At 36.6% G+C, this 287,185-nt stretch overlaps 22 protein-coding genes, 1 long non-coding RNA gene, 1 other non-coding gene and 1 pseudogene across 32 annotated transcripts; 16 read left to right on the top strand and 9 right to left on the bottom strand.

The window, feature by feature from the left end:
- Positions 1–2,091: 2,091 nt before the first annotated feature.
- Positions 2,092–4,055, top strand: LOC142631971 (uncharacterized). The gene is made up of 3 exons (XM_075806372.1): positions 2,092–2,754; positions 2,857–2,916; positions 3,771–4,055. The coding sequence occupies exons 1-3, from the start codon at positions 2,092–2,094 to the stop codon at positions 4,053–4,055; spliced, it is 1,008 nt and encodes a 335-aa protein (XP_075662487.1).
- Positions 4,056–6,116: 2,061 nt separating this feature from the next.
- LOC142631932 (uncharacterized) lies at positions 6,117–6,512 on the top strand. The gene has a single exon (XM_075806298.1). The coding sequence runs from the start codon at positions 6,117–6,119 to the stop codon at positions 6,510–6,512; it is 396 nt and encodes a 131-aa protein (XP_075662413.1).
- A 5,638-nt stretch (positions 6,513–12,150) lies between these two features.
- Positions 12,151–17,555, top strand: LOC142621964 (triacylglycerol lipase 2-like). 2 transcript variants are annotated; one of them, XM_075795361.1, is made up of 9 exons: positions 12,151–12,355; positions 13,374–13,487; positions 13,761–13,901; positions 15,539–15,649; positions 15,955–16,098; positions 16,191–16,231; positions 16,333–16,412; positions 16,526–16,621; positions 16,995–17,555. In XM_075795361.1, the coding sequence occupies exons 1-9, from the start codon at positions 12,164–12,166 to the stop codon at positions 17,315–17,317; spliced, it is 1,242 nt and encodes a 413-aa protein (XP_075651476.1). In that variant the 5' UTR covers positions 12,151–12,163; the 3' UTR covers positions 17,318–17,555. The 2 variants fall into 2 exon arrangements, with proteins under 2 accessions (XP_075651476.1, XP_075651477.1); XM_075795362.1 differs by lacking the exon at positions 16,995–17,555 and adding an exon at positions 16,756–16,966.
- Positions 17,556–45,106: 27,551 nt separating this feature from the next.
- Positions 45,107–51,117, top strand: LOC142621941 (triacylglycerol lipase 2-like). Its single transcript, XM_075795323.1, has 9 exons — positions 45,107–45,311; positions 45,414–45,527; positions 47,563–47,703; positions 49,088–49,198; positions 49,503–49,646; positions 49,739–49,779; positions 49,881–49,960; positions 50,074–50,169; positions 50,535–51,117. The coding sequence occupies exons 1-9, from the start codon at positions 45,120–45,122 to the stop codon at positions 50,855–50,857; spliced, it is 1,242 nt and encodes a 413-aa protein (XP_075651438.1). The 5' UTR covers positions 45,107–45,119; the 3' UTR covers positions 50,858–51,117.
- Positions 51,118–81,369: 30,252 nt separating this feature from the next.
- LOC142621936 (mavicyanin) lies at positions 81,370–82,290 on the top strand. Its single transcript, XM_075795318.1, has 2 exons — positions 81,370–81,647; positions 81,741–82,290. The coding sequence occupies exons 1-2, from the start codon at positions 81,380–81,382 to the stop codon at positions 82,076–82,078; spliced, it is 606 nt and encodes a 201-aa protein (XP_075651433.1). The 5' UTR covers positions 81,370–81,379; the 3' UTR covers positions 82,079–82,290.
- A 2,585-nt stretch (positions 82,291–84,875) lies between these two features.
- LOC142613176 (uridine/cytidine kinase UKL1, chloroplastic) lies at positions 84,876–92,890 on the top strand. The gene is made up of 14 exons (XM_075785400.1): positions 84,876–85,298; positions 85,618–85,709; positions 86,297–86,366; positions 86,497–86,615; positions 86,868–86,964; positions 88,255–88,334; positions 88,867–89,061; positions 89,867–89,950; positions 90,061–90,121; positions 91,089–91,149; positions 91,365–91,458; positions 91,577–91,649; positions 92,341–92,423; positions 92,515–92,890. The coding sequence occupies exons 1-14, from the start codon at positions 85,076–85,078 to the stop codon at positions 92,659–92,661; spliced, it is 1,479 nt and encodes a 492-aa protein (XP_075641515.1). The 5' UTR covers positions 84,876–85,075; the 3' UTR covers positions 92,662–92,890.
- Positions 92,891–92,904: 14 nt separating this feature from the next.
- LOC142613184 (putative uncharacterized protein YDL057W) lies at positions 92,905–94,214 on the bottom strand. The gene has a single exon (XM_075785413.1). It carries the CDS (start codon positions 94,050–94,052, stop codon positions 93,129–93,131), a length of 924 nt encoding a protein of 307 aa, XP_075641528.1. The 5' UTR covers positions 94,053–94,214; the 3' UTR covers positions 92,905–93,128.
- Positions 94,215–95,785: 1,571 nt separating this feature from the next.
- LOC142622721 (uncharacterized) lies at positions 95,786–100,439 on the top strand. The gene is made up of 15 exons (XM_075796250.1): positions 95,786–96,045; positions 96,148–96,262; positions 96,344–96,455; positions 96,539–96,583; positions 96,703–96,770; positions 97,024–97,078; positions 97,177–97,256; positions 97,351–97,434; positions 98,008–98,121; positions 98,630–98,748; positions 98,844–98,961; positions 99,168–99,301; positions 99,429–99,579; positions 99,736–99,815; positions 100,093–100,439. The coding sequence occupies exons 1-15, from the start codon at positions 95,876–95,878 to the stop codon at positions 100,175–100,177; spliced, it is 1,530 nt and encodes a 509-aa protein (XP_075652365.1). The 5' UTR covers positions 95,786–95,875; the 3' UTR covers positions 100,178–100,439.
- Positions 100,440–100,523: 84 nt separating this feature from the next.
- On the bottom strand, positions 100,524–105,066 carry LOC142622722 (chloride channel protein CLC-b). Its single transcript, XM_075796251.1, is given in 9 exon segments — positions 100,524–100,663; positions 100,761–101,910; positions 102,215–102,278; positions 102,281–102,417; positions 102,618–102,946; positions 103,499–103,676; positions 103,791–103,873; positions 104,486–104,603; positions 104,730–105,066. Coding segments are annotated over 9 exon segments (2,349 nt in total). The 5' UTR covers positions 104,912–105,066; the 3' UTR covers positions 100,524–100,555.
- An 8,665-nt stretch (positions 105,067–113,731) lies between these two features.
- Positions 113,732–116,690, top strand: LOC142633114 (uncharacterized protein At4g15970-like). Its single transcript, XM_075807387.1, has 3 exons — positions 113,732–113,905; positions 115,464–115,829; positions 115,934–116,690. The coding sequence occupies exons 1-3, from the start codon at positions 113,777–113,779 to the stop codon at positions 116,405–116,407; spliced, it is 969 nt and encodes a 322-aa protein (XP_075663502.1). The 5' UTR covers positions 113,732–113,776; the 3' UTR covers positions 116,408–116,690.
- Positions 116,691–119,404: 2,714 nt separating this feature from the next.
- Positions 119,405–120,969, top strand: LOC142631860 (uncharacterized protein At4g15970-like). Its single transcript, XM_075806185.1, has 3 exons — positions 119,405–119,533; positions 120,022–120,387; positions 120,499–120,969. Exons 1-3 carry the CDS (start codon positions 119,405–119,407, stop codon positions 120,967–120,969), a joined length of 966 nt encoding a protein of 321 aa, XP_075662300.1.
- Positions 120,970–121,385: 416 nt separating this feature from the next.
- Positions 121,386–125,205, top strand: LOC142631850 (uncharacterized protein At4g15970-like; annotated as a pseudogene).
- A 2,376-nt stretch (positions 125,206–127,581) lies between these two features.
- Positions 127,582–129,448, bottom strand: LOC142616506 (small ribosomal subunit protein bS21c). Its single transcript, XM_075789346.1, has 2 exons — positions 128,973–129,448; positions 127,582–127,858 (listed from the first exon to the last, which is right to left on the bottom strand). Exons 1-2 carry the CDS (start codon positions 129,383–129,385, stop codon positions 127,744–127,746), a joined length of 528 nt encoding a protein of 175 aa, XP_075645461.1. The 5' UTR covers positions 129,386–129,448; the 3' UTR covers positions 127,582–127,743.
- A 13,878-nt stretch (positions 129,449–143,326) lies between these two features.
- Positions 143,327–146,138, top strand: LOC142630695 (F-box/kelch-repeat protein At3g27150). 2 transcript variants are annotated; one of them, XM_075804730.1, is made up of 2 exons: positions 143,327–143,783; positions 144,593–146,138. In XM_075804730.1, the coding sequence occupies exon 2, from the start codon at positions 144,625–144,627 to the stop codon at positions 145,900–145,902; it is 1,278 nt and encodes a 425-aa protein (XP_075660845.1). In that variant the 5' UTR covers positions 143,327–143,783; positions 144,593–144,624; the 3' UTR covers positions 145,903–146,138. The 2 variants fall into 2 exon arrangements, with proteins under 2 accessions (XP_075660845.1, XP_075660838.1); XM_075804723.1 differs by lacking the exon at positions 143,327–143,783 and adding an exon at positions 144,203–144,319.
- Positions 146,139–148,017: 1,879 nt separating this feature from the next.
- Positions 148,018–152,586, bottom strand: LOC142630709 (large ribosomal subunit protein uL22y-like). Its single transcript, XM_075804740.1, has 7 exons — positions 152,438–152,586; positions 152,309–152,345; positions 152,030–152,070; positions 149,505–149,735; positions 149,320–149,422; positions 149,157–149,224; positions 148,018–148,358 (listed from the first exon to the last, which is right to left on the bottom strand). Exons 1-7 carry the CDS (start codon positions 152,438–152,440, stop codon positions 148,290–148,292), a joined length of 552 nt encoding a protein of 183 aa, XP_075660855.1. The 5' UTR covers positions 152,441–152,586; the 3' UTR covers positions 148,018–148,289.
- Positions 152,587–166,486: 13,900 nt separating this feature from the next.
- Positions 166,487–169,511, top strand: LOC142621592 (SWI/SNF complex component SNF12 homolog). The gene is made up of 2 exons (XM_075794884.1): positions 166,487–168,758; positions 169,093–169,511. Exons 1-2 carry the CDS (start codon positions 167,209–167,211, stop codon positions 169,163–169,165), a joined length of 1,623 nt encoding a protein of 540 aa, XP_075650999.1. The 5' UTR covers positions 166,487–167,208; the 3' UTR covers positions 169,166–169,511.
- A 325-nt stretch (positions 169,512–169,836) lies between these two features.
- Positions 169,837–169,908, bottom strand: TRNAP-UGG (transfer RNA proline (anticodon UGG)). The gene has a single exon. It is a non-coding gene; the product is annotated as a tRNA-Pro (tRNA).
- A 4,844-nt stretch (positions 169,909–174,752) lies between these two features.
- Positions 174,753–181,178, top strand: LOC142622625 (ATPase family AAA domain-containing protein FIGL1). Its single transcript, XM_075796139.1, has 13 exons — positions 174,753–175,168; positions 175,970–176,108; positions 176,210–176,587; positions 177,013–177,242; positions 177,712–177,839; positions 177,938–178,056; positions 178,141–178,233; positions 178,540–178,641; positions 179,694–179,796; positions 180,226–180,309; positions 180,393–180,488; positions 180,610–180,737; positions 180,829–181,178. The coding sequence occupies exons 1-13, from the start codon at positions 174,810–174,812 to the stop codon at positions 180,928–180,930; spliced, it is 2,061 nt and encodes a 686-aa protein (XP_075652254.1). The 5' UTR covers positions 174,753–174,809; the 3' UTR covers positions 180,931–181,178.
- A 288-nt stretch (positions 181,179–181,466) lies between these two features.
- Positions 181,467–183,212, bottom strand: LOC142622626 (cytochrome P450 94B3-like). The gene has a single exon (XM_075796141.1). It carries the CDS (start codon positions 183,146–183,148, stop codon positions 181,619–181,621), a length of 1,530 nt encoding a protein of 509 aa, XP_075652256.1. The 5' UTR covers positions 183,149–183,212; the 3' UTR covers positions 181,467–181,618.
- A 5,053-nt stretch (positions 183,213–188,265) lies between these two features.
- On the bottom strand, positions 188,266–196,394 carry LOC142619416 (sulfite oxidase). 2 transcript variants are annotated; one of them, XM_075792513.1, is made up of 12 exons: positions 196,130–196,394; positions 193,986–194,101; positions 193,821–193,883; positions 193,566–193,602; positions 193,347–193,428; positions 192,454–192,572; positions 192,213–192,308; positions 191,501–191,611; positions 191,314–191,415; positions 190,092–190,139; positions 189,098–189,313; positions 188,266–188,521 (listed from the first exon to the last, which is right to left on the bottom strand). In XM_075792513.1, the coding sequence occupies exons 1-12, from the start codon at positions 196,202–196,204 to the stop codon at positions 188,405–188,407; spliced, it is 1,182 nt and encodes a 393-aa protein (XP_075648628.1). In that variant the 5' UTR covers positions 196,205–196,394; the 3' UTR covers positions 188,266–188,404. The 2 variants fall into 2 exon arrangements, with proteins under 2 accessions (XP_075648628.1, XP_075648632.1); XM_075792517.1 differs by lacking the exon at positions 193,821–193,883 and having other exon boundaries at positions 196,130–196,292.
- Positions 196,395–200,962: 4,568 nt separating this feature from the next.
- On the top strand, positions 200,963–207,200 carry LOC142624449 (uncharacterized). Of its 5 annotated transcripts, none has more exons than XM_075798886.1 (8): positions 200,963–201,096; positions 201,776–201,875; positions 203,111–203,775; positions 203,864–204,067; positions 205,285–205,377; positions 205,530–205,631; positions 205,725–206,109; positions 206,737–207,200. In XM_075798886.1, the coding sequence occupies exons 3-8, from the start codon at positions 203,143–203,145 to the stop codon at positions 206,778–206,780; spliced, it is 1,461 nt and encodes a 486-aa protein (XP_075655001.1). In that variant the 5' UTR covers positions 200,963–201,096; positions 201,776–201,875; positions 203,111–203,142; the 3' UTR covers positions 206,781–207,200. The 5 variants fall into 5 exon arrangements, with proteins under 5 accessions (XP_075655001.1, XP_075654523.1, XP_075655489.1 ...); XM_075798408.1 differs by having other exon boundaries at positions 201,776–201,919; XM_075799374.1 differs by lacking the exon at positions 201,776–201,875.
- Positions 207,201–227,769: 20,569 nt separating this feature from the next.
- Positions 227,770–229,799, top strand: LOC142622919 (BIIDXI-like protein At5g11420). The gene is made up of 3 exons (XM_075796480.1): positions 227,770–227,842; positions 228,021–228,536; positions 229,117–229,799. Exons 1-3 carry the CDS (start codon positions 227,788–227,790, stop codon positions 229,707–229,709), a joined length of 1,164 nt encoding a protein of 387 aa, XP_075652595.1. The 5' UTR covers positions 227,770–227,787; the 3' UTR covers positions 229,710–229,799.
- A 29,353-nt stretch (positions 229,800–259,152) lies between these two features.
- LOC142631823 (uncharacterized) lies at positions 259,153–259,726 on the bottom strand. The gene is made up of 2 exons (XM_075806146.1): positions 259,667–259,726; positions 259,153–259,596 (listed from the first exon to the last, which is right to left on the bottom strand). Exons 1-2 carry the CDS (start codon positions 259,724–259,726, stop codon positions 259,153–259,155), a joined length of 504 nt encoding a protein of 167 aa, XP_075662261.1.
- Positions 259,727–264,339: 4,613 nt separating this feature from the next.
- Positions 264,340–264,997, top strand: LOC142617959 (uncharacterized). The gene is made up of 2 exons (XR_012841117.1): positions 264,340–264,855; positions 264,938–264,997. It is a non-coding gene; the product is annotated as an uncharacterized LOC142617959 (long non-coding RNA).
- Positions 264,998–272,741: 7,744 nt separating this feature from the next.
- LOC142638473 (plastoglobule-localized metallopeptidase 48, chloroplastic) lies at positions 272,742–277,065 on the bottom strand. 2 transcript variants are annotated; one of them, XM_075812502.1, is made up of 9 exons: positions 276,633–277,065; positions 276,324–276,381; positions 276,078–276,145; positions 275,109–275,288; positions 274,792–274,888; positions 274,098–274,207; positions 273,865–273,998; positions 273,603–273,781; positions 272,742–273,161 (listed from the first exon to the last, which is right to left on the bottom strand). In XM_075812502.1, the coding sequence occupies exons 1-8, from the start codon at positions 276,858–276,860 to the stop codon at positions 273,646–273,648; spliced, it is 1,011 nt and encodes a 336-aa protein (XP_075668617.1). In that variant the 5' UTR covers positions 276,861–277,065; the 3' UTR covers positions 272,742–273,161; positions 273,603–273,645. The 2 variants fall into 2 exon arrangements, with proteins under 2 accessions (XP_075668617.1, XP_075668626.1); XM_075812511.1 differs by having other exon boundaries at positions 272,742–273,213; positions 276,633–277,012.
- Between the last annotated feature and the right edge of the window lie 10,120 nt (positions 277,066–287,185).

Genomic DNA, 287,185 nt, shown 5'->3' with positions numbered 1-287,185 from the left:
ACCTACAAGAAAATGAGCTGGGTCAATACAAATAACACAAATCTATTCAAATCATGGCCTTTTTTTGCCAAAAGGTCTGCACGCTTTTTCTATGAGAGTGGACAAAGTTACAAGTGTTCAAATTGCAATTTGAAACCATAGCACTAAAAAAACAAAAATCATTAGTTGCTTCCATTACGAGTGATATCTATCTGCCTAAATCTGGTCATCCACCTCAATTATAAGGTTAATTAGTAGTTCCCGAAATAAATCCCCAAGTTTAATCTATCCCCTTATTAATTGCTCAGAACCACTACGAAATCTTTTACCCTTTAGAACCTAAGATAAGAGTAGCTATATATTTCATCTAAATTAAAGTACCTAGCCACTTAAAAAAGAAAACAAATTTGTAACTTGAGGCTCATGCATTTACATGAATTATATCTTCATATTGTCATTTTTAGTGTTGGACTCAGTTAGGAACCAAAATTGGTCTTGGTTCTTCGTAAGAACATGGAAAGATTATGTCAAAAAGTCAAATATTTAGGTTATTCTTGAATACTATCTGTAAGGACCCGAGGACCCGAAGATCTAAAGACCCGAAAACATACTGGACGGCATAAGAAGTAGAGGAGAATAAAAGTCAAGGGCCTGAGGATGAAGTGGGATGGTCTGGAAAAGGACGAAAGATAGATTGGTGATGTATGTGGTATATTGCAAATATCTGGGTTGGGGTGGATAACTATGAATGTTGCATTGAATGTTCTGCACCAAGCATTCTGACCGCATTGAATAAGGAGTACCAGCTTTATCCGTTGCATTAATGTGGAAATGACCTGAACAGTACAAAGCACAGAGCTAAAGCTTCTCTCCATTATCGACTACAAGGGAATGGACAAGTGTCAGTAAAGGGGGTTGAGTAGATGAGAGGTGTAGGGCTGAGATAGTAAGGGTAAAGGGTATAAATAAGAGAGGAGAGACACAGGTAGAAAAGAAAAGAACGTCTAAAACTTTGTTGTTGATACCCTCTCTACAAATTCATTGTTTTTGGACCTTTAGTTATAAAACGCTGTTATTGTTAGTCTTGTACGTGATTTTTGGTCCTTACAATTGGTGCCGTCTGTGGGAACAATAAAGTGGGGCGTTCTGGTTTAAAGGTGAATGGCGGAGGTGAATCAGGAAAGGGAAGAATCAGTAGGTTCACAAAGGGGAAACCTAACTATAAATATGCAGCGGGGAGTTGGAAAGAAACACACCCCAAGTGTGGTGGTGGAATCATATCGTAGTGATCAAGTGGCTGGGCAATGATCACCGACTGAAAGGCAAATGTCTCGTGATGATGTGTTGCAGCAAATGCAATCCGAGATAGATTATCTGCGCAAGCGCTTAGATCGTAAGAAGTGTGGTAGGAAGAGCCCGTCTTACTCTTCCAGTGATAGCTCCAAGGAAAAACGAGGAGGAAAGGAACCTCAAGCATCTGAGTCTCTTCACAGTGAGGCCCGTTTGAGTACTTCTTCGGGTGCTAGGGCAAAGAGGCGGGAGGAGACGCAAGGTGAAAATGGGACATACCAAGGTGAGGGGAATGATGCAATGGGTAAAGCCTTAAGGCAAATCTCTAAATCCCCTTTCGTGGGCAGGATAAATAAGGCAAAACTCCCCCACAGATTTTCTCAACTTATATTTACTATTTATAATGGCAGGACTGATCCTGTAGAACATGTCAGTCATTTTAATTAAAAGATGGCAGTCTATTCGAATAATGAAGCGTTGATGTGCAGAGTGTTTCCTTCCAGTTTGGGACTAGTGGCCATGCGATGGTTTGATGCTTTGGCGGAAGGTTCCCTAAAGTCCTTTGAAGAGTTGACAAGGGCATTCGGGGCTTGGTTCATAACTTGTAGTAGGATCCCAAAACCCTTGGATGCATTACTGTCTATGACCATAAGGGAAGGAGAAACGCTCAAAACTTATTCCAATCGGTATTGGGAAATGTATAATGAAATTGACGGAGATGTTGAAAATGTGGCTGTAAGAACTTTTAAGGTGGGGCTTCCCACGGAGCACGGATTGAGGAAGTCCTTGACAATGAAGGCAGCTGTAGACATGCACTAGCTTATGGACCATATAGACAAATATAAACGGGTGGAGGAGGACCAGATTCAAAGCAAAGGAAAAGCGAAGTTATATCCGGAGAAAAAAGATCTTCGGGGAATGGGGTATCAAGGCAGTCGGCCTAGGCGAGACTTTCCAAGTCGTCCATTGCCAGCTGAAACTCCTTTGGTTACTTCACTATTCAAGGAGCTTGTACATCACATATTGGAGAAAATACGAGACGAACCATACTTTAGACAACCTAACAAGATGAGTGGAGATGCATCTTTGAGGAATCAAAATCTTCATTGTCATTATCATCAAGACAAGGGACATACCATAGAAGAGTGTCGGATGTTGCATGACCATTTGAACCAATTAGCCAAGGCAGGAAAGCTCAATCATTTCTTGTCTAGGCTGGACGGGCAAGTTGGACATCAAGGTACGCGAATGTATCATGGATATATTCCTCTGCCAGCATTAGGCACCATTAACGTTATTTTGGCGCAGCCGAGAAGAGAAGCCGAGGACCCTTCTCGGATCATGTCTGTGCATAGTAGTTTTGGAAACGAAGTCATGGAGGGAAGCAATCAACTGGCTAAAAGAATGAGGTTCTCGGCGACGCCAGTGTTGGGTTTTTCTGAGGAAGATAAGGAGGGAACATGTCAACCCCATGATGATGCATTGGTAGTAACTATTTGTATTGGGGGATATGACGTAAAATGAGTCTTGGTGGATGATGGAAGTGGTGCAAAAATTATGTATCCCGACTTGTTTAATGGTTTAAAGTTGAAAGAAGAGGATTTGGAGAAGTATGATTCCCCGTTAGTAGGTTTTGATGGGAAACAGGTGATTCCGCGGGGGATGATTAGGCTGCATATACAGGTTAAGGATACAGAGGTCTAGGTTAACTTCATAGTAGTCAGGGCGTATTCACCTTACACGGCCATTCTGGCTAGGCCTTAGCTCCATGCAATGGGGGCAGTTTCTTCAACTTTGCACGTAATGGTGAAATATCCTATCCAAGGAAGGGTGGGAATATTACACGGCAGTCAGTCGGTAGTCAGGTAGTGTCTGATGTCTGCAAGTATTAGAACAGGGCAAGGTTCATTAACGGGGGTGACTCCGAAAGTGTTATAGCAATTAAAGAAACCTGCTTGGGGGATGGGTATCGATGCGGATGGAGGTTTCGCTAAAGAACTAGACAAGATATTTATAGGAGAAGGTAAGGAGAAGGTAAGGAGAAATATTTTTAGGTGGGATTCCAATTACCAGTACCGGAAAGGGAGGAATTAGTTAAGTTCTTAAAGGATAACATTGATGTTTTTGCATGGACGACCTATGACGTCCCGAGAATTGATCCAGAATTCATTTGTCACTATTTGAATGTTAGTCCCAACGTAGTGCCCCGTAAGTAGCCTCCTCGGCGTGCGTCCCAAAAGCATGCCGAAGCAGTTAAAGAGGAGGTTAACAAGTTAAAGCAAGCGGGGGCAATCAAGGAAATCTTTTATCCTGAGTGGCTTGCTAACACTGTTGTGGTTAAAAAGAAGAACGGAAAGTGGAGAGTTTGCGTCGATTTCACTGATTTGAATAGGGCATGTCCAAAGGATTCTTTCCCTATTCCGAGAATTGATCAGTTGGTGGATGCAACTGTTGGGCATCCCCGGATGAGTTTCTTGGATGCTTTTCAAGGTTATCATCAGATACCTATGTCATTGAGTGATCAGGAGAAGACATCTTTTCATGCTCTTAATGGCAATTACCATTATCGAGTAATGCCCTTTGGTCTTAAGAATGCAGGCTCCACTTATCAAAGGATGGTGACTAGAATGTTTGAGTTGCAGTTGGGGCATAATATGGAAGCATATATCAATGACATGGTGATTAAAAGTAAGAAAGTAGGGGACCATTTGAGGGACTTACAAGAAACCTTCTCAGTCCTTAGGAGGTATAAATTGCGTTTGAATGCTTCCAAGTGCTCCTTTTGAGTAAGTTCGGGAAAGTTCCTCGGGTATATGATAACGCACCGGGGAATTGAAGTTAATCCTGATCAAATCAAGGCTATCTTAGGGTTGCATCCTCCTTGGAATCCTAAGGAGGTACAAAAGCTAATTGGAATTTTTGCGGCATTGAATCGGTTTATATCGCGATCTACGGACAGGTGCCGACATTTTTATCACCTTTTGCATAAATGGAGAGATTTCCAGTGGACGGATGAGTGTAATTTGACTTTTGAGGATTTGAAGCAATATTTGGCGAATCCGCCAATACTATCACGGCCAGAGAAGGAAGAGGTGTTGTATGCCTATTTGGCAGTCACGGACTATGCTGTAAGTCTTGTCCTAGTACAGAATGATGATGGAATTCAAAAACCGGTATATTACATTAGTAAATCCTTGCAAGAGGCCGAGCAGCGATATTTACCTTTGGAAAAGGCTCTTCTAGCCGTCGTACATGCAACAAGGAAGCTTCCCTATTATTTTCAAGCCCATACGATAGTGGTACTTACCCAATTGCCTTTGTAAGCTATCATGAGGAAATCTGATTACACTGGTCGCGTGGCTAAGTGGGGAACTAGGCTTGGAGCTTATGATGTTAAGTATATGCCCCGAACAGCTATTAAAGGACAGGTTCTTGCCGATTTCGTGGCTGAATTCACGGAAAGTGGCATTAAGCAAGAAGATGTTATGCTAGCCGTAATGTCTATTGGGCTTGGGAGTGTCCTTCTTTGGGAAGTTTATACAGATGGGGCATCTAACCGAAAGGGAGCAGGGATTGGAATTGTGTTGATTACCCCTGAGAAATTAGTCATGGAGAAGTCACTATGGCTAGGATTTGTAGCCACTAATAATGAGGTCGAGTATGAAGCTCTCTTGGCAGGCGCTCAAATGGTTAGACATCTGGGAGGAGAAATAGTGGAACTCTATTGTGATTCCAGATTAGTCGTCGGGCAAGTTAATGGAGAATTTGAGGCAAGAGATGAAAGAATGAAAAAAGTATCTCGACCGAGTCAAAGGGGTGTTAGTCACGTTTAAAAGCTTCAAAGTGAGACAAATCCCGAGAGAGCAGAATGCTCATGCCGACTCGTTGGCCATGTTAGCCACATCCTTGGGCTCAAAGTTACCACAGACGGTAATGGTAGAGGACTTGATGACTTCTAGTCTTACTGGTATCTCGGCAGTTGGGGTTCACAGTATACACGTTGGCCCGAGCTGAATGGATCTGATTGTGACCTTCTTACAACATGGTATGTTACCCGAAGACAAAGTGTAAGCAGAGAAGGTACGGAGAAGTGCCCTCCATTACTAGCTTTTTGGGGAGTGTAAATTGTATAAACGTTCCTACTTGGGGCCATATCTGCTCTGCGTGCATCCTGAAGCTGTTGAGCCTTTATTGGAAGAGCTACATGAAGGAATATGTGGAAGTCATACGGGGGGAAGATTGTTAGCCCACAGAGCCATGACTCAAGGGTATTGGTGGCCAAATATGCAGAAGGCCTCCCAGGAGTATACAAGGAAGTGTGACCAATGTCAAAGGTTTGCACCAAACATTCATCAACCAGGGGGAGTCTTAAATCCATTATCTAGCCCATGGCCTTTTGCTAAGTCGGGCTTGGATATCGTCGGACCTTTTCCTCGGGCAACTGGTAATAGAAGATGGCTCCTTGTTGGCACGGATTATTTTACTAAGTGGGTGGAAGCCGAACCATTAGCTAACATCAGGGATGCAGACGCTAAGAAGTTTATTTGGAAGAATATCGTAACTCGCTTTGGAGTCCCGCATACTTTGATTTCTGATAATGGACTTTAGTTTGATAGCGAGGTTTTTCGTAGGTATTGTGCGGATATGGGAATAAGGAATGGATATTCAACACAGGCCTACCCTCAAGGAAATGGTCAAGCTGAGGCTACAAATAAGGTCATATTGGCAAAGAAGCGATTAGACGATCTAAAGGAAGATAGGTAGAAGAGTTGCCTCATGTGTTGTGGACTTATCGTACTACTCCCCAAAGATCAACAGGCGAGACACCCTTTTCAATGACATATGGAATGGAGGCGGTAATCCCGTTGGAGTCAGGCTTTCCCACCTTGAAATCTGATCAGTATAATGTTGAGAGCAATCATGATATGCTGTGCGATAGTTTGAATACTATTGAAGAAAGAAGGGAAGTAGCCAGTGTGAAGATGGGCAGCTACCAACAGAAACTCAAGCAAACATATGACAAAGGAGTAAAGTCAAGACCTTTAGTACCAGGAGATTTGGTATTAAGAAAAGTGGTGGGGACAGCAAGAAATCCTGCCTGGGGTAAGTTAGGGCCTAATTGGGAAGTACCGTATAGAATTACGCCTGTAGCAGGTGTGGGGGCCTATCGTTTAGAACATTTAGATGGAAGAGTAGTTCATCGCCCCTGGAATGTAAACAACTTACGACGTTATTACTATTAAAGGAAGAGCCTTCTTTTGTATCAGTTGTAGGCCTATCTTGTTTCATTAGTCTGTGTTTCTTTACTGGAATAACTTATACCCAAGTGTTAAGCTGACCTTAGCTCTTGTCCGGCTCCTTGGGCCACAAGACTAAAAAAAATTAACACTTTATGAAAAATCTGAGTGTTAAGCTGACCTTAGCTCTTGTCCGGCTCCTCGAGTCACAAGTCTAAGAAAAATTAACACCCTATGAAAAATCCAAGTGTTAAGCTGATCTTAACTCTTGTCTGGCTCCTTGGGCCACAATTTTAAGAAAAATTAACACCTTATGAAAAATCCAAGTGTTAAGCTGATCTTAGCTCTTGTCCGACTCCACGGGCCATAAGTCTAAGAAAAATTAACATCCTATGAAACATCCAAGTGTTAAGCCGATCTTAGCTCTTGTCCGGCTCCTTGGGCCATAAGTCTAAGAAAAATTAACACCCTATGAAAAATCCAGGTGTTAAGCTGATCTTAACTCTTGTCCGGCTCCTCGAGCCACAAGTTTAAGAAAAATTAACACCTTATGAAAAATCCAAGTGTTAAGCTGATCTTAGCTCTTGTCCGGCTCCTCGGGCCACAAGTTTAAGAAAAATTAACACCCTATGGAAAATCCAATTGTTAAACTGATCTTAGCTCTTGTACGGCTCCTTGGGCCACAAGTCTAAAAAATTAACCCCCTAAAGAAAAGTTAAGTGTAAACTTAGTTTTAGTTCTTGTTCGGCTCCTCGAGTCATAAGTTTAAGACAAAAATTAACACCGTTCTAAAAAAAAAAGGAGAAGGTAACAAAATGGTGTATTACGGGTATTATTCTGGCTTGCATTGCAAAGTTGATGATCGTGTTATGTTTATGTGTATATGAAAAGTTATTATTTTAGCGGTAAAGAATTGTACTCGGAAAATGAGTAAAAACAAAGTTAATATTTGAGTATTGCGATATGTTGACAATAAATAATATGCACCATTGGCACGGCTATTAATTCCTTAAATTCAATCTAACAAAAAAAAAAAAAACACAACAACAACGACAACAAAAAGAAAAGTAATAGCATCAAGTGCTTGTTTGTTTCTCTTTGGTGTTCTTCTTCTCTATTTCTTTCTCTTTTTTGTTCTTTTTTTCCTGTCCCACTTCCTTCGTATCGGCTTCATTTTCTTCATTCACCAGCTCGGTGTTAGGAGAAGGGTTCTCAGCTATTTCTTGGCCCTTGGGGTGAACAGAAGAAGGTTCTGGGTCTGGAGTGGTTGCAGATGCAGGAGGAATGGAACTGGAGTCACTTGTTGGTTTGGGAGGAGCAGGAGCCAGTTGTAAAGCAGAAGGGTAATAAACGCTGTCGGGATTTCGAAGCTCAGATTCGGTGGATACTCTGGCAGCGTCTAAGGCCCGACCCCAAACTTCTAAACAGAATGCACGGGCAACCCCTTTTAGTTGAGCTGTGAGGCTGTTAGCAGCTTTCTTCATACCGGCATCATATGCTGCTTGCTCAGCATCAGCCTTCTCCTACTCCTTAGATGCTAATTCCTTTTGCACCTGCTTAAGCTCTACCACAGTAAGAGCAAGTCTGTTTTGGACTTATTTTTGGGCTTCAAGAGCAATATTGGCTTGCAACTCATAACTTTGCAGGGCAGCTTCTGGGTTTTTATGAGCCTTTTCCACCTCGGCTAGTCGAATGAGGGTTTCCTTTAGATTCTGTTCTGCTTTGTTCTGAGCCCTCACAGCGACTTCGACATTGTGCTCAGTTTTTCTGGCTAAGTCCAAGGAATGATCCACCCATTCCTCAGCCATGAACGAAGCCTGGACAGCCTATAATGTACATAAATTACGAAAGTCATATGAGTAATGCTTTCAATAATAATAAAGATAAAATGATATAGAGTTGGGAAAGATACCTTAGCTAAGTCTTGTTTTAAAGACAGGAAGACTTCTCTTTTGCGGAAAGACCGCAGTTCAGCCATGTCCTCGGGAAGGCATAAGGCCTTTTCTAAGCACTCGGCCACCAAATTTGAGCTTCTTTTTTTCGGATCTCTTAGATTGGCATCATCAAGAACGGGCTGCCTGAACTTAGGTTAAAGCTGGGGCGCCAAACCGATACTTTCCTTGATGGATCGCCATTGGTTTCCTTAGAGGTTCTAGTATGAGCGAGCTTTTTGGAGGGGTTTTTTCCTGCCCTAGTATCTTTAGAAGGGAGGTCGGGGTTCTCTCCTTCTTCGATCTCTATAACATTTTTGCTACTTTGACCCCTTTTCCTTTTCTTGTCCATGACCTCGGGGGGAGGGGTATGTGTCACGGCTGGGGTGATTGGATGAGGGGGTACGGCCACAGCAGGAGAAGAGCTACCGGCATGTGCTTGTAGCAAGGCCAGAAGATCGGGTTCTTTCTCTTGGAAGCCCATGTTGCTTGTTGAAGGAAGTTGTGAGTCGCGAGGGGCGTCTTCACGATAAAAAACTTCAAAGTCTTTATCCGTCACCTCGGGGCGACTCGGCTCGGGAGTTGAAGTTTTTTCCTCGTCTGCAAGATCAGTGGATTGCTCTTGGTAGTAAAGTAGTCTGGCTGCGAGAGGGGCGGGAAGTTGTGCGTCCTGTGTTCCTACTGGTGGGGGTGTAGGTAGTAAGAAGCCAGGCACCGCAACGTCAATACGAGCTAAACAAAGATCCTTGGCCCGAATTATGTTCTTTGGACTTTGAAAACGTTTGGTGGAAGGTGTGTAGCCGAGAATGACGTGGGCTGCCCGAAGTTGATCGTCCATGTGCAAGAATATTTCCGACTGGAGAATTCTGTTCAGATCTTGATGGTTCACAGCGGATTTGTTTGGAGCGGTGTGGTAGTCGTCTGCAGTGAGGAATAAAAACCGTTAGGAAGACTTAATCAATGCTAGATTATAAAAGAAGACTGTTATTCCTAAGTATCATATTGGTCCTCGGGAACCCTACCTGGCACCCCATCTTGGGTAGGGCAGTGTAAGCCGTCATGCCAATTCCTCGAGATGATAAGGTAATCCTCGTCCATGCCTTTGCTTGAGTCAGGCAAGCAGGAGATCAACCTAACGGCTCGGACTCTACACTTCATGTAGTATTTGGTTTTTTCCCCTTTTTGGCAATTGTACACCCAGTTTACATCATGCCAAGTTAAGTTGGTCCCCATTTTACGATTTAGGGCATCTACACATCCTAGGATCCTAAGGACATTGGGAGAACATTAGGCTGGGGTAAGTCTATAGTTTATAAGAAAATCCTGGGTCACCCTACCCATGGGGATTTCCATTCCGCCTTCGATAAAAGCGATCATGGGAATTAAAACGGACTCGGGTGGCCGGGGTACAACTAGACAATCTTCTTCCTCACAATATTGATTATCTACATCGTCAGGAATCCTATATTGGGCCTTAAAAGCGGCCTTCGCCTCATCCGTTTTTACTAATTTAGTGTATCTACCCATTAAAACCTTACGACAGAAAGAGAAAAAATAAACAATCAAGAAGAAGCAATAGGAGAGCTGACACATCTCTGAAGAATGCTTAAAACTGCTCCTCAGGAGGTCCTTTTTCCTTTAATCTTTCAAAACGCCAAAATGAACCTCAGCCAGCCTCAAGGTTTGCTTTTATAGGGGTAAAAAAAAAAAGAAAAAAAAAAGAGGGGCGGTAACTTTCCCGCTCATAATTAAGATCGCCATCTGAACCGTACGATGTTAATCCAGCCGTAGAACGTGTGTAGGTAAGGAACTACCTGACACCATAAATGCTCCATCGTGGACTACGAGGCGTCAGGAGTGTTTCATGGGCAGCGAAAAGACGTTCGTACGTGTGAAAGCAAAATGCACGTAAGAAGTGTATCGGAGAAGTTAAAACTTGGCTATTAATTCGTGGTTAATAGCCCAAGTTTTAAGGGGCTATTGTGAGGACCCGAAGATCTAGAGACCTGAAGACATACTGGACGGCATAAGGAGTAGAGGAGAATAAAAGTCAAGGGCCCGAGGATGAAGTGGGATGGTCTGGAAAAGGACGAAAGATAGATTGGTGATGTATGAGGTATATTGCAAATATCTAGGTTAGGGTGGATAACAATGAACGTTGCATTGAATGTTCTACACCAAGCGTTCTGACTGCATTGAATAGGGAGTACCAGCTTTATCCGTTGCATTAATGTGGAAATGACCTGAACAGTACAAAGCACAGAGCTAAAGCTTCTCTCCATTACCGACTACAAGGGAATGGACAAGTGTCAGTAAAGGGGGTTGAGTAGATGAGAGGTGTAGGGCTAAGATAGTAAGGGCAAATGGTATAAATAAGAGAGGAGAGACACAGGTAGAAAAGAAAAGAACGTCTAAAACTTTGTTGTTGATACCCTCTCTACAAATTCATTGTTTTTGGACCTTTAGTTATAAAACGCTGTTATTGTTAGTCTTGTACATGATTTTTGGTCCTTACACTATCCATTGTAGACAAAGCCACAGCCTTGTTGGTAAAATTTCTTAGAGGTTACTTGCAGGGATCCAGATCATATCCACATTTCATTAGTAGATCAAATCCACCTTTATTTATCAAACTTGAAATGAAATTTGAATTAAATTACTTATCAAAACTTTTTTTATTTATAGAAAGGAAAATGGAATATACAAGATTAATAAAAAAAATTACTTGTTTATCCCACCAAATGTATTAAGATCATTTAGAGTTTTTAGGGTAACTCTACGTTGAGTTTTGAAAATCCTATTCATTCACTATGAAATGAATGGATCAAATTTTAACGTGTTATTAACATTTTAAGAAGCTTCTACTATTACTATTTTGGCGAGGCTTTTTTTTTTTTGGTGGTCTAGTGTCATAATGTTTTTTTTTTTTTTTTTTAATTTAAAATTTTGGATAAGTTTTTTTTGAAGACATGGATTAGTAGGGAAGTTTCTTATTTTTTAGGCATTTTAAGTAGAGTCAGAGATATATTTTTACCGAATTGTCCTTAAGTTTTTTCTTTATTAAATGTAAGTTTAATTTAGAGGTATTTTTGAACTACATAAAAGTCTAATCCAAATAGAAAAATTCTCTTATAGACCGTATAAAATAAAGTGTCAAAATACAATCCATTTATTTTAAAGTGAATAGATAATTTTATAAAAAAAAGTAAATGAATAAGAGAATAAGATTTTAGGAATTCAATGATATAGAGCCCGTTTGTTACTATTGTTTAAATAACAATTTTCAGTATTTAAATAATATTACACATATTTTCATATACTTTTTCACTTACACGTATTTTCAAAAAATATAAACAACGTTACTAAAAATCTCTTATCAAACGGGCCATAATTATCCGAACTCTAAACGATCCTAATCCAAAATAAGCACCCGTGTAAATTAATTATGGCGTAAATAAACAAGACATGCATCACATACTTCTTATATAAAGTTAAATAAGATGATATATTGATTCCTCCATATCCATTTGCTTAACAATATTCAAGAAGGACCCACACGGCCACGCCAACCCATCAGTATTTTATTTTTTTGGTCAGTTAGCCAGAAAAAAAGAAAGAAAACCAGTTTGTTTTCCCACAAAACCAGTTTGTAATATTCTTTCTTTCTTTTTTTACTCTTATAAAAGGGAAGGTTCATTCTCAAACTTATCACACAAAACCATCAATATGGGGGGCCCTGGCTTGTTGAATTTGGCTGCTTGGAGCTTCTATGTCCTAGTCTTGGCAGTTCAGCCTCATCAAGCACATAGCTCAATTCGTGGTTCCTTTGGCCTAAACAAAGGTGCTGTAGCTTCACCAGAGAATGGTCTATGCGCATCTTCAGTGACTGTACATGGCTACAAATGCGAGGAGCATGAAGTAAATTTCTCATGCATAACTATTACATATATTATAGTTTGGCTTTTAATCAAACATAAGTATAGATCATGGGCGGCGCTACAGGTCATTCAGGGGGTTCAAAATGAACCCCCTGACTTCAAAATATATATATTATACAAAATATTTTTTTTAGTTTAATACACTAATTTATTCTTAAAAATATATATTTTTTAACACCTTTACTTAAATCTTTTTTTTTTTTTGTGGATAAACCTTGACTTAAATCTTGTACACCTTTATTACATGTAATTTAGACTCTAAGAGTAAAGATTAAGTATTTGTGAATTGTAAGTGTCACTCTTTATTATAAATTTATATTATATGTGTGTGTCAAATACATTACTTTTTATTATAATGTTATTTGTGTGAATTATGATGTGTGTAGATGTTTGCGTGTATAGTATAAATATATGATATAACTTTATAGAATTTAATGATTAGGATATAGAGAGAGTTTTTTTTTTTTTACATGTTTGTTTGTGTATTGATATCATATTATAATAACTTTTTTTATAAAGTTAGTAAAATTCAAGAAAAAAATTGTAAAATTAGTAATTGTTTAAGCATTTGAGTTTATAATATTATGTAATATGAATAAGTATAATTGTGTGTGTCAATAATTAATACGGAGCCAATGAATTGAGAGTTGAGAATTGAGATTAGTCATTTAGTTTAAAATATTTTTATAAAAACAAAGACAAATAGATAATAAAATAAAATGGTCACAGACTTATAGCTACCCACATTGGTAATAGACACTTATAATAAATTATCATGTAACAATTCAAAATTTGAAAACTTATAAAAAGATATTGTAAAACTTTACGTTTTATTATTATTTTTTGTCAATAACTTGATATATTCAAATTCTTTTTTTATTAAAATTTTTTTAATTTAAATTTCCTAATGTCTCTTTTAAACAAAATACTTAGAGCCGTCACTGCTATAGATGTGGTATAGATGTGAATTAGCGTGTGCAAGTAAATTTAATTTTCAGGTGACAACCAAAGATGGGTATATACTCAGTGTGCAAAGGATCCCAGAAGGTCGTGTTGGGGGTACTGCTGGGACTAAGAAGCAACCAGTCTTAATACAACACGGGGTTCTTGCCGTAAGTGAATGATACATATATATATATATATATATCTCTACGTACCTTCTTAACTTGTGTGAACTATTACAGTATTACGTGTGTTCTTATTACTTGAGCACAACATGCTGAGTCTCACATAAATTGAGATATGGGCGGCCAATTTTTTTTGTTTGTTTGTTTTTTGATGGGAAGGCAATTTTGTTTTGTTGTTCGTGAATTTCAACGATGTAGCTACGTGGTGCATGTTTGATTGGTTTTTATATTATTTTATTTTATTTTTGTTTGGTGCAGGATGGATTGACATGGCTTCTGAATTCTCCGGAGCAAAATCTACCGTTAATTTTAGCTGATAACGGGTTTGATGTGTGGATTTCTAACACCAGAGGCACCAGATTAAGCAGACGACATGTCTCCTTGGACCCTAGCCAACCGGTTCTGTTCCTCTTTCCTTTTACTACATTTATTTAATTACTTCATAAAACTATTTTACGCTGCATATATATGATTATAGATAATAGTGTTTTCTTGTTTTTGTTTAGAGAAATGTTTCATATAAAAAAAAATTCACAATATTTTTCATAATAATTGACAAACTTTTACAAATTTTTAATTGAACCCACTATTTATTTTTTTCTTAATTTTATTTATTATTAATGATTTGCTGCATCAATAATTGTGAAAAATTTTGTTAATTTTTTTTTTAAATTTTTATTCATACACTTTCTCTTTTATTTGATGTGGCAAAAGATTGTGGATAAGAAATCTTAAAGATGAGTTTGATGCAAAGGGAAAGCGTGATAGTACTAGTTTTAAGTAGACAGATATATTAGCCAAATCCTAATTAATATCCTATGTGCTTGTATAAAGGATTCAACTTTGATTAAATTTTTTTTTTAAATTCTTTAATTAAAAGAAAAGGAAATATTTTTTTTTTCGAAAAATTAAAATAACTCAAAATATAAAATCTTCCAATAACTGAATATATAACATGATATAATTTAGATGATCACTGTTTTATAAGGATTCATTTTTCATGATTTTTGACTATGGGTCCGTTTGGATAGAACTTATTTGCTGAAAACTAAAAACACTGTAGCAAAATAATTTTTAAATGTGTAAATAGTATTGCGGGACCCATTTTTAATAAAAATTTGTTAAAAACGTACCTGAATAGTGTGCGCACAGTATACGCACAGTGCACGCTTGTTCCCCCGCAGCAGAAGAAAAAAAAAAAAAAACAAAAAAAACAAAACGCAGACGCAGCATATGAAAGGTTCTGGCTGCTTCCCACTTGCTGCTGATGAAAAGAAAAGCAAAGCAAAATAGAGAAAAAGGAAAGGCTTTGAAAGTCTGAGTGCGATGGTCGATTAGCAATACCCACGTCGATGTCAATATCAAAACAGAAAAGCAACTTAAATAGACATTGATTGAAACTCAGGAAATAGGTTTGAATTTCTTTTGTTAGATTTTGGGTTTGGATATAGGTTCATCATTGAGCACGATTAAGAAGGAAAGGATCTAGGAACACTAATGAGTGTGGCATTAATTGTACCATTTGGAGGTCTAAAAGAATCAAATCTTAGGACATATGTAGGTTTTTGGAGGTAAACTTTTTTTTTTTTTTTTTTTCTTGAAAAAATTGGCTTATTTTCGGCAAAAAAATCACTTAATTTTGTAACAGTTAAAACTGGAATTGGGTTTGAATTTTGTTGAACTCAAGGGTCACCATTGAGCAGGACAAAAAAGTGAAAACAAGCCTAGCTTGTGGTCACACCTAGCTAAATCATATATACCATATACTTATTGGGTTGTTACATTTTATATATATATATATATAAAAGAGATTGAGAATTGAGTTGGTAAGTGGGTAATTTTTTTTATTTTTTTTAAAAAGTTACATGGGTAATTTACTATATCTTTTATAAAAAGATATTTGATTGTAGACCATTTGACCTCATCGATTGGTGCGGTTCATGTGGATTTATTTTTTATAATTTTCCTTTTATTAATTCCTCTCATCTTCTTTGTTGTGTGTTACTCATGGTTTGTCAATATTGTAAATATGACAGGCTTTCTGGAATTGGTCATGGGATGAATTGATTTCCTTTGAGCTACCAGCTCTTTTTGACTATGTGTATGGCCAAACAGGGCAGAAGATTGATTACGTGGGTCATTCCCTGGTGAGCATCATCATCATATTATGCACCCCTTCAAAGCTACATATGTTACACTTTGAATCTAAGACATATTCATTATTCTTAGATTTGCAAAAATCCTTTGCAATGCTATGAATCAATTTGTTATATATCTTAATTATGTGGACGTCTAGCATTAATGACTTTAGTCATATACTAATAAATTTGTCCAAACTTCCTGTTGAAAATGAGAGAGTACTAGTAGTGTGATGTTCAAAAGTTTGGAATAACTATAAAAAACCGTCCATTGTATTCTATTAAAACTTGGACACCTGGGCAATCTTTGACAGGGAACTTTAACAGCTTTGGCGTCCTTCTCGGAAGGTAAACTAGTGAACCAGCTGAAATCAGCAGCATTGTTGAGTCCTATTGCTTATTTGAGCCACATGAAAACTGCACTTGGCGTTGTTGCAGCCAAATCCTTTGTTGGTGAGGTAAGGTCATCAATGATGCCCTACATAATGTTAATTTATTAAACAAGAATAAACAGCATGCACATGACAGAAATGCTTGATTTTGACAACAGATCAGCACGCTATTTGGTCTAGCAGAGTTCAATACCAAATGGTAAGAGTCCCAAGAGTTACTGATGATATAGAAGTTACTTCATGTTATAGAATTACAATGTTCTAAATTGATGGTTTTGATCTGCAAATCCTTTTATATAGGGAAGCTGTGGGTGACTTTCTCAAGTTTCTATGTGATCATCCCGGGGTTGACTGCTTCGACTTAGTAACCGCACTAACTGGTATTAGTCTCTGCATTGATCGGTAGCTTCAATAGTACAATGGATTTTATACATAGAAAATATTTTTGAAGGAACAAACTCATTAAATGGTACCAACTTTGTGTTCAATCAAGGGAAAAATTGCTGCTTTAATTCCTCAACCGTTGATCTCTTACTGACGAATGAACCTCAGTCAACATCAACAATGAACCTAGTGCACCTTTCTCAAAGTAAGTTTGTTTCTGAACTTGATAACTTTTTACGCCGATTCCTGTGACGCGCATTTAAAATTTTTTTTCTTTTCATTGAGACTATATATAACTTTTTACTTTTTTTGGGTTATGAAAATTCATGTGATCAAAAGGCTTAAGGTGCAATATTCCACGAAGAATGAGTTTGTATATACTATTTTTGATGTCATTTTATACAGTGGAAATGTGGAACTGTAAGTTGTATGTCACTTTGCTAATGTTTTTTTTATTGCTTAGTACTTCACCACGAATAATTCTTTTTAGGTAGTCTTTGTTACAAACTGCCAGAAAAGTCATTGATATTTACTTATGAATAACTCACTGAGGAAGATTTTGAACCATAAATTGGCAGCTGTTAGAGAAGGTGTTGTGGCAAAATACAACTATGGGAGGCCTGACTATAATTTGATGCATTATGGGGAAGCCGTGCCACCAATTTATAACCTCTCCAACATTCCCCATGACCTTCCTATGTTCCTTAGCTATGGTGGCCAAGATGCACTCTCTGACGTCCTAGATGTTAAACATTTACTTGATGATTTAAAGTCCCATGATGTAGACAAGCTCTCAGTTCAGTTCATCAAGGATTATGCTCACGTAGATTTCATCATGGGAGTGAATGCCAAGGATGCAGTTTACAATCAAGTGGTTAAATTTTTTAAGGGCCAACACTAATGATCCTTGATGGAGGCCTCGGTTGTGTGATCAACATTAATTAGCTTTTTTATATTTATTACTTGGAAAAGTACTTTACCTTGCTAGTAGTAAAGGGAGGCGACTTTGCTTCTAATTGTTGCAGCTTCGGCCTTTGGCTCTGCTCTTGCTTGGCCATTGAAGTTTTTTATTTTTATTTTTATTTTAAATTTAATTTTTGTTGTCGTTAATGTAAAATTTATTAAAGGTCTGGACAATTTATCTTATGTAAAATTGGTTGACTAGGTTTAATGTCTTTTAAATTTGCTATATGTAGTTTTTGTTGTTGAGCTAAATTTTTTGGGCTTAAATATTTTGTTTTACATTTTAGATCTATAATTTTTTTAGGCCTTGAAAAAGAGGAAAATGCTAGAGTTACAAACTTTTTTTTATATAAATTACTGATATAGTGAGTAGTGGTTATTCGTAATTAAAAAAATAATGTAAGTAATGGGTCTAGATGCAAACCAGTAAGAATTTGCTAACTCGATATTTGTAAAAAAATTTGTGAATGTAAAATTACTCTTAAAAAAATCAATGTTATTGTTAAAGGAGACAGAGTGTAATTTTATTGAACAAAATTACTAAAATTAGTATTTATATATATAATAGTATTTTTTATTAAAAAAATTAGGAGAGCGCATTGCCCCCCAAAGTCCAATGATACCTCTGTCCATGATTGGACTTACAATTTTGAATATTTTATATAGTTTCCTAAAATTTAGGGAAAAGATAAAGTAAGTGTGAAAGTAAGTGCGAAAGATATATTTTCCTAAATATGCACTTTCTGTTTGATTGGAAATAACTAAGAACGTGGATGAAGATTGTCAACAAGATTATAGAATGAATCTATAAGGTAGTCATCCTTAATACAAACAAGGAACCATTATTTTCTACCTTGTAGACTACAGGTTGGTTTGGATAGCGCTGAACGCGTCCAGCGTTCAGCGTTTTTTTTTTTTTTGCCCGTTTCTGCTTTTAGGGGACAAGTTACTGTGCGTGCACAGTGCGCGCACTGTTCACGTACTTTTTAGCAATTTTTTAATTAAAAGTGGGTCTCACGGTACTATTTACACATTTAAAAATTATTTTTCTACAGTGTTTTCAGCTTTCAGTTTTCAGTTTTCAGTTTTCAAGCCCACAACATGTACATTCGAATACAAATTTGGAAGATATTGAAGTGAATAGACATCTTGGAAGATATTTAGTGACTCCATCTAATAATCAAAAATAGATTTGATTTATCTAGGGAAGACTCAGAATTTGAGCATGCTAGACTTAAAAAGTTATTTTATTTTCCCCTTTAAAACTAAAGACGGAACTAGAATTTCAAGAGTGCAGGGGTTATATCAGGCTATCTATACAATAAATAATCATGGAAACTTAGCAATTAATTTTGCTAATATTTCCCACCTTATTGTCATAACTCTATTTTTTCTTCTTCCTTTGTGCCTCTTTTCTCCCCATTATTCCCTATCTATCTTACCATTACTCTTACTACAACCCTTCAATTTAGTACCATACTAAAATTAATGCTTACTTGTCGACTCTAAACAACATTTGAACCCAAGGAAAATAAAATTTTAATTTTAATCTGTATTGCTAATGCAAGTATGAACTCTTCATTATTAAAACTAGTTTATAACCTCGTATATATGCATGGGTATAATTGTTAGGTTCTAAGACCTTAGGGACTAATGTATTAGAATTTTAATATGTAATGTGTTGGCAAACCATGATCAAAATATTTAGTCTAGGTTTAGACTTACTCAAAGTTTGGTCTAAATTAAGTTTGGAATCGAGTAATTGCAGGAAATTACTATTTAATTTTTGCAAAGCTCGATCGATCGAAAATTAGATTTGATCAATTGAAAGTCGCAGATTAGCAAAAATCAGTAAACGTAAAAAGGTCATAACTTATCCATTTGAAGCCCAAATTGCAGGCCGTTTTTTCCATTATTTAAAGGACATTATAAGCTAACCCTAGAAAAGGTTTTCAGAGTTTTTTAGAGAGATTAGAGTGCATCTTGTGCCTCTTTTGTAGATCTAGAGGTGTTTGCCTTCATACATACTTAGAGTTATCAATATCGAGATTGATGTCGAGAGCTTGGTGATCGTTTCAGTTACTGTATAAAGAACTTTAAGATATACAAGTAGTGTAGTGGATCTGAAAAAGAAGTAGTCCGTGGACTCGGAGCTGTTACATGGTTGTGGTAGTAAGTTTTCTACTCGAGGTAGCAATAGGATGTTAGTGGTCTAAGTTGTTATTGTGTAAACTTCAATTCTTTCATAGTGGATTCGTTTTACCTTGAGGATAGCTAGGTTAAATCCTTCCCAGGTTTTTTTTTCCGGTTTGGTTTTCCTAGGTCATCATATTGTTGTGTTATTTATTTTTCGCACTGTTTCAATGATATGATTTATATGTATTAACTTAGATCTACGTAATTTACTTAAGTTAATCACCTGGCTAAATAACTAGGTTAATCTGGTTGTGCTTAAGGAGTCTAAAAACTTAACAAGTGGTATTAGAGTGGGTTAGCTCTAATGTTTAGATCTTTTGATTTAAGAGTTAATCATTGATCCCTGATATTATAGATAATTTGAAGTGTCTTTCTGCTCATGTTTGTGATAATTTGAATAAAGAAGATTCTATTGCTTCTGTTGATCTTATTGATGCTTGTAAAACTTTTTGTAAGGAATTATCAAAATTTTTGAAAATTGCTAAGAAATTTAAAGAAGAGTTAAAATTGGCTAATCTTGAAAAAGAGGAATTGATTGTTAGATTAGATGAATCTAATAAAAAGAATGAATTTTTGAGAAATCAAATTTCCTCTCAAGATGAGAAGATGAAAAGCTTTGAATAAGAGTTAGTTGAATCTAAAGCTAAAATTGAAAATTTGACTAGTGCCAAAACTACTGTTGATAACAGAAGTGTTTCTGTTTCTCTTAAGCCTAAAACTGAAAAAGTTTATATCCCTCCTTTCAAGAGGAATAATAAAGAAAAATTTTATTTTGCTAGGTTAGACAAAGGTAAAAGTTCTGATGTAAACGCTGAAGTTTCTAAACCTATGACTAAACCTATTGCTAGTGTGCATAAAAAATCTATTTTTGTGCCTACTTGTCACATTTGTGGTTTTGTTGGTCATATTAGACTAAATTATTCTTTGTTGAGGCAAAAACCAAAATCTGAGACTAGATTTGCTGTTAGGAATACTGATGTTTCTAAATTTGTTCCTGTTTGTTACTTTTGTGGTGTCTCCGGTCATATTCGTCCTAATTGTCATAAATTGAAATTTAAAAATTATGTATTTCAATCTAGGATATGAGATGATATTTCTTCTGCCATAAGTCCAAATAAATTGTTTCATATGCTTTTGAAAAATTTGAGCTTGTTGGCTTGTGAAAGGAATTTGCAGGATTTCAGTCTTTCTTAGAAGATTAGTGTAATCTCTCAAATACACTCTGCTTCACATGGATTTTCACCTATAAAGCCAAAGACTCATGCTATATGGGTCAGAAAAGATTCTCTAAGGTGAGTGTTGTTTACTTGTCCTTAATTTAATTCTTTCAATTAATTGTGGACATATTTTTTTTTAGTTATTGGTTGTTTTATTTTCTTAGGGTGTTTTGATTATTCAAAAATCCAAAAACATTGAAAATTTTCAAAAAGACAACAATATTTTATTTTGAGTCTTATTTTATTTTTCTTGAGAATTACATGAGTTATAATATCTCTCTCTTAATTTAAAACATGCTTGACATTGTGGAGAAACTTGAATAGTATGTGTTATATAAGTGCTAAGTTATTTCTAATTTTGTGTAAGTATGTACTAGTTTGTACATGTACTCATGGGTTAATTAAGAAATTGATATTTCTTGTTTGTGTACCCTCTATAACTTAGTTAAGCATTATCATGCATTGTTCATTTAGCATAATGGGTGCCTTTTGTTTTTGGTCATAAAATTTTTTTAAACCAAAAAGATTTTTGTGTTACATATCATAGATGTGTAGTCAAAGTTGGCCATATTATCTTTACATAACTTGTTTATGTACTTTGTTTAGCTTGGATAAGCTTATTTTACTGCACTTTGATAGTTTTAGCTATGTAATGCATGTTGTGTGGTAGTTGTTTATAGTTTTTGATCATTTGATCTTAATTTTGAAGTCACATGTTTTTTATTGTTGGACTTGAACTTAATGAGAAATGCATAAATAACTATCTCACTACTGTTTACTAGCCAATCATGAACACCTTAATGCATATCATAAGATTTTGTGCTCGAGAAAGTGTAGCACATGCACAAAAAGAACATATGGTGTAACCTTGATTTAAATGCTAAAATTGCTGTGTACATTATTAGACTATAATTAACTCAATCAAATAAAATTGGTGTGTACATTATCTTGGCTATTTTAATAAGTTTCAAATAAAATAAAATTGGTGTGTATATTATGAGGCAGTTCAAGAAACTTACATGATTGCAAACTTTTATTCTAGGAGATGTGAGAGTTATATGATGTAACTCTTTAGGTGATAGTCACTTTCAAACTTATCTGATGAATTTTGTAGAAATTGTGATTGATTACTATCTACTTATCACCTCATATGTATCTCATACTTTTGCTAGTTGCACACACTTCACAAATTATTCTTTGCTAAACTTTGTACATGGAATTGTGTGTGAATCTAGTTTGGCCATCCAAGATTATGTTTTCTATGGTGTTTGATGCAAAATATGTTTAAGGATTGGCAAAAATTATGTTTTCGATGATTACCAACTTTGTTTTGAAATTCTGGGTTGAAAACTCATGTTTTTGAAAAACTTTTAAACTCATTCTCATGCATTTCATCCATGAAATAACTTGGTTTGAGTGGTTTCTACAAAATCTTTTGCTGTTTTTATCAAAAATTTTGTTTTCCAGAATTTCGATCGATCAAATGCGTTTTTCGACCAATCGAAAATCTCTTGATTTTTAATCATTGCTTTCTGCCTGACTCGATTGGTATTCGATCGATGCTTGATCGATCGAAACTGAAAAATTTTCGGTTTCTAAGTTTTTGACCAAATTTTTCATGCATCATTTATGTTTATGATTCACATGCATAACATTTTTTTGTATCCATCTTGCAGTTTTGCAGTTATATCTCTCATTGTTTTCACACATAATATGTATACACTTTGCTAAATTGGGTACTCAACTTGATTTAAAAATTAATTGATTAATTTTTGAGTTATATACTTTTAGTATATGCTATTTTTTATGTGTGAACTACATAAAATATTTTTCTTAAGAGATATGATGGATAATCAATGTGCAAATATTTTCTCTACTCATGCAACTGTTTATGGGTCGCATAGTGTCAAGTTTGCATTTATTGAGTTAGGTTTGTGTGTTTTTAGTTTTCCCCACCTCCAAATTTTTCCCCAAAACTTGTTTTGTTTTTCCTATTTTTATAGGGGGGAAAGCTGTTTTTTTAACCCTTGTTGCTCTACATAGGGGGAATTGCCTCTATTCTCTATAGAGCTGGATTCATTTGTTTCCTTGATTCTCTATTTTCTCTTGACTATCGTTGCGTATGTTTTCTGTTTACTCTTTATTTGAGTTTTCTTTGTCAATATGTGACAAAAAGGAGGAGTTTTAGATGAAATGTGGGAATATGAGTGGAAAATATTAGTATGTTTTGTTTAGGGGGAGTTGAAATTGTTTTTGACAGGGGGAGAAAATAAAATCTTTTGATGTATCTAACTTTGGGGGAGAGTTAGTTTGCATATTTGTTGATTTACTGTTTTTATATCTTTCTTGCCACACATGCGTTTATGTGTTTGTTGAGTGTTTCAGGAATATACAGGTTAATTCAGTCGTGGCTACTATCTACACTAGCAACTAATAGATAGTAGTTAGGTTGAATTGTGTTTAGGGCTTTTTAAATCTGATTGGGCTTTTTGTAACTTTGAGCATTTTATATTTGTGATGTATTTTGTCATGGATTGCCAAAAGGGGAGATTGTTAGGTTCTAAGACCTTAAGAACTAATGTATTAGAACTTCAATATGTAATATGTTGGCAAACCATGATCAAAACATTTAGTCTAAGTTTGGACTTGCTCAAAGTTTGGTTTAAATTAAGCTTTGTTTAAATTAAGTTTGAATCGAGTAATTGTAGAAAATTACTATTAAATTTCTGCAAGGCTCGATCAATTGAAAATTAGATTCGATTGATCGAAAGTCGCAGATCAGCAAAAATCAGCAAACGTAAAAAGGCCATAACTTATCCGTTTGAAGACCAAATCACAAGCCGTTTTTTCAAGTATTTAAAGGACATTATAAGCTAACCCTAGAGAAGGTTTTCAGAGTTTTTTAGAGAGATTAGAGTGTATCTTGTGCCTCTTTTGTAGATCTAGGGTTTTGTACCCAAAGCTTTCTAGAGTCTTTTTGTTTATACTGTGTGTGTGAATCTCTTGTGAGATCTAGATGTGTTTGCCTTCATACATACTTGGGGTTATCAAGATCAAGATTGATGTCGAGGTCTTGGTGATCGTTTCAGTTGTTACATAAAGAACTTCAAATATACAAGTGGTGTACTTGTGGATGTTGTGGATTTGAGAAAGAAGTAAACCGTGGACTCGGAACTGTCACGTGATCGTGGTAGTAAGTTTACTACTTGAGGTAACAATAGGATGTTAGTGGTCTAAGTTGCTATTGTGTAAACTTCAATTCTTTCATAATGGATTCGTTTTACCTTGAGGGTAGTTGGTAAAATCCTCTCTAGGCTTTTTTACCGGTTTGGCTTTCCTGGGTCATCATATCATTGTGTTATTAATTTTTCGCAATGTTTCAATGATATGATTTATACGTGTTAACCTAGATCTACGTAATTTACTTAAGTTAATCACTTGACTAAATAACTAGGTTAATCTAGTTGTGTTTAAGGGGTCTAAAAACTTAACATAATTAAAAATAGTTACAATTATACGGTTCAAATTATACATTGTATTAGTTTACACTTTTTAAAATCATACATTTTTAAAATATGTAATGGTTTCTCATTTTATATGTTAGAAATGTATGGTTTTTAGACTTTACGGTTTTTAGAATTTAATTTATTTTAGACTTTACGGTTTTTGCACTCAATAATTCACTTACCACAAAAATTAAAAACTTAGATGGACACATGGCCGAGAATTGGACCCCGATTGAAATTCAATTTAGAATCTAATTGGATTTGAACTCTTAGATTTTTACACTCAATAATTCAATTGGCACAAAATTAAAAATTAAATGGGACACGTGATGCAAAATTGATAATCCAATTAATATCTAATTGGATTTTCTCTGAACTTTGCCTATTAATATATATATATATATATATACATATATATATATATATTGTGGTGGGTCTTTTTTGTGTTTTGGGCTTGATTTCTCCTGTTGGGATTGGCCTAATTGAAACACATCTTAAGCTAGCTTGTGTGCAAGTTGGGCCATCCCCATACAGACGTGACCCGGTAGGAACCTTGAATGTACCGCATGCTTATGGTAGGAAAGACTGTTACAGGTATTACAGCAAGAAGCACGATGCAACAAGATACCTAAAACATTTCTACTAATAACAATAATGTGAATAATATAGCAAGGGAGAATAGAGCAATATGATTATGAATAACAAGACCACGGAAAAAAGTTTTAGTAGTATGATAACGAGTTAGTCATTCATCAAAAAAGAAAGAAATGATTCATCTGCCAAAGAAATGGACTTAGTTCTTCAGCAGACACAAGCCCAAAAAGGTAACCGATCTCCAATGTGGGTAACCTCAGAGGGAACTTCTACAGTAAAGATTACACACTTTGGAAAAAATGACATAAATGGCTTAAACTTGAATTCTTAGCTTATTAGAGAGTGTGTCTATTGAGAGGGAGAGAAATGGGTAGCTTATTGATGCATGCATGCTGCTTCTATCACTCATGTTTCTTCCCTTTTTTTGGGATTTCTATATCTTTCCTTTTTCTTTTTGTTTCTTTGTTTACTTTGCTTCCTTTTCTTTCTTTCTACCTCTCTTTTTTGTTTGTCGTCATTCCCCCCTCCTTCACTATTCACACCTGTGGCCTTTTATATTTCTTGCTGTGACAGGATTTACCATTTTTATCCCTTAACCGTTTTTGGCTCATTGTGGGCGTCCTTCCAAGACTGCCTATTGGTCTGTCAGCTACTCAACCACTACCATTACATTGTGTAGGCTACACCATGCCTCATTCCCAGGAAAAAATGGTTTTGGTTTTGTCTCTTACCTCTCTTAATATTCTTATTCGGATAAGGATTAAACCTCTATGACATGCAACTAGTAATTCCAGCTTATGTTTACTTCTTTTAGGTAAGATATCATCCTAGCAAGACATTTCTCCTCAAAAGAATTTGAGCGGGAATCCCAAAATAGGCTCCCCCCTTCTTCCTACCGCCAGACCACACCCTCTTATAACTTTGACCCGTGGTCCACCTTCCTTGTATTGGCTAGGTACAGGTAGATGGTGCCTGAGCCCTGTGTGCATGCTCCACTTCTATCTGAATCTATTACTTTTCTGGCCTTCATGGGTTTGCCATTGCCTTCAGGTTTGTCTTGTTCTGCTGTATGTTCTGGTATTCATTTAACTCTTGCGGCATGAAAGACACATGGGCCTTTGGGCTTTCGTTCTCTGCATTCTATCTCCTCTTTGGATTGGGCATTGCCTGGGTGCGGGCCCTCTCCCTCCTACTTGGCCCATGTCCCTTTCTTTCCTGTGTCCGTGGGCTGGCTGATGATCCTACCATGCCGCTGCACTACTCCTGCTATGATATTACCTCTCTTTTGCTTTGTTGTTACCTTTGAGCTTACGGGCTGAGGCTCTCGTTAGTCCATTTTCTACATTCTTTCTTCTTTTGGGCTTCATTGGCTAGTATTCCTGCTGAGCCAGCCTATTCCATCCCTTGGGCTTCCTCAGCCCATTTCATTCATTGGGCTTCCTCGGCCCATTTTCTTCTTCCTTACCTCTTTCACTCTCATAGGTTTTTGTTAAATCCTTCGGGCTTCTCTGTCCCGACTACCACATCCTTACCTCTTATTACATTTCGGGCTTATTGGCCTTTATGCCAACCCTACAAATTTACTAATTCATTTATTGAGCTTCCCCGACCTATTTACTTTTTCTCCACCTCTTACTACTCCCATAGGTTTACTACCTTCATTCATTGGGCTTTTTCGGCCCATTTGCTTCTTCCTGGCTACTTACTATTTTTGTGGGCCTATTGACCACTATTCTTGCCATTCTGGGCTGCTGATTTTTACTTACTATTCTCCCCCATCTTCTTCATATTGTTGGGCTTCTCCCATTGGGCCCTTTTGTTAAAAGTAGGCATTAACACACACACACACACCACATTTTGTACCCCTTACGACTCGGGTCCTTGTTCCCTAATGGTGCTGAAATTCTAAGACCCAAGGTTGGTTTAGGACCCAATCAGATATTAAATTGACTTAAGAAATGTTAAAATGAAAAATGTAACTTTTAATGAGCAAATAAATCTATTTTTGGAAAAGTAAAGCCAAGGAAGACCTCGGTGTGCGCACGCAGGAATCAGCCTACGTGCGCAGGAATCAGCCTACACGCGCGGACATGATGCATGCGCACGTAGGCTCGATCCTGCGCGCACGACCATGATGCATGTGCATGCTAGCTCAATCCTACGTGCGCATGTAAGGTTCCAGAAACATTAAAAAAAAAAAAAGTTTTCTGCATTAATGTTGAGGTATGAAACGAATCCCACATCATTTAGGAGCCGTTCCAAACCTTCATTTTCACAATATAAATAGCCATACATGGTTCCTTTTCAAAACACACAGAAATCTTAAGGGAAAATACTAAGATTCACTAGAAGTAGTGAATCAAAGAGGAAGTTTTTTCACAAAACATCCTGAAGTCAATTTTCTTTTGATTATGGTCTTTTTTAGCCTTGATCTTTGAGTTTAAGATTATTAATCACATTTCTTATTGATTGTGAATAGATTTGACTGAGAGGAATAATTAGAAACCAATTGCGTTATTAAAAAATACTAATTAATTATGTTAATAATCAATGAGCCATTTGAAAGACTAAAACTTTAATAGAGTTTCACCTTAAGTAAATTAATTATCTTAATAATTAATGAGCCACAAGACAAAGATACATTAATTTTACATGTAATATATATATATATATATATATATATATATATATGTGTGTGTGTGTGTGTGTGTGTGTGTGTGTGTGTGTGTGTGTGTGTGTGTGTGTGTGTGGAAGTCTTTGATGGTTGAATAAGAGATCTGGTGTTCAATCTCTCCCTACACCAAAAACCGATTGGTGTCTTAATTTAAAAATAAAGAGTTATTATTAGGAACAGACGTCATAGGTTGAAACTCTCTAAAAGAAAAACTGCAGTTTTGCCAGTAAATTGAAGGATATGTTTCTAGATAATTGAGCTATGGAACTGATGAAGTCAAAAAAAATCACCAGTAAGCTGCAAGCACTCTTAAACCGAAACAACACCTGCAAAAAGAAAAGAGAAGACCTAACAGAGAGCACCGGTGTGGTGCCGGCCAAAAACCCTCCGAAAGTCAAGTTAGAGTCTTTTCACAACCCTAGGGTGCTAGAGTCGAGTTAATTATGCTTACCTTGATTCATGAGGGTTTTGGGGTATTTATATTGGTGTAGGGTTATCATCCATGCCTTGGCCAAGAAACCCTTTCCTTTTAGGATAATGCTTCTTCGATTTTGCATTCCTTATAGAGCTCTTTTCCTTATAGGAGTCTTTTGGTTATGGTCAAACGTATAATGCAAGAACTCGCTTTATTCACATTTGTGTGGAGATCAGGCAAAGCCATATCAGACTTATCGCGAAATGCAAGTTGATTCCGGTTAGGAATCTATGAAGCCTAACCAATGCCGACGGAGGCCAAATGTTACAGCCGTCCACTACGTGCCCTAGTAGTATTGACCCGTCGACCATCCACATGTCAAGACCGTACCGTCGCGCTTCATGAAGAGAGATCCGTCTCATATTTGATCATCTTCAGGAACTAATGGTGATTTTCATATCCCTACATCAAGTTTGTCCTCCAAACTAATATTTTGCTTTTATTAAATTAAAAATTTTCACCCTGCAATATAATTAGAGTTCTATGTGGAATGTGCAGATCAGTTTACTGTGTAGTAAGGGATGAGATTTTAGCTTTTAATGGGTTGGGAAGAACAGAACACTAAGTTTGGGCTCGAAATTGGAGGCCCAATGACAAATTAACCCCAACCTTTTTCTTTTTACGGTCTTACCTGAGGCACGTGCATTGTGTGTGGTCTTGAATATTCCTAACGATGTATCTCATGTACGCACATGATACACGTTGCTGCATATAAATTTGTCGGGGACAATCTATTTAATTTTTTATTGAAAAAGTTTTAAAAAGTAAGAAAAAAAAAAGAGATTTTAAAAATTTTTACATAACAAATAAAAACTAAAAGATGAACTTATAAATTCTAGCTAAATAGAGATGTGTGTGAATGGGTGTATACTGTATGCACCCAAAACATAATATTCTTTTGTGCGCAGAGTAGTATGTCCTCTGGGTTTGACGGGTTTAACGTGTGGATTATTGCTAACTCTAGTCTTAAGTCAGATTCCAAATGATAGAAGTGTGGGGCACAATCAAGATTTTCCTATCTCTTCTAAGTTGGATCCCATGTGTTTCATCCTCAAAGACTCAAATTGGACCAAGATTTTCTTGATCCCCTTCCCCATGCACTTGCAACTGAGGCTTCGCTAGGGTCCCTTTTCTGTGTTTGCTGTGTGAATACAAATTGAGCTACCCAAGAGATACTTCCACTTAACTGTTAAAAATTAAAATTGTGTGTCTGTGTAACTTTTTGTTATAAAATACGATAAAAGTTGCAGAGGTACTAACAATTAATTGCGTTATTTTCTCCACTTAACTAGGACTTGATTCTCATTTCTCATGCAAGGTGTGAAAGGCAATATTTTGTCAAAGGCCATTTCATAATAATGAAAATAAAGGTGGGGTTCCTTTATATATGCACATGACTAGCTTGTTTCCAATGATTCCTTCCATTTTAAACTTTTTCGATGCCTTTCCAAATGATAAAATTGTATAATTGTGATGGGGCTGATGTTAAGCATCGTGGATTTTGGCTTTCGCCTAGCAGGGATGGGGGCTCATTCTCTGTCTTTCCCCATTGGCCTTACACAATATTTTCAGAACGGTCACCATCATTCATTCATGTTAATATATGTCAATTAATCTTCATGATTTTCATTAAATACCAAGGTTACACGCGGTTGTTGAAATCAGTTAATTGTTATTTAGATCTGTTAGGAATTATAGATGTTTTTGCAAATCATAGTGTCAAAATTGGATTATATCAATAAAATTGTGTTAGGGTTGAGTTTGGATTACAAATGGTATAAATTAAGACGACAAAGTTTCAATTTTCCCAAAGATCATAATTTGATGATCTTTTATCCATATTTTTGCACCACAATTAAATTTTGAATGAAGCTTATTTCATTAGAAGGTATACATATATATGGTATGGGCTTTGAAATAGATTCAAATTTAACCCAATTTGGATATAAAATGTGTGAGACAAAGTCGTTCAAATTTGGCACAATTTTGCTATTTTCAATAGTTTCACTTGAGAAAAAATTTCGAGATTTGCAAATTGAATTCCACTATAAGAAAGGTTATATTGGATTTTAACACTACTTTGTGCGCTATATAAAGCATTGTTGGCACAACTTTTTTTTTTTGATGATTGTTGCATGACTTTTAGAAGCAAGAAAGACTACTAAAACCAAACTAAAACTTTCACATCTTCAACCGTTAAGCCTAAATTGAAAAACGTTGTTCTTGTGCCTAGAACAAAAATAAGAAAAGTACTATTGTGTTTTCCTATACAACTTGAGCTTTAAACTGTTTGCGAAACTACAGAGTTTAAATCCAATGAGTTCAATGTTGTTACAAATCTTTGAGAAGTTTGTTTGAGTACCAGAGGTTCTTTTTCATGCGAACTAGGCTAATTTGTTCAAGGAGAAGATCATTATTAAAAAATTTAAGAGGTTCTACAGGGGTGGAGCTAGGATTTTTAGTTTGGGGGGCCAAATTTTGTTACTAATATATTAGTTTCGAGTCAAGATAAACCATCACACACATATGTAAATGCACATACACAAATATAAACATTAATATATTGGTATTAGAGTAGGTCATAATATATAAATATATTGTATATAAAATTAACAACTTTCATATATTTATATTTGCAAAATAATTTTTTATGGAAATTTATCATCTTTTAAACTCCAATGAATATACAAAATTTGTCTAGTTTGATATTAAACATCTACAAAAAATGAATAAGAGAAAATAAAAGTTACCTTGTCTCTATAACTACTAGACCAATTAACAAATTCTATTAGTTTTTAAGAGCATCATTGAATTAACTCAAACATATGGGGGAGAACTTCCATTTTTGTAACTAAATATTTAAAGTTTTTAATACTTATACGTAATATAAAATAATTTTTTAAAATTTTGGGGGCCCATGGCCCCCTAGGCCTTGCTATAGCTGCGCCCCTGGTTCTACAACTATCGCGGTAACTAGGAAGGCAAACATATTGTTTTCCTTTGAAGAGATTGTTCATTAGTTTTCCACTTCATTTATAACTTTTGTGTTGCATGTTTATTGCTGTGTTATTATTGCTATTGTGATTTGATATTATAATCTATAATTGTATGGAATAAAGTAATAAGAGTGAAATAGAAGATTTGGATTAGTTTATTATATTAATATACGGGGAATTTATAACAAACTTGTGCAATAAATCCACTATTTCTGTTATTTAAAGATTAAAGTGCTTAGGATCTAAAATAAGATTTTAGAAAAAAAAAATGGTATACGAACTTCTAGAACACATTGGGTTTAAAATTAGATTTTCCAAGAGCTAATATTTTACCAACATTTGGATCTATTTTCAACCTACTTCAATCTTACCCGATCTTTTTACTTTTGGGTGAAAATATTACTTGAAATCATATTTAAGTTAACTTTCACGAAATTGTTTGGGGTATACGTCTGGCAACTATTTTCAATAATTGACCTACAAGAAAATGAGCTGGGTCAATACAAATAACACAAATCTATTCAAATCATGGCCTTTTTTGCCAAAAGGTCTGCACGCTTTTTCTATGAGAATGGACAAGGTTACAAGTGTTCAAATTGCAATTTGAAACCATAGCACTAAAAGAACGAAAATCATTAGTTGCCTCCATTACGAGTGATATCTATCTGCCTATATCTTGGGCATCCGCCTCAATTATAAGGTTAATTAGTAGTTCCCAAATCAATCCCCAAGTTTAATCTATACCCTTATTGCTCACAATTCCACTACGAAATCTATTACCCTTTATAATCTAAGATAAGAGTAGCTATATATATCATCTAAATTAAAGTACCTAGCCACTTAAAAAAGAAAACAAATTTGCAACCTGAGGCTCATGCATTTACATGAATCATATCTTCATATTGTCATATTTAGTGTTGGACTCAGTTAGGAACCAAAATTGGTCTTGGTTCTTCGTAAGAACATGGAAAGATTATGTCAAAAAGTCAAATATTAAGCTATACTTGAATACTATCTGTAAGGACACAATTCAAATTCCCAAACCACGACTGGGAGGAAAATGGGCTTGAAAGGCCTTTCTTCACAATGAATTTGTAGAGGATGGGTTTGTAATTTAGATTTCAAGGATGGTTTAGACAATTACAAAAAGAACGGGCTTTGGGCCTAATGGAACAAAACAAAGAATCGTTTGCAAAGAGTAAGACTGAGAAATCGTCCTCGGATTGTTTCCGAGGATGGTTTATAATAATATTTCTCAAGTTTGGATACAAGTGTTGATTATCATTTACTATTGACTCTATCTCTTCTACTCCAAAAGTCCTCCCCTTTCTTCGTATGCCTTCCCTCCTATTTATATTCTTTTCTTTCCCTTCATCACCTTCCACTTTCTGGTTGCAATCCTCATTTTCGGATACTTGTCCCATCCATTCTTCCCTAAAGCTCGCTGGGATTAGGGACCAAGTTCCAAGCTCTATGCTCAGGTCCCATCATTCCATCTATACAGTCAGCGTATCAATTACAGAGCTTTTAATGTATGGGCGGTGGTAGCAGCTTTATTTTTAGACATTCCACCGCTCTTTCTATTGTCCTCCACGTATACTGCGTATCCCCATAGTTGCAGGACTCTTTATAAGGGACACTAAACTTCTCTTCCTATGTCCTCGGCCTAGTAATCCGAGGACAAATCTACTCCTCGGACGTATTTGGATATTTAAATAGTCCACGATCATTTTGATGTCTTCGGATTTGGGTTTCCAGCCCAAAATACTTCGTTGGGCCATCCTTCATAAATTACTGGGCCCAATACCCCTACAATAGCCCCTCGAGTTTCTTTATTTTTTCACCTCGGGAGAAATATAGAATCTCAACTTAAAAAGACCCTTTTACCCTGCAGAATCTAGGCAATATTGTTGACAGAAATAACTTCTGAATCACCCATCGCGTGTTCCCTATGCTTCGGTATGCGAAACGCCCCCGAATTAATTGTTGGCGCTTCTATGTCCCCCACGTTTTATTGATATGACACATATCCAACGGTCGAGAGTGATTCCTGTGTTGAGGCGGGAATTCGCCCGCTTCAAAACACCTTCTAACATATAAATACTAATTTTCTTCAAAATTCTTCACACTACAGAAACCTCATAACGTACCTGCCACACTTTCCATCTCCCCGTACTCTCTCTCTGTCTATCAAGTACCCTGTCCGAGGTGACCGTGCTTTCTTCTTTTTTAAAAGTAAGTTCTTCAATACTCTTTCCCCTCCTTATCAGCTTTTTGTTTCTTTTGTTTCTTTTCCTTCCCATCTTCTCTTTTTCACTGTATCTTTCATCCTCGGCATAGTTAGTTTTCTCCACACCCCCTTTTTTCAAAAAGAATGGGTAGATTTGCGTCCCTGGTGGATTCAAACGAAAAAATAGAGCAGTTTAAGGTTAAGTACAAAATTCCCTCGGATGTATCCATTAGGTACTGTAACGAGGAAGAGTATTATACAAAAAGAAAAACGGGGGAAGTTGTAATCCCGATGATTGCGTTCATCGAAGGGGGAATGAAAATCCCCATGGGAACTGTGACTAGGGATTATCTTAGGGCCTTTAGATTGGCTCCCACCTAGTGCGCCCCAAATGTCTTTAGGATCCTAGGTTCCATGGATGCTTTAAATGAGAAGATGAACCTAGGACTCACTCACCACGACGTGAACTGGGTTTATAACCTCCATCACCTAAGCAAAAAAGATGAATATTACCTAAAGTCTAGACACCCAGAAGTCAAGCTAATTCAATGTCTGCCTGAATCAAATAAGGGCCTAAAAAATGACTTCCTGATCGTATCAGGAAATTGGCACGACGGCCTCCCCTGTTCGACAAGGGAAGGGACTCCAGGTGAAGTTTCTTTTACATACTATTATCTTTCATCTTTTTACTTATTCTTACCCACTTTTACTTGGATAACTCTGCAGATCCACACGCAGCGGATCGTCATCCTAACCTTGTGGATTTCGGGCGGTTGAATAGGATCCTACAAGCCGAGATCTTCGTGCATACCAACGGCCAACTCCGTGCGGCTCATTTGATCCTCGGCTACACTCCAATATCTAAAGCTTTTCAGGCGCCGAAGTGCGTGATTAAAGCCCACGATCCTCGTCTTCCTCGGATTAGCGTTGCCGTTGAGGGTTTTTTGCTACCGGAGGGGACTACCATTCCTCAAGGTACTTTGGTCACCCAACCAATCCAACCACCACAATTCGTTCCAATTGGGATTCCCACAGTTCCTTTCTCCACAAAATTAACCTCTGGTGAAGCTGCGTCTTCCCACCTTACTGTAAAGGAAGAAGAAGAAGAAGAAGTTGAGGTACCAGATTCCGAGGACGAGTTTGAGGTTTTTAATCAACTCTACTCTCCTGAAGATTCAACTTCCATCCTCGGCACTTCTACCCAAATCTCAAAGGTTACTGCTTGAAGAACTTGACGATATGGGCATTCAACGAAAGATTAAGCCCGGCTGAAAGATGTCCTTGAGGGCGGCTGACAAGGACCCTAGAGTCCAAGAACCTCCAAAAGAGGTGCGCCCTCGGACTCGAAAAAGGGTGCGACAAACGCCACGAAGCTAGGCTTCCTCCTCCTCCCCCATCCTCCCAAACTCAACGCACCAACATAGCTGATCTCAAAAGAAAAAGGGATCAGCCGAAAGGGAAGGAAGTTGTGGAGGTAGGAAAGGGCTTTGTTTCCAAGGAGCCCGAGGTGGAAAAGGGTGGAAAGCAGGCCCGCACCATACAGACTAGGTCGGAAAGAAGAACCGACCAACGGGTGGCCGTGCGCGCCCTATATGGCTTCCGACCTTTCTATGGACGACGAGGTCATTACCGTGGATGCGTCCATTAGAAATTCCGATGAAGGGACGGCTGCATGCGTCGCGGATGCTTTGGAGCGAGCACTGTTACTCCCCGAGGATATGATTGAGCTTAGAAAGAAAAGGGACCACACCGTCTTCATGACTTTGAAGAAGGAGCTTGCAATGGTGAGTTTTCTCTAAAACCTTGGCTTTTGTTTTTATTTCCAATATATATCTATATGTCTAAGTTTTATATGTTTTGTTCGTAGGCCGTTCAATGCGCCGCGGGGCGAAGAGATTGCCATCAATTCCTCCAAGTCTGCGAGGGCCGAGGAATCCGGGCGTGAAACTGCCCGAAAAGATCTCGGACCTTCACAAGAAGAAGCTCAGGAGGTCACGGCAAAATTGGCTAAGGTGAGAGTGCTAAGGCGGGCTTAGAGGCCGTACGAAAACGACGACTAAACGGGCCGAGGATCGGTGCCTAATGCTTCGCCAAGCCGAGGATAACCTCTTAGTAGCACGAAGGCTCGTAGAGGATCTCAAGAAAAGATCGAACGAGTACGAGAAGGCCAAGAAGGAAGCCATCAAGGGCAAAGAAGAAGCCATTGAGGAGGAGAAGAAAAGAATTTGAGAAAGCAAAAGAAAGGGCCGAGATCTCAAGGGACCAAGCCGAACAAGACGGTTATGATATAGGCGTGAAGGAGGTCAAAAACCTCCAAGGCTCGGGTTCCGAGGTATGTAGGCACCTACTGCCTCCAAGTGTGGAATGAGGCACTTTCCCAAGTCTGGGGTTGATGCCTCTTCCACTCTTTGAAAGCGAGAGTGTCTACTATCCTCCCGCAATTCGCGCTTCTTCCATTCCGACGGCGCCGAAGGCGCAGGGGATCATCGAGGGATAAGGGGGGTGATTTGGTGAAGACTCGACTCTTCCCGAAGATGCCCCTGAAGATGCCCCTGAACAAGTTGACCCAGCACAAGAAAAGGCACTTGAAGACGTACAGCCCTCAAGTGATCTTCAGCAATTTTCAAAGGATGAGTTGGGTGATCAAGCTAATCCAATAACTTTGATAGATGATCCCAAAGGCAAAGGAATTGCCGTTGAGTCCTCGGCTCGGCTTCCATCTCCTCAAGACCCCAAAGGCCCTCTGAAGATTAAGCTGAAACAGTGACTGCTTGTTGTCTTTCCTTTCTTTATTTTTAATTTATTTTGTCTCTAAGTGTAATACCTAAGTATAGGTGCAAAAGTACTATTTTGGAATCTAATATAAGAATGAATGTTGTTTTAGATGATTCTTACTTTTTTGCTTTATGTTGATCATATTGTTCAAAAAGTACCATACTTTTGCTTTTCACCTAACTTAATAGCAACAACCTGGATTGAAATCGATACTCTAGGAAGGTTTAATTATGCCGGAAACTGCATCTAAGTGATGCATTTAAGTAATTGGTTCTTCGCTTTGGATCTCTATTTGAACTATGTAAAAATAAGGCATATGATCTTTTAACTTAGGTATGTAAAGATTTCATGTCTTGACAAACAAGAATAGAAATGTTAATTCTTCCCAAGTAAATGATCCGAGGACCAAGCCTAACTTAGGTTTTGTTTAACACTTGGTAAAGAATATTAATTTAGACGAGGTATGTGGTCCGAGGATCCAGGCATACCAAGCTTCAGTTTGATACTTAAATACATTGAAATGTTAATTTTCCCAAAGTAGATGATCCGAAGATCAAACGTAACTTAGGTTCTGTTTAACACTTAGTAAAGACTATCAATTTAGACGAGGTATGTGGTCCGAGGATCCAGGCATACCAAGCTTCAGTTTGATACTTGAATACATTGAAATGTTAATTTTCCCAAAGTAGATGATCCGAAGATCAGACGTAACTTAGGTTCTGTTTAACACTTAGTAAAGACTATCAATTTAGACGAGGTATGTGGTCCGAGGATCCAGGCATACCAAGCCGGTTTGATACTTGAATACATTGAAATGTTAATTTTCCCAAAGTAGATGATCCGAAGATCAGACGTAACTTAGGTTCTGTTTAACACTTAGTAAAGACTATCAATTTAGACGAGGTATGTGGTCCGAGGATCCAGGCATACCAAGCTTCAGTTTGATACTTGAATACATTGAAATGTTAATTTTCCCAAAGTAGATGATCCGAGGATCAGACGTAACTTAGGTTGTTTAACACTTAGTAAAGACTATCAATTTAGACGAGGTATGTGGTCGAGGATCCGGGCATACCAAGGTTCGAGTTTGATACTTGAATACATTGAAATGTTAATTTTCCCAAAGTAGAGGATCAGACGTAACTTAGGTTCTGTTTAACACTTAATAAATAGTATCAATTTAGACGAGGTATGTGGTCCGAGGATCCAGGCATACCAAGCTTCAGCTTGATACTTAGATAAATAAATTTAAAATGTTAATTTTCCCAAAGTAGATGATCCGAGGACCAGACGTAACTTAGGTTCTGTTTAACACTTAATAAAGAGTATCAATTTAGACGAGGTATGTGGTCCGAGGATCCAGGCATACCAAGCTTCAGCTTGATACTTAGATAAATAAATTTAAAATGTTAAATTTCCCAAAGTAGATGATCCGAGGACCAGACGTAACTTAGGTTCTATTTAACACTTAATAAAGAGTATCAATTTAGACGAGGTATGTGGTCCGAGGATCCGGGGCATGCCAAGCTTCTACGCTGATACTTAGACGAACGAAGATAATGAATGTAATGTAGTTTACAACAAAAAACGGCCGAAGTGCTTTTTATTTAGTAATAGTACCTTCGTAGATTATTTACATTCCAGGGACGTTGTACAACATGTTCGTCCAAATCTTCCAGATTGTAGGCCCCTATTCCTGCGACCGAAGTAATACGATAAGGTCCTTCCCAGTTGGGCCCCAATTTTCCCCACGTAGGATTCTTCATCGTGCCCAAAACTTTCCTTAATACTAAGTCACCTGGTCCAAGAGGTCGAAGTTTCACATGAGAATCATACCCCTGCTTGAGCTTATGTTGATAATAAGCTAGTTGAACCATGGCGCTTTCTCGCCGTTCCTCAACTAAGTCTAAGTTTCTCATTAATAGATCATCATTGCTATCTGGAATAAAGGAGCTTTTCTTCAGGGTTGGGAACCCAGTTTCTAAGGGTATTACTGCCTCGGCTCCATAAGTCATGGCGAAGGGTGTTTCACCTGTGGATCTTCGTGGTGTAGTTCGATACGTCCACAAGACATGTGGCAGTTCTTCCACCCACCTCCCCTTGGCGTCACCCAACCTCTTTTTGAGTCCGCTCACTATTACTTTGTTGACAGCCTCGGCTTGCCCATTTCCTTGGGGATAAGCCGGAGTGGAATATCTATTCGTAATGCCCGGATCACGGCGGTATTTTCGAAAGGCTTTGCTATCAAATTGTAAACCGTTATACGAAATGAGAGTATGAGGGATGCCGAACACGGTAACGATATTCTTCCATACAAACTTTTTTGCTTCCGTGTCTACGATGTTTGATAATGGCTCGGCTTCAACCCATTTGGTGAAGTAATGTCTGTTCCCACGAGAAGCCACCGTCGTTTCCCGTTGCTTTGGGGAAGGGTCCAACAATGTCCAAGCCCCATTGGGCAAAAGGCCATGGGCTAGATAGAGGATTCAGGACTCCACCTGGTTGATGTATATTTGGAGCGAACCTTTGACATTGGTCACATTTCTTTGCATAATCTTGCGCTTCTCTTTGCATATTTGGCCACCAATAGCCCTGAGTAAGGGCCCTGTGAGCTAAAGACCTTCCTCCTGTGTGACTTCCGCAAATCCCTTCATGTAATTCTTCCAAAAGTAGCTCCGTTGCCTCGGGGTGCATGCATAACAAATATGGTCCCGAAAAGGAACGTTTGTACAATTTTTGGTCCTCGGATAACCAGAAACGAGTGGCTTTCCTGCGAACTTTATCTCTTGACTTTTTCTCCAAGCGGGATGTCATTTAGAAATGTTACTATTTGATCCATCCAACTAGGCCACTGTCCTAATTTGAAGAATTTGAGTGGAGTTACCATCCGTCCCGGTGGGTTTCAACGAGATCTTCAACGAGGATAACTCGTGGTAGACTTTGTGCCGAGGACGTTGCGAGCGTGGCTAATGAGTCGGAATGGGTATTGCCACCGGATACATGCAATAGTAGAAAAGACTCAAATTTAGATTGTATATACTGACACTCGGGTTAGGTATTCTCGCATTCGGAATCCCTTGCTTCTAGCTTCCATACACTTGGCCTACCACCAATAGTGAATCCGAGAACATTTGCCGTCTTTCCTCCCATTTTATGAACCATGTTCATCCCTGCGAGGACGGCTTCATACTCGCCGTTGTTGGTGGCCGAGAATCCTAATCTCAAAGATTTCTCAAAAGTAATTCCCTCCGGGGATATCAAAACTAGTCGATACCCGATCCCCTCTGATTTGCCGCTCCATCAACATGGACTTTCCATAATGGAGGCCCTTCACACGAAATCATACCTATCGATTTTACCCATGCCTTCTTGATAGTCTTCAATGAAGGCTCGGCAAATTCCACCACAAGGTCCGCGATGACCTGTCCCTTTATAGAGGTGCGAGGCATATACTTGATATCGAAAGCTCCTAGGACGAGTTCCCCATTTGGCAATTCTTCCCATATAATGCACTTCGGCAGAATTGATTTAAGAGGGAGTTGTGTAAGAACAACAACCGTATGGGAGGCGGAAGTAATGGGGAAGTCTTCGTGTAGCATGTACCACCGCCAAGATAGCTTTTTCCGGTGGCAAATAACTCAGCTCGGCCTCATACGCAGATTTGCTTACATAATAAACCGGTCTCTGGATGTTATTGTCATCTCGGATAAGAACCAAACTAAGCATGGTTAGCCACCGCAATATATGCAAACAGAATCTCATCAACTTCCGGTCGAGACATAGCGGTGGTCGCGAGAGATATTATTTTAGGCCGTTGGAAAGCCAGCTGCGCACTCCTCGGTCCATTCAAAACCCTTCCATTTATTTAATAATTGAAAGAAAGGTCGCATACGTCCGCGGACCGAGATATAAATCGGTTGAGAGCGACGGTCATACTGTTAGCCTTTGCACTTCTTTAGGATTCCGAGGTGGGTGTAAGCCGTTTATTGCCTTAACCCGAGCGGGGGTTCACTTCAATTCCCCGGTGAGTCACCATATATCCTAGACACTTGCCCGATCCCACACCGAAAGAGCATTTAGAGGCATTGAGCCGCAATTTATACTCTCTTAGCTTCTGAAAAGTGTTGCTCAGATCTTCCAGATGTGCAGAAACTTCTTTACTCTTTACCACCATATCGTCCACGTATACCTCAATAGTCTTTCCTAGCTGTGCCTCAAACATTCTCGTCATCATCCTTTGGTAGGTAGCCTGCGTTTTTCAAACCAAAGGCATTACCTTATAATGATAATTTCCCGTAGGAGTGACGAATGCGGTCTTCTCCTGGTCCTCGACGGCTAAAGGTATACGGTGATAACCTTGGAAAGCATCAAGAAAACTCATCCGAGGATGTCCAACGATGAGCGTCAACCAATTGATCAATCCGAGGCATTGGGAATGAGTCCTTCGGGCAAGCTTTGTTTAAATCCGTGAAGTCTACACAAACTCTCCATTTCCCATTCTTCTTTTTCACCACCACCGTATGGGCTAACCATTCGGGATAAAACACTTCTTTGATAGCACACCTCTTTGAGTTTGAGCACTTCCTCTTTTACGGCTTCGAATGTTCTTTTGAGGACCTCCGAGGTGGTTGCCTCCTCGGAACTACGATTGGATTGACCCTTAAATGATGACATATGAAGTTCGGATCAACCCCAGGCCTCATACGCGTTCCAAGCAAATATATCCATATTTTTCTTTAAAAATAAAATCGCCCGTCTTCTCTTCTGCGGCAATTGAACTCCAACCCGGAAGAACTTCTCGGGATCATTGTCTATGAGAATTTTCTCCAATTCTTCACATCTTGCTTCATCTACCTCGAGTTTGTGGGAAGAGACTTTGATTGCTATGCTTCTCCGTTAGCCGAGGCCGGAGTCCGGTTCAGTCGACGCAGAATTGCAGCCGTGACACACTGTCGAGCCACATACTGACTCCCAAGTAACTCCACCACTTGGTCTCCAGAATGAAATTTGACTTTGACATGCAAGGTTGAGGAAACAACCCCTAATGCATGCAGCCAAGGTCTCGCCACAATAGCCGTATAAGGAGAATAAGCATTGACCACGATGAAATCTACGTCTACCACCTCTGGACCTGATTGCACAGGCAGTCTAATTTGTCCCTTCGGAACGACAGCTCTCCCTTCGAAGCTTATCAAGGGTGAGTCATATGGCATAAGATCTTCAACTCTTAATTTCAAGCCTCTAAATAGGTCAGGGTACATGATATCTCGCACCCACTACCTTGATCAACCATTACCCTCTTTACATCATAGTTCCTATTCTCGAGGGTTACCACTAAGGCATCATCATGAGGCTGGATGGTCCCCATCTTGTCCTCTTCGTAGAAACTTAGGGGCCGGCAGGATACTTGCCTTAATCCTCTTCGGCTGATCCCGTGACTCCTCGGCCAATGTTCGAGCCATCGACATTACCCCGAAAGGAGTGAGCCGAGCCCTACCGGGTGCCGCAAAAATGACATTGATAGTACCTAGAGGAGGTCTCGATGAAGGACCGTCGTGGTTTGCCACTCACGATTGGTTTCCTCGTCCGTTGGGTTGGTACGAAGCGCGGCTTTCCCTCCTTAACCAATTGTTCCAAATGATTCCACAAAGTGCGACAATCCTCGGTGGTATGACCTCTCTCGGTGATAATGGCAATGGAGATTTTGGTTGCGTCTCAAAGGGTCCCCTGCCATTTTATTTGGCCATTTGAAAAAAGGCTCATGCCTTATTTTCTCCAACGCCGCACCGGCTCCCCGAAGACGGTGTTGACCACTTGTGGGGGTATGTGACCAGCACCTTTGGAAAAATCCCGCGCGAGCCTATTGTTATTGTATCCGTCCGACCCGAAATCCCTCCTTTCTTGTGGGATAACCTTCGTCTTGCCTTTTCCCCGCCGCCGATCTTCCTCAACCCTTTTGTACTCGTCGATGCGATCCATCGGTCGACGTACGCTTCGACGAGTTTCTTCATTAAGGATTTCCTCAAGTCATGCTCCGTTGGTAGGCCGACCTTGAAGGTCCTTATTGCTACATCGTCAGAAGTCTCCGTCAATTTCGTTGAACATTTCCCAGTACCTGTCCGAATACGTTTTCAGGGTTTCCCATTCCCTCATGGCCATGGATAGTAAAGAATCCAATGGACGAGGAACTCTACTGCACGTGATAAAGCGAGAACCGAATGCTCTAGTAAGCTCTTTGAAAGAATCAATGGAGCCTGCCCTTAACCCGTCAAACCATCTCATGGCTACGAGCCCTAGGCTAGAAGGAAAAATTTTGCATAACAAAGTTTCATTCCTGGAATGCACTGCCATTCTCTGGCTGAAATGGCTTACGTGCTCCACAGGATCCGTTCGACCATTGTAAAGAGTGAAGGCCGGTTGTGTGAAGCGCCGAGGTAACCTCCCTTCTTCCAATCTGCGCGCGAAGGGTGACCTGGAGATTTGGTGTAACGCTCTTCCCATTGCGTCATTTCCTAAGCCCCTAGGGGGGTAGTCTCTGCCACGCCTCCCATGCAGATTGTCTTCTTCGGAAGAGACATATTCACCTGGGGGAGTTATGGATCTCCGCCCCGTAATTGACATCCTCGGATCCCTCCGAAGAGGGGTCAGAGACCGGAGGAGTTCTCTTTCTCCTCTCGTGACGCAATCTCCTCTTTAGGCCGTCAATCTCCTTCTGCATGGCCCTGGCATTTCTTTCGTAAGGAACTCTGCTTCCTCCTTGCGAATGACTTGCACTTCTGATGGTGTGTGTAGTATGTACACTTCCTTCCCGGTTCTCTCCATGATCAGGATGCAAGGAGTGATCCTCACGCTGGGAGCCCACGGACTCCGCGCTGCGTTGTGGTTCTGATCCTACCATGATGTCCTAAACTTCCCTAAAGACTAAATCCCCACAGACGGCGCCAATTGTAAGGACACAATTCAAATTCCCAAACCACGACTGGGAGGAAAATGGGCTTGAAAGGCCTTTCTTCACAATGAATTTGTAGAGGATGGGTTTGTAATTTAGATTTCAAGGATGGTTTAGACAATTACAAAAAGAACGGGCTTTAGGCCCAATGGAACAAAACAAAGAATCGTTTGCATAGAGTAAGACTGAGAAATCGTCCTCGGATTGTTTCCGAGGATGGTTTATAATAATATTTCTAAAGTTTGGATACAAGTGTTGATTATCATTTACTATTGACTCTATCTCTTCTACTCCAAAAGTCCTCCCCTTTCTTCGTATGCCTTCCCTCCTATTTATATTCTTTTCTTTCCCTTCATCACCTTCCACTTTCTGGTTGCAATCCTCATTTTCGGATACTTGTCCCATCCATTCTTCCCTAAAGCCCGCTGGGATTAGGGACCAAGTTCCAAGCTCTATGCTCAGGTCCCATCCTTCCATCTATACAGTCAGCGTATCAATTACAGAGCTTTTAATGTATGGGCGGTGGTAGCAGCTTTATTTTTAGACATTCCACCGCTCTTTCTATTGTCCTCCACGTATACTGTGTATCCCCATAGTTGCAGGACTCTTTATAATATAACCCAGGGACACTAAACTTCTCTTCCTATGTCCTCGGCCTAGTAATCCGAGGACAAATCTACTCCTCGGACGTATTTGGATATTTAAATAGTCCACGATCATTTTGATGTCTTCGGATTTGAGTTTCCAGCCCAAAATACTTCGTTGGACCATCCTTCATAAATTACTGGGCCCAATATCCCTACACTATCCATTGTAGAAAAAGCGACAGCCTTGTTGGTAAAATTTCTTAGAGGTTGCTTGCAGGGATCCAGAACACATCCACATTTCATTAGCAGATCAAATCCACCTTTATTTATCTAACTTGAAATGGAATTTGAATTAAATTACGTACTTATCAAGACTTTTTTTATTTATTGAAGGAAAATGGAAAATACAAGATTAATAAAAAAAATTATTTGTTTATCCCGCCAGATGGATTAAGATCATTTAGAGTTTTTAGGCTAACTCTACTTAGAGTTTTGAAAATCCTATTCATTCATTGTTAAATGAATGGATCAAATTTTAACATGTTATTAACATTTTAAAAAGCTTCTAGTATTACTATTTTGGTGAGGTTTTTTTTTTGTGGTCTAGTGTCATAATTTTTATTTTTTTATTTAAATTTTTGGATAAGTTTGTTTTGAAGACATGAATGAGTAGAGAATTTTCTTATTTTGTAGGCATTTTAAGTGGAGTTGGAGATATATTTTTACCGTATTGGTCTTAAATTTTTCTTTTATTAAACGTAAGATTAATTTAGAGGTATTTCTGAATCACACAAAAATCTTGTCTAAACAGGAAAAATCCTCTTATAAATAGTGTAAAATAATGTGTCAAAGTACGATTTAATAAATGGATAATTTTATCAAAAAAATAAAGTAAATAGATACAAGAATAAGATTTTAGGAATTCATCGATAAAATTATCCAATCTCTAAATGATTCTAATCCAAAATAAGCACCCCCTGTAAACTAATTATGGCAGAAATAAACAAGTCATGCATCACGTACATCTTATATAAAGTTAATACGATATGGATTTGAAACTATAGCCAATAATAGAGGTTTCAAATTTAAATAAATCTCAATAAAAATAGCATATATATATATATATATATATATATATATATATATATATATGATATATTGTCTTTTATGTCTATATTTGCTTTCCCTCAAACTTGCTTTTGATAGGACCAGTCCCTATATATCCTCACAAGCTGTTTTTAGCTTCAGAAATTTGCAGCTATATAAGAGACTGATGAGTGTCATGATTCCTCCGTATCCATTTGCTTTGCAATATTCAAGAAGGACCCCAATTGGGACCCACACGGCCACTCCAACCCATTCCTTTCTCAGTGGAAAGAACGTGAAACGTGCCAAGTATTTTATAATTTTGATCAGTTAGCCAAAAAGAAAGAAAGAAAACCAATTTGTTTTCCCACATACTTGTAATATTCTTTCTTTCTTTTTTACTCTTATAAAAGGGAAGGTATTCATTCTCAAACTTATCACACAAAACCATCAATATGGGTGGCCCTGGCTTGTTGAGTTTGGCTGCTTGGAGCTTCTATGTCCTAGTGTTGGCAGTACAGCCTCATCAAGCACATAGCTCAATTCGTGGTTCCTTTGGCCTGAACAAAGGTGCTGTAGCTTCACCACAGAATGGTCTATGCGCATCTTCAGTGACTGTACATGGCTACAAATGCGAGGAGCATGAAGTAAATTTCTCATGCATAACTATTACATATGTTATAGTTTGGCTTTTAATCAAACGTAAGTATAGATCTGAATTAACGTGTGCATGTAAATTTAATTTTCAGGTGACAACCAAAGATGGGTATATACTCAGTGTGCAAAGGATCCCAGAAGGTCGTGTTGGGGGTACTGCTGGGACAAAGAAGCAACCAGTCTTAATACAACATGGGCTTATTGCCGTAAGTGAATGATATATATATATATATATATATATACACACACACAGGCCGGCCATTCCTTAGGCAAGTAAGGCAATTGACTAAGGCCCCAAGTGAAAGGGAAGTCCCCTAAATTTTAAAAAATAAGGGGTAGTAGGGGAAAAAAAATTTAGTATCAGATTTAAAAAAAAAATTGCATCAGATTTAAACCAAAATTGGAAGGGAGGCACACATATTCAGTTATTTTTTGACAGCGTTTCATGCATGTAAAATTAATAAGGTGGGTTTTTTCTAGTTCTGTTGTGAGGAAGAGGAAGAGGAAGAGTCTAGTCTAGTCTTCCACTCTTCCCCAGGAAACTATGCCATTTTTTTGGTGTGAAACCTGACACCATGGTCTTGAGTCTTGGGTCTTGACACAAAAAAGGGTCAATTCCGCGTCAGTTTGCACATTATGGAGCACTCTATATTTAGTCTATCTGCTTTGTCAAAGTAAACTTTGGAATGATTCCGCTTTGAATACTTGGTTTCTTTTATAAGCATATGATGAGGTCCAATTTAGCTAAAAGAATAGCCCGGAACAAAAGTGTCTTTTAAAAGGGGATGCATGATTTACGCATCTACTTAAAGAAGAAATGAGTTAGGTTACGCATGTACGTTGATGATATGTGAAGTCATATCAGACTCTTACAAAGTAACCATTAAAATGTAAGGTTGGTCATTGGTCACCACATTGTAAAGGTAAATTTGCTCACAAGAAAGATGAATGTTTGTGCACAAAGGTGATGAAAACGAATTTGCCCAGAGATATATGGTTGGATACATAATTTATTCTACCCTTGCAATTACAAAACGTCATACATGAAACAGAGGAAAATTCTTAGGTAGTCCCGGAGTATAGTGAAATGGTGCTCCCTCCTCTCACATTCATGGTGGAGCCCACCATGAATTTAATGAGCGGACCCCACCATGAATGTGAGAGGAGGGAGCACCATTCTCCGTGCTCCGGGAGTACCTAAGAATTACTCTGAAACAGATAGTCCATTTTGTTAAGTTTTTTAAAAGTATTTAATGGTGTGCAAAGAACATAGTATCATATCATTTAAAATTAAATACAGTTTTAGATTTATAATATAAAATCTAAACTATGTATAAAATTAATCCATTAATTGAAAAATTCTTTTATAATGATAAATTCAGTGGAGAATAAGAGATTAAAAAAAAAAAAAAAAAGCCAAACTTTAGTGTAGTTAAAAATTTGAATTTATACCACTGCATACCCTTGGTGCGATGGTCACTCCACAAGTATAAGTGCTTGTGGGGTGTGGGGGGCAAGGGCCGGAGTTCAAGTCTCCAAGAGGGAGCTTGACACACATATACACTTAGATTAGGCTAGAGTAGAATTCTATCTTGTATAAAAAAAATTAAACTTATAAGTTGGATGATTAGATTAACTGATTAATCCAACTAGAGAAGATTCCATAAGGTTTGAACCCTAGACAATAATAATTAAGTGCTTCGCACATGGCTTAAGTTATGACCTCAATCGTGCTAATTCTTAAGTCAACCAACATACCACTAATATATGTCTATATCTCTTCAAATGTGGACATATCCCATTTTAATCACTCTTTTGGGGGGCCTCTTTTCACATTTATCCATTAAATTTATGATGAAGTCTACTATAAATATAAAAAAAAGAAAAACTATTTATCTATACTCTAAAAGTATTTAAGAATTTTTTGTTAAAATCTAACGGTCCGCAAAATCATACACCGTTTCACGCATGATTCCATTCCATACCAGAGTTGAAGATATCTATCTCTAAATACGTACCTTCTTAACTTGTGTGAACTATTACAGTATTACGTGTGTTCTAATTAGTTGAGCCACAACATGCACAGTCTCACATAAACTGAGATATGGGCGGGCAATTTTGTTTGTTTGTTTTTTTGATGGAAAGGCAATTTTGTTTTGTTGTTCATGAATTTTAACGATGTAGGCTACGTGGTGCATGTTTGATTGGTTTATTTATTTGTTTGTTTTTTATTTGGTGCAGGATGGTATGTCATGGTTTCTGAATTCTCCGGAGCAAAATCTACCGTTAATTTTAGCTGATAAAGGGTTTGATGTGTGGATTTCTAACACCAGAGGGACCAGATTAAGCCAACGACATGTCTCCTTGGACCCTAGCCAACCGGTTCTGTTCCTCTTTCCCTATACTACTCATCAATTTAATTACTTCATAAAACTATTTTATGCTGCATATGATGATAGATAATAGTGGTTTAATTTCTTGTTTTTGTTTAGAGAAGTGTTTCATATAAAAAAAAATTTCACAATATTGTTTCACAACAAGTGACAAACTATTACTAATTTTTTGAACCCACTATTTAATTTTTTTTTCTTTTATTTATTATTAATAATTTGCCACATCAATAATTGTGAAAAAATTTCTCAAAATTTTTTTTTTGTATTCATATACTTTCTCTTTTATTTGACGTGGCAAAAGATTGTGGATAAGAAATTTTAAGATGAGTTTGATGCAAAGGGAAAGTGTGATAGTACTAGTTAATATCCTACTTGTATAAAGGATTCAACTTTGATTAAACATTTTAAAAAAAAATCTTTAATTAAAAGAAAAAGGAAAGAATTTTTTTTCCAAAACTTAAATAATTCAAAATATAAAATCTTCCAATAACTAAATATATAACATGATATAATTTAGATGATCACTGTTTTATAAGGATTCAGTTTCCTTGATTTTCGACCATGAAAGGTTCTGGCTGCTTCCCACTTGCTGCTGATCAGAAGAAAAGGAAAACAAGATAGAAAAAAAGAAAAGGCTCTGATCGAAAGTCTGAGTGCGGTGGTTGATTAGCAATACCCACGTGGATGTCAATATCAAAACAGAAAAGCAACTTAAATAGATATTGATTGGAACTCAGGAAATAGGTTTGAATTTCTTTTGTTGATTTTGGGTTTGGATATAGGTTCATCATAGAGCATGATAAAAAAAAAAGGAAAGGATTTAGGAACACTAATGAGTGTGGCATTAATTGTACCTATTTGGAGGTCTAAAAGAATAAAATCTTAGGGCATATGTAGGTTTTTGGAGGTAAACTTTTTTTTTTTCTTGAAAAAATTGGCTCATCTTCGGCAAAAAAATCACTTAATTTTGTAACAGTTAAAACTAGAATTGGGTTTGAATTTTGTTGAACTACTCTAGGGTCACCATTGAGCAGGAAAAAAAAGTGAAAACAAGCCTAGCTTGTGGTCATACCTAGTTAAATCATTTATACTACATACTTATTGGGTTGTTACATTTTATATATATAAATAAAAAGATTGAGAATTGAGTTGGTAAGTGGGTAAGTGGGTAATTTTTTTAAAAAAATGTTACATGTGTAATTTAGTATATCTTTTATAAAATATATTATTTGATTGTAGACCATTTGACCTCATCGATTGATGCGGTTCATGTGGATTTAATTTTTGTAACTTTAATAATTTTCCTTTCTTAATTTCTCTCATCTTCTTTGTTGTGTGTTACTCATGGTTTGTCAATATTGTAAATATGACAGGCTTACTGGAATTGGTCATGGGATGAATTGGTTTCCTTTGAGCTACCAGCTCTTTTTGACTATGTGTATGGCCAAACAGGACAGAAGATTGATTACGTGGGCCATTCCCTGGTGAGCATCATCATCATCATATTATGCACCCCTTCAAAGCTACATATGTTACACTTTGAATATAAGACATATTCATTACTCTTAGATTTGCAAAAATCCTTTGCAATGCTATGAATCATTTGGTTATCTTAATTATGTGGACGTCTAGCATTAATGACTTTAGCCATATACTAATAAATTTGTCCAAACTTTCTGTTGAAAATGAGAGAGTACTAGTAGTGTGATGTTCAAAAGTTTGGAATAACTAGAAAAAACCGTCCATTGCATTCTATTAAAATTTGGACACTTGGGCAATCTTTGACAGGGAACTTTAACAGCTTTGGCGTCCTTCTCGGAAGGTAAACTAGTGAACCAGCTGAAATCAGCAGCATTGTTGAGTCCTATTGCTTATTTGAGCTACATGAAAACTGCACTTGGCGTTGTTGCAGCCAAATCCTTTGTTGGTGAGGTAAGGTCATCAATGATGCCCTACATAATGTTAATTTATTAAACAAGAATAAACAGCATGCACATGACAGAAATGCTTGATTTTGACAACAGATCGGCACGCTATTTGGTCTAGCAGAGTTCAATCCCAAAGGGTGAGAGTCCCACGAGTTACTGATGATATAGAAGTTACTTCATGTTATGGAATTACAATGTTCTAAATTGATGGTTTTGATCTGCAAATCCTTTTATATAGGAAAGCTGGGGGAGACTTTATCAAGTTTCTATGTGATAATCCTGGGGTTGACTGCTCCGACTTAGTAACCGCAATAACTGGTATTAGTCTTTGCACTGATTGGTAGCTTCAATAGTACAACGGATTTTATACATAGAAAATATTTTTGAAGGAACTAACTCATGCAATGGTACCAACTTTGTGTTCAATCAAGGGAAAAATTGCTGCCTTAATTCCTCAACCGTTGATCTCTTGCTGACGAATGTAACTCAGCCAACATCAACCATGAACATGGTGCACCTTTCTCAAAGTAAGTTTGCTTCTGAACTTGATAACTTTTTACGCTGATTCTCGTGACGCGCATTTTAAACTTTTTTCTTTTCATTGAGACAGTATATGACTTTTTACTTTTTTGGGGTATGAAAATTCATGTGATCAAAAGGCTTAAGGTGCAATATTACATGAAGAACGAGTTTGTATATACTATTTTTTATGTCATTTTATACAGTGGAAGTGTGGAACTGGAAGTTGTATGTCACTTTACTAATCCTATTTCTTTGTACTTCACCAGGAAAAATTCTTTTTAGGTAGCCTTTATTTTAAACAGCCAGAAAAGTCATTGATATTTACTAATGAATAACTAACTGAGGAAGATTTTGAACTATAAATTTGCAGGTGTTAGAGATGGTGTTGTGGCAAAATTCAACTATGGGAGGCTTGACTATAATTTGAAGCATTATGGGCAAGCCATTCCACCAATTTATAACCTCTCCAACATTCCCCATGACCTTCCTTTGTTCCTTAGCTATGGTGGCCAAGATGCACTCTCTGATGTCCTAGATGTTAAACATTTACTTGATGATTTAAAGTCCCATGATGTAGACAAGCTCTCAGTTCAGTTCATCAAGGATTATGCTCACGTAGATTTCATCATGGGAGTGAATGCCAAGGATGTAGTTTACAATCAAGTGGTTAAATTTTTTAAGGGCCAACACTAATGATCCTTGATGGAGGCCTCGGTTGTGTGATCAACATTAATTAGCTAGTTTATATTTATTACTAGGGAGACTACTTGCTTCGGCCTTCGGCTCTGCTCTTGCTTGGCCATTAAAGTTTTTCATTTTTATTTTTATTTTAAATTTAATTTTTGTTGTCTTTATTGCATTCAAAGTAAGGACAAAATTATTTTGTTTAAAATTTATTAAAGGACGGACAATTTATTTTATATAAAATTGGTTGACTATGTTTAATGTCTTTTAAATTTGCTATATGTAGTTTTTGTTGTTGGGCTAAATTTTTTGGGCTTAAATATATTGTTTTATATTTTAGATCTATAATTTTTTTATAGCCTTTAAAGAGAGGAAAATGCTAAAGTTACCAACTTTTTTTTTTTATAAACTATTGATGTAGTGAGTAGTTATTCGTAAGTAAAAAAGTGATGTAAGTGATAAGCCTAAATGCAAACTAGTAAGAATTTGCTAACTTAGTGTGTGTTTGGCTCCAAATTAAAAGGCCAGCTTATTTTACTATTCAGCTTATTTTTGCTACTATTCATAAGACCTACTGCACTTTTTGGTCCTATTCATGGATCCCACTGTACTATTTCAACTAACTTTTACCTTTATTTATAGTACTTTTAGCAAAAAAAATTTAATTTTGGCAAAATAAGCGGATCCCAAACAAACTCTCAATAATTTGTAAAAAAGCTTGTAAATGTAGAATTACTCTTAAAAGAATCAATGATATTGTTAAGGGGGTCAAAGTGTAATTTTATTGAACAAAATTGCTAAAATTAGTATATATATATATATATATATAATAGTTGTGGGTACTTAGGATTTTCACCTCGGACCAAGGGCTGGCCTTGTAATCTCGTAGGCTTGACACATTTGTGTCCCACATCGAAGAGAACTTCCCCCACTTTCTGCCTTATAAGCTTTAAAGTGAAGGAGTAGTGTACCATCAGTTACTTAAGTGACAAAAGAGACGAGGGATAACTATGTAAAACTACTCTGATACCAATTATGGGAGAAGGTGACGAAGAACAAGGAAAATACAAAGGAAGAAAGAGACGAGGGATAACTAGGATACAAAGGACAACTAAAATCCAAAAACCAAACTTAAAACATGAAGAAGGAAGCTACGGGAAAGTGGAAATGGTGAATAATAATAAGGACGAGCTACAACTACAAGACGAACACGCTGACTGGATAATGGGAGTGTAAGAAGATCATGGAAGCTTATTAATTGCGTATATTGCTAAAATACTATAGAAAATAACAGCAAAATATGGAATAGAACATAGAACAAGATACAACAAACTGAGGGATATTATTAGATTGAACAAGTTTTTTACAGGACTGGAAGACATAGACTGGGAAATATTACACAAACTGGCTAACTCTCAAACTCTCATTCTACTTCCTAAAACTCTCTCTTTTTTAAACTCTACCGAACTAAGGATACAAGCAGCCTATTTATAGGCAAATATATTACAACAAGACAAAATATTCTACAACGTGAATGCTGATTTTTTCTTTACAAGTGTCCAAAATTTTTGAGTGATCAGTGCCAGTTGTCTTCAGAAAATATTCGCCTGTGGATTTGTTTATGACAATAGGCATTATGGGACTGAACAAAGGACTAGGCATCATAGAGTTCAATAGTGGCCATCTTGAAGAAGGTGTGACGGCAAGTGGGAAAGGAAAACCAAGACAAAAGTGGGTCCCACGAAATTTTTTTTTGCATATATCTTTTGTACATATCTTACTTTAATGATCTCTTCCTTGGAACCATTCTTCATCAATGTCCACATCTGGATCATGGTTATGGTAATAAGGATCATCGAAGTCGAAAGGACTGGGCATTTCCCAATGGTGTTGATGGGGCCATTGCTATCGGCAAACATCTAGATCTGCTGGCACAATGTCCGGAAGGATTCCTTGATTGAGGGATTCTGCCATTGTGAGTGAATAGTGACAGGATATCCAAGATACGTCTGTGTGTGTGTGAATAGTTCCGTTGGCATTTGTTACCCAATGTATTTCTGGAGGGTGGACAATTCCTTTTGCTTGAACATTATTTTTGGAGTTTAGCTTAGCTACTAGACACGCTGAATTGATTTTGTGACCAAACCGGGGGTGATCTATTTTGTGATACTTGAACCATTGACCATCATGAGCATCATTTTTCAAAATTTCATGCCAAAATTTGTTAAAATAATGATTTTCATGAGGAAAAGTGTATGAGTAGAATCGTGGCTCAAAATGAATGCACAAGTAGTACTCATTGAGTAAGTACCACATGTAAAGGTAATGTGCCACATTCCAATATGTTATCCAAAATGCAAATGGGGTTTTCCATGGTTGTTCAATATCTGGGAAAATGGCAAGGAAATGACTTTGGTGTTGTTTAAGGTAATCATGGAGGACTCGAATGATTCTTTTGGATCTGGCTTGAAGGGTCAGGGTTTTTATTTGGTCTTTTATGTCTGGGGGAAGGGTTTCTATCATGTTCATGATATCATCAGAGGATGAAAGGTTAGAGGATGAAGAAGGGCCTGAGGATGAGGATGGATCTGTTATTAGATATACACATAAGGGTGGAGGAATTATTGTGGTATGGAGGACTGGAAGCTTTCTGGAAAGGTAATCAGTGATAAGGTTATCTGTACCTTTGATGTGCTTGACTTGGAAGGACCATTGTGAAAACCAATTTGACCATCTGAGTAACTGGGGATGGGGGAGCATTTTTCTTTTGAACTGGAGCATTTTTGGGAAGGAAGACATATCCATTTCTACAAGAAAATTGTGACCAAGGAGGTGAAACTGGAACTTTTGAATACCATGTTTAACTGCCAGAATTTCTTTGAAAGTGGAATGATAATGGAGTTCTGAAGTCTTGAATGCACCACTTTTGTATCCGCAAATGTTTCTTTTTCCATCAATTTCTTCAAAGAGAGCTGCTGCCCAATACTCATCACTTGCATCTGTTTGTAGAATTCTTTTTCCTGTTCCTGGAATCTGCAAAGGAGGAAGTTTTTCTGCCAATTTCTTCAATTGTTGGACTGCTTCTGTATGAACTAAATTCCATGCTGAAGGAGATTTTTTCAACAACTTGGACAAACAATCTCTGTGTCTGGAAATTTTTGGAATGAAATCTAACATGTAGTTAACAATTCCAAGAAACTGTTGGATCTGTTTGGTGCTGGTGAGTGTATCTGGAAATTCACTGAGAGAGACTGCTATGTGAGGCTGCAGAGTGTACTTTCCATCTGAAATGTTTACTTCCAAGAAATCAATAGAGGATACTCCTATGACCATCTTCTTTTCTGAAAGCATTATCCCCTGAGCTTTTACTAAATTGTAAAATTCAGTAAGCAACTTTTCATGGGATTCTGCATCTTTTGAGAATAGGAGGATATCATCTACATAGATTAATGCATTTGACAACAGTGGTTGAAACAGAGTTACCATTGCTTTCTGGAATTGGGATGGAGCATTTTTGAGGCCGAAAGGCATTACCGTCCATTGATAATGGTGGTCTGGAATGCAAAATGCTGTCTTGTATCTTTCTTCTGGATGGATTCCTAATTGCCAAAATCCTACTTTGAGATCAAACTTTGAAAATACTTTGGCATTGGAAAGATGCTGGAAAAGAACACTTTTGTTTGGCAGTGGAAACTTGTCATCAGCAAGGAAATGATTAAGATCTTGGTAATTGATTACCAATCTGAGCTTTCCTCGGACTTGTTCTGCATGCTTGTTAACATAGAAGGCTTCACATGCCCATGGAGAAGTTGTGGGTTCAATGAGGTTTTCTGAAAGAAGGGTAGCTAACTCATGCTTAGCTAGGGATAAGTGTTATGGGTTCATACCTCTATGACTAGCTTTTGTAGGGTTAACATCTTCATTCTTTTTTAAGGGAAGGGTTATGAAAAAGGCTGGGTTTTTCCACAGAGGATTTGGGTTTTTGAGGAGGAATTCTGAGTGGGTGGCTGCACAACATTCGTTGATAATCTGGGCTTTCAAGGAGTCAAAAGGGTTTATTGAAAACAAATGTGGTACCTGGGTCCATGTGAGAAGGTGTTGTTTATGTAAGAGGCCTTTTGAGGACCATCTAAGGTTGGGTATTTGGTGAAGGAGGTCAAATCCTATAAGGAGGTCTCTGCCTGTGAGGGGGGATCCAAGGACTTGGTGTTTAATGGTAAGGGTTGGGAATATTCTAATGTGAATGGGTTTGCTTTTCTGGGTGATCAAGAATGTTTCTCCATTGGCTGCTCTGAACATCTGATGATGGGGTAACCAAAAATCTTCTGGTAAAATTTTAGGGTGAAGGATTGTTGCTGCTGCTCCTGTATCAAACAAAGCTATTACTGGGATGGGTCTGGAATATGTATCAAGGAGGATGTGGACTTGGGCTATTGGTGTGGGGCCAATTATTGGGGCTATAAGAGGCTGAGATGTGTATATGGTTTGGATTTCTGGGTCTGAATCATCTGTAATGCTTGAATCTGATTCATCTTCTGAGGTTGAATAAGCCATGACTACCAAGGCTTGGGGAGAATAATCATCATCAAGGGAAAAGAGTGATTCAACATCTGAAAATGGAGCATCATCTGCATGAATCTGGGCTTGCTCCAAAAGCTTTGCTGCTTTTTCTCTTTTTGGACAATTTTTTGCAAAATGACCGGGCTTTCTACATACAAAACAAACTTTTGAAGTTTTGCCTTTGAACTGCTTTCTTCTGAGAAACTTCCATTTCTTTTTCCTGAAAAATTTCTTCTTTGGATGAGAATGTTTCTTCTTCCAAGAGTACTTCTTGTAATGATGTCTTCTTTTTGTTGGGCAAAAACAAGTTTTGTCGTAACACTTGATCTGCAAATCTTTCCTTTTGCAATTTTCTTTAAGCTTGCTGTGGATCTTGTCAATCTCTGAAAGAAACTTTCTTTGATTGCAAAGTTTTTCCAAAGCAATAAGGACATGCTGATAAATCTCTCCTAAAGAGGCTTGCTGCAAAGTGATTTTTTGAAGGTTCATCATACGGAGAGTCTCATCACCAAGTGGTTCTGGGAATGATTTCAAGAAGGTGTGCTTGGAATTCACATCATCCATGCCATTGAAGGCGTAGTATCTGCTGGACATTCTGTCAAAATGTTTTTCCAAATCTTTCCTTTCAAAAGAACAGCATTTCATCAGTAGGAATTCATCTCTGGCTACTTCAGTGTAATGGGCTAATGAACCAAGAAATTCATTATGGAGGATCGTGAAAAAATCTTCGAGTGTGTTACTCTGGGCTGCTTGTCTTTGCCTGTATTCTCCAAGGTTAATCCACCATTGTCTTAGTTTGCCTGTAAGTCTTGCTACAAATTTGGCAATAATTTGGGCAACTGTATTGTTTGGGGCTTGAAGTTCTGCTGTACACCATGAATACATGTTGAAAATCTCATCATGCCATTTTGAAGAAGGACTGTTATCAAGGGTAAACAAGTGCTTTGAATCTGTGGTTGATGAGTAGGTTAATCTTGTGTAGTGATCGTGATGACGATGTGTGGTGTAGGAAATATTGGTGGTGGAGGTGGAGGTTGTTTAGGGCGAAGGACATCATCTTCTTCTTCTACTTTTGGCTCAGTCATGAAGACTTCATCTAGATCAAGGCCAGATAAGTCTAAATTTGTGTCATCAATGACCAGAAGAACAAAGGGTTCTGTTGGTTCTTGAAGAGTTAAAGTTCTGAGAAATGATGATATTTGGTTCGGAGGATCAGAATTTATAGCCAACATGTTCATATCTGGGGGTCTGGAGGAAGCGCCAATAGTTGGATCTGGTGGTTGGTATAAGGGTTCTTTGTCTTTTTTGATGGGAGGAGGTTCCTTTTGTGGTTTGGCTTGAGGTTCTGGTCTAGGTTGAGATTCTAGTTGAGGTGGTGGTGTTGGGTTTGTTGTGCTGGAAAAAATTCCACATGGTTTGAAAGGATTTTGGGCTGGATGTGTCATGTTTAGTGGTTGGAGGTTTTGGTATGGGGAAACTGGGGAAAATGGTGAGGGTACAGGTATGGACAGATCTTTATACAGTGATTGACAAGGTTGGTATGGCATGTAGACTTGCATTGGAAGAGCTTGCGTAGCTGCCTTTTGTGAGTTTTCCAAAGACTGGAGTTGCATCAACAACTGCTTTTTCTCTTTTTCTTTTTGCCCAATGAGTGGAAATGGGACAGACAAATCTTTTATTGTGGAGGCAATAGTTTTCAATTCTTGTTCAACTGACTGTATTTTCTTCTTCAAATCTTCAATGAGAGAATTTGAGGATGAGAAGGTATGGCTTACTGCTTTAGTCAACTTTTGTTGATTGTCAAGGATCTTCGAAAGGACTTGGTTCTATGCTACAGCATTTTCTGCCTACCAATTGAGGGCTACTTCAGCTGATGAGACCTGTTTTTTGCTTCCATCTGGATTGGTTCCAACAGGGTTTTTGATTTTTCAAACATGTTTAACATTGGCTTGTGGGTGGTCAAAACTTTCTAAAGGAGAAAAATTTTGTGAGTATGAGGGTGATGCATGGTCAAACATATAACAAGGTAAGGGCTTTTGTGTGTGGGTTTGACTGGGAGGCTTGGGTTGACATTTTTGTATTTGGAGAAGGACTTTCTGGTAATATGGGATCAAAGGTGGTTTCTGGTTTTGTTGGTTTTGATCATGACTTTCTTTGCATGGGGAAAGGGATGGAGGTTTTTGTTTTCTGGATCTGGGATAAAGGACATAGTAACCAAACTTTCCTGAAGGTTCTCCAAGGAGGTCAACTTTTGGGTCTCCTGCTTCATATCTTTCTTTAAGAAGCTGCTGTGAAGACTTTTTCTTTCTCCTTTTCTAATCTTCTTCAAATACTTCTTCTTCTCGACATTCTGCACAATCACAAACATCCCACCATATGTGTCCAGTGGATGATTGTCCTTCATAGACAGGTTTTCCATCTTCTCTAAATGCTTTAATTTGAAGACCATCAAGACCTTCATATGAAACTAGTTGGATCATTGCCGTAGGAAAGACTGTCACTTCTTCTTTTTCTGGTGTGGCTGTCATAAACCTAACTTCAACATCGCCGTTCTGGTTTCTGATGAAGAAAGGAGTGTTGGACTGGATTGGCTGAGATGCCTGATAAAGAGTCTCATATTTTGTGATCCATGACTCTGGAAAGAGTTTTTTCATTTGATCTTTGTTCAACTGTCTTGGAACAAATGTACACATAGGTGTCATGCCTGGATCAACTTCGAAAGGACTAACTGATGGTACACTACTCCTTCGCTTCAAAGCTTATAAGGCAGAAAGTGGGGGAAGTTCTCTTCGATGTGGGACACAAATGTGTCAAGCCTACGAGATTACAAGGCTAGCCCTTGGTCCGAGGTGAAAATCCTAAGTACCCACAATAGTATTTTTTATTAAAAAAATTAGGGGGCATTCCCCCCCCCCCTAAAGTCCAATAATACCTCCGTCCATGATTGGACTTACAATTTTGAATATTGGCGTAAATGCACTTTTAGTCCTTACATTTTGGCCACATTTCTATTTTGGTCCCTACATTTTCATTTTACCACTTTTAGTCCCTAAACCAATTAACACTTGTTATTTTAGTCCTTACCGTCATTCAACTAACAGAAAATGTTGACGTGGCTAACGGAGGAATTAAAATATTATAAAAAATGCCACATCACCCATGACACATCAGCACGTCAGCATTTTAATTAATAAAAAATTTAAAAAAAAATAAAAAGCCCAAAAAATAAAAAGCTAGATTAGAAAATAAATAAAAATTTTAAAATAAACATTAATCCAAATTTTTTTTTTTTTACTTTTCATTTTTTTTTCATAAGAACCTACATGCTCAAGCCCAGAAAATTTCAAAACTAGAAAAATTCACATCTTAGTGGACTTTTGAATCCTTTGATCTTAATTAGTTATTTCTTAATCTAAATGAAAAACACACAAGTAAAAAGGGAAAACAAAATCAAAAGCACCTACATCACAATAACCAAAAACCCAGCTCTAACATTCCAATTTTCAAAAACTTAACATCAACCATTACCCAGCTCTAACATCAACCTCACAAAAACTTAACCTTTTCCATTACCCACATCACAAACAACCAAGAATCCAACAAACCCAAAAGATCTAAAATACCCACAAGAAAAACAAACCAAAAAACTCATCAATCATCAAATCTCAAAGGCCAAAAGAACCAAGAATCCAAGCTCCAAATCCCCATCACCGAAAAAAAAGCTGCTCCGCCGTGGGCGAGATTTCAAAGCACGTCAAGGATCACCACGGGCTTCAAGTAGACCCATATGCAAACACACACAAACCCAAATGCAAAATCAACAGATCGGTGAAGGATGATGGATGAACGGAGCTGGGCTTCAAAGATGGGTGAGGAGGATGATGAATTGGGTCGGCAATGGTGTGTGGGTCGGTGATGATGGGTGAGCTTCGGTGTGATGGTGCGTGAGCTTCGGCGATGGTGTGTGAGCTTCGGTGGCGGCGGTGAGGAGGACGATGAACCAGTAAGGATGATGGATGAGGAACGACGCGGCCTAGCGGAGGCTCTGGCGCTGCACGAATCAACGTTGATGATTGGGTTTTCTCTGGGGTTTATTGAGGATTTATGGTATGGAATTTATGGATTTTGGTTTGATGATTGGGTTTTGTTTTGTTGGATGATTTAGATGTTTTGTTGTTGATTTGGTTGGGTTTTGATTTACTGGTTTTGGAGATATGTTTGGGATGAAATTCTATGTATTTAGTTGAATTTGTGTTATGAGAAATGTTAGAAAAGAAAATCTTTGAGTACTATGTTCTTCGTTCTTGTGATCTGGGGTTGTGTTTTTGTAATCTGGGTTTAAGATCCTGTTTATACATGTTCTTCAACATGATTTGAATTTATGTGTTTTTACATTTTTAATTTTTTTTTTCTGTTTTTTAATTTTGCTAAAATTGATAAATTAACATAAGTGATGTGTCAGGTGATGTGGCAATTTTTTAATATCAAAATAGATTTTTTAATTATTATTTTACTGTGCCGTCAGCCACGTCAGCATTTTCTATTAGTTGGGTGACGGTAAGGACTAAAATAACATGCGTTAATTAGTTTAGGGACTAAAAGTGGTAAAATGAAAATGTAGGGACCAAAATAGAAATAGGGCCAAAATGTAGGGACTAAAAATGCATTTAGAATATTTTATAAACTTTCCTAAAATTTGAGGATAAGATAAAGTAAGTGTGAAAGATATACTTCCCTAAATATGAACTTTTTGTTTGATTGGAAATAACTAAGAACGTGGATGCAGATTGTCAACAAGATTATAGAATGAAGGCGAAAATCACATTTTCGTCCCTAAATTTTCATGCAATTCTCATTTTGGTCCCTATCTTTTATTTTCACCGCTTTTAGTCTCTAAAATCAAAAACCATTCTATTTTAGTCCCTACCGTTGCTCACTTAACAGAAATATCATACGTGGCAAACAGAGTGTACTATTTGCACAGTAAATGTTGACATTACTAATAAAATAAAATAAAATGCCATGTCAACCTCCCATTTTAAAAAAGAAAATTAATTTATCAATTTTTACCAAAAAAAAAAAATTAAAATCCAATTCATCTTCAACAAGAACTCTAAAGAACACAAATCTAGATTTAAACATAAGACACGTGCCCAGATTTTCTAGCATTTTCTTGCCCTTTCTTGTCAACCAAACTCAAAAACACAAACACAAACTGCTTTCTAGCAAGAACAAAAAACACAAACACAAACCCAGCAACAAATCTTCCTTGTCAACCAATCACAAAAACAACAAACACAAACCTAGCAATTGATTTTTCTTGTCAACCAAACACAAAAACAACAAATACAAACCCAAACATCAGTAAGAATATAAACACAAACCCAGCAATCCATCTTTAGAAAACCCAAAAAAAATCCAAACACAAACCCAAATCCGACCCCACCCATCACCGGAACTAGCCGACCACCAAGCCACTGCCTTTCTCTGTTCACAACCACCAACAACCTGCAATTAAACCCATCTCCAGTAAACCCAAAAGATTCAAGATACCCACAAGAAAAATAAACCAAAAAACACATCAATTGTCAAATCTCAAAAATTCCAAAACTAAACCAGAAAATTCAACCCAGCAACAACCCATTTCGCTTACCTCTAAATCAAAACGAAGAGCTATTTGTGAAGGACTCGGCAGAGAGGAAATCAGAGAGAGCATAATTGAAGAGCGACGATGGCATGGTCGACGTGGTGGAGCCTCCTTGCTCCATTGTGAAAACGTTGGCCACCACCACCACTATCTCTCTCTCTAATTTCTTAGATCAAAACGAAGAGTTGTGTGCTGTGTGTGTGTTCATGGGTATGGGTTGGATATTCATGTGCTTTTGGAAATGGGTTTCTTAGTTTAATCATGGGTTTGTGACTATGTATGGATCTGGTTTTTTTTTTTTTAATTTTTTGGCCGAACCCCATGGTTGAGACCCATGGTCACACCCATCAGTTGCTGATATTTGAACATAAACACAAGATCACAAATTCAAAATTTGAAAAGAAACTAGCATCGAAAGAGAGAAAGAGAGAGTCATGGATCTGAAAAGAAAGAAGAAAAACAAAGATACAAACACCAATAGAGCAGGTAATGGATCTAGAAAGAACAAAGAAAAAGAAGTATAAAATGAGAGTTGGCCATGGCTGGGATCGCTCAATGAGAGAGAGAGAGAGAGAGAGAGAGAGAGTGGGAGTGTTGTGTTCTCTCGGATCAGAAGGAACAATAATGGAAAAATGGAAACAAGACAGGTCAATGTTGTTGTTTCAGTTTTGTAGTTTCTTTCGGATGTGTTCTTAGATCTGGTTTCTGGGTTGTGTTCTTGTTGTTCTTGTTCAAAAAACATTTTGATCTCAATTAACGTAATTTTTTGTTTTTATTTTTGTTTTTAATTTTTTTTATTTAATTAAAATTAATAAATTAATTTTTTTAATTTAAATGCTAACGTGGCATTTTTTAATGCTAAAATAAAAAAATTTATTATTATTTTAATAGTTCTGTCTGCCACGTAGGTCAGTGCTATTAGGGCACTGACAAAAAGGACTAAAATGGAAGGCGTTTTTCTAAATAGTGACTAAAAGTGGTGAAAATAAAAGATAGGGATCAAAGAAAGAATCGCGTGAAAATATAGGGACAAAAATGTAATTTTTTACTAGAATGAATGTGTAAGATAATCATCCTTAATACAAACAAGGAACCATTATTTTCTACCTTGTAGACTACTTTTCATGCCCAAAGCATGTACATTCCAATACAAATTTGGAAGATATTGAAGTGAATTGACATCTTGGAAGATTTCCAGTGACTCCATCTAATAATCTAAATAGATTCAATTTATCTAGGGAAGACTCAGAATTTGAGCATGCATGCTAGACTTAAAAAGTTACTTTATTATCCCCTTTAAAACTAAGGACAGAACTAGAATTTCAAGAGTCAAGAGGTCATATCAGGCTATCTATATAATATATAATCATGGAAGCTTAGCAATTAATTTTGCTAATATTTCCCACCTTATCGTCATAACTCCTCTATTTTTTCTTCTTCCTTTGTGCCTCTTTTCTCCCCATTATTCCCTATCTACCTTACCATTACTCTTACTACAACCCTTCAATTTAGTACCATACTCAAATTAACGTTTAATTGTTGACTCTAAACAATATTTGAATCTAAGGAAAATCAAATTATGATTTAGAATTTAATATATTTTAGACTTTACAATTTTTGCACCCAATAATTAACTTGCCACAAAAATTAAAAACTTAGATGAACATTGATGAGGAATGAAGAAAAATTAAACTATTCCAGACCGTCCATGGTCATCCACACCAGCAGCCGTCCAGAAGAAAGCACCAAGACGAGGCTAATGCCCATGATCGTCCATAGACGAAAACACACCCGCAGCACTCGTCCTAGGAAAGCTATCATCCCTGTCCTGAAGGGGTTCGTCCACAAGAGGACCCCTAGACGAAACCTTTACACTTAGGAATTATTGAGTACATTTCACCACTCCGCAACATACGCATAACTTTCGGTGACCGTTTTATGAGAAAATATAACTCCTAAACGGTTGTAGAAGTTATCCTTGAACCCTCGCACCTCCTCAAATCCAAGGGAGGTTACAATTCCAATAACTGTTCCTAAGACACTATATAGACACCCATTCAGACCAGAAAAATGTACGTTTTTACTTCTCCCAAAAAGTTGAAACTCCAAAAATATAGAGAGAAAACTAACTTTGCCATCGGAGGGTTCTTGGCCGGCGACCTGGTCACCTTTGATCGCTTTTCTTTCTTTTTCAGGCCATCGAGAGAGCAAGTGGTCCTTAAAAGTCCGAAGCATCCAGCCTACTGATTTTCTTCGCATCATCAGTTGGCGCCGTTTGTGGGAACATCTATTCACTGTTCTTTTCATTCGACTATCTGTTTTTGTTGTCAACGATTAACCTTTCCAAGACAAAAGGCTGAATGGTTCGAACAAGATCAAGGGCTACCAGCCCAGGCTACTAGGAGAGTAGGGATGCTTCTAGTAATCCCCTTCGCGATCGCAGGTTAGCGCCTGTCATGCAACTGCCTTTTGTTCAACATGTACAATCCATGGCTGCCGTTATGGCCGAACTGACCCGTCAGAATTAGGAGTTGAATAGGCGCCAAGATGGGCACACGGAAGGACGAGCCCAAAGTTAGGAAGGTGGAGGAGAAAATGTTGAGTCCGAAAATCAGACAAGGGGTACCGCTTCAAGAAGAGTGCCACACTTGGAAAGAGAGATGGACCAAATGAGAAAAGCCATGGATGAGATGAGGGAGAACATGAGGCGGGCAAAACCCAGTGGATGATTTAGTTCATCGAACGGACTCCCCTTTCACAGCTTCCATCAATAGTCATCCTCTACCTCTGAAATTCAAAATGCCTTCCTTGGATTCGTATGATGAAAATCGTGACCCATGTGATCACATTGCTACTTTCAAGACGACCATGCACCTTCAAGGGGTCCTGGACAAGATTATGTGAAGAGCTTTCCCTACCACACTTAAGGAACCAGCGCGGGTGTGGTTTAGCAAAATACCCCCAAACTCAGTGGGATTGTTTGAAGAGTTGAGTAAGTTGTTTGTCAATAATTTCATTGGAGGACAACGCCACAAGCGTTCCTCTTCTAGTTTGCTGACTATAGAGCAAGGAGAAAATGAGAGTTTGCGGTCCTTCATTACCCAGTTTAATAGGGAAGCCTTGATGGTAGACGAAATGGATGACAACTTATTGTTGGCCGCCTTCCATAATGGTGTCAATTCTGACTTGTTCATCCATAAGCTCTATGAGCAGGAACCACAGACTATGGCAGAACTCGTCCATTCGGCCCAGAATTTCATAAATGCTGAGGACGCTATCATAGCCAAGAAGAGAAAGAGAGCAGAGCGCTCGGAAGCGGGCCATCAGCATTACTCAAATCAGGGACCTCGTCCAAAGAAGGCTCGGGTAGAAGAGAGAAAAGACAAGAATGGTAAGAAGGCAAGTTCCTCAGCGAGGAATCAGCAATACACACCCCTGACTATGCCACTAGAGCAGGTTCTTATGTAGATCAAGGATGATCCGTCCTTGAAGTGGGTGAATAAGATGAAAGGAGATCCTAACAAGCGCAATAGGAGCAAGTATTGTCGCTTTCATAAAGACCACGGGCATGACACGGACGAGTGCTTTGATTTGAAGCAACCAATAGAAAATCTCATTAGACAAGGAAAGTTAAGGAACTTCCTTGGACGAGACCAGAGAGATGAGAAACTGAAAGCTAAGGTGGAAGAGTCATCACGACCCCCATTAGGAGAAATAAGAGTAATTATCGGACGAAACTCGACAGCGCAGTCATCCAAGTCGAGGAAGACATACCTGAAGGTGGTGCAGAACATCCAGCTATCTGGACGAACTCCTAAGATGAGGGAAGTAGACGAGCAGGCCATTACGTTCACAGACGAGGACGCAGGACAACTTCACCACCCACACGATGACGCGATAGTCATCACCCTACTCATTGCTGACTACATGACCAGGAGGGTGTTGATAGACAATGGCAGTTCTGCGGATATTCTGTATTACCCCGCCTTCCAGCAAATGAGGCTAGGACGAGATCAACTTCGACCAGTGAATTTGCCATTGGTGGGATTCGGAGGAATGAAGGTGCAACCAGTGGGCACCATCACATTACCAGCGATCGTTGGAACATATCCACAACAGATAACCAAGGAGGTAAATTTCCTTGTTGTCGATTGTGCATCATCATATAATGCAATTATTGGAAGACCAACTCTGAATAGTTGGAAGGTGGTAACCTCTACTTACCACTTGTCCATCAAATTTCCAACCAAGCACGGAGTGGGCCAAGTACAAGGAGATCAATTGGCCGCCAAAGAGTGCTACTTAGCCATGCTGGCGATAGACGAGCATATACAAGCAATGAGTATAGACAGGAGAAGGATCGCAGCGGAACCCACTGAGGTGTTAGAAGACGTCCCTTTGGACGAGAACCAGTCTGAGAAGTTCACTAGAATTGGGGCGAGCATAAAAGAAGAGGCAAAGCATGCTTTGGTCCAGTTTTTGAAGAAAAGCCTCGATGTCTTTACATGGAGTCATGAAGACATGCCTGGCATTGATCCAAGTGTTATTTCTCACAGCCTGAACGTGTGTCCCTATTCAAAACCAGTGCGTAAGAAGAAAAGGGTTTTCGCTCCTGAGCGAGACAATGCCATCAAGGAAGAAGTCCAGAAGTTGGTTACCGCAGAGTTCATCCAAGAAGTTTATTATCCAGATTGGTTGGCAAATGTAGTCATGGTGAAGAAGGCTAACGGCAAATGGCGAATGTGCATAGACTATACTGACTTAAACAAAGCTTGCCCCAAGGATAGTTACCCATTGCCACGCATTGACAAGCTGGTGGACTCGACGGCAGGTCATAGGATGCTGAGCTTTATGGACGCCTTCTCAGGCTACAATCAGATAAAGATGGATGAAGCGGATCAAGAAAAGACATCATTCATTACAAGCCAAGGGTTGTATTGCTACAAAGTAATGCCCTTCGGTTTGAAGAATGCAGGGGCGACTTACCAAAGACTGGTTAACCACATGTTCCGTCCTCAAATTGGGCGAAATGTGGAGGTTTATGTAGATGATATGCTGGTGAAAAGCCTGGACGAGGACAATCATCTGGACGACCTTCAAGAGACTTTTAATACACTTCAGTGGTATAACATGAAATTAAATCCAAGCAAGTGTGCTTTTGGAGTTTCGTCGGGGAATTTTTTGGGGTTCATGGTTTCACACAGAGGAATTGAAGCAAATCCAGATAAAATCCAAGCGATACTGAATATGGAACCACCGAAAAATATCAAGGAAGTCTAGTCTCTTACCGGACGAGTTGCCGCCCTTAACAGGTTTGTGTCGAAAGCTACTGACAAGTGTTTGCCATTCTTTAAAGTCCTCAGGAAGGCATTTCAGTGGACAGACGAGTGTCAAAAGGCCTTCCAAGACTTGAAGACATATCTCATGACAGCGTCGTTGCTGAGTCCGTCTGTACTTGGAGAAGAGCTGTATTTGTACTTGGTGGTGTCCCCACACGCAGTAAGCTCAGCATTGGTCAGAGAAGAAGGGAGAATCCAGAAACCGGTTTATTACACAAGCCCTGCACTGAAAGGAGCAGAAGGACAATACCCGATGATGAAGAAGCTAGCTTTTGCCTTGATTACGGCTTCTAGGAAGTTGAGGCATTATTTCCAAGCTCATATTATCAACGTCCTAACAGATCACCCCATAAAGAAGGCAATGAACAAGTTGGAAGCCGTTGGATGATTAATACAGTGAGCTGTGGAACTTAACGCGTTTGACATCAAATACCTTCCAAGGAGTGCGATAAAGGCGCAGGCATTAACAGATTTCATCGCGGAGTTCACCCCTAGCTAGGATGAGCTGGACAAAGACGAAGGAGTTGAAAAGTGGGTTATTAATGTAGACGGATCGTCCACACTATATGCAGGAGGGATTAGAGTCATACTAAAGTCCCCAGAGGGTGACAAGCTGGAGTACGCGGCCCATCTACAGTATCAAACCACCAACAACGAGGCTGAGTACGAAGCTCTACTCAAAGGATTGGAATTGGCTAAGTCCTTAGGGGCGAAGTCGATAATAGTCAAAGGAGATTCTCAGCTAGTCATCAACCAAGTAAATGGAATGTGTGATACCAAGGAAGATCGGATGAAGAAATACCTCAGCAAGGTGAAACGACTTGCATGAAAGTTTTCAGCAGTAAGTTTTGTTCAACTCCCCAGGGAGGAAAATATGGAAGCGGATGCCTTGGCAAAAGCAGTTTCGGCAGGAGGAGTTACGGACGAGTACGACAACGTCCAATATATGCCAAGCATAGACTTTCCGGACATACAACAGATAGAAGGGGGAGAAAATTGGATGAGTCCAATAGTAATCTATCTTAAAGATGGAAGGCTTCCAGAAGACAAGGACGAAGCTAGGAAGTTGAGGGTCAGGGCAGCCAAATACGTCCTCATAAACGAAGTGCTGTACAAGCGAGGTTTTTCCCAACTTTACTTAAGGTGCTTGGCTCCTGACGAGTCAAACTATGTTTTGAGGGAAGTTCATGAAGGAGCATGTGGAAATCATTCAGAAGAGAGATCACTAGTCCATAAGGTCATCCGTGCAGGCTACTATTGGCCTATAATGCAAGCAAATGCTAAGGTCTATGTCAAGATCTGTGACCAGTGTCAACGCTATAATAATGTCCCTAGACAGCCGTCAGAGTACCAAACCCCAATGATGGCCCCATGACCCTTTGCACAATGGGGACTGGATATCCTAGGTCCCTTCCCTATGGGAACCAGACAAATGAAGTTTTTGGTAGTAGGGATTGATTACTTTACCAAGTGGGTAGAGGCCAAATCTCTTGCAACAATCACTCAGCAAAATGTTAAAAATTTTGTATGGAAGAATATTCTATATAGGTTCGGAGTACCCAGGGTACTAGTATCGGATAACGGACGTCAGTTCGACAATTCACCCTTCAGGGACTTTTGCAAACATTTTGGAATCAAGAATCACTATTTCTCGCCCTCCCATCCACAGGCGAATGGACAAGCAGAAGTAGCGAACCGATCCCTCTTGAAAATCATCAAGACTCGGCTCAAGGGGGCAAAAGGAATATGGCCGGACGAGTTACCAAGTGTTCTTTGGGCCTACAGGACAACTGTACAAACTCCGACAGGAGAGACCCCCTTTAAGCTAGCCTATGGAAGTGAACCCGTCATACCGGCAGAAGTTCATATGGCTAATCATCGAGTGATGAAGTATCAGGAGAGAGAGAATGGGGAACAACTTCGTCTTGACCTCGATCTTATTGACGAGGTAAGAATGGATGCGGAGCAAAGGACAGCAAGATACAAGAATCTTATGGCTAGGCAGCATGATGCCATGGTGAAACCCAGACGATTCAGTGTTGGGGACTTTGTTCTGAAAAGAGTCTCCTTAGTAACTACAAATCCGGCTCATGAAAAATTGGGACCCAATTGGGAAGGACCCTACAAGGTAATCAACTGTAAGAGGCAGGGGTCATACTACCTAGAGGCCCTAGACGGACGAAAGTTAGAGCACCCCTGGAACGTGGAACACCTGAGGAGGTACTATCAATGATGAACTTGGACGAAATAATCCGGGGACGAGGTTGATACTATGGACAACTAAAGCCACGATCTATGTGTTTACTTATACCTACTGTTGTGTTCTTATTACTGCTATAGTGTGTACTAAGAATAAAAAGTGCACTAGTACTTAAACTTTTGCACCGTCTACAGACCAGTTTGTAAAAGACAAGGTTATGTATTTTCTTAAGTGTTTTAATAAGGCACCAACTTCTAAAGCGTGCCATATTTGTGGACAATATTCATGTAATAATATGGTTTGGATTTCTGATATACTTAATCTAGTTTCCATAATGATACCCACAAGGGGGCAAAAGCCTAAGACGAATGAAAATCTCTGGACGCAGGGATGTAACATTCATAAGCTTTCCTCGAAATGAGACAAAAAAAAAAAGCTAAGGCATACTCGTCTAAGCTTTCCTTAAAATAAGGATAAAGCAAAAAGAAAAAGCCAAGGCATACTCGTCTAAGAAGTAGATAGACAAGAAAAAGGCATATGTTAAAGCATAAAGTTCCAAAGACGAGCATCTAGCCAAGACGCCTCAATGTCTTAGGACGAGTAAAACATTATAAACCTCTTGCAAGGAGACGAGTGATAATTGCCCAAAGGACGAGGTAAAATACTGGCAGTCGTCATTGTCGTCCTAGGACGAGTTACACTTGTAAAAATTTGACTGGCTAGCAAAGACGTCCATGCCTAGGTGGGTCGTCCATAAGAAAATCACATAGACGACCATTCAACACTTAGAACACTGTTTAAAAGCCAATGACATAAATGGTGAAAATAGTGGATAAACTCGTCCATACAATAAATAATGGATAAAAGAAAAATATTCTTTAGTCTAAAGATGGTAGACGACCACCATCCAAAAACCCTTATAAAATGAGCCTTAAAAGGCAATTGTTAATAAACTCGTCCAAAACACTCTAGACGAGATAATTGTACTCAAATACATCTTAAAAAGGGTCCAAAAACAACGGACCAAAAGAAAAGCAGAATAACAATAGCATTAATTTAAAATTTGTCTTCAAGAAGGGGGGGCATCAACGTTGGGGTCGTCCTGAGATGGCTTGGTGGTGGCATCATCCTCAATATTAACATCGTCTGAGCCTGTTTGGAGGAGAGAACTTGTAGCAGCGCCAAGGTTGAGTTTAATGGTGCCAAAGTCAACTCTAGGAAAGTTGTCTATAGCATCCATTCTAAAATCTTCAAACCCTGTTGCATAGTTCGTGTCCAGCAGGTCAGTAAACTCCTTGAACGCTTTGAACTCCTCCACTGCGTCGTCTTTAGCCTTCTTGAGGAGGAGACTCAACTCGTTGTTCTTCTTTTGAAGAAAGTCAAGACGGTCGTCCTTCTTAGCAGCATCTGATTTCAGCTCCCCTACCAAAGCACTCAACCCCTTAACCTCGTCCTTGGCCTTATTCGCCACCTCGGCCCAAGTTCTGCAGTCGTTTTTAATCTCTTCTATTCTTTTTTCTAAAAGGATCCTCGTCTTGTCCATCTCCATGGCCTGCCTGGACGCAGCTATGAACTTCGACATTGCCTATATAGAAGACAAGAAGGTTCAAGAGATAAAAATAACAATAGATAACATGGCTAAAGCAAGACGAGACAAAGGTGCTCACCTTAAAAAGATCGTGGACACCGAAATGCTCAAACTCCTTCAAAGACATGTCGTAGCACGCAGCCACGTCCTCGCCTGTTATAGCCTCTTGGAATCGTTCCCAAGCCAAATCCTCATTCTCCAATAAGTTCATAGAAATCCTTTGAAGAGGCTGGGACGAAGTAGGAGCATGGGTCTTGGACGGAACGACGCCAACGGGCGTAGACGAGTCAACATCAACGACTGTGATGGACGGCAAGGAGGAAGGAGGGTCAGACTTAGCATTTTCGGGCCTAGACGACCCATGCTTAGTCTTCTTCCCCCGACGACTGGGTAAGCTTCCCAGGTCCAAATTTTTGGACAAGCTTTTCCTCTTGTCTCCAGCAGCAGGACGAGGCTGGGGTTGAACTTCAAGTCTGGTCATCTCGTCAATCACTTCCTTCCCCTTATTTTCTTTCATGGTTGCCATTCCTGAAAAACACATGTACACACACACACACACACACACACACACACACACACACACACACACACATATATATATATATATATATAAAATAAAATAAAATTTTCAAAATTTCAAGAAAGACACTCACGTCTACGGACAGTTTGCTCGTGAGCAAGGGCTTCAGCAGATGGATCAGGGCCAAGTCCCCACCTGTGCAAGCGTCGAAGAGTCACCAACGAGTGAAAATTCCTCTCGGGGTGTAAAGAGTCACGGTGAAACTTGCTTAAAGAAGGACGTCAAACAGCTGAAAAAAAGAGGAAAATTAAGGTTAGACAACTGTCTAAAGATAAAATATAACAAAACAAATAAAAAAAAGAATGAAGGAAAAACATAACATACCTTCTTGACGAAGGTTCTCTAATTCTCCAGTATAAGGGGCAAATACATCTCTACCAACCTTGATAGGATGCCCCGCCCAGAAACCAAAGACAAAGAAAAATTCTATCTTCCAGTTTCTGTCAGACGAAGGCAAAGACTTAATCAACCTACAGTCATTGCCCTTAGCTGTGAACTGATAAAAATCTAGAGATTGACTTATCTCGGAGGGTTTATAACAGTACAAAAACTTGTCCACGATGATAGGACGGTTCCCATCAAATACCTCCCTCCATAAGACTTGCATAGAGACAATAAGTCTCCACGCGTTGGGGTTAAACTGACAAACTCCTAAGCCCAGCCTAGTGAGTAATTCTCTGACGAAGGCATTCAAAGGAAATCTAAGCCCCCCTAGCAAATAAGCTTCGTAAATACCTATTCCAAAACGAGGTTGGCAACACCATTCCCCTCGGACGGCTAACTTAGGATTCAGATTATCTGGGATTTGGAACCAACTCCTAAGAGCATCTAACCTCTTCTCGTCCGTCTTAGAAGGGATTTCTATAGCACAACTATACATAGTTTCTTCTTCGTCCAAAGGGGAGGACGGCGGGACGCTCGTCGAGGTATTAGCTCCAGAGGCTGCCCTCGTCCTAAGATTTCTCTGTAAGGTTTCGATGGGAATTCTAGGAACACCAGAGGTATATTCCTCTGTTGTGTGGCCACTACTACTACTACTATCATTACTGGAAGTGCTATAACTAGAAGAATCATGGTACTCGTCTATGGCCTTGTCTACACTGTTACTAGACGAACAGGTAGCCATTTCAGACGTCCTAAAGCTTAAAAAGGAAAGCCTAAGAGTGAGAGTAAGGGGAATACCTGGCTCTAGAAGAAAGATACTAAGGACGCTGAGAACACTCCTAGACGAGGCGACGAACGAGAGGTGTTAAAATAGAAAATCTGAAAAAATGAGAGGGGCACGAGAAGGAAACCACTATTTATAGGTAGAGAAGTCTCGGTATTCACAACAACAAGACCAATGAGAAGGCGACACGTGGCATCTGCCTCGAGGAGGTAAGTCGATGTGACCAACCACCTATGAAAGCATGACACGTGGTATGCTGTCTAAAAAACAAATAAAATAGAAAATAATAATAACAAATGTTCTTGGAAAACTCGTCCTGAAGTCTGGTGATGTACTACATGACCCCTGGACGAAGAGGCAACTGATGAGGAATGAAGAAAAATTAAATTATTCCAGACCGTCCATGGTCATCCACACCAGCAGCCGTCTAAAAGAAAGCACCAAGACGAGGCTAACGCCCATGATCGTCCATAGACGAAAACACACCCGCAGCACTCGTCCTACGAAAGCTATCATCCCTGTCCTGAAGGGGTTCGTCCACAAGAGGACCTCTGGACGAGACCTTTACACTTGGGAATTACTGAGTACATTTCACTACTCCGCAACATACGCATAACTTCCGGTGACCGTTGTATGAGAAAATATAACTCCTAAACAGTTGTGGAAGTTATCCTTGAACACTTGCACCTCCTCAAATCCAGGGGAGGTTACAATCCCAATAACTGTTCCTAGGACACTATATAAACACCCATTCAGACCAGAAAAATGTACGTTTTTACTTCTCCCAAAAAGTTGAAACTCCAAAAATATAGAGAGAAAACTAACTTTGCCATCAGAGGGTTCTTGGCCGGCGACCCCGGTTACCTTTGATCGCTTTTCTTTCTTTTTCAGGCCATCGAGAGAGCAAGTGGTCCTTTCAAGTCCGAAGCATCCAGCCTACTGATTTTCTTCGCATCATCAAACATGTGACTGAAAATTAGACTCTAATTGAAATCCAATTTAGAATCTAATTGGATTTGGACTCTTTGATTTTTACACTCAATAATTCACTTGATACAATATTAAAAATTAAATAGGACACGTGGCGCAAAATTAAGAATTTAATTAATACCTAATTGGATTTTCTCTGAACTTTGCCTATTAATATATATATATAGATACCGCATTCTGTACCCCTTACGACTCGAGTTCTCGTTCCCTAATAATGTTGAAATTCTAAGACCCAAGATTGGTTTAGAGCCCAATCAGATGTTAAATTGACTTAAGAAATAATAAAATGAAAAATGTAACTTTTAATGAGCAAATAAATCTATTTTTAGAAAAGTAAAGTTAAGGAAGCCTTAGCATGCGCACGCAAGAATCAACCTACACACGCAGCCATGATGCATACGCACGCAGGCCCGATCTTGCGTGCGCATGTAGGGTTCCAGAAAAATTATAAAAAAAAAATTTTCTGCATTAATGCTGAGATTTGAAACGAATCTCACATCGTCTGAAAGCTATTTTAAACCTCCATTTTTACAATATAAATAACCATACATGATACCTTTTCAAAACACATAAAAATCCTAAGGGAAAACAGTAAGATTCACTAAAAGTAGTGAATCAAAGAGAGTTTTTCACAAAACATCCTCAAGTCAATTTTACTTTGATTAGGACATTTTTTTTTGGACTTGATTTTTGAGTTTAAGATTACTAATCATGTTTCTTATTGATTGTGAATAGATTTGACTGAGGGGAATGATAAAAAATCAAGCTTAAAGGGCTTTTTTTTTTTTAAGGTATTAAGTTCTAAGCTTTTCTTTTTATTTCTTTCTTTTATTTATGTTTTAATCTTGTTTCTTCACTTGTTTTATGTTTACATGTGTTTGTGTAGCTTAGGTTTATGTAGCTTTTATATTTTAAAGTATGTTAGGATGACAGATTTATTGTTTTGAAGCCTTACTCTATTTGCTGTGTTGCTAGGGTTTCTGGGGTGGACTCCACGTGCGCATAATCCTGCCTGCACACGCAGGCTTGTTCATGCGGGTACATGATCCTACTTAGAAATCCTAACCCTAGTTTTTCTGATTTTGTCTCTTATTTCACATGTAATGCTTTTGTTTTAGATCCTTTTTTATATATTTATGGTTTTGAGCTTTTGTTTCATATGCTTGTTGTTTGTTTTCTTTTCACACGTTAAAATTAGGGTTTATATTTCGTTTCTTTGTTTTAATGCCATGAACACGCATTCACATGTTCATGAATTAAAATCATGGGTGTTGAGATGCAGCAAGGTAAGTAAGGTAAGTCATGTATTCGCATGTACATGCGTTTTGTTTGTAATCTTGTTTAGGATTGATGAACGAGATATGATGAATAAGCATATTGTGTTCTTAATGCTTTCAATGATCTCTTAATGATGCAATGTTTTTTTTATTACCTATGTTTCTGCCTTGAATATGATATGATGACATGGTGTTAGATGAATGTTAGGTGGATGATATGTATGATAGTAACATGCTAGGGTTTATGTTATACCATGCTAGATGAATGCTAGGTTGATATGACATGTATGCCAGATGTATGTTAAGATATGCCATGATAAATGAATGATTAGGTATTTTAGGATAATTGATGTCATATTGTATGCTTAGATGCATGCTAGTGTGTGTGTGAGTTAGAATGCAATATTGAGTGTGCCTTTAATAGGGTTAAGACATAAGACATAATAAGAGAAAAACAATGATTTTGGGTGCCTAACACCTTCCCAAAACCATACCTAAACTTCAAACCCATACCTCTAGTAGTAATAAGATCATCAAAAAGGTCCTTACTTGAGAGAACACTCTATATATATATATATATATATATATATAGGTTGGGTTCAAATTACACCTGGTATAACTCAAAGCAATGTTACATCACCCAATAACTTATTATTGGATTCATATTTTAAAAATACAATCGTTGAATTATATGTTTTATATGTTCTTAACATGCATGCTAATTTTCATGCCAATCGGATGTAATTTACTATTCGATCCATAAATTTATCATTTATGCATTATTTCAAACTACAAAAACTTGAATTTAAACAATTGATTGATAACATGGTTAGTAATCTTTGATCACCTTGAAATTTTGCAAGCATGGAGAATATATGAAGATAATGTAATTTAATGGTAGATTTGTCAAAATTCACATCAAATTAAGAAATATTGAGTGGGGTAATATTGCTTAGAGTTACAGTAGGTGTAACTTGAATATATAATTTACTTGAAAATTAAATGGAACACATGGCGCAAAATTGAGTGGCATAGGCCCTAGGTTTAATGGGCATCAAAGAACGTTAGATGCTATAAATCTAATAGAAACCCTAATTGGTGTGAACAAAAATCCTAAATTCACTAATTGCTTTGGTTTGGTTCTCTTCATAAGGAAAAAGAGAATAGTATCACTTGTATAAGGTTTTACTTCTTGGGGGGGGGGGGGGGGGGGGGGGGGTTTAGGAGCTTTTATGAGCTCTTTTGGACTTACCCTATTAATTGGGTTTTCAGATTAGAGCACTAGTGGCTTTGGAACTTCTAGGCAATATGCATATAAGGGGATTTGATTTTGTAGCATTGAGAATGTCAATTGCCAGTGTAGCACTTAGGGTCCGCTTGGTTGGGAGGATAAAAAAGTGAGAGAATAGAAAATAGAGGGAGGATGGAAAAGTGGGAGGATAGAAAAGTTTTTAATTTTCTTCATTTGTGTTTGGTTGAGAGGGTGAAAAAGTAGAGGGATGGAAAACTTTTTGGTTTAGTTGAAAATAGGGTTTGTATAAATTTACCATCATGTCCCTCTAAAATAAAACAAAAAGTAATACATTATACTTTTTTTTTAAAAAAAAAATTGTGTATAGATGAAAGTGGACATTTTCAAAAATAACATAAAAAATCATCCAAAAGTGTTTTCTTAAAAAATAATAATAATAATAATAAAAAAGAAGCCAATGTTACCCAAAAAAAAAAAAACCAGAAACGTTAATTAGAGGTGGGGGAAATTTTGTTCAAATATTTTTTTCCACTTTTCACTCCAATTTGGAGAGATTGTATTTTGAAGGGGAATGAGAGAAAACTTGTGGGCCTCACCACTTTTCTCTCCCCCTCCCCCTCTCAACCAAATAATAGAAAATGTCATTTTTCACCTTTTTTTTTCTCTCTATTTTCCATCCTCCCTGTTTTCACCCCAACCAAACATACCCTTAGTCCTATGCTCAAAGAGTATCTATGCTTCCCTGGTAATTCCACCAATCAGTATGGCCCATGCTCAATGCGAGTCAAACTTGGTCTACCTTGCCATTGCTAGGTCGATGGTTCCCATGCGTTTTATGGAGTCAGATTCGATTGCTTTGGTACATGAAGCTAAGGGTCCGTTTGGTACATGTGTTTAAACAACAGTTTTCAATTTTTTTGAAAATACGTGTGGGTGAAAAAGTGTGTGAAAATACGTGTAATGTTGTTTAAAATCTGAAAACATGTGTTCAAGAGCGCGTACCAAACAGGCCTTAAGAATCCTGAACCACAAAGCTTTTTTTTTTTTTTCTTTTTTTTTTGTGAAGAAGCAAAAATTGATTTGTGAAATATTTTCTTAAATAGATTGTGAAATCGGTGCATTTTATCAGTCTAAAAAAAGCTAATTCAAAGTGATTGTAATTATTGTGGTCTCTTTGGTTTTAACGTTTAATAACTCATTTGCACAAATATTTAAAAAGTTAAATTAGACAAGTGCCACAAAATGAAACTCTAAATAACTCACATTTAATAACTCATTCTTTGAATTTTACCTATATATATATATATATATATATATATATGTATGTATGTATGAGACCTAAGTAAAGATTGAGAATATAATTGTGAGGACCCGAAGACCTAAGGACCCAAAGACATACGAGGAAGCATAAGGAATAGAGGAGAATAAAAGTCAAGGGCCCGAGGATGAAGTGGGATGGTCCGGAAAAGTACGAAAGGTAGATTGGTGATGTATGAGGTATATTGCAAATATCTAGGTTGGGATAGATAACTATGAACGTTGCATTGAATGTTCTGCACCAAGCTTTCTGGCCGCATTGAATAGGGAGTACCAGCTTTATCCGTTGCATTAATGTGGACATAACCTGAACAGTACAAGGCACAGAGCCAGAGCTTTTCTCCATGACCGACTACAAGGGAATGGACAAATGTCAGTAAATGGGGTTGAGTAGATGAGAGGTGTATGGCTGAGATAGTAAGGGCAAGGAGTATAAATAAGAGAGGAGAGAAAAAGGGTGAGGGGATGAGAACGCCATACACTTTGTTGTTGATACCCTCTCTACAAATTCATTGTGTTGAGCCTTGAATTATTAAACGCTATTATTTTTGGGCTTGTGCATGATTTTTGGTCCTTACAATTGGCGCCGTCTGTGGGAACAATAAAGTGAGACGTTCTAGTTTGAAGGTGAATGGCGGAGGCGAATCAAGAAATGGAAGAATCAGTAAGTTCCCAAAGGGGAAACCCAGCTATAAACATGCAACGCGGAGATGGAAAGAAAAACACCCCAAGTGTGGTGGTGGAATCGTATTGTAGTGATCAAGTGGCTGGACGACGATCACAGACTGACAGGTAAATGTCTTGTGATGATGTGTTGCAGCAAATGCAATCAGAGATAGATTATCTGCGCAAACGCTTAGATCGTAGGAAGCGTGGTAGGAGGAACCCGTCTTACTCGCCCAGTGATAGCTCCGAGGAGAAACGAGGAGGAAATGATCATCAAGCATCTGAGTCTCTTCCCAGTGAGTCCCGTTTGATTACTTCTTCTAGTGCCAAGGCAAAGAGGAGGGAGGAGACGCGAGGTGAGGATGGGTCATACCAAGGTGAGGGGAATGATGCAATGGGTAAAGCCTTGAGGCAAATCTCTAAATCCCCTTTCGTGGCCCGGATAAATAAGGCAAAACTCCCCCACAGATCTTCTCAGCCTATATTTACCATTTATAATGGCACAACTGATCCTGTAGAACACGTCAGTCATTTTAATTAAAAGATGGCAGTTTATTCGAATAATGAAGCATTGATGTGTAAAGTTTTTCCTTCCAGTTTGGGACCAGTGGCCATGCGATGGTTTGATACTTTGGAGGAAGGTTCTCTAAAGTCCTTTGAAGAGTTGACGAGGGCATTCGGGGCTCAGTTCATAACATGTAGTAGGGTCCCAAAGCCCTTGGATGCATTACTATCTTGGGCATTCCCAATACTTATTCCGATCAGTATTGGGAAATGTATAATGAAATTGATGAAGATGTTGAAAATGTGGTTGTAAGAACTTTTAAGGTGGGGCTCCCTACGGAGCACGGATTAAGGAAGTCCTTGACAATGAAAGCAGCTGTAGACATGCGCCAGCTTATGGATCGTATAGACAAGTATAAATGGGTTAAGGAGGACCAGATTCAAAGCAAAGGTAAAGCAAAGCTATTTCCAGAGAAGAAAGATCTTCAGGGAATGGGGTATCAAGGCAGTCGGCCTAGGCGATATTTTCCAAGTCGTCCATTGCCAGCTGGAACTCCTTTGGTTAATTCACTATTCAAGGAACCTATACATCAAATATTGGAGAAAATACGAGACGAACCATACTTTAGACAACCTAACAAGATGAGTGGAGATGCATCTTTGAGGAATCAAAATCTTCATTGTCATTATCATCAAGACAAAGGACATACCACAGAAGAGTGTCGGACGTTGCGTGACCATTTGAACCAATTAGCCAAGGTAGGAAAGCTCAATCATTTCTTGTCTAGGTCGGACGGGCAAGTTGGACATCAAGGTACGAGAATGTATCGTGGAAATATCCCTCGGCCAGCATTAGGCACCATTAACGTCATTTTGGCACAGCCGAGAAAAGGAGCTGAGGATCCGTCTCGGATCATGTCCGTGCATAGTAGTTTTGGGAATGAAGTCATGGAGGGAAGCAATCAACTGGCTAAAAGAATGAGATTCTCGGCAGCGCCAGTGTTGGGTTTTTCTGAGGAAGATAAGGAGGGAACATGTCAACCCCATGATGATGCATTGGTAGTAACTATTTGTATTGGGGGATATGACGTGAAACGAGTCTTGGTGGATGATGGAAGTGGAACGGAAATTATGTTTCCCGACTTGTTTAATGGTTTAAAATTTAAAGATGAGGATTTGGAGAAGTACGATTCTCCATTAGTAGGCTTTGATGGGAAATCGGTGATTCCGCGGGGGATGATTAGGCTACTTGTACAGGTTGAGGATGCTGAAATCCAGGTTAACTTCATAGTAGTCAGGGCGTATTCACCTTACATGGCCATATTGGCTAGGCCTTGGCTCCATGCAATGGGGGCAGTTTCTTCAACTTTGCACGTAATGGTGAAATATCCTATCCAAGGAGGGGTAGGAGTATTACACGGCAGTCAGTCGGTAGCCAGGCAGTGTCTGATGTCTGCAAGTGTTAGAACAGGGCAAGGTTCAGCAATGGGGGCAACTCCGAAAGCTTTACACCAATTAAAGAAACCTGCTCGGGGGATGAGAACGGCATACACTTTGTTGTTGATACCCTCTCTACAAATTCATTGTTTTGGGCCTTGAATTACTAAACGCTATTATTGTTGGGCTTGTGCATGATTTTTGGTCCTTACAATAATTATAAAATATTATTTTTCAATATTACATCACGATAGTGTTTTCATCTTTAAATCTTTTCTAAACTCATCTTAGTTTAACTGAATTCGTCAAGAGTCTTTTTTTCTTTTATTTTTTTTATACAATATAAAAATTCTACTCTAACCTAATCTAAGTGTATATTATCAATTAAATTGAAGTAGGCTATAAAAGTCCCCATCGAGTTTTTCCACAATCATAGTCCAAGAATTTTATGTTGATTATACTCCTTAGTTGGAGTGGATGAACTTCAAACCAATGCCTAACACTGAATTATTATAGTACCTCTTGGTACTAAATCATTTTAGCCAATAACCTTGTAATTCAATTGATTAACGTCTCCTAGCATATCTAAAAAAGATATTTAGGGTTTAATTATCCTCTCCCTCAAATATTGAATTTAAAAAAAAAATCATTTTAGTAAATTTTTCTTTGTAATAAATAGTAAAATATTATTTCACCACTTAAAAGACTAGATTTCCAAAATAACTACAAATGGCCTCCATTAAAATATTCATGTAAATATTTTAATTTTGAAACAACAAAAACTTATATATATATATAGGGAAATGCTAACGAATGCCCTTAGGGCATTATTTAATAATCTATTTAAAGAAAGTTTTTATGGGGAAAAAAAGAAAAACAATTAATTTTTTAACAGATTTTTTCATTTCCCATAAAAGTGATGTCAAAATTTTCCTAAAATGAATTGTTAACCAATGCCCTAAGGGCATTCGTTAACATAACCCATATATATATATGTGTGTGTGTGTGTGTGTGTGTGTGTGTGTGTGTGTATTCAAAATGTTAGTGAAAAAAATTATAAATTGTGCCCACACACGTTGCAGGTTATAGGCTAATAACAAATATGAGGTCATATACCAAATATGAAAGAGTTTGAGGGACTATTTGTATATATTTCTTTGAAGGTTAAAATTGAATTACCGGAAAGTGTTTGTTAGTGGGGGGTTGGCCTCAAGCCTCTATGTAGTTCGGCCCTTACAAGAAGTAGGAGAGAGGGGATTGGAATTCAAGTTTTCCCCATGGAACAAGTTAGACAATAGTCACTAAAGTGACAAGACTCATAGCCTCATATAAATAATGTTAATTCTTCGTTGAGATTTCTATTTATTTAATATAAAATGTTAGAGGTCCATGGGCATTGTTTTACTACACCAGGTTTAAAAATGGGATGGTCAACCGTTGAATGTTGACATCCTTTCAATAAGATTAAAAGATTTTGGCATAGTCTTCATTTGCTTCAATGGAAAATGACTAAGCATTGGGGCTCCATATGTTTATAATTTAAAATTGATCAGCTACATTAGTGAATAATATGCCAAAAACTAATCTAAGTCATAATGATGATTTGTCTAGGCTGTCCAATGCATCCAATGCGTCATGACTTGTGTATATAAAATTTGAGCTACCAGACTAAACCTCAAGTGAATATGATCACCACGATAGCTTTGTTTCAACTCCAAGTCTTCCATGACCTTTAACCACCAACATTTTGCTTAGCCGGCAATTCAAACACTGAACAAATATTGCACTTCACAAATCATGCCCTTACTATGTCCCAGAATTACATGAATGCCTGCTGAGCTAGGTTGTACAGACTTATTGCTTCATGTTGCAATATGAGAAATTGGAGGATTCTTGTTGTTGTAGCTTATAGGGGTACCATGTGTCATCAATATTTTGAATGTTGTTCCATTTGTGTAAGAAAAAGAGGAGTAATAACTAATAATATAATTATAGAGACACTTTGGATGTTTACAGGTAAATTTTCTGCATATATAGTTGTAGGAATTGGATTGCTCAAACAGACCCCAAAAAAAAAGAGAGTAAAGACTAAAGAGAAGGAAGAAGTAATGGCGACCATGAACACAATTTTCTTGGTGTTGATGTTTGTTGCTTTTATCACAAAGGAAGCCTTGGCAACCCAACATGTTGTTGGAGGAAGCCAAGGTTGGGATGAATCCACAGACTACAACTCATGGACATCAGGCCAAACCTTCAAAGTTGGCGACCAACTCGGTATGTTTCTTATTCTTAACCATGCTAGTTAAGAACTTAGCCTTGCTTTGTTATTAACTTCATTTCTATAAATCAATTATCGTTTTTGGACAGTTTTCAAGTACACAACAGGGTTGCACAGTGTTGTTGAACTTGCTAGTGAGAGTGCCTACAAGAACTGTGACCTTGGTACTGCACTAGACTCCAAGAGCAGTGGCAGTGATGTTGTCAAATTGAACAAGGCTGGCACGCGTTACTTTGCTTGTGGCACATTAGGCCACTGCAGCCAAGGCATGAAAGTAAAGATCAAGACAGTCACAGGGAGTGCACCCTCTTCTCCAGCATCATCTTCATCTTCACCTACAACTTCTGATGCTTCTGCCTCTCGATCTTTTGCTTCATTTGTTATGGTTGTTGCATTCTTCGCCACCTTTTTGCTCTATGTGTTTTAAGGATATGAAGGCTGGGTATATAGATTCACCTGGTACTGTTTGGTTTGATATTTGAGGGATTAAAATTGTAGTCAGTATGATAGTATTGAAGTTTGAGTTGAAAAACAAAGGCATTACTTGTATATTCTTTGTTTGATTATGATATTTGAAATAAGAGGTGAATAAAAATGGCAGGGTTGCTTTAACCCTAGCCTGGTTTTTTTTTTGTAGTATATCAATCAACCTCGCCAGTGAGGATTCTGCTTCACATTTGGTGATTTCTCTCGTAGCTTGAATCATTTATCTACAATCAAATCAAATCAAATCAAATCAAATCAAAATCCATAATGATAGTTTGAGTCCAAAATAATATTCATAATTTTAGTACAAGCAATGTATTGCAAGGCAGGAAAGATGCAAACGCCAAACTGGGATGGCCTCAACCGGTGTCAGGAAATGTGACAATTTATTGGTTTCAAATATTTTTTTTCCATGATTATCTACTTAAAGACATGGATTGAATTGATTAAGATTTTCTTTCTTTTATGGTAATAAATTGATTTATATTTTCAAGATCCACTTAACCAAATTGTTCTTTTACATTGCAGATAATATTTCGGATAATAAAATAGATTTAAAAAAGTGCCGTAAATTAAAAAATCTCAAATTTTATCGAGTATGCTATTGGTTCAGGAGATTTCGAAAAAGAGTTTCATAAAAATGGAATAAAATTATACCACAAAAAATTGGGATATCACTTCTTTATATCATAAAAACAAAAAACAAAAATGATGTAAGTTGAAAATTATGACATGGCTTGGATTCACGTGTTTTTATATTTATTATTTTTACGAAAAAAAAAAAGAATATTCCTTGCCGTAAAGGTTTGATCCTGATGGATATAGCAGTGTTCTCAAATCTGCTGGTTCTTTGAAATTGGCTGTCACTCTGTGACTCCGTCAGCCGTTAAATCTTTTTCTATTCCCAGGTAGTCCAAATTTGACACACCCAAGAAGAGAAAATCGAGATACATAGCTTCCTGCTTTATTAAATCCAACACGTGCCTCTTGCAGTTAATAATTACTATATGAAGCAAAATTACTCTCTAATAGTAATTTATTAAGAAAAATTATAAGCTTATCCAAATATATATATATATATATATAAGACTACAATATTTTTCTCTACTTTTTGTCATCATGGTTACGCAATGTAAAAACATTCACAATAATGAAACTAAAATAACTATTCACTAAAACACAAAATATGTTCTACATCAATGTATATAAAGCTAAAGTTTTTTAGTTTCAAACTTTCATACGAAGCTATTTTTGGTTTCATACGAAAGGTGAAACTAAAGTTTTAAAATATATTTTTAATTCCAACACATATTAAAATATTATTTCTTTACTTATTTTTTATTCTTTATTTCTTTTCTTTTTTTGCCCGTCCCTCTCTTTCTCTCCCTCTCTCCTCAGATCAGCTCTTAAGCTCAAACTCTCACCGGCCAATCCACTCTCTGCCGAAGCCTTCCACTCTCCGTTCACTCCTTTATGTGGGAATTTTTCTGGATTCATGGAATTTTTCTGGTTTCGGATTGTTGGGTTTATGATCGAAGCTCTATGGGTTTTATTTTTGTGGTTGTGGGTTAATTTTCTTAGGTAGTTGTAGGCTGATTTTGGTGGTGGTAAGAGTAGACTGTGGGCCGGGTGGTGGTGGTGGGTTGTATGAAGTGGTGGTGGCAGTGGTGGGATGTATTATTTTATTGTAGTAGATATATTATTTTATTGTGATATTTATATTATTTTATTGTATTGAAAGCTAAAATAGATCCACTGCTGCTGGAAGTTTTGTAAAATGAGTAGGTAAAATAGATAAAGTAGCTTTTTATGGTACCAAATAGCTAAAAAAAATAACTCCACTGCTATGGATGTTCTAATTAGTGAAAAAAAAAAGTAGGTTCATATATGAGTGCTGTGGATGCTTTAATTAGTGAAAAAAAAAAAAGTAGGTTCATTTATGGATCTAGAACTACTCATTTATTAAGGATCGGTTGATGATTGGACAATAGTTAAAATTGACTATTTTATTACGATTAATAATAGAAAAAGTTAATGAATCTTCTAAGGGCATTTGCTTATAGACCATTTTAGGAAAAAATTCTATAAAAGGAGAAAAAAAAAAAGGTAGTTAATGTTTTAACAATTTTTTTCTAATTTTCCATAAAAATGATATAAAAACTTTCCTAAAATGGTTTATTAATAATTGATTTAAGGATATCGATTAACATAATCCATAATTAATTAATTAATTTTATTTTTTAGAGTATGAATTAGTTAAATAAGTATTTATTTATTTGTTTTTATCGTTTTCCAATACAATAGAACCCATTAAATTCTATCTAAACAAATGCATGAGTGCACTCGTTAACAAAAATAAACCATCACTTACTTCTTGGGGTTAAAGGGATTCCTCAACGTTGTAGTACCTCTTCTAGAATACCACATTGTTTTCTTTCATTAACAATTTAGTGAAATGGATACTAGACATTATATGAGTAACTTGTCTTAATGGATGACACTTAAAACCATATGGGTAACTTGATTTAATGGACGGCACTTATTTGAGATCTAACGATCAGAATCATAAACGTTTGATTTCGCTTCATTTTTTTTATAATAATCTGTTTGTGAAGTGACAAATAAGTGTGGTCTGTTAAGTCTCATTATCCAAGTAGTGTTACCAAATTACTAATGGAAATGGATGGCATAACCAAATTACATATAAATATCAACCAACCAAAGGGATCCGAGCACGTGTATTTAAAAATCTTGGGGAAAAAAAAAATCTTGAAAAAAAGAGCGTGAAAAGTGCCATGAAAAGAAGGCAGTAGCATTTAGTATTTCCTTCCAGAATTGGACTCTTTTCATTTGAATTCCGCTGAAGTAAAAGAGAGAGTGTGCGTGCGCGAGAGAGAGAGAGATCAGAGAGTGAAGAAGCGAAAGAGAAAGAGAAGCGATGCCAGAGGAAACGACTTCAATTGACTACGTTATGGAGGCGGCTTCTGGGCCCCACTTCTCCGGCCTCCGTCTCGACGGACTCCGCTCTTCTCCTCCGTCTTCTTCCACTTCTTCCCCCGCCGCTCACCGCTCCCCCGTTCCCGCTTCCGTTTTCTCTTCCTCCTCCTCCTCCTCATCGGCTCTAACTGACTCCAACGCCCTCAAGCAGCCTTTCGTCATCGGTAAAATTCCACTTCTCAACTCTGAAAACTCACTTCCATTTCTTCAATTTTATGAATTAAACAATTTCCTTTACAACTCTCACTTTTTTGCTTGCTTCTACATCGCACTACGCACTTTCTCAATATTCCTTTTCAAAACCAAAATTCGCTTTCATTTTTTTTCCTTTAGATCTTGAAGATTGGAGTAGAAAGTGCTTTATAGGAAGAAATCCACATCCGCTTATCTATGTTCGTAGCAATATTCTTAGGGTTTTATTTTATAGTTATTCGTTGTGTTTGTTGCTTTAGATTGTTAATTATTGTTTCGGTAATTGAGTAGGAGTTTCGGGCGGTACGGCTTCGGGTAAGACCACCGTGTGTGACATGATCATCCAGCAACTCCATGATCACCGTGTCGTGCTCGTCAATCAGGTTGCAATTTCTCTCTTGTTATAGAAATAGAAACCATTATGTTACAAGCAATGCTAGGTACACAACTTGTTAAGTTGGCAAATTGTGATTGGAACGACTTTATTTACACACGCGCCTATCACTAACACCACTTTTATCATGTACACTTTGTTGGCAAATTGTGATTGGAGCAACTTTAGTTGCACATGCGCCTATCACTGACACCACTTTTATCGTGTACAATTTGTTAAGGTGGCAAATTGTGATTGGAGCAACTTTAGCTACACTTGTGCCTATTACTGACACCACTTTTATTGTGTACAACTTGTTGAGGTGGCAAATTGTAATTTGAGCAACTTTAGTGACATATACACCTGCCACTGACATTGCTTTTGTTATGTACCAATTGCACTCTGTGGGTTTTGAACTCACAATGTCACCCTCTGTCCCATTATTATGACAGAAGGAAGTGCTAATTGAGCTATAGCTCATTGGTGTGTACCAATCAACAATAGACCATGTCAATAGTTGTGAAAATCTTGTGTCAATAGACTTAACGGTATGATATTGACTAATATTGTGGTTTATTCGGTATGGCAATGTTATAGGACTCGTTTTACCGAGGTTTGACTGCTGAAGAATCTGACCGCGTCAATGAGTATAATTTTGATCATCCCGGTAAAACTTATTTGTGGTCACGCAAAACTTTGCATGATTTTTGATGTAATTTTGCTTTTGGTAGTGTTTTGGTTTTTCAAGATCATTTTGAACAAGTTTTGTTGATTTTTGTTTTGGTTGTTGATCGCAGATGCATTTGATACTGAGCAGCTTCTGGATTGCATTCAAAAGCTCAAAGCTGGGCAACCTTACCAGGTTCCGATTTATGACTTTAAGATACATCGTCGCTGCAAGGATAGTTTTCGGCAGGTACTGACTTCACAACATTTTGAACCCTTATTGGTTTTTCCCTTCAATTGGTTTATGGACACTGTAGAGTCAACATAGGTCTGAGCTGAATAAACATTAGGTTTTAGGATTTACTGTTATTAACTTTCTGAGAGAATGATAAATTGTTTTGATAAAACTCAATTTATAGTTAAATTGAGTTTATCCATTTTTGATCTGCCAAGAGTTATTCTTGTCACTTCTCCAAAAAACTTAATCAAAATTATTTGCCAGGTAAATGCTTCTGATGTTATTATTTTAGAGGGGATTCTGGTTTTCCATGACCAACGTGTCCGCAACCTGATGGATATGAAGATTTTTGTTGATACTGGTTCGATTCCTTTCATCTGGTTGTCTATCATCATCTTCATCATTTCATTTGTATTCTGTCATGGTCATTTATCAATTTTATTATTAGAGCTAAATTATTTACGAGAGGCTTTCTTGTTGCAATCTCCCTGCTATGTTTTTGTATATGTATCAAAATTGTGTATAGTTCTTTTCTTGAACTTACCGTTTCTCTTTCTCCCAACCAGTTGAGATATTTAGAGAATTCTAGAGTTGATTGGGAAGTTTATTTGTTGCTGTTCAAGCTATGCAGTCACAAGTCGATCACTATTTGCAAGCCTTGGGGGTGTGTTTGGCATTTGGGTGGACAGGAATGTTGTCTTTCTTACTAACTATCTTAAGGGAAGCATTTTGATTGTTAACACACAAAAGCTAGCGCCTATGACTTATTTATATGATGCATATCAATCCAAAAATGGCAATAAGGGTCTGGATGAGTTGGGTATTTCTAAACATCTCCCACATGGTGTCCCTGGTTATACGAGTTGAAAGCTTTCTGGATGTTGTTTTCCAAAAATTGCCAAGAAGCCTGGGTCTGCATTACGTGTGTGTGTGTGTGTGTGATTGCAAGCAAGTTGTGCCAAGCCAAACACGTAAAGGCTTGACATTTTCTGGATGAAAGGCACCTAAAGATTTGGGTTAAAGTGTGTTTGACTTGTGCCTAGAATTGAAGTTCAACCTCAAATCAATAGATGCTCATCAAGCTTATGAGTACTTTGAGACTGTATTCAATGTGATTGGCTAAGCAAAGAATGAAGCCCCATGAGGACTACATTTTATCATTAGGCTTTATACCTTATGCTATTATATTGTCATTAGATAAAATGTCATAGAGAAATTAATAATACATCTCATCAGGCAATATGAACCCATGTGGTGGGCTGTTTACATAGCACATGCACCTATGAACCATGGATATAGTGAGGGACGATTTTTGGGAAGGTACAATCCCTTGCTTCTCATGAAATAGAGAATATGCAACTTTGATTATGGTTCAAAGTCCCATTGGGGAAGAACAAATGAGCAATGTGATATCAAGGAAAAAATAAGTGTAGATTCCACATTAGAAGAACCTTGGTGGCTTGCTTGTTCATTAAGAAAATGAGCCAAACTAAGCCTCAGCTTGACTCATTTTCAATCCTATGTTTCCAAACATTTGACAGACTAATATAGACTGGTTATAATTTTTGCTGTTAATTGCATTTCTCTTTTACTCACCCTCTCCCTCTCAAATTCCTCACTATATTATTTTGGGTGAATGATTGCTTTATAGATGCTGATGTGAGGCTTGCTCGTAGAATAAGACGTGACACAGTTGAGAGGGGCAGGGACATAAACTCTGTTCTTGAACAGGTAAGTCCCTTAGTGATATCTGTCTTTGTAGTTGACTTTTACCCAAAATTTCCCTTGAGATTTCTAAGTTATAACTAGCAGAAGCATTTCTTTCAAGTTCCATGATATGTAATATTATTTAGTTCATTTAAATGAAGTGTTATTGAATCATAATTGTATTGATGCAAAAGCATTTTCCTATCACAATTCAAAAGCAACATCAGCACAATGCACTATTATCCAACATCCATGACTATTTTCATTTGCTTCTTGAGTTTGGAGTGCCTTGACTATCGCGATATGGTGATAGGCTGCTTACAAGTATGCAGCTCATTTATTAAGCTGCATTAGCTTTAATTTCAATCCACCTTCTACTCATTGCACTGTATGGTTTTGGGCCTTTTGACATGCATTTACATTGATGTTGCTACTTTGGTAACTTTTGGTTGTGAACTATGGGAAATTTTGATCCTGTGCTTTGGAAGATTTATTATATTTAAATATATGACAATATTGTAATTGATACATTGAAAGAATTATTTTAATTGTGCAGTATGCAAAGTTTGTCAAACCTGCTTTTGATGATTTTGTTCTCCCATCAAAGAAGTATGCCGATGTGATTATTCCCCGGGGAGGTGATAATCACGTTGCCATTGATTTGATTGTGCAACATATCCGAACTAAGCTTGGTCAGCATGACCTCTGTAAAATATACCCCAATGTGTATGTCATTCAGTCAACATTTCAGGTATGTGTTTGTGTGATTGTGTTATTAACTTATTATGTTTTTGTACCTTTGAAATTTCTCTCCAGAAAGATTTTGTTTTATGGACAAAAGAAAGTTTGATGGGCATTGCCTAGACTTCTCTATTTTAAGCACAAAACAGTTCCTGTTCCATTGATGGTTCATAGCCTCAAATTATGTCAATAATGATTGGTGAAGTAGAATAGATACAAAAGCGGCATTAGATGAGGTTAAAGTTGGCGTTTAGTAGTTTGAAGATATTGAAAGTATGTTAGATAAATTACTTATCAAAAAAAGAAAGTATGTTAGATAAATAGTCAAACAAGTCACCATGCGGCATGTAACCTGTCCCAGGTAATTACCAAATGGATGGTTTTTTTATTTTTTTTATTTTTAAATATTCAAATGGAAAAGCAAAAAAATTGAGTTTTAGCAAAGAATTACCAGAGATAGAGGTCAGATGGTGTGAATGATTGACTTGGCGTACTGTCACTAAAACAGAAAAAAGAGGATAACCAATCCCTTACCCTCATATTATAGTATCATTACGCCTTATGGTTGATTCCATGCCTGTTAGTTTTAGAATGGCGTACTTTATTATGCATACCATGTGGGATTCTCTGAGGACTAGATAATCTCTCCAGCAACTGTGTTATGGCACATCAACAGATTTTAAACAAACAACAGGCAATGGCAATAACACAACTATGGTTGAATATTAAGATTTTGTATGGATTTCTACCGTACACCCTGCACTCTGATATGCAATTTAGTCATTGTTTACTCATATGTGTGACCCTTGTTTCAGATAAGGGGTATGCATACGCTGATTAGAGACCGGGAAATATCAAAGCATGACTTTGTATTTTATTCAGATCGACTCATTCGTCTGGTACTTTCTGCTGCATGGCTTAGCCGAAGCTCATAATTGACATGAGTTTCAGTACCCTGTGTCTTATAACATGCATAATGCAACCACTTAATGTTGATTTTATTTTTCAGGTTGTGGAGCATGGCCTTGGCCATCTGCCATTCACTGAGAAGCAAGTAGTTACTCCAACAGGTGTGTTAACTGGTTGTTCAATTTTCTCAAATTGTTTTAACCCGTAAACTTCTTTTAATTGGTTGATTCATTAGAAGACACTATGGGGGAACAACCCAAGTACGCAAGAAGTAAATTCCTAAATCTATGATTTTTGTACAATTCTCATAATAGTAAAGCATGTTGGTTGCTTGAGGATAAGTGCTCATGTCTGCCTGTGTCCCACCTTGTTTAAGCACTTATTAAAGATTTCATTTTTCTTACCATTGTTTACAATCAGGAGAGTGTAAAGTATTTCTGTCCATAAACTTATTTCGTAGTTGTCATTTCATGACCATTTTATAATCCATGATTTTTTTGCATGCAAACCTATTCTTAAATATAGATTAGCATGTATGGTTAATATATTAAACTCAAAAAATCTTGAGAACCATGTCTGTGCTAGCACACTTTTTGCATTGCAACATTGCTAGAGAAATGTTGACTTGTTGACAGTTACAAGAAGCATCAAATGCTAGAGGTGTGGAAAGCCTTCCTGCTCTGTTTGATGTGGGGTAAATGGAGAAAGCGTAATTCTAGGATGTTCTAGGGAATTGAAACTCCTTTGACTCAGCTTAAACTTGAGAACCATGTCCCATGGGTGAGGTCTAAGTCTCTGAAGGAGATGTTGACTTGTTGAAGAGGCAGTTACAAGAAGCGTCAAACGCTAGAGGTGTGGAAAGCTATCCTTTGTTTGATGTGGGGTATTTGGAGAGATCTTAATGCTAGGATATTCTAGGGAATTAAAACTCCTTTGACTCAGCTTAAACTTTTACTTCTGAGATTTGTTTTTGTGTGAGCTAGAGCTCTCAGAGTATTATTATCATTTCTCTTGTACATTAAATGTGTACTTGACTACCTGAATTTGTGTTTTGTTTAATAAAGTTCTTTGTTATTCATCAGAAGAAAAGGGGAATTTCTCTGAAGTATTGTTATTCTTCTATTTCAGCATCGGTATATACTGGGGTTGACTTTTGCAAGAAATTGTGTGGGGTTTCCATCGTTCGAAGGTGAGCTTTGGATCAGGTATTGATTTTGGCAGTTTTTAGTTTTCTAGTAACGAGTCTTGTATATTCAAGACATGCCTTGTGTCTGAGTATCCGTCTTATACTGTAAACATGAAAAATCTCAATTCTCATTAGCCCATCAACATGGAAAACTTGTCTTGCAGTATTGTGACTTCTTTTTAAAATGCTAACATCTTTTCTTGTTTTTTATGTAATAGTGGTGAAAGCATGGAAAATGCCTTGCGTGCATGCTGTAAAGGAATAAAAATTGGAAAAATTTTAATTCATCGTGATGGAGATAATGGCAAGCAGGTAATTGTGTTATTTTGTAGAAGAAATAATTTGCTTTTGAACTAGAGCCATGCTTTCTGTTCTTTAAGAATTGGATATAATTAATTTAACAGTAGATTTGCCATCTTGCTTTAAGCAGCTTATATATGAGAAGCTTCCCAAGGATATATCTGAACGGCATGTCCTGCTTCTAGACCCGGTTCTTGCTACAGGTACTTGTTTGATTTCCATAAAAATCTGTTGTCCTTTCCTTTACTTGATTTCTACCAACACTGCATCATGTAAGAATAGGCCAACAGAAGTGAATTTCTTAAAACCTTTTGTCATTCTTGTTTTCATTTCTTTTTCACTTTGGATAAATGATTATTTATTGAATGGGAGATGGTATGTGTGAGAAGGGAAGGGGAGAAGGAGATTTCATAAATTTTAAAGAAAGAAAAACAATTCTGCTTACAAAGTTTGATCATTTGCTCTGTTCCATCTTCATGCGTTTATACAGCTTCGCCTTGTGTTGCCTGCACATCCTACTCTCGTTAAATGAATTTCTTTTGAGCCTTACATCCAATGTCTGGCAGTTTATGCTCTTTTTTTTTTTTGGTTCATGCTTAACTGGTGTATTTGCCTCCAATCTTTCCTTGCTGTAAAGTTCTGTACTTGTTAACTGTTCTATATCATAGACTTTTTCTATGTATATGCAGAGCTGTTAAGCTGTCCAATGGAGTAATTGAATATGTGATGGATGTGCATATAATTTTATAAATAGTGTGTAGTACAGTACATTTCATTGTTTAATAGCCATGGTATATTATAGATCTGGCTTATCTTTTAGGGGATATTCTGTGTTTTCTATTGATGCTATGCTTGCATGCTGATGATTAGAAATCTATCTTGTTGCCTTTCTAGGGAATTCTGCTAACCAAGCAATTGAACTACTCATACAGAAAGGTGTACCAGAATCCTACATTATATTCCTAAACCTCATCTCTGTAAGTCATTTTCTTGCCGTTTGCAAATTAATTACTCATTTTCTTGTAATGTCCATGTACACCAACTTATACTGCGTTATGTTGACTTCAGGCCCCTGAGGGAATTCAGTGTGTTAGCAAAAGGTTCCCATCCTTGAAAATTGTCACCTCTGAGATTGATGTTTCTCTGAATGAAGAATACCGTGTCATACCAGGTTTGGGTGAGTTTGGTGATCGTTATTTTGGTACTGACGATTGATTGGTGATCGTTGAAATGTGAAGATTTTGAGCCATAACAGGACGGGCCTATGCCTTTGAATTAGGTTTTTTATTCAAACTACTAGACAGAAGATCTGCAGACGCATTTATATGAATTTCATAGCAGCCAGCTTTGCTGCTATTTTCCTTTCTATGGTACATTTATGTTGTCAAATATTTTACTAAGAATCTTCAACAGAGCATAATGAGATGATTGCCAGTTTACTTAAGCAAGCACAGATAAGAAACTGATATTTCAGATAATTCTACGTAATTGTTTTTCTTGCAATGAGATGTGGAGACTGCCCTTAATAATGATAACTAATGATTATAGACAGAGGTAAAGTAAACAGTAATTTGGTATCGGAATAATATTCAAGACATAAGTGTAATAATAACCGATGTCATAACCGAGACAATGACAACGACAAAAATCAAAATCTTCAAAAAAAATCCTTCTGATCATGTTTAGCTGTTTGTATCGCAATCTTGCTGCGTCGCCCTCCTTACAAAGTCCAACACAACTGTGGCTAACTCTCTCTGCTGTGCTGTGTACCCATGTTCTGCCTCTTCTATTATATGCAACTTGTGATTAGCTATAACCTTTGCAAACTCCGGTGCATCTTCAACAGGAACGATCTTGTCAGCGGATCCATGCACCGTCAAGACCTTACATTCCTTCTCAATCCCAGAACCCACTTCACCCATATTTGTACCTTGACACTCCACCAAACTTTCCCTAGTCACTCGATAAACAACACTCCCTGTGTTGTTGTTCTTAACATCAATGAACCCCTCTTTCTCTATCATTTCCATGTAGTCTTTACCCAAGTGAAACTCAACCCCTCTCATCAGCTCAAAACGACCAGAGATATTCACAATTGTATGAACATCATGGTACTTAGAAGCATACAATAGAACCACATCACCCCCTTTACTATGCCCAATAATGGCACTCACAGCTCGATTTGCTACTCCTCCAATGTATTCAATCACAGCACGTAAATCTTCAACCTCTCCCCAATACCTACCATAGCGTAAAGATCCTTGGCTCTTTCCATTACCAGCAAAATCGAAACGAAAGGCACTTATCCCATCATTTTCCAAAGCAAGAGCTAGCTTCTTTATAGTGTTGTTCTCCTTTGTGCATAGGAAACCATGGCACAATATCACAATCTCTTTGGACCCAGTTTCATGCAATAACCCCACGAGATTTTCACCATCTTTGTTTGGTATTATCACCTTCTGCTGCTTAGCCTTGCGTGCGGGTGAGGCTTCTTTTTGGTCCGCCTTCTTGCTCATGGCCTTCGATGAGTTTTCACATTCTCCTGGCTGTGGCTGTGGTGGTATGATTGCAGAGGATAGGGTTTGAGATTTGAATTCGGAGGACATGACTGTAGGGGACAAAGAAATGAAAAAGAGCAAGAGATATTATTGGTTCACGAATCTGGAATGAAACACAATCACTCAATCAGATCAGCCCGTTGAGTTCGCGAGCCGCTACTCCGTTTAGAATTTGTGAACGTCCGAGAGGAATATATTATATTTTATATATCCCTAGGAGTAGGTCAAGATTATGAATTTAGGAGTTTGGGTCCCCTTATGGCTTATACCATGGACAACCATTTTTCACACCAAAATTTACCGCTTTTGACTTATGTAACACAAAAATTAATGGGTTCTTGTAAATCGGAGTGGGCATAAACACTACTCACAATCGCACATCACTTCTGGTATTATGAAATTGAAAGTGTTCCTTAAATTATTCATTTAATTTTCCTTTTTAAGTACGGACCAATCCAATATATATACATGTGTAATTATGTGTAATTGTCTATTTAGGACAAGTAAATCTAGAAACTAAGTGCCTATATCTATATATATATATATATATATATATATATATATAACTGATGGTACGCTACTCCTTCAGCTTCAGGCTTATAAGACAGCAAGTGGGGGAGGATCTTTACGATGTGGGACAAAAACAAGTTTTCAAGAAGTACGCAATAAGTTTTCCTAGGGTACAAAAATTGCCCATACATTAAAAGGAAACTTCTTTTGAGTAGGATTTTGTACTTTCAGGGAAACTATTTTTTATACTCCCTGAGAAACTTGTTCCTATCTCATCAGTTGCTCCCCCACTTTTTCACTTATAAGCCTGAGCCGAAGAGAGGAGTGTACCATCAGTTATTAATAACTGATGGTACACTACTCCTTCAGCCTTATAAGGCAGCAAGTGGGGGATGATCTTTACGATGTTGGACAAAAACAAGTTTCCAGAGAGTACGCAATAAGTTTCTTTAGAGTATAAAAATTGTCCACACATATACACATGTGTAATTGTCTATTTAGGGAGAGTAAATCTAGGGACATACTTAGTCTCACACCTAATTTCACAATTTATTGCGAGTAGTAAATACTTTTCTACTCATTACTTATTATATGAATCTATTATTTTTCATAAATCACTTATTACAATCGTACAAGTCAGTAAGTAGTGAAATTAAGTATGTTCATGGATAAACTATTTAAGTCAATAAGTTGTGAAATTAGTTGTGAAAATAAGTGTATTCATGGGTAGACTATTTAAGGAATAAGGTGAGGTTGAGATTAAAAAATTCACTTTTAGTCTCATAGAATTTTTTTCCATCTTTTAAGTTTTGATAAGTTGTTAACTTTTCTCTCTCACACATGAAGCATGCAATGCAAGAGCTAAGAGGATATATATTGCACAACATATTTTTACAAGTGATACCTGGCCTGGCCTAACAACATCACTATTAATTCGGTTCAACTAATACATTTTTATTACGTATCAATCGTAATAAGTCATTTCAAAAGTTGTGAAAAGGAATGAAAAGATACGTGGATATAATTTTTATGTATTGATGGTAAGTAGTTGCTTAAAGGGAAAGTATCTTATAAAACATTTTTCTCACCACATGTAAGATGTACATATACTATGAAAATTATACCTCGATAATTTTTTTGAATTTTACTATGTACACTCTCAATTTCGCACCAAAATTTGTATCAAACTCATTTTCGCAAAAATGTCATAATATAAGTAAATATATTTTTCCTGCGAAAATAAATTTAAATCCTAAAGACAATTAATTATCTATCAAAAAGTTCCAGTTTCTAGCATATTATCCATTCCCGCCACACCAGGGAGCAGGAGCAGCCAAGCTCCGGACACCGCCGGACTCACAATGCCTCTGTGCCTCCTCTCTACTCGCCCACCCACCTCTCTCATCACCTGCCACGCGTCCCCCGGCGCACTGCGCACCCACCCTTCCCCTCCTTCCACGTCATCCCTTTCTTTGCTCCCAACCCCTCCTCCCTCGCTAACCTGCGCCCTCCATTGCCCTCATTTCCAATCGTACGCACTCTTCTCTCTTTCTCACTATCATTTTTTATTTATTAACAGAATAATACCTGCCCTTTTTTTTTCTTTTTAACCGTTTCAATTTTTATTTTTCAGGTGCTCCGGGTGCACTCACGAGTTCAATCTCCACCGTCCGATCATCGTCGACGAAGCCACCGACTTCTTCAACACCCTCGGCGTCTCAGATTTCACCTTCGATACTTGTAGACTGGTACACCTTATAGTAGCCCCCAGCCTAATTTCTAGGGCTTTTTGAAAATTCATTTTAATGCCTTCGTTTTTTTGGTTTCAGTGGGAATGGCGGTGCCGTGCAAAACTCGCGGTTCGCGGCTCGGCGGAAAGCCCTCTTATCGGGCTTTATCAGGAGGGTACTCACAATGTAGTAGACATTCCTCAGTGTAAAGGTAATTTTGCAATTTAATTTTGGATTAAATGTGTTCAATTTTGTTGTTGAAGTTTAAATATTTGGTTTTGTTGTGTTGTGTAGCTCACCATCCCAATATTAATGCTGCAGTTGAATTGCTTAGACGAGGTAACAAAAGAAAATATATAAATTGACAAGCTTAGTTTTATTTGAATAATTTGTTTTACTAGGTGTTAAGTTTAGCTGGTGAATAGTATAATATGTGTTTCTTTTGGATAATTTTTTAGGAATTACTGAGTTGAATGTTGCGCCATATGATGAGGATCAGGGAACGGGTGATTTGCGATATGTTCAGGTGAGTGAGTTATGCTACTAACTACTAAGTGGTGTTTAAAATCTCGTTCCACCGAATAAGGGATGATAACTAATTTTAAATGACGTGACACTATCTAGATTAATGAAGAAGTAGAATCTTTGCCGTCAAATGGTAGATTTTTTTATTTCAAATGACGTGCAGGGAAAATAAGGCCTTTTTTGGATATATTCTGTAAATGCAGTGGTTGTAACATTTAGAAATTTGGAATTTGACTAGCGGTGGGTGTGTGCAGATGGCGGTGACAACATTCAACACGTCCCTTCCGGCCTCAGAAAGATATAGAAATGGTTACTAGCTGAATTCATACTAATGCTGCCTTGTTCTTTTGAGATTTTAACACTGACCAATTTAAGATTTAACTTAATGAACTTGTAATTGTTTCCAGGTAAAGTACAGGTCTCTCTGGTTTGGAATTCGAGGAACGAGAATTCCCACAATTCCGAAAAACTTAATGCCTTGGCCAATGTGAGCTTGCCAGCCTGCTTTGTTTTCTTGTAACTGTTGTAGGTGTTTTTATTTGGTTTGTTTTTTTATTATCATATTTTTATAACTATGGCAGTTTCTATGGAGAAATGGTGGACCAAAGAGCAATGTCCATTTAATCCATTCTGTGTGGGCTAACTTTCAGACATCAACTAACAATGTGAGTTAAAGTGCTTTTCTAAAGAGAGTATATTTGATGCATAGCATGTCACGATTTATTTGTTCTATGTGTACTTTATGATGTTTCAGATCGTCGAACACAATCAGCAGTGGTAGCAGTTGTACAATTGAGCATATCTAAAGCAGCTCCTCTATTGTAATAAAACCTTTTTTTTAGGTATAGGATTGTGTGCTTTCTGCATTAGTGTCATGGGAACAAAAAGTCTAGAGCGAAAGTTCAAATGCTTTGAATATTCTTTTGACACTGACTGTTAATGTTGGGTTTTGAAAGCCTACGGAAAGGATAATATGTTGAGGAGATGATTGAAATAAATAGGGAAATGAATAGTTCACTTTCTGGGTATACTCTTACAACGGTTAATATTTCCTTTACAATTATGACGTCTAATGCAGGTTATCTCAATTTATGATCTGCTTTCTTAACTGCAAGACTTACTGTATTCTCTCATGTATTTATCTTCTATGCAATATGTTAGGATAGTTTACAAATTTTTGTAATTATTCAAAAGTTTGAAATTTGTGGAACTAAGAATGTTTTTAACTGATGATGCAGATCATTTTTGGGAATAGATGGAGACATCTTTTAGGAGAGAGAGACTTTTGGGAACATGTTGGAGGAATTGATATTGCCTTGGCTCCATCCAGTTTTGGCCAAGCAAACACACGGGTAGATGGACTTTCTAATCAAGCAAACCCCTCTTCTTATTTAATTGTGCATGTATATTCTTTCTTTTAGACAAATATGGACATGTCAATCAAAGTAGCATCAATTCCTTGAAAAGATAGGATTTATGGGCTGGATGGCATAAAGAACTTGAGTATTGGGATTTAGATCCTGCCTTTTTGCATGGTTTTGAAAACCGAACCGGAGGCGAAACCGAATTTGCCTCCAGTTCCCGGTTTTTACCAGTTTTCACCCGTTTTGGGCCTTTTTCCCGGACCGGACTGGCCTTCAGTTTCCAGTTCGACCGGCCGGTCCGGTCCCCTTTTTAAAACATAGCCTTTTTGTTTGGGATGCCCAAGTTTCTTTGTCCTTTTATGTTTTATTGCATCATTTAGGTTTATTTTCAGTTTTTTATTTTAGATAACTAGAACTTGATAGCCTGACGTGCATAATTTTTTCTTATGTTGACACAAGTAATAATAATATGCAGTCCAATGCTAATTATTTTCAGGCTTTTGATATCTTGCTCCGGAAGTTACAGAAGTATGTTCCTTTTGGTGCATCTGTTGCTGATTTGTATGCAGGAGCTGGTGTAATTGGATTATCATTAGCAGCCACTAGAAAATGCAGGCAAGAACCAAGATAGTTATAAATGCGCTGTGGCCTAGAGTCTTACTCTTTATTTTCAAAATTTCTAACTCATTGTTGTTATTATTGTTTTTCAGGTCTGTCAAATGCATTGAGATTAATAAGGAATCAAAGTTATCTTTTGAGAAGACAGCTGACCGCCTACCAAAAATTGTAGATAGCAGCATCAGTTGGCATCATGCAGATGCTTCAAAGGTTGGCATTTAACCCATAATCTAAGGAATTTATGATAATTCCACACGTGATTAATACATATTGCAATAATGTTTTTTTCAACATGAAATTCTTTTATTTTACAGGAAATGAAATGATGCTTGTATAGAATAATATTAGTGTTTGGCCTTTGATTTAGCTATGGAATGGTTCAGGACTAATTCAATGATGTACTTACAAGTAAACAGGAACCTCTTTCTTGGATGGTGGGATCTGATGTAATTGTGGTTGATCCTCCTAGAAAGGGACTGGATACATCTCTTGTTGATGCATTACAGAATATAAAATCAGTGAAGCATAAAGCTAAATCATCATCTGAAAGGTTGGAACACTTTGTAGTTCCCTAGATAAATTGAAGACCATATGTCATTAATGGTCCCTATAAAGACTGTTAAAATCATAGAACTTGGCAAGTTATTAATACATTATGATCTGTATGTCAACTTCAGTCCACATGAGGTCAAAGATGAAAAGAGACCATGGATTTTGCGTGCAAGGGAAGATTCAGTTCAGATTGGAAGCAAAACAACTTCAGCGGATAGCCAAGCACTACCTGAAACCCTTATTTATATAAGTTGTGGGTGGGAAAGCTTCAAAGAGGTACTTCCTCAGTTAAAGTGGATGTGGTACAATGTCATGGAATCAGATTATATTCTGCTTTGATTATACCTTTTCCCACTGCTTTTGTCTTCTTTGATTATTCTGAAGTTTAAGTTGACTATTTTGTTAGCTAAGTTTGCATCAATTTTCTAACAGGATTGCAAGTTATTATTGTCTAGTAAGGCATGGCATTTGGAAAAAGCCCATGGTTATAATTTCTTTCCTGGCACTCAGAGGTATTGATCTCTTCTTTCATTCCATTCTATCTTTCCCGCCCAACAGTAAATCGGTCCTTTATGAGCACGTCATCTTGAATGTAACTTTGTGTTACTTGTTTTGATTTCAAATTATATTGCAATCATACAGCTTTGCATGACTATACGAACTGAATCTATATTTCTAGCCACTTTTTAGTTTTTAGGTAGCTAATTAAGAACTTCCAAGGACTATGTTCTTGTCAAGTTTGAAGCACTAAATATGTCCATGACAATTAATTTTGGGTTATGCTTGCAGCATTGAGGTTTTAGCTGTGTTCAAGAGGGGTCAAGGAGGCCTCAAGAAAAAGAAATTGGGAAAGAAAAAGAAGAAACGCTTGTAAGGAACGTTGGGCTATGGATTAAGCATGATGGACTAATATCCAACCGCACTTAGAGTAGACAAAGAAGATGCAACTATTAGAGATGGGCAAATTGCATGGACAAAGAGTCATATAGATGAGAGATGTCTGAATTAGAAAGCAATTGTCATAGTTGGTTCCCCTGTATTGTTGCATTCAAAAAAAAAATTGTTCACCATTGAAGAAATTTGTATAAAATAGAACAGTTATGGTAAAATGAAGTTTGATATCATTGCATTATCTATTTTATCACCTTTAGAATTTGACAAAAGAATCATATGTTGTAAAAAAAATTAATAGAAACAGGAAGAGATGTGTTGCTTCGAGAAATGTGCTAGTGCCATTTGTATTAGGAGAGACTCAGTCCCCCTTTTCTTCAGCCGTTGTTCTTGCCAAATGGGGAAATGCTGTCAAAATGTTGTAGGGCATTAAGTCCTGCCGGGTCAAGATCCCCACAACAGGTGGTACCTAGAAATGGAGCATACTATCAGGTATGTTTTCACTCACTCCCATTTCATATTATAAATATAGTGTGTTGCGTAAATTATCAAGTTGAAAAACTCACCCCGGCTGCTAAATACTTGGGTACAATGAGCAAATGGCGGAGTCCCACCTGCCTGAAAATCACCATAGCTTTTGCCACTGGCACGTTTTCCAACACTGTGTAAGGCGTTGTATTGGTGAGAGGATGCAGATCAATGTACATGTCCATTTCATCACTTGTCACAGCCACTTCAATATTTCCTTTCCTCTCAGCCAGATCAACCCAGTTAAATTTCTCTCTCACTTCCCACTCCTCTGTTCTCCTTTTCTCTCTCAAGAACCATTTTTTCTTTAGAGTTTGAAGAAGGTGAGCTCTTAGGATTATACCATGTACTTCTGTTGCCTCAGTGGCTATTCCCAATGGTAGGACCACGCCATCATCTATAACAGGGAAACCATTGTGTGTAGTATTTCTCAGTACATCCACGATACGAGCCACCTTTTCCACTCCATGGAGAGTTACTACTGGTGGCTTTGCATCAGCAAGCTCACCAACTGTGAGGTTACTCATCCATGGTTCTGGATGCGCATCCAAGAAAGGCAGGCCTTTTAGGTGTAGTATAGTTTCATAGATGCTTGGATTGAAACTGTCTCCAACAGTTTTGGCAATTAGGAGGACAATCATTGTTATGGGTAGTAAGAGAAGGTTATTGGTGAGTTCAAGGAATATTACACAAAGTGAAACAGTCATCCTCATTGAGCCAGCCATAAGCGAGGCTGCACCAAGGACAGCAAAAAGGCCCTGGTCAATATTTGAATAAGACCCCATGGCAAGACCTAGTAGGCGGCCATAACCTGAGCCCATGAGGATGATTGGGAGGAAGAGTCCAGACGGGACAGCAATGCCAAAGGTAAACAGTCCTAAGATGCAATAGAGTGCAAAGAAGATTAGGAGCGAGGAGGTTTGATATTCATAAGGAGTGTTTGTGGAAAATATGTTTCGGACAGCATCATCATTGGTGGTAAGAAGTAGAGTGGCTAGATCATTGTAGTAACCATCAGGGCAATTAAATTGCTTGAAGTTGCCTGACCTTCCATTGGTGGGGCATTCAGTTTCTGAGAGGGAGGAATCACAGGGCCTGCATTTTACTAGAAAAGGGAGACCATATTGACAAGCTGAGGTGAAAAGTGAGACAGTGAGACTGAGAAGGAGCTTATGGATTCTTCCCTTCCTGCAACACCATAAACAAAATAATAGTTATTATTGCTATCACAATGAGACCTAGATATGAAAACTCAGGTCAGTTTGAGTTAGGTCCTTGTGACAATCATAGTGTAGGTTAAATTTTGGATGGCATGAATCAAATTGCGTGAAGAAATTGGGCCATCAAGGTGTAGCTGTTTAGTGGTCTGATGGTTGTCTCTGTTACCTCACTTCAAGTTTATGTTTGACTGCAAAATGGCCTAACTTGGCCTGAATTGTGCTCTCTTGTTGCATTATATTAAAGAGAACGAAGAGTTGGACATGACGCTTACTGATTGATGAGATTGTAGAGTCTGAGGACCTTGTGAAGACAATAGTTGTAAAGGCTTCCCAAACTCCACCAATAACGCCAATTACAGCAACTGGGATGATATCCATCACTTGGTAATTAATAGTAACATTGCTCATATCAAACATTACAAGCCCTCCTGACCCGAAAAGTCCACATTCCCCAGAATTGCATATTTCAATAAAGAGAAATGATATGTCCACAACATTTTTACAACATTTTTACAACAAATCCTAAGTGGCAAGTTGTTACTGGTTGTTATTGTTGGGACAAAAAAGTAATCTTAGTGTTAGATTCAAATTTGAACCTATAACAACTAACCACCTATGATTTGTTGTAAAATTGTTGTAAAAATGTTGTGGACGTAGCACCTCTCTTCAATAAAAGCCGTGAGCACTACCACTACAACAGCAGTGCTGAAGAATGTTCTCCAGAGGAGGGCACTCCTCCACCATGTAGCAACCTCTTCAAGAGAAAAGAGGACACCACCCACTGGAGCTCGAAAAGCTGCGCAAACTCCTGAGGAAGCACCACAGGTAATTAGATCACGGCGGTCCCTGTCATTGTTGAAGTAGCGAAGCCAGCGCCATTTAAGCTGGTAATTATTAGGCCCCCCTTGGCCTAGTAAGGAGGCAATGCAGCTGCTAATGTGTACCAAGGGCCCTTCTTTCCCTAAATCTAGTCCAGCAGAGACAGCTCCAATGCTTCCAATTATCTACACTAGTGAAAAAGTTTCAGGCCGTTTAGCTAATGATAAACAAGTGTAAAAGTGGAAAGAACTGACATAGGAAAGTGGCATCTAACATTGCCTACTACATCTTGTACTCTAGACTAACTCCTATTTTAAAAATTAAAAATTAAAAATTAAACAAAAAAAAAATCCTTCTCCCCGCGGATATATTTTTTTTACTGTCCTTAGATTTACTAACTAAAGTTTGAATTAAAAAAAGTAAACATTTACCCATACATTATAGAATTTTATGTTGTTCAGGCATTGAACATTATCAAACATTGACAGCCCCTAACACTGTAACGATAGGAAAATAATAATTATATGGTTAATAGAACTCATGAATTGATTTCTGATTTGTAAGTAAATCCCACTGGAAGAAACCTGTAGTCTCTGGTGCTAGCCAGTAGCCACATTGAAGTGTTCCTGTAATGTAGCCCACTAGAATTGTTCCTCCAAAATCAATTTTTCAGTTTTAGCACGTACTCTGTTACAAAAAATATACAGGCAATATCATATATGTGAAACGCAACACACCTTGACAATCAATGTTGTAGCTCCAAACATGTTGGGAGTATCAACTCCATTAAGATAAGCTTTGATTTCAGGTATCCCAGGCCCAGCTGCTGTTGGCGCGAAACAGACGCAGAGAACAGCAGCAACCATTGTCAGAAGTAAATTAGCCCCAGTGAAATAGATGAATCCCATAAAAAACCTGCACCACATTAGAAACCAATAAAGAAGATTTGCATCCTAGCCATTGACATAATAGATTACACAAAACTGATTATAGGAGCTGTGATTGTGTGAAATGAAATGGTTATCAAACCTTTTCTTCTGGATCAAGTGGACAATGAAAAGAAGCTTGTAGCCAGCAATGTTCTCAATCGCAAGATTGATGAGGGTGGCAACCAGGGACGGAGGCATTCATTGACCAAGGGGGGCAGTGGCCCCCCCTAATTTAAAAAAAAAAAAATTTATATATATATATGCATTAATTTTAGCAATTTTATTCTATAAAATTACATTTTACCCTATTAACAATATTATTGAATCTTTTTAGAGTAACGTTAAAGATACAAACTTATTTACAATATTTTTATAAACTGTTGAAATACAAATTCTTATTGGTTCGCATCTGGGTTTATTACTTGCATAACTTTTTTACTTATCAATAATCACTCACTATATCATCAATATACTTCTAGCACTTTTCTCATTTTAAAGGCCATTAAAATATTATAGATCTAAAATCTAAAACAACATATACTAGCCCAAAAACATTTGTGCAACAACAAAAATCACCAATAGCAAAGCTAAAAAAAATTAAGTCTAATTAACCAATTTTACTCAAATAAATAATTGCCCTTTAAAAAGTTTTAAATAGAATAATTTTGTCTTTACCTAGCAAATGCACACATTAAAAATTAAAAAAAAAAAAACTCCACAACTAAGAAGCTGCCAAACTAGAGGTCAAAGTCGCCCCCCTTAACTTAAAATCCTGGCTCCGTCCCTGGTGGCAACTAAACCAGTAAGAAGTCCAACAAGGAATGCAAGTGTCCATTTCAACAAAACATACTGCAGTACTTGGACTTTAGATCTGCTTCTCCAGTCGTGCTTGAATAGGTCATTCTCATTGATCCTGCATCAAAATGACTTTCAAGTTTCTTCTACATAAATGTTTCTTTGAGGAAGGATTGAAAAGATAGAAGATGAGAAAGAGAACTGAGTTCTAAGAACAATGAGATGGTATGATGTTAGTTATTACTCATAGTCCAAGCTTTCTATATAGGAAACTTTGGCTCCAACCATGGCCAGTGGATTGGAGGAAAGCATTCGGCTTCTCTTGAGGAGTGGCTGGTTTAGTGGATTGCTTTCTTCATCAGCTTCTCCTTCCATGTTTTGGGTGGTGGTTGCTTCTGCAAAAAATTGACTTGGTTCTTTCTCCATTGGAGCAATAAGTCTAAACACAGACTCTAAGAAGCTCAGAAGTTGGTGCTCTAGGTTGGTTCTGGATCGGAACAAAGTGAGCGACCTTTTCTGTTCTTAGGGAATTCAAAATGAGAGAGAGCACGCAATGATGCAGTCTACATGTTCATACGTGTTCTGTCTATTAATAGACGCTTGATTGTTTCTTTGCATACATGTTGAAAACATTGGCATTGAGATATGTTAAATTATGGAGTAGGTGGTTGCGTTCTTTCCTGAGCTGACTGTGAACCATGCATGGATTGGACGCTTGCCAATGAATGATGACTGATTCGGTCATTTCCTTTGAAACGCCACAAATTTTTAGTGGCCTATCAGGGATTACTCTCAAAATTCTGAGCCAGAACTAGCAAAATTCATTTTCAAGGGCATTCTCATGCTGGCATTTGATAGTTACATATTTAACGTGACTTGTGCATGCCTCAACTATAGTGATGCTTAGAAGTAAGAATTTACACTTTTATTAAGATTTATGACAGTAAATGAATTTTTTAGGTCAAAGGGACAACTCTACTAGTAACTACTCCCAAAATCTCCCTCCAGTTCTATTGTGACCGCTTCACAGAAATAAAAAGTAACCTCAACTCGCAATGCCACATGGCCGGCTGTGATTAGCCAATTGGATAGATCAAACTGGCCCTTCAAGTGTCTGAAAGGCCACACCTTATCCATAGTTTCATAGCATAATAATTGATTATTAAAATTAATTATGCCTATTTAGTCGGATCAACGTGGGTTTACTGACCCCACATATCAGCCTCTTCTTCGTCTTCAATATTCTAAGAGGACCCTATAATGTTTCCTATTTATGTCCTATAAAATAAAAAAAAATAAAAAAGCTTCCTAGTTATCATCCAATTAATGCCATGTGGGGTGTATGGGGTAAGTGGCGAATCAGTGGCACATGATTCACAGATTTCTTCAGGACATATTATTGTAGTTTTTTTTTCCCCTTGAACCTTCTAGATAACTTTATTTATTTATTTATTTTTATTATAGAGAGATAATAACAATATGATACTAATCTTATCGTTTGAACTCCTTCTTCACCTAAATTCCTAAGCACTTCGTGTATAGGGAAGTGTCAATTCAGCTACAAAACTCTTCCAACTAATTAACTTGGCTAATTAACTTGGGGTTGAAACCAATTGGATTGTTTTCCTAACATTGGTTTCTATGTCGCTGTCAAACATCTGATTAAATAATGTTGTTTTAGGTTTTTTGCATGCCTATAGTAAGGGCAAAATCGGAGATAAATTATAGTCTTGATAATGAAATATTCATGATGCAGTTATCTTATAATCAACCAACCTGGAGCTCGATATTGACTTCCTATTATTTGATAATATATAGAAGAATTTTTAATTAAATAACGTAACATGCATATACTTAAATTTGTGATGAATTAAAATTTTATCACAAAATGGATTCACTTATTTGTTTTGAGAAATCCTAATTTGCTAGATAGACTTGGTGAATATGTATCCGCACAGCCATGAGATTACTCATATTGCAGATGCAAATTTATAAAGAGATGACTTAATTCACCAGGGCCGCCGCAAGCCATTATGGGGGTTAAGGCAACCACTTTAAGTAGGGTCTATTTTTATATTTTGAATATAAATAAAAAATTTATTTAACTTGTGTTTTTTTTATTTATTAAAAAATATTATTTTTAGATGCAAAATTACAAATAAAAACAAATTCATTGTATTACTCAATGACTATATAACTAAAATAAATACTATTTATTGAGAGAAGCAACCAACTACTAAAAAATTATGATTGAAAATTTTAAAAAAAATTATATATTTGATATCTCTAAATAAAATTTGGATACAAATTTATATACAAGTGGGTGATTAATGAATTACACTCTAAAACTAAAAAAAAAAAAAAAAAATAACAATCATTGCCGTAGCTAAAGAAAAGATTCTTCTTTGATTAAAAAAAAAAACTACTTATTATGTATTGGTGAATATTTAAGGCTTAATTAATACTTTCATTAGTACAAGCCTACAAGGTTATCTCTATTGTAAAAATTTGGAGGCCTTTTTAGGCTGTTGCCTATTTGTCTCGCCATTGAGCCGGCATTGGACTTCACAGTCTTCACTCTGCACTTACACTAATCATGAGTCGTAGCAAATTGTAGGGTTTTCAAACCTTAAAAAACTCCACCCTAGAATGACATGGTTTTGGGACTTCAGCCAGCAAGGGACAACATAATTTTTCACATCATAACTTTCAGGTTTAGACAAAAAAATATGATAAATTTTTAGAATTGCATTCGTTATCAACTAGTATAATCTATGTTAAATTATTGGGTTTTTTTAGAAATCCACAACATTGGACATATCACTTTTTTTTAATTGATTTGTTTCTTTATATTTTTTATAATATTAAATATATTAAACCGTCCAAGATATTATTAAAAAAAATGTCCGAGTTGAATGTGTAAACTGAATTAGTTACTATATTTAATATTATCAAAAAAATTAGAAGAATAAATCAATATAAAAAATTGGTGATGTGGTAGATAATTCGATCCACTTTGGTCTATTCGGTCCATTTCAGTCTACCATATCAGCCTAATTCACTGCACTTATTTAAGAATGTAAAAAGACAAGTTTGGGTGGAGAATACCTATTCTAAATCCAGATTTATTAAAAATATATAGATGATAAAAAATAATATTATTATTTTTAATTGTTTAATTTAATGATTTGTGGTGTTGTCATTTTTTATGTTCTCCCCCCCCCCCTCCTATTTGATATTAGTATTTTAGTTTTTAAGTGAATTACATAATTTTAGTATTTTGATCATAGTTTTAAAAATCGGACTGAGCCGACTGGTTCAACCTAGAATTGGGCACCAATCTGATGGAGAAAAAAAAACCCTCAAAATCGGTCAAAATTTGGGACCAAGAGTTTTTCTAGTTCTTTGACCATACTAGTTTTTAAAACCATAGTTTTTATATGATATAATTTGAATTTTAAGACCAATTTCTAAATCATATAGACATTAGGAGATTGCTATAACTATGGTTCTTTTAACCTTTTAAATGAATAACATGAGCACTTGAAAGCTTTTTTTCTATTGACATGTGAAGCTCATCTTGCAACGTACAAGTTGTTTAATATACTATGGAAAAAATTTGTTTATAAATAAATTATTATCATCTCTATTCTCTAACAAGAATGATTATATATATATATATATTTACATATAAGCACTCAAAATAGTTAATATGACAAAACAAACCACATGAAGGAAGCTTTTTATATTGATGACTTTGTTTTATGGTTGGGAGAAGCACTAAACCTTTTACTTAACCCAATATATATATATATATATATATATATATATATATATATATATATATATATATATATATATATATATATATTGACACAAAAATTGCAATTGCCCCACACATTGTGAGGGCCTGCCTCTAATGTATATAAAACCAAAGGAGTTTGTCTTTTTGTTAACTTTATAATATTTTACCACATAAGATTTTAAGTTCTCATAATTTTACATGTTAATATTCTAATAAACATGTTTTAATTTTTTTTCAAATAAAATATATGTTTTAATTGAATTAAAACCACTGCGCAACCTTAGTACAATGGTCACTCCACAGATATAAGTGTTTGTGGGTTATAGGGGTAAGGGTCAGGGTTCAAGTTTCCAAAAGAGAGTTTCACACAAATATACACTTAGATTAGGCAAAAGTATAATTTCTATATTGTATAAAAAAAAAATTTTAACCTTCAATTAGATTAATCTTGGCACATCATATTTTCTTTAAATGATAGAATAAATGCCATAAAAAGAAATAGTTCTATATAAAAACACCATCACAATAAGTATATATTAGTAATTATCATAATTATATATTTAGGACAAAATTTAGTTACAAACTTACACAATATCTTCTCATTACATGAGAACTTTAAGAAATCCATCATCGGATTATATGTTCTTCTTATTTCGTCCATGCTTGAAAAAATTTCAAAAGATCATAAATCAATAGCTATATTATCAATTAAATATTTAATTTCAAGTTTTTGTAGTTTTGAATTATGTATAAAATTAAGTTTATAGATTGAATAGTAAATAATATCTGATTGACATGAAATTTAACATACATGTTAAAAGCGTAAAGAAAATGTAATCGAACAGTTAGATTTTCAAAACATATAGTCATGATAATTTTTTTTGTTAGAGTTGTAGCCATTGATTACGACCAAGTTTGTAGTCAACCTTTGTCCATATATTTAATAGTCAAACATTGCCAAGCTTAGTAACTTAAGCTTGTAATCGAGTTGGGGCATTAAAGTAGTTGAATATATGTTGTGATTGGCTAGAGTGGCTAGAGTGGATGTGATTAGTCTTGGTTTGTCCACCATGGAGTCAACTTTAGCATGCCCCCTTGCCTCTAGGATTTAATAGTTTCATATAAAAATACAATTATAATAAGTATTTATTAGTAATTATCTTTATCATAATGATATATTTAAGAGTTCTATATATAAAAAAAAAACAATTGTAATAAATACCCATTAATAATCATCATAATTTTCATATTTCATATACAAACAAAACTAAAATAAATGTCTATTAATAACAATTATAATTATCAAATTTCATGTTTAAATACAAAATAAAAGAGAGAGAATTTTTTTTCTTGTGTTCTGCACGGGTTATAAAAAATAAAAGAGAGAGAAAATTAGTTTTTTAATTTTATATAATTTTCTTGTGTTCTGCAAAGGTTATTGACTAGTATAATAAAGTTTGGAGAAAATTTCTTTGAACCAACTTCATGATGATTTAAATGAGCATTTACACATACTTTTAATTAAATGACTTACTTTATATAATTTTAATTAAATAACTTACTTTATATTATCATATGATTTATATACACTATTTAATAATAATATATATAAAAATTAAAATACATGTGAATAATTTTATAAACAATCACATAATAAGTTGGAGGAATCTCCTTTCAATCCAATTTGAAGGCAAATTTTATCCAATAAAAATTACAATTATTTACCCCAATATAGTTATAGCAAAAACTGTTTGTTGATTGGTTGTTTGATTTGGGTTCCTCATAAATTAAGCCATGACTTCAAATCTGCACTACACAACACAAAATCCCTACACAATTAACTAAATGCAAAGATATAAATCGTTTTAAATACAACTTTAATTCAAAAATGGCTTGATGGAATTTCTTAGTCAATCTCATGAAAGAGAACTGATTTTCAATCTCATTTTTCCCACCTGTTGCAATTTGTTAGGGAAAAAATGTCAGACTAGAGAGAGTAGGAAAATACACTTTTGGTCTTTACATTTTGGGTTGATTCTCATTCTGGTCCCTATTTTGATTTTGCTACCATTTCAATCCCTAAAAACAGAAAATCAATTATATTTTGGTCCCTATCGTCAACCCACTAACAGAAAAATCCTACATGGCAAACGGAGTGCATACATGGCATGCTAGATTCTGATGAGGCTAATAAAATAATATTAAAAATACCACATCAACATCCATGTCATCATTTTAATAAATAAAAATGCCACCTCAGATATTTAAAAATCAAATAATGAAATTTTTTATTAAAAAAAAATTAAGAAAAGAAAAGAATTAATTTTTTTTTTTTTTGAAGAACATGAAGAACCTGGAAATGCATTCTTTGCAGTCAATCATCCAACCTTGCCCAAAAAATTAAAGAATCAAGATTTTTTTTTCTCTTTTCTTACATTTCCTTTGCAACCAAACCCATAAAATCACTCAAATTTACACAACACAACGACATACCCACAGATTTACAAAACACAAAGACATTCAACAATTACTCAGTTGATTCTTTCACGTTCTCGTTACAAACACAAAGACCTTCAACAAACACAAATATCTTACACACCTTCATCCAAATTTACAGACCCAACAAAGCAAACCCAAATGAAAACCAAATAGCAAAAACCTATTCCAACTATGTAGATCGAAGAGAGGGAGAGACCGAGATGCCACTGGGTTTGGATTTGTGGTCGTGGTGGCTGTCATGGCGGTGGTGCTTGTGAGGGAGAGACCGAGTTTCTTCATTTAGATCGAAGAGATAGAACCAATCTCAACATCACTCTAGTCTTGCATCGCACTACCGCTAGCAACCGATCTTAGCATCTCTCTCTAACCCTGATCAAATTGATTTCAACCTCTCTCTATCTCTAACCCAGATCAAACCAAGATCCAAAAACCTTAGAGAGAAAAAGTTTCAGTTGACAGAGAATTAGCTTTGAGGGAATTAGTTTTGGTTAGGGCTAATTTGGTTGCAATTTGAGGTTTTGGATTTGTTTTTGTGTGTTTAGGTTAGAGGGAGTGGTCTGTGAGGTTTAGAGCTAGCAGTAGTGTTTTTTTTTAGTTAAGATTGATAATTTTTTATATTTAAAAAATTAATTTCATTATTTGATTTTTTAGTTTCTTAGGTGGCATTTTTATTTATTAAAATACTGGCATGGGTGCTGATGTGGTATTTTTAATATTATTTTATTAGTCACGTCAGCATCTAGCATGCCACATATGCACTCCGTTTGCCATATAGGATTTTTTAGTTAATGGGTTGACGGCAGGAACCAAAATATAATTAATTTTCTGTTTTTGTAATTGGAATAGTAGCAAAATCAAAATAAGGACCAAAATGGGAATCGGCCCAAAATGTAAAGACCAAAAGTGTATTTTCACCTTCTTTTTTTCTACTAGAGAAATTCACCTAGTTAATATATTTTCATGAACGTATGCTTTAAATAATCCTAAAATAAATGATTTATACATGACAAAAAAAAAAGTGAATAATAGAAGGAAAAAAAAAATGACATTAATAATTATACTTTTTTTTTTTTTTTTTGCTTAATTTTCCTTTAACGCTCTGTTTGTTTCAGCGTCAACATTTTCTGGAAAATGGTTCATTTTTCAAAGAGCATTTTCTAAAAAACTATATCATTTTCCAGTGTTTGGTAACGACCTTGAAAATGAGCTTAAGAATGTTTTCTGGTGTTTGGTATACAAATTTTTATTTTTATTTTTTATATTTCTTGTGTAATTTAAAACATGCGTATTATGTAAACTAACTAATGTAATCAATATTAAAAAAAAAAAAAACCAAGGATGAATTTGGTTTTCATACTAAAATTTTGACAATAGATACAATAAAAATTAGTTGTCAAATTTTCATGATCTCTACCACTCATTTTACTTATATATATGGACAGGAACGTCCACACACACACAAACACATTTATATATATATATATATTAACCATTTGTCTATATACATAAAATTGACAGGAGAATACATCTTTAATAAGTACAAAATAACAATAATTTTTCATTGTCTACTCTTTTTGCTAGTACACTAATTGTCTACTATGGTCAATCAGAAATCTTTAATATTACTCAAAATTATGTATTTATATAATGTATCTACATAATATATTATCACTACATAATATATGCATAATGTATCTATCAACAAAAAAGATTATGCTATGTAAAAGTAATTTAAAGCTATATAGGCACTATGTTTAAAATTTTCGTCTTTTACTTCATTCATCCATTCTTTCTTCTTTTTTATTTTTTATATATTTTTTTTAGCACTTTTATGTGAAAAAAAAAAAAAAAACTTATACATGGAATCCATCAAACCAAAAGTTTCTTAGAGAAAAAATAAAATCAAGTTTGAAATTCAAAGTAAAGAATTGAGATTTTGGTAGAGAGGAATGAATAATTACCGCTGCAAATATGTTCTCTTTTGCAAGTTGGTAGAGATGAATGAAATAATTACTGAGCAATGAGGGAAAAAAAATCTACTCAAAGAACTGTGTTATAAAGGGGAAGAGAAATATGGAGAGAGAGTGAGGGAGAGAGATCTATGGAAGAGGAGAGATCAGAGTGAGTGATAATGAAGGTGTGAGGAAAGAAAAAGAAAATGGAAAAGAGAAAGAGTGAGAGTGAGAGAGCGTACTGTGAGATAGAGATTGTTTTCTAAGAAAAATTTTTGGAAAACAAGCTATAAAAAACAAGCCTTATTTTTATTAAGATTTTCCATTGACTAAAGATAGTTTTCTGTTGACCAGTTTTTTTTCGTACTACCAAACACTGGAAAATGTGGTAAACTATCTTTACAGAAAGTTTTCCAGCAAAACAAACAGAGCTTAAGTGAGTGTCTGACTGTTTGGGGTCATTAACACTTATATGGTTTTTTTTTAACATATGCTTTAAATACTTCTAAAATTAATGAGTTATACATGCATGGCACAAAAGTGAATATTAGAAGGGAAAAAAATGAGAGATTAATATTTTAGATGAGTTTTTTTTACAATTTTTTTTAAATAAGGAGGGCCAATAAGTAAATTTTAAAAGAAATTATTAATAAATATAAGGGAGAGGATTTTAAAATTTGTCTTGTGTTTTTATGTTGGAACATCTTTTTCTCATCCTTTTGTGTGTATTTGTTTCTCAAAAATAAAAGACTTCAATTGTACTTACCCGATTCTAAAAGAAAAATTACTCTAAAAGATTATAAGAAGAAAAAATTGGATGAATGTGAAAGCATTAATTAGTTTCAACCTCCCTTTTAGATGGATATGTCATATATGTATTATGTATAAATATGGCAAGTATCTTATTAGATTACTCTTACTCTGTGTAACGGGTGCAACTTATTTCTTTCTTATGATTATAAAACCATAAAGTCTCCACCTTAATATCTCAAAACAAGTTTAGAGAAAAGCCCTTTCATTGAGAGAGAGTGAGAGATGGAAGGGTCTAGACTGATAAAGCCTGTAGTAGCTTTCTTAATCGTTTTCGTTGTATGCTTGCTGTTTTATCGATCTTCTATAGCAACGGGAGTGACAGGAAAAAAATGGCTTCTCAATTTTCAATCTGTAAGAATCTTTTCTTCTTAATCTTTATTTATTGGGTTTTAGTATTTCTTTAATTGTAAGTCATTTCTTGGAACCTTTTTCTGGGTATTGAACATTTGATTTTAGTATATATTTATGTAATATTTTTCTTGTTTTTTAACTCTTATATTTAATTATGTTATTTCTATGATTTTGAGTATAATTGTACCTTTGTTTTGGGTTTAAAAGTTTATATCCAAACCCTGTATATACATATAAACACCCATTGTTCTACCCAAACATATGCTAGAGAAGCTCCACACTCAACAGTTGGGTTTTCTGAGTTTGATAAGTACCATGTTCTTATTAGTTAACCGAAATCGCCTGAAAAAGGACACGTCTTCGAAATATAACCCAAGCAAGGTTTCATAATACAATTAAAAAAAAAATTTATAAACCCAGGAAAATCGGTTGATCAGGAAGTAGTTGGATTCTCTAAAACTACACCATGCCCAAGAATAACATATTATGTCTATAGATAAATGTAGGGGTGTGCACTGTGGAGTCAACCCACCGATCTATCAAAACCAAACCAATCCAATCCAGCCTAGTAAGTTGATTGGATTGGTTGCGGGTTTTGATAGATTGGTGGGTTGACTCCACAGTGCAGCCTAGTAAGTTGATTGGATTGGTTGCGGGTTTGCCCGAACTCCACCTATGCACACCCTAAATAAATGGTTACATGTTATTTATCATTGTAATAAGTTTTTTTTTTCTTGATATTTGCAATTTGGTAGATTATTTTATTAATGAGATTGGATGACCTGGTTGGATACTTGGATGTTGCATAGATTTGATTTTGTCCAAACTGTGGGCTGAACTCAAAGTTGGAAGTAGACAATTGTGTGTTTATGCTTTAATTGATGCATTTTATGTTTTGAAGCTAGATGAAGAAATGATAAATTATATCATTTATATTGATGGAATCTTGATGCTTTATTTTGATCATCAATGAAGATTGGTTTGAAATGCTAAAATGTAATGTATTTGAACATGTCAAATACTGATTGGTTGATAATATTCTGCATACAAATCTAATTTAAATATCCATAATCAATAGTTTTATAATTGAATACATAATAATAATTACGGAGAAAAAAGAAAATTAATCCACATATTTTTCATTCTTTACCAAGAACGAATATCATGCTTGATGCACTTTATCCTCTCCTCTTGTATCATGTTATCCCACTATTCAATCACATCACTCTCCATTCTCTAAAGAAAGGAACTAAACCCCTATACAAGGAAATTCCAAAAATTATGACAACATAATAATAATAATAATAATAATTTATATATTGTCTCCTACGTCAATATGATAGATTGATAGGCAACTAAATTAATAAGCATAAAAATTTCTTACTTTGATGGTAAAAGATCAAATTCTTTTTATTTAGTGGGGTTAACTGATAAAATCTCTTATTTTTTAATGGTGAGAGATCAAATCTACTTCATTTTCCTAATTTTGGCTTTGAAATTTAGGCAAAAGATGATATTTATTCTTGTTATGTTTGATAATTTCTACTTTTGTTACTAGAACTCAGAATCCAGAAAGTTGTTCCAAGTGCTGAGGAGTGCATCCATGGAAGATAGAACAGTCATACTGACCATTCTTGATGAAACATTGGCAAGCCCAGGCTCTGTTCTTGATCTCTTCCTAGAGAGCTTTCGAATTGGCCAAAAGACCCAAAAGTTCTTGAATCACATAGTTGTTGTTGCTTTGGATAATCAAGCATATCAATATTGCATTTCTATACATCCCCATTGCTTCCAACTCACATCAGTTACATCCAAACTCGCAAAAAGAAAGGGATCCACAAGCCCAGATCACCTTACGCTAAAAATAATGAGACTTGACCTTTTCCTTGAAGTGGTTAAACTAGGTTACAATTTCGCTTTCACGGTATTTTTTTTTTTTTTTTCGGTTCTAGTAATTAAGAGGATGGTTATGATCATCATTTAATGTTGATGATTCCACATATATGCACTGTTAATTTTTGGTTGCAGGAAGCAGATGTCATGTGGCTTAGGAATCCATTTGAACACTTCGACAGTGTCAAAACAGTAACACTTGCATGTGGTTCCAATCCACAAGGGGGAACCCCCATGATAGATAAGGGACTCTTCTTCATGAAAGCTGATGAAATATCCTTTGAATTCTTAAAAATTTTGCGTTTTGAGAGGGTTCTATTCCCCAACTATCTAGACAATTCGATTTGTGTGATGGTAACTCACAAGCTTAAAGGGTACAGTGTTAAACATCTGGACATAACTTATTTTGGTGGATTTTGTGAGCCAAGTAAAAATATGAGCAAGGTTTATACTATGCAATCAACCTGCTGCGACAATGTTAAGAGTAAAGTCCATGACCTCAGGCTTGTTCTTGATGACTGGATCAACTTCACAGCACAAGTGTCAACTAATGCTAGTATGGGGACGTCCCCTTTTACATGGAGAGCTCCGAAGAAATGCGTGGGATAAAGAAAAAAATGCTTATATCGAAATTTAGTTCCATGAAGTTGCCTTGTAGATAGCAGAGTAAAATGGAGAGGATTTATTCCGTTTGCTTGTAACATTAATCACGAGGTCAACTTGAAAGGGAAAATAATTTACTAAAAGGACTTTGCACCGTGTAAAACAGTATATATTGGATTATTTGTGGCATCCCAAATAAAATCATAATTATTTATATATAGGTAGGGAAGTTCTATTCTGGAACTCCAAACAGGTAGCTTCCAATATCTACTTAGTGATCATGAGTAATATTGCCTATCATTTTGGAAGTTTGTCTAGATCACATATTTCTCCTTAAGACTAAGTTGCAGACGTTATTAATTTATGATTTTGTTTTTGTTTCTTGTCCATATTTTTATTTACAAGATAAGATGGCGTTGTACTCACATGAAGGCAGCACTTAGAGTTCTTCAATATATAAAAGGAAAACCAGGTCAAGGGATTTATTTCTCAGCAAAGTCAGATTTGCAGCTCAAAGCATTCTGTGATGCAAATTGGGCAGGATGCTCAGATACTAAAAAATCTCTAACTGGGTATTGTGTGTTCTTGGAAAATTTCTTGATATCTTGGAGGTCTGAGAAACAATCTTGTACAAACATTCAGGTATGTTTGAGTAAGTGACAAATTAATCAATTATGCGTGCTTTAGCAATCCATCCTTAGCAATTAGATCTGTGCTTTAGCAATCCATCCAAATAGGCATAGTACGTTTATGGTTTATCACAATCCAAAAACTACTTATTGATTGCTTCTTTGATTTGGGTTCCTCGTAAATTAAGCGATAACTTCAAATCTACATTACGCAACACAAAATCTTTACACCATTAATTAGATGCAAAGATATAAATCTTTTTTTCAAATACAAATTTAATTCAAAAAATCTTATGTTCAATGTCATTAGTTTGTCTCCCATGAAGAGAACCTATATTTAAATCTCATTTTTCCCACTCCTTGCAACTATTTTATTTTTTATTTTTTATAATTCCGTTAGTTAAGGAATGGAAGATTTAAACCCTAAAAGTTTTCATTAAAAACACTAGGAAATTCAACCAGTTGAGTTACAAAATTTTTGATGACACCACTCCTTACAAATTTTATGGGAAAAATAAAGATCCAACTGTAGAGAGGAAAAATTTCCGACCTATCACAAGCTGACACATCATACTACCAAGTCCACAAAATACAACTAATTACAAAGCGCCACGTACTGCTACTAGGTTTTGCTATCACTATTCAGAAACCAATAGAAATTTGCCAAGTGTCATTGAAATAAAGGCATGAAACGCATCAGCATGCGTAAGCGATGACACAAGCAGCCCTGCACGTGTAAGCGATGACACAAGCAATCCAGCATGTGTAAGCAATGACATAAGCGGACCAATCAGGCTGTGACATATGTCACCAATCAGACTCTGCCACGTGTCGCTCGCCCACTTCCAAACTCCTATAAATAGAAACCTTCCTAATACATTAGGGGGAGAGAAAAAGATATCGTGAGTTCAAAAATCCAGAAGCTTTGCTGGAATCAAACCCCGAAGCCTCTAGGAACTTCAAGAACTTCAACCTCGAATATAGACAACATTTGAAGCAAAGTCATTCAAACTAATTGTCTAGATCTCAAAGATCACTGGAATCAAGCTCAAAAGCCTCCAGAAACCTCAACAAACCACAAATTGGTGAAACTCTACAAATTCAAGCCTCCAAAGTGCCGAAGAACTTCCACCTCAAACCTTCAAATATGAAGAACAATCGAAGAGGAATCATCCAAATCATATTCCTAAATCTAAAAGTTCACTGGAATCAAGCTCAAAAGTCTCTAGGAACCTCAACACACCATAAATCAACGAAGCTCTACGGAATCAAGCCTCTAAAGCACCGAAGAACTTCCACCACAAACCTTCAAAGACGAAGAACGTACCAAGAACACAAAGAACAAAGAATTTCTAACAAACTCATAGCCAGAGATTCATTGTAATTCTGTTTCAAGGATCTTCGATCCATTCTTCAGCTAAATTGAAGTACATTCAGTGTTCGAATCAAAATCACATTACCACAATTTCAATCAACAAATCTGTCAAGGAGATCGAATCAGAGGATCACTCTTTTGTAATTACAGAGAATTGTACCACATATTCATCAATACAAATTCGCATTTGTGAAACTATTTCACTTGTTTGATTTATTTCGAACTAAGAAATTTAGTCGTCTACACTAGCTAACTAAGATAGTGTTTTTTTTTTTTTTGAGTTTGGAGCCATATTTTCCAACTCATTATGTGGCGTTTTATAATACTATCAATGTTTATTATTTAAATATGTCTCATAAATTATTAAAAAAAAGTTATATGGCTAAAACCACACATGGATAGTCTCTTCAATTATCACATTATAAGTTAGAGCAAAATAGCTCAAAACTAGTTTGGAGTTAAACTTTTTCCTTTCTCAATACAAGAGTGAGTAAGACTTCATCAATTCAATTATACCTACTTTATAAAAAAAGAGGAAAATATTTAACTCTAAGCATGTTGAGAGTCTCAGACTTCAACTACCAATACAGAGATAATGTGTGTTCTGTCATGTATAGTGCACATGATTCACTTGGTTTGTTAAGTTAAGTGAGTCATGTGCATTCCACGTGACAAATATTAATATCATCTTTTAATTGGTGGTTGGAGTTTAATGTTTCTAATATATATATATATATATATATATATATATATATATATATATATATATATATATATATATATATATATATATATATATATATATATATATCAAGTGCATGGATGAGGAAGCATTTACTTCAACTTCCCTTTTATAAGGTTGTACATAAATGGCATGTATCTTTTCAAATTATTCTCTCTGTAATGGTTGCGATTCATTTCTTCCTTATGAATGTATATACCATAAAGGTTCCACCTTTCTCACAACAGGTTTAGAGAAAATTCCATTCATTGAGAGAGATGGGAGCGTTGAGACTGATAAAGCCTGCAGTAGCTTTCTTAATCGTTTTCGTTGTAAGCTTGTTGTTCCATAGATCTTCTATACCAACAGGAGTGACAGGAAATAAAAGGATTCTCAATTTTCAATATGTAAGAATCTTTTCTTCTTAATCTTCATTTATAAGGTTTTAGTATACTTTAATTGTAAGTCTTATCTTGGAACCTTTTTCTGGGTGTTGAACATATGATTTTTTAGTAGATTTAAATGATTTCGAGTATTATTGTACCTTTGTTTTGGGTGTTTAATGTTTATGTCCAAACCTGTATATATACCCTTCTTCCTTTTCTAGCAAACATATGCTAGAGAAGCTCCTGACTCAACAGTTGGGTCTTCGGAGTTTGATAAATTCTAGTATGTTCTTACTCAACTGAAATCGCATTAAAAAGAACATGTCTTTGAAAGACATCACAGAGTTCACCCACAGCCGCCTTAAAAAAATCCTACATAACCATTAGTAATAAAGATATCATTCCACCACCTCGAGCTTTAGGTCGTGTGACAAATTCGCGGGTTAACATTATTAGTCTTGCTAAAGAAAATGTAAACATGTTTGATAATTTTCTACTTTTGTTACTAGAATTCAGAATCCAGAAAGTTGTTCCAAGTGCTGAGGAGTGCATCCATGGAAGATAGAACAGTCATACTGACCATTCTTGATGAAACATGGGGAAGTCCAGGCTCTGTTCTTGATCTCTTCCTAGAGAGCTTTCGAATTGGCCAAAAGACCCAACGGTTCTTGAATCACTTAGTGATTGCTGCTTTGGATAATCAAGCATATCGATATTGCACTTCTATACATTCCCATTGCTTCCAGCTCACACCAGTTACATCCAAACTTGCTAAAAGAAAGGGATCCACTAGCCCAGATCACCTTATGCTAAAAAAAATTAAATATGACCTTTTGCTTGAAGTGATTAAACTAGGTTACAATATCGTTTTCACGGTAAGGTTTTTTCTTCCTTTTTTTTTTTTGGTCTAGTAATTAAGAGGATGGTTATGAGCATTATTTAAAGTTGATAATCCCATATATATGCACGTTAATTTTTTGTTGCAGGAAGCAGATGTCATGTGGCTTAGGAATCCATTTGTACTCTTCGAACCCCATGTACGAGTAACAATTTCATGTGCTTTAAGGGGAACCAAAATCCAAGATAAGGGACTCCTCTACATGAAATCTAGTGCAGAAGCCATCAAATTCTTAAAATTCTTGCAGTTTCTGAGGGTTCTATTCCCCACGTATCTAGACCGTTCTTTTTGTGAGATGGCAGTTCACAAGCTTCGAGGGCACACTAAATATGTGGACACTAGTTATTTTGGTGGATTTTGTGAGCCAAGTAATAATATGAGTAAGGTTTATACCATGCAATCAACATGCTGTGACAATATAAAGAGTAAAGTACATGACCTCAGGCTTGTTCTTGATGACTGGATCACCTTCACAGCACGAATGTCAACTAATGGTAGTAAGCCTAGTATGGGGATATCCTCTTTTTCATGGAGAGCTCCAAAGAAATGCATGACATAAAAAAATGCTTATACCTAAATTTAGTTCTATGCAGTTGCCTTGCAGATAATAGCAAAGTAAAATGGAGATGAGCATTCACAAGGTCAATTTGAAAGGAAAAAAAAAAAAAACTGAAAGGACTTTTCACCGTGTAAAATAGTACATATTGGACTATTTGTGACATCCCAAATAAACAGAGGTTGTTGTTATTCTAAAGAAGTTCATAACTAGTATTTATATAGTCGGGGAAGTTTTATTCTAGAATTTCAAACAGGTAGCTTCCAATATCTTCTTGTGCAGAACATATAGACCGTAGCAACTTAGTGATCATGAGTACTATTTCCTTTTATATTAATTTCTTCCTTATGATTATAAAAACCATAAAGGCCCCTCCTGTGTCACAAGAAGTTTAGAGAAAAGTCCACTCATTGAGAGAGATGGGAGCGTCGAGACTGATAAAGCCTGTAGTAGCTTTCTTAATCGTTTTCGTATTGTATGCTTGCTGTTGTATCAATCTTCTATATCAGCAGGAATGACAGGAAAAAAAAGGCTTCTCAATTTTTAGTCTGTAAGAATCTTTCTTCGTAATCTTTATTTATAGGGCTTTAGTATTACTTTAATTATGAGTCATATCTTGGAACCTTTTTCCGGGTGTTGATCACATGATTTTAGTAATATTTTTCTTATTTTTACACCTATATATATATATATATATATATGTTATTTCTTTTAGTTTGAATATTCTTGCATGTGCCTTTGTTTCGGGTGTTTAATCTTTTAATGACATGCAGTGTTGCAAATTTTGTGCCAAATAGAAAGAATTTTTTTTAGGCTTCTTATAAGTATCTTTGTGCTGTATATTTTCTCCATTCACCAACTTTATCTTAAGAGATGATTGTTGTATATATAGATATATACAAGAATATGTTATAATAATGATATTTGAGTTTAGAAAATATGGTATCATAAAATGAAAATTTAAGTTCTAGAATTTTCTAAAAGAAAATTCGAAAATCTGAATTTTCTGAAATTTTTTAGAATTTTCTGCAGAATTTTCTAGTGACTGTTCAAAAAGGTTGAAGAGGTTTCAATCTTTGTTAACCGTTTTATGAAAAAATAACTAACTCTTCATATGTGTCTTTTCATCAAACATAACCCTATGGGTATGAATAGAGACTTATGTTCATTTAAAAAATAACTAACTCTCCATACGTGCCTTTTTATGAAACATAACTCTATGAGTATAAATAAAAGCTTATGTTACCAACTCCAAAAAAAGAGAAAGTTTGAGAGAAACACAAGAAATCCAGTGGTTATTCTCCAGAATTGTTATCTGTAGAACTCAACATCTTGGTTGTATCCTAGAGACAAATTTGCGATAACCTTTTAGCAACAAAAGTGTGGGGGGGGGCAAATATTGTCTGAGGAAAATGATATAGTGCCTCCAAGTTATCTATTTTCTGTTTGTCTTTTGTATTAACCTTCTTCTTCCAATATTACTTTGTGTAATATCCCCAACAAGGATTAGTTATTAGCAACCATGCAATACATTGAAAATTTTTTTTAAATGGTAAATTGCAAATTACACCCATAAAGTTTAGGAGTGTTTAGATTTTACACTTTAAATTTTCAGAATTTGGATTTTATCTCTTAAAGTTTAGGGATATTTGAATTTTACACTATCGTTTCAGAATTTAGATTTTACCCTTTAAAGTTTGGGGGTATTTAAATTTTACACCCTCAAATTTTGAAACTTCAAGCTATAAAATCTAAACATCTTCAAATTTTAGAGAATAAAATCTAAACACTTCTAAAATTTAGGGGTAAAATCTAAATTTTGAAACTTTACAGTGTAAAATTCAAATCCTCAAATTTTAAGGGTGTAATTTTGCAATTTTATCTCCAAAAAAAAATCTCTCATTTATTATGTATCTATATATAATATTTGATCATTATGATTGTTGTTAATATGTAATTAATATGAATGTGATTTTATCTGGAATTATTAAATATTTAATTATAAAAAAAATGATTGAGATTAAATATTTAATTATGGTAAATATTAATGAGTATTTATTATGATTTTGTTTTCATATGGAACTATATAAAATTTAACTATAGTAATTATTAATTAGTATTTGCATTTTGTTAGAGGTAAGTGTCTTAACCATGATCCTAAAAAATTCCTTGTTATAGGCTATATTCATGGGCCTTGATCTATACAACCAATTTTTATAAAATTAACAAAAATAATATAACTACAACTAGTTTCACACATATTTTCACAACTATTTGATATGATTAACTATGAGTATTGGGGGAAAAAAATAGTAGATTCATGTAAAAGTGGCAGTCAACCAATTATAATCTGTCACACAAGATAGTTGTGAATAAATTCTAAACACCCTTAAATTTTAGGGAATAAAATCCAAACACCTCTAAAATTTAGGGGTAAAATCCAAATTTTAAAACTTTAAGGTGTAAAATTCAAATCTCCAAATTTTAAGGGTGTAATTTGAAATTTACTATGTTTAAACTTTAAAATACAATTTTATCTCCAAAAAAAAATTCTCTCATTTATTATGTATCTATATATAATATTTGATAATTATGATGTTAATATGTAATTAATATGAATGAGTTTTTATATGGAATTATTAAATTACTTAATTATGGTAAATATTAATGAGTATTTATTATGATTTTGTTTTCATATGGAACTATTAAAAATTTAACTATATATAGTAATTATTAATTAGTATTTGCATTTTATGAGAGGTAAGTTTCTTAACCATGATATGACTACAACTAGTTCCACACATATTTTCACAGCTATTTGATATAACTAACTATGAGTATTAGGGAAAAAAATGTAGGTTCATGTAAATATTCAAAACCTCTCTGCAGTTTATTCTAAAAAAAAAATCTCAAAACCTCTTTTCCGGCTCAAGGTAAAGAAAATTAAAGGTACGTATGTTTGATAGATTGTAATAAGCTTTGTAATGTAATAGTTATTCCTATGGATTAGCTATTTAGTAGTTGGGTTAGATTTTTATTAAAAAGAATAGTCATTCCTTATAAATAGTTGTTTTTTAAAATGAGGAATAATTATTCATCTCTAAAAGGATTGTAATAATTATTCCTTAGTAAGTGTATTAATTTCTAAAATTAATATATTTTCAAATAAATAAACTTTCCATATGCACATAACAATTATGAAAATAAAAAATCATAAAAAAATAACTAATTTTTCTTTCAAATTGAAAAAATATTATTTTTTAGAATATATAATTATATGAGTAAGATATTTCCTAAAATATATCTTATATTTGATTTTAAAAAATTTCATTTCATTGTCTTCAAGATTCTATTATTTTGTTATCACCAAACAAATGAATAGTAATAAGTATTACATTATAGTATTTTGTATTCTTTGTAATACATATTCTTATTCCTATATAATTACCGTTACAGTCTACCAAACGAACTTCAAGAAATATGTTGCGTGGACAAATTCATTTTTCTAATTGAAAGGAGAAAAATAGAAATGTCTTATTGAAAGTAGACAAACTCATTTTAGATTATAGCTGCACCTGGCAAATTAAGTTCACTCAAGATATTATGCCACCACCTTGGGCTTTTAGGCTTTAGCTCATGTGACAAATCGCAAGATAACATTATAAATCCTGCTAAACAAAACAAACTAAATCTAATCATGTATGATATTTTCTGCTTTTGTTACTAGAATTTAGAATCAAGAAAGTTGTTGCAAGTGCTGAACAGTGCATCCATGCTAGACAGGACAGTCATGCTGATGATTCTTTATGAAACATTGGCAAGTCCAGCTTCCTAGAGAGCTTCCTAATTGGCCAAGGGACCCAACGGTACTTGGTCACATAGTGGTTGTTGCTTTCGATAATCAAGCATATCAATATTGCACTTCCATACATCCCCATTGCTTCCAACTCAAACCATTTGCATCCAAATTTGCTACAAGAAAGGAATTCACAAGCCTGAATCACCTCTTGCTTGATAAAAAGAAATATGACCTTTTGCTAGAAGTGCTTGAACTTGGTTACAATATTGCTTTCATGGTAAGAATTTTTTTTTTTCAAGTAATTTAAGATGATAATTATGATATAATTTAAGGTTGATAATTCTATATATACGCATGTTAATTTTTGGTTGCAGGAAGCAGACATCATGTGGCTTAACATGAAATCTGGTCCAATAGCCATCCAATTCTTAAAACACTAGCATTTTGAGAGGTTTCTATATATACCCCATGTATCTGAACAAATCTCTTTGTGCGATGGCAACAAGCAATATCACTCACAACTCACAAGAAGGAAGTGCACGCTTTGGAGAATTTTGTGAGCCAAGTAAGAATATGAGTAAGGTTTATACCATGCAATCAACCTGCTGTGACAATATAAAGAGTAAAGTCCATGACCTAAGGCTTGTTCTTGATGACTGCATCAACTTCACAGCACAAACTTCAACTAATGCTAATATGGAGCCATCCTCTTTTACATGGAGAGCTCCGAAAGAAATGCATGGGATAAAAAAATAAAATAAAATAAAATAAAGCTTGTACCTAAATTTAGTTCTATGAAGTTGCCATGCAGATAATAGTAATAGCAAAGTAAAATAGAGATAATCTTATTCCGTTACTTAAACATTAATCACGATGTCAATTTTAAAGGCAAAATAAAATTAGGGTTGTGTTAACGAGCACCTTGCCACCTAACTTTATGTCAGTATTTTCTTTGTTTACCCAACTTTATGTTAATATTTTCTTTGCTTGCTGTGCCGGTTAAAACCCAATTTTATGTCAATATTTTTGCTAGCTTCTTTGGTTGCAGGGTCTACTTCATATCATGTTATTTTTCTCTCATTTATCCAATTTTTTTGTTTAACTGGGATCCACATTTTAAACTTAATAAGCATACTACAGTGCTTGTTAACATTTGCCTAGAAGGGCTTTGCACCATGTGGCTCATAAACAAAGGACGTTGTTATTCTAAAGAAGCTCATAACTATTTGTAGTCGGGGTAGTTTTATTCTGGAACTCCAAGCAGGTAGCTTCTAAAATATACTTGTGCAAAACATAGTACGTAGCAACTTATTGATCATGAGTAATATTGCCTTTTATTTTGGTAGTTTGTCTAGATCAGAAACTTGAATTTTCTCCTTAAGGCCAAGTTGCAGACCTTATCTCTAAAAAATTTCTTTCGTCTTTATATGATAAAAAATGGTGTTTTACAAACATTCAGCTGCGTTTAAATAAGTGGCAAATTAATAAATTATGCATGCTTCAGCAATTCATCCTTACTTCATTAGATTTGTGTGTGCAGTGACACAAAGTGACAAACCTTTGTTCAGAGCACTAGATGCTCATCGGAGCCTCCTTTCGGGTTCAACTTTTCTTCCATTAAACATGCTTGAGGTAACAAATTTGTAGTCAGTGATTACCAACATAAATTCTGCTGCCAGTTACCACTTTTCCAATACCCTGTATGAGCTACTCGGAAGCCAGTTACAAAAATATCCTTCTTCAGTAGGCAGTTTACAACTTCCCCCCATCAGAAAAAGTGTCAAAACTTCTCCAATGCCACTCGTTGAGCCATCCAGATGACAATTCTCTCTATTTGATGTGCAAACAATATACCCCTTCCTCTCGAAAAACAACCAAAATTTTTTCAAACACCTTTACCTTGTTTCTCAATGCTTGTTATGCGGCAGACCCACCTAGATGCTATCAAGATATTTTTATTTCTTGTGATTCTAATCTAACATCATCACAATCTTATCAAACTCAGACATTTGGGTAATAACCAATCCCAAGAGTTTGTCCGAAAGAGTAGTTATACTGTCATAATTTTTTATTAATATATTATTCCCTAATACTCCTATTAACTTTTTTCCAACTTAATTCATTGCATAAACTCTTAACAATATACTACTTACTATTAGTATTTGTTACCTGACTGCATATAAGGTTCGTCGGATAAGCAATTGGTAGAAGGCTCTTTACTACTCGCTATTCTGCAATATCAATCAACTTTCTCAAAATTTATGCAAGATTATTTTGATAAGTTATGCAACATTATTTTGATAAGTCAGCAGCAATGTTCTTGCTTAATTTCCATTTTATTTTACCATAAGTGATAATTTGGAAACATTGAGACTTGTCATCTGTGAGGCATGTTTGTTTTCATCAATTCCTTTCCAGTTCAACAACTGGGATGTGAAAGAGACTTTTCTTCAATTAACCATGAGCCCCAGCAGACAAGTGCCCGTGTGACTAAGACCAAAAATAGCTAACAAACACAGAGAAGGATATATACAATAACATTATGGAAGAACATATAACTCTCAACAAGCATTTGAAGTCCATCAATAGCAACATCAGACTCCCAAGTTGAGTATCTCTCATTACTTGATGAACCTTAAAATAGGGTCAAATGGAAGTGCCTCACTCATTCTGGACATAGGTTACCTTCTATTTTTCAGTTGAGCAAGGAAAAAGAAATTATTACTGTCCAAAGAAATCTCCCTCCTTATTTGACATTAATTATCTTCTCAAGTGTGGTAGATAAACACATAAATTGCCTTCAAATGGACGCGAGATGAAAAATCATCACTTTAGATTGATAACATGCAAAAGGGATAAATGCACCAAGTCAATTAAAGAACAGGATTCACATAACGAACTCACATGGGCCAAAAGCCTCTCACACTTAAAGGTGAAGAGTTCTACAAATTAAAGGCAAGTTGAAATGCAGTTAATATTTAATAGGGAATGTCTCCGGCAGGTAGATCCCAATTATCTTCTTCATCATCTTCCTTCTTGTTTTTCGAGACTTCCTGGTTGTTTGGTGGTGGAGTTCTTGAGAAAGGGCGCCTACTATAGAATGAGACAGATGAGCAATGAATAATCATTATCAAGGGAGAGATTTAACAGAAGAAACACTTCATAGCTTGCTTGTAGGTGAGGTGTTTAATCACAGGTTAGTATATACTATTCTGTAGGATCTAAAAAAACAAAACCAAAGGAATATGCACTACAATCACAAAAATCATCCCACACCAACTAAGATAGCCAAAGATCAAAAACTTTAAACATGGACACCCTAAAATCAAAGCACAATCAATGAAGCCTTTTTGCACTCTGACATGAGAGATGCGAATTTGAAACAAAAAGCTCAAAATATTAATTATGTATTTCAAAAGAAACCGCACATATATCTACTGCTCTTCCTTATGAAAAGAAAAAAGACATATAATGGAAATTAAACTGCCTCATTGTATTATAAATAAATGTGCAAACCATTCACACTAATAGTCACAGAAAAATGTTTCACACTATCACACATATAATCTAGGATGTACAGACACGGACACGAATATGTGTACAACATGGCGACACAAGCAATTTCTGAAAACTTATAACATGAAACAGCTGATACGACACCGGTATGACACGACATGGATATGACACGACATGGATAAGACACATGGATAAGACATGGGGACGGCACCCTAAATGAAGTGTCCTTACTTCCTAGCATACAATGGTGAAATTCTGGAACTGGTGGCATTTCACAAGACCCCCAAAAAACTTATCCCCATTAATGAAGAATTTTCAGTGTTACTCTATGTGTAAGACAATTGTTTTAATCCTAATGTCAACCAGACAACCAAACATTAACATCGGTTGAGTATCATTTACAGATACCTGCACAAGGAGACAGAACCCCAAATCCCACATATAAACACCAACTACCAAAGAATTAGCAAAAAACTTCTAAACTAAGGACACCAACTAAATTGAACCCAAAAAAGACCAAAACTTTATCAACCTTTAACATCATCAGCAACCACAAATACAGAAAATACTAAGAAACAAGTAAGTCAAACAGTACCATGCGATTGTTTCAATTAAGACTAATTAGCAAAGTATTAAAAAAAAAAAAAATCTATTCTTTTCCATTTCCTCAGGGAAAAAAAAAAGGCCAAACCTTCTTTTATTTCGCTTAGCAGCGTCACGTGTCCTGCGCTTCTTCTCGTCCTGTTTGTTCTCGAAGAACCTTCTGCGCTTACACTCTTGAATAACACCAGCCCTCATCACCTCTCTTCTGAACCGACCCAGAAGCCTCTCCTCGGGCTCATTGTCATCTACTATCACTTGCACATTGTATGCTGAGCTGAAGTAGAGAGTGTTGGAATAGGCCAGAGAAGGACATATCACAGAGGACAATGAAGAAGGTAAAGAAGATGAAGTGAGTGGGTCCTCCTGGGCCACAAGTGAGACCAACCCATCTCGGGGTTTGTGGGTCTGAAAAGAAGTGAGCTGGGGTGGTGGGGTTTTGGGTGGTTTTGAGGGTAAGAGAAAGGAGAGGAAGTTGAAGAGAGAAGGGGATGAGGCAGCCATGGATGATGATGAAGAAGAATTCAAGAAGAACGATTATTTGAGTCTTTCTTTTTTTTTTCTTTTTCTTTTTTTGGTTTTTTGTGGGCCTTTTGATTTTGGTCTTATCGGGTTGGGATTTGGGTCTGGGTCTATGAAGTTGACCCGGTAATCTTGGGCTTGATTCTTGCTTGTGTTTTGGAGTTTGTATGTGAATTTGCTGCTGGGTTGGAATTAGTTTTGGTTTGGGCCTTTGTGGCTCTATGCCTCTATCTATTTTTTGGGCCACGTGATCTATAAATGTAGTAAAAATAGGCCTAATGGAATAGTAGTAGGATATCAGTCTTGTTGGGTCAGTAGATTTTGGTTCAATGGTTTACACTTTGACATCTTTTTTTTTTTTTAAGAACAACTTTTTATAGATATTATATATATATATATAAACAGCTCATTTTTAAAAAGTTACAAAAGAATAAGCGTACCAAATGCACAAGTCTCTTTGAAAAGACAAACTTGCATAATTGCATTCATGCTTATACTTTGTGCTAGGAAGTTTGGTACAGGTCATTTTGGAGAGGCAAACATGCATTGGTTCTATACTTTGTATTAGGAAAAGTGGAAAACACAAAATTGGCTGTCAATTTGGACCTTTGTTTGGTCAAAATTTGAATTTCAGTTTGTCAATAATTGACTTTTAAACTTGCAATTAGGAGCTAGGACAGGTCCAAGCAAAAAAAAAAACCGAAAGCAACTAGTAATTTTCAAGAGCTTGTTGGAGCACTAAGGTTGGGCAGGAACCAGGAAGGCAGGCTTTGCGTGAGAGAAAGATTTTCTGGTCACAAATTGTCAATTTAGACTAAAGATCTTTCTCTCTCTCTCCATTTGCTTTTCAAATTTTCTAGTCTAGTCTTCTACTTTGAGTCTTTGGCATCTTTGTAACTATACAGCGTTGTCACCTGTCAGTGTGCAAATGTTGAATTTCATCTTCAACGTGTCCTTATTTTTAGTGATAATTTGTTTATCTATATAAAACCAATGACATGAATCGGATTCTATGAAATTGCCAGTAAACAATAAGGGCTAAGTGTTAAAGGCTTCACCCTAACAAACCCAACATAGATCCAACCACTTTTATTACCCCACTTAGTAACAATAAGGGCTAAGTGAAGTGTGTCTCTACTATAATTTATTTATTTTTATTGGTTTATTTTGTTATAATAAAATAGATTAAAGTATTGATATCTATTATATATATACCTATAATAAGTGGGATTTTAAAAAGTTGTACCTAGCCAACTAAAAAAATTAAGCTACATAGTCTGTACCAAACAAAGGTTGCCCCTAAAAGTAAGAGTGAAAAAGCCTAACATGGTGGCAAAGTCACAAGGAATTTGGTATTATTGATATATATCACATTATATATACCTGTGACATAAAATAAAAATTGCAAAGGCACATTCAATGGTCCCCCTATTTATAGGATGCCCTTAAAAATAAGAGTTGATCCTTCCAAGAACTTCATTTGTCAGGGAAAATTTATTAAAAAAAAAATCACTTCATCCCTCCTTACATTTCTCTTAAGTATTGGACAAAAAAAAAGTTCAATGATATTTTAAGAGACAGAAATTGAACATTTTCAATTTTATGCATGAAAATTGAACATGTACCATATTTCATGGAGGAAAACAAGTTTTTTTTCCATCTTTTTTTTCTAGATTGTTTTCTTCTTCTTTTTTTGTAATACAATTTGCTCTTGCATTTAAGTTTTGAATCACTTTTAACTTTAAGTACTTCATTTGTTCCGTTGGAATTTTTTTTTTCAATTCGCTTTTAACTTATGAGTAATTTGTTTGATCTCTGAACTTGTAATTATGGAAATATATTTAGTTAATTAACTTTTTCATTGTTTGTCAATGTTAAATTGAGATAAGAAATGATAAATTTATTATTGTGGTTAAAGAAATTGTTGAATAGAAAAATGTTTTTTTTTATGCAAAATAGAAATTCTACTCTAGTATAATCTAAATGTATATGTGTATGAAACTCCCTCCTAGAGACTTGAACTCCAGCTCTTACCTCCCACACCCTACAAGCACTTATATTTATGAAATAACCATCACATCAAGAGTGTGCGGTAGTGAATAGGAAAATGTTAGTGCTACGGATGATAGACTATTAGTGTTTGAAGTAATAATGGAAATTTAATATATATATACAAATACAGACACTATTTGATAATGGTAATTTAAAGTATTCTAAATGGTATAGACAAATTTTTTATACTAATCACTATTTAAGAAGATAATAATGTATCAAAGTTGGCAAATTATTCTAATAAAGTATATTTATAAGTTATAAAGGTTTTCTTTTGAGGTTATGACTCATTTTAGTATTAGCAAACTAATATTTGTATACTTTTTGTGTCTGTGTGTGCATATATATATATATATATATATATATATATATATATATATATATATACTTTGAAATTGTCTTGGATAGTATGGCAATAATATAATTTAATGCTTATAAAAAAAAATATACAATATAATTTAATGGATTTCAAATAGTTTAACAGGAAAGTTTTTTGTTGAATTAAAGATTGACTTGGAATCAATCTTTTTTTTATATATACAAGATAAAATTTCTACTCTAGTTTAATCTAAGTGTATATGTGTGTAAAACTTCCTCCTGAAAACTTGAATCCCGGTCATTACCCCTCACACTCCATAAACATTTATATTTATGGAATAACCACTGCACCAAGGGTACGCGGTGGTACTTGGAATCAATCTTGTTTGGACTAAAAAATTGGTATCTTGACTTTTGATAAATGAGTAATTATCATGAAGTAAATAAAATTATTTTCAAATTCTCTCTTATATATTAAAAAAATAAATATTATTATTTAAGTCCCAATAAAAATTCTAGACTCTGCCCTAGACCTAGATGTGCTGACCTAGGTATGCTGCCATAACTAGCTCCGACTGCTTCATTTCTTCCTGCACTTTTGTTATCGAATCAGTATATATTTTATTCTCAAAACTTTGGAGGAAAACAGGAATGCGTAATACTATAATGCTGATATTCGATAACATAACGATGATTCTTAATTACTTTCTGTCATGATCTGCTGCTCTAGTCGATTTCTTATGGTATTTTCTTTGTGGTAGCTAGTGAGATCATGAAGCTCCCATAGCTCACCAAGAGGGCAACAAACTTGTTGTATCCAATGCCATTGAAGATAAGTGAAGCCATGCAACCAAAAAAAGTGCCGATCAGTCTTTTCTGTCTTGGTGTGAAGCCAGCAGGTTGATGATGATCAACGTTCGCGGCTAAAAGTAGTTCCAATTCAAAGGCTCTAATTATTTAACTTATCGCATTCCTTACTGGACAACATGCTCCAAACCATTCCAATGATAATGATTATTTTATAATAACGTTGTTGGTAGATTAATTATAACACTTATTTTGACGGTTGAAAGGGAAATTAATTTGGACTCTGAGGTCGACGTTATATATGCCACTACAATTTTCTGCATGTGTGTGACCCATGCAACCACCATAACTTTAATGCCATTGGTGGCATATTTCGCTTATATAGCAAATATTGCGTTCTTGCTTTCCCTTTTACTTTTGTGGGTTTTATATATATAGATTCAATCTCTTATGACAATGGAACGAAGTCAAGTGGCAAGTCAAATTATGGGTGTCTTTTCCCTTCTTTGGGGGTGGGAAAGAACCTCTACGAGACGAGAGGAGCACATCTGGGTAGAAGTGGTGGAACCGTCACCAATGGAGATTGAAATGAAATAGAAAAGAGAGAGGAACATTGGGGTGTTTCGAAATACCAAAAAAATAAGCGTTTTAAAGATAATAACAGAATATGTACATAAAAAAATTATAAATAGAATAAAAATAATATATTAAATATATGTATAAAAATAATTTAAATATTATAGGCATGCTAAAATGGAGCAAAGTAGACAAAGCATATCTCATTATGTCCCCCTCTTAGAGCATTCTTATCAAAGAGGGTAAATGCTAAAAATCTTATTTTTTTAGCATTTTTTACCCAAAAGCATACTCCATCAAACATCTCAAATGGTATAATTTTTACAATTGATGAGCAGTGCCATCTCATTTTTGAGACGGCACTGTTCACCAATTGTAAAACTTTAATTATTTTTTTATTCGGTGGAGCCCACCATCTTTTCTTCTTTGTCTTCACCGTTTCTTCAGTTTCACCATTTCTAGCTCTCTCTTCTCTGATCTCGCTTCTCTCTCCATGGTTCATGGTTGTCGCCGATTTCTGCTTGTCGTCGGTCTCTGCACTTCGCAGCCTCTGCTCGTCGCCGTCTCTGCTCATCGCCGGTCTCTCTGCTCTTAGCCACTCGAACTCTCTGCTCTCAGTCACTCGATCTCTCTACTCTTCGTTTGCAACGTCGCCGATCTCTCTACTCTCAGTCATTAGATCTCTACTCTTTGGCTGCAATGTCGCCGGTGCCTCCGATTCGCCCTCCCACTTGCCCTCACCAGTTCGGATCTATTTTTATGATTTCTCCCTCATGTTCCGATTTGCAAGTTGTGGGTTCCGATTCGCCCTCATCGGTGGAGGTTTTTTTCTTTTTTTTGCTGTGGTTGGTGGTGGTGGTGAGTGGATGTGGTGGTTGTGATTTGCAGGTTGTGGGTTCCGATTCACCCTCACCGGCGGAGGATTTTTTTTTTTTTTTTTGCTATGGTTGGTGGTGGTGAGTGGATGTGGTGGTTGTGGATGTGAAGGTTTCTTTCTGTTGTGATCTTCTTTTTCTTTTTTTGTTAATGGTGGTTGTGGTGGGTTTTTGGTGGGTGGTTGGTAGGGTGGTGTCGGCAGTGCTGTGAGAAAGAGAGAGACAGAGGAGAGAGAGAAGACAAATAAAAAATTATTGAAAAATAATTAAAAAACAATATTTAAATGAAATTGTAAAAAAAATAGAAGTTTTGATATAGGTTGTATGGTAAAGTGGTGTGTTATATGTTATAAATATAGGTTTTGAGAGGGTAAATGCTAAATTATTTACCCTCTTTGATGAGAATGCTCTTAAAGGCATGGAAAATGCATGCAAGGCAAATTATTGAGCAAGGGATAACATTTTTTGCCACCATACTACTCCTCATCATTTCATTAACAAAATAGTATTTGGTCATCATTAGATGCATTATATTTTAAAATTAATATTCTTTGAAAAAAAAAAGTACAAATTTAATTAATATTTAACACAAAATTTGATATGCTTGTTGAGAAAAAACATGTAATTTAAAAGTGAAAATTTTAGTAATATTATCTCAATGCAAACTTAATTTAATTATCATGTAGTGTAACATTAATAAAGAATTAGATGTAACTTGATCTCACCTTAAAAAATAAATTAATGATAGAGATAAAAAAAAATTATATATAATCTAAAAAAAATCAAAAGAAAAGTAGAAAACAAAAGATGTGGAAATAGCTTTATCTACCTTAAAGAATTAAATTGGGCTTAGGCAAGTGGTCCCTAATGTGTGCTAATAGCTTGACACTACACTACTACAGTACAGTCACTACTACATCCAAACAAAGTGCGATTGCGCCAATAAATAACCCATGGCTGTCGAGTGTGGATTCAGAATAATATGAGTCCAATCCGATTCTACGTAATAGAATATATTTTTAGATCCCAATTTGATGAAGGGGCATTCTATTAATCTAAACAAAAATTTCATCTTGATTGATTTGAATCCAAGTAACTACAACATATACATGAATATAGTACTTTTTCTTATGCCAAAGGAACGAATCTATTTTATACAACTGAGAACCATGGTTCTTTTCTCAACAAAAAAAAAAAAATCATGGACATTCTATTAATCCAAACAAAAATTGAAGATCTTGATTGATTCGAATCCAAGTAACTACAACATATACATGAATACAGTACTTTTTCTTTTGCCAAAGGAACGAATCTGTTTTATAGTTTATACGACTGAGAATCATGGTTCTCCTCACCCAAAAAAAAAAAAAAAATCATGGTTTAAGTCTCCTATTTTTCGCTCTTTATAACAATATGAATTTAAAATATATATATATATATATATATATTTACTCAAAAAAAAAAAGGGTTTATCTAATTTATATATTCTAGTTTTGTGCCAAGTATTTCTACTTAGTTTAATCAATTTTAATTTTATATTGAGTATCCTTAATATATATATATATATATATAAACCGAAACTTCTGAAACTCCCACAATTTTTCACGTCAATATTTTTTTTTTATAATTTTTAAATTTGATTTATTTCTTTCCATTAAATACATGAGACTCCTTTTACAATCACTCCTCTCATAAGTTACTAATCCATTCAAAAACAAACACTACAGAAATTTAAAAATATATACCATCACAAAAACCAATATTGGTGTTAGTTTTACCCGTACTCTACACATCTATATAAATATCAATGTCATGTCAACTTCCATCTGCATTAGTTATTATTTGTTAATAACTTAATATTAAACAATATAATAAAATTTTTCTACAAAATTTTACCCCGGTTACAATTCAAAACTTTAGGGTGTTTGGAAGCTCACTTTCATTAATTATTTGTTAATCTATATATATAACCATTTGTTAATCTATATATATAACCAAAATATTTGACTTTTTAAAATAAATTATTTAATTTTTTTAATTAAAAATATCAAGTTAACAATGAATAAAATTATATCTTTCTAATAAGTTCAACTTAAACTCAAACTCAAATGTTGATAATTTATCTCCAAATTTGCGAAGTTAATCATGAACACTATAAAAGTAGTGCAAACCCTAATTTTTCTTCCTCTTTTTTTACAACCACTAGAAGTATGAACTCTTCTTCTATTATTTTCTTCTCCTCTACTTTGTTAAAAAAAATTATTTTATGGTTTTTCATGTATTTTTTAAAAAATGATTTTCGTACATGAACCATCAAACCCTACGCCTGTGACTATATATGATTTTTTTAATAATCGTTTAAAGTTTTCTGTTAAAATTTAAAACTTATTGTTTTATGGGTTCACGTACTTTTTACTTTTTCTTATATTTCTCTTTTGAAGAGTCATATTTTTTGAATTGTTTCAATAACTTATTCTTTTATTATATATGTGTGTGTGTGTGTGTGTGTGTGTGTGTGTGTGTGTGTGTGTGTGGCATTTTGAAAGTTTTAACATTTGAATTTGTGTTAGTTTTTGCAATATTTAAACATGTTTAGCAAATTTTAATGACTATACCATGTATTATTCTTTTGAAAGTAATCAATTTTCTTTTATATTTCTCTATTGTGTAATCATATACATTTTGTTTTGTTTCAAAAATTTATAGAAAGTAAATCTATAATTCTTTAAAAAAAAATTTTGGCCTTTTAAAAGTTTTAACATCTGAACTATTCTTTTGATGGTAACATATCTTTCTCTTATATTTCTCAGTTGTGTAGTCACACACACACACACATATATATTATTTATAATTTGTAGGCTCTGAATCTTTTGATTCATTTCAATAGTTATAGTCATGAATTATTCTTTTGAATGTAACTCATCTTTCTCTTATATTTCTCTATGTTTAGTCATATATATTTGTTTCAATAATTTTTAAATAGTGAATCATCTTATTTTTTAATAGTTTTTGGTCTTTTAAAAGTTTTTAATATCTGAATTTGAGTTATTTTTTTGCAGTATCTAAAACTGTCTGACAAATTTTTTGTTAGCCATTGCACGTTTAAACAATGGTTTCCTCACCAAATTGTAACACAAATTGAAATCATACAAGAGAAAATCATGCAATGGTGTAGTTTCTTAATCAATTAAGATTTTATAAAATTGTTTTAGTTTACTTCACAAATAAGTATATTCTCGTGCATATGCACGAGTTAGCGAATAGTTGGAAACTATTTCTAATCCATTTACAACCACTTGAAGGTTGTTTAAAGCTAATTAAAATTCTTTTAAATTTATATTTTACTTAAGTAGATACTTCAATAAAAAAATTATTCATAATATCATGTTTAGAAAAAAAGAATGTTATGTCCACAATATTTTCGTTACAAATCCTAAATGGTTGGTTGTTATTAGTTATTATGATTGGACAAAAAAGTAATTTAAGTTGTGGATTCAAATTAGAATCAATAACAACTTACCACCTATAATTTGTTGTAAAAGTATTATGAAAATGTTGTGGACGTAACACTTCTTAAAAAAAATTGATTGTGGCTTTTAAATAGACTTTTAGTATGACTAAAATTAATATATATTTTTTAGAATATATATTAAAAAATTTTAAATTCATTTTCACATAATACAAAACTTATGTTAAGAAATAAAATTAAGTATATAAATAGGTTAACAAAATACTCTTCTTCTTAATTACTAAAATGAAGCAATTCTTTGAATGAGTATTTAGACATAGTGTATATATATATATATAAATCAATGAGCACAAAATCAAATGATTTCAAGTATAAAAATTGTTTTTCCTATTAATAAATGTCTTTTAAAAGAATTTGAAATTCGTCTTTCAAAATGGTTATGGTCATTTAATTATAAAAGTCTTTTTTTTGTGAAATATATTTTTTCTAAGACAATGTTTGAATACAAATTTAATTGCTTTTCTATATGTCAATGCATAAGAATGGATCACGCGCTGCTATTCAATTGATTACATTATAACCATAGGCACTCCTTATACTCTAACATGTCATATGTAAATGTAATCAAGTAAACAGTATAAACCCATAAAAATAAAGTAAATAGTATAAAATTTCTCATTAAAAAAGTAAATATAAAACTCATATGCTGGACAAAGTGATGATTATTACAGTGCAATTACACCATTTTTTTTCTTTTCTTTGGATACTCTGTAGTTGTTATCAAAAGTAATAAATTACACAAGGTTTTTTTGTGATGAAGACCCAAAAAAAATTTTAATCTAAAAGTAACTATAAAACTTGTGTGTTGGACGTAGTGATGATTATTATTAGTGCAATTACTCTGTAGTTATTAATTTATTATCAAAAGCAAGGACTGGTCTTGGACCCAAGATCTATGAGTAATTATTTGGTACACAGGAAATAATAACCCTCCTATCATTTAACAATGGGTTTTATACAAGTAACTTATCATATAAAGGATTAAGTACTGTTTTGGAGTATTGAATAAATTTCCTTCAAGAATAATGCACTTTAAAAAATTGCAGAAAGTTATGCAAACACCAAAAACACCAGTACAACAAGCAGCTTAGCACAAAAGACAACCAATTTTTTCTCAAAAAACAGAAAAGAAGCATTCTCCACAAGCTACACAAAATTTCATTGTGAACAGTATTTTTTACATTCTTACACAAGCACAATCAAAATCTAACATCTTGGTACACATATATTTAGTTCTAAATTTCCTGGCATGAATTCTCACAATTCCTCTCAGTCCAAACGTGGTCAATGACGTAACCCGAGTAATTTCCTATTCTTTACTATCACAGAGCCAAATGATGTCAACCCAATAAGTAATACAACATATACATATCGCCATTCAATCATTTTTTTTGGGGGGGGGGGGATGAATTATAAATGAATTTATTTTATTGCCTATAATATATAGAATGAATATATTCTACATCATTGTCTCCACAATCCACCTCGTGTTGATGTTGATGGCTTCATTTGTAATCACAGGCCCAGTGACTTTTGCATTTGTAGATGCTTTAAACAAAAGATATTATAATGCTTTGCACTTGAAAAACATACTTGGGTATGTTTTTTTGAGGTCCACCGCATTCAGATTAGTGCAATCTTGTGAAATTAAAACCTTCTAAGGCTCTTGACCCTTGATTTATAAGAAATAAAAAAAAGAGAGGACCCCAATAAGCATGTTCTCAATTTCGCATTAGAAGCAATCTAGGAATATACTAATTAGTATCCCAAAATTAGTGACTAGTAGGTATGAAAAGTTCTAATCAAGTTCTAAAAATTGTGTATCCAATCAGAAATAAAGAATTAGTGCATAATTGTATGTGACAGGTTACGGTTTCCAAGCATTCTCTTTCATAATCTATGAACTAGGCTGATGTTTTTGTCAGCCAATCCCATGCTTGGCTTTCTTAATAGATTCTTCTTTTGGCTTATAGTTTTAATAAACAACACGCGTCGAGCACAAGTGCAAACAAAACCTACTTGATCATGACAGTGAAACTTAGGCTATAAATTATAATAATGTGTCAAGACGAAAACAAAACAAAGTATAAAGGGCAAATCCACCACACACTAATCAGTGGGAAGACAACACATTACACACCCTTTAAAAGTTTAAATCAGTGGTGCATAGGGTGAGAATAAAAAAGAAACATTTGAAAAAGATAGGCTTATCCCATGGAATTCCACTTTCTTGGTCAGGGCGTGCCATCTTCTCTGTAATTTGATGGTTACACTAAAGTGGCCAAAAAAATTGTTAATTTAAGGCCTAAGGGATATTCTTGATTAGTACGATTTGAATGGGACAGAAGTAACGGACCTATAAAACTAAGCAATCAAACCTATTAAACTGTATTTGTTCTTTCTTGGGTTTGCAATTGGTCATCTTCTTTGCCTGCTCACTGAACAAGATTCAAGACCAATAACTGCCACTCACCTTAAAAAAAATGTCACCTTAAGTTATGCCATTGCTATACACTATTTTATAAAGCATCCCAAAGTTTTTATAAATAAAAATATTGTGTTAAAAGGATGAGTCTAACCTCATGATCATTTTACGGACCAGATTAATTAGCACATGCATGATGTTGGTAACTTATGTTGGTGATTGATTTATGATAAAGACAGCTTCTGAGTGCACTAGTACTATTGCCAATAGGCTCAGCCAAAAAAAAAGAGTACTATTGCCAACCACTCAAAGTAATATCTTTGCACCAGAAACCTTTTTAAACAAAAGGAAATAAAAATAATCATTCTTGTTTTAATTGTTAGTAGTTGTATACTTATCAAATGTGTGGGAATAAATAATTATTTTGTAATTATAGCATAATGTGTATAATTTGTTCTCTAAAATTTGTTGAAAATAATTTGTTTTTCTTAAAAATTAATCAATTTCTAAAATTATTTTTCATCTTTTATCTCTATCAATATTAAGTCTATTATTTTATTTTATTTTTTTGATTGATATTATTCTTTTTTTAGGTTATCCATATTTTTTGAAATTATGTTATGGTAATTTTTTTTTTTTTTTGGGTACAACTAGACTTTTTAAATTTCAAATAAATTTTTCAAATTTCTCATTCTCTTAAAGGAAATTATCATGATAATCAAAAATCATAATAAAATTAAATTAGATATTACTTAAATAATTGATAAGCACATTCAAATTCATAACTAAGGTTGTGTTTTAATATAAATTCAAATTCTCACTTCCAAAATAACTTTAGAGCATTCACACCAAAGGTGTGAAAATTACTATATTGTCATTTTAGGCTTTTAGCACCAAAACCACAAAGAAAAAAAAAATCATCAGTAATCAAAGTTGCCAAACCTAAAACTTTTGACAACTAAGCTACAATGAAGTGTCATCTTTGACAATTTACTATATATAGCTCCAAAGTTATAAAAATATATATATATATTATTTTAATATGGTAATGGTTGTGGCTGTTGTTTATTGTGTTGGATATATTATTTTATTATGTTATTTATATTATTTTAATGTGTTGAATGCTAAAATAAATCATTTGATACTGGGTGTATTATAAAATGGGGTGCTAAAATAGATAAAGTAGTATTTTAAGTTGCTAAAAGCTATATTTTTTAGCAACCTTGTTGTGAATGCTCAAGTATTAACTCAAACAAAAATCAACCAAAACTATAAGAGGGAGAGATACTACTTGTGATGGGGGAACTCAAAAACACAATACCAAAATGTATTAAGCCAAAATAGAGTCCGAAAAAATTTAATTAATATTCGTCAACCTAAAGTAGAGATGCAAAATAGAATAAAATATTAAGAGAGAGAGAGAGTGAGAGATTAGCCAATTTTTCATGGGAGAATGTGAGAGATAATAGCAAATTTAAAGAAAATAAGGTGAGAAAAAAAGAGCAAAAATAAAAGATATAGTAATAAACATCAAATTATCCAAGTCATGCTATGTAATAGAATAACATTATATTCTTATATACTATCTTTATAATGCAATAGGGTAAGATCTAACATTAAAGAAAAGAAAAAAGGGAATAACTTAAAAACACAAAATTAAATCACATTAACCCAAAGTAGAATTCTAAATAACACAAAATTTTCATCAACATAAAGTAGAGATGTAAGAAAAAAAATCCACCAAAAAATGAAAAATAAAATAAAAAATGTGTGTGTGTGTGTGTGTGAGAGAGAGAGAGAGAGAGATCATTTTTTGTGGGAAAAACTAAGCATAGAATGAGAGAGAATGAAAAAATTTATAGTAAAAGAATTTGAATAAAAAGAGGCAAAATAAAGGAAGATAAACGAATAGAGAAAAAATGTTGTTAAGGTAGAGAATTGTGAGGAGATGAAAATGTAAAAAGAGTTAAAAATGTTGGAGAATGTGAAACAATAAATTGAGAAATCAATAAAAAAAAATAAAGAATTAAAAATAAAATAAAAATTGTAGAAAATAGGTAGATAATGTGGCACAATGAGAAAATAGCAAAATTGATTGTCAAGCTTTGACATATATATATATATAAGGAAGTCGGAGCTTTTAGATCGTGATCGATTTTAAACACCGATGATTTGCTAATGTCCTCCAATTGAAGTCGAGATATTTGCCTTCTGAAGTTACGGGAAGTGGCAAATGGGTACATACTCGAGAACCATGGCTTTATTCGAAGGTGACCCTTGCAATTAAATTTGCTAAAAATAAACTACATCAATGAAAGTGTGGTTAAATATTCCACACTTCCAATTTAACAATATATATATTCCACATTTCCAAGCGGCTATAAAGAAGAGTCATGTTAACAATGTTCCAACGACACGTATTAGGAATTAATAAAAGTTTAATTACGAGCAATAATACACTTTTTTTTATTAAAAAAATATATACTTATCAATAGTTTATTGTTGCAAGCAAAAGTGTAGTTGTGCATTTTTTTTTTATAATATTTATACATAGTTTGATAATATTTAATGGAAAATCAAAAAGTATATTAATATAGTATTAAGAGCAAATTATACTTTTCACGCTAATTGTTTTACTCTGATTACACTTAACTCTCTAGACTATTGAAACATACAATTGACCCTCAAAAGTTATAACTTTATTTTAATGTCTCTATACCGTCTATTTTAGTGTTAAGTTTGATAAAATTTAATATTAAAAGACTAATTTATTCCTCTTTCTAAAACAGATAACTAAGGGATAAATAGATATTTTAGTGCTAAATTTCATCGAACTTAACAACAAAACAAACAGTATATATTGGTTTTAGTGTAACTTTTTTTTTTTTTTTTTGAAAACAACTTTTTTTTTAAATTTAAATTAGGAGGATGATAGTGCGTTTTGATAATTTGGGACGGTATGTATAACTAGGATAATTGTTTATAGTGAAAAAGTATAATTCCTTTTCAAAAAAAAAAAAAGGTGAAAAAGTATAATTTTTCCTAATATTAAATATACATTAACATATATCTTAAGGACACTAGTAAAGAAAAGCTAAAAAATGGTTTTTTTAGTGCTAAAAAATTCAAAGACTGATCAATTGTCAAGTAAATTTTATAAGAATATATATATATAACCTCTTATTCCACATCATAAATATCTACCGATACGCAATTGTACTCAGTACTCTCACACACACACCCAAAAAAAAAAAAAAAAAAACGGAGAGAGGAAAGAAGCAAGAACCAACCACGCAAGTAACTCGTTCCCTCTCTTAAAAAGGCTTACCTTTCCTGACATCAAAAAAAAAAACCTAATAATACAACGTTGTTGTGGATGGTGCTGATAGTGGAAAATAAAAATTTTGATTTTCTCGGCGTATTACAATCCCATATAGACAAGATGCACACTAAATAAAGCATAAATAACACCCATTTTACTGGGATGGCTCTTCAACTTGAACACAAGCTCTTTCTTTCTTTCTTTGTTTCTATATCCTTTATATTGTTGTTGTTGTTCACTCCTACCCAAAATCTTTCTGTGCCTTAATGGCCTATCTTTCACTATTTCTATGTCTCATTCTCCTTCTCTCGCCCCAAGTTCTCCTAACATTTATTGCTGTACTACTACTACCCTTGTTTTCAAGTGTAAGTCCTAGAAACTTGGCACCGTCCAGTTCCTCTTCTTTGGTTTCATTGCTCATTTTATAACTGTGTCCTCTCTCCCTTGTACCGCTTAACTTGACTTAGACTTCCCTGGTATGCACCTCTCTTTCTCTCTCTACGTCTACTATACGTGTGCGTGTGTGTACACGGGTGTTTATATACTGATCATTTCTGGTGGCTCTTCTTTTTGCCTGCCTGTATTCGGTGTTTCATGTATGTGTGTATGCTTACCTCGTGAATCTTTTTTGGTAAACCCATGTCAAAAATTTATCTTTTGTCTCAGTCTGCTGTCTATCTTTGACCTTCCTTTTTGTTTTTTCGGTTTCCTTTTGAAGTTTCAAAGGTGTGCGTGTTCATTAGTTTATCTTTTGGATCTTGACAAGATCGATTTTACAGGTGTTTCTCATCTGAGTAATTAGTTGTTTCTTTTCTTTTCTTTTTGGATTTTTTTTTTGTTTTTAGTCATCCTATTAATTATGATTAAACCCATTAAGAGTATGTTTCTTTAATATGAATTTCTCAGTTGAGTGTTCTATTTTTCTTCTTTAAGGTTGATATCTAAATTTACTCACTTCTATAAACCTTGACAAGTTCATGACATAAATTGGTCGGTTGGCCTAAATATCTCTGTGAGTATCCATACAATTTCTCCCGGGGGGCTTGTGCTTTTTTATTTGTATATTTCATGATTTAAATCCATGATAGAAATTTTTTTTTTTTTTTCTATATGCTTATATCTGAAAGGTGCACAAATTATTGATTGGTCCATGACATAAGATTGGTTGAAGTTCTCAATCTATCATCCAGCTATTTTTATCCAAGTGTCATGATGATTTATGCATATTGTTAATTGGATTGCCGATTATCATTTCATTGGATCTTTTATTTTATTTTAATTACAGAGAATTTTTTCGGTTTAAAAGAGTTGTGACTCATGTCCCAAGGTAAAGAAATAGAGGGTGAAGAAGAAAGGGAGAATTTGTGTACAGATGATAGCAAGCATGGTAGTGTGAAAGGAGGTCTTCTTGCCATGGACTTGGATAGTAGCAGTTGCATATATTCTCATAGTCCCCCACCAAGAAAGATTAGAGTTGGTCCATGGGATGGATCAACTTCTTCGAGGGTTGGTGGTTCCTCAGGTGGTGAACCTCAGGATGCAGATTATTCCGTTGTTGCTTCACTGAGTGAGGAATTAGAGGCTCTTATCTTGGCCAGGGTTCCTAGATCAGAATACGGGAAGTTCTCTATTGTGAACAAGATGTTTTTAACTCTTGTGAAGAGTGGTGAGGTATATAAGATTAGGAAGGAAATTGGGTTTAAAGAACCTTCTGTTTTCATGTTGGCTTGTGGGGAGACTAGTTGGAGGGCATGTGACAGGCAATTCGGGTCTTGTAGAAAGCTTCCAATCTTACCATCAGATATTTGTTTTTCATCTGGGGATAAGGAGTCAGTTTGTGCTGGGACTCATCTCATTGTTTCAGGCAAAGAATATGATGGTGTTGTTATTTGGAGGTATGAATTGGCATCAAACAAATGGTTCAAGGGTCCCAATATGAAGAATCCAAGGTGTTTGTTTGCATCTGCCACATGTGGTACTTGTGCTTTTGTTGCTGGTGGCATTGGAATGGAGTCTAATTGGAAAGCTTTGAGCTCAGCTGAGAAATATAATCCAGAGACCAAATCATGGGAATCCCTTCCAGGTATGCACAAGAAGAGGAAACTTTGCTCAGGTTGTTACATGGATAATAAGTTCTATGTGATTGGAGGGACAGATGAGGAAGGGAAAGGTCTAACTTGTGCAGAAGCATTTGAAGAGCAGAGAAACAACTGGGACTTGATCCCAAACATGTTAAAAGATTCACCAGTCCAAAGTTCCCAATCTCCACCTCTTGTTGCTGTTGTCAACAATGAGCTCTACTCACTTGAAGCTTCTTCAAATGAGCTCAAGGTGTACATAAAGGGCAGCAATTCATGGAAGAACTTGGGACCAGTCCCAGTAAGAGCTGATGTTGCTAGAGGATGGGGAGTAGCATTCAAGTCTCTAGGTGATGAGCTACTTGTCATAGGTACATCCACTAATTCAGTCCATGGCATGACTATATACACATGCAGCCCAGAACCACAAGCTGATAAATTGCATTGGAGGGCTATTGAGGGTTGCACAAACCAGCTCAGCCCCTTCATTTTAAATTGCTCTGTCATGGTAGCCTGAAGTTGAAATCTTAAGCAGTGGCTTAAATTGTTGGATCTGACCATCTGAATAAAAGCTACACTTGGAATTTAGGGAGTTGTCAGTTGTCACTAGTACGAGTTTCATTGTATTTGCTCTAATATTCTATTGTATTACTATTGCATGGGTGTGTTTCTTGTCCTAAAAAACCTTTGTGATGATGACACAAGGTAACTTTAACGAATGCCACTGATTTTATCTGTCTTTTTCCAGCTCCAGTGTGAATGTTTTATCTTGGAAGCGAGGCTCTCTAAACAGGTTACCTATAGTTTGTGTATGTCTCATTAATCAAACAAAGTTGTCTGCTTTATGATAAGAATAGGGAAATTTACTTTCAAAAAAAAAAAAAAAGAATAGGGAAATTTTACAATATCCACTCTTTTTTCATGGGTATGGTACTTTTACTGGTAATAAGGTTATCTATGACACCATGATGATAACTTTGTTACAAATTTTGTTAACTCATATCACATTAAGTATCCACATTTTTTTAAATCTATTTTAATTTTCATGTTATATTATAAACCTATCAAATAAAATAGTGTTTATGTCAAATCTGATAGCAAATTTCATTGCATCACACGATCACTCATGTTTCTTTTCTTTTAAATCTTCATTTTTTTGTCATTTTGAACGGATATTAACAAAGTCACATATGATAATAACTTTGTAGCATTCGTTAATAATTCACTGTCACATGAAAGAGCCCCAAACCATTGGTGGTACCATAGAAAGACCTAATAATGTAATACAAACAAAACAATAGGCTTCTCACTTGGTTTGCCATTTCTATTAGCAATTTGAGAGAGCCTAATTCTCACCTAGTTTTTCGAAATTGCCACTGGCAACTTCTTCTAATGACCATTTATAAAATGTTTTACAAGGCTTTAGAGTTTAATGTTTACCTTTTATCCAAATCAAGAAAAGCTTATAAAGCAAGTGTAACTCTGCGTTAAGGATATCCTGAAAGCTCTCTTAAGGGCCAAAAGAGCTTTTAGAGATTTTTATACCCCTTTGGTAAACTTTTAAAAGAACTTTATCTACTCCCTAAAGTTCAAATATGCTTAAAGCTGCATCAAAGTAAGATCGAAATTCAAGATTTAGCATTAAAGATCTTTAATACATTGTTTCAATTTAGTCTTTGATTTTTTAAATGTATGTCAAAAAGTTTCTTCTTGTTAAATAATGGATGGAAAAGTATGACATGAAAACAGAAACACTAAAATCAAACACTCATGTTAACATTGAGCCCATTAATACTAATAATAATAATAATAAAGACACGAGGATTTCATATGTGAAATCCCCGAATTTGGTTAGTATTTTTGTTTACCACGTTATAGTTTTTCATCTACCTATCGATGACAACGATATTTTTGGCAAATTTAAAAGGTTTAGAAATAAACTGAAACATTTGAAAGATTAAGGATCATTTTGAAACACAGGGTAAACGTTGAGGATCAAATTTGTAATTAAACCATGACAAAATTGCCTTTAGTAGAAACCAAAGTTCACCAGCATCACGAACCAAGAAGCAAAACGATAGTGTAACCTATGTAATGTACCCTTCTGCAAAGGTACCAAACTCTCACTAGGTTGGAGTGGTAGTGTGATTTTGGAATAAGAAGCGCCACGTGAATTTAACAAAGGATAGAGGACCAAGGCCATGATGTACCAAAATTTAAATAGTGGCATCCACCCAGTAAAGTCACTATGTAAGAAGCACAAACTGAGAGAATACAACACTAGACATTGAGCCAAAGCCACCATCATAGTAGTAGAGGCACTAAAGTGCTAAAAGCAAACAAACAAATCAGATGCAGGCAGGCATGAAGTGAAGTGGGTTGAGTATTTTAAAAAGGAGATCTTGCCTTCTGAAGCTGAAAGAGGGGTCATTCTGATGTGAAATAGGGGTCACCTATCAAAATTAAAAACAAAATTAAAAATTAAAAATTAAAAGAGTTGCGAGGAACAAGACAGTGCAGTCGACAACTCCACCATAATCGATTTTTATTTATTTACTACAAGGAACCACTACTTGACAACATCAACATATCAAAAGTGGGGGACAGATTTTTCATTAAAGTAGACAAATGATATCATAATTATAATGTTACTCATTCCAATGAAAATTTTAAGGGATCATCAATGTTAATGTTACTCCAACATCCACATCAAAACTAAAATAAACAAAAATCCATGACTCAAGTTCCATACAAGTACTCAAAAAAGAAAATTTGATGAAAAAGACAGTAAATCAGAGACGGTTCTCAATTTTAAATGATATATTATCTTAGAAGGATAGATTCTACTTAAAAGGAGTGGACAGTACAGAAATGAATAACTAGAATTCCCTGTAGCCACCACATTCAAGAAGAAGGACCGCTGTGTAAAGCTTGAGACTTCCTGTTTTTCCTAGGAGCCAACTGTGTTTCAGGCTGCATCCAACAAAATCAATGTGGAAAATTCAAATTCAAACGATGATAAGAGTAATAATGTCCACCAGTCTATTTAATTACAGAAGTTTCAGATCCAAGGAAAAAGTGACAATAAAAATTATATTCTTTGTTTGAATGCGGTACAATTATTTTTTATCTAAATAAAATCAATCCATGAAAGTAATTTTAGAGAACTCGCAGACATATTTGACCTCAAATTTTGTTTCATCAGCTCCATCCACTATAGCAAGTAGCTTACTAAAAGGATGGGAACAGAGCCATAGAGGGGAATTAAACATGTGGTTTTATTTTTCAAATTCCTTTCAGTGTACATATCAAGTATGAAATGTGTATATAACATTTCCAAGAATCCAATGCATTTTGATCAAACTAGTTTTAACTCTGAAATTGCCATTACAAGATTATCACAAATAACCTCAAAATACCATTTATTTGATAATTTTGGTCGTTTGATTTAATGCACTACCAATTTCTGGGTTTGATTATATGAAATAGCATGGATTCAATGAACTTTCAGAGGGGCAGTTAAACATTCTATTAATAAACTATACTGATTATGACATACATTTTATCTTCTTTGCCTGGGAAATGGATAATTAAAACCACTTGCATAATGTCACAACTATACCATGCATAAGTTGGACAGATGGGTCAGCTGGCATCCATCTTGAATTAAAATCGCAATTAAACCAGCCCCCTACCCCCCTATTTACTTATCAAATATATATATATATATATTCTAACTTTCAATAATTGGCACATGAAACTCTCAATTACCTCCTTCTTGACTGGCTCTTCCTTCTCAGACAAGGTCAACTCAATATGGCAGGGAGATGACATATAGGCTGCATAAGGAATAAAAGAATAATATTTAGAACAAATCCACAAGCCCATCCCACCCACACCCAAAAAAAAAAAGCAAAGAGGGGGAAAAACTCACGATTGATTCTCCCATGAGCACGGTAGGTCCGGCGCCTCTGTTTCTGGGCTTGGTTCACCTGGATGTGAGATATGTGCAGAGAATCCACATCCAGACCTTTCACCTACATAAGAGGTTGACACAGTTTTCAGATGGTTTAAAAAAGATCAAACCAAGAATAGAATATCAACTATAGTGAAACATACTTCTGCATTGCTCTCAGCATTCTTAAGTAAGTCAAGAATAAATTTAGCCGATTTCAAAGGCCAGCGTCCTTGACCATTTGAATGACGGTTCTTTGCCTGAGCAGTTCGACCAACACCACGACAAAAGCGTCGAAAGGGAATGGCTTGTTTGTGGACCAGAACATCTTCCAGATACCTTTTAGCCTTTGCTAAAGGCAACTTTCTAATAGCATGGGCCGTCTCTCTTGTGTTCTGGAAATCAATAGCCCAGTTACAGCATGAAACAAAGTAAAGCAGATAAAAGAGACAATATAACAGTACCACTTGATAGCAATAAATACATTTGATCAATATTGAAAAATATTCAGCCTAGCCATTACAATTGCACAAGTGATTTTACACAACCTAATCAAGGGCAAACTCACTTGCACGAAGAATAAGACATCAAAATAAATACAATCCAAAGTTGCACCAACCATATACTATATTCAACAGCAATAATCAAGCCTTACTCCAAAAACTTTGGGGCCAGCTATGGATCCTCTCGATAGGTTAATTAGGGCTAGCCATATGTATTCTTTTCCATCATATCCAAAATCACTCTTCTCTACACATTATCATACCATTTCAAGTAATTCTCATTCATATATTCAACACTAGGGTCACTCTTATCTTTAAGCAAATTTCTTTATTTTGGATCATTTCTTTCCTTGTATATTCAATAGCCTTAGCCTAACAGTCAGTACCATACAGCATAGTTGGTTTAATAGCAATTGTATACAAATTTTACTTATAAGTATTCCATGATTAAGAATTACTCCTCATGAGCTTCTCCAGTTCATCCAGCTGCTCTTATGGTTCACATCCATCTCAATCTCTTCACCAGAAGAACTACCGATCCAAGATATCAAAATAACTCATTTTCTGGAATCTCGAGACCATCAAGTCTTCAACATTTACAATCCCTTCACCTTTGTTTCTACTTTTTTTTTTTTTGATTGATAGGTACCTTTGTTTCTACTTTTACTAAACTTACATTCCATATACTATGTTTTAGTCCAACTTAATTGAAAGCCTTTACATTCTAAAGAATCCCTCCAAATTTCTAACTTGATATTAACTTCAAGAGATATGGACTTAATGTTAATCCTTGATCCAAACCTATACTATAGGAAATTCACCTGTGACTCCTCCACTTGTTATCCCACTATTTACAATTCCATCATACATATCTTTACTCAATTTAATATACTTTAGATGAACTCCTTTATTTATTTTTTAATTTTTTATAGCAAGGAACCTCTTCAAGGCAGGATAACTTCTTGTACTCTCCCCACTTGTTCTCACACTAGTTAAAATTCTATCATACATATCTTTACGCAAATTAATATACTTTAAATGAACACCTTTATTTATTCATTTAATTTTTCAATAACGAGGAACCTCTTTAAGGCGGGATAACTTCTTGTACCCACCCCTATCGACTATCGAGTAAACATCATATACCCTCACTCGCTAAAACCTTATATCTAGTAATCCCATGACTCGAACTGGAGACCTCATGGAGGGTTCCCATGAGGTTAACCAATTGAGATACCCTTCTAAGATCCACCACATAACCACTGAAAGTACTACCCTATCATACACCTTTAGGTCAACAAAAAAAATACAAAGAGTTTTACAAGCGTCTCTATCTTTTTCCATCAAATGTCAAAGTAAGAAAATAGCTACCATAAGATTTCCCTTGCATAAAAGCAAATTGATTCTCCAATATTGCTGTTTAGTGTCTTAACCTATGTTCAATCACTCTCTCCCAAAGTTTCATAGTATGAATCAAAAGCTTAATTCCATGATAATTTCTACAATTGTCAATATCTCCCTTGTTCTTATATATAGGCATTAGAGCGTTTCTCCTCCACTCACTAGGAATTTTATTAAGACTTCAGATCTTATTGGAAACCAACCAAAAAGCTACTTCCCATTAAAATTATGAAATCCAATATTCAAAATTGAGCAATGTCCCCCCCACCCCCCTCCTCTGCCCCTGCTTCTGTAAGAAATTTTTTCAAACTTAATAGACAAGTCAAATTTTTGAAAAATGTGTCCAATAGAAATTTAAAGCATAGTTAAAGGGGAACATTGCTGAGTTTCATAGTTTAAGAGGACAATGTGAATAAAGCATGGTTAAAAAAAAGGGGGAAGCGAAAAAAATTTCAAGTTTCTAGTTTGCGTTTGATCAAACTCCTTTACTCCCACCAGAAGAATCCATGAATGTGCAAGCATTTACTGAACTTTCTGTTACAAGCAACAACTTCAGCAGTTCAGCAAATAATAATGCAATGATTTTTAACAACTCCTAGCGCAGTTGTTCACATAAGAAATAAGCCCCTCCATCATCCATCAAGTTTTGCAATCCATATGAAACAAAATTAAACACCCATTTAGGACATTCCACTGTCGAAACACAAATTGGCATCAACCATGCAAAATTCACAAAAATTTTCATTTAAACCACATAATGTACAATTTAAATAACACAATGATACCTTGAAATGAACTCTCAGATCCGAGCCCCTGGCCTTGCAGGCTGCACAGACAGAAAGACACTCAAATATTACACCCCATGAATTTCCCAAGTGCGTGTTTGTGTGAAACTCTAAAATTCTACATACCCAAAAAAAAATCTCAATTACCCAAATACTCACAACTCCACAATCTGAACAAAACTGACAGTAACTAACACATGAAATCCTAGTTCTTAACGAATAGCAATAGAAATAGTAATAGATTTCGTAATGGGCTATTATGAAATTGAAAAGACTCACACTTAGTGGGATTATCAGGCTCCTTTGAATACTTCACCTACAAAATTTAGAAACCATAGTAAAACAAACCAAACATAGAAAAGCATAAACACATATTATATATGAGCAACAAGGAAGAGATTTAGCTACCATTGTTGTTGGTTCAAGGTAGATTGGGATGGTCACTGATCACTGAGCTTTCTGGGGCAAAGAGAGCGTTGTGTTTAACGCGATCGATGGAGTGAAACCCTAGCTGGGTTTAGGCCTTGAGCCGAAGCCGATGCTGAAAAACGTGGCTTGGGCTTTTTGGGTTACAGGAAGATAGCCCAATGTACTGGACATTTGGCTTGGACTGTCTTCGTTGAGATGGGCCCAATTTGTCTATGTTTATGGTTCTAATCATGGCTCCAAATTTTTGGCACTAGTTGTTAAAGAACACTCTTCTTCTTTTTTTTTGGTAATTTGATAATTTAACTTTAAACGTCTTCATTGAAATATTGAAACGTGTCAATTGAGTTACAGATTATCCACCACATGAAATTTTGATTATAATATAAAATTTAAGTTGTTGGAAATTAAATACATTTCCCAATTTTGGCCTTCTATTGTGTGGGTGCCACATCAATTCTCCAATAAGAAGAACCAATGGTTGGATCTGGAGGTTGATATAATGGTTACATATCCAGTTCCATTTAAACTAGAACCTTTTATGTAGGGACAATAAGTGTTCATTTTTCCAACAATTTCTTCAAAAAGAGTTGTTTCTCATCCTTCTACTGTAAAAGAATATGTCCAGGCAACCTGAATTCTACGGGTAAAATCTTAAATGCTATCTTGTACCTTTCTTATGGATGGATTCTTAATTGCCACACGCCCACGGGGAGGCTGTGGGTTCAATGAGGCATTCAGCATTAATTACTAGGAGCACAAAAGGTTGATAAATTTCTCCCAATGAGGCTTATTGCAATGTTATCTTTTGGAGGTTCATCATACGAAGAGTTTCATCTCCCAATGGTTTCGGGAGGGAGTTAAGCAAGGTATGCTTGGAATTGACATCATCCATGCCATTGAAAGAATAGAATCATCTTGACATCCTATCAAAATGCTTTTCCAGATCTTTTCTTTCAAATGAGCATAGAGAACCCTCTAGAAAATTTGTTTATTATGTTCTTTATCCTAGAACCAAAAAGCAAAAAACCTCTCTTAATCAAAGGAGATGGAAACTATAGGATGGATGATACCAATTTGACCATCTGAGTAACTGAGGAGCTGGATATGTTATGGCTGGGAATATGACCTTAAGATTAATGCATTTCGTGAAGATGGAAAGTCTTGCTATGAAAGCAAATCACCCTTTGGCCACATATGGTGGGATATTTGTGATTGTGCTGAATGCAGAAAAGAAGAAACTCTTGAGGAAGACTATTCAAGAAGAAGGAAGAAAAAATCCACTTAACAAATTCTCAAAGAAAGATATGAAGCAAGTAATCCATAAGTTGACCTCCTTAGAACCCTAGGACTTTTGCACAAACAACAAATTCTCATTCTGGAGGGGTTTTCTTCAGGAGTTGAGCTAAACAGCTTTAGGATATGTACTTGGGCTATGGGAGTGCAGCTGGTTAGGGGAGCTTTTTGGATAACCAACTGAACGGTCATATATATATATATACCAAGAAGGGGGCGGAACACGCACTGAAGGCGGAAGTACAGTATAATAATATGAATGAAAGAAAGTAATAAGGCAGTAAAACCGGCCAAGCAGTATAATAAACACAATAAGCAGTATATAAATAAAGTAATTTAAAATAATGAGGCGGTAGAACCATCCAAGCAATATAACATAATCAAAACAGTTATAATATAATCAAAGTAGTGAGGCGGTAGAACCAGCCAAGCAGTTATAATATAATCAAAGTAATATGAAACACAAAGCTGAAAGTAGTTATTATTGAAAATAGATAATAATACTTACAGTAGTAGGATCTCAACAGTACAACAGGTTAACAGTACAAAGCTTGAAACTAGTTCTAGTTACAAGATTCGTAAGGCAATAGGGAAATAGTGTAGTAGTGAGAAATTCTGAAGAGAATATCTAAAGGAAGAGTATTCCTAAAGCGGCTCTAAAGAATTCTGGTTTAAACTTAAGGGACATCCCCCTTTAAATAGGCAAAAACGTAGTGAATAGTAACTGTGAACAGTAGTAAAAAGTACTGTGAACAGTAAATTTTCTTTTCCTCATCAGAACCGGCAGAATCTCTTCAATTTGCAGAAACACTTTAATCATTGCCCCTTTTGGCGTTTTATGCCGAAAGAGATGCGGAATCTCCTTTAGCAAAAGCAGTACCATTTGCGGGAATCAAGCAATCGATAATAAATTCGATAAATAAGAGCAAAAGGCTTACTGCCTTCATCCATGTCATAACCAGATGTCAATATGTTCAAAGTTAAGGCTTTAACAATATTAGGATCATCCAAAGCAAGAGCAAGATCAGGATAACAATCAAAATAAATAGGATCATCATATAAAGAAGCAGTAATCATACCAAGAATGCTATCATTAAATTTCTTAAATCTAGCATCTCTTAAACACAAGAGAACATAAGCATTAATTCATTTTCTAGTCAATGGTTTAATAGCAACTTGAACAAGACCAATATGCAAATATTTAAGTTTTTTAGTCATAAAATCATTAATATTTTTTCTGGAAAACAAACAACATTTTTCATGAGTTTTAAAGATAGAAAAAGTTTGTTATATATATATATATATATATATATATATATATATATATATATATATATATATATGCTATAGCAACCATAGACATATGAGCTATTTTGTTAATAATTTCTTGTTCAGACAAACCATCAATATTCCATTCATTAAGCTTTTTAGCAGAAACATAAAATTGAGTTTGAAAAGATCTTTCTTCAAACTGCATATCAGGAGGAGTAGGTTTTGAATACCAGTTTTTAGTAAAAGACATGGGATTGGATTTTCCAAAAAATCTTTTAATTTCAGGTAAACTTAAACCATCATCAAAAACATTTTTGTAAAAAACAGAAGATAATGAGTCAGAATTTGTGTCTTCTTTAGAAACAATTTCTTTCTCATTTCTTGAAATAGCACAAGCAGCATTTTTGGAAATAGAAGTCTCTTCAGGTTTAGCTTTCAAATTAGTTTTGGCATTTAAATCAGCAAGCATTTTTTCAACCTTTTCCAGAGTCTTAGTCTGAGAAGTTTTGAAATTCATTTTTTTCTTTTTAACTAGGCAAATCAATCAAAGGTTTTTCAAGTTTTGGAGCAGTAGTTTTTTCAATAATTTTTTCTTCAATACGGTCAAGCTGTTGACCAATAATATACAAAGATTCATTAGCAAAATTATTTTGTTCAATAATGTCAGAAATAGAGGTTTTATCGTCAGCAATTTTGAAAGGGGAGGCCTTGACCTTAGTATTTTCCTTATCATTTTGGCAAGTGATCAAAACAGTTTCAAGAGGTGGATGACTAGACCGAACAACGGTTTTGTCTTCATTTTTAAAAGCAGATTTTCTTATTACGTTCAAATGATTAGTATGAAGATCATTTTTTGAAACATAATAATTTTCAAGATAATCAAAAAACAAAATATGTTGTTTTAATTGATTCATTTTTTCTTTCCATTTCATTTTGACTCTATCTTTCTCAGACTGAGCAAAAGTACTTTGGTAGTATTTTCTTTTACTTCTATTTGTGGTAGAAATAAACTCATTATATAAGGGCAACCATATCAATTTCAAAATCTTTAATTTCAAAATCTTGATCCATAAGATTGATTACTCTTAATTGATTTTGGTGAACAGGGGTTTCAATAGGTGGAAAATCAGATCCAGAAGGAGCATCAAATTTTGCATCATCTTCTTCTTCATTAGCATTTCTGCTAATAGAGGGAGATTCAGTTTTAGTTGAATAAAAAACAGTGCTAACTTGGGAGTTGTTGCTTGCAACTCGTTTTAGCTTTAAATCACGGTTTTCAAAATTCTTTTTTAAATACTCATCAATTTCATGACTTTCAGCCCAACTAAGCTGGTAAACAGACTTAGAAGAGACTTTAGGAATAGTCCATTTTCTAAAATCAGGATACTCACTTTCTCCTACAGTGAGGTCTTCTTCATCATATTCTTCATCATGTCCAAACCAATCTTTTGGGTAAGGTTGGGGATATGGGTAGTAAGGACTTTCTGCGACAGAACCTTCTTCATCAGAATTTCTGTTAGCGGCCTCTTTTTCTTCTTTGATCTTTTTCTCAAGAAGAGCATGCAAAGCTTCCTTACTCAGATCATCATATGAAGAAGTTTCGTTATGGATTTTGGAAGATGAAGTAGATGGTGTAGAATGAACATGAGCCAGAGGCTTAGGAGACAATCTTTTGTAAACATTATCCATGATTTGTGGAACATAACCAAACTTATCCCACCATTTAACATACTAATGTTTAGTAAAAATATCACCTTCTTTCTCATATTGCCATTTTAAAATCCAGGGGATTCTGAAATGTTTAACAAAATGGAGAAGAGCAGGAAACTTGGCATTATGAGCATTTGTCTTAAGATTTTTGTCAAAAGACTTAAAGCAGTCCAAAAGTGGTTTGGGGAAAATATCAGTATCAGGACCAGATTGATTCCACCAACGATTGAACCAAAGAGGCAAATCAGCAGTTTCATCAAATTCTTTGTCAAAGTTAATAAACCATGAATGAGTCATTGTGTCATTCTGATGGAGCATAAATCTAAACCAAGCAGTAATATAATCATGATATGAGTATGGAACAGGGTGCTTTGGGAGTCTTCTTGTTGAGTCAGGGGAGTGACCTCAATTGGCTTCAGAAGCAACATTTTTCAAATAAACACTGTGGTAAATAATTTTGGATTTATCATTTAGATCAAAAATAGTTCTAATAACAATGGATCCTTCCTGGCACAAAATGTCAGAATAATATTCTAACTTTTTATCACCATGTTCTGGAATCCAGTGAAACAACGGAGGGAAGTAGCTTTTTGCAATCTGAAGTGGATTCTTGATTGCAGATCGGTTTGGTTCAATAAAAAACAGGTTTTGGAAATATTGTTTTTTACAATATTGAGAAGCATTGGGTTTTCTTGGGTAAATAGTTTGAACTAGTTGGTTAACAGGGGTCAAAGCATAGGGATCATAGGCAGAGGCCAAAATAGAGGAGTAATTAGGTTTAGGAATTGTTCCTAAAGGAGTAAAACGGTTAACAATTTCACTAGTGGAAACAGGCTCTCTTTTCACAATTTGGTTGGGTGTTTCAGCAAGATTTTTCTCCTTGGATCTCCTATTTGCCATTGTGGTACTGCAGAAATTCACAGGTAAGAAAATCAGGAATAGAGTTTTGGGAACCTTTAATATATTCAATATTGAAATAAAAAACACTCAAAATAGCTTGCCATCTGGCAAAAATATGTTTTGAAGCAACATTTTCAACATCTTTTATAATAACATATTTGGCGCTTTTGCAATCAATTCTTAATAAAAACTTTTGGTTTAATAGATCACTTTGAAATTTTGAAATACATAGTACTATAACTAAAATCTCTTTCTTGATAGTACTGTAATTTAATTGTGCAGCATTCCAGACTCCGGAGTAGAAGCGAACAATTTTTTCGGATGAGTCCGGCAAAACTTTCTGTTTTAGAATGCCTCCATAACCAATGTCAGAGGCATCAGTTTCAACAATCTTGAAAGCATTAACAGTAGGGATACCAAGACAAGGTAAAGTTTTGACACGAGATTTGATTTGTTTAACAAGAGAAGTGTGAATGTCAGTCCAAGGAGGAGGATTACTTTGCAACCGATTAAAGAGTGGTTTGCATTGTTTCCTCAGATCTTTGTAGAAATCAGCAACATAGTTCAAGGAACCAAGAAATCTTTGAAGTTGGGTTTTGTCAATAATTTCATCAGGAAATTTGTCAGCAAATTGAATAGCTCTATCAATAGGACGGATCTGTCCTTCAAAAATATCATAGCCAAGAAATCTTACTTTGGTCTGGAACAGTTTGATTTTCTTAGCAGAGACAACAAGGCCATTTCTTTTGATTGTTTCTAGAAACGAGCACAAATGTTTCCAGTGTTCATCAATAGATTTAGAGAAAATCAAGACATCGTCAATGTAGACAATGGTGAAATGACTGAAGGAGTTGAATATATCATTTATAATATTTTGGAATTCACTAGGAGCATTCTTAAGACCAAAAGGCTTAACATTCCACTCATAGTGACCAAAGGGCGTAGTGAAAGCAGTCTTATATCTATCTTTTTCACTAATCTGGACTTGTCAAAATCCAGATTTCATATCAAACTTTGAAAACACAATAGCATTACTCAACCTATGAACCAAATCATTCTTATTGGGGATAGGGTACCTAATCCACTCTAAGACTTTGTTCAAAGGCTTATAATTAATAACAAGACGAGGGGTTCCTCTCTCTAGCTCAGCATTTTTTTGCACATAAAAAGCAAAACAAGACCAAGGGGACTTGCTATTCCTAATCAGTTTTTTCTTGAGTAAATCATTGATTTTATTTTTACAAAATTCAACTGTTACAACATTCATCTGAATAGGTCGGGCTTTAGTAGGAATATCATTTTCATTAAAGTCTTTATATAAGGCAAGTCAACAATATGTTTCTTCCTGTACCAAAAAGCATTAGGAATATTAGAGCAAACATCATCCATCAAAATTTTCTGAAAACTATCAATTTTTTATTGCAACAGTTTATCAGAAAGTTGTTCAACAATTTTTTTGTATCTAACTTCTTGTTTAAGGAAGTTGAGATGTTTAACTTTAGCATGAATAAGATTAAAAGCATCATCATTATCAGTTTCAAACTTTGGGCAGAATTTGAATTTTACTTTTTGTCCAAAAGGATCAATAGTAATTCCACCGTCTTCAACAAGGAAAGGATACAGGGTAGCAATGAAGGGAAGTCCAAGTATCACTTTATTAGTCATGTTTTCAACAAGCACAAAGGGTATCTTAAAACAAACATTATCATGGCAAACATAAGCATTATTTAATTCATACTTGATTTTCATTTGAGTTTCATTAGCAAAAACCAATCTTTCAGTAGATTTTTCAAAATATTTTGAAGGAATCAATCCTTCTTGGATACAGTTAACATTAGCACCAGAATCAATCATAGCAATTGTATTGAAAGCATAATCACGCGAAACAACAATCTTGACTTTAGTGAACCATTTTTAAAGCATCATATGTTTAACAAGAGCAAGTTGATTATCAATTAAATTAATCAAGGCTTTACCAGAAACATTACCAGAAGGAGGAGCCTGTTGAATGGATTCATCTCCATCTTCTTGCTCATCATTATCAGACTGATGTTTATCCATATTTTTATTAATCTCGAGAATTAACAATTCTTGTTTAAGATTACCATTATCATGTTTAACAGTTTTAACATCATTTTTTAACTGAATTATTTCTTGTTTAACAGTTTTTATTTCATGTTGGAGATCATAAACAGTTAATTCTTTTTTTTTTTTCTTTTTATTAATCTTTCCATAGTTTCTTCAAAACTTATCGTAGATTTAGGTGATTTAACATTATCTTCTTTTGTTAAGTTTTTCATAAACTTGTCAAGATATTCTTTCTGTAAATTAGGGTCTTCAATTTTACTTATTAATGTTAATAGCAAGTCGTCACTTTCTTCACTCTTAGTTAACACTTTAACAAATTTTATCATATTACAACATGAATCTCTACAACCAAGTTTAATATTAGGAGAATTAGAGGTATCACTGCAAGAGTGGTAAGCAGAATCAAATGAGGAGGAGAAATCCTCTTAAAAGGAATCAGTTGAAGCAGCAGATTCAAGAATCTGAAACAGTTCATTTTTATCATTATCATTAATGTTCAACATGTTCAATTTACCAGGCTTTTGGTTACAGTCTTTAATGAAATGGCCAAATTTGTCAACAGTTAAAATATTTACCTTTACCTGATCTCTGTTTATCATGTTTTCTAAAAGCAGATTTCTTTTTAGCATAAAAATCATTGGGTTTAACAAAGTTGGTTCTGTATCTTTTATGCTTTTTATGGGAATAACTTTTGTAAACTTTATCATGTTTACTTTTTCCTTTTTGCCTGGAATGGGCAATAGGAGGAAAACCATATTGTTCACAGAAATTACCCATTTCATATTTAGCTTTTGTTTTTTTTTTAATTGTTGTTTTAACAATTTTTCATCATTGTACATATTAATTCCTAGTTTTTTAATAGTGCTAAAAATATCTCCATAAGTTAAATTATCATAATTAATAAAATCATTTTTACCAATTAATTATTGTTTTACCTTATGAGCAAAGATAGGAGGTAGACCATCAATAAACCTCTCTTTCCAATAAGGCTTCGTGGAATCTTTCCGGAGCATTACTCTGGAGATAAACACATCTTGGTACCATCTGTAATCAGACTTAGTAGGACATCTCAAATTATTCAGATAATCAGATAGGTGAGATGAAACATTAGAAGGAGTACCAACAAAGTGTTTGAGAATAGTATAAACCAGGGTATTGACACCATCATGAACACCTCGGTTAATATTTTCATCAAAAATGGGCATACCATCATTATCTCTCTTAACAACATGTTTAATAGATTCTCTGGATTCTTCTGTGGGGTGTGTGTGTGTGTGTGTGTATATATATAACATTTCAGTAACGAAACTACTTATTGTATCTTCCGGCAATAACAAAAGAAAGTGTATGACCACTTATATATAAAAGTTGTATATACTGATATATATATATATATATATATATATATATATAGCCTAGTTGTAAAGAAATATATATAACATTTCATTAACAAAACTACTTATTGTATCTTTCGGCAATAACAAAAGAAAGTGTGTGACCACTTACTGTTACTCTAGTTTTATTTGCGGTGTCTACTACTTCCTTTTATTCTATAGCATAAGTATAATTCTTAAAATACATTATGTTTTCTTTTAAACTAAATTCAAATAGAAAAAACTTTATTGAATTAAAAACTTTATTGAATCAAGCAATCAATAATAAATTCGATAAATAAGAGCAAAAGGCTTACTGCCTTCATCCATGTCATAACCAAATGTCAATATGTTCAAAGTTAAGGCTTTAACAATATTAGGATCATCCAAAGTAAGAGCAAGAGCAAAATCAGGATAACAATCAAAATAAACAGGACCATCATACAAAGAAGCAGTAATCATACCAAGAATGCTATCATTAAATTTCTTAAATCTAGCATCTCTTAAACACACAAGAACATAAGCATTAATTCCTTTTCTAGTCAATGGTTTAATAGCAACTTGAACAAGACCAATATGCAAATATTTAAGTTTTTTAGTCATAAAATCATTAATATTTTTTCTGAAAAACAGACAACAATTTTCATGAGTTTTAGAGATAGAAAAAGTTTGTTATATATATAGCCTAGTTGTAAAGAAATATATATATATATATATAACATTTCAGTAACAAAACTACTTATTGTATCTTCCGGCAATAACAAAAGAAAGTGTGTGACCACTTATGTATAAAAGTTGTATATACTGATTGATATATATATATATATATATATATATATATATATATATATATATATATATATATGCCTAGTTGTAAAGAAATATATATAACATTTCAGTAACAAAACTGCTTATTGTATCTTTCGGCAATAACAAAAGAAAGTGTGTGACCACTTATATATAAAAGTTGTATATACTGTTACTCTAGTTTTATTTGCGGTGTCTACTACTTCCTTTTATTCTATAGCATAAGTATAATTCTTAAAATACATTATGTTTTCTTTTATACTAAATTCAAATAGAAAAAACTTTATTGAATTTAATTCTCCTTTCAAGTTTAAAGAGATAATATTGTTTTTATTTTATTAATCAATGCAGTCATATATTTAAATTTAGTTTGATAACCTATAATATCATGTACCTAAAAATTGTACCTAAGTTTTACTATTAATCATATACATTTAAATACTTGTCTATAATTTTTTTTAAATATAAATTATAAAAAAATTTATTTCTCTATAGTATATTTCCAACTGAGGCACAAATCATAAGCATGCATGTATTTTCTAGTTCAGAGAATATGCTATACAAAAATAAAATAAATAAATAAAGGAATCTACCCACATATTTTGATGAAAATTTTAATCCTTCAGAAATATGTGTTAATATGAAAAAAAAAATCCTTAAAATCATATCACATCATATCATATAAAATTAAAAGTTATGTCTTTAGGCTTGCACCATGTGAATGACCCTCACATTTTTTATCTTTCTTTTATTTATTTAGGGTAAAATATTATTTTGGTCCTTAAATTTTACCAAAAGTTTGTTTTTCGTCCCTATCTTTTAAAAAGTTTTTTTTTTCATCCTTAAATTCTTGTAAAAAAAAATAGTTTTTTATGGTTTAGAGACAAAAATAAGAATGAAAAATAAAATTTTTAATAGTTTAGGGACAAAAGGTAAAATATTTTCAATAATTTAAGGATGAAAAAATAACTTTTTAAAGTTTAAGGATTAAAAAATAAATTTTTGGTAAAATTTATTAATGAAAAACATTTTTTTTTGGTAAAGTTTATGCGGGGAGAGATGGGCCTAGGAGTGCATATTTATATGCATATTGGGCCTGAGGCCTAGGTCAAGAACATTAAGCAGTCCGAGGATGGGTAAACGTCTTACTAAGGGTCTGTGTAAGTTTATAAAGAAGCAAAGTCTGATTGTGATCATCCGAGAGGCTAATCTGAATAGGAATATCTCATCAGATCAGCTAGGCAGAGGTCGGAATGAATTATTTGTCATCCAGAGGCAACGTCCCATGAGACTCTATTGATAAGGATGTGCAACACAAGGGTATAGGACAAAGGAAAACCATGAAATATATAAAGAAAAAACTGTTGTCACCACATTGAATGATCTGCAACTAACTCTCTGGCCGCATTAATGAGGAAGTGATGCCTGAGTAGTAGTGTTCAGTCTTATAGCTATCTTTAAAAGTTCCAGGAATGTGCTAATGGGACAAGTATCCTGACCGATAATCTGATCCATACGTGGAGGATAGAGAGAGGAGAAAGGGAAGTATAAAAGGAAGAGGAAAGCCTAAGAGAAAGGGAGATCGGAGGAGAAAAAGAGAAACCACTGTAGATTTAATATTTTTGTAATCTGTCTTTAAGAAGAAAGAAATATAAGAACCAGTTCATCGGCTTGAGTCTGAGGATAATTATTCATCATACAAATTAGTCTATCAATATCATTTTGTGATCTTGAGCCACTACCGTTGTTAGCTAAGCTCATAAGGAACTAGATTTTGAACCCACTCTCTACAAATTTATTATATTGGGCTTTTTGGGCCTATATCATTCTTATTATTGGGCTTAGGTACAAATTGTGATCTTACAGTTTATTTATTTGTATTTTTCTTCTTATGTCACGTGATGTATTATAAGTATAATACTATTATTGTTAACATGATTTGCTTTAAATAAAACTATATTGTCAAAGTTTAAAGATATTATTCTTATTAAAATTTGAATATCAAGAGTTTCTAGAAAATTTTTTGAGAAGGAGAGTTTATATATATATGGGTTGGGTTCAAGTTACACCTGGTGTAACTTTAACTAATGTTGCATTACTCAATAATTTGTTATAAAATTCATATATTGAAAATTTCATCGTTAATTACTTGTTCAATATGTTCTTAACATTCATGCCAATTTTTATGTGAATTGAATGTTAATTTACTAGTCAATCCATAAACTCATCTTTCATGAGTTGTTTTAAACTACAAAACCTTGAATTTAAACAATTAATTGATGACATGACTAATAATTTTTTATCACCTTAAAATTTTGCAAACATGAAAAATATATGAAGATAATATAATCTAATGGTAGATTTGTCAAAATTCGCATCTAATTAAAAAAATATATAAACTTATTGGAAATCACCAAATAACGTTATGATTAAAAGTCAATGACAAAGTCCTTTTCCAAAAGTCAATAAACTAAAGTTTTAAGAAGTTTGAAAAGAGGTTCATTATTTATTTTAAATAATTTTAATAATAAATTGTTTTTTGGTTGATAAAACCTGGTCCTAGACAACTTTCTTTCGCCAAATAAAGTACTAGACATAAATATTAAGAAAAACACAGTTTTAATTTAGAACGAGAAAAAAAATTTATTTACTTTGTATATATAATACTGAAATAATTATTTTTTATAAAAGGAATCCAATGGACTCTTGGTCCAATGGCATCCTGTCTTCACTTGTGAATTGTGATGCTTGAACATGGGTTTTCTCCACAGTTCCACTAAGCAAAAGATAAACTAATTAGGTGACGAATTAAATTAAAGAGTATTTATTATTTCTTAAGATTAGTGACTAAATCTTTATATTTTGTAAGTGTTACCTTTTTTTTTTTTTTTCTGTGAGAAAGTTGTAAGCGTTACCTCAGGTAATGTAGTTGGTTATTTGCCTTTAAAATGCACTAGGTTACATATTATTGTTTTCAGTAAGTTGACTTAGGATTTAAGAAATTAATAATCAATCAGAAATCAAAATCCACATAGAAAAAAAAAGAAAAAAAGAAGCGAAAACAAATCAAATTTGACTCTTTTTTTTTTAATCATAATACAGATTTTTTTTTTTTTTGGTGAAAGTAATTTGTGAAATGAATTGTGAGAATAGCAATATCATATTATACCAAATACAATATAATAAAAGTTTGGTCTTAAAAATTGTGGTTGTGTCAAAAGTCAAGTAGCTATTTTCTCATTCTCAAAAAAAAAAAAAAAAAGTAGCTATTTTCTCTTTACACAAGTGTCCACATTTTCATTAATTATTAAGATAGTTTATCTTGAATTAAATTCCATTGCTAATAGTTTATTCTATGTAAAACGTTACTTGTTTCAATCATAAAAAATAAAAAACACTATCTCATATGTTTCAAGAAATGTTTAAATTTTATTTTAACTAAAATTCTATGTAGTTTAAAGTAATTTAAAATATGAATAAATATTTATTTAATTATTTTGATTATATAGTACTAATCAGTAACTTGTAAAGTGAGTTCCAGTTAACTCAGCTAGTAAAGTCTCTGATGATTGTATAAGAGATTAGGAGTTCAATCTCCGCCTACACCAAAAACTGATTGGTATCTTGGTCTGATAATAAATAACTATTATCAAGAGCGGACACCATAGGTTGAAACTCTCTCAAAAAGAAAAACCAGTAACTAGTAAACAAATAAAATAACATAGGTGGGATTGTCATATAAAAGGATCGGCGGATGTAACTTTTTATTATTAATATTGTTATGAATGAATTACTTTTGAAACCTTAAAGTTTTAGGTATGTTTCATTTAAAATTTTCAAAATCTTTCATTTAAACTTCAAGGTTTTTGATTCTAAAAAAAAAAGAAAAAAAAACTTCAAGGTTTTTAAAAACGTTTCAATTAAACCTTTTAGCATATGTTTTCTAGTCACATTTTAAACTAGTTTAAATAATATTTATTTCATAAGTAAATGAAACTTACTCAAAATTATAACTTTTAAATAAACAAATATGATATTGATAAATTAAATTAAATTTTACCACTTTAAACTATACTCTTGATTACATTTTGCACCTTAAACTTTTTAAATACACGTTTTGTACCCTAAATTACAGCTCTTATTACACTTTGCACCTCGATGTTAAGTTTACTGTTATCTTAAATGAAAATCAAAAGTTTAGGATGCGAAGTATTATTGGGAATATAGTTTAGAATGGTAAAATGTAATTTATTATTTGATTTTAAGGGCTTGAAAAGATGAGCAATTGAGTCTTTTCACGCTATGACTTACTTTTCTATTTAAATTAACAGCAAACTTAACATTAGGATGCAAAGTGTAATAAGATTCATAGTTTATAATGTAAAATGTAATCATGGTATAGTTTAAGGTGGTAAAATAATGTAATTTTTCACCAAAAATAAAAATATGATCTATAAAAAAAAAAAAAAAACTATAAAATCTTAATGAAATGATACATATATGGTGCAAAATAAATAAAAAATCAATTCTAAAAAAATTTTAAGGCCTAAATGAAACATACCCCCAAATTAAAAGGTAATTAATTAATTATTTTAATAGAATAGAAATAAGCATTTTCCACGAACTTCCTCAGTTCCTCCTAGGCGAGTAGGGAAGAAAGAGTGAAAGAAGGAAACAAAGGCACACAAAAGCAAGTCTCCTCGCACCCTCTTCGGTCTCAGGTGGTGGGAAGCAAAAAATTGCGAGCAAGCTTCCATTATTCCCACTCTGTAAGATTTTCTTTACCATATTTCCTTGCGCTTTCTCTCTCATACGCAATTCCTTTTAAGCTCAAGATTTCTCGCTTTTCAATTTCATTTCCCATTGTGGACTCCCCAAACCAACACAATTTGCACTTTCACAATCTGGGTATTTTTTCAAATTCCATATTTTTGCACACCCCCCTTCTTAATTTCGAGTATTTTTCACAAACACTTGCTATGCGTAACTCGAATTAGGGTTTTTAGAAAGCCACTCTGGTCCGCAAATCTACTATTTATCTTGCAAAATTAGGGATTCTTGAGGTTTTTGGTGCCTACCCTTTTGGTGTAATACTTGAAGTTAGCTCTTAAAAGTTTGAATTTTAACGAGTTTTGATCCTTCTTGTGTTGCTAGGGTTTTGTGGGTGTTTGTTGAAATTAGCTTTGAGCTTACATTTCTAGTTAGGGTTTATGTTTGGTCTAAAGTAGTATGAGGCTGTGAATAGGAAAAGTTAGGATTTTTCTGGGTTTAGGTTTTTCTGGGTGGACTTTAATCGATTAGATAGCTATGTCTGCGAACAATAATAACCAGCCTAAGAGCCTTGGGGCCTCTTCATCGCCCTTTGGCAATGCTGGTATGCCCACAAACCCTTCGTTTACACAATCACAAGCCCAAGCACAAATTGAGGCCGCCTTTCAAAATCAGTATCAGCTGTCCCAAGCGCATGCTATTGCACAGGCACAGTCGAAAGCCTTGGCTCACGCTCAAGCTCAAGCACAAGCGACACATGCCCAATTCCAAGCTCATTTACAAGCTCAAGGGCTGTCACTCAGCCAGAACCATTCAGCTGGCATTGGTAATTTGGGTGGATCTTCGCCCTCCATGTCAACGCCCGGTAATTCAAGTATTAAGCGGATGCCCCAAAAACCCCCGATTCGACCTCTTGGTGTTTCCCCTACACACATGGTTTCCCCCTTGAGACCAATGGAGCAGTTCACTGCCAATCGGAGAAAAAAGCAGAAGCTTCCCGAGAAACAGCTACAAGATAAAGTGGCAGCGATTCTGCCTGAGTCTGCTCTATATACCCAGCTTCTTGAATTTGAGGCTCGTGTCGATGCTGCTCTAGCAAGAAAGAAAGTAGACATCCAAGAGGCCCTTAAAAGCCCACCCTGTGTGCAGAAAACTCTTCGAATTTATGTTTTCAACACTTTTACAAACCAGATTCGCACCATTCCAAAGAAGCCAAATGCCGAGGCCCCTACTTGGACACTTAAGATAGTTGGTAGAATCTTGGAAGATGGAGTAGATCCTGATCAGCCTGGAGTGGTCCAAAAGTCAAACCCTTTGTACCCTAAATTCTCATCTTTCTTCAAGAGAGTGACCATTTCCTTGGACCAGAGACTATATCCGGACAACCATGTCATTATGTGGGAGAATGCTCGAACCCCTGCGCCTCATGAGGGCTTTGAGGTGAAGAGGAAAGGGGATAAAGAGTTTAATGTGAACATACGCTTGGAGATGAACTATGTTCCTGAGAAGTTCAAGCTTTCACCAGCATTGATGGAGGTTCTTGGTATTGAGGTTGATACCCGCCCGAGAATAATTGGTGCAATCTGGCATTATGTAAAAGCTAGAAAACTGCAGAACCCAAATGACCCCTCTTTCTTCAATTGTGATCCACCTCTTCAAAGAGTTTTTGGGGAAGAAAGGATGAAATTCACCATGGTTTCACAGAAGATATCGCAGCATTTATTCCCACCTCAGCCTATACATTTGGAGCATAAGATCAAGCTTTCAGGAAATAGTCCTGCCGGAACTGCCTGCTATGATGTGTTGGTTGATGTGCCTTTTCCAATTCAGAGGGAATTGTCTGCTCTATTGGCTAATGCCGAGAAGAACAAAGAAATTGATACCTGTGATGAAGCAATATGCAGTGCTATAAAAAAGATCCATGAGCACCGCCGGAGGCGATCATTCTTCCTTGGGTTTAGTCAATCACCGGTGGAATTCATCAATGCATTGATCGAATCTCAAAGCAAGGACTTGAAACTTGTTGCTGGAGAAGCAAGTCGTAGTGCTGAAATAGAGCGCCGGTCAGATTTCTTCAACCAACCATGGTAAGCTCATCCAAATTGAATTTGCTTTTGTTGGATGTATGCAATATATTTTTGGGTCATCCTCTAAGAAAATTGTCACTGAGTATTCACTTATTATAGGATATTTGCATCACTGACATGAGGAATGACATGACATTTTTTCCAGATGCCATGTTAATTTTACAGGTCAAGATTATTCAGTGTTATATTAGCTTTCCAATAACTGTACAATTGATTACATAATCTTATATGTGACCAAGTTCTCCTTAACATCAGTAATTCCTTATCGGAAGTAAATTTGTTAATCCTTGACAATAGTACACTCATTCTTGACTTACTTGGTAAATTCTTACAGGGTTGAAGATGCTGTTATCCGATATTTGAATCGCAAGCCAGTTGCAGGAAGTGACGCTCCTGGAAGTATGTGAAGAGATTGCTTAGCTGTTTGATGGGCCATGTCTTTCGGCGTTTGTTTTGCTCAATAGTTGAAGATCATTCTGGCATCCATAACAGAAGTATCACATATATGATTTGCTCTATTGTTGGTTGTGGAAGAAGCAGCTTACTTGTAAAAATAGACTATTTGTAGCATGTTTTTTGCACGAGTAGTGCCTGTACTTGTTATGCTTCTGATTAGGCTTAATGAACAAATATAAAAAATACAGATGATGTATTCTTTGCTGCTTCAGACTTTTTGGATATTTTCACTGATGAATGTAGAATCAATTATGAGTCTCGCAAGAAAAGAAAAATTATGAGGAAGGCATTAGCAAATACCAACGCGTAGATCTGTTCTGCTTGACTATCAACGAGTTTATTTTTATGCGAGTCCAAGTATTTCTTCCGACGATCGCAAGAAAAGAAAAATTATGAGGAAGGCATTAGCAAATACCAACGCGTAGATCTGTTCTGTTTGACTATCAACGAGTTTATTTTTATGTGAGTCCAAGTATTTCTTTCGACGATCAACTATATAGAACCTATTACTATTAGCAAAAAAAATAATCAACTATAGAACCTTTACTTGTTTACGCCACTTCGGAAGCAATGTGGTATTCTTGGGCCTAGGGAGGAAAAGGCTTATAGTTGAGAGTAAAACGGGGCATTCCGAGAATCGAACTCGGGACCTCTCACACCCAAAGCGAGAATCATACCACTAGACCAAATGCCCTCTTGTTCTTTTATTGTGAATATAATTATATAGCAATTAGAGATTATAACCTTGTGGTCCTTGTCCAATTGCTCTTTATTCAAGACAAGTATGCACATTTTGTTAAATTTATAAGAAATGTTATGTCCATAACATTTTCACAACAAATTATAAGTGACAGGTTGTTATTAGTTATTGTTGAAGCAAAAAAATAATCTCTGTGGTAAGTTCAATTTTGAACCAATAACAACTAACCACCTATGATTTGTTGTGAACGTAATACTTCTCTAAATTTATTTATACTAATATTCTACTAATATTTTGATTAATTTTAGAAGATTGATCTTATTTTTATTCCAAGTGTTCATCTAATTTCAATCCATATTGAACTAATCAACATTAAAAAAAAAAAAAAATCCAAAATCCATATTTCAATGAAAAATCTATTGATAAATGAGGATACCATTTTCAAAATATAGTTCTTCCTTTTCAATGGATTTTTTAAAAGTATAAAAAACATTAACAAAATTCATTGTATCACTATAAAAAAAGTTTATATTAAGATATAAAACTACATTTATGAATAGGTCAAGAGAACTATGTTATTTTTCTTACCAAAATGAAACATTTCAAGATAAGCAATTTGTATACATGATGTTTTCACACAAATTTTTTTGAAGGTTAGCAGAAGTACAAAAACAAACATTGGGACTAAACCAACTCAACAAAAGACAAAATCTAATTGCATTTGGTTTTCTCTAAATATAAATTTATTAAATTTTGTTTATAATACTAAGTATTTTTAACACACACACATAGAGAGGGGAGAAGGTTTTAGAGGTGTTAAAATTATTATAAGTGTTATACATTGTATAATATTTTTTTGTCATGTGTTGCATTATTTAAGTATATGTCATGTTTGGAAAATTTTCTAATCTCATTCATGCTATATTCTAGATGAGAGTGAAAGTACAAGTACTATAATCACTTGCAAATTTTTAAATCTATCTAAAACATAAGTGCTTATCTAATGTGGGACTTGACGGAAGCGCCCGCACAATGCTACACTCAATCCAAAAATTTTTTTCTTTTTGAGCAACAAAGACACGCACACACACACACACACACAAGGGAGAGGGAAAGAGGTTCTAATACAAAGACATACCACAACTCCACTCAAAAGCCATGGTAACTTTTAAGGGAGGGTGGGGCAAATTATATTACACACAACACAATCTCTTAAGCTAAGTGGTAAATGATTGAACTTTGAAATTAAACTCTACATGATGAGAGCATGTGATATTGGACCCCAAGGCCACAATGCTCGTATCTCTTTAGATTTGAAGATTGGAACAATGTTTTGCTAGTGGTAGTGTATTCACACATTAGAAAATAAAACAACCACACAAAATAACATTGTTTAAGGTGATTTGACTAACTTTAAGGAATTTGTGATATGTCTTTGTGTTAAAATCCATTTCTCTCTCCCTTGTTTGTGTGTGTTTATTTCTTACAAAAAAAAAAAGGCTTACATCAATAAGCAATCATAATTAGGTCTTAATGCGTTTATGAGCAAACAATCTCATAATATCGTCTTTTTGGCTTAATACGTTTTTGTATATGTCCAAAGTTTCTTCATTGACAACTATTAAATATATTAGTAACGCAATATGTTATACTATGTTGTATATACTAGAGTGGATGCAGAAGGAGAAGCATAAAATAGAAACACCAAGAACACGAGGTTACATGGTTTAGCCTTGTTGGCCTACATCTACAGAGGAATCCATTAAGAGTTACATCTTTATTATGTAAGAGTGTAGTACAATAACTTGTGTTATAATGAACCCTAACATGAGCATATATAGATGACTAAACCCTAGACTATTAGTACAGGTAAGAGTGAGCTTGGACCTATTACACTGGGCTAATATGTCTAATATATCTCTAATTACCTCTCTTAAACTCAAGGCGAAAGCTCGATGAAGGCTTGAGGTTGGATAAGCATGAAAAGATCCCTTAGAGATGCCTTGAAAAATGCCTTTGAAGAAACCACAATGAAGAATGTGCCAATTGACCAATTTTGGAGTTTCAAATGAAGAAACAAGGTCCAAAATTGGAATCTAAGCGAAAAATTGAGCAAGATAGACCCTTTTGGAGATTTTTACTTTTGGTTAAAAGTCAACGCAAAAGTCAAACTCAAAAGGTTCAAAGTCAATAATTAGCCAAAATTCAACGAGTCAAGGTTAGTCAACGGGCTACACTATCCGGGTCGGTTCCGGGTTTCTAGGTTGGGTCACGGATCGGGCTGCAGAGACGCTGACGTCATCCTATGATGTGGCACTAACGTGAATTAGGGCTGACGTGGATGTGCTTGCGTGGCTATTGACATGGAGTGATGATGTCAGATGACATCAGCGGGGTTCTTTGGCGCTTAGCTGGAGCGTAAGATGTCAATCGGCGCATGGAGGAGAAGCCAAAAATCTAGGTAGCGCTTGTGAGTGAGATCGACGGCTGGACTTCTCGGTTTTGCAGATCGGCAAGCTACTAGGCCAACAAAGCGACACGTGTGACCATAATCCTGTTTGGGAGTTGAGAATTTTGGCGGCGCATAGGAGGAGGATCTGGAGCTGTTGTCCGCGCGTGGTGGCACGTGCAACTGCCGATGGAGGCCGAGTTCCTAGGTTTTAATTGCGAGAGGCCATGGAGCACATCTGTGGTACTGGTTTCATCAGGCGATGCCTTAATTTGCACAGATTTGAAAGGAAGGCATGGATTGCTTAGGCTGTGATTTGAGACACAACGGTAAGATAGCGACAATGATCCATGGAAGCTGTATGATGCCGTGGGGTTCAGATTTGAAAACAAGCAGGGGTACTATGGATCTGTGCTATGCATGTATGAATCTTCTTTATTGTGTAGAAATGTTTGTTTGATGCCAAGAACAAAGTTTGGCTCTAATACCATGTTAAATATATTAGCAACGTGATATGCTATACTATGTTGTATATACTAGAATGGATGCGGAAAGGGAAGCATAGAATAGGAATACCGAGAACACGAGGTTACGTGGTTCAGCCTTGTCGGCCTACATCCACAGAGGAATCCCTTAAGGGCTACATCTTTATTATGTAAGAGTATTATACAATAACCTGTGTTACAATGAATCCTAACATGAGTATATATAGACAACTAAACCCTAGATTACTAGTACAAGTAGGAGTAGGCTTTGACCTATTACATTGGGCTAATATATCTAATATATCTTTAACAACAACAAACAACATGTCCTAATTAGTTCTTGAAAAATTTCTTGGCTTCCTTAACATACATCAAATGGGACCCTCATAGGGTGTTGTTAAAGTAATTTATTCTATATATATTGATGAACAACTAGATTCTTCCATCTATTCTAAAATTTAAAAAAAATGTCCATTCTTATCTTGGTATGCAAATGACATTCTTTTATGATGATGATGTATGGTAAAAAAACTCTACTAAACAATCACATAATTCAAGGTGACATAAAAGTACATTTAAACTCTAATTAATTCTAAGTTAAACGCTGATTCTTAAAAAGATTAAAAGACTATTTGGATTAAAATTTTATATAAATTTCATTACTTTAATAATCAATCATAATTTTTATTTTAAATGTTTGGATTTTAGTCATTTTACACACCATGATTACGTTATTTGACTCAATCTAAATGTTGAGGATCATATTATTTTCAATTTCTATAATATATTTTATTGTTAACACTCAAGATTAAAAATTTAAATTCTAAAATTCTATGATATTATTTTTGGGGATGAACTTGAGCTCGGGCCGAGAATTAAGGGCCCATCAAATCAAATCTTAATAATGGGTGTGGCCCAAAAAGGTGGATATGAGTAAAAAAACTCAAGAGATAAAAGACAAGCCCCAAGAATAAGTCCCGCGGAGACTTGAGAAAGCTACCATTGCCAGGGTTCCCTACTAAGGAAATAAGCAAGTCTCTTCCCATAGAGGATACATAGGGAATCATGGGTAACCAGTTCCCCTCTGGCCCAAGATGCCATCATCATTAAACTTGTCTCGGGAAATGTCACGAAGAGATAAGAATCACAAAGCCGGTCACCTCCACATTAATGAGAAGCTCTCTACCTAACCTCTACCTCTTCCACGTTAAATGCTTATAGACAACCCTGAACAATAAAAACACTCCCAAAAGTCTTATTGATGATGAAAGAATAGCAGAGCAGAGGGGTGATGGGACAAGCATCCCCTAGATCTAGATAAAAGCAAGCCAACGGGGAAGATAAGAAAGGGAAATGTGCCTATATAAGGAAGGGAGGTGCAGCATAAAAAGGGATTCAAAAAAGTAGAAAGAGAAGACCTAAAAACGAAATAGAGACAAAAGCAAAATAGGACTTAAGAAGAGTTTTTAGCTTTCAATCCAATCTTTTTTGTATCTCTTGAAAGCAACTTCCACATCAATAAACAACAATTTTGTTACTTATCATTTTGTAATAAGCTGTTTAGATCTTCCATTGCGGAATTTTTACCCTCCAATTCTTATAAATTAATTATGTAAATCATCTACTTAATCACTACCTTCTTAATATTTGTTTTAGACGCTCACATTATTAGATTAAAAAACACTTTTAAATTGCAAAGATTTGTAATTTATTCAACTAAATTGCCTCATAAAACACTCTTATAGTTTTATTTTTTATTTTTGAATAGTACAATTATATTTTTTTGTCTAATTTTTTGTTTAAGCAATGAACCCAAAAAAAAAAAAAAAAAAAAAAAAAAAAATATATATATATATATATATAAACTAGGTGGGTACAAAACGCTCTTGGTCTCAGTCTGTCTCTCAGGCTCTTTTAAAAACTAAAAAAGAGAAACGCAGAGTCGCAGCACAAAAATAAAAATGGCGGGAAACGAAGAGCCAAAGCAAATTTCACAACCGTCACCATCTTCTTCTTCTTCTTCGAGAGCGAAGATAGAAGAAGAAGTAAAGCAACAGCAACAGCAACAAGCTAAAGAGATATGCTGGAGAAAGCAAGTGGACCAGAACCTCAAGCGCCTCCACCCGCTCCTCTTCGGTGCCGAGCTCGCCCTCGACCGCCGCGACTTCTCAGCGGCTCTGATCCTCGGTCTCCGCCTCCTCGGCTTCCTCGACTCCCAGTCTCAATCCGAAGTCGACCAGGCCTTCATCTACCCCATCCGCCGCGAAGTCGCCGCCAAGATCAACGCCGCTCGCCACTCGCTCGCTCCTGACTCCGATCGGTACCTATTTCTCTTCGTCAATTCTTTATCGTTTTGATTATTGATCTTTTCTCGGAATTGAACTCCGTTAAAGCTTGAATTTACTGTTCCTCATTATCAGGTGTTTAATTAGGCTTATAATTGAACTCTCACTGAGCTTATGAGACTTGGATTTTTTTGAAAAAAAATTTGTGATTATGCTGAAGTTAACCTTGTGGAGTCTCTGTTCTTTTTTGTTTCCTTGGTTTTTTTTTTTTTTTGGTGAGATTTAATTCTGATTTATTCCATAATCGTAATTCTGATTTAATTCTGATAGGACTGAGTTTGAAACAAATTGAAGCTGAACTTAAGTAATTGAATTCACTGAGTTTATCAATTATGATTTTTCTTGGTAAAAAAATGTGAGTAGTGCTTGATTGAAATAATGGAACTTATGAAATACGAAACGAGCTTGGAAGGCTTTTTTATTTTTTATTTTTTTTCCGGTTGAAATTTAGTTTACTGGTCGAAAGTAGGCTGAAACCCTAGAAATGATGCAAGAATGAATGCTATGCGAATTTGGATTCGAAGTGTGTGTAACTATTGGAAGCTCTTAGCTCTAGCAAGCTTTGAATTTAATGCTTATAGACGGAACTATATTTATATCCAGGAAATAGATTTTCAAGTATGTGGAAATTGAACTTTAAAATGATAAAAAGGAACCTTTGAAATTTTAATATAGAAGCCCTGCTTACTGCACCAACACCGAATAGTTTTGAAAGTCATGTTGGCCACTGTTCTGCTCGTCACTGTTGTGATGATTTGTCTGTTGTCTTCATTCAGCCGAGCATTTGAGCAAGCAAAGAAAGCTCCAGGTTGTGTTTTTGGAACAAAAGGTGAGATTGACATAGGGAGGATTAAACAATCCAAGTACTTTCGAGCTCTTCTTCAGCAGTCCAATATTAAAGCAGAGAATGAATTGGTATTATATTCCTCGCTTATTTGTTTGTATTTTTGGATATAGACTAGCATTTAATAATGCAAAATTTTGCTCTAAACTTTTCGTTGTGCCATTTCTCTTAGGGAGGTCAAATAGAGAAGCATGACAGGTTGAGTAACCAGGCTTCAAAAGTTATGACACAAGCAAAATTGACATCCAACATGACAACAGCTAGTAGTGGCTTAAACAAGGGGTTTTGGAGTTCCAAAAGCAACAACTCTGACGACTGCATTATTGTGGAAAAACTTCGCCCACATAACAACCAAGTAAAAGGTCATGGTGTCTCATCTTTTCCAAAAGTTGAAGACGAAGACAGAGCTTATGGAAGTGCTGCGGGGGAAAAACGGGCACACATGGAAATCAGTAGCCCCAGGATAGATAATGCGAAGTCACCGTCTAACAATGAAGAAGTTAATGCTGATGCTTCTGGCAATGGGTTTGTTACTGCTCGAGCAAAATTGGTATTCATTTTTCTTTAGACGTTAGATTCTTGATATAAGTCTATTGTTACTAAATCAAGCCGTGAGAGAGGACTTCTTGTTTGATTATGCATACGTCTAAAACATTTCAATATGTGTTTCTCTCAATTTGTACACAAGTGGTGCATGCTTCCTTGGTGTTGCTGGTAGATGTAGATAGTTTGAGTTTATAGCCTGAAGCAGAAACATCTTTATAATTCACGCACTTTCCATGTGTATAGGGAAATTTGTTTAAAGAGACGAGAGCAAACTTCCATTCAGATTTGAGTTATATGTAGTTTCTAGATGATTTTGCCTTTGGAAATATCTTTTTGTTAATCTTTGTATATCATCTGATTTTATTGGAAATTAAAACTTTTTCTCTATTGTTTTCCTTATGTTTAACAATGTCTTCTTCATTTTCACAGGAAATGGATGCAAGGCAAAGACGGGGTTTGGCAGGATCACCAAGTGCTTCTGTCTCCCCACAAAGTGATAACAATTGTGCCAATAGGGGTAAATCATATGGTGTTTCACGCCGTGGTGTCCGCGGTGGTTTTATCCCCCCTATCAAATCCAATGGGGGCAATGTTGGGAATGTGACTTCACGAATAGGTGGAAAGTGCGATGATGCATTAGATGACTCAACAAAGAGATGGTGAGTGGTGTAACCATGATATGGTAAATAGTCTAAAGTTTATCCTTGTATATTTCCAACGTTTAGGTTTTATAATAAGTTCTTAGAGAGTGGTCTTGAACAAATGTTTGATCCATCTCTGTAGTGTTTTCACTAGAATGAGTTAAACAAATCAGTGGCTTCATATTCCAACTCTGCAGTCCTATATGGTGGTTTTCAGACACCATTCTCTGTCAGATTGATCCATATGTAACGGCTTCTTGTTGGTGTTCCGATCTTTCAACAAAAAAAAAATTGTTTTTTTTTTTTTTCAATATTGGAAGTACTGAAGTAGGTGATATTCAATTTTTTAAAGTTGTTTGGTGCAGTCTCTCTCTCTCTCTCTCTCTGTGGGCGGGTTTCAGATTAAAGCAATTATGATGAATTGTGTGAGGTATACATTTATCCACTAAATTGCTAATATGTCATATGTTTTGTCTTCACTCTTCAGTTTAGATATGCTATGTGGTCCTGATGGTGAGCTTCCTGAAAAATTAAGGAATTTAGAACCTCGTCTTATTGAACATGTTAGTAATGAGATCATGGACAGGGATCCCAATGTTCGATGGGATGATATTGGTAAGCGCAGGTGTTTCAGACCTCATTTGATATCTCATTTGTGTTAATTTGCATGTGTACTGGTTCTGATTTAGTCTCATTTCCTGACAATGTTGTAGCTGGTTTGGATCATGCTAAAAAATGTGTGACTGAGATGGTCATATGGCCTCTCTTACGTCCTGACATATTTAAAGGTTGTCGTTCTCCTGGAAAAGGTCTTCTTCTTTTTGGTCCACCTGTAAGTGATGAATCCTCATAAATATATGCCTTCTAAATGTTTCCGCCTTACCGGTTTATTATCTGAGTAGCTGTCATGTTTTAGGGAACTGGAAAAACAATGATTGGGAAAGCCATAGCTGGAGAGGCAAAAGCAACCTTTTTCTACATATCTGCCAGCTCATTAACAAGCAAGTGGGTATGTGTTATTTTTCTTGACTTTTACATGTTCATGGTTCAGTGAAATTCTCTGAATTTTGTTTGGGAATATGTCATGACATGAAGCTTTATGAGAATAACTTGACATACATAACTGTAATTATGATTAGGTTTTAATGGTAATCTTATTTATTATAGAAAATAAAAAGTACTATTTTGTGTTCTTCATTGTTTCTAAATTATGTACAAAATCAATGTTGAAATCCTTTTTTTTAGTGTTATTCTTAACTCATTATCCTTTGTAGAGGATACTTTTTGATATCAACAATTTGACTGGTGAATGTAGATTGGCGAGGGTGAAAAGCTAGTGAGGGCTCTTTTTGGGGTTGCCTGTTGTCGTCAGCCAGCTGTGATTTTTGTTGATGAAATCGATTCACTTCTTTCTCAGGTAAGGTATGTTCTAGCCCTTAAGACAGTCATGATTTGGTATAAGTCAACCCCAATAAATGCTGTATCAATTCCCTTGCACAAGCCTGAATGTCATTAAAATTCTACCAAGTAGGTGAATAACTTTGGTCAGTTTCTTGTTGCTGAATCTTAGACCTCTGGATCATATGCTCCGAGTTTCATCAAATGCAATTTGCCAGTATATACTTGAGGATTATTCTCGATGTTACTGACTTAGAATTGGGGTTGGTTGACTCTTTGTTTGATATTTTATACTCCGATTTTCCAAGCAGCAAGGGTTCTGACAGAATGAGATGGGCATTGACTAGCGATGGTGAATTTGATGTTAGCTCATATTTAGAGGCTTTAAGAGGCACAAGGGAAATGATGTTCCCTTGGAAGAGTATTTGGTGTGCTAAGGCAACAAAAACGGTATCTTTCTTTGTGTGGACAGCAGCTTGGGGAAAGATTCCAACTGGTGACCATCTTATTATGTGAGGGATTAGTTTAATAAATCAATGTTGCAGGTAAAAGTAGCGGTGAGAATGTTGATCATCTGTTGTTGCATTGTGATTTTGCTCATGAAATGCGGACTTTTACCTTTTCAGTTTTTGGAGTACAATGGGTAATGCCCAAGAGTGTAGTAGAACTACTTTCTGGATAGAACTTAGCTCGTTTGTCTTTTATGGCCTTTGTGGAAGGAAAGGAACCAGTATACTTTTGAGGATGTAGATGCCTTCATTATTCAGCTAAATCGTCTTTCCTAAGAACCTTGTTGGATTAGTCTTGTGATTTGGATCACAGTGAAATATATTCCATTGTAGATTATGACTATCACTTACTGTGTCTCTTTGGGACTGCTTTGTTACTCTTTTGTAAGTTCCTTTTTTCAATAAAATATTGTTACTTATCAATTTTTTTTAATAGAAAAGAAAAAAAACTTGAGGATTATACTTTGTGGTTTGCTGAATGACCAGTACAAGTTTATGATTGCATTAGTTGCTATTCCTTTCTTGTAATTACATTTCATTGGTAAGTTTGGTGTGGTTGCAGCGTAAGTCAGAAGGTGAGCATGAATCAAGTAGACGACTAAAAACACAGTTCCTCATTGAAATGGAAGGTTTTGACAGTGGCAGTGAGCAAATCCTACTCATAGGTAAATTGTTTAAATGGAGGGTTCTTAAAATCAGTAGTTTATGTTTGAGAGACACTATATATTTCTGGAAACTTCAACTTTAATTCAATGATTTGTTTTAGTTTAATTTTCTGAGCAATTAAACGTTTTATTAGCTTGCTACTTGTTTTCGTTTTGCTATTCTCATTACTAAGCTAAGCAAACTATAGAAGCTATATAAGCCAGCCCCATCATACCATGTTTTGGGGCTTAATTGGTACCATTTCCGATTTGGTGGGAGTTAAGTATATCTGTTTATGTTCCATGTGATATCAGTTTTGTTTCTTTCTCTTCAAACCCAATGCCACTAAAAGTGTTTTAAATTTGGATGAACTACTCTCAACAGTCTACTACTCAAATCTCTTTTGTGGCAATTGTACTATAACTTTTACGAACGGTTACATTTTCCAGGAGCAACAAATCGACCCCAAGAACTTGATGAAGCAGCACGGAGGCGACTTACCAAGAGACTTTATATACCCCTGCCCTCCTCTGGTGCAATTTACAATATTCAGTTAATTAACTGACAATTTCAATGCTATAATTTTATGGCTAACCAGCTGATTTTGACAATGCAGAAGCAAGAGCTTGGATTATACGTAATCTCTTAGACAAAGACGGACTATTCAAGCTGTCAAAGGAAGAAATTGAGACCATTTGCAATTTGACTGAAGGTATCTACTGTACATGCTGTACAGGCTAAATTCATTAGCGTCTCTGCAGTACTGCTGTAACTTTGAAGTTCTATTTGGATTTTGTATGTAAATTTCTTTGCTTGATAATTTTCTTTTACAGGGTATTCAGGATCAGACATGAAAAACCTAGTGAAGGATGCTTCTATGGGTCCACTCAGAGAGGCTCTTAGACAAGGCATAGAAATTACAAAGCTTGAAAAGGAGGATATGCGGCCTGTAACTCTTCAGGTAAGAGAAAGCACCGTGCATATCAAGAAAACGTTTAGTATGTCTCCTCAGCTTTTAGATTGTTTGAGATTGTTTTGCTCATTTCATACAGGACTTCGAAAATGCATTGCAAGAGGTGAGGCCCTCAGTTTCCTTGAATGAACTAGGTACATATGATGAATGGAACAAGCAATTTGGAAGCCTATCACTCTAGGAGTAAGTTTGATTAATGCAAGGGGAAAAGAAATCAATAGCTGGAAATTAAAGCTGTAGTTGGTGATATTAATCAATATTCATTGACTTGTATGCTAAGATGTGGTAGTACCCTATTAGAATCCCAAGATGTGAGCAATTCACATGGCAATTTACTTGAACGCATGATGGTAGTAATTTTACGCACGACCAACCATTGGAATATTAGTTTAGCTAAAGTTTTTCAAGTCAATTTAGTTTATCAAGAAAGACTGTGTTCGGCCGACTTCTAATACTATCATATTATGCCTACTCTCCCCCAGCCCACCCCTTTCTTCCTAATAATAAAAGAAACCTGAATGAACATGTGAAGTAATCGTTCCAAACACGCATGTGCAATATTCTGACCACATCTTGAATAAATTAAACACTGGTTCTGTCTTCACAAGCACATGTTCTCTAATTCAATGGCACATAATTTTGGATTATATTGGATACCCATGATTGATTTTGATGATTGACTATAATATGCGTGGCTGGTAAAGGTCTATACAAAGATTACTGTATAATTTGTTGTATATAATCATCTCCCTTGTGTTTATATTACAAAACTAAGGCATTGGCATGTTACAGCCCAACAGATCGTACGTCAGAAGCATTGACCTTGACTAATATACTTATTTATTTTGGTATGAATAAAATACTGAATTTTATAACTTTACCTCAGACCCTCTCTTGCGAACTAAAACCTTTAGCCCGCCAGCCATGTGAGCTGTTAGGAGTGGTACAAAAACCGGCCGGTCTGGATCAATTGGTCTAAGTTCGAACCGCCTCAGAATGGAAGCCACAACATACTTCATTTGAATGAAAGCCATCTCCTTCCCGAGACACACCCTTGGACCGGCGTGAAAGATTGGAAACTTGTAGGGGCACACATTCTTCAGTGCTCCTCTCTCCTTGTCCGGTTCAAGAAACCACCGATCCGGTTTGAACTCAAACCGGTCCTTCCCCCACAATGCTTCCATTCTCCCCATCCCGTAAGGAAAGTAAGTCAACCTATCTCCTGCACTCACAAAAGTGCCATCCGGCAACAAGTCATCGACTATAGCATGCTTGGAGTCCCAAGCTACGGGTGGGTAGAGCCTCATGGACTCACAAAGACAAGCCTTCAACAATCTCATCTCCCTTAGTGATTCATAATTCAACATTTTCCCTTCCACAAATTCTGTCTCTTTAACCACCTCTTGCTCTATATTGGGATGGGAAGAAAGCAACCAAAAGAGCCATGTCATTGCTGCCGAAGTTGTGTCCCTCCCTGCCATGATGAAGCTTATCATCATGTCTCTTATAACCTCATCTTCATGACCGGCTGAAATTAACCGAGATAGGAGATCTTCACTGCAAACCTCGCCTTGATTAATCTTCTTCTTCCTATTGTGAATTATACCAGTGATATAGGCATGAACTTCTTCAACAGCATCCTTTAGCTTCCGTTCGGATCCTACTCCAAGCCATCTTTTAGCCTTCCAAACAAAGAAAAGAGGTGCAGCTCCACGCCTTGCACATATCCCTGATGCCATGTCAAAAGCTTTTGCAAGTGGCGAAACGGGTTGTGAAGGATCTAAGCTACACCGATCAATCCCCAATGAGACCTTACAAATCATATTGAATGCAAGTCGTCTTAGCAACTCCTGCAAGTCAACAACTTCATTTGAGGTAGCCAGTGACTCTAGTACTGGAAACAACTGGTTTTCCACTTCTTCCATCAATGCATTCATCAGGAATTCTCTGAGGGACTTGGCGCTGAACTCGTGGCTGGCCAACCTGCGCTGAGTGTGCCAAAGCTCTCCATCTACGTTGAATATACCACAGCCAAGAAAATCCCCAAGGATTTCAGTGAAGGGCTTGCCTTTGGGGAAGTTGTTAAAGTTTGTCTTGAGCATGTACTCTACGTTCTCTGGATTTGCAGTGACTATGGTCCGTGGTGCACCAAAACGGTTCACCACGATTGTGTTGGTTGCTGACTCCGTGAGGAGCTCAGTATACCAATCCAACAGACGCACACGATTTTTGTAGAAGGAAATCAAGCATCCAATGATAGGATAGGTTGGCGGTCCATGGCTGGAAAGCTTTCGAACCCGCCGGAGTTCACATAAAATTACGTGAAACAAGTAGAGAAGAATAGGAAACAACATAAACGTTAGGGGCTTCAGTGTAGCAAGAGACATGAAGACTCCCATCTTAGCATGGAAATAACTGTAATGAGGTCTATTAGGGAAGCCTATTTATGCTTTTTGGACCCTACAAAGTTGCAAGCGAGTCTTTTGCTAATAACATATTCTTTTTAATTAATTTAATTTATTATTTTTTCTAATCAAGCTTTTGTATTTTAATGTGTATTCATAATTAAACGAGACTGTGAGCAGTTGTGCTTAAAGAAATAAGAATAATACCTACAATGATATGTGCAGTTGATACTAGTCGGTGCTTATATATGAGAGCCCATTTTTCTATTTGTCTTGCCTTCAACGGTTAGTTTTTAGAAAATGCTGAAGTATTCCGTTTAAACTTTAAACAATTCATATTCTCCAAAAGATGCTTGTTTATCTTTTTAAATTCTGTTTCTAAAAAAAAAAAAAAAATTTAATTCTTCATTTGGGCGCTTGTCATACAAACAACCTTACCCTTGTGCCAAGGGTTGACTGACTACAATTGGAGAGATTTTAGTACGACGCATAGAGTAGTATTTCTTTCGGCAACGACACATCGTTGGGAGGTATAGCAAAGATAATACTATGTTTGTTTGGAGGGAAGGAAAGGCATAATCCATGTCTTTAATATGTTATTATGATATAATAAAAGTAGACTAAGGAGTTCAAAGCACAAGACTTAATTGTCTATGTCTAGTATATCGGTACATTGTACTACGTTTTCGTTAAAAACACCCGAAATTGTTAATCGAGTTACAAAACTCTTAATTAATACCTTGTATTAGTAATACTTTTGAATCTTTACTTAATTCATAATGCCCATATATAGGTAATCCATGTACACTTATGAACAAAGACTAATACTACATATGGTAGGTCTAGGAGTCTAAGGCCTAAGACCTAATTATATAGGTTTAGTATATAAATACACATGTGCCTTATATTGAATTGTCTATATAAAGCAACCAATGTATAGTTGTGAATACAAATTAATATGTACAAACTTTTAGTGTTTAACAATGATAAAGAGGGAAAAAGTGAGAAGAGAGAGGTGGGAGGCAAAACCATTTTGGCTTGCCTAAATCAATACCTTGTATTAGTAATACTTTTGTATTTTTACTTAATTCATAATTCACATATAAAGGCACTCCATGTACACTTATGAACAAAGAATAATTACATATGGTAGGTCCAAGAGTCTAAGGCCCAAGACCTAATTATCTATTCAGCCAAAAAAAAAAAATTATTCAGGTTTAGTATATAAATCAAGGTAGTCAATACCGTACAGGTACCGGTATCAGCCGGTATGTGCTGTACCAGTACGTATACTGGTATCGAAACGTTAATGTTTTGTACCGGTTTAATACCGGTCAATTTTGGGCAATACCAGCTGGTATAAATTTTTTTTTTTTTAGTTTTGTAATTTTTGAATTTTTGTATGGGCAGAATGGTAACTTATTTGTATTATTTGTTTTTTTAGTATGCAATAAACATGTAAGTTTTCTATTTTTTATATTGTGTTTTTTTTTAATTGATGCTAAAGTCTAAAACCATGAATAATTTATTCTGAATTGAGTTCATGTTTTATGGTAAACTTTTATATTTATTATAATACACACATACACACACACATACATACATACATACATATATATATATATATATACATATTTATAAATATAAAAAATAACGGTAAACTCGAAATGGTACATCGGTATTAACCGGTACCAAAATATATTGTTCCCTTGGTCAAACCGGTACAGCCTCCGGTACGAGATTGACTCCCTTGATATAAATACGCGTATGTCTTATATTGTATTGTCTATATAAAGCATTCAATGTACAGTTTTGAATACATATTAATAGATACAAACTTTTGAGGTTCAACAATTACATAATATAGAGAGAAAAAAGTGAGAAGAGAGAGGTGGGAGGAAAAACCATTTTGGCCTGCCTAAATCAATCCTACAAGAGCTCTCAATGTCTACTTTAATACAATATATTGCCATGAATGATAATTGGTCTATTTATTGTTTTTATTGTATCTCTTACCCCAAAAAAAAAGTTGAGGAGAGAAAGGAACGAAGTTTTGCCACATTAAGGCAATAAAATAAAATAATCTTTAGGTTTAGATAAGTTGAATAAAGTTTTTTATTTTTAAACTCAAACCATTTTTTTCTCTTTTTCGGAAAATTATTAGGTATCTTTAAGGAGTCCAAATCTTCTGTCCCACTTTTCCTGCTCTACTCTATACTCCACCAATAAAAACTTGTCACGTGCTCTCCTAATTAATTAAATACTACTATTAATTAATAAATGTAGCATTAATAAGTCAATAATGATAGTATTTAATTAATTAGGAGAACACGTGGCAAGTGTTTATTGGTGGAGTATAGAGTGGAGCAGGAAAAGTGAGACAGAAGATTTGGACTCATCTTTAAATACCATAAATACGTACTCTTTCCTCTCAGATGAATGATGGGTCCTACCATGAATTTAATTAGTGAGACCCACCATTCATGTGAGAGGAGGGAGTATGCATTTATGGTACTCCGGGAGTACACAATAATTTCCCATCTTTTTCTTTCTTCCTACTAAATAGAAAAATTATATGTCCACAACATTTTCACAACATTTTTACAACAAATCTTAAGTGGCAAGTTGTTACTGGTTTTTATTGTTGGAGCAAAAAAATAATTTTAGTGTTAAGTTCAAATTTGAACTAATAACAACTAACTATTTATGATTTGTCGTGAAAATATTGTGAACGTAGCATCTCTCCTACTAAATAACATGATGAGGTTAAATCCTTTTAATCCGCCTTATTTCCTTTCCTTTTCATCCTTTATATCAAATATAATCTTGGGAGATAAACATCCTTCATATCAAATATAATCTTAGGAGATAAATTTAGGATTATTTATTTATTTATTATTATTTGGAGATAAACTTAAAAAGTTTAGAAACTAAATAGATTCTTTAATAGTAGCTTTTATGGCATTTGTTAATATATTATTTTAGAAAAATTTTGATATTACTTTCATGAGAGATATAAAAAGCTATTAAAAACATCATTTATCTTCATCCGATATTTCCTTTTTAAAACTATTTTACTCAAAAATTGATGGACAATATTTGATACACTCCATCCACATATGTATAATCAATGATACGATGAATATAACTTTTTCTGATAGCAATAAACTTGACAATATGTCATTATCTTCTTCTTTCAATCCAATCTGACTCAATAATACTTGAAAATAGAAAAATATCTGAGTGGGGATCAGTAATCTTTCTCCCCAAAACAGCCCATCATGTCTTTTATCTTTTAATATAATGCACCCAATAAGCCATGTGATGGAAATGCCTCCTTAGTCTAGGGGACCCTACCTCTCTATTTCTTTTCCTTAACCAATCAAATTTCCCTACAAATGTATTATAACAACTTAATATGAACAACATCAGCAATAGTAAAACAAATCCACGGCGGGGGTTCATAGATTATATAGGCAAAGTTTTGAAATGCTACCCTATTATCCTGAGCCTATAAAAGCCAATCGAGTAGGGTCTTAAAATTAAATGCTCTCTTTTCAATCAGATCTACCTCCCCTCTAGAAAGACAGGAGTCCCTTAAAATTGACAAACCCCCAATCATAATCTCCACCGGTGTGTCAATTTCCTTGAGTTTCTTATAGCCAACCGTATATATATATTGAGCCCTAGTCCCTAAAAAAAATGTGACCAAATTCACCGAAATATTAAAGAAAAGCAAAAAAATATGTGTATGGTGTGTGGACCACTAGTTGTGGCTTCTAATTATGTCATTTTTTTTCTTCAAAATATAGGTCTGAAATCAAGTGTGAATGATTGGAATATATGAATTAACAACTGATTTGATGAAAGGGGCTGCACAACTAAGAATTCTCCGAAGTAGTTGCTATTTTATAATTGGGAAAACATTTTCATACACTGCAGCAGAAGAAAGCAATATATATATATATATGGTTCATATTGAACCTTTTGTTTAGTGGAAAAGGGGTGCAAATCTAGGGTCCAAAATAGGTCACCCATATTAATATTCAGCCACAGTGCAAATTTTTTGGTGGTGTTTTATTAAGTGGGTCATGTCTTTAGCATGTGCCATGTTATGGCACATGCAGACAAGCATTGGTGTTTGAAAGTACTCTAGGAAAGTGACCCCGGAATAATTCATTAACAGATGCTCGTGGAAACTCATGAAAGGATTGGTGCTTGGTGGAGAAAAGAATGGTTAAAAATTATTGATTAGTTAAAAGGATTAGAGATAATGATATGCCTTTTTTCTTTTAAGAAACGACTCCATTGGTTAACACTCAAGTCAAGTTTTCGTATTAATATTATACTCTATCCCATTGGAAAGAGGAAATAGAAACACTATAGTTTATACCCTTCAATTTTTTATTTTTGTCATTTAGCTATAATTTGTATTGAACCAAGCAGCTATTTGGATTGTAGCTTTAAGACTCACATTATTAGCAGATCCCACATATTTGTGTCTCCATAGTTTGTTCCTTTCCTCTTGAAGTTTCTTATTTGGAGTTCAACCAATCTTAAGCATTAAAGACAAATATTAGATGGTTGAGATGGTGTGAGACAATCCATGAGTAAACATATATCATATCGGTATATCCTCCTCCTCTCAGGCTCTCACGTAAGAATGAGCTGGATCCCTGTACATAGAGCCCACCCTTATGTGAAATGAGAGAGATGTACTACAATGGCTGTTGGATATGACCAGACCAAAACGGCTTCAATTGACCATTGATTGGATTGAATTATAGCATGTGGAAAACCTTACAGGAAAAAGTAAACAGCTGGTGCAACCAGGGTCATACAATAAAGCCTACCCTTGGGCCTGCAAAGATCATAGCTGCCTAATAAAAGCATGGCTAATTAGAGACCATGCATATAAGCCCTGATAGGATCGGCTTTTAACACCCATCAAGTAAATATCTTGGTACTGTGTGTCTGGGGTCATGGAATAAGCCAAAACTTTGGGCCTGCAAAGGTCATAACTGCTGGCAAATAATAAGCAAGGTTGATGAGAGTTTTGAACTGCCACTTGCACACCACAGAATATTCAAAAAAAAAAAAATCCCACTAAATGGTATCCAACAATGCTGAAATTATTATTTTTGTAAATGAGATTAAAGAAAACAAAGGGGGTCAATTTAACCAGGAGTTAAACAAGAAAAAGGGTGTTGAGCCATTCAATTACTTATTTGATATTGTTTCGACATTGGTCTACATATTTGAGTGGCCAACTCGAACTTGAACTCGATGCCATGAGGTGTTCAATATCCCTCTCAAGTTCCAAATGTCTTCAACCTTTTCAGGCTGGACATTTGATGCTATATCCACCTGCCAACCAATGAAAGGGAGAAACATGGTCAAGTGCAAACCAAAAGAAATATACTAGCGTAGAATTGCAGCAGCTAATTTGGAATGCAATTTTCTGTGAACTATGGTGAGTCAAACCATGTGGAAACACAGCAGGTAAACAAGATGAGGGAAAGTTCAAAAGTTCAAACAAGTGGGCTGGACTCAGGTCTAAAATGCCAAAAGTTATATATTAATAGTCACGTTTAAGTGGTTACATATCCAAGACATCTAGAACAAAAGCAATTATTTATGTTACAAAACTACATGTGCATATCTCTTTATCCATAATAATTTATTAGTTGATTTCACCCAACGAAATAATTTGCACTTCACAAGTCAGGTAGTAGTGACAGCAAAGACATTGACAGCAATAAGTATGTCACACTGGTTCATTGGTGATAAGATCATATTTATGGGGTCAAGAACTTGCTGACACATATTAATGCCATTTCTATATGCAACTGTCCCCATCAGATATTAATTGGTGACTAAGCTTCCTAGAATGCGAAGATACAATCACAATTAGTAGTATGATTATCAGAAGAAAAAACATACTGCTTTTGCAACAATCTCAGTGCTTTGCGTGACATCAACGGTGACCTCAAAAAGCACCCATGCCCACTTGTCACTGTTTATACCATCCGCGATGTATGGGATGCCAGTTTTCTGGTATCTGGAGGCTTCCATCCAGGTTTTGCCACCATCAATAGACACATCTACTCTCTCAATGCCACGGCCACCTCCTGATACTGCATATCCACTAATTTTGACCTGCAAATTACATGTTTCCGGAGGATCTAAGTCATTTGACTAATAGACTTGTTTGTAAGGTTGTCTAGCTCCACCATCCAGCTTGGGAACAAAGAGAAAATATCAGAACTTTAACAGCTAGACATAAAATCAGGAATTACAACAGAGATTCAGAACTTGTTGTGGATTAAGTAAAATTCAAAAAGGACATGTCATCTAATTTGCAAAAGTATGACTTCCGATTGAATAAAAAGGCGGAAAAGAATACATGTAGCTGACCCTAATTAGTCATTGAGGAATCATCGTTGACCTCAAAGTTTTGGGACCAAGACTTGGTTGCGGTTGTAACTTGTAAGTAAAAATAAAAGATAAATATGATTGCACACCAGCATATTATAGAAAAGAACTCCTCAACACCTACATACCATATACCAAGAAACGTTCCAATTCAAATATAAATTTTGATGCTAGAAAAGTTTGGATAGATAAAGATGGGTTGTACTGCCATACACAGTTGAAAAAAAGTCATACATCATTATCATCACTTGATAATAACATCTCACAGATATTTGGATCATTCTATTTTTGTAGATATTTCAAAAGCTAATGAACCACACAATTAACTAGATATCCTATGCTTAATGACAAAGTTGAGCAGAACCCTTAATATTCATGCCCCAGGAGAACTAGTTGAGCTTAGTAATGCTACTCATCAGATGTTTCTGCATGTCATGATAGATGATAAAGAATAACTTCATACACATGTAAAGTAAAACATGTAATTACAAAAAGAACCAACCTTTCCGGGTTTAATTGTATTCACATCCTCTAAAGAGCATATTACACTCTGTCATCAGCACATTCATGTTAGTAGATATTATTGCACAAACACAAAAAGAGGGAAGGAGAAAAAAGAGAGATAATATCCAAAGTTTAATTTAGCAAAAAAGAAGCTTTTTTTATGAGGAATTTTATGGAACCCAATATGATTTTTTAAGGATCTTAACTCTCAATAACACATGACATTAAGTCATGTCACATTGAATAGTAACTCTATGATATTCTAGCTTCTTTTTTTTTTTTTTTTTTCCACGACAAACTGTGACAAACTCACATAAGAGTGTAAGACAATGTCTATGTCAAATCTGATGGTACTTCACCATATCACTAGGTGACATAGGATTTTTTTATTTTCATTTTTTTAGTCACTTTGGACAAATAGTAATAAGGTTAGACAACATAGGATTTATGTCAAATCCAATGGTATTCTTTTTTCTTTTCTTTTTTTCAGTGGTTGTCACTTTAGACAGGCAGTAAACAGGGCTGTCTATGGGCTAGGCGGGTTTGGGTTTGCCTAGAACCTGCCACTCAATCCGATAACAGCAGGTTGGGGCAGGAGACCAACCGATACCAACTGGTCAGTGACGAGTTGTCGAGCAAGTGGGTCATTGGATTTGGCAGGCCTCAGTTTGAGATCACAATTTAAAAAATGATGGTTTGAAGGTGATGAAGGAGATGACTCTATAGTTGCACTACTGTGCCCAGATCTCAACCCCCACAGTCAGATCTGGACTTCCAACTTCTGCAGCCATATCTCAACTTCAACTACTGCAACTCCAGTACAGACCAGGTCAGCTGGTCGGATCAGATCTGCTGGGTTGTTGACAGCCCTAAGTAACAAGTTCCACATGACTAACTTCGTCACATTTGCTGGTAAATCGCCTCACATTGAGAAGTAACTCCAAGGTGGGTATAATACTACTAAAAAACTAGAGGTACCATAGAAGAAACCTTCTTCTATATGATATATCAAAAGTTAATAAGATGTAAATTACATCTAACCGACCTTGACATTAACTGTATGAGACTATGAGTGAACCAATATTCAATTAAAACAGCTTATCTGAGATCCTACTTGCATTTAAGAAATAAAAGTAATGCTTCTCTAATTACAAAAACCTAATATTTAACATCAGAAGCATTAGGTATTACAACAAAAATAAGTAGCATAATGAAATTACCTGAACAGGGAAATCCATTTGTGGTCTCCTGCTTGCCCAATTAATGTTATCCCAATCCACTGTAGGGGGAAACATCTTATAGTCTTTTTGCATAAAGAAACCCTGCAACATGTGTAAATTTGACTACATAAACAATGTAGAAAACGAACCATTAAAAAAAATTCAAAATTAATAGTGCATGTCCAACCTGGCATTCTTCTGCAATTATATTAATAGAATCAATCCACTTAACAGAACGGGCACCAATAATACCAGGGACAACCACACGCAATGGATACCCGTGATCCCTGTTAAGAGTCTTTGGAATGATAACAAGAAAGTAAATCAACAAGAGAACAAAAGGATAATATATTTAAAAGAAGGTAACACAAAAACAATCCTATGAAGAATACCTCAAAAACAAGAGATAGACCCACATTTTTTTAATGGTTAGTTACAAATGCACCCGATGAGTCTTGAACCCATGACCTCACCCTCCATCCCATTATTTGGGAGGAGAGGGTGCCAATTGAGCTATAGCTCATTGGCAAGATGAGATAGACCCACATGCAACACATGCTTTTACAAGATGTACAGGAAAATCTTTTGAAATACATCCTGTCAGTTAAATCGCAATTATCATAGGGAATTATAATAGTTGTACTTGACTGTAGGAGTAACCGACAAAAACACTCGGCGATTAGTATTGAGCTCCAAAAACAGATTTTTTTGGCTGGGATAAGCATAAGGAGCATAAAGTAGAAATCTATCAAAACCAAAAATAAGAGATAAAGAAAGCGTAAAAAGAAACCAGGAAGACAATTAGTTTAATACAAAGTTAAGTATAGAAAGATGGCATAGTTTATGAATAGATAAGCACAATAGTTACATTCTAAGGACCTCAAGGAAAATTCACTTACCTCTCCATTCATCTCATAAGCAAGTAAAACATCTGCATCAGGATTTGTAGCCTGACTAAGTGGAATAGATGCCTTGTAGGGGCCACCATTTTCTTCCTAAAGTTTTAATTATTCAGAAAGCATTAGATCAGTAAAGTCCCTCCATAAAACCGAACATGCAAAAAAATTTCATCAAACTGAAAGGGCCAGAAAACAACAGAAGAAGTTTTAAAATAATATATTGAAAGGCCGAGTTTGTTACCTTACATTTATCAATGCTTACGAATTCAACATGTTTTCCACCTGATTGAGTGGTACTTGTCAAATTAGGTATTCCGACGAGTTCAAGAACATCAGCCAACTTGGCTCCACCCCAGACAGCTGAAAAGAACCCAAAGAATGACAAGAAATTATAATTAATTAGGTAAAACATGTTTGACTGTAGCTGTTGTATATCTCAATATGATTTAGACACTTCAGAGATATGAATGATAACTACAAAATATACTTTTTTTATCTATCATAATATATATTGATTTCAAAAATTTAAAGTTAAAATCCTTCAGAAAATATATGATTTTAGCTAGACTGAAACTTATATACAACTCAAGTCTTCCTCTGTCCAGACTAAAATTTTACATATCAGAAAACAAGAAGAAATTAATTGAAGGAAAAACACATGACTTCAATTTATTCTCTTTGAAGCCAAAAGGAAAATCTTGAATCACAATGTGATTCCCTTCTACTATGTATGTTAAATTTCAATTGACTATCAAGTATATTTCCAAATGGGTTTCTACAGGGTTGTTGTTGTTTTTTATTTTTTATCTTTTTTATTTTAAGGGTAGGGTTTCTTCAGTTATTTGTATCATAAATATTAACTAAATTGAAAACTTAGTTGTGTGAATTTTCAAGTAATACATGTATAACGTAGCCTACAAGAAACTACATTTTCAAAAATTCAGTAAAGTATCAAAAAAAAAAAAAAAACACTATGGGATCAAATTTAATCCATCATCAGCATCAACATATCCTCTAGTATGCCAAAACATCACTGCAAAGATTCTTAACTCCAAATTATTGTCCTGGTTGAATATCTTTCACATTAACACCTATATCAAAACAAATGGTAAATCCACAACGGAGAAAACAAACCATTTCCTAAAGCAGAAACATCCCAGCCGACTCCCTTCACTTTTCTGGTTTTGCTCATAGCAGTCCTTCTATTACCTGCACACTATGATAGAAGCCAAATAATTAGTTCATAGCATAGCCAAGAACATAGCCAAGTTTCTCTTTGCTACAACTTGATGCAAGAGGCTCCATTTGGCTCCAAACAAAACAAAGGCAACAACATATGTACAACAGAAATACCTGTAAAGTGGCAGCAACATTATACTTTGGAAGCATCCTGTAACAGATAACAAGAGTGTAAATTCCTTGGTCAAGTACAGTTGTATTGCATGCGAACAAATATACCAGTATTCCCAATTTCTGTAGAAGAAATTAAACAAATTGTACCAACATAACGATAGAGATTAACCTAGCTTTATGTTCCAAAAGTACAATAGGCATTCTAGTACAGAATGCAGTAACATGAAAAATGTGATCCCCTATCCCAGCACTCACCAAATATCCTTCATAAACAGCTTCTTGGGATTCTTTATCAACCCAGATATAGAAAAACAATATCTGTTCTACCACACAAGTTTGCGATCAGTTATAATTGCTTGATATCAAGCATTTTGAATATCTTATAGTTTGGAGAGAAGGAACTAAAAGAGCAAATGAAACCTTTCCAAGTCATCAACTATTGGGATTGGACCATGATTTCTCTTGTAGAACAAATCCACGGGAGTCACATAAGAGGAAACCAAGAGTGAACGTGGAGGCTCCGCATTGAAAGGTTCCTGTATCAGAGACATTAGGAAAATAATATTTACTCTTTTTTTACATATAAATATAAATTTTTTTACTCTATTGGATTTGAAAGCTGGGGAAAGAAACATTAGCATATACATACAGTACAGTATTGCAAATGGTACTCAATTTAGAAATTGCTTTTGGTTCAATGAACAATTTTCCAAAAGAATAACTTGCCTTGATTCACTCTATCAGCCATATCTTCAGTTGAATAACATACCATATATTTTTCATTCATTTTGTTTTTCCCCTTACTCTTCTTATGAGAGTAAGCATCTGTAGCAGTTGCATTATGCATATATAAATCAGCTTGTACCTAACTACAGAACCACATTTAGACCAAGGGGGGCCGTGGCCCCCCTGGGCCCTTGAAATTTCTTTACCCTGTGTATAGTTAAAATTTTTGTATAGGAACTAAAAAAAAAAATTATAGTACATATTTAAAATTAAAAGTTTAGACTTCCAAAATTAATAAGGTAGTCCAAAGAGTTAATTTTTTTTTTTTTTTTTCAATTTAGTTAATGAATTCCTTAAACTCAAGTGGTGCTACTATATTGAAGATGTCAAGCTCAAGAAGTGTTGTAAACTCATCCATGGACCACCAGTACCTTGAGGTGTTCCCATCCCTCCATGCTTTGTCTTTGGAATTGATTCCAGGAAAAAAAAACGGAACGATTTTATTAATGATTCTGTTTTCTTTACTGCAAAATGCTTAAACTTTGGGGTTGAAAAATATAACTTTTCATTTCCTTGTCTTTATTTTTTCTTAGTTATTTTACTAATTTCAATTATAAAAATATAATATCGAATTATAAAAAATAAAATAAAAAATAAAAAAAGAAAGTGGAGGCTAACTATGCATGCATCATCCCCCCCTTTTTTATTTTTTTTGGTAGTTTTGGTGAATAAAACATATTATTAAGTAGTTTTGATAGAGTCAAACTGAAAGCGTTACTTTCGTTCGAATTGTTTGGGATTGTCATTTTTTTCAAAATTATATTTTTCTTCATTGTCATGGTTATCAATTCATTATTATTATTATTTTTTTGTTCTCAAAGATGGTTTTTTTTTTTTTTTTCTAAAAAAAATTCTTTGGGTTTGGACTTAGGTTCCAGGAAAGATACAAAATCATAAATTTGTTTATATAAGAGAATTAAGGGTAGTCTCAGGCTTTAAAATCCAGAGAAATTGTTGTGAAATTTAGTATAGATTATAGAATCAATCATAGATGACTTATAGGATTTTTTAAAAGAAATTTGAGTTATGTTTTTATAGATGATCAAGTTGAAATGTGTTAAAAGACAAAGTGTAGTTTCTATTATTCAAATTTTGTTGTTGACATTGAATATACCCTAGTTTCATTTTTCATATATAAGTTATTCTTGAATCTTTTTTATTAGTTATCATTCTTAATTGGTGATTTTTTTTTTCCTTCATACTTTGTCTCCCCCAAAAATGAAATCCTAATTCCCTCCTGCACCAACCCAAGTTACATGATAAAAAGAATCCCTTCTAATTAAAGATGACTGCAATCTCAAAATGTAATCCCAAATGCAAATATGCAATAAAACAAGATATCTCATTAGAGATTTTGGCATACACAACACAACTCAAGCCCAAATGAGACCTTTTGCAGCAAAATGACCACTTTTGAAAGCTAGAGCACAACATGAAAATTGATAACCCAGTTCCACCAATTCCCAAAACTACAATTTACCATCCCAATAGGACCAAGCAAAAATTTCCCAGATACAACAATAAAAAACAACATGAGACTTAGATATCCATATTAAGTTACATTCAATCACAAGAAGAACCCAGATGTGGCAAAAGCGTTTATACCCATTTTCAATCACAGACCATAAATTTTTCACGTATACATACATAAAATTGTGACCATGTAGGTAAGTTTTGAAGATTTATACAATTCCCAATAAAAAGAGCCAAACTTTATAGGAAAAAAAAACATGATGAACCAATTACAACTATGATTACAATGATACTAAAAAGATTACCTTGGCGTTGATTTGAAGACATGGGTGTCGAGGTGGTTCCTTCGAGTAATCCGAGGGTCCTTCCAGTCCCGGCATTTTTTCTTTGCTCTTCCTTACCTCGAAGCCTCAAAAATGGGTTCTCTGTACAGCGCTAGAGAATGGGAGAGAGTGAAATACAAGGCGAAATCAATCACGACTGTGATATTACGCGGTCACAGTCCAATGGGTGGCTTTTTTGCTGTGAAACAAAGTGGTCTGTGAGGTATTTGGTTGTCACTCTAGCATTTAAAGTTAGGCTGTTGGTGTGGTGTGTGTGTGTGTTTTTTTTTTTTTAAAACCTCGGTAAAGATGGAGCGACAGGTTGCAATTGGTGAGATTGTGGGCTGACGTGTACATAATTTTGGAAGTTTTTGGATTTTAGAGGAGAGTGTTTGGCCTCATCTCATAGCTGAGTGTACGCAGCCACGCGGTGGTGAGCACAGAGCGAACTATTCTTTCGCCTTTTACTAAAAAAATCTCATAGCTGAGTGTACTAATGGTGAGATTGTGGGGTGACGTGTACACACTAAAAAACCATCAGCGCCGTTCCTTTTTTTTTTTATACAACCCAAAATTTTATATTCCTTCGTAATTGTTTTCTTTTAATTAATCGCTGTCCACGCATGGCTATGGTGGATACCCCAGTGGCTAAAGATTTGACTCCACAATCAACGTTGAACAAATGAATCGAGGTAACTAGTAAGACCCAAATTTCGTCAAATATTTAAGTTCATCTTGACGACATATGAAAAGTAGGGTGTCAATTTAGGTTAGTGTGTCGGTTCGTGTTGTGTTGAGGTAAATGTATTTAACTAAATGTCTCAACCCTAATTCGACCTATTTAATAATCGTGTCATAATCCTTCAACCTTAACCCAACCTATTAATAAAGAGGGTTGACTTGACCCAATCTATTTGACATGCTTAATAAACGAGTCGTGTTGGGTTGACACGAATGTAACACAACTCATTTCAACCTACATAATATTAAATATAACATCCATCTAGAAATAAATTTTTTTTACATCCTAAAAACAATGCATACACTTCAAGTGTTCAACAAAAATAATATAGTTCAACAAAAATATAACATTCATCTAGAAATTAATTCTTTACGCTCCAAAAGAAGAGGTATTCGACTAAATGGCTCAACTCTAACCCGACCCATTTAATAATTGTGTCATGATCCCTCAGCCCTAACCCGATCTGTTAATAAGGTAGATTGACCTTACCTAACCTATTTGACACGCTTAATAGACGAGTCGTGTTAGGTTGATACGAATGTAACACAACCTATTTCAACATACATAATATTAAATATAACATCCATTTAGAAATAATTTTTTTTTTTGCATCTCAAAAACAGTGCATACACTTGAAGTCTTCAACCCACATTCAAAATGATATAATTCAACAAAAATATAACATTCATTTAGAAATAAGTTATTTACACTCTAAAAGAAGTGCATACACTTCAACCTAAATTCAAAATAACATAATTTAACAAAAATAAAATAACATAGTTCAACAAAAATATAATATCCTTGGAACTTGCAAAATGCTAAGTATCAATATTGAAAGAATTGGAGCAAACAGTAGATGAAAGTTTATAGAACAAAAAATTATGTAGAAAAAATTATTGCAGAATTTTGAAACACCAAGAAAACGGTTTTCTTTAATTCTAAAACTCACTAAACACATGAGAGAGAGAGAGAGAGAGAGAGAGAGAGAGAGAGAGAGAGAGAGAGAGAGAGAGAGAGAGAGAGAGAGAGAGAGAGAGAGAGAGCAATAACCGGTTTGCGACTTTGAGTTTGAGAATTGGGCGTGGGACTCTAAGATCATGGAGTGAGTAGTACGTCTGAAATAAAAAAATAAAAAAAGTTATTTATAAGAAGGTTTAGAGATTTACGGTTTGTAGGGTTTAGAGATCTAAGGTTTGTAAAGTTTCAATCTCCAATTATATCATTGTAAGTTTTTGTAATTACTCACTTTTATTTTAAATTTAAAATATATGTTGAATGTAAAAGATATTTGACAAATCTAAAATAAAATGAATATTTATTTGTTATATGAGTTAAATGGGTTGTGTTAAGTGGGTCATTTCGGGTTGACACAAATAAATTGGCGTGTCAAACATTTCTATCGTAGGTTACGCAGGTTGACCCGTTTATAACACGTTTCTTATCGTGTCGCTTTCGGGTCGACCAGTTTATAACTCAACCCCATTAAGATCCAACCCTAACCTGCAAAAACCCGTGTCGGGTTCTTGTCGTGTTTGCAAGTTGGGTCAAACATTGACACCCCTAATGAAAAGTGTGCTTTGGTTTGAGCTCGAACTAAGCTTATATAAATTAGTTTGAACTTGAGCTTGTTATATGGTCCAAAAGTTTAAGCTTGGTTTGACATTGTTTGATTCATTAGTCAAATTGAGCTTAAGCTCAAGATCCAATACAAAGACATTATCAAGTCCATTTAGTTTAGACGTGTAATCCCGACTCCAAATTAATTAAGCCTTGGAGGGATAAAGTTTATTCTTCAAACTCAAATCAAGCTTATTACTGTATCCATAAACTAGTCCAAGCTTAACTTGTTTTTCATTGAGCTTTTATTGTTCATGAACTTGTTAATATATATATATATATAAAGGGTTTGGCCTTGGCTCATTTATTAAACAAGTCTAAAATTAAGGCTCAAGATTGTCTCGTTCATAAACAACCAAACATGAATAAATTTTTTTTATCGAGTCAAGTTTGAACTGTCTATGAACAACTTGATTCATTTGCAAACGTACATGAGGTGACCACATTCTATACTAACACTTTCAATGTAGTGTGTTAGTGACATACATTCATCATTCAACCACTTTAATACCTCACTTAAGTATGACCAGCTTGCATTACTAAGATGGGCAATTTTTATTTTTTATGTAGGTTCTATATATCAAATGAAGAGTAATTATTTAGTGCTTTGTGACCAACTGCTTAAGTTTATCATAGGATACACTATTCATATGAAAAGGGAATTGTATATTTAAATACTGAATAATTACATGCACATGAAATGTGCTCCTCTGTACTAGCATTAAAGAATATAAAACATACCAATGCAATGGTCACTTCACATTTATAGTGCAATGGTCACTTCACAGATTAAAGCATTTGTGGGGTATAGGAGGCAAGGGTCGGGATTCAAGTTTTTAGGAGAAATGTTTCACACATATATACACTTAGATTAGGTTAGAATAGAATTTCTATCTTGTATAAAAAAAACAAGAATATAAAACATTATTTAGTCAAAAGAAAAGTAAAAAACAAAGGAGGGGTTGGCAAAAAAAAAAAAAAAGTTGAGAAAAATATAACTGTTGCATTTCTCTTATAGCTTTGCCTTCTTTTTTTTTTTTTTTCCTTAGATAATCTTTGGGTATCAATTGATATAAAAAAAACAGAGATGGATAGCAATGGGGCAGGGTAAAGTCGAGGAATGAAATTTTCATATGAACTTGTTTAATCTTGTTATATTTTCCGTAGATGAAAATTTTTTGTTGATATAATTAAAAAACTATTGTTTCTATTATATCTTGAATTTCACTTTAAAAGACAGAAATAAACACTTTATTTATGTCTATTATGTCTCAGAGGCCATAAAAAAAAAGGGAAAAAAGAGAGTTTTAATTGAAGGGAAATTAAACATTATTTTACATTTCAGAAGTTATAGAAAATTATGCAAGTTACATGTGGTATTTGTCTAGCTACTAAAAACTAACCATCAGCAAGTAAAATTTCGACTTATAAAAATAAAATAAAAGGATTATTAATGCGAAAAAAACACTTAATAAACAAACACAATATATGATAAATATTCTATCTTTTGGTGAGTTTTCTAAGTTTTTCTTACATAAAAAAAAAAATCAGGTGGTATTATGTCTAAATGAATGACTATATATTTATCAAATGAATGTGTAACATAAGCGAAATTGGGCTTTTGCCTTTATTTTGCAAAGAAACTATTTAAGTCTGTGTCTCTGTTTTGAAACTCAATTTTATCAAAATCGAGTTTCAATGTAAAACTCGATTTTTAGAAAATCAAGTTATGCCAAATCAAACTTAAAAAAAAAAAGAAATTGTGGAATTCGAGTTCATGTAACTCGAGTTCCTTGAATGAAACTCGAGTTCTATAATATATATATATATATTTTTAAAGTTTGATTGCCCATAAAACTCGAATGTAAAACTCGATTTGTAGAAAATCGAGTTTCGAAACAGGGATATGGGTTTAAATAGTTTCAAAACAGGAACATATTGCTAGTTATTTTAAAAAATAAGGGCAAAAGCCCAATTTTTCCGTATAATATAAGTATACTCACTACAAAAAAAAAAAAAAAATACTTCACTTATTTTGATCCAATTTTTTTAAGGGTTTCACTAAAAAGGGTCGAAATAAACACTAAACATGGGCGTGCCCATACTAAGGTTGCATCTGACATTGATTGAAAAATGTAACTTTTATTACTATTTAACTTATTTTTAGCAAAAAAAGTTTATTCTTGCTACTATTTATGAGTTTCATATTTTCATTACACTATTTATAGATTTTATTACACTATTTTAGTTAGTTTTTAATTTTATTTACAATACTTTTAATAAAAAAAAAAATTTCAATTTCAACTAAATGGTTCAAAAAACCGCTATATTTAGAGGGTTTTAAGATTTAAGTTTTGAGTTTAACCCTCGAAATAAAACAACAGAACCGTTAAGGAAAAAAAAAGAAAAAAGAAAAAAAGCGGGAGAGTGGCTGCATGTATTATATTTAGAATTTTAAAAAATAAAAATAAAAATAGAAAACTCATCTCGTTCAGTCAGTCCCATTTTCGTTGATTTTAAGCTCTCCGACGACGATCAGAGGCCTGGTGGTCGGCATTATTATCTCCGCCGCTTCTTCTTCCGATGACAGGTCTCTCTATTTAACTCTCTGTTTGTTTCCCGAGAAAAAGAAATTTGAAGTCTGTCACGTAAATTGCATTGCAGACCTTGCCAAACATTTTTTTTATTTTTGGGTGTTCTCTCTCATTTTCTCACTCCCGTTCTCTTCATTGGTAGAAAGAGACTACGAAGTGTTAGTTCAATTTCGGGTTAGTCCTAGTGTTTTGGGGGTTCAGAGAGAAAGCAGTAGTATAATTTGGGGTCTAGGGTTTGGATTCTTTGGAATTGGAATTGCGTAACTCTCCTATGGAATCTGAAGCACTGGCTTTGTGTTTTCTTTAGTTCTTTCTTTATATCTGTTATTTTTATTCCAATCATAATATAGGATATGCATCTATTTCATTTGATGGGGTCTTGACGACGAGAGGGAACGATGGGTTTGGTGAGATTTGGGATAACGTGAAGCATTTTGATGTTGTTCTTCATTATCCTAAGGATTCTAGCGTTTTTTTTTTGTTTGATTGGGGGTGCATTACAGTGTTTGAATGTTGAGGATGATTATGGGTACATTATAGAGTTGATAAGTGTTGATGGTGTAGTATTTCAATAGTATCAATTTAAGTATGGGTTGGATTTATGAGGGTTTTTTGTTTTAGTTTTAGTTTTTGTTTTTGTGATGCTGTTTTGTTAATTTTTGTTTCCCTGTGTAGACACTGCTTGCGCCCGCACTTTGGAAATGAGCACTGGTTTTGTTTTTTGTTTTGTGTGGAGCACAAGGATTGGATGATGAAGTTTTGAGCTTCTGTGAAAGTATTTGATCTGAGGGTTTGATGCTGGTTTTGAAAAATCTATGCGTATAATTATTGTCCATTTCTTTTGATTTGGTGTTTAGGATTTCGTTTGACCTTTAAGCTATAGATTTTTTTTTTGGTACAAGTAATTTAGTTATTTCTCATTAATTTTTAAATTGGTCTTGTTTTCTCAATTCTTATAGTTGTAATCTTGTCTGTGTAAATTGCGTAACTTGTAACTCCAAGAAAAAACTAGAGAGGGACATATGTTATAATCATGTTGATTATGAGACTTTATTTGTATGGTCAATGGAAAATAGTAGGCTTGGGCAATTTTGTTTTGTTACATGTGTTGTACATTTTAATTTCTCTCAATTCTAAATCTAACATGGGTTCTTACTTGACACAGAAGCCAAATAAGTCATAAGAGACTTGGAGAAAAGGGCATTGGGAGAGGAACTATAGAGTGCTTTGTTGTTAATGTGTTATAGCAGTAGGGCTTCAAATTTCACCGGGAATTTAAAAAATACAAGATCTATCATCTATTACTCATATTATATAATTTGCAAGTCGGGTTTTTCACCCTATCATATTGCACTAGTGATCTATCATCTATCATATTGGTGCCAAGGACAAAGTTTTATGTCTTTTTAAATTGTGACTTTATTCCCCATTTATTTCATATCTCAAACTCTAACATGGAATATTCCTTTTTGTTAGTCTTTTCCACTGGCTTTATCACTTGTTTTAGTACTCTTATAGGAGGAGGACAACTTAAGGTGTGTCTCTCATTTAAAATTTCTTACAAATTCTATTGCTGGATTTGTATATTTATGGTCCGTTTGGATTGAAGGGGAGGGAGGGGGGTAGAGTAAAGGAGAGTGGATTTGGTCCAAAATTAGTCTATTTTCAGCTAACTCTACTCTACTGCCCCTCCTTCCCCCCTCCATCCAAACGGGCCCTTAGTTATCCAGTTATTTTTTATCTTTGGATTTATCACTGGTTTTGACTGACTTTATCACTGATTTTGTAGATTTAGTTATCAAGTAATTTTTTTCCTTTATTTTTTAGCTTGAGTAAGTGAAGAGTTGGATATTATGCTCCTAATTTAATATAATGTTCTTCATGCATTGGTTTTAAAATGACAAGAACAACGATAGTGCCCTATAGGCAAAAATATTTTAGAATAATTTTTCTATTGATAACACTTGGATGATAATAATTCAATAAGTTGTTCTTTTATTCATATTGCAGCAATATATTAAGACATCAGTTCTACATATAAGATGGAACACAATTGGGTAAAACTCAGGAATAGAGCCCTTCCTGAGTATAGACAAGGAGTTAAAGACTTCATAGATTTTGCATTTGAGCATACAACAATGGGGAATAAAATTTTTTGTCCATGTAAGCGATGCAACAATTACTTTGCAAAGACTCGAGATGATGTTGAGGGTGATTTGCTTACTATTGGTATTCTCCCAAGCTATACTCGATGGTTTAGACATGGTGAGGAGAGACGTTTTGAGACATGTGATACTTTGGATAGTGATGATGAGTCAGATGAGGATGACGAGTCAGATGAGGATGGCGAGTCAGATGAGGATTATTGTGTAGCTTTCAAAGAGACAAGTTGTGTAGCTGGAGATTCAAGTGGCAATGGTACTCCTAAAGAGAAGAAGAAAAGGAAGAAGAGAGGGCGAGGGCCTACTCGAAATCTTAAATTGTCCCAAGAGCTCAAGGGGGGAGAAAAATATGAAATCGGTTGGTTGAATGGAAGACCTGTAGGGCCTCATGCTCGTGCTTTAATAAATGAATGTACAAAGCTTGTTAGGGAACAACAAAATGTACCTCTAAAGTTCACAGATTGGAAAAAAGTACCAGATATCAAAAAAAGGAAGCTTTTTGATAAAGTATTGGTATGTAGCATAAAAAAATCTAGTAGCAGCTTCTATGTCTCTTTTGTGATATTCTCATTTGTGTCATTTTTTTTTCATTCTATTTTAGGAGTATTTCAAAGTTGAGGGCCGAGAGAAAGAGGTTTGGCGACAAATGGGTAATTCTTACTCAAATTATCGTGACTTCCTAAAAACAAAATTTTTTAAGCCATATGGTGAAGCAACAGAAGAGGCACGAGCTAATGTGCCACCTGGAGTAGAGAGGGATGATTGGAACTGTCTTGTGGATTTGTGGACCAATAAAGATTATATGGTACCATTACATAAAATTTATACTTAATTATGACCTATGTTGACTTGCTTAGCAATACAAAATATGCTTTTATTAAAAAAAAAAAAAATTCTCAACAACCCAATTTACTTTTTGCATTTGTGGTTACTTTGTTACCTGTGAATCATTGAATTTATGTCATCCTTGATACCTTATTCATGTGATTACGTTGTTATTATCTCAAATAATGATTCTACATCATACAATGTTATAACATCAGGAAATTTTGCACTCATTTTCTTGAATCAAAACTGATAAGAATGAGCTTTGAACACTGCATTATTACTTTATGTTAAGGCCCTCCACTGCTGCTACATTTGCAATGGACCCCTTCTACTGCATTAACCTCTGCTGCATTAGTCTGCTGCTGAATTGATGAAGTGTTGAGCTACTGAACTGAAGTGATGTAATCTAGCTATTGTGACGAACAGTTTATGTACTTAGTCTAGTATGTACTCAACTGATTGTAGTGGTAAATGAAATTGTTGTAGTTAGTGATTGTAACAGTTAAGATCAGTTAACCCATTCTACTGCATTAACCACATCCCATCTCATTCCATCTTTCTAACAATTTTTTGAGCTAAATCTTTCTAACAATTAAGATCAGTAGGACCTTAACAATTTATAAGTATCAGACAATGGGGGGCATAGGATTAATTAGATTATGCTGCAAATAAAGACTTATCATTAGTAATATATCATTTATTTGTATATAGAGATTTAATTTATAAATTGGTGTATTGGGTTTTTAAATTTCATCTTTAAAGAATGATTTTTAATCTCATTCAGTGCTTTTCTTGATGTAGCTGTTGATAGGTATTCTTCTGTCAGAAACTTAGAATAAGTGTATGGTTAATGCAGTAGATTATTAAAGGGGGAGTAAACATATTATGGCTTCTCAGAATGATTTTTTATCTCACTTGTCAAAAAATAAGAAAAAATTTAAACATTTAAAATACTACAAAATTGCTTGAATGTTTTGGAGTTGGCTGGTTTGTATGCAATAAAGTGTAAACATAAAACCATGGTGGTTATGTATTGATGAATAGTTGATTTAGTATAATATTCTATGCTTTGATTCTATTATAATGTTTATTAGTGCTTAATCAAGGCCGGGCATGCTAATATGATGTAGGCAAAGATTAATTATTGTGTTATCAGAAATGTAGTTAATGAGTACTCATCATTCTTAAATGTAGGACATGTGTTTGATAAACAAGAACAATCGTAGCAAAAATGATATTGTCCACACTTCTGGATCAAAAAGTTTTCAACAACGTAGTGCAGAAGAGGTATAATTTGATAAATTATCAGAGTTCATATGGTTACACATGGTGTTTTTGTCGAAAATACCTTGGTTGCTTATTCTTATAATTATAATCTAGTCAAAAACCAAATTTATTTCCTCCTTGCTACCTTATTCATTTGTTTTGTCAAATGGTAGAAAGAGAAGATGGGTCATGACCCTACCAGAGTCCAATTATTTGACATCACCCATGTGCAATCTAATGGGCAAGCAGTAAATGAACCAACACAAGATGCACTGGTATGAAACCTTCTAATCATATTAATAACTAGTTGTATATTGTAATTTTTTATTTGGTTTTGTTGCATGTTATACAATTACTTTTCTCTTTAGATGGCATTGAGGGATCTTACTGATCAAGTGAATGAGGGAGTATTGCAAATGTCTCAAGACCAAATGTTTACAGAGGTGTTTGGACCTGAGCGTCATGGACGAGTTCGTGGCTATGGGGCTGGTATCACTCCTACAAAGTTAAGGGGCTCCTCCTCATCCATAATGCATGACCTTGAGAAACAACTCCAGGAATCTGAGCAAAAACGTGTGGAGGCAGATGCAGAGGCTAATGCTAAAGTTGAGTCGTTGAAAGGAGAGGTAGATCAACTTAAGAGCATGTTGGAACAACAAGCCAGTCAAATGGCAGAACAAAGTAGACGTTTTGAAGATATGATGGCACAAGTGATGAGTTGTATGACCTCACGATCAGCTCAATCAAATAGAGGTTTAAAGATCATTTACTTCAATTTATAGCTCTAAAATTTTCTTACTATTCTCTGGAAAATTTTGTGGTACAGTCATCATTATAACTAAGATAGCTATGCATCTTTTAGAAATGTGGTCTTATGACTAGGACATACAGCATTAAAGAGAGGTTAAAACAGATAACAAGGAATTGGAAATCTGCTGAATGCTAATATTTCCTAGTTTAACCCAGACTCTCTCTCTCTCTCTAGCTTAATGAAATGAAAATAATTTTGGTATGATAGCCAGACTTGCATAATTATTATATTAGCAAGTAGATTCTCGAAATGATTTAATTACACAATTCTGCTCGCTTTTGCAAGTTGGTCAGAGTGGCATGGTGTTAGTAAAAATATCAATTATATTGAAGCCTATTACCAATTACATAGATGAATTCTTTTTGAAAGTCCATAACTTCGTTTTTGGGAAAAACATTGGAAGTCCATAACTAGTTAAGATTGAATATGAAAGTTCACGATGGCCTTATTAATATTCTGGTCTGGGGGTCTAGTTATATGATTAAAGGTATCTGAGTTTGGTTTTACCTGTCATCTCTCATAGTGGATGATTAAACTGAAGTCTTTTTGGTTTCCTTCTTTTCCATCAGCTTCAAGAGAAACAACGCAAAATAGAAGGAAAAAGAGAAAATAATTCTGATTGATATGATCGCCAAAGAAAGGGACCAGCAAATTGTGGAAGAGAAGTTACGAGTAAGCACAAAAAAATAAAAAATCTGATTGTAAATTTTACAAAGATGCATATGGTGAAATGTGTTCTTTTTTTCTTTTCTTTTTTTCTTTTTTCTTTTGTTGATCTTTTAGTTTCTCATGTTAGGATTTAGGAACTATTGTGGACTTGGTGAAATGTGGTATTTGGTTATTTTGTTTTGATGTTTTAGTTTATCATGTAAGGACTTTGGAACACATTGAAAGAGATTTCGAGCATGTTATATAATATTGTGTTTTGAGATAGTTTAGAACTTGTAATGTGGTTCTTTAGAGTATATATGCATGGTTGTGGTATGTATTGAAATGGTCTGGAGCAGGTTATATAATATAATATTGTGTTTTGGAATATTTTTATTCACATGATATGGCTAGAAGAAGCGAAAAAAGAAAAGAAAAAAAAGAGACAAGCGAAAAACAAAACTTATTTCGAGGGTTTGGAGACCTTTAAAAAAGGTCACTATTATGGAGGGATATGCAATTGGGAATTTCACTATTTTAATAGGATTATTTTTTATATATATTTCAACGGTTGGTGACCCTTGATAAAGATGAATTTCTTAGGGTTTCGCTCCTGACCCTTGAAATAACCTTTTTCAAGGGTTTTCACACTCGAAGAAAATCAACTTTTTTCCTGGTTGTAGTGGGCAACAATTCCTCCATTTTAAAATTCCCCACGTGAAAAATAAAATAGTAAAACTCCTATTCTATCTAAAGATTATTACCAACCATCATTATGGAAACATGTGCAATCGAAAATTAGAGATTGATAAATAGTAACAAATTATATAAATCAAAGCAATGAAAGATAATGCATTTATAAAATAGAATACCTCATGGTTAAAATAGAGGTTGAGCTCATGTGTTAAACGGCAAACCTAGACCAATAAAATATTTGCAATAGCCACTTTTCCACTCTCTTAAGTTCTCAAATTACAAGTAAAGTCCATTAAACACACTCAATTCAATTTAACTAATTCCAAATATTTCCAAATAGTATCATTTTCCATATAATAAGCAACATGCCAAGATTTTCTACTTTTGACTTCTATCAAGTCAAATGATTTATATGTTTGATTTTCACATTTTCAACAAACGAATGTAAGAGAAATTTGTCTATAAATTATGCCATGACCAAATTTTTTTTTTGGGAGGAGAATCCTTACAAAAGTAAATGAATGGCATATTATCTACCAATTTGGAGAGCCTAACAGTTTTTAACATAGTTTAGATTGTGTAAAAGGAATAAATGAGTATAGTGTTAGGATTAGTGATATAAAACCCAATTGTTTGACTTTATCTATCAAATAATATTTTATTTTATGAGATTACTTTTAGCATGAATATTTGGACATTATATTGTAATAGGGTTTGCATAAAGAAGATCTAAATAACAAGTTCCTTATAAACTCCTAAATATTGGTTCATAGTTGATGGTAAATTTAAGAATTTTATTTGTGAAGACTATAACATAACAATTAACATGATTTGTTTTTATCATGGAAGTATATACTTCTAATTGACATATCAGTGTGTCTTAAAAGTATAAGATACATTGAAAAAATTTTCTACAAATTATTGTCACTTGAATAATAAATCTCACGACTTCTATTTTCATAGACTATCAATCCTGAGAGAATTGTGAACTTGAACATAAAATGTTGTTTTCTTTGATGTACACAAGATTGAGATCTTACATGTTTAAAATCTTAGTACATTGGGCAACACATATAGTGTTGTAGGAACACACATTCTCAAGACGGAATCTGTAAGTGCACAATTTGTACCCGGTCCAATCACTAAACAGACTCAGGCCCAAAGAGCCTTATACAATAAAATTTATAGAGTGTGGGTTTAAAACCTAGACTATAGATGTTGGATAAAGAGAAGAATCATGCTAGATTGTCGTTATCCGCATGTTCAATAGATGAGAATAGCAAAGAAACTCTCCTCGGACTACGTCCGAGGACCAATTGTACTGCCTTTCTCTCCTTAAGAACAATATTACAACTACCGTTTTTTCCCCCCATTCCTCTCATACCTCTCTTGTTCTTTTATATCCATCTTCTTCTTCCTTTCTTTTTCCACATGTAACACAAATCTTTTTCTTAGATACTTGTCACATCCTGCACCTTCTTGAAGTCTTCAAACACCAGCTGGAATGTTGAATATTACTGTTCAGAGGTCATTTCTCCATTAATGTGGCCAGGGAGGTAGGTGCAAGGTCTTTAATGTGGTGGTAGCAGCCTTTTCCCCTTTGATATTTATCATACGCTCTTACTTCCAACAACCGTGTGGATCATGCCTTTACCCAACAAGTCTTCCGGAGTTCTCCCTCCAAATCCCTTAACATGTTCTATGACCTTTACTTGACCCATCCGAGGAGATACTCCTCCTCAGACAGCTCCTCTAACCCTTATAGCACGAACTGGTTTGCGGGCTTCAAAGGCTATGCTCGAACAGGCTTTCTCCACCAAATCAGGCCCAAGGCCCAAATACATATTTTAATCATTTTACCCCCACAATAGCCCCTTAAAACTTCATTTTTCCCCCCATCTGAGGAGAGAAATGGAGTTTTGAAACAACAGCACAACCTCCACACACTTTGCGAACTGCCACACGTGTTGGGGTCATCTCATTTCTTTTAAACCGCCCCTGACACTTCGAAACCCGGAATACTCCTATTAATGACTGCAAGTTGCGTCTTGTTCCCCACATTTAATGGTGAGATGCGCATCCAATGGTCCGGGTTCCTTTTCAAGATTTGGGCGGGATAACTCTGATTCGAGGCCGCCTCCCACACGCCAAAACGCCTAAGAAACCGAATCTCCATCCATCCTTTCAAAAATCAATCACATCTAAGAATTACTCATTCTCTTTCCTCCTAAGAAGCTTGTGAAGAATCGTCTAACTATTTCCCGTAAGTTCTCAATCTTCTCTATTCATTTCTCCTCAGCTATTGTCCTCGGCCACCAATTACACCCTTTCCCTCTCCAAACATACATTCACACCCCCACCAAATGGGTAGATTTAAGTGTTTAGTAGATACCGACGCCGGTATGGAGGGCTTTTGGGCCAAATATCATATTCCCCAAGACATAGGCTTGAGATATTGCCCTGTAGAAGCTATAGGTAACACTAGAACAGAGGGAGAAGTTATCATCCCCATTATCGCATTCCTAGAGGGTGGGATGACCCTTCCCATGAGAAACGTAACCAGTGAGTACCTACGTAACCATAGGTTATGCCCAGATCAATGCACACCAAATGTGTTTAGAATCTTAGGTTGTGTCGACGCTCTAAATGAATAAATGGGTCTAAACCTCACATGGCACGACGTCGTTTACATGTACGAGTGCCATAAACTTAAAGACGTAGGGTTCTACCTTAAATCCAGATCTAGTATTGTTAAGCTCATATCCTGTCTTCCTAAATCCAACAAAGGCATGAAAGACGACTATCTTATCGTCTCAGGAAACTGGTCTGATGGTCTTCATTGCCCAGTCAAATGGGGAGACCCAGGTGTGACTCTATAGGAGTTAGATTCCCTAATCTAAGACTTAGTCCTATTAACTTCACAATTTCTGGTTATCTTGTTTGTTTTTCCCTTTTTACCTGATATTTGTTGCTGACCTAACTACACTTGTTTCTTCGGATGTTTTTGCAGACAAACAACACGTACGACCTCGTTTAAGTCTTTGCAGCGTCGCGGATCTCAATCGCGTCCTTCGATCCGAAGTGTTCGTAAGCGAAGACCTGCAAGTAAAGGTAGCCCATCTGATACTAGGATACGATCCTTTATCAGACGATTTCCAAGAGATTGGCAACGCGATCACCGCAGGCGACCGGAGACGTAAAATGATAGATATTTCAAGCCCAAGCTTCCTTTCTGCCCATGAACTTCCAGACGACCCCTTCGTCATCTTGTACTCTTGCCCCATTGCAGCAGTTCCTCTCTCGGCGCATTCCCAGACAACAAACATCCGAGAAGAACCGACATCTTCACAACAATTACTTGACGAGGAAATTGATCAGTTTTGTCTTGAAGAAGCTAAGAGACCTCAAGAGGATCACCTCATCATCCTCTCGGACGAAGAACACGTGCTTGCAGAAACTTCTGGCATAAAGGGTTTGATAATAGCACAACCCGACTCTAGCTCCGAGGAAGACGTCATATCTACTCTTAGAAAGCTGATGTCTAGGAGGGGCACACATGCCTGCAAAAAGGGGGAGGTTGGGTCGCAACCCCCTCCCATTCTGCCACCACTTCCTTCTCCCACCGATCCTAAGATTCACGCCCCGGATCCTAAGAGGAAGAGGAAGAACGAAGCCGAGGAAGCAGAGGTGGAGAAGCAGAAGAAACTTAAGCAACAACAACAACAACAGAAAGCAGGCAAAGGTAAAACGCGTGCCTCTTCGGTAGAAAGTGGGGATAACCGTGACTTGGCCGAGGTACGCCGGGCACAGGCTAATTGGTCTTCCGACCTAAAACTAGATAGGACCCCCATTTCCTGTTAGTCCAGCATCAGGGCGTTTCAACAAGGACATGCCTATCACCTGGCCGACGCACTGGAACAGCCTCTTCTCCAACCGAAGGACATGGAGGCTCTAGATAAGATGACTCAGCCACATCTCTTTCTCTCCCTAAAAAGAGACTTGGCTTTGGTAAGTGTCCTTCAATTATTTCCATAATGCATTTGCTAAGTGAATTTGCTTCAACAATAGTGCATTTGTTCAATATTTCAATGTAGGTCGTTCAGGAAGTCTTCGCTGTAGAGAGATGGGTGGAAGACTCTCGGAAAAAGGCTACAGCTGAACTCCAGGTCAGAATCGAGACCGAGAAGGCCTTAGGCCAAGCCCTAGCAGAGAACGAGGATCTGACCAAGAAGTTGGCAGATGACAAGAGGGAGAGAAACGGTGCCGAGGCCAGCCTTAAAATAATCAAAACTCAAGTGGAGAGGCAATGCAAACTCCTAACCCAAAAGGACGAGGACTTGTCTAAGGCTCAACAAGAAAACTTTGACTTAAATAAAGAGCTTGCTCGAGCGAAGGAGGAGGCTCGTACCCTCAAGGAAACCATGGAGGCTGCTAGGAAAACTGCTTTTAATGAAGGGGTTGAGACAACAGAAGATCGGCTGACAGAGGAGTTGGCAGAGCTATGTAGGGAGTACTGCCAACAAGTATGGGCAGAAGCTCTGAACGTGGCTAGAATTCCCTCAACCTCGGAGTTGAGGAAACCTGAGAATATTTGGATTCCTCGGGACATCCAAATGTTCTAAGAGCTTCCTCCTATCATGCCTACCCCCGAGACTACGCCTTCAACACAGCCATCCATCATCCAAGAGCCCATTCCAACTCTAAAAGAACCTGTTGGTTCCGACAAAGAGAAGGAACAGGGTGGCAAAGTCGAGAAGTGCCCGAGCAAGGATGCCGAGCCAAATGTTCCTCCAACAATGAAAAAAGACAAAGGGAAACAAGTCCAGACCTCATTTGAAACGGAACTTAAACAAACAGAGGAGGTGGATATGACCAAAGAAGCTGCCAGCAGGTCCAAACACGACCCCCCCACCAAGACTTAAAGCATAGGCCAGTTAGGACCTCATCTTCCTTATGTAATAAATTTTTTGGTACTAGGGCTTTTATCTTAACTGTTTTTTTTTTTTTTTTTAATTTCAAAGTTTCATTTCCAATGTATCTCTTGACAAAAATTAATGAGAAACTTGAAGGGTTGTTCTTTAATTGATTTCCAATATCCAATAGTAAAATACTAATTCACTTTTCCTTAATGTAAATTATATGCATGAACTGTAATAGATGAAGTACAACAACATACAATTTAAGACTTAAGTTGGTAATTAGTTTGGGGTATGAAGCAAACCATCAATCTTACCATAGTTTCTCAATACGTCAATTTCCATGAGGAATGTAACCACAGGAAATGGTTTCTGTTTGATACTTAGAGTAGTGGATCCGACGTAATGTTAATTTCCTCGAAATAGAAGGCCCGAGGACCCGATGTAACTAAGGTTCTGTTTAACATTTAATAAGATATCAATTTCCACAAGGTATGTGATCCGAGGACCATCCATTACTAAGTATTTATTTGATATTTATAACAAATAGATCGCAATGTTAATTTCCCCAAAGTAGAAGGTCCAAGGACCCGACGTAACTAAGGTTCTGTTTAACATTGAATAAAATATCAATTTTCACAAGGTACGTGGTCCGAGGACCATCCATGACCAAGTTTATGTTTGATATTTATAACAAATAGATCGCAATGTTAATTTTCCAAAAGTAGAAGGTCCGAGGATCCGACGTAACTAAGGTTCTGTTTAACATTGAACAAGATATCAATTTCTACAAGGTACGTGGTTCGAGGGCCATCCATGACCAAGTTTCTGTTTGATATTAATAACAAATAGATCGCAATGTTAATTTCCCCAAAGTAGAAGGTCCGAGGACCCGACGTAACTAAGGTTTTGTTTAACATTGAACAAGATATCAATTTTCATAAGGTACGTGGTCCGAGGACCATCCATGACCAAGTTTCTATTTGATATTTATAACAAATAGGTCGCAATGTTAATTTCTCCAAAGTAGAAGGTCCGAGGACCTGACGTAACTAAGGTTTTGTTTAACATTGAATAAGATATCAATTTCCACAAGGTACGTGGTCCGAGGACCATCCATGACCAAGTTTCTGTTTGATATTTATAACAAATAGATCGAAACACAACATAATGATAATTGAACAAAAATGACAAAAGTGCGTTTCATTAATAGTAATACCTTCACAGGTTATTTACATTCCAAGGACATTGTACAATTTTTTCATCTAGATCAGCTCAGCGATACGACTCTATACCCGCAACAGAGGTGATTCGGTATGGTCCTTCTCAGGTAGGTGCTAACTTTCCCCACGCTGGATTCTTGGAAGTACCTATAACTTTCCTCAAGACCAAATCTCCAGGCGCAAGTGGCCTTAGTTTCACATGAGCATCATATCCTCATTTAAGCTGCTGCTGATAGGAAGCGAGTTGAACCATGGCGGCCTCTTACCGCTCCTCAACCAGATCCAGGCTTTTCTCTAGCAAACTCTCGTTATCTTCTGGGTTGAAAGAGCTTGTCCTTAATGTCGGAAACCCAGATTCCAAAGGTATCACTACCTCGGCCCCGTAAGTCATGGAGAAGGGTGTTTCTCCTGTGGATCTTCGTAGTGTAGTCCGATATGTCCACAAAACGTGTGGCAACTCTTCTACCCATCTACCCTTTGCCCACGCTGGATTCTTGGAAGTACCCATAACTTTTCTTAAGACCAAATCTCCAGGCGCAAGTGGCCTTAGTTTCACATGAGCATCATATCCTCGTTTAAGCTTCTGCTGATAGGAAGCGAGTTGAACCATGGCGGCCTCTCGCCGCTCCTCAACCAGATCCAGGCTTTTCTCTAGTAAACCCTCGTTATCTTCTGGGTTGAAAGAGCTTGTCCTTTATGTCGGAAACCCAGATTCCAAAGGTATCACTACCTCGGCCCCGTAAGTCATGGAGAAGGGTGTTTCTCCTGTGGATCTTCGCAGTGTAGTCCGATATGTCCACAAAACGTGTGGCAACTCTTCTACCCATCTACCCTTTGCGTCTTCCAGTCTCTTCTTGAGTCCATTGACTATAACTTTGTTAACAGCTTTGGCCTGCCCATTTCCCTAAGGATAAGCTGGAGTAGAGTATCTGTTTGTGATGCCCAAGTCACTGCAATACTTTCTGAAAGCTTTACTATTAAACTGCACACCGTTATCTGAAATAAGTGTCTGGGGTATCCCAAATCTAGTGATAATGTTCTTCCAGACAAACTTCTTGGCGTCTACATTCCTAATATTTGATAAAGGCTCAGCTTCAACCCATTTGGTGAAGTAATCAGTTCCTACGAGTAGCCACCTTTTATTTCCCGCAGCTCTCGGGAAAGGCCCAACTATATCCAGTCCCCATTAAGCGAATGGCCAGGGTTTAGACAAAGGATTAAGGACACCACCAGGCTGATTGATGTTGGGCGCAAATCTTTGGCATTGGTCACATTTTCTCGCGTAGTCTTGAGACTCTCTCTGCATATTAGGCCACCAATATCCCTAAGTCAGAGCTCTATGGGCTAAGGATCTCCCTCCAGTATGACTTTCGCAAATCCCCTCGTGCAATTCTTCCAAAAGTGCCTCCGTCGCTTCAGGGTGTACACACAGCAGGTATGGTCCAGAAAATGAGCGTTTATACAGCTTCTGATCCTCGGACAACTAGAATCAAGGTGCCTTTTGACGAATCTTATCTGCTTTAGACTTCTCCTCGGGCAACACATCGCTTTTTAGAAAAGAAACTACGGGGTCCATCCAGCTAGGTCCGAGTCTTACCTGATGGATACGGATGGCACTTGCGATTGTTAAAGCAGATTTCAGCAAGTCTTCGACGATGATAATCCCAGGCAAGGCCTGAGCCGAGGACGTTACCAGAGTGGCCAATGAGTCTGCATGTGTGTTTCCACTTCAAGAAACATGCGTTAGGATGAAAGAATCAAACTTGGATTGTAAACATTTGACCTTAACCAGGTACTCTTGCATTCTTGGATCCCTTGCCTCTATGGTTCCCATCACCTGGCCCACGACTAACTGAGAATCCGAGGACATATGAACTGATTCTCTCCCCATTCTCTGGACCATACCCATACCAACTAAGATAGCTTCATACTCAGCCTCGTTGTTAGTGGCCGAGAACGCCAATCTCAACGATTTTTCAAAGGTAATTCCTTCAGGGGATACCAAAACAAGCCCGATACCTGACCCTCTCTAATTCGCCGCCCCGTCAACATATATTTTCCAGACCGGAAGCCCTTGGCATGTGACCATGCCAACTGATTTTTCATCTATGTGCAACTCCTTTGCGGTTTCTTCTAATGAAGGTTTGGCGAATTCTGCCACCAAATCGGTAAGGACCTGGCCCTTCACGGAGGTGCGGGGCATATATTTGATATCGAAAGCTCGCAAAATAGTTCTCCACTTGGCTACCCTCCCTAAGTAGTTAGTGCTTCGTAATACCGACTTGAGAGGAAGTTGAGTCAAAATCACAATGGTATGGGATTTTAAGTAATAAGGAAGCTTTCGCATAGTATGAACTACGGCCAGAATCGCCTTCTCCAAAAGTAGATATCGCACTTCGACTTCATTCAAAGATTTGCTAACGTAGTAAACCGGTCTCTGTACTCCACTATCGTCCCGTATTAAAACCAAACTGACTACATGGATAGCTACAGCTATGTATGCAAACATGACTTCATCGATCTCTGGCCGAGACATGATGGGTGGCCGGGAAAGATACTCTTTAAGTTGATGAAAAGCCAAAGCACATTCCTCGGTTCATTCAAATCCTTTCCACTTAATCAGAAACTGGAAAAAGGGTCTGCACCTATCAGCGGACCGAGAGATAAACCTGCTGAGAGCAGGAGTCATCCCAGTCAACTTGTAAACTTCCTTTGGATTCCGAGGTGGTTGCAAGCCATGGATGGCCCTGGCCTGTGCCGGATTTACCTCTATTCCTCTATGAGTCACCATGTAGCCTAGGAACTTACTAGAGCCCACCCCAAAAGAGCACTTGGAGGCATTAAGGCGCAACTTGTACTTCCTAAGCGTTTGAAAGGTGTCATCTAAATCTTTCACATGCATAGACACCGTCTTGCTCTTCACCACCATATCATCCACATATACCTCAATAGTCTTTCCAAGCTGCGACTCGAACATCCTGGTCATCATCCTTTGGTAAGTAGCCCCGCAATTTTTCAAACCGAACGGCATCACTTTATAGTGATAATTTCCTGTAGGAGTAATGAAGGTGGTTTTCTCCTGGTCATCCAACGCCAAAGGTATTTGGTGATAGCCTTGGAAGGCATCCAAAAAACTCATCCGAGGATGTCCAACCGTGGTGTCCACCAGTGATCGATGCGAGGCATTGGAAATGAGTCTTTGGGACAGGCTTTGTTCAGGTCTATGAAGTCCACACATACTCTCCACTTCCCGCTCTTCTTTTTTACCACAACAGTATGCGCCAACCATTCTGGATAGAAAACTTCTTTAATAGCCCTAGCCCTTTTGAGCTTGAGCACCTCCTCCTTGACGGCCTCGGCATGTTCTTTGGAAGAACGTCGTGGTGGTTGCCTCCTGGGAACAACGGCAGGGTTGACATTCGAATGATGGCAAATGAAGCTTGGGTCAACCCTCGGAGCCTCGTAGGGATCCCATGCAAATACATCAATATTGCTTTTCAAAAACATCACCAATTCCATCTTCTCTTGATGTGGTAGTCGTACCCTAACCTGAAAGAACATTTTAGGGTCATCATTAATAAGAAATTTTTCCAACTCTTCACACGTTGCCTCCTCTGCTGTCACCGCACTAGGTGCATCTAGAGTCGTTAATTGCTATAAGTCTTTCACAACTGAGGCTGAGGATTCTAGTTCGACCTGACGCAGTATTGTAGCCGATATGCATTGCCTTGCTACCGGTTGACTCCCAAGAATCTTCTCAATTTGTCCTCCCAACGGGAACTTTACTTTGACATGTAAAGTTGAGGAAACAACACCCAGAGCATGCAGCCACGGTCTTCCCTTCGAAACTTATCAGTGGTGAATTGTAAGCCGTAAGATCCTCAAGCTTCAACTTGAGCCCCCTAAACAATCAGGGTACATAATATCCGAACCACTACCCTGATCGACTATCACCCTCTTTACATCATAGTTTCCTATCCTTATAGTAACCACCAGGGCGTCATCATACGGTTGGATGATCCCAACTTTATCTTTGTCCGAGAAGCCCAAGATAGGCGGAGAAGCACGTTTAATTCTTTTTAGCCTGGAGCCAGACTCCTCGGTAAGAATATGTGATATGGACATCACCCTAGTAAGACAGAAACCGGTCATGCCTGGGGCTGCAAGGATGACATTAATCGTTTCCAAGGGGGGCCGAGATGACTTATTCCTCTAGTTAATCGAACCCGAATTGTTTCCTTGCCCACTGGGCTGATATAAATGTTGCTTTAACTTTCCTTCACTGACCAGCTGTTCCAAATGATTCCAATGTGTTTGGCAATCCTCGGTAGTATGGCCTACATCTTGATGGTATTGGCAAACAAGGTTCTGATTTCGCTTCACAGGGTCCCCTGCCATCTTACTAGGCCACTTGAAATAGGGCTTCTTGCTGACTTTCTCCAACAATTGGTGCACTGGTTCTTAGAATACGGTGTTAACTACTTGAGGAGTGGCTGAACCAGATTGCCTAGAGAAATCTCTCCTCGGCCTGTTGTTACTGTACCTATTCGACCTGAAATCCCTCCTCTTCTGAGGGATAGCCTTCGCCTTACCCTTACCTTGTTGTTGGTCTTCCTTAACTCTTTTATACTCGTCAATGCGATACATAAGCCAACGTACACTCCGCACGGGCTTCTTAGTCAGAGATTTCCTTAAATTGTGATCAGTTGGGAGGCCCACCTTGAAAGTGTTAATCGCCACTTCATCAAAATTGCCGCCAATTTCATTAAACATCTCCCAGTATCTGTCAGAATACATTTTCAAGGTCTCACCCTCCCTTATGGCCATAGATAACAATGAGTCCAAAGGCCGAGGAACTCTGCTGCATATAATGAATCGAGACGCGAATGCCCTAGTGAGTTCCATGAAAGAATCAACAGAACCCGCCTTCAGTCCGTTAAACCATCTCATAGCAATAGGTCCCAAGCTAGAGGGAAAGACTTTGCATATCAAGGTCTCGTTCTGAGAGTGTACCGCCATTCTCTGATTAAAATGACTCACATGCTCATTATAATAATTTTCAAATTTGTTATGTCTCATTTTTTTTTTTAATATTCAATTTGGTTGCCATTTATAACTCATTTATTTTTAGAGCAGTTCAAGCATATGTTTCCAAAAATAAGTAATCTCTTAAGAGCATTTCAACCTTTTCAAGCATATTTCATTTGGAATAAAAAATGGACAAAGTTTAGCTATAAAATTAGTTGTAACCTAAGGTTACAACTTTATTTAATATCTTTTTATTGAAGATGAATTTTGATAAATCTACCATTGGATTACATTGTTTTTATATATTCTCCATGCTTGCAAAATTTCTATAAAATTAAAGATCAATAGCTATGTCACCAATAAATTTTTTAAATTGCAAGTTTTTGTAGTTTGAAATTATGCATAAAATATAAGCTTATAGATCATATAGTAAATAATATCGAATTGACACAAAATTTAAAAAGTGTATTAAGAGCATAAAGAAAATGCAATTCAACGGTTAGATTTTCAAAATATGTATTATTATTTATTTTATTGAGTAAGGTTGTAGCCTTAAGCTACAACTAATTTTGTACCTAAAATTTGTCCATAAAAAATGTTATGATTTTTATGATTAAAAGTTTGTGACTTATCCTACTTTGATATTTATTAAAAAAAAGATTTTTGTTTAGTATTGTTAATATTATTTTTCGCTCATATTACATTGTTAGGTTAAGCATATTAAAGTAAGGACAAAATTTAGTTACAAAATTGGTTGTAGCCTAAGGTTACAACTTCTTCTAAAAAAATTAACATTACTACATATTTTGGAAATCTAAATGTTGGATTGAATGTTCTTTACACGCTTAATACATATCTCGAATTTTGTGCCAATCGAATATTATATATTATATAATCCATAAATTTATATTTTATACCTAATTTTAAACTAAAAAAATTGCAATTTAAACAATTTATTGATGACATAGTTATTGATTTTTAATTTTCCAGGAATTTCGCAAGCATGGAGGATATAAGAAGAAAATGTAATTCAATGGTAGATTTATTAAAATTTACCTCCAATAAAAAGATATTGAGTAAGGTTATAGTCTTAGGTTATAGCTAATTTTGTAGCTAAACTTTGTCTTTAAAGTAATATATTTTTTAAAAAAATTATTGATTTGTATAGATTTATGTTTTCTAAGACTATAGAATAAAGTTTAGCTCTAAATTAGTTTGAAACCATCTTTCTCTATCCTATGAAATGGGTATTGAAGAAACCATCAATGTATAATGTATTGTTTACTCACATGACTCAAAGTTTAATTCTAAACTAGTTTGAAAATATGTTCCTTCAACCTGTTTTGTGGCGATTGAAAAGATCATTTATGTATAGTTGTATTTATATGACTTTTTTAATGAGTCATGCGACTTATTTAAATAATACATATAGATTTATGTAGGCCACAACCAATTTTGTAGCTAAACTTTGTTTTTAAAGTAATATATATTTTTTAAAAAATATATTAATTGATTTGTATAGATTTATGTTTTCTAAGACTATAGAATAAAGTTTAGCTCTAAACTAGTTTGAAACCATCTTTCTGTATCCTATGAAGTGGGTATTGAAGAAACCATCAATGTATAATGTATTGTTTATTCACATGACTCAAAGTTTAACCCTAAACTAATTTGAAAATATCTTCCTTCAACCTGTTTAGTGGCGATTGAAAAGATCATTTATGTATAGTTGCATTTATATGACTTTTTTAATGAATCATGCAACTCATTTAAATAATATATATGGATAATCATATAAATCATTATGTAGTCGGTTCAAGGAAATTCTTCTAAACTGGTTTGGAGGTAAACTTTGTTTGAAGACTATTACTATACTCTAATTTGTAAATTTTAATTTATTTCAAACAAAATTGATTTAAAATGTTCAATTAAAATATTTAATGAAAGAAAATATTTGTCTTAAATTATATATACAAAAATTGAAATTTTCTTATAAAACTAGGTAAACAACCATGCCTTAATCATGTAAAGTTATTGCCTATCAAAATTTCAACTACGAATGAAATTAAAAAAAAAACGTTTTTTTTTTTAAAAAATAAAAATATATACTTGAAATTTTCTTATAAAAAAGGGTAAACAACCATGCTTTAATCCTGTAAAATTATTATCAAAATTTCAACTAAGAATGAAGTTGAAAACAAAAAACATCTTTTAAATTTTAAATAAAAATAAATACTCCACTGTTGAACCCCTCTTACGAAGACCAAATATCCAAATTTGTTCAGCTACAGCGGACTCCATGAAATTTGTAGCACTAGTAATATATTTATCTATAAATACGTTTGGTAATCAAGTGAGATTGTTAGAAATACTGAATAAGTATATTGTATTTTTCAAGTAATAGAATATACATGAGTGCCTTTATATAGGAGGCATAGTGTGTAGTATGAGTAAGTGTGCTATACAAGTAAACAAGGTGGGCCTAAAGCCCACATACCCTAATACACGTTAATAGCCCCCTTCAAGCTCAAGGTGGATGTGAGACCAACTTGAGGTTGTCAACCAAAGTACGAAGGCATCCCTTAGGATGTGACTTGGTGAAAATATTTGCAAGTTGATCTTTAGAGGAGACTGAGATCAACTTAAGAGCACTATGAACAAGATGATAACGGATAAAATGACAATCAATCTCGATGTGTTTAGTTCGTTCATGGAAGACATTATTATGAGTAATATGAATGACACTCTGGTTGTCACAATAAAGAGGAGTAGCAAAGAATGTTGACACAACTAAGTCTTTGAGAAGCCATCGTAGTCAAAATAGTTTAGATGTGGTATCAGCAAGGGTACGATATTCTGCTTTAGTACTAGAGCGAGCCACATGAGTTTGTTTCTTGCTTCGCCAAGAAATTAGAGAAGAACCAAAAAGAAAGCAATAACCAGTGGTGGACTTGTGATCAATGGGATCTTCTGCCCAATCAGCATCAGAAAATGCACAAGGAACAAGAGGAGACTGAGCAAAGTAGAAAAGACCATGGAAGAGAGTACCCTTTAGGTATTGAAGAATAAGGAGAACAGCAGCATAGTGAGTCGATCGTGGAGCAGGCAGATATTGACTCACTTGGTGAACAACATAGGAAATGTTTGGATGAGTGACAGTGAGATAAACTAGGTTGCCAACCAAACGTCTGTAAAGAGAGGGATTAGACAATGGTTTCTCCCTTGAGGAAGTGGGATGCGCATTAAGCTCAACTGGAGTGTCAACAGTCTTGCTATTAGTAAGTCCAGCTCAAGACAAGAGTTCAGAGGCATACTTGACTTAAGTAAAATAAAGTCCATCTGTAGAATGAGTGATTTCAAGACCCAAGAAGTAGTTGAGATGTCCAAGATCTTTTATCTTAAACTGCTGACTGAGAAAATCATTGAGTTCTTGAATGCCACTGAGGTCATCACCAGTTATGATTATATCATCCACATACAGGAGAAGTAAAATAGTGCCTTTGTCAATGCGATGAAGAAATAAGGCAGAATCATAATGACTGGCCATGTAACCCAAGCGAGAGATGGTAGAGTTGAATTTGGCAAACCAAGTTCGTGGAGCTTGTTTAAGGCCATAAAGTGCACGTCGAAGGTGACAAACCTTATTTGATTCAACAAAGAGACCAGGAGGAGGTTGCATATAAACTTTTTCACTTAAATCCCTATTAAGGAATGCATTTTTGACATCCATCTGAAAAAGGTCCCATTTACTGGCAGCAGCAACAGCTAAAAGGGCACGAACAGATGAGATACGAGCAACTGGAGCAAAGGTCTCTTCATAATCAATCTCATACTCCCATGTAAAACCTTTTGCAACAAGATGAGTTTTGTAGGGCTCAATGGACCCATTAGAGTGAGTCTTAATCTTGTAGATCCACTTACAACTAATCACAGATTTCTTAGGGGGGAGAGTCACCAAATCCCAAGTATGGTTTTTAGACAATGCATCAAGTTTCTCTTTCATTGCAATCTGCCATAAAGGGTCAGTGGAAGCCTTACGATAGGTACGAGGCTCGTGTAGTGTAACAAGGGCAGTGTAACAACGATAGTCAAGTAAATATGTAAGAATGGATCTTACCCAAATTGAGTGACGAGGTGGAATGTCTTGTGCAAGATCTTCAAGAGAAGTAGGAGCAGGAGACCCAAGCTCAAGGTTAGGTAACTCGTCTTCGACCTGTTCATCTTCCACTTGTTTATTAAAGGGTGAACTAGGAGAGGGATCAAATATATCTGGTGGTTGGACAGAGAAGTCTATAGGATAATCAGGAGTAACTACAGGAGGATCAGAAGCAGCTACAGAAGGAATGTGTGCCTTATCTTGAAAAAGATCTAAGACAAAGGAGGAAGATAGGAAGGCACGGAAGTAAAGAGCTCGACAAAGGAGTGATGTTCCCAAAAGACAACATTGTGGGAGATATAAAGATGATGAGAGATAGGATCATAACACCGATACCCCTTTTGAGTTTCGCCATAGCCAAGAAAACAACAAAGCCTTGACCGAGGCTCAAGTTTGTTATGCTTATGTGGCTGAAGAAGAACGAAACAGGCAAAACTGAAGAAGTGAAGGTGATGATAATCTAGAGGTGACCCAAAAAGGTACTCATATGGAGTTTGATTTTGGATGACAGGATTGAGAATGCGATTAATAGCATGAACAACATAAAGTGCAGCTTTGCCCCAAAAAGAAGCAGGAACTTTGGCAGAGAGAAGGAGAGCAAGAATAGTGTCAAGAATATGACGAAGTTTTTGTTTGACTCTACCATTTTGCTGAGAGGTACTTGAACAAGTTAGTTGATGAACAGTGCCATAGGAATGCAAAATGGCTTAGAAAGCATATTGAGTGTATTCAAGAGCATTATTAGATCGAAAAATTTTGATGCGTTTGGAAACTGAGTTTCAACCTTTTTTTGCAAAATTACAATATACTTGCAATAATTCAGAGCAATGTTTCATATTAAAAATCTAGCTATAGTGAGAGCAATCATCAATAAAGACAACAAAATATCGAGATCCACCAATACTAGAGACAGAGGAAGGCCCCCAAAGATCAGAATGCATAAGGTCAAAGATATCAGTGGATATTGAATCACTAGTATTGAAAGGCAAAACTGGTTGTTTTCCTAACTGACATAAAACACAATCAAAATTTTTTGTAGACACTAAACCTAACAAACCTTTAGAAGCCAATTGTTTTACCCGAGAGGAAGATGCGTAACCAAGTCAAGCATGCCAAAGTGTAAGAGAAGGAATAGAAGAAACTGCAGCAGCTGTAACAATAGAAACAGGAGCAACAAGTGGAAGACGAAGGTTGTCCACGGGAAACATACGCCCAACTTTGGGACCAGTCCCAAGCTCCTGTCCCATCCTCAAATCTTGCACAATGTACCTAGAATAATCAAAGATAATGCAATAACCCAACTCAACTAATTGTCTCACAGAAAATAAATTGTAAGAAAGGTCAGGAACATTAAAGACCCCAGGAACCGAGAGGTTGGAGGTTGAAACGGAACCTATATTATGACCAGACATTATGGAACCATTTGCTATGCGAATATTAAGAGGGTGTGGTGCAAGATTAAGTTTAGAAAATAAGGACGAGTGAGGTGTCATGTGATTGCAACAGGTAGAATTAATAAGCCAAGAGGAAAGAGACATACCAAATAAAACTGAGAGAGAAGAGGAATAAGATGCATTACCAACCATACGAATGACATTAGCGATGATGTTTTTAAGGTCATCTACGGAAATGGTGATAGTGCGTCCTGAAGACTTAGACTGTGCAGAGACGGGAGCCATTGGTTGGACACTCTTAGTGTTAGCAACAGTAGCAGCAAAAATTGAAATAGCTGATTTGTTGCGATGATAGCAAGTCTCAATATTGTGGCCAAAACGTTTGCAAAAATTGCAAAAACGTTTGTGGGATTATCGGCGACGATTATTGCAATAAGAAGAAGACTTGTTCTTATTCTTCATTTAGAAGCAAAATTTGCAAAAATGGACTACAAAAATGAAATCTACACGAAAAACTGGGTAAGAAGCACCTGAACTGCAAAAGTCAACTCTAGCAAAAAAGTCAATGGTTAACCTTGGTCAAAGTCAACCGTCACCTCTAGAAGTCAACAACCAATAGAGGCAAGTCAACGAATGACGTCATCAGGAGATGACGTTAGTAAATGACAAGATGCTGACGTCAGCTAGGGCTGACGTGGCAAAGCTGTTTGGCGCATGTGGCGCGTGGCGCGCGTGAGGCAACGGAGACGACGCATGAACTCGGTGCAATGAATACTGGCGATGCATGGAAGCGCGTGAGCTATACGTTGAAGCTAATTCTTTTCCGAAGATGTAGATCGGAGAAAGACAATTTCGATGGTGGCGACGACAATAAGATCAGAGTAACCCTGGTGGTACATGAAGCGTGTGGAAGATTTTGCTGAAATTTTGACTGGCACATGGCGGCGCGTGGATGGTTAGGTGAGGATGTTTCTGGCGGCATTGTGTAGAGCAATTGAAAAGCTACACGATGATATGTCTTATGTCCTAATCGGAGGTCAGAGGTGACAAAACTGATGATGGCAGTGGTCTTGGCGGTGGAGGAGGAGCTTCTGGTGCTAGAGATTCAACCCTGAGGACCTCTAACGGTGGCAGAGTAGTCGGGAGAAGGCACTGAATGGGCTTACTGACTACAGAAGTTGAGGCAGCGGAAAACACTGACAAAGACAAGATTGCAAGGCACAAGAAAATTAGAGCAGTGACTCTGATACCATGTTAGAAATATTGAATAAGTGCATTGTACTTCTCAAGTAATAGAATATACATGAGTGCCTTTATATAGGAGGCAGAGTGTGTAGTACAAGTAAGTATGCTATACAAGTAAACAAGGTGGACTTAAAGCCCACATACCCTAATACACGTTAACAGAGATCAAATCTCATTCTCAAAAAAAAAGTGAGATCAATCTGACAATATATTCCTATAAAAACAAATGAAAATAAAACATTCATTATCTAAAGTCTTCACAAGTTCATTCTCAAAAAAAAAAAAAAAAAAAAAAAGTCTTCACAAGTACATTCTCTAAAGTCTTCCTAATTGAAAATGAAGATGTTGTTCGTTTTAGGAAGTTAATTAAAGTAGAATGTTTTTCATTGTTGGAAGTTAAATTTAGGACCCTCTTGGTGAAGGATACTATTCATTATCAGTAAATTGACCTATAGTTGTTTCATTGAGACTTGTGGCGTTAGTAATATGCTTATCTACATAGTGGTAATCAAGTGAGATCAACCGATTCGCCAAAAAAAAAAAGTGAGATCAACCCGCATCTCTTATTATTGTATAAATATCTTAGGACCAATATCTTTTCAATAGAATTCAAATCTCCCTTATATCATTGTAACTTATAACTATTAAATTATCATTAAAATAAAAGTGAGATCAATATGATATAACCTTCATTGGGTAAATTCCTCACAAATTGAAAATTAATCATGGGTATTTATTCTATAGTTATTTGAATTGTACTGAACCCAGTGGTTGAAAGAAATACCGGATTTGTTAAATACCGATTAAACCATGAAAAAACCTATAGTTTTTTAGAAAAATACCAAGCCACATGGTTTTATGCTAACCATCCGGTTTTTTAATATTAAGTTATTTTGATAATAAAAAAATATATTAAGTTATTTTGATAATATCAAAAATTATTAAGTTATTTTGATCAATAATCATACTTTCCTTCAATTTTGCAATTTTATTTATGAGCTTTTAAATTTTTGCTTTTAAAATTGAAATAAGTGATCAAAATATCAATTCAAATGTCCTATTTTTGGCCATTATATATATATATATATATATATATATATATATATATATATATAAACGCTTATTTCTAAATTGAATAATTTTTTTCTGAAAAATAATATTCTATTAATTTCAATTGTTGGTATACTTACATATTTATGTTAGAATTGAATATTATCCTTTTTCTTCATTTTTTTACTGTTTATCTTCATTTTTAATGTATTAATTAATTTATATACATTTTAAAAATAAACTAATTATTTACCTAATAATTGAATTAATGACCCAACCAACGAAGAAGGTAGTTGTTATCAAATGATACTATGTCAGCAGTATCAAAATCCATTAAGTGTGAGACACATCAACAAAAAATAACTATCACATTAACAAATAAGAGACATGTATTTGTAGGTAGTTATTTTTACACACATGTCTCTTATTTATTGAGTTTTGATATGAATGACGTGGTATCATTTGATACAAAATACTTTTTCTAATGGTTGAACCAATGAAGCATCGTACCACTTACTTTACAGTTTAATGCTCAGTCCAATTTTGATAACTATAGTTTATTCACACAATATTAAATGGAATCCTAACCGTCCAAGTTTGGTGCCATTCAATAATATGTGCTTAGCCCGTAGTTATTAAATTCCTTAAGTGTTGTCATCGATGCATAATAAAAATTAAATTGATGGTAGACCTACACACACACATATGTATATATAGATGGTAGACCCATATGAAAATGATATTATTCAAATCGGAAAATGCTAGGATCACAACTTAATGTACAACTTTTGCCACAACTCTTCTGGCTAGTTGTGACTTGTGAGTAGTGGATATTTGAACCTCATGGACCCATTATTTTCTTTTTACCACTCATAATTCATCATGTGACAAGTTATGACAAAAGTTATGATCCTAGAATCGCTCTATTCAAATAACAACATACCATGTTGATAATTATATTTGAAAAAATGCTGGGAAAAAAATAGTCTCCCTAGCGTTATTCTTCTTTAAAAATTCTACTAATAAAAAGTAATTTATGAGGAATATAATACAACATACGTAGTTTACATAAAAATAAATAAACAATAATAATAATACAACGTGCCTAGAAAAGGAAACATGTACACAGCTCACGTAGTCATGTGACTTCCATAAAGTCAACGTTTTGAGACTTCTAAGGTTACACTCTTTTATATTTTGTGGATCTACTTTCTTCCTTGCTGTAACCAAACAATCCAATTTTATTCCTTCTGTAGCAAAGATAATGCAGCCGGAAATCATCCTTCTCTCACTTTTTTTCTTGGGATTAGCATCAGCAGGTAACATCAGCAACAAAGTGTCGATCTTTATTCTTTACTACGCAATTTCCCGATACCCAAAAGTTAGAAGACATAAGCAAATATTGTAGCAAATGAAGTATCTTGTTTTGAGTAACATATATATATATATATATATATATATATATATTAACATATATTAACATGATCATATATGCAGATCTTCTTCAGAATCCAGATTTTGAATCTCCACCATCAAACTTGACAGGAAATTCCACCTCCTCAGTTGTGCCTTTGAGCCAAAACAACACAATTCCTGGATGGACATTTGAAGGTACCGTGAATTATGTAAAAGCTAGTCAAAACATATCATTGCCAGGGAATGGACATGGCATACAATTGGGTCAAGATGGCAAAATCAACCAAACTTTCACTGCTAATGGCAATATCATAAATTACTTGCTTACCTTCACGTTGGCCCCAGGTGGTCAGAATTGTTCAGCCAACGCTGATATGGTAGTGTCAGCCCCAGATAGTACCATGGTCTTTTCTTGGATGCAAAATTATGGGAAAACATGGGAGAGCTATGGTCACTACTTGGGTAGTTGGGGTGAGGGAGAGCCTATTAATCTTGTGTTTCAAAGCCAAACCACAGAAACTGATCCCAACTCCATATGTTGGCCTGTGCTTGATACGCTTCTCCTTAAGGGCATTGCAGAATCTTTTGAAGCCACTGGTAAGTACATTTCTAATTCTTCATAACAATTGAAAATAGTCCATCAATTTTGAGTCAAAATTCAAATTTAAATTTATGGATAAATAAGGTTGGAATTATGGAATTAATAAAGCTTAAAGATCATGAAAACTTTTTCAGTTTTTCTAAGTACCTAAGAGGGGAAATCCATGAATTCCAGACTCTGTTTGTTGCCGAAGATATTGTTTTTAAGTTCAAGATTTGCCTTCACAGGTTCTAGCTTGCAACATAGGATCTATTTTATTACCAGTGTTTACCATATTATGTTCATAGTATGACCGGAAATGAATACTTGTAATTGACCCTGATTAGTCTATTGAGGATCCACGGCCGACTTCAAAATTTTCAGATTAAATTTGTTGTTGTTGTTGTTGTTTACCAAATTATGTTCAATAGTTCATCTCTTTAGTCAGAATTTTATTTGAGAAGAACATATAGGCACAAGTAGTTTGAGGCTCTTAAGTCTCGATAAAGCGCATTATGCAGAGCATTGTAAAAAAAGAACAAAGCCACATTTACAATTTTACGCAATTATTGAAGTGTTGTTTGTGGTTGGACACAGATAACCTGTTGCTAAATGGAGGATTTGAATACGGTCCCGATTTCTTGAGTAACTCTACTGAGGGAATTCTGCTTGATCAAACACCAAGTCCTGCTCAATCCCCATTACTACTATGGTCTGTGCAAGGAACTGTCAAATACATAGACTCCAAACACTACTTTGTCCCACAAGGCAATGCTGCTATAGAGATTGTCTCGGGAGTTTCAGCTGGCATACAAATACCAACAATTCTTAACGAAGGCTCTACCTATAACTTGAATTTCACATTGGGAGATGCTAATGATACTTGTGTGGGAGATTTCTCAGTAGGGGCTCTAGCAGGACCGACCGCCCAGAATTTCTCGCTGAAGAGCAATGGGACTGGCTCGGCTGAGAAATTCTCTTTGACATTCAAGGCAGGTCCAAGTCCAACTTTAATCAGTTTCCTCAGCTATAAAACAAGCCAGACAAAGGATGGTGTGTTCTGTGGTCCTTTGATCGATGATGTGGTTTTGCTTTTGCGTGCTTCTTCTGGCTCGAAACTAGAAATGCAATTGAAGGTTCTGATTTCTCTTTATATTCTGGTAGCCATTCTACAAATACATTGGAGATGACATCAAGCACTTGTTTAAAAAACCAACTGCCTAGCTCATGTTTGAAGTTAGTTTGAGATTGTATTGGGTATGATTACCTTTTTGTTTCTGAGGAATGTTAATTGCGGACTTTCTGTGCTAGTAATATTATATTGTTGATTAATCATTGTTATGTTTGTGATAGTGATTGAATCTTCTTATTGAGACTGCTTGGTGGTTGATCAAATGGCTCTGGTGCAGGATTGCCGGGGTCAAAATACTCAAAAACTCAAAAATATGGTTATTGACTGGGTTTAAATTCGATTCAAAGTTTAAATTTGGTACACGCTACAAAGTACAAACACATGCGTAGTTATGTGAACTGTTATGTTCATGTGCCATGTTATGAGAAACGTAAATCCCTCTTATGTTGTGTTTGGAGAAAGAATTTGATGAATGACCTTCAGGAGCCATCTAGATGCGATTTGAAGTGGCACGAACCTTTCGTTATTTATATACATATTGATGCCATGAGAATTTAGAAATAACTTGTCCTTAACCTTGGCGTGCCAGTGCCAAACTGGGAACTTTCTCTGATGGAATTTAAAAGTTATAGTATAATATTAAGGACAAAGTTTGTCCTAATGATGGTAATAAAAGCACAATATTATGGAACAAAAAAAAAAAAGACAATATTACTAGTTGAACATTTTAAATTTTTAATAACTTGCCCAATTGTTTATGAGAAATCAAGAACTCACAGGTAAAATGAAGATAAAAATAAGTAATACACACTATCAAACATTCCTCACTATCCCTTATTCATGCTTACTAAACATTATTTATTTTGAAGTTTGATTGATGAAACTATACACCATTCACCTTCTATTTTAATCCTTAAACTTCCTAGAAATGACTGATGCTTGAATTGGAGGCTTTATTGGCTCTGAAATTGATAGGATATTAGAAGGGGATGCTTGGTGGAGTAATTACATGTCGATCATGGTATAGCTTAAGTGATGTGCGAAGTGGAAGCTTTGTTGGCTCTGAAACCGATAGGAAATCAGAAGGGATGCTTGGTGGAGTAATTACATGTTGATCATGGTATGGCTTAAGTGATGCACGAATTGAAGGCTTTTTTGGTCCTGAAACTGGTAGGAAATCAGAAGGGATGCTTGGTGGAGTAATTACATGTCGATCATGGTATAGCTTAAGTGATTCTCGAATTGGAAGCTTTGTTGGCTCTGAAACCGATAGGAAATCAGAAGGGATGCTTGGAGGAGTAATTACATGTTGATCATGGTATGGCTTAAGTGATGCACGAATTGAAGGCTTTTTTGACCTTGAAACCGGTAGGGAATCAAAAGGGATGCTTGGTGGAGTAATTACATGTCGATCATGGTATAGCTTAAGTGATTCTCGAATTGAAGGCTTTCTAGAAGATGGTTGCTCGATTGAAGCATTACCCAAACATATGAGAGTATAAAAAGAGAGCAGGGAAGCATAAGCAAATAAAGCAACTGGGAGGTGGGAAAAGGAAGCCATAGTTGTATTAGCTATTTGTTAGTGCATTAGAGAGCTAGGGTGGTGAGAATTTATGGGTAAACATGCATTGGGGGGGGGGGGGGGGGGGGGGTTTAATCCATTAATTTTGGAGAAATAAATATATTTATTACTTTTTTTAATCAAGTTTATCATCACCCATTAAATATATTAATTACTTGCTATATTAGATATTAAAAAAAAAAAAACTTTCTCTATATACGTATAGAGACGTGAAGGGATGAAACGGATTTGTAGCATTATTAACTGTACGTGATTGAGATTTGAGTTGAGTTATCAATTATTGATTTATTTGCTGATTTTGTTTCTTATCCAAAATTAATGAAAATTTGGGAATTAGGAGATTTGATAATGATGATCTGTTTTACCAAATGCCATAAGCATAATTTTTTTTTTTTTTGATACAAGATAGAAATTTTATTATAGTTTAATCTAGGTATATATATGTGTGAAACTCCCTCCAGGAAATTGACATTTGATTCTTTTTGATTGAGCAATAAAAATTATCATTTTGTGAATAAATATTGAAGTGTCGTCAAACAACAATATGGAAAGTTAAAAATAAAAAATATACTGAAGAGATCGGTATCAAATTGCAATCTTTTTTTTCTTTAGAGAAAAAGTTTGAACATTTTTTTTTTCTTTTTTTGAGGCCAAGTTTGAATTTTGAAGGTTACTTCAGTGCATATTTATTTAACTTACTAATCTCGATATATATGCATTTGCAATTGTTTCATTTGTGATAAATTAAACCTTAGATTTCCTAGGTTCAAGGTTCATTGTTTGGATTTATTGTAAATTCTAAATAATTACAATAAAAATTTTCAAGCTTTTTTGGTAGGTTTGACCCTTCAACAGGTTTCATGGATAATTTTATTGGCCCTATTAATGAACCTTGCTAATCAAATTCCATTGATTACTGTTTAAGCTTTAGGTGTTTGATCTTTCATCTTTTCTTCTTATTTTTTATTGACCTGCGCTCTACATGGTTTTTTATTTATTTATTTATCTTTTTGCCCAAAGCTATAATATAAAATTATAATGAAAATTTTCTTTTGCTACCTTTTCTTTATGGTTTATACAATGAGTGATAGCATGAAAACAACATTCTCCCTTCTTCTCGTGTGTTTGTTAAAAATATTTAGTATTTTTTTTTTATAAAAAAGTGATAGCATGAAAACGGGAATTATATAATTCTCTAAAACTATAAGAAAAGGAAATAGAAATATGAATTTGGAAAATGGAATGCTTTAAGTTGTGATACTAGATTTTTCAATATAGAATTATATGAAAATTTTCGAGATTTTACCTTCCTTTTTGTAGGGACATCGAGCCCAGTAATTTACAAAAGATGACCCAACAAAGTCTATTGGGCTAAAAACCCAATCCGAGGACATCAAATGATCTAGGAGTACATGAATGTACCTCATAAAGAAAATGCCAGGTAAAAATGTGATAACGTGTGAACAGTTATGTCCGAGGAGAGCTTTGTCCGAGGATATTAAAGTCAAGGTCATAAGAAGAGAGGTTTAAAATCTCCAGGCTATGTTATAGAAAATCCTATGGTTACGAGAAGACACGGTACACGTGGAGGACAATAGAAAGAGCGGTGGGATATCTAAGGTAAAACTGCTACTACCGCCCACACATTAAAAACTTTGCAATTGATATACTGACTGCATTAATGGAGAAATGGGACCTGAGCATGAAGTTTGGAACTTGGTCCCTGACCCTAGAGGACTTTGGGAAAATTTGATGGGACAAGTATCTAAAGCCAGCGTTATAACCATGAGATGGAAGATGATAAAGAGAAAAAGAAGAAGTATAAATAAGAGGAAAGACCTTTGGAAGAGGAGAGGGCTTTTTCTTAAAAAGAAGAAAGAATAGCATATAATAATCGAATGATCCATAATTGTAATCAACCTTGAGAAGCAATATTATAAACTATCCTCGGATTGTGTCCGAGGAAGAGCTTTCATTCATATTCTTACAGTTAACTCCTTGTTTGTGCCATTGGGCCCGAAGCCCGTTCTTTCTTTGTTGTTTGAACCACCCTCAAAATCTAGATTTCAAGCCCACTCTCTACAAATTTATTGTAAAAGGCCTTTCAAGCCCATTCCATTTTGATTGTGGATTGGAGGTTCGACTTGTGTCCTTACAATTGGCGCCGTCTGTGGGAATTTAGTCTTTGAGGAGGTTTAAAACATCATGGTGGGCTCAGGACCACAACGTCGTGCAGAGTCCGTGGGCTCCCAACATGAGAATCACTCCTTGCATCCTGATTACGAAGAGAACCAAGAAGGTAGTGTGCATACTACGCACACTACCAAAAGTACGAGTCATTCACAAGAGGGAAGCGGAGCTCCTCACGAGAAGAATACCAGGGCCATGCAGAAAGAGATTGACAGCCTAAAAAGGAAATTTCGTCATGAGAGGCAGAGGCGAACTCCTTCTGTCTCTGATCCCTCTTCAAAGTGTTCCGAGGATGAAAATTACAGGTAGAGGGCCAGAACTCCCCCAGATGAATCTTTTTCCTCCAAGGAAGACAACCTACATGGGAGGCAAGGCAGAAACTACTCCTCTAGGGGCTTGGGAAATGATGCAATGGGTAGGGCGTTGCATTAAATCTCCAAGTCACCCCTCACACGCAAGTTGGAAGAAGGGAGGTTACCTCGGCGCTTCACACAACCGACCTTCACTATTTACAATGGCCGGACGGATCCTATGAAGCATGTGAGCCATTTCAGCCAAAAGATGGCGGTACATTCCAAGAATGAGACCTTGATATGCAAGATCTTTCCCTCTAGCCTGGGGCCCGTGGCCATGAGATGGTTTGATGGCTTGAGGGCTGGCTCTATCAATTCTTTCAAAGAGCTTGCTAGAGCATTTGGTTCTCGCTTCATCACGTACAGTAGAGTTCCTCGGCCTTTGGATTCATTATTATCCATGGCCATGAGGGATGGGGAAACCCTGAGAACGTATTTGGACAGGTATTGGGAGATGTTTAATGAAATTGACGAGGACTTCGATGACGTGGCAATAAGGACCTTCAAGATCAGCCTACCTACGGAGCATGACTTGAGGAAATCTTTGACGGAGAAATCTGTCAGAAGCGAGCGTCGACTTATGGATTACATCAATGAGTACAAAAGAGTTGAAAAAGATCAGCAGCAAGGAAAGGGTAAGGCGAAGGTTATCTAACAGGAAATGAGGGATTTCAGGTCGAACAGATACAACAACAACAAGCCTGCAAGAGATTTCTTCAAACAAACTGGTCATACGGCCTCACAGGTGGTCAACATCGTTTTCAAAGAACCAGTACAACAGCTGTTGGAGAAAATCAGGCATGAGTCATTCTTCAAGTGGCCAAATAAGATGGCAGCGGACCCTTTAAAACGCAACCAAAATCTCCATTGCCATTATCACTAGGAGAGGGGTCATACCACCGAGGATTGTCGGACTCTGTGGAATCATTTGGAGCAATTGGTTGAGGAGGGAAAGTTAAAACAATTCCTGTATCAGCCTAATGGGAAAGGAAACCACTTAGGGGTGGCAAATCATGAGGGTTCTTCATCAAGGCCTCCTCTAGGAACAATCAATGTTATTTTTACGGCACCTGGAAGGACTGGATCAACTCCTTTTAGGGTGATGTCTGTGGCGCGGACCTTGGCCGAGGAATCGAGAGACCAGCCGAAGAGGATTAAGGGAAATATACCACCAGTTTTGGGTTTCTCGGAAGAGGACAAAATCGGGACTATCCAGCCACATGAAGACGCCTTAGTTGTTACCCTAAGAATAGGGAATTACGATGTGAAGAGGGTAATGGTCGATCAAGGCAGTGGCGCAGATATCATGTACCTTGACTTGTTTAAAGGGTTGAATTTAAAGCTTGAAGATCTTATGGCGTATGACTCACTCTTGATAAGCTTCGAGGGAAAGGCTGTCATACCAAAGGGGCAAATTAGGCTGTCTGTACAATCAGGCCCAGAAGTGGTAAACGTAGATTTCATCGTGGTGGACGCCTATTCTCCCTATACGGCTATTGTGGCAAGACCTTGGTTGCATGCTTTGGGTGTTGTTTCCTCAACCTTGCATGTCAAGGTTAAATTTCCTTCTGAAGATCAAGTGGTGGAGCTGCTTGGAAGTCAATCTGTAGCTGGACAGTGTGTCACGGCTGCAATTCTGCGTCAACCTGAACCGGAGTCCTCGGCCTTGGCTAACGGAAATTCGTAGCAATCAAAGTCTTTGGCCATAACCAAGGTAGATGAATCTGCATGTGAGGAATTGGAGAAGATTCTCATAGACAACGACCCTGAAAAGTTCTTTTAGGTGGGGGTTCAATTGCCACAGGAGGAGAAGACAAAACTGATTTGTTTTTTAGGAGAAATATGGATGTATTTGCATGGAATGCTTATGAAGCTCCTGGGGTTGATCCAAGTTTCATTTGTCATCATTTAAAAGTCAATACAACTGTGGTACCGATGAGGCAACCACCTCAGAGGTTCTCCAAAGAGCATTCTGAGGCTGTGAAGGAGGAGGTGCTTAAACTCAAAAAGGCGGGTGCTATCAAAGAAATTTTCTATCCTGAATGGTTAGCCCATATGGTCGTGGTGAAGAAGAAGAATGGGAAATGGAGAGTCTGTGTGGACTTCACAGATTTAAACAAAGCTTGTCCGAAGGATTCTTTCCCAATACCTCGGATTGATCAGTTGGTGGATGCCACTGTAGGGCATCATCGGATGAATTTTCTTGATGCTTTCCAAGGTTACCACCAAATACCTTTAGCTGTGGAGGACCAGGAGAAGACTGCATTTGTCACTCCTACAGGAAATTATCATTATAAGGTAATGCCCTTTTGTTTGAAAAATGCAGGGGCTACCTATCAAAGGATGATGACGAGGATGTTTGAGACACAGCTGGAAAAAACTATCGAGCTATATGTGGATGACATGGTAGTAAAGAGTAAAACGGTTTTTACACATTTGGAAGATCTGAGCAACACTTTTTAGATGCTAAGAAAGTATAAATTGCGACTCAATGCCTCTAAATGTTCTTTTGGTGTGGGGTCGGGCAAGTTTCTAGGCTATATAGTGACTCACTGGGGAATTGAGGTGAATCCTGCTCAGGTTAAGGCCATTAGCAACTTACACCCACCTCGAAATCCTAAAGAGGTGCAGAGACTAACAGGAATGACTGCTACCCTCAACCGATTTATATCTCGGTCCGTGAACAGATGCAGACCTTTCTTTCAGTTGTTGAATAAATGGAAGGGTTTTGAATGGACCGAGGAGTGCGCGGTGGCTTTTCAACAGCTTAAAGAGTATCTCTCGCGACCACCCATTATGTCTCGACCAGAAATTGATGAAGTTTTATTTGCATATATTGCAGTAGCTAACCATGCAGTTAGTTTGGTTCTTATACGGGATGATAATAATGTCTAGAGACTAGTTTATTATGTAAGCAAGTCTCTGCATGAGGCCGAGGTGAGTTATTTGCCACTGGAGAAAGCGATCTTAGCGGTGGTGCATGCTACGCGAAGGCTTCCTCATTACTTCCAGTTTCATACGGTTGTTGTCCTAACACAACTCCCTCTTAAATCTATACTTCGAAGTGCAGATTATATGAGAAGAATTGCCAAATGGGGCACTGTCCTAGGGGCTTTCGACATCAAGTATATGCCTCGCACCTCTATAAAGGGGCAAGTCATTGCGGATCTTGTGGCGAAGTTTGCTGAGCCCTCATTAGAAGAACATATTAAAGGATCAGGCATGGGTAAAAAATCAGTAGGCATGATTTCATACAAAGAGCCTCTGTTATGGAAAGTATATGTTGATAGAGCAGCAAATCAAAGAGGATCTGGTGTAGGGCTAGTTTTGGTATCCCCAGAGGGAATTACTTTTGAGAAATTTTTGAGATTGGGGTTCTCGGCCACTAACAATGAAGCAGAATATGAAGCCGTCCTCGCTGGAATGAACATGGTTTATAAGATGGAAGGGAAGAGAATACAAATGTTCTCGGATTCTCTATTGGTGGTAGGCTAAGTGGAAGGAAAGCTAGAAGCATAGGATTCAAGAATGCAAGGATACCTAACCCAGGTCAGATGTATACAATCCAAATTTGAGTCTTTTTGTTTATTGCATGTATCCAGATGTGGGAATACTCATGCTGATTCCTTAGTCACACTGGCAACGTCCTCGGCGCAAAGCTTACCTCGGGTCATCCTTGTTGAAGATCTGTAGAAACCCACTGAGACAAGTGGTAACGCCACTCGAATTCTTCAAATTAGGGTAGGGTCTAGTTGGATGGATCCAATTGTGACATTTCTCAAAGATGATATCTTGCATAGAGAAAAATCCGAAGCAGATAAGGTTCGCAAGAAAGCACCTCGGTTTTGGTTATCCGAGGACCAGAAATTATACAAACGCTCTTTTTTGGGACCATATTTGTTATGTATGCACCCCGAGGCAACGGAGTTACTTTTGGAAGAGTTGCATGAAGGGATTTGTAGAAGTCACACTAGAGGAAGGTCTTTAGCTCATAGAGCCCTTACTCAGGGCTATTGGTGGCCCAATATGCAGAGGGAGGCACAGGATTATGCGAAGAAGTATGACCAATGTCAAAGATTCTCTCCGAACATACATCAACCAGGAGGTGTTCTTAATCCTCTGTCTAGCCCTTGGCCTTTTGCTCAATGGAGCTTGGACATTGTTGGACCTTTCCCAAAAGCAACAAGAAACAGGTGGTGGCTCCTCATCGGAACAGATTATTTCACCAAATGGGTTGAAGCTGAGCCGTTATCAAATATCAGAGACATGGAAGCAAAAAGTTTGTATGGAAGAACATTGTTACCAGGTTTGGCATCCCTCATATTCTCATTTCAGATAATGATCTACAATTTGATAGCAAGGCCTTTAGGAAATACTGTTGTGATCTAGGCATCACGAATAGATATTCCACTCCAGCTTACCCTCAAGGGAATGGGCAAGTCGAGACCGTCAATAAAGTGATAGTTAATGGGCTCAAGAAAAGGTTGGGTGATGCTAAGGGAAGATGGGTGGAAGAACTGCCACATGTCTTGTGGACATATCGAACTACACCACAAAGGTCCACAAGAGAAACACCCTTCTCTATGACTTATGGAGCCGAGGCCGTAATACCCCTAGAAATTGGGTTTCCAACACTAAAGAAAAGCTCCTTCATTCCAGATAGCAACGATAATCTATTGAAAAGAAGTTTAGACTTAGTTGAGGAACGACGAGAGAATGCCATGGTTCAACTAGCTTGTTATCAACACAAACTCAAGCAGGGGTATGATTCTCATGTAAAACTATGACCTCTTGCACTTGGAGACTTGGTACTGAGGAAAGTTTTGGGTACAACAAAGAACCCAGTATGGGGAAAACTGGGGGCCCAACTGGGAAGGACCTTATCGTATTACTTCGGTCGCAGGCATAGGGGCTTATAATCTTGAAGATCTAGATGAACGTGTTGTACAACGTCTTTGGAATGTAAATAACCTACGAAGGTACTATTATTAAATATAAGGCACTTCCGCCATTTTTGTTAACACTATATTGCGTTTATTATTTTCTTTCACTAAGTATCAAACTGAAGCTTGGTACGCTTGGATCCTCGGACCACATACCTCATCTAAATTGATATTTTCTATCATGTATTAAACAGAACCTTAGTTATGTCTGGTCCTCGGATCATCTACTTTGGAAAAATTAACATTTTATATTTTTTACCAAGTATCAAACTGAAACTTGGTATGCCTAGATCCTCGGACCATATACCTCGTCTAAATTGATATTTTCTATCAAGTGTTAAACAGAACCTTAGTTATGTCTGGTCCTCGGATCATCTACTTTGGAAAAATTAACATTTTATATTTTTTACCAAGTGTTGAACAGAACCTTAGTTATATTTGGTCCTCGGATCATCTACTTTGAGAAAATTAACATTTTATTTCTTTCACTAAGTATCAAACTGAAGTTTGGTACGTCTGGATCCTTGGACCACATACCTCGTCTAAATTGATATTTTCTATCAAGTGTTAAACAGAACCTTAGTTATGTCTGGTCCTCGGATCATCTACTTTGGAAAAATTAACATTTTATATTTTTTACCAAGTATCAAACTGAAGCTCGGTATGCCTGGATCCTCGGATCACATACCTCGTCTAAATTGATATTTTTTATCAAGTGTTAAACCGAACCTTAGTTATGTCTGATCCTCGGATCATCTACTTTGGGAAAATTAACACTTTATATTTTTTACCAAATGTTGAATAGAACCTTAGTTATGTCTGGTTCTTGGATCATCTACTTTGGGGAAACTAACATTTTTATTTCTTTCACTAAGTATGAAACTAAAGCTTGGTATGCTTGGATCCTCGGACCACATACCTCGTCTAAATTGATATTTTCTATCAAGTGTTAAACAGATTCTTAGTTATGTTCGGTCCTCGGATCATCTACTTTGGGAAATTTAACATTCCAAATCTTTTTATTAAGTGTTAAAATAGATTCTTAGTTATGTTCGGTCCTCAGATCATCAACTTTGGGAAAATTAATATTTCATTTCTTTTTCATTAAGTATCAAACAGAAGCTTGATATGCCTAGATCATGGGACCATATGCCTTATTTAAACAGTTGACAAAGCTTACTAAAGGTTTTTGACCCTTAGACGTGCCCCGTTTAAGTGAAATTCAACCGTTTATATCTTAAAAGTTTCCCTGAGACAGTGATAAATGGATAAAAATCCATGAGCATCACTTAATGCATCTACAGACATACTGAACATGTCTATGGTATAAAGTTCAATCCAAGTTGTTGCTTTGACTTTAATAACTTAACAAGTGTGAAGTGGTATAATCAAGGCAAAACAAAGGTCAAAAGCATCAAAAACAAAGAAAGTAGAACTTTTGCTTTCATTCAAAATTCTTTGGCAATTACAAACGTACTTGCAAAATTATCAGAATTACACTAAATAGAAGTAAAGGAAAAGCTAAAAACAAGAGAAGAGCAGTCACTGCTTCAACTTTATCTTCAAAGGGCCTTTAGGGTCTTGAGGAAGTTGAGGCTACACCGAAGACTCATCAGCAATTCCTTTGCCTTTTGGATCATCCTTCAAAGTTATCGGATTTGCTTGATCACCCAGCACATCCTTGGAAGATTCATCAAGGTCACTTGAGGGCTGTATGTCCTATAGTGCCTTTCCTTCTATTGGATCAGCTTGCTTAGGGAGTTGATCTTCAGCAAGAATAAAGTCTTCAGCCAGATCACCTTCCTTATCCTCAGATGGTAGTTGGGCATCATCATCATCTGCTTGAGGAATGTCAGAGGTTTAAATGGGTGGAGGATAGTAGATACTCTCTGCTTTCCAAAGAGTAGAAGAAGCATCAACCCCAGCTTGGGAAAGTGCCTCGTTCCACACTTGAAGGCAGTAATGTCTACATACCTCAGGAACCTGAGCCTTGAAGGTTTCCGTGATCTCTTTCACACCGATCTCGTAACCTTCCTGTTCAGCTCGGTCTTTTGCATTTTCGGCTTCTTCTTTTGCCTTTTTAGCCTCTTCTTTTTCTTGAAGGGCTTTCTCTTTGCCCTTGATGGCCTCCTCCTTGACCCTCTCAGACTCCTTCAGATCTTTTTTAAGATTCTCAATAAGCTTTCATGATGCAGTAAGATTCTCGTCAGTTTGTCGGAGCAGCAGTTGTTGGTCCTCGGTCTGTTTAGCAGTTGTTTTGAGAGCAGCCTCCAAACTTGACCTCTCACTCTCTGCCTTAATCAGTTTGTTTGAGACCTCCTGCAGTTTTTTCTTCTGTAGGTCCGAGATCCTTTGGGCGGTTTCGCACCTCGATTCCTCGGCCCTTAGAGATTTGTATGAGCTGATGGCAATCTCTTCTACCCTATGGGCAGATTGAACAACCTGTGAACAAAAAAAATATAAGTTTTATGGAATAAGGAATAAAAAAAATATACAAGGTTTAGAAGAGATACTTACCATTGCAAGTTCCTTCTTCAGAATCATGAAGACATTGTGGTCTCTCTTCTTTCTGAGCTCACCCATGTCCTCGGGGAGCAGCAAAGCTTGCTCCAATGCGTCTGCAACGCATGCAGTAGTCCCCTCATCAGAATTTCTAATGGACGCATCAACAGTAATGGCACGGTCGTCCATAGTCATGTCAGGGAGCCATAGTGGAGCGTGTACGACCACGTGAGATTCGGTCCGTCTATCCGACCTCGTCTGCACGGTGTGGGCCTGCTCCCCACCTTTTTCAATCTCAGTCTCTTTAGGGAGAGAGCCCTTTCCTAGCTCCATCACTTTCTTTCCCTTTTGCTGATCCCTTTTCCTTTTAAGGTTAGCTGGATTGGTATGTTGAGGTTGGGAAGGAGGAGGAGGAGGAGGAGGGAGCCTAGACTCAGGGCCTTTTTCATCACCCTTATCTTGGACCCTAGGGCGAAGTTCCTTAGGAGGCTCTTGAGACCCCGCGTGACCCTCGAGTACATCTTTTAAACTCGGTTTGGCCTTACGCTGAATGCCCATATCCTCGGACTGTTGAATAATAGCTTGTGAGACTTGAGAGGAGGTGCCGAGGATAGAAATTGGGTCTTGGGGAGAGTGGGGTTGATTGAAAACCTCGAACTCGTCCTCAGAATCAGATACTTCGACAATCTCTTCTTCTTCCTTTACGCTAGGTTGGGAAGAGGTTGCTTCACCAAGTATGTTCTGTGTTGGACAAGGGACTAGGGGAATCCCAACCGGAACGGGTTGTGGGGGTTGTATGGGTTGAGTAACCAGAGTACCTTGAGGAATAGGAGCCCCCTCGGGTAGCAGGAAACCTTCAATGGCAACACTGATCCGGGGAAGGCGGGGGTCCTTGGCTTTGATCACACACTTTGGCGCCTGAAAAGTTTTGGAAATGGGATCGTAGCCGAGGATTAGATGAGCCACTCGGAGTTAGCCGTCTGTGTGCACGAAAACTTCGGCTCGTAAGATTCTGTCCAATCGACCAAAATCGACAAGGAGAGGATGACGATCTGCTACATGTGGATCTGTAGAATTGTCCAAAAAGAAAAAGGGTAAGAATAAATAAAAAGACAAAAAAGGGTGGTTTTAAGGGTTCTAGATAGAATCCAAAACTTCACCTGGGGTCCCCTCCCTTGTCGGACAGGGTAAGCCGTCGTGACAATCTCCTGATACGATCAGAAAGTCGTTTTTAAGACCCTTATTAGATTCGGGCAGACACTGAATTAGCCTAACTGCTAGATGTCTAGATTTTAGATAATATTCATCTTTCTTTGTTAGGTAGTGGAGGTTATAAACCCAGTTCACGTCGTGATGAGTCAGCCCCAGGTTCATCTTTTCATTTAAGGCATCTATGGAACCTAGGATCCTAAAGACATTTGGGGCGCACTAGGTGGGAGCTAATCTAAAGGCCTTAAGGTAATCCCTAGTCACAGTCCCCATTGGGATTCTCATTCCCCCTTCGATGAATGCAATCATCAGGATTACTAACTCCCCCGTTTTTCTTTTTACAAAATATTCCTCTTCGTTACAGTACCTAATAGATACGTTCGAGGGAATTCGGTATTTAGCCTTAAACTGCTCTATTTTTTCGTTTGAATCCACCAGGGATGCAAATCTACCAATCTTTGAAAAAGGGGGTGTAAAGAAACCAAAAAGACCAAGCCGAGGACAAGGGAGTACAGAGAAAAAGAAAAGGAAAGGAAAGGAAAAGAAGAAACAAAGAGCTGATAAGAAAGGGAGAGAGCGTGGGAGAACTTACTTTAAAAAAAGAAGAAGGCACGGTCACCTCGAACAGGGTATTTGGTAAAAAGAGAAAGCACGTGGAGGTAGCAAATGTGGCAGGTACGTTATAGGAGAATTGTGGTGTGAGAAGATTTGAAGAAAATTAGTATTTATATATCAATAGGAGTTATGAAGCGGGAGAATTCCCGCCTCAACCCAAGAATAGCTCTCAACCGTTGGATATGTGTCACATCGCTGAAACGTGGGGAACATGAAGACGCCAGAATTTAATTCAGGGACGCTTCGCATGCCGAAGCGTCGGGAACATGCGATGGGTAGTTCAAAAGTCATTGTCCCCATCAGCAATATTGCCAGAAATCTGCAAGATAAAATGAGATTTAAGTGGAGATCCTCTTTTCATCCCGAGTTGAAGAAATAAAGAATCTCGAGGGGCTATTGTAGGGACATCGGACCCAGTAATTTACAAAGGATGGCCCAACAAAGTTTATTGGGCTAAAAACTCAATCCGGGGACATTAAATGATCTAGGAGTACATGAATGTACCTCATAAAGAAAATGCCAGGTAAAAATGTGATAATGTGTGAACAGTTATGTCCGAGGAGAGCTTTGTCCTCGGATATTAAAGCTGAGGTCATAGGAAGAGAGGTTTGAAATCCCCAGGCTATGTTATAGAAAATACTATGGCTATGGGAAGACACGGTACACGTGGAGGACAATAGAAAGAGCGGTGGGATATCTAAGGTAAAACTACTACCACCGCCCACACATTAAAGACTCTGCAATTGATATACTGACTGCATTAATGGAGAAATGGAACCTGAGCATGAGGTTTGGAACTTGATCCCTGACCCTAGAGGACTTCGGGGAAATTTGATGGGACAAGTATCTAAAGCCAGCGTTATAACCATGAGGTGGAAGATGATAAAGAGAAAAAGAGGAAGTATAAATAAGAGGAAAGACCTCGGAAGAGGAGAGGGTTTTTTCTTAAAAAGAAGAAAGAATAGCATATGATAATTGAACGATCCATAATTGTAATCAACCTTGAGAAGCAATATTATAAACTATCCTTGGATTGTGTCCGAGGAGGAGTTTTCATTCATATTCTTACAGTTAACTCCTTGTTTGTGCCATTGGGCCCGAGACCTATTCTTTCTTTGTTGTTTGAACTACCCTCAAAATCTAGATTTCAAGCCCACTCTCTACAAATTTATTGTAAAAGGCCTTTCAAGCCCATTCCCTTTTGATTGTGGATTGGAGGTTCGACTTGTGTCCTTACACTTTTCATGTTGCTGTAATATTCAATGAAATCGTTTTTTTTTTTTTTTTGGTATCAAAAAATAATGAATAATGCCAAGGGTGCAATATAACAATCCATTAAATCAAGAATTCTATAGTGCACATTTAAGGTAAAAGAAAAAAAAAAGGAAAGTAAAAGAAATTATTTTTAATATAGGAAAATTTCTTATTCTAGGAGAGATTTAAGGAGATCATTTTGCATTAAATTAGTATAATAGTTTATGTAGGGGTATTGGGCCCAATAGTATATGAAGGATGGCCCAACGAAGTATTTTGGGCTGGAAACCCAAATCCGAAGACATTAGAATGATCGTGGACTATTTAAGTATCCAAATACGTCCGAGGAGTAGATTTGTCCTCGGATTACTAGGCCGAGGACATAGGAAGAGAAGTTTAGTATCCCTGGGTTATATTATAAAGAGTCCTACCATTATGGGGATACATGGTATACGTGGAGGACGATAGAAAGAACGGTGGAATGTCTAAAAATAAAGCTGCTACCACCGCCCATACATTAAAAGCTCTGTAAATTGATACGCTGGCTGTTTAGATGGAAGGATGGGACCTGAGCATAGAGCTTGGAACTTGGTCCCTAATCCCAGCGGGCTTTAGGGAAGAATGGATGTGACAAGTATCCAAAAATGAGGATTGTAACGAGAAAGTGGAAGGTGAGGAAGGGAAAGAGAATGATATAAATAGAGGGGAAGACATACGAAGAAAGGGGGACTGGAGGAGGAGAAGAGATAGAGTCAATAGTAAATGAGAATCAACACTTGTATCCAAACTTGAGAAATATTATAAACCATCCTCGGAAACAATCCGAGGACGATTTCTAAGTCTTACTCTTTGCAAACGATTCTTTGTTTTGTTCCATTAGGGCCCAAAGCCCGTTCTTTTTGTAATTGTCTAAACCATCCTTGAAATCTAAATTACAAACCCACCCTCTACAAATTCATTGTGAAGAAAGGCCTTTCAAGCCCATCTTTCTCCCAGTCGTGGTTTGGGAATTTGAATTGTGTCCTTACAATTGGCGCCGTCTGTGGGAATTTAGTCTTTAGGGAAGTTTAGGACATCATGGTAGGATCAGAACCACAACGCAGCGCGGAGTCCGTGGGCTCCCAGCGTGAGGATCACTCCTTGCATCCTGATCATGGAGAGAACCGAGAAGGAAGTATACATACTACACACACCATCAGAAGTGCAAGTCATTCGCAAGGAGGAAGCAGAGTTCCTTACGAAAGAAATGCCATGGCCATGCAGAAGGAGATTGACGGCCTAAGGAGGAGATTGCGTCACGAGAGGAGAAGGAGAACTCCTCCGGTCTCTGACCCCTCTTCAAAGGGATCCGAGGATGACAATTACAGGCGGAGATCCAGAACTCCCCCAGGTGAACATGTCTCTTCCGAGGAAGACAATCTGCATGGAGGGCGTGGCAGAGACTACCCCCTTAGGGGCTTGGGAAATGACGCAATGGGAAGGGCGTTACACCAAATCTCCAGGTCACCCTTCGCGCGCAGATTGGAAGAAGGGAGGTTACCTCGGCGCTTCACATAACCGGCCTTCACTCTTTACAATGGTCGGACGGATCCTGTGGAGCACGTAAGCCATTTCACCGCAGAATGGCAAGTGCATTCCAGGAACGAAACTTTGTTATGCAAGATTTTTCCTTCTAGCCTAGGGCCCGTAGCCATGAGATGGTTTGACGGCTTAAGGGCAGGCTCCATTGATTCTTTCAAAGAGCTTACTAGGGCATTTGGTTCTCGCTTCATCACGTGCAGTAGAGTCCCTCGTCCATTGGATTCTTTATTATCCATGGCCATGAGGGAAGGGGAAACCCTGAAAACATATTCAGACCGGTATTGGGAAATGTTCAACGAAATTGACGGAGACTTTGACGATGTAGCAATAAGGACCTTCAAGGTCGGCCTACCAATGGAGCATGACTTGAGGAAATCCTTAACGAAGAAACCTGTCAGAAGCGTACGTCGACTGATGGATCGCATCGATGAGTATAAAAGGGTTGAGGAAGATCAGCAGCAGGGAAAGGGCAAGGCGAAGGTTATCCCACAAGAAAGGAGGGATTTCAGGTCGGACCGATACAACAACAGTAGGCCTGCGCGGGATTTTTCCAGTGTGCCGGTCACATACCCCCACAAGTGGTCAACACCGTTTTCGGGGAGCAAGAATGTTGGAGAAAATAAGGCATGAGCCTTTTTTCAAATGGCCAAATAAGATGGCAGGGGACCCTTTGAGACGCAACCAAAATCTCCAATGCCATTATCACCAGGAGAGAGGTCATACCACCGAGGACTGTCGCACTTTGTGGTATCATCTGGAACAGCTAGTTAAAGAGGGAAAGCTGAAGCAGTTTCTGTACCAACCCAACGGGCGGGGAAACCAATCAGGAGTGGCCAACCATGATGGTCCTTCATCCAGACCACCTCTAGGTACTATCAATGTCATTTTTGCAGCACCTGGTAGGACTGGCTCAGCTCCTTTCAGGGTAATGTCAGTTGCTCGAACATTGGCCGAGGAGTCACGGGATCAGCCAAAGAGGATTAAGGCAAGTGTCCTGCCAGTCCTAAGTTTCTCTGAAGAGGACAAGGTGGGGACCATCCAGCCTCATGATGATGCCTTAGTGGTAACCCTCAGGATAGGGAACTATGATGTAAAGAGGGTAATGGTTGATCAAGGTAGTGGTGCAGATATCATGTACCCTGACCTATTTAGAGGCTTGAAGTTAAAGGTTGAAGATCTTATGCCATATGACTCACCCTTGATAAGCTTCGAAGGGAGAGCTGTCGTTCCGAAGGGACAGATTAGACTGCCTGTGCAATCAGGTCCGGAGGTGGTAGACGTAGATTTCATCGTGGTCGATGCTTATTCTCCCTATACGGCTATTATGGCGAGACCTTGGTTGCATGCGTTAGGGGCTGTTTCCTCAACCTTGCATGTCAAAATCAAGTGTCACGGCTGCAATTCTGCGTCGACCAGAACCAGATTCCCCGGCCTCGGCTAACGGTGAAACATAGCAATCAAAGTCTCTTCCCATAGCCGAGGTAGATGAAGCAGTATGTGAAGAATTGGAGAAAATTATCATAGACAATGATCCTGAGAAGTTCTTCCAGGTTGGAGTTCAATTGCCGCAGGAAGAGAAGACAGAGCTGATTTTATTTTTAAAGAAAAATATGGATGTATTTGCTTGGAACGCGTATGAGGCCCCTGGGGTTGATCCGAACTTCATATGTCATCATTTAAAGGTCAATCCAACTGCAGTGCCGAGGAGGCAACCACCTCGGAGGTCCTCAAAAGAACATTCCGAAGCCATAAAAGAGGAAGTGCTCAAACTCAAAGAGGCAGGGGCTATCAAAGAAGTGTTTTATCCTGAATGGTTAGCCCATACGGTGGTGGTGAAAAAGAAGAATGGGAAGTGGAGAGTTTGTGTAGACTTCACAGATTTAAACAAAGCTTGCCCAAAGGACTCATTCCCGATGCCTCGGATTGATCAATTGGTTGACGCTACTGTTGGACATCCTCGGATGAGTTTTCTTGATGCATTCCAAGGTTATCACCAGATACCTTTGGCCGTTGAAGACCAGGAGAAGACTGCATTCGTCACTCCTACGAAAAATTATCATTATAAGGTAATGCCTTTTGGTTTGAAAAACGCAGGGGCTACCTACCAAAGGATGATGACAAGGATGTTTGAGGCACAGCTAGGAAAAACTATTGAGGTATACGTGGACGACATGGTGGTAAAGAGTAAAGAAGTTTCTTCACATCTGGAAGATCTGAGTAACACTTTTCAGAAGCTAAGAGAGTATAAATTGTGGCTCAATGCCTCTAAATGCTCTTTCGGTGTGGGATCGGGCAAGTTTCTAGGATATATGGTGACTCACCGGGGAATTGAAGTGAATCCTGCTCAGGTAAAGGCAATAAACAGCTTACACCCACCTCAGAATCCTAAAGAAGTGCAAAGGCTAACAGGTATGACTGCTGCTCTCAACCGATTTATATCTTGGTCCGCGGACAGATGCAGGCCTTTCTTTCAATATTTAAATAAATGGAAGGGTTTTGAATGGACCGAGGAGTGCGCAGTAGCTTTCCAACAGCTAAAAGAATATCTCTCGCGACCACTAGTTATGTCTCGACCAGAGGTTGATGAGATTCTGTTTGCATATATTGCGGTGGCTAACCATGCTGTTAGTTTGGTTCTTATCCGAGATGACAACAACATCCAGAGACCGGTTTATTATGTAAGCAAATCTCTGCATGAGGCCGAGCTGAGTTACTTGCCACTAGAAAAAGCTATCTTGGCAGTGGTACATGCTACACGAAGACTTCCCCATTACTTCTAGTCTCATACGGTTGTTGTTCTTACACAACTCCCTCTTAAATCAATTCTGCGAAGTGCAGATTATATGGGAAGAATTGCCAAATGGGGAACTGTCCTAGGAGCTTTCGATATCAAGTATATGCCTCGCACCTCTATAAAGGGACAGGTCATCGCGGACCTTGTGGCGGAATTTGCTGAGCCTTCGTTAGAAGACTATCAAGAAGGCATGGGTAAAAAATCAGTAGGCATGATTTCGTGTGAAGGGCCTCCATCATGGAAAGTCCATGTTGATGGAGCAAAGAAATCGAGAGGGATCGGGTATCGGACTAGTTTTAATATCCCCAGAGGGAATTACTTTTGAAAAATCTTTGAGATTGGGATTCTCGGCCACCAACAACGAAGCAGAGTATGAAGCCGTCCTCGCAGGGATGAACATGGTTCATAAAATGGGAGGAAAGACGATGCAGATGTTCTCGGATTCACTATTGGTGGTAGGCCAAGTAGAAGGGAAGCTAGAAGCAAGGGATTCCAGAATGCGAGAATACCTAACCCAGGTCAGGTATATGCAATCTAAATTTGAGTCTTTTCTACTATTGCATGTATCCAGATGTGGCAATACCCATGCCGACTCATTAGCCACGCTCGCGACGTCCTCGGCACAATGTCTACCACGAGTTATCCTCGTTGAAGATCTGTTAAAGCCCACTGGGACGAATGGTAACTCCACTCAAATTCTTCAAATTAGGACAGGGCCTAGTTGGATGGATCAAATAGTAACATTTCTCAGAAATGACATCCTACCTGGAGAAAAAGCTGAAGCAGATAAGGTTAGCAGAAAAGCCACTCGTTTCTGGTTATCCGAGGACCAAAAATTGTACAAACGTTCCTTTTCGGGACCATATTTGCTATGCATCCACCCCGAGGCAACGGAGCTACTTTTGGAAGAGTTACACGAAGGGATTTGCGGAAGTCACACAGGAGGAAGGTCTTTAGCTCACCGGGCCCTTACTCAGGGCTATTGGTGGCCAAATATGCAGAGAGAAGCGCAAGATTATGCAAAGAAATGTGACCAATGTCAAAGGTTCGCTCCAAATATACATCAACCAGGTGGAGTCCTGAATCCCCTATCTAGCCCATGGCCTTTTGCCCAATGGGGCTTGGACATTGTTGGACCCTTCCCCAAAGCAACGGGAAACAGACGGTGGCTTCTCGTGGGAACAGATTACTTCACCAAATGGGTTGAAGCTGAGCCATTGTCAAACATCAGAGACACGGAAGCAAAAAAGTTTGTATGGAAGAATATCGTTACGAGGTTCGGCATCCCTCATACTCTCATTTCGTATAACGGTTTACAATTTGATAGCAAAGCCTTTCGGAAATACCGCCGTGATCAGGGCATTACGAATAGATATTCCACTCCGGCTTATCCCCAAGGAAATGGGCAAGCCGAGGCTGTCAACAAAGTAATAGTGAGTGGACTCAAAAAGAGGTTGGGTGACGCCAAGGGGAGGTGGGTGGAAGAACTGCCACATGTCTTGTGGACATATAGAACTACACCACGAAGATCCACAGGTGAAACACCCTTCGCCATGACTTATGGAGCCGAGGCAGTAATCCCCTTAGAAACTGGGTTCCCAACCCTGAAGAAAAGCTCCTTTATTTCAGATAGCAATGATGATCTATTAATGAGAAACTTAGACTTAGTTGAGGAACGGCGAGAAAGCGCCATGGTTCAACTAGCTTATTATCAACATAAGCTCAAGCAGGGATATGATTCACATGTGAAACTTAGACCTCTTGGACCAGGTGACTTAGTATTAAGGAAAGTTTTGGGCACGATGAAGAATCCTGCGTGGGGAAAATTGGGGCCCAACTGGGAAGGACCTTACCGTATTACTTCGGTCGCAGGAATAGGGGCCTACAATCTGGAAGATTTGGACGAAAATGTTGTACAACATCCCTGGAATGTAAATAATCTACGAAGGTACTATTACTAAATAAAAGGCACTTCGGCCGTTCTTTGTTACAAACTACATTATATTCGTTATCTTCATTCGTCTAAGTATCAAACTGAAACTTGGTATGCCTGGATCCTCGGACCACATACCTCGTCTAAATTGATACTCTTTACTAAGTGTTAAACAGAACCTAAGTTACGTCTGGTCCTCGGATCATCTACTTTGGGAAAATTAACATTTTTAGTTTATTCGTCTAAGTATCAAGCTGAAACTTGGTATGCCTGGATCCTCGGACCACATACCTCGTCTAAATTGATACTCTTTACTAAGTGTTAAACAGAACCTAAGTTACGTCTGGTCCTCGGATCATCTACTTTGGGAAAATTAACATTTTTAGTTTATTCGTCTAAGTATCAAGCTGAAACTTGGTATGCCTGGATCCTCGGACCACATACCTCGTCTAAATTGATACTCTTTACTAAGTGTTAAACAGAACCTAAGTTACGTCTGGTCCTCGGATCATCTACTTTGGGAAAATTAACATTTTTAGTTTATTCGTCTAAGTATCAAGCTGAAACTTGGTATGCCTGGATCCTCGGACCACATACCTCGTCTAAATTGATACTCTTTACTAAGTGTTAAACAGAACCTAAGTTACGTCTGGTCCTCGGATCATCTACTTTGGGAAAATTAACATTTTAAATTTATTCGTCTAAGTATCAAGCTGAAACTTGGTATGCCTGGATCCTCGGACCACATACCTCGTCTAAATTGATACTCTTTACTAAGTGTTAAACAGAAGCTAAGTTACGTCTGGTCCTCGGATCATCTACTTTGGGAAAATTAACATTTTAAATTTATTCGTCTAAGTATCAAGCTGAAACTTGGTATTCCTGGATCCTCGGACCACATACCTCGTCTGAATTGATACTCTTTACTAAGTGTTAAACATAAACTAATTTACTTATGGTACTCGGATCATATACTTTGAGAAAATTAACATTTTAAATTTATTCGTCTAAGTATCAAGCTGAAACTTGGTATGCCTGGATCCTCGGACCACATACCTCGTCTAAATTGATACTCTTTACTAAGTGTTAAACAGAACCTAAGTTACGTCTGGTCCTCGGATCATCTACTTTGGGAAAATTAACATTTTTAAATTTATTCGTCTAAGTATCAAGCTGAAACTTGGTATGCCTGGATCCTCGGACCACATACCTCGTCTAAATTGATACTCTTTATTAAGTGTTAAACAGAACCTAAGTTATGCCTGGATCCTCGGATCATCCACTTTGGGAAAATTAACATTTCGAATTTATTTATCTAAGTACCAAGTTGAAGCTTGGTATGCCTGGATCCTCGGATCATTCACTTGGGAAAAATTAGTACTTCTTTTCATTTTTGTCAAAAACATCAGATATTTGCATAAACCATATGCCTTATCTTTACATAGTTCAAACTAGAGATCCAAAATGAAGAGTCAAATACTCAAAATGCATCACTTAATGCAGTTCCCGGCATAATTAAGCCTTCCTGGAGTATCAATTTCAATTCATGTTGTTGCCAATAACTTTGGTAAAAGACAAAAAGATGATATTTATGGAATGATATGATCAACATAAAACAAAAAAAAAATATATATAAGAGTCATCTAAAAACAAACATTCATTCTTATATTAAATTCCAAAATAGTACTTTGGCACCTATACTTAGGTATTACACTTAGAGACAAAATAAATTAAAGATAAAGAAAGGAAAGACAACAAGCAAGTCATTGTTTCAGCTTAATCTTCAGAGGGCCTTTGGGGTCTTGAGGAGATGGAAGCTGAGCCAAGGGCTCAACGGCAATTCCTTTGCCTTTTGGATCATCTATCAAAGTTATTGGGTTAGCTTGATCACCCAACTCATCCTTTGAAGATTCCCGATGATCACTTGAAGGCTGTACGTCTACGAGTGCCTTTTCTTTTGCAAGGTCAAGTTGTTCAGGGGCACCTTCAGGAAGAGCTGAGTCTTCAGCCAAATCACCCCCCTTATCCTCGGATGATCCCTGGGCAGCTTCTTGTGCAGCGTCAGGAATGGAAGAAGCGCGGATGGTAGGAGGATAGTAAACACTCTCTGCTTTCTAAAGAATGGAAGAGGCATCAACCCCAGCTTAGGAAAGTGCCTCATTCCACACTTGGAGGCAATAGTGCCTACATACCTCGGGAACCTGAGCCTTGAAGGTTTTAGTGACCTCCTTCACGCTTATATCATAACCGTCTTGTTTGGCTTGGTGTCTCGAGTTCTCGGCCTCTTCTTTTGCTTTCTCAGCCCTTTTCTTCTCCTCAATGGCTTCTTCTTTGCCCCTGATGGCTTCCTCTTTGGCCTTCTCAGACTCGTTCAGATCTTTCTTAAAGTCCTCTACGAACCTTCGTACCACTAAGAGGTTATCCTCAGCTTGGCGAAGCATTAGGCGCTGATCCTCGGCCTGTTTAGTCGTCGTTTTTAGATCAGCCTCTAAACCTACCTTAGCACTCTCAGCCTTAGCCAAATTTGCTGTGACCTCCTGCAGTTTCTTCTTATGAAGGTCCGAGATCTTTTGAGCAGTTTCACGCCTGGACTCCTCGGCCCTCAGAGACTTGTAGGAATTGATGGCAATCTCTTCTGCCCTGTGGGCGTATTGAATGTACCTACGAACAAAACATATAAAACTTAGACATATAGATATATATAGGAAATAAAAATAAAAGTCAAGGTTTTAGAGAAAACTCACCATTGCAAGCTCCTTCTTCAAAGTCATGAAGACGGTGTGGTCCCTTTTCTTTCTCAGCTCCATCATATCCTCGGGGAGTAACAGTGCCTGCTCCAAAGCATCTACGACGCACGCCGCTGTCCCTTCATCGGAATTTCTAATGGACGCATCCACGGTAATGACCTCGTCGTCCATAGAAAGGTCAGGAAGCCATACAGGGGCGCGTACGGCCGCCTGTTGGTCGGTTCTTCTTTCCGACCTAGTCTGTATGGTGCGGGCCTACTTTGCACCCTTTTCCACCTCGGGCTCCTTGGAAACAGAACCCTTTCCTACCTCCACAACTTCCTTCCCTTTCGGCTGATCCCTTTTTCTTTTGAGATCAGCTATGTTGGTGCGTTGAGTTTGGGAGGATGGAGGAGGAGGAGGAAGCCTAGCTTCAGGGCGTTTGTCAGTACCCTTTTCTTGAGTCCGAGGGCGCACCTCTTTTGGAGGTTCTTGGACTCTAGGGTCCTTGTCAGCGCCCTCAAGGACATCTTTCAGGCTGGGCTTAATCTTTCGTTGAATGCCCATAACGTCAAGTTCTTCGCAATAACCTTTGAGATTTGGGTAGAAGTGCCGAGGATGGAAGTTGAATCTTCAGGAGAGTAGAGTTGATTAAAAACCTCAAACTCGTCCTCGGAATCTGGTACCTCAACTTCTTCTTCTTCTTCTTCCTTTACAGTAAGGTAAGAAGATGCAGCTTCACCCGAGGTTAAATTTGTGGAGAGAGGAACTGTGGGAATCCCAACTGGAACGAATGGTGGCGGTTGGATTGGTTGGGTGACCAAAGTACCTTGAGGAATGGTAGTCCCCCCCGGTAGCAAAAAACCCTCCACGGCAACGCTAATCCGAGGAAGACGAGGATCACGGGCTTTAATCATGCACTTCGGCGCCTGAAAGGCTTTAGATATTGGAGTGTAGCCGAGGATCAGATGAGCCGCACGGAGTTGGCCGTCGGTGTGCACGAAGATCTCGGCTTGTAGGATCCTATCCAACCGCCCGAAATCCACAAGGTTAGGATGCCGATCCGCTGTGTGTGGATCTGCAAAGTTATCCAAGTAAAAATGGGTAAGAGTAAGTAAAAAGACGAAAGATAATAGTATGTAAAAGAAACTTCACCTGGAGTCCCTTCCCTTGTCGGACAGGGGAGGCCGTCGTGCCAGTTTCCTGATATGATCAGGAAGTCATTTTTTAGGCCCTTATTTGATTCAGGCAGATATTGAATTAGCCTGACTTCTGGGTGTCTAGACTTTAGGTAATATTCATCTTTTTTGCTTAGGTGATGGAGGTTATAAACCCAGTTCACGTCGTGGTGAGTGAGCCCTAAGTTCATCTTCTCGTTTAAAGCATCTATGGAACCTAGGATCCTAAAGACATTTGGGGCACATTGGGTGGGAGCCAATCTAAAAGCCCTAAAATAATCCCTAGTCACAGTTCCCATGGGGATTTTCATTCCCCCTTCGATGAACGCAATCATCGGGATTACAACTTCCCCCGTTTTTCTTTTTGTATAATACTCTTCCTCGTTACAGTACCTAATCGATACATCCGAGGGAATTTTGTACTTAACCTTAAACTGCTCTATTTTTTCGTTTGAATCCACCAGGGACGCAAATCTACCCATTCTTTTTGAAAAAAGGGGGTGTGGAGAGGACTAACTATGCCGAGGATGAAAGATACAGTGAAAAAGAGAAGATGGGAAAGAAAAGAAACAAAAGAAACAAAAAGCTGCTAAGGAGGGGAAGAGTATTGAAGAACTTACTTTTAAAAAAGAAGAAAGCACGGTCACCTCGGACAGGGTACTTGATAGACAGAGAGAGAGTACGGGGAGATGAAAAGTGTGGCAGGTACGTTATGTGGTTTCTGTAGTGTGAATAATTTTGAAGAAAAGTAGTATTTATATGTCAGAAGGTGTTTTCAAGCGGGGGAATTCCCGCCTCAACCCAGGAATCGCTCTCGACCGTTGGATATGTGTCATATTAATAAAACGTGGGGGACATAGAAGCGCCAATAATTAATTCAGGGGCGTTTCGCATACCGAATCATCGGGAACACGCGATGGGTGATTCAAGAGGTATTTCTGTCAACAATATTGTCAAGATTCTGCAGGGTAAATGGGTCTTTTTAAGTCGAGATTCTATTTTTTCTACCGAGGTGAAAAAATAAAGAAACTCGAGGGGCTATTGTAGGGGTATTGGGCCCAATAGTATATGAAGGATGGCCCAACGAAGTATTTTGGGCTGAAAACCCAAATCCGAAGACATTAGAATGATCGTGGACTATTTAAGTATCCAAATACGTCCGAGGAGTAGATTTGTCCTCGGATTACTAGGCCAAGGACATAGGAAGAGAAGTTTAGTATCCCTGGGTTATATTATAAAGAGTCCTACCATTATGGGGATACATGGTATACGTGGAGGACGATAGAAAGAACGGTGGAATGTCTAAAAATAAAGCTGCTACCACCTCCCATACATTAAAAGCTCTGTAAATTGATACGCTGGCTGTTTAGATGGAAGGATGAGACCTGAGCATAGAGCTTGGAACTTGGTCTCTAATCCCAGCGGGCTTTAGGGAAGAATGGATGGGACAAGTATCCAAAAATGAGGATTGCAACGAGAAAGTGGAAAGTGAGGAAGGGAAAGAGAAGGATATAAATAGAGGGGAAGACATACGAAGAAAGGAGAACTAAAAGAGGGGGAGAGATAGAGTCAATAGAAAATGAGAATCAACACTTGTATCCAAACTTGAGAAATATTATAAACCATCCTCGGAAACAATCCGAGGACGATTTCTAAGTCTTACTCTTTGCAAACGATTCTTTGTTTTGTTCCATTAGGGCCCAAAGCCCGTTCTTTTTGTAATTGTCTAAACCATCCTTGAAATCTAAATTACAAACCCACCCTCTACAAATTCATTGTGAAAAAAGGCCTTTCAAGCCCATCTTTCTCCCAGTCGTGGTTTGGGAATTTGAATTGTGTCCTTACAGTTTATATGGAAAGAACTCATTATATAATCTTGCCATTTTTTTAAACATAAAAACCAACTAATAATGCATTTTTCATAATTTTTTTAAACAAACGCTAAAAAGGAATGGTCAAAATTGATTGACAAATAATTAAATATACAATTAGATAAGAATTGCAATAGAGTTTTTTAATTTGTTTTTTTTTTTCCCTCGTTGAACTTTTAATTTGTTAATAGGTTTTTTTACCATACATCATCATCTTAAGAGAAAGTTATTTGCATACCAAGATAAGAATGGCCATTTTTTATATTTTAGAATAGATGGAGGAATCTTTTTTTTTTTTTTTTTGAGAAACACACACACACATATAGGGAAGGGGATGAGATAAAAGGAATACAACCACACACCAACACCAAAACTGCATGCGGCAGTTAGTATGGCGGAGCAAGTGATAAACCCCTTCTCAATATCACACCTTACCGATGTGGGAGAGGAATTTGGTTGTTCATCAATATATATAAAATAAATTACTTTAACAACACCCTATGAGGGTCCCATTTGATGTATGTTAAGGAAAGCCAAGAACTTTTTGAAGAACTAATTAGGACATATGTTGTTGTCATATGAAGAAACTTTGGACATATACAGAAACGTGTTAAGCCAAAATGTTGTATTATGAGATTGTTTGCTCATACAAAGGTACATAACAAACTCCTTAATGTTAGCCAAATCACCTTAAATATTGTTATTTTGTGTGGTTGTTTTATTTTCTAATTTGTGTGAATACACTTCTGCTAGCAAAACATTATTCCAATCTTCAAATGTAAAGAGAGATGAGCATTGTGGCCTTGTGGTCCAATAGCACATGCTCTCATCTTGTACAAGATGAGAGCATGTGCTATTGTAGGGTTTAATTTCAAAGTTCAATCATTTACCATTTCACTTAGCTCAAAAGAAAAACATGTGTAGGGTTTATGATTTATAAAAAGTGATATTGAGGTAATTTTTAGGTCCAATAGATTGGATGTTGGCAACTAATGACAAAAAGGTTGAGTTGTGTTGAGTCTTTGATGTACATTTATGAGTCCGAGATGAAGACTCAAGATCTGTTGAAGAAAACAAAATTTTTAGAATCTCCACAATTGCTCAACCGATCAAGATTTAATCTTAACCCCTCCTTGATTCCTTCTCAATCAATCAAGAATCGCAAATTAATTTAGAATTTGACCTGAGGCGATTTTCATTTAGTTGGTTGTACCAAGTGGGTTTTTGTGACCCTAATAAAGAGTCTATATAGAGGCCCATTAAGCACAACTTTTACTGAGGTTGGAGAGGGAAACCCTACACTTTTTAGAGAGAAGATCTTCGCCTTCGCCTATTCAACCTATGCTTTTAGAAGGAAACATAGATTCATCTTCCATAGTGTTGTTGCTGTCATATATAGAAATATAGTGTAGATTTAGTTTAAAGCCATAGAGTTATCCCATGGTTTGTTATGGAATATCTGCATTTGGGCATGACTTTTGCAACTCCCCCCTAGCTTTTCAGAATTTCTCACTATCTCATTGAAGTCTCCTGCACAAAGCCATGGCATTTGAATTTGTTGTTGAGCTGATAAAGCATATCCCATGATTCATGACGTTTATGCGTTACTGGCTCACCATAAAATCCTGTAAATCTCCAAGCATCCCTTGCACCCTTATTAATAATAGCATCAATATGATTTTTAGAAAAAGATTCAACATCCAATTTTATTGAATTATTCCAATACAATGCCAATCCTCCACCTCTATTATTTCGTTCAACAAAAAATAAATTTTCAAAATTTAAATTGCGTTGTACTTCTTTTAGCCTTACTTCATCCGCCCATGTCTCGGCTAAAAACACAGCAGAGGGGTCTTTTGGTTGAACCATTCTTTCAAGCTCTTTCCCTGTACGTAGGTTCTCAAGCCCACGATAGTTCCACACAATTAGACTCATTGTTCTTGGCAGGGCTGCCCTGCAGCCTCCGCCATTGAAATTTCCTGAACTTCTGCATTCGAAACATGGACTTTTTTTATTCTGTAACTCAGGCAAGTCTGCTTTTCCATCCTGGTGTGTTCTTTTCTTTCCTGAGGGACTTTGTGGATTAGGGGGCTGGCTGTGCACGTGAGGCTCACGTTCAACTCTTTTCCATTTGTGCGGTGCATGAAAATCGCTGAGCTGGACACCAATAATGTTTGATTCTTGATTCTCATTAATTTCTCCTACACATTCTCATTAATTTTGTGCGGCCTGGTGGGATTGAAGAATCACTATAAATGTCTTGCACGTTGTCTCTGTTTCCTTTTTTGTGAATATTAGAATCAATGACATTTATTTGCATGCCAAATTCGGTGGGATACGTTTGAGAAATTAGTGGATTTTGAATGTCATTACTCCCCTCAATAATTGCATTAACTCCTTGGCATGTGTAAGATCGTAACTCCTCCTTGGAAACCTGGTGGTCCGGCCTTGCTGCTTCGCCTCTGTCCATGTCTGCCCTAATGCCGTGGGGAGTGTTCTGCTTTTTCACCATTGTGTTCTGCTGTGATTGAGCTACTGAGACATTGGTGTGGGTTGATGAACGACCCAAACCATCTCCCATCCCAGCCACAGTTATGACTGTAGTTTTCCCCAGATTGAAAGGTAATGCTCGGAGCCAATTCCCATAACCTTGTTGATCCTGTTGAAGCTTCCCTTTACTACTGAGCCAGACATCGCACTCCTTGTCCGCGTGAGAAACCATACCACACCAGTAACAAAAATTTGGAAGTTTTTTGTATTTGAACGAGACCTAAATTTCTAAATCCTCATTGATGGCTATTTTCCTGCCCCTGCATAGAGGATTAGAGACATCTACTTCGACTCTAACGCGAAGGAATGTACCCCCTACCAACTCCTTTGTGATCTCTGACGCCGACACTGGTCCTAGTGTTTCACCAATTTCTATCGCCGTTTCTGGATCCATCATGCTCATTGGCAGTCCATGAATCTGTACCCAAAACTTCGTAGTAGTAAACCTCATATTTTTTGTGTGGACTAAGAAATCAAACCACTTGAAGAGGACTAAGTGTTTGTCAAACACCCACGGTTCTGAGGCTAGAACTCTTTCAGCATCATTCTCATGTTCGAACACAAATAGGAGGACATGATCCTCAGCATCTCTGATTGTAAATTCACCCCTTGACCTCCATGGTGGTTTAAATGTTCTGCCAATGGCTTCTACGTTCAGAGCTCTCTTGGTTAAAAATTCAGCTGCTAAAACATGTTCCTTTAGCAGTCAGATTCTTGGATTTCTTGAGACTTACTTTTGCTCCCTCAACTTCTATTAAAGAGAGTTTCTTCCAATCCTCAAGGACGTCTTCCATTGTTGGGAATGAAAGGATGAAAAAACGTAAGAGAATTATGAGACTAATAGAAAAGACTATATAGAAAGACAAGAGATAAGTGTTTCCCCACCCCTGAAAATTAAACCCCACAAACCTACTAATAACCTTGTTATTAGAGGCAGAAGAATACCATTCCGAAGAAGATAATTTAGATTCTACAGTCTTTTCTCTCGGTAGAGAGAGCAAAAGGAGAAAAGTGTATGTTATTTGACAATGTGTTTTTTGGAGTGAGCATAAGTTTTTTTTTAAGTCACCTTAAATGAGAAAATATTTAAAAAAATATATAAGAAAAATTAGAAACAAAAAATAATGATGTAGTTGCTAATATGGCTTAATGTGAGCATAGCAACATTAAATGTTACGTTTCAGTTTTTAATAATATAAATAAATATAGAATATAAATTTGACCTAAGGTGATTTTCATTTAGTTAATTGTACCAAGTGGGTTTTTGTAACCCTAATAGAGTGTCTATATAGAGGCCCATTAAGCACAACTTTTACGAAGGTTGGAGAGGGAAACCCTACACTTTTCAGAGAGAAGATCTTCACCTCCACCTATTCAACCTATGATCTTAGAAGGAAACATAGATTCATCTTCCACAGTGTTCTTGCTGTCATATATAGAAATATAGTGTAAGATATAGTTTAAAGCCATAGAGTTATCCCATGGTTTGTTATGGATATCAAATTTTCAAGTGGATACTTGAAGTCTTGAGCGAGGTGTTCACATTCAACGAAGTCTGTTGTAAAAAAGTCAGTGGAATCAGAACTGCACACTCGTGTAAAATTAGGAAGTACTAAATGAGTTAGTGGTAGATTTAGGGTTAAATTTATTGGATTAACTTTAATTTTATTAAAGTCCCAAATCTCTACAATTTATGGCGCGGTAATGTTGTGCCATCAGCCCTTTGCCCGAGGTGTAAATCTGGTACTGAAGACACAATCCATGCTCTTTGGACTTGTCCCCCTCTCTTGGTTGTGTGGTCGAATGATGAGATATTAACAAAGCTCCTCAGGTATAAGTTTAATGATTTTTCTGATTTATAGGGAATGGTTTTCTTGATGAAGAAACGTATTGATCCGAATCTATTCGCTATATGTTTCTGGCTGATTTGAAGTAAGAGAAATTCGGATAGGCTTGGAGAGCCCGCTGTTGATCTGTGCAGGCTTCATGCTAAGGCAGAAACTCTTCTTCATGATTTTCGTACAGCCCAGTTTTCGCAGTCCGTGGTTCCTACAGTAGTGGCTAGAGCAGTTAAGTGGACTCCTCCACTCTCACCTCACCTCACCTCAAAATTAATTTTGACGGAGCTACATTCAAGGAACTGGGATATGCAGGCATCGGTGTTGTTGTTCGGAATTCCACAGGGGCTGTTATTAGTGCTTTGTCTCAGCGAATCAAGCTCCCCACCTCGGTTGCAATAGTTGAACTTCTAGCTTGCCGTAAGGCTATGTTCTTTGCTAAGGAGCTCGGGGTTGTGTAGTGCATAGTGAAGGGTGATGCTGAGGTGATTATCCGAGCACTTAGGCATAAGGTCTCATCTCACCCAGAGTATGGACATGTGGTTCGAGATGTTCTGTTCTTAGCTAGCGATTTTCAGTTTTGTAGTCTTTCCCATGTGAAACGTATAGGCAATTTAGTTGCCTACTTTTTAGCCAGAAGATCTAAGTCTGGTAGCAAGCTACAAGTTTGGTATAATACAACTCCCGATGATATCGCTCCCCTTGTCACTCGTGACTTCTTGTAACTTCTTTTTGTTTCTTTTTCAATAATACAGGGCCTAAGGGTCTGGTTTCTCAAAAAAAAAAAAAAAAAAAAACTTTAATTTTATTAGTGGATCTATTTTGCCACTGAGGTTGGTATGGCTGAGCCCTCATAGTGGTTTTTATTATGGGACAATTATTATTATTATTATTATTATTATTATTATTGCTAACCATTATGGGACAATTATTGTTCCATTGGTTTTTCCTGCATCACCTATATTGTATTTTTTTTTTTTTTGTTGAGAAAAACATATATTGTATTAATTGTTTATTATTTTTTTATATGGTGTACATTGCTCTATGTGGTAATTAACCTGAAAATCAATTTGAATTTATGACTTTAATTTAACAAGTTGATTATTTTTGCAATAAAACCAACCGGGGTCTAAATTTGTCATAACAATACCGCTAAGTAAAAATGTTACACCACTCATGTTTGCGACTGTAGCATTACTTTTATCCTTAGAATAATGCTAGATATACAAATTATATTTTACAATTTTTTTTACAAACTGCTGATGTAGTGAGTAATTATTGGTAAATGAGAAAACAGTGATATTAATAGTGGGCTTAGATGAAAACCAATAAAAGGTTGGCCACGTTAACATTTTAAAAAATAATGTAAAATAGTTTGTGACTGTAGCATTACTCTTTATTCCTAATCAAGTACAAAACTAGGATTTCATCTTTGGGGGGCCATGATATGAATGACAAATTTTCAAAATTTAATAATGAGAATTATGCAAAGATTTAAGAGTAAATTAATGTCGTGGAAAAAAAAACTTACATCTATTCAATGTCTATTTATTGTTGACAAAATATAAATAAAATAAAAAGACAATAATTTTTTTAATACATTTTAAGTTAATCATCTACCAAGGTGTATTAATTTTTATAGCAATTTTCTTTATATCAAAGCAAGAAGCTATCCCATTTGTTTCATTCTGATTTTTCTTATGCCAATCGTTCCTGTAATAGACTAGCCAATGCTTTGGCTAAACGTGCTAATGATGGTTTAGATTTTCAGCTGGTTTGGTTGGAAGACTATCTTGGGGACATAGTTCCCTTGGTTTTTTCTGATGTTCGTTAGGTTTTTTCCTAAGTTTTAATAAATGCCCAGTCTGGTTTCCGGACTGGTTTCTCAAAAAAAAAGCAAGATGCTATCCCAAATTATCTTAAACAAATGCATTATGTAGTCATATCCTATTTGGAACCTAATTCCAAAACCAAAATATAATTAAAAAATCAACTTTAAGATCCAAAAACAAAAATAAATTTTAAGAACAGAAAAAATGATATATTGATGATTATGGTGATTGGAGAAAAATTTGTACCTTTGAGAAAATGCAAAAACCGAATAGTTTGACATGAAAATAGCTCAGTCCATTTGACTCTATTGAAAATACTTAGCATTATGTTTACATACCAGAACTACAAAACAATAGGAGAAAAAGATTTTCATATTAGTCACCGAGTTGGTATTCAATGAGGATCACCACATCAATTAAACCACGGAGCCATGAGTGAAACAGCCACTCGATCACGCGAAGAAGATGCAGAGCTCCAACGGAGCACAAAAAAGGTTAAGGAAAACCACTGTTTGGACCATCCACAAGCTGCATCTCCCCAGTCCTCTCAAGAGGGGAGTAAGTCTTACAAGGAAAAGTTGCTTGGAGAGATGCCTGGGGCTTTTGAGCAAGCCTTCAGCTTTGGGCTTAATATGGACACTGAAGCGGAGTCTGACGATGAATTTCCGAAGCTACCAATTGGAGAAAAGGCTGTGACATTCTCAGGAAGCACAAAAACGAGAATTAGAGCGCCTTGGACAAATGCATTAATTGTAAAGGTTTTCGGGAAAACTGTGGGATACCATTTCTTGCTTTCTCGCATCACAAGCCTGTGGAAGCCTACAGGGAGAATGGACTGTGTTGACTTAGGGAATGACTTCTTCCTAATCAAGTTTCAAGCTAAAGATGATCATGCTAGAGTTCTAAGGGAAGGGGCGTGGTTCATCGGAGGACATTACCTGTCTATTAGGTGTTGGGAGCCTAATTTCAAATCATCCAAAGCGAACCTTTCATCAGTGGGGGTTTGGATTCGTCTCCCTAAACTCCCTATAGAGTACTATGAGCCGTTCGCGTTGAAGGAGATAGGAGAAGCTATCGGTCCTGTATTGAGGGTTGATGGTCACACGACAACTGAATCCCGAGGAAGGTTTGCCTGGCTTTGCGTTCAGGTAAACTTCATTGAGTCGATTGTTAAACTCCTGAAGATGGGGGGGATTGACCAACCTGTCCAATATGAGGGGATTAGTTCCCTGTGTTTTGCGTGAGGTCGTGTGGGACACAAGGCGAAGAATTGCCACTATAAGATCAGTTCTCCAACGAAGGGTGGGGCAGAAGTTGTAGCGGCAAACAACCAGGATAAAGAGAAACAGAATCTGTTAGAGGAAACAGAGGGTGCTTTTGGAACTTGGGTCCTTGTTGCATGTAAGAGGAGACATACCAGAATTGCTTCAAAAGGCGAAAGTCAAACCTTTCATTTTAGGCCCGATGTCTGAAACCCAAGGCTGAACAATGCCCCTAATCCATTCAGGCATGCTCTGGAGTCTGATAAAGATGATGGGGTCAGCCAGGAGAGAGCGCCAAAATCCTTCTCAAGCCCGGATAATGGTCCAAACCAGGGTAAGCACACTAATGAGCCCAGTTCCTTGAACAAGCCCATGCAGGAGGGTTAAAGTAATAGGTTCTAGGCCCATTGCATCAAGCCCAAAACCTATGGAGACAAAAAAGAAAACCCGAGAAGCTGTGGGTAGGAAAGAAAACACAAAAATATCTTCTGCAGTTTTAGAGAGATGGGTGTCAAGCCATTCGCCCAGGCAACTGCGGTAGGTAACGAAATGAGCTCTTTGTATTCAACGGAATTTATGGTTCTAGAGTTTCGGGAATTCAAACCTGGGGGTTCATGCGATCCTATGGTAAATTCGTCTGATACAAGCGCCCCTGGGGAGAAGTAGAATTTCGAACCTAGTGATGGCCAAATAGAGCTGAAGGTGGATGAGCTGATGGGAATAGACGGCGACGAAGACGGGATGGAGATCAACTCGAGTTCAATGGTAGTAGGACCGCCTCTGCTGGAGAGTGTTCATAAGGCAAGCCAAAGCCCCTCGGAGCACGCCGTTGCGCGTTTCTTGTCTTGCTCCCTGAAGCGGATTGACCCGGCACTCCAGTCAAGGCAAAGGGCTAATGGTGAGGCAAAGGAGATAGCAGAAGCAAAGTTTCATTGTGATAAGCTGGAGGTCCCTGAGGTGCCTATTGAGGACATGCTTTTTGATGAAGGAGGTGAGGTTCCAAAATCCTCCTAAGTTTTTTAATTTACTATTACTTGTTTTTGTAATTATTATTTAATTATTTGGAATTGTAGGGCTACTCTTAACCCCACCTTCTGTAATAATGTTATTGAGCTGACCCGTATTCACAATCCTGTTATTTTGATCCTAACCGAGACTAAAGCTAGTGGTGATAGGGCGAAAAGGATTGCTGACAGGTTGCCCTTTGATGGGGCAATTTTTGCTAACACTATTGGTTTGTTTGGTGGCTTGTGGTTGCTTTGGGATAGCTCTTGGGTCAGTGTAACAAAATTATCGATGATGGAACAAGAAATCCATGCTTTGGTCACTCCAATTTATTCCAATGCTCCATGGCTACTGTCTACAGTCTACGCCAGTCCGAGATTTGCAGAGAGGCGCCTTCTTAGGGATAATTTGAAGACTGTGTCTGGCCTCCATTCCTTTCCCTGGGTGCTAGCGAGGGACTTCAATGAGGTTCTAATGGGCGAGGATAAATTCAGGGGGAGAGCTATAAATATTAGTAGAGCTTTACGATTCCAAGATTGCCTTGACTCTTGTAGGATGATTGACATTGGATTTTCTAGAATCCGATTCAGGTGGTCGAATCAGCGTCCTTTAACTCATCTCATCCAAGAAAGAATTGATAGAGTTTTTGTTAACGCGGAGTGGAATGGATTATTTCCTAAAGCATCTGTCCAGCATCTTGAAAGGGCATACTCTAATCACTGCCCTATGTTGTTGTGTTTGAATAAGAGTCAAGATGTCAAGTTTCCACACCCTTTTCAATTCTAGCCAATGTGGCTAACCCACCCGGGCTTCCCGGGGGTTGTGAGAGAGGCATGGGCCAGCCTAACTAGGCTCCCTATGGCCGTCAAATTTTGTGGATAAAGCTAGGATATGGAACACGAATGTGTTTGGGAATTTGTTTCATCGTAAGAAAAAAGTCTTTGCCAGACTTGGGGGTATCCAAGCAGCCTTGTCAGTTAATCCTAATAATTTTCTGGTGGATTTGGAGAGAGATTTGAGAGCTAAATTCTACGAAATTGCCAAATTGGAGGAGTTTTGGGCCATGAAATCCTGGATAACTTGGTTGGTGGAAGGTGATAGGAATACTAGTTTTTATCACACCTCAGCATTGGTTCGTAGAAGGAGAAACCGTATTTCGTGCATGAAAGATAGTGTTGGTAATTGGGTTCAAGGGGAAAGAGCAATAGCTTGCTATATTAGAAAATGGTACTTGGATCTTTTTACGTCTAGCCACAGCTATGCATTCAGGTCTGCTTGGAATCCTCCTTTTTGGAACAACTGTCTAAGTGAGGAGGAGGCAGAGACCCTTGTCCGACCAGTATCCAATGATGATATTTCTGCTAGTTTGTGGTCTCTCAAGGCTTTCAAAGCTCTTGGCCCTGATGGCCTTCATGCGGGGTTTTTTCATCACTTTTGGTTATTGGTTGGGGACACTGTGCGAAAGGAAGTGAAAGGTATTTTTTCCTCAGGGAGGATTTCGGATTACCTCAATCAGGCTATCATCACTCTTATTCCTAAATGTCAAAACCCTGAGACCTTCAATCATTATCGTCCTATCAGCCTATGTAACACGGTTTATAAGATAGTCACCAAGATCATTGTGGCTAGACTAAGGCCCTTACTTCCTGGACTTGTTTCTCCACTTCAAACAGCTTTTGTGCCAGGTCAGAAAGGGTTGATAATGCCATTATTGTGCAGGAGATTATTCACTTCATGTATAGGAAGAGAGGTAGAGGTGGGAGTATGGCAATAAAAATAGACTTGGAAAAAGCCTATGACCGGCTTGAATGGAGTTTCATTAGAAACACTCTCACTCTGTTCAAGATTCCCAACCAACTAATCACCTTAATTATGAATTGTGTCTCTTCTTCGTCTATTTCCATTTTGTTCAATGGTGGTGCCTTTGAGCCTTTTCTTCCTTCCAGGGGTATTAGACAAGGTGATCCCCTCTCCCTTTATCTTTTCATATTATGTATGGAAGTTTTGGGAGCCTCCATTGCTAATAAGTGTAATTCCAATCATTGGAACCCCATCAAGGCTTCTTAGAGCGGTCCAGCCTTCTCACATTTATATTTCACGGATGATTTAGTTCTCTTTGCAAGGGCTGACCGGAAAAATTGTGTGGCAATTAGGGAGGTGTTGGACTCCTTTTGTAGTATTTCAAGCCAAAAGGTTAGCCATGAGAAATCTCGTGTCTTCTTCTCTCCCAATGTGTCTTCTGATGTTAGGGCTGAGTTGTGTGATACTTTGGGCTTCCGCTCTACTCCTTCATTAGGGAAATACCTGGGGTTTCCTATTAAACACTCGGTTGTACCCCAAGACTTTGGGTTTATTGTTGAGCAGACTTGCCGGGTGGAAAGCTAACCTGCTCTCCTTTGCCGATAGGCTTGTTTTAACCCAAGCCGTTACTACTACAATCCCCACCTATGCCATGCAATGTGTACCTCTTCCCGCAAAGATTTTGAATAGCATTGATAGACTTAGTCGCAATTTTCTTTGGGGTTTGTCAGAAAGCAAGAAGAAGCTGCATTTGGTGAGTTGGAAGAAAATTGCAAAGCCTAAGAAAGATGGGGGTTTGGGTATCCAAGCAGCCAAAGCTAAGAATATTGCCAACCTAGCCAAGTTAAATTGGCGTCTTCATACTAAGTCTTCCTCTCTTTGGGCTAGAGTCCTCTCTCAAAAGTATTGCTCCCCGAGGAAGCTGTCCAATGCTCAATCTTTCAAGTCTTGTTCAACTACTTGGTCAGCTGTCCGTAAGGGTAAATCAGTTTTCAATAAAGGAGTGAAATGGGTAGTTGGCAAGGACATCAATCTTTCTCTCTAGTTTGATAAATGGTTGAATAGAGGCCCGCTTCAGAGTTTAAATGCAAGACCCCTTAATAGGGGGGAAGAGCTGACTGCCTTGAAAGATGTGACTAGGTTCTCGGGTTGGAATCGGCGTGGTTGCTCTTTCTCCTTCCTTGACAGATTGATCTCAGAAATTATGGCTACCCCCATCTCCTTTTATGCTCAAAATGCGGATCACATTACTTGGTCTTCATCTTCGAGTGGGAATTTTGAATTGAAAGAAGCTTATAAAATTGCATGCGTGGAAGAGGAAGATCACTTCTCAGGCTACTTTGATGGGGACTAGATTTGGAAGACCTTCACTATCCCAAAAATTAAGTGCTTTGTATGGCAGTGCCTACACAAGAGCATTCCAGTCAGCTCTGTTCTTGCAGCAAGGGGTATGGAAGTTTCATCGGTGTGCCAGCTGTGTAGGGATGGTTCAGAGTCCATTTTACACATCCTTAGAGATTGCCATGTTCCTTGTAGTCTCTGGTACTCTTTATCTCCTCCTATGGCTGCTTCCATTTTCTTTGGCTTAAACTTATCGGAATGGCTTCATCTAAATTGATGCTACACTAAATCCTCTCCTAATTCGGATATCAGATGGGGTATCATCTTTTCTTTTGGTATATGGACATTATGGCTGAATAGGAATGGTGTGGTGTTTAGACAAGAGAGTGGGCAGCGAAATCTAAAGGCTGATGTCCTCACTAAAGCAACGGAGTTTGCTTACATCGGTATTAATGCAAAACAGACCTCCAACCGAAGGCAAATTGCAATCAATTGGCATTTTCCTCCTCCTGGCTGGTTCAAGCTTAACTCAGATGGCTCTTTGCTTGGCAACCAGGGGAAGGCAAGTGGCGGGGGCTTAATCCGAAATGATAATGGAGAGTGGCTGAAAGGTTATGCTAGAAATGTGGGGTTTTCGACTAGTGTGGCTGTGGAACTTTGGGCATTATGCAATGGACTCAGATTATGCATAGCTCTCAAGCTTCTTGCTGTCATCATCGAATTGGATGCCAAACTTACTGTTGATCTTCTGCAGAAACCAGATGGCCATCGGAATTGCATTGATGCTTTAGTAAGTGATTGTAAGACCGAATTAGGCCTTATTCCTAGAGTCCAAATTAATCATTGTTATTGTGAGGAGAATAAATGCGCTGATGCGCTCGTTCGAAGTAGAGCTTTGCTATCCCAAGACTTTGTAATTTTCTTAGACCCCCCGGCGAAAGTTTCCTTGCTTTTGAGTCTTGATTCTACTGGAGAGGCCTATGACCATGTTGTTCATGTTTAGTGTTTTATGAAAGTTCCCCTGTTTACCCAAAAAAAAAAAAAGATTGTCAGGACATCATTTATTCATTGTTCTCTTAGCTATATCAAATACCCAAACGCACGGACATGGTTAGCCTACATTTTTTTTTTTAAATTCTCATAACTGAAATTAGTAAATGAACTAGGAAAAAAAGAGAAGAAATAATGTATTTTTCAATAAAAAAATTTAAGCATTGTTTAGTAAATAAAACAAAATTAATAAAAAGATTGATTCAAAAAAAAATTTTAACCGAAATTCATTCTAAAGAGGGAGTTGAGGGATAGGACCTTGGGGTATTTGATACTGATTAGTGTGATCTAATCATGTAAAATCTGCCTTGTATCCTGAAGTACATGGACTCCTGAGTACTGACACACTTTGTTCCCTAAGTCAAAACATCAATTGAGATTGTTACTAGGTTTCTAGTTAATTTAGAAGCAGCATGACAACTTACAGTTGGTTGGGTTTATAACTTGAAATCAGCATTTAGAGACTCTAATAACTCCTGCATTGGATATTTTGCCATTAGGGGGCTCAAGCTGTTTTCACAATTTATTACTTCGCAGAGTAAGGGACTGGATCAGCCAAGAAAATTTTATGAAGGTTAAGCAAGATCGAGTCCAACTCTTACTACTTACCTATCTAAGATGCAGTTTTGTGTTTATTGTAATTTGTAATTCAAAATGTAGGGTAAGGTAACCACATCACAGTAGTCAAACTTGTATCTGATTTTCAGTTACAAGCAGAAGTTTGTGAAATGTCAAATTGTTCAGATTGTGATATTTTTAATCTCCCTTTGGTACCCATTTCAGCAACGGTGTTTATGCAGTATGATTCATCCGTAGCTGACGAACGACTCTTTTATATGTTCCTCTCATTGTGGTTTACTATGGTATATAATATATTCTTTGTTAGAGCTACATGCTGCCATGAACCATGTGTATTTGGTGCTTTTCACCAGAATTTAATCTTTTGAATTATTTCTTTAGTTCAGGATCACGAACAGTCTTACTCATGTCTTGCATTTAATCCATCTCTAACAAAAAGCCTTCCACCTCAATACGCAGCTATCAAAGAAATGGTTATTGAGGGGTTTAAATTTGGTACAAATATATGCCTAGTTTATGCGAATTGTTTCTTCTCACAAAAAAAAAAAAAAAAACTGTTAACCTTCTTAAATCTATCTAATAAAAAAAAAATCTTAAATATATCTAATAAAAAAAGATGATATTACTATTTGAACGTTTTAAGAATTGACACAATTTATTTATGAGAAACCAAGGCCTAACATGGGTATACAGTAAAGATAAAAATAAGTAGCACTCTATCAAATATCCCTCAGTACCCCTTGTTCATGCTTACTATTTATTATTTATTTAGAAGATTGATGGATGAAATTATACACCATTCATCTTCCTTGGTAAACCATCAACTTCCTGGAATTGGGTACGATATCAGAGTGCAATGAGGGTGTAGTTGAAGATCTATCAGGGTCAGGCTCATGTGATGCTGGAATTGGAGGCTTTATTGAAGATTGTTGCTCAGTAGATGCAACCAAGGTTTCACTGTCTAGGATCCCAGGCAATGGCTCTGAATCCGGTAGAATATCAGAATGTGATAATTGTGGAGTACCTGAAGATATATTAGAGTTAGGTTCAAGTGACGCTGGAATTGGGCACTTTATAGAAGACGGTTGCTCAATAGATGCCTCAGAATGTGATAATTGTGGAGTACCTAAAGATATGTTAGAGTTAGGATCAAGTGATGCTGGAATTGGACACTTTGCAGAAGATGGTTGTTCAAGAGAGGCATGACTCAAACTCAGGAGAGTGGATAAAAAGAGAAGGGAAGCAAAGGCATAAGAAAAAAATGGGAGGTGGGAAATGGAAGCCATAGCTGTATTAGTTGTTTATCTGTGCAGTGCATTAAAGAGGGTGATGAGAATTTATAGGAAGAAGCCCCTCATGACTCTTAATTGGCATGTGAAACTTTTAAGAATGTATAGAAAGTGGTGACAATAGGACAAATAGGACACGTATTTGCTTAGTTTTTTTTCTTTTTAATACAAAATAGAATTTTTACTCTAGTTTAATCTAAGTGTATATGTGTGTAAAACTTCCTCCTGAAGACTTAAACCCCGACCCTTACTCCCCCATACCTCACAAGCATTTATATTTGTGGAGTGACCACCGCACCAAGAGTGCGCGGTGGTGTATCTACTTAGTTTTTAGTCTTTTGAAAAGGCATGTTCATAAACCATAACTGTTATCCACAATTATAGTTTTAATTATTAGCAAAATTACAATTTATCCCACATCTTATTGTTACCTTATTATAATTTAGTTCACAAAATTTCAATTGTTACATTTGAATTCCTAAAGTTTGGACTAAAATAAAATGGTTAGGATTCCATCCAAAGACCCCTTAATGATTTGATTTCAAATTGAACATTTGAAAATCAAAACGTAGTAATTGTGATGCGGTGGTGGAACTAAATTGTGACACGGCCAACCATAAAGGGGTAAGTTGTAATTGAAAAGTTTGTCCACTAAATGCAAAATCAATTAATTTAGACAGAACCCTAACAATTTAATCAAAACTTTGGGGAATCAAATGTATTAGTTTAAATTTTTTAGATAAAATTATGATATGACCAAATAAAGGGGTAAATTATAGTTTTCTCTTTTGGAACAAATAACGTGAATGTGGGATATGTGAGACAAAATTAGGACAGGATTGTGGAACATGGAAAGATTGTGAAATAATAATAATAATAAAAGTTTCGAGCTAAGCTGACGTTTCTTAGTGTTTTCAATAAAAACATCAACGGCTCAAATTCTTACTCCCATTATTGAATCATTAAGAAATAAGAAGTTTCTGATAAAGATTCACATTGTATCGTGCAGAATATATTTCCTTAAGTACTCTAGTTCTATGCATACTCCCAAGACATCAAAGTAAAGCTAAATAAGAACCTTCCCATGATCATATTCAATACTCCCACAAATTCTTTATTGTCTTTTATGTAATAAAGGTCTGATAAAGATTAATAATTTTGTAGTTCAAGCCTTTTTCTTTTTTTTTGGTTGGAAATTTTGTAGTTCATGCTGATCGTACTGTTCTTACCATTTACTATGCTTGTTTGTTGAATTTCATTTTCAAAATAAGATCAAATAATATTTATGTAGTGATCAAAATCAGAAAAACGTTTGTCTTAAGACATAATTTGATGTAGAACATTTATATGCTTATGATCTTTTATGTACATGGCAAATGACAGTCTTCTTAAAGTATCTTTTAAAAGTTAGAGTTTCACTTCTAATCGTACTTTTTTTTATTACATACGGTAAAATTTAAACCCATGTAGTCCACTCAATGATGATTGCTTTTATCAATCGGCTAAAAAATCAATTGACCTTTTTTTTGTAGGTAGGATTTGAACCCGATATCTCATATCATTCAAAATTGAAATTTTTTTGAAATTGTTTGCTAAGGTGCTTTCACTTTCACACAAGACATCTATGAAACTGGTTGACGAGGCATGCACAAAGCGGCATACACCCCCCACCCCCCACCCCCCCGGGCGGGCGCGCAAAAGATTGATTTATGGATGTCACCTGAATACTCACCCTGGGATTTTTGCAGCACAAGCGTCAATTGTGTTCACAATTTAAGCAACTTTTAGAGTAAACAAAACACACACACACACAAGGCCTCAATTCTTGACTGAGCTTTATGCAGGCATATAAAGGAACTGCATTGTCTATACATTGTTTATGACCATATCGATACTTACATACCCATATCACTTGAATGTTACTTAATCTTGACCTTCAACATTTTGGCGCCATCAGAAAACAGATACAGATTCCAAGTAACTGTATAAGGGAGGGAGAAAAAAGAAAAATGTATGACTACCTAGATTTACAACAATGGTTATAATACATGGCAATGCGTTCTCAAAACTAACTTCTTTTATAATTACACAAGGTTGACCAACAAAACAAGACAGTATAACTTCCATTTGTAAATGTTCTGTAATTTGATACGCCAACATTTTGCTGCAGTGTCGAAATCTAAGCAAAACCTCTCAATGATACCTGCCCCCCTTCCCCCTGGCCTGGGGTAGCCTTTTGAGTTTTGACACAAGAAGATAAGTCAGCGAGAATATAATAAGGACACCTGAATAAATATCAGACAAGGGCTCAATAAAAATGAAGCGGTATATAGGTCTGAATGCATGAGGTTAGGGTGTGTAAGATACTAAGATGCCATTTGATAAAGTCCAACTACTATTTCCCAGTGGCTGAAGTTGATGAGATGCCATCTATGTCAACATTTTGTTCTACTAGAAAATAAACAGCGTCTCATCTCACTATGAATTATCACCTTCAAGCCCTAGGGGCATTACACCCCACAACCAAGTCAAAAGTAATTTGCCATGTGCACAACAATGCAATAAGTAAAATTACTGTATGACTTTATATGGTGCATGTTTTTACCAGAATAGACTACTTTCTGCAAGTGTAAGGTTTCAGAAGAAATAAGGCAAATTAAGTTTGAAAGCTAACCATGGCACTGTTTTGGTTTTTAAACTCTATCCTCTGAGCAAAGCTAAACCTTTTGTATAGAATTGATTGGCATGGCACGTTTCAGAAGGGATCTGTAATCTTGACTCCTAGACCATTCATCAATCTCACGAGCACGTAGAACAGGCAGAGGATGTGAAAGTTGCCTTGTTTGAGCATTTCTGGAAAGCATAAGTAGATTAGGCATCGGTAACAAAGATAAATAACAACCCAATTTATGTTGTCTGCATGAATGGTTGCTCACCTTATATACCAGCCAACTGGGCTTGAGGAAGCTCTGTCGTAAGAACGAGCTTGCTCCAAGAATGCATCCACATTCAATTGATCAGCCATAGATGGGCATCCCCCAGCTAATTTCATAAGCACAGAGATGACCACCTCTTGTGGGAGTGTCAAATGAAAATCAGATAATCAATCAAACTGGTATACAACAGATAATAGTAAAATGCGTAGTTTAAGTTTTTAATATCCATATACCTTAGGGTCTTGAGCAACAAGAAGGGCTGCACGATCACAAGTCAACTCTGCTGCTCGGAGCCAGCGGAACAATTGTTCCTCTAAGCTCTGAGCTATTAGCGCACCAAGACCTGAAAAAGTCATGGACTTTAAAAACACTGTGATGCAATTTGATAATTTAACCCAGAAACCAAGTATCAATAAAGCAATAACAAGCTCAATCATCTTACTAAGTGACAAGCAGAATTTTAATCATGAATATCATTAAAGAGTCCCCTAGCTCTACACTTCTCAGATAATAGGAAATATTGGGAAACAGAACCAGATTCTAATAATTATTCCCTAATACGAATGGTTGGCTACATTTGGCCACATGCAGACATTCAGAGCACTTACATACACAAACACACAATGTAACAGCTGCATTCTCCTCACAGTCAGACAAACAAATTTTATATATCCACTTGTGATCTGCCAAATAAAATGCACCTCAGCACCTGAAAGATCTTATAGTGCAGTCTGAAATCCAATCATTTTGTGGTTCAGGAACCAGACCCTTTTTTCTTAATTAACTATGTCAATATGTCCATCACAATCCCATAATAATGAAATGTATGGTAATAGTATGCATTTACCCTTTATTTTTGGTATAAGTAAAGACTAAGGAAAATAGTATGCATTCACCTGAACAAGCATAAAGCACCAAATGACCTACCAGGTACAGAATAAGCCCCAAGGGTAAGAATATTTGCATATGTAAGCCATACACCATGGTCGCATTTCAGGTGACCCAACTCATGAGCCAGAACAGCCTAAATAGCAGTAGACTGGCAGGAAGTTAATAACATTTCATAATATTATATAGAACTTTCAATAGAATTTTGTATGTAGGCAATTAAATGAATGGACAGAAAAGCACATTAACTATGACATAGATTTCAAGCAATAGAAAAGAATGCTAAAAGGGAAGGATTGCAACAGGTGAAAAAAGAATCACAAACATGTTTGTAACAAAGAGATGAAAAAATAGACCTGCAATTCCTTCTGCGTCAGAAGCTCCACAAGGCTGGTATGAACAACAACAAATGGCCTTTTACCACTTACAGCTAAAGTATATGCATTTGGTACAGGACTTTGTCGGACATACAGATCAGGAGCCTCAATGTTCAATACCTCCGCAGCCTCCATCATTAATCTATGAAGATCAGAAAGCTGATAGATGAAGAACATAAATTTAATGCCATTAGATAAGTTGATAACAAGAAAACATGATTTTCACATTCATGTCTTTCACCAAGGGATGAAAACTTAATTGAACATACCTAAAACAATTATCATCTCTATAGACACAAGAAATTTGACCAATATGGTAAGTCCCTCATATATATCTTATAAGTAGAGTTAAAATATTTTTAAAGATGTGCCTCACCCATTTGGAAAATGGCACGACATTGGTAATAATATGGGATGAGTTGGAAATGCCACCTTACTTCTGTTGGACAACAAGCATGACTAATGAAAACTAAGTTCTTTCAATTAATATCCCATACATATACTTATCAGGCAACAACAAAAAATATTACTAAAAAATTATCAAGCAACAACATGAACACAATTTGATGTCAGAAGGACAAACTTATGTGAGACCCTTGCACTTTCAAGGAGTTAAAGAAAAGAAATATGAATAACCATATTCTGATGAGTAAAAGAAAACACAAACATCCTGAACAAGAGTATTCCATAGACTTCTAGAAAAACTAACGTGAACAGAGCACAAAGTATACACATTACAATGAAGATTATAGATGTAACAAAGATTGAATTCCATGTTCATCTCTGCTTTGGAATTCTCCAATAAATGTACAAAACAAGAATCCACTAGCAACACTTAGTACATTCACAAAGAGACCCAGTAAAAGAAAATGAACACATGGCTCCAACTCGAACAAGATATACATCTTCCTCTACAATATTCTTCGTCAAAAAAGCATTGCATATTACCTGATCTTTAGAAACAAGAACCGATGTCCCTATATTCTCCAGAAGCATGACCTGCTCGGCAACAGTTCCTGCAACGACGCATTTCGATCCATCATCATTAAAGTAACATCACCAGAATTTACACTCAAATCTTATCCAACTAGAACACAGCATTTCCAAAAAAATTAAGATTTAAAATAACTCATCGTCAAGTTCATATCGAAAACACAGACAAAAGCGTAGCCATTCATTTCCTAAATTAATTACCTAGTAGAGCCTTTCCGAGTTCATTCAACCCTGGAATCGCTCTCAATATCAGCGTGTTCTGCACAAATTCAAAATTAAACCAAAACAATAGTAATAATTAGATCACAGAGAAACTCTAAGCACTCCACTATTGCAAATATAAGTTAATAAACCAGCCATAACAAGCTTAATCCCACTGTCTGTTTGCTGAGAAAACATGTAGAAATACTTAGTCAAAGTAATTTCTCGATAAACGAACAGAAAGCGAAGAAATCATCAGTAACAAAATTGAAGTCAATCAGTCAGTCAGTCAGTCAGTCAGACTCAAACCTGCTTATCAAGTGGATGACGAAAATCATCGGCGTCGAGGTTGCGAAAGACAAGCGACGGCGACGCGGCTCTACAAACCGAAACCCTAATCCTGGTGCGATTCTTCTTTGGCGTTAAGAATCGAAGCGAAGACGAAGAAAACCTAAGGTTATCGGAGGCGACGAAGCTGAAACAGAGAGATTTGGGGGTTTGGGAGAAACAGAGAGAGGAGAGAGGCACGGAAGCCATTGATAATTGATTGAAGCTGAAGCTGAGAGAGCTGGAAAAAGAGAAAGAAGTAGTTGTAGTTGTAGTAGTAGTAGAAGTTCAGACTTAGAAAAGCGTTTTGAAAATTTTCGTTTTTTGGTGATGAAAGCACAGTAAGAGACAGAGAGAGACGCACACGCACGCAGCCAAAGCACGAATGAGAAGCGTGATCTATGTTTGGAGTGAGGCGTATGTGCGTTTGCGTCCACAGCCTACTCATGGCAACGGCTTCGCGCCATTTCGTTTTCAGTTGACTATTGTGTCATCCTCGTCTGTTTTTTTTTTTTTTTTGCGAACTCAAATTTTATTTTATTTTTAATGAATTGATTGTATCAATTATTTAATCCCTTGATTTTTCTTATCCTCATTTTTTGTCATTTTTTAAAACCAACCATGTTATATTTCAAATTATATGATGTGGTATTAGTAAAAATAAAAAATTAACTACTAATTAAATCACTCAATTCAAGGAATCAAAGATTCAGAGTTAATGGAGTTTTATAGAAAATACTTCAATTCAACTGAGAAAATAAGTTTAAATGTAATATAGGATTATTTTTAAATATTTATGGTTTGAATTTTAATAACAAAATCTTTAAATTCATTGTTGATGATTCCAGATATATGCTTTTGGATTGTCCAAACAAGAATGCCTACATATAAATTCATTTAAAAACATAATAATAATTAGATGTATACTAAAGTTCTTAAATAAGTTGAATAATACTTGTGGGGACCGAGGACCAAGGAGTCTAATTCGAGGGTGAATTTGCCCAATCAAGGTGAGAATAGGAAAGCAAACTTCGAGGATCGTGCCTACCCAAGGAGAACAAGAAAGCCAAAGGACGACTGACATCCCTTAAAGATACAAGGATTAGAGAAGGGATAGCAGTAGAAGGATACAAGACCTGCAAAGGTGGTGGGAGGAAGTTTCTTGAAAAAGACACCTCCCATCTTTGCATTCAGTACTCTGCACCAACCTAACCAACTGCATTAATGAGGAAATGACCCTTAAACAGTAATTTCACAGCTAGTAACTCTCTCTACTACCTCCAAAAGGGTCTTGGTGAGACACGTATCTTAAAGAATCCATTGAGATGTATAGGTGGAGGGCTAAGATGTAAGGAAATGAGCTATATAAGGAGGGAAACCACCCATAAAAAAGGGGTTGAACATTTTTCAATGAAAAAAGGAACAAGTGAGTGAGCAAAGTAGTACCCTATAAAGCAGTTTCATTTTAACTTATCAATACTAGACCCATCCTCGAACTTGCCTAAGGTTGCGTTTTCATAAAATTCCCGTTTCATTATTCCTCATTTAAGCTGCGTTAACTTTAGACTTAGAGCAATCTCAGCGTTGTACTTGATTTAGAATCCCGCTCTATTAAAAATTCATTGTTTAGGCTTCATTTGAAGATCCAGGCAATACTATTCTAAGTGAGCTTAGGCCCTTACATTTCTAGTTTTTACACTACTTAATCTTTTTTTTTTTTTTTTGGACAACTTTTAAAAAAAAGAGGCTTATAAGGATATTATTTGTTAGAGTATGCAAATTGTTCATTAATGATTTTTTATACTAGAAAATGTAAAATATCTTGTTACTTTTTAACTTAATTTTTGCCATTGCTATGCAATAAACTTGTTTCATTTTTATATTTTTCAATAAGATATGAACAACTAATTCTTTTAGAATATGATAAACAAAATTTCATTTCAATTTATATTTATACTAGTAATAAGTTTTTGTAGGAAAAAGAAAATCTAGATTAGTTTTAAATGGATTGGAAGTGTTTTCAAATTAGATTTAAATAAAATGGGTTAGTAGTAGTTTTAGAAAGTTAAAATAGTTTTAAATATATTAAAATTAGTACACATATAAAGTGTTATATCGCATAAAATTGGAATGCAATTACAATCTAATTTGAATTTTTGATTGAGCATCCACTTTAATGTTATTATAATTGTAAGTGCACAATTGCACCTGGCCCCAAAAACAGTTACGGGCTCAGGCCCAATGAGCCTTAAACAATATGAATTTGTAGAGTGTGGGCTTGAAACCCAGGTTAGAAGGGTTTGAAGATTAAATGACAAGTCAAAGATTGCAAACACTTGAAAACAACAAGGAATATTGTAAATCAACCTGCTCGGACGTAAGCCGAGAGATGTTCTTATATTCTCTCTTTCTCTTTTTTCTTTTTTCTTTCTTAGATTACAAAGAAGGAGCCCCCCCTTTCTGTTCTAAGTTGCTCCTTAAATACTCCTCTTTTTGATACTTTGTACACGTGTTGCCCCAACTCCCCCTTAGCCTAGATATTTCTTTTCTCAGTGCCTTTGAATAGTAACCAGAAGTTTCCCTTCCACTGTTCAGGTGTCACTTCCCCATTAATGCGGCCAGGGTGGTAGGTGCAGGATCTTTAATGTGGAGGTGGCAGCCTTTATCTTTGGTATTTCCTTAACATCGGTGCTTCTAGGACATTCAAGGGTTTCCCCCCTTTAACCATCGATCTTGACCGTGTCATTCCCTAACCTTTATCATGAAGTCCCGGGTTCTCCGCTGTCCGTCCGAAGAGAAATTCACCATCGGCTAGATCCTCGGATCCTCGGCGTATGGGCCGACCCGTAGTACTAACAAGTTCTAAACCCAAGAGCAGGTCGGCCTTCCTTAGTATGGCCCAAAGGCCCACATCTCCATCAGGGTCTTTTTACTCCCCACAATAGCCCCTTAAAACACCAATTTTCAACGTCCGAGGAGAAAAATAGGGTTTTGATCTGACGAGAACCTACTCCACACACTTTGTGAGTGATTACACGTGTGGAAATCGTTACGCGTTCTAGAAGATGCCACTTGGCGGTTTTATTTTCAAAAATGCGCGCATTTATGACTGTAAGCCACACTTTGCCCTCCACGTTCAACGGCGAGATAGGTATCCAACGGTCCTCGTTACTCCACGAAAATTTGGGCAGGACAAATATAATTTCGAGGCCGCTTTTCCGCACATCGTGACGCTTCGGGAACCTGCGCCTTCATTTAATTCCCCAGGGGCTAATCCCATCAAAACATCAGCAATCATACTTTACTGCGGCTTAAACCGTGAAAATTTGCACACCTTTAACTTTGTAAGTTCTTGCTCTCTCTATCTTTAACCTCTTCTCCTCGGATATAGTCCTCGGCTGTCCTCGTAGATATTCTCCCCTTTAGAGTTTAGCCTTTCGTTCTTTTCTGATGGGTAGGTTTAAGTGTCTAGTTGATACCGCCGCTGGAATGGAAGGCTTCAGAGCCAAGTATAACATTCCCGGCGATGTAGGTTTAAAATATTGCCCGGCGGAAGCCGTGGCCGGCTCTAGAAAGGAGGGAGAGGTTATCATCCCAATGATAGCCTTTATAGAGGGTGGGATGACCCTCCCAATGAGGCCTGTAACTAGGGAGTACCTTCGCAACCACCGGTTGTGTCCCGATCAGTGCCTTCCAAACGTTTTTAGAGTTTTGGGTAGCGTCGATGCTTTAAACGAGCAGATGGGTCTAAACCTCACCTGGCACGATGTTGTCTTTTTGTACGAGTCTCATAAACTCTCCAACGTAGGTTACTACATTAAATCCCACTCCAGCGTCGTTAGGCTAATCTCCTGTCTGCCCAAATCCAACAAAGGCATGAAGGATGACTACCTGATCGTCTCTGGGAATTGGCATGACGGCCTCCACTGCCCAGTTGAGTGGGGAAATCCAAGTGCGACACCTTAGGATTAACCTCCCCATCTCACAACTTCCTTTAATACTCACAAACATGCACACTAACATGTATTTACATTTGTTTAACTTTATCACTGGCTGTGTGAATCTGACCATGTTGTTCACTTTCACGTCTTTCTTTGCAGATAAGCAACACGTGCGCCCACGCCTGAGCCACTGCAGCGTTGCCGATCTAAACCGAGTACTGCGCTCCGAGGTGTTTGTCAGCGAGGACCTACAACTCAGAGCGGCTCATCTGATTCTAGGGTACACTCACATCTCTTCGGACTTCCAGGAGATAGAAAACGCCATAGTAGTCGGTGACCGAAGGCGAAGGAAGATAAACGTAGCCCGGCCCCACTTTTTGGACGACCACGATCTCCCTGACGCCCCTAACACCGTTTTATACGGACAGCCCATTGCGGCAATCCCCCTCGCCGTGCACTCTCGAGCCAGCGTTGTTCCAGAAGAGCAGGTGTCTTCTTCACATACACTAGACGAAGAGATAGATCAATTCCAACTTGAAGACACCGAAAGACCTCGAGGGAATCAGTTCGTCGTACTTTCTGACGAGGAGGAAGAAGCCACCAAGGCCTCTGGAATTGCAGGGTTTGTAGTTGCCCGACCGAAAGACGAATCCGAGGAAGACATGGATAGGATGCAGGATCTCCTAACCAAGAGAGGTGCAAAGGTCGCCGGGAAAAAGACGGGGGCGTCCCAAGTTCTTCCAATTTTGCCACTTCCCCCTCCTCCAGCCGAGCCAAAACTTCCAGCCGAGGATCCCAAAAAGAAGAGAAAAGGGGAGGCCGAGGGGACGATCAGCAAGGATCCCAAGAAACCACGACAACAACCCCCACCGGTTCAGCAGCAGAAGCTGGACAAAGGCAAGGGTAGGGCCCGCTCAGTTGAAAGCGGGGAGATCAGGGATGAGGCCGAAGTGCGCCGAGCACCGACCACCTGGTCCCCCGACCTAAGACTGGACGGCGCACCCATCTCCTGCCAATCCAGTATAAGGGCGGTTCAACAAGGTCATGCCCACCACTTGGCCGAAGTGTTGAAGCGCCCTCTTCTGCTGCCCAAGGACATGGAAACCTTGGAAAAAATGAGCCAGCCACAACTATTCCTCTCTTTAAAAAGGGATCTAGCGCTGGTAAGTTTTATCCTTTTAGAAAGATTCCACTTTTAAGAATATTCATAAGTTTTTTACTATTCCTGATTCCATCATATTTTGTTACAGGCCATTCAAGAGGTCTTTGTAGCCGAGAAGTTCATAGATGACACTCGGAAGAAGGCCAGAACTGAGCAGGAGATTAGGATGGAGACTGAGAAGTCCTTGGGCACAGCCCTTGCTGAGAACGAGAAGCTTATCTCGGAGGTGGCTAGTCTAAAGACAGAGAAGAATGGGGCCGAGGCGAATCTGAAGACCATGAAGACCCAGATAGAAGGGCAGCGCAAGCTCCTTCGCGAAAAAGATGATGAGCTCTCCCGAGCCCAAAGGGAACGCTCGGATTTGGAAAGGGAACTTGCGCTGATGAAGGAAGAAGCCAGCTCATTCCAACGCTCTTTACAGGCTGCCAAGCAGACGAGCTACGAGGAAGGGGTAGCAACCACCGAGGAGCGGTGACGAAGGCCTTCGCGGCTTTGTGCGGGAGATGCTTGTCGAGAAAGTACGGGGAAGCCCTAAACGGCATGGGAGTTCCTCTATCCTCGGATGCGAGGAAGTCCGAGAACGTTTGGCTTCCCACGGAGATACGAGGAGATTGAAGGAGGCTCCTGCGCTTCTCCTACCCTTGAGTCGACTCTCCCTGCTCGCCTCCGATGGTCCCACAGGCAAATTCCAGATCCTACGAACCTTCGGGTTCCAACAAAGAAGAAGGAAGGAGGCGGGGATGCGAGAGAAGGACTTGAGCCGGAAAGTGGAACCCAACGTCCTTCCAACGAAGACGGTAGACAAAGGAAAGCAAGTCACGACTCCCTTTGAAATTGAGGTTGAGAAAGACCGAGGCCACCAGTACCTCTCAGCAAGACCCCCTCCAAAAGCTTAGGACCTAGCTTTAGGACTTTTCTTTTTCTACATCTGGATTAAATATGTAATGTGCATTTAAGTGTTTAATGAAGAACTATTTCGTTTGATTCTCATTTATGTCACATCCATTTTACTTTATTCTTGTTACATTGGTCATAAAGGTTGCCATTAGTACATGGTCAAAAAGGGGCAGAGCAAACAAATCTAACTTCAAATTTTACACAATCATAATCTCTAAGCAGTCATTCGCGTGTTATTAAAAACTTAATAAAAAGTGATATGGCTAATATGTTTAAACAATGCCTTGGTTAAGAAAGAGAGACCTCATATAACGATTAAAACCTTATAATGTGTAGCATTGTTTTTAATAGGATGTAAGATCCAAGGACCATTCCTTATATAAATTTGCTTAACGCTTAAAGATATAGAACTTAAGATCCGAGTTAATGACTAGTAAGGCACTAATTTCTAGGCACAATAAGAAATTAACTTTAATCAAGTTTGTGGTCCGAGGACAAGACTTAAACAATTTCCCATTGGTTCTTAAGATCAATAAGTTCAAATGTCAATTTGTCCAAAGTAGGAGGTCCAAGGACCCGGCATAACTAAGGTTCTGTTTAACAAATGACAAGACATCAATTTCCACAAGGTTTGTGGTCCGAGGACTGCACTTAACCAAGTTTCTGTTTGATTCTTAAGAACAGTAACTTCAAATGTTAATTTCCCCAAAGTAGGAGGTCCGAAGACCCGGCATAACTAAGGTTCTGTTTAACAAATGACAAGACATCAATTTCCACAAGGTTTGTGGTCCGAGGACTGCACTTAACCAAGTTTTACGTTTGATTCTTAAGAACAGTAACTTCAAATGTTAATTTCCCCAAAGTAGGAGGTCCGAAGACCGGCATAACTAAGGTTACCGTTTAACAAATGACAAGACATCAATTTCCACAAGGTTTGTGGTCCGAGGACTTGCACTTAACCAAGTTTTGTTTGATTCTTAAGAACGGTAACTTCAAATGTTAATTTCCCCAAAGTAGGAGGTACGGGCAAGACCCGGCATAACTAAGGTTCTGTTTAACAAATGACAAGACATCAATTTCCACAAGGTTTGTGGTCGAGGAGTCATACTTTAACCAAGTTTCGTTTTGATTCTTAAGAACGGTAACTGGCAAATGTTAATTTCCCCAAAGTAGGAGGTCCGAAGACCCGGCATAACTAAGGTTACGTTTTAACAAATGACAAGACATCAATTTCCACAAGGTTTGTGGTCGAGGACTGCACTTAACCAAGTTTGTTTGATTCTTAAGAACGGAACTTCAAATGTTAATTTCTCCAAAGTAGGAGGTCCGAAGACCCGGCATAACTAAGGTTGTTTAACAAATGACAAGACATCAATTTCCACAAGGTTTGTGGTCCGAGGACCACTTAACCAAGTTTCGTTTAATTCTTAAGAACGGTAACTTCAAATGTTAATTTCCCCAAAGAAGGAGGTCCGAAGACCGGCATAACTAAGGTTTTGTTTAACAAATGACAAGACATCAATTTTCACAAGGTTTGTGGTCCAGGACACGCATTTAACCAAGTTTACGTTTGATTCTTAAGAACAGTAACTTCAAATGTTAATTTCCCCAAAGTAGGAGGTCCGAAGACCCGGCATAACTAAGGTTCGTTTAACAAATGACAAGACATCAATTTCCACAAGGTTTGTGGTCCGAGGTACACTTAACCAAGTTTCGTTTGATTCTTAAGAAACGTGCTTGCAAGTGTCGTGAAGGTACTCATAACTTTGAAATATTAACTGACAAAAACCCCTTTTATTAATAATAATACCTTCTAAGATTATTTACATTCCACGGGCGTGGTACAATTCTTTCATCTAGGTCAGCTAGCCGATATGACCCTATGCCTGCTACTGAAACAATGCGATAGGAGCCTTCTCAGTTGGGTCCTAGCTTACCCCAAGCTGGGTTCTTAGAAGTGCCTACAACTTTTCTTAATACAAGATCACCGGGTGCAAGTGGTCTTAGCTTCACGTGGGCGTCATATTCCCGTTTTAGCTTCTGTTGATAATAAGCCATTTGGACCATAGCTGCCTCGTGCCGTTCCTCAAGCAAATCTAGGCCTTTCTCCAGGAGTCCATTGTTATTCTCCGGGCTAAAGGAGCTCGTCTTTAGGGTGGGAAAACCAGATTCCAAAGGTATCACCGCCTCGGCTCCATAAGTCATAGAGAATGGCGTTTCTCTCGTGGACCTGCGCGGTGTGGTCCGATACGTCTATAGAACATGAGGGAGCTCTTCTACCCATCTGCCCTTCGCATCATCCAACATTTTCTTCAACCCACTGACAATGACCTTGTTAACGGCCTCGGCTTGCCCATTTTCCCGAGGATAAGCTGGGGTGGAATATCTATTTATGATACCCATGTCACCACAATACTTCCTAAAAGCCTTCTTGTCGAGAGGCGAACACCATTGTACGAGATGAATGTGTGTGGTATACGAATCTAGTAACGATGTTTTTCCAGGACAAACTTCTTGGAGTCAACATCTCTAATATTTGCTAAGGGCTCGGCCTCAACCCATTTAGTGAAATAGTCGTTTCCCACGAGAAGCCATTTTTTGTTACTGTTGCCCTCGGAAATGGCCCAACTATGTCTAGTCCCCACCGTGCGAAGGGCCAATTTGGAAAGGGGTTAAGAACTCCTCCGAGGTTGATGAATATTAGGGGCGAACCTCGACAGCGATCACATTTCTGGCATAGTCTTGGGCCTCTCTTTGCATATTGGGCCACCAATAACACGAGTCGAGCTGCGGCTGGGCTAAGGATCTTCCCCGGTGTGGCTGCCACAAATCCGCTTCATGCAGTTCTTCTAGAAGCCCTTTCGTTGAGTCGGGGTGTACACCTGACAAGTACGGTCCTGAAAAGGATCGTTTGTACGGTTGGTCCTCGGACAACCGGAAACGTGGCGCCTTTCGGCGTATCTTATACGCGATTTGTCCTCGGGAAGGACATCATTCCTAAGAAAAAGATATGACCGGGTCGATCCACTAGGTCGGGCCTTATTAGATGGATGCGAGCGCGTTGGTAATGACAAGAGGGGTTCTAGTAAATCCTCAACGAGGATAACCTAGGTAAACCTTGAGCGAGGACGTTGCCGGCGTGGCTAAGGAGTGCCGCATGGGTGTTTCCGCTCGAGAGATATGGGTTAAGGCGAAGGAGTCAAATTCGGTTCTTGGCGCTTGATCTGGGCCAAATATTCCTGCATCCTTGGATCTCTAGCCTCCATGGTTCCCGTGACCTGGCCGACCACCAGTTGAGAGTCCGAGAAGATATGGATTTCCTTTCCACCCATTCTATGCACCATTTTCATGCCTACCAAGACCGCTTCGTATTCGGCCTCATTGTTAGTAGCCGAGAACGCCAATCTCAAAGATTTTTCGAAGACAATTCCCTCAGGGGACGTTAGAACAAGTCCAACACCAGATCCTCAATGATTAGACTCCCCATCCACATACACTAACCAAATCGGAGGCATGGAGGCTTTAATCACACCAACTGATTTTTCATCCATGTGTGCTTCTTTTAGAGTTTCTTCCAGTAATGGCTCGGCAAATTCCGCCACCAAGTCAGCGAGGACCTGGCCCTTCACCGAGGTGCGAGGCTTGTATTTTACATCAAAAGCTCCTAATATGGTTCCCCACTTTGCTACCCTACCAGTGTAGTCGGCGTTGCGTAACACTGCCTTGAGAGGCAATTGGGTTAAAACAACCACAGTATGAGACTGGAAGTAATGATGGAGTTTCCGCGTGGCATGAACTATGGCCAGAAGCGCTTTCTCTAAGGGTTGATAACGCACCTCAGCATCACCCAAAGACTTACTAACGTAATATACCGGTCTTTGCACCCCGTTATCATCTCTTATCAGGACCAGACTGACCGCGTGGACGGCCATTGCCAGATAAGCAAACAAAATCTCATGTGCCTCCGGACGAGACAGAATGGGTGGCCGAGAAAGATATTGCTTGAGCTGTTGAAAAGCTAACTCGCAGTCCTCGGTCCATTGAAACCCTTTCCACTTATTCAACAGTTGGAAGAAAGGACGACACCGGTCAGCTGACCGAGATATGAACCTATTCAAGGCGGCAATCATTCCCGTTAACTTTTGAATTTCCTTTGGGTTCCGAGGAGGCTGCAAATCCTGAATAGCCTTGACCTGCACCGGATTTACCTCTATGCCTCTATGAGTAATCATGTATCCCAAGAACTTTCCAGACCCCACGCCAAAAGAACACTTTGAGGCGTTGAGGCGCAACTTGTACTTTCTCAGTATCTGAAAAGTGTCGGCCAAATCTTTCACATGTGAGGGTATTTTTTTGCTTTTCACCACCATATCGTCAACATATACTTCAATGGTTTTCCCCATTTGCTGTTCGAACATTCTGATCATCATCCTTTGATAGGTAGCCCCAGCATTCTTCAAGCCGAATGACATGACCTTATAGTGATAATTCCCCGTCGGTGTAATGAAGGCAGTCTTCTCCTGATCCTCTAATGC

Source organism: Castanea sativa, chromosome 1 (genome assembly GCF_040712315.1).
Source record: "Castanea sativa cultivar Marrone di Chiusa Pesio chromosome 1, ASM4071231v1".
NCBI lineage: Eukaryota > Viridiplantae > Streptophyta > Magnoliopsida > Fagales > Fagaceae > Castanea > Castanea sativa.
The sequence above is the reverse complement of the archived record's forward strand: the minus strand, read 5'-3'. Positions and strand labels throughout refer to the sequence as shown.

Bases quoted from the DNA above. Each gene is read 5' to 3' on its own strand.
- LOC142631971 (XM_075806372.1), top strand. From the start codon at position 2,092: ATGGACCATATAGACAAATATAAACGGGTGGAGGAGGACCAGATTCAA. The intron at 2,755-2,856 runs GTAGTAACTATT...AATGGTTTAAAG, and splicing joins AACCCCATGATGATGCATTG to TTGAAAGAAGAGGATTTGGA. The intron at 2,917-3,770 runs GTGATTCCGCGG...GGTTATCATCAG, and splicing joins TAGGTTTTGATGGGAAACAG to ATACCTATGTCATTGAGTGA.
- LOC142631932 (XM_075806298.1), top strand. From the start codon at position 6,117: ATGGAGGCGGTAATCCCGTTGGAGTCAGGCTTTCCCACCTTGAAATCT.
- LOC142621964 (XM_075795361.1), top strand. From the start codon at position 12,164: ATGGGGGGCCCTGGCTTGTTGAATTTGGCTGCTTGGAGCTTCTATGTC. The intron at 13,902-15,538 runs GTTCTGTTCCTC...TAAATATGACAG, and splicing joins CCTTGGACCCTAGCCAACCG to GCTTTCTGGAATTGGTCATG. The intron at 16,413-16,525 runs GTATTAGTCTCT...TGTTCAATCAAG, and splicing joins CTTAGTAACCGCACTAACTG to GGAAAAATTGCTGCTTTAAT.
- LOC142621941 (XM_075795323.1), top strand. From the start codon at position 45,120: ATGGGTGGCCCTGGCTTGTTGAGTTTGGCTGCTTGGAGCTTCTATGTC. The intron at 45,528-47,562 runs GTAAGTGAATGA...TATTTGGTGCAG, and splicing joins TACAACATGGGCTTATTGCC to GATGGTATGTCATGGTTTCT. The intron at 49,199-49,502 runs GTGAGCATCATC...AATCTTTGACAG, and splicing joins ATTACGTGGGCCATTCCCTG to GGAACTTTAACAGCTTTGGC.
- LOC142621936 (XM_075795318.1), top strand. From the start codon at position 81,380: ATGTTTACAGGTAAATTTTCTGCATATATAGTTGTAGGAATTGGATTG. The intron at 81,648-81,740 runs GTATGTTTCTTA...GTTTTTGGACAG, and splicing joins CAAAGTTGGCGACCAACTCG to TTTTCAAGTACACAACAGGG.
- LOC142613176 (XM_075785400.1), top strand. From the start codon at position 85,076: ATGCCAGAGGAAACGACTTCAATTGACTACGTTATGGAGGCGGCTTCT. The intron at 86,616-86,867 runs GTACTGACTTCA...ATTATTTGCCAG, and splicing joins GCAAGGATAGTTTTCGGCAG to GTAAATGCTTCTGATGTTAT. The intron at 88,335-88,866 runs GTAAGTCCCTTA...TTAATTGTGCAG, and splicing joins TAAACTCTGTTCTTGAACAG to TATGCAAAGTTTGTCAAACC.
- LOC142613184 (XM_075785413.1), bottom strand. From the start codon at position 94,052: ATGTCCTCCGAATTCAAATCTCAAACCCTATCCTCTGCAATCATACCA.
- LOC142622721 (XM_075796250.1), top strand. From the start codon at position 95,876: ATGCCTCTGTGCCTCCTCTCTACTCGCCCACCCACCTCTCTCATCACC. The intron at 96,046-96,147 runs GTACGCACTCTT...TTTATTTTTCAG, and splicing joins CATTGCCCTCATTTCCAATC to GTGCTCCGGGTGCACTCACG. The intron at 96,456-96,538 runs GTAATTTTGCAA...TGTGTTGTGTAG, and splicing joins AGACATTCCTCAGTGTAAAG to CTCACCATCCCAATATTAAT.
- LOC142633114 (XM_075807387.1), top strand. From the start codon at position 113,777: ATGGAAGGGTCTAGACTGATAAAGCCTGTAGTAGCTTTCTTAATCGTT. The intron at 113,906-115,463 runs GTAAGAATCTTT...TTTTGTTACTAG, and splicing joins GGCTTCTCAATTTTCAATCT to AACTCAGAATCCAGAAAGTT. The intron at 115,830-115,933 runs GTATTTTTTTTT...TTTTGGTTGCAG, and splicing joins GTTACAATTTCGCTTTCACG to GAAGCAGATGTCATGTGGCT.
- LOC142631860 (XM_075806185.1), top strand. From the start codon at position 119,405: ATGGGAGCGTTGAGACTGATAAAGCCTGCAGTAGCTTTCTTAATCGTT. The intron at 119,534-120,021 runs GTAAGAATCTTT...TTTTGTTACTAG, and splicing joins GGATTCTCAATTTTCAATAT to AATTCAGAATCCAGAAAGTT. The intron at 120,388-120,498 runs GTAAGGTTTTTT...TTTTTGTTGCAG, and splicing joins GTTACAATATCGTTTTCACG to GAAGCAGATGTCATGTGGCT.
- LOC142616506 (XM_075789346.1), bottom strand. From the start codon at position 129,385: ATGGCTGCCTCATCCCCTTCTCTCTTCAACTTCCTCTCCTTTCTCTTA. The intron at 127,859-128,972 runs GTTTGGCCTTTT...CTCATTCTATAG, and splicing joins GCTAAGCGAAATAAAAGAAG to TAGGCGCCCTTTCTCAAGAA.
- LOC142630695 (XM_075804730.1), top strand. From the start codon at position 144,625: ATGTCCCAAGGTAAAGAAATAGAGGGTGAAGAAGAAAGGGAGAATTTG.
- LOC142630709 (XM_075804740.1), bottom strand. The intron at 152,071-152,308 runs GTGAGTCTTTTC...CTGTCTGTGCAG, and splicing joins GCCTGATAATCCCACTAAGT to CCTGCAAGGCCAGGGGCTCG. The intron at 149,225-149,319 runs GTGAGTTTTTCC...TTCCTTATGCAG, and splicing joins TGCTCATGGGAGAATCAATC to CCTATATGTCATCTCCCTGC.
- LOC142621592 (XM_075794884.1), top strand. From the start codon at position 167,209: ATGTCTGCGAACAATAATAACCAGCCTAAGAGCCTTGGGGCCTCTTCA. The intron at 168,759-169,092 runs GTAAGCTCATCC...AAATTCTTACAG, and splicing joins GATTTCTTCAACCAACCATG to GGTTGAAGATGCTGTTATCC.
- LOC142622625 (XM_075796139.1), top strand. From the start codon at position 174,810: ATGGCGGGAAACGAAGAGCCAAAGCAAATTTCACAACCGTCACCATCT. The intron at 176,588-177,012 runs GTATTCATTTTT...TCATTTTCACAG, and splicing joins TTACTGCTCGAGCAAAATTG to GAAATGGATGCAAGGCAAAG. The intron at 178,057-178,140 runs GTAAGTGATGAA...GTCATGTTTTAG, and splicing joins TTCTTCTTTTTGGTCCACCT to GGAACTGGAAAAACAATGAT.
- LOC142622626 (XM_075796141.1), bottom strand. From the start codon at position 183,148: ATGGGAGTCTTCATGTCTCTTGCTACACTGAAGCCCCTAACGTTTATG.
- LOC142619416 (XM_075792513.1), bottom strand. From the start codon at position 196,204: ATGCCGGGACTGGAAGGACCCTCGGATTACTCGAAGGAACCACCTCGA. The intron at 192,309-192,453 runs GTAACAAACTCG...TTAAAACTTTAG, and splicing joins TAAGCATTGATAAATGTAAG to GAAGAAAATGGTGGCCCCTA. The intron at 191,416-191,500 runs GTTGGACATGCA...CACATGTTGCAG, and splicing joins TAATTGCAGAAGAATGCCAG to GGTTTCTTTATGCAAAAAGA.
- LOC142624449 (XM_075799374.1), top strand. From the start codon at position 203,143: ATGGAACACAATTGGGTAAAACTCAGGAATAGAGCCCTTCCTGAGTAT. The intron at 203,776-203,863 runs GTATGTAGCATA...ATTCTATTTTAG, and splicing joins AGCTTTTTGATAAAGTATTG to GAGTATTTCAAAGTTGAGGG. The intron at 204,068-205,284 runs GTACCATTACAT...TCTTAAATGTAG, and splicing joins GGACCAATAAAGATTATATG to GACATGTGTTTGATAAACAA.
- LOC142622919 (XM_075796480.1), top strand. From the start codon at position 227,788: ATGCAGCCGGAAATCATCCTTCTCTCACTTTTTTTCTTGGGATTAGCA. The intron at 227,843-228,020 runs GTAACATCAGCA...TCATATATGCAG, and splicing joins CTTGGGATTAGCATCAGCAG to ATCTTCTTCAGAATCCAGAT. The intron at 228,537-229,116 runs GTAAGTACATTT...GGTTGGACACAG, and splicing joins AGAATCTTTTGAAGCCACTG to ATAACCTGTTGCTAAATGGA.
- LOC142631823 (XM_075806146.1), bottom strand. From the start codon at position 259,726: ATGGAAGACGTCCTTGAGGATTGGAAGAAACTCTCTTTAATAGAAGTT. The intron at 259,597-259,666 runs GTAAGTCTCAAG...TTTTTAACCAAG, and splicing joins TAGAAGTTGAGGGAGCAAAA to AGAGCTCTGAACGTAGAAGC.
- LOC142638473 (XM_075812502.1), bottom strand. From the start codon at position 276,860: ATGGCTTCCGTGCCTCTCTCCTCTCTCTGTTTCTCCCAAACCCCCAAA. The intron at 275,289-276,077 runs GTAATATGCAAT...TTCATCTATCAG, and splicing joins TTCTTGTTTCTAAAGATCAG to CTTTCTGATCTTCATAGATT. The intron at 274,208-274,791 runs GTAGGTCATTTG...TGACTTTTTCAG, and splicing joins TGGGGCTTATTCTGTACCTG to GTCTTGGTGCGCTAATAGCT.